At 41.0% G+C, this 253,009-nt stretch overlaps 1 protein-coding gene across 2 annotated transcripts; it reads left to right on the top strand.

Annotated features, from left to right (window-relative positions):
• The first annotated feature begins 24,817 nt into the window (after positions 1–24,817).
• On the top strand, positions 24,818–209,653 carry IQSEC3 (IQ motif and Sec7 domain ArfGEF 3). 2 transcript variants are annotated; one of them, XM_063308245.1, is made up of 16 exons: positions 24,818–25,353; positions 99,068–99,148; positions 109,848–109,888; positions 120,559–120,573; positions 145,713–145,915; positions 162,558–163,651; positions 169,053–169,214; positions 186,591–186,713; positions 190,205–190,371; positions 193,096–193,235; positions 195,415–195,540; positions 198,962–199,061; positions 202,081–202,242; positions 205,428–205,520; positions 206,823–206,866; positions 209,142–209,653. In XM_063308245.1, exons 1-16 carry the CDS (start codon positions 24,818–24,820, stop codon positions 209,577–209,579), a joined length of 3,525 nt encoding a protein of 1,174 aa, XP_063164315.1. In that variant the 3' UTR covers positions 209,580–209,653. The 2 variants fall into 2 exon arrangements, with proteins under 2 accessions (XP_063164315.1, XP_063164316.1); XM_063308246.1 differs by lacking the exons at positions 24,818–25,353; positions 99,068–99,148; positions 109,848–109,888; ... (1 more) ...; positions 145,713–145,915; positions 209,142–209,653 and adding an exon at positions 206,950–207,024 and having other exon boundaries at positions 162,564–163,651.
• Positions 209,654–253,009: the final 43,356 nt, after the last annotated feature.

Below are 253,009 nucleotides of genomic sequence, written 5' to 3'. Positions count from 1 at the left end.
ATGCAATCCTGTGCATGCCCATTTCGAAATAAGTCCTTTTGAATTCAACCGTGTTTACTCTCAAGTAAATGAGTACAGCGTGGAAATCTTACTGCGGCATGTGCTGTACGGACTCTAATTCTTGACCTAGTTTTGGATACAATTGTGGGATTAGCTGTCATCAGATTACCATCAATAATAATGATAATGATAATGATAATAATAAACTTTATTGGCTGCCCAACTTCTTTTTAAAGGGGGACTTGACAAATTCATGGAGGAGTGGGTTCAAAAGGGCTGCTCCACTTCGTGGCGTTTATGCCTTGGAGTTAGTCTGGACTCCTGGTGACTACGTAGGTAAGCTCATCCAGTTTTTTTGGCAACATTCTTGGAAGTTATTTGCCATTACTTTCTGGAACGCTAGGAAGCAACAATGCTCTGTATTCCAGAAAGAAAGAAAGAAAATGGAAATCCAAAAATAATTTTAAATCTTCATACAATCTATGACAATAAAGGGTGGGCAGAGCTGCGGGGAAAATACGTTTCTTTAGAAGAAGCAAGAATATGGGACTAGTTAGTAGTTTTACAAAAGTTAGTTTTACACTAACTCAGGGAGCTCTTTACAAGTCTTATATAAGCTCTTAAGAAGGTTGCCTTGACAGAAAATTTATTTTGGTTATTGACCAATAAAAATACCTTCTATAAAACAAAGCAAAATTATCCCCTAACATCAGTAACAGTTGGTAACCATAATGTAGCAGAATTTTGCTACTTTCAGAGAAATATATTTATCTCTGTTATTTAACAGATAATGCAAGTAAAAATAATCAGAGTGCACCGTGAATTTAAATAAAAGGATAATCAACTGGTGGTGAATGTCCTTGTAGAACTGACAGTATGAAAGAACATGGGCTGTGGTCTATGACACCCATGTCACAGGGCAATAACAAGGTTGCCCTTGATTGGCATATTTGTATGGGAGCATATTCCAGAATAGTTTAGTGGCAGGAGAAGGCTTCTTCCTTGGCCTAAGGAATTTCAAGACATTGGACAAGAGACGGCAAGATAGTTCATGAAGGAAAAAAAAAAGACTGAAGGCGAAAGCATCTAATAATTCAAAATCAAAACTGTGGTCTAAAAATTGGGTTTCAGTCCAATAAAAGAAATGTTAATCTATCAATTATTTAATTGATTTGAGTTGATTAACAAATTTGCAGACGAGAAAGAACAATATCATTGAATTATAAAGCATACTGTTTTTCAAAGGGTGAGAAAAAAGTCACATCTTGTTCAGCATATATTATATGACTATGTAGAAAGTCAGAAATTCAACCTTCAGCTACAAAGATCAGATAGGGAGTGCCCAAAATTTTAGAGAGCTGTAGCCAGTCAGAAAATAGGATCTAAGATAAGACAATTTCCTAGATTCTTAAGGCAGATTATGCACATGTGCATCATAGAAAACATCTTAGAAAAGTATTCCAATATTCTGAGAAGAATTGCTCTTTTAAGGTAACACCATCTGCAATAACTGCCCTTTCAGTTAATTGAAACGTAATTTAATTGGCCAAGCATTGGTAATTGATTAATTTAACTCACAGGTTTATTTAATGTTGACATCCTATCTTCTTGATATTCCTTTCAGAGAGTAAGATAAAACTAATAATTGAAGTCATTTGGTATGAACAAGATGAGAGAGTATAGAAGAAGTGATTGAGTCATTGGCATTTGTCAAGTTTATACTCAGTTATGCTGGTAGGCAAGTTGTCATGTGTGAATAGGGTTGGGGATGGATCACCAGATGTAAAAGAAGGCATGATACCAGTCCTTAGATAATTGTCTAGAACAGTGTTCCTCAACCTTGGCCACTTTAAGATGGGTGGACTTCAACTCCCAGAATTCCCCAGCCAGCCAAACTGGCTGGGGAATTCTGGGAGTTGAAGTCCACCCATCTTAAAGTGGCCAAGGTTGAGGAATGCTGGTCTAGAACACTGAATTTCAGTAGAAGCAAAGCAAGATGTGAGAAAGAACCTGTAGACAAGAGAAAAAGAAAAGCCAGGAGTTGAGACATGTGGAATGACCAAATTAAGTCCCAAAAATGTTAGTGGAATTTAGCCATTTCCATGCCACAATTTCCATTCTATGATGTCTTGGAGGCATTTTGAAGCCAACCCATGATCATCTTGACTTCTGTTAACCTTGAAACCCTGAATACACACAGGAGCTATTTAGTCCTCCCTCCAGCTGACCCAAAAGAGAATACAAAGAGCAGTGCCCTTTCCCAAACTACTGCCAGTCTCAGACTAACAAAAATCCCCTTATATTCATACTATGCAAAATAGAAAGAAAATACATTGCTATCATGCTTCCCCATTTTTTTCATATTATGCATATTAGTCTGGCCATACCCACAGACACCCAGAGCAAATGATTGGTGTGAGGGGAGCTGCTAAATCACTAAGCCACCATTCCTCTATTGTACTGAAAGGATCAGTGAAACAGGAGGCAATGCTAACAGAAAACCACATATTCTGCAATTTAAAATACACTGCTGCTGGATCAAAAATAAATCAGCACCTAAACACACCAGTTTTATCAGATCAGAAGAAGGTGGAGGTGATTCTGAACTAGGGAAAAAACTCCACATGGAAATGCCCTTAGATCGAATGCTGTCTATGACTTATAAACACAACTTTGTTTAGAAAGGCAGTATATAAATATATTAAGTACATTTAATACATTAGAGTACACTCTGATCAAGTACTGATATATAAAATATCATGTTATTAAAATGTTGTTTTGGAACTCTTCAGATTGCCAAGCCTAATGCCCAAGAATCAAGGGTTCTTGGTGCTAGTCCTTGCAGCTGTTGACAAGAGGCAACAAGGAGGAGAGATTTTCCAAGGAGAAGACAAGTTTTGGTTGACTGTAGTTGGCAGTGACAAAGCGGGACTAAAATCAAATATAAAGAATACCAGACTAACAGGTACAGCAACCAGCCTTATAATTAACAATGAATATATTGAAATAGTGGATAGCTTCTGCCTTTTAGGATCAACCATCAACAGTAAAGGAACAAGCAGTAAAGAAGTACTGTATGCTGCAGACTAGCATTTGGTGCTGTGGGCGGGTGCTACGGAGTGCAGGTGGTGGGTGGGCGGGTGCTGTGGACAGGCACCATAGAGCATGGGAGGTGGGTGAAAAAACAGAGGAGCAACTTGCAACTTCCTGCCAGCTTCCCCATTGACTTTGCTTGGGGGAAGCCAGCAGGGAAGGTCACAAATGGTGATGGTGTGACCATGGGACACTGCAATCATTGTAATGGTTAGCTGATTGCCAAGCACCTGAATCACGATCACATGTTCATGGGGATGTTATGATGGCCACAGTTTCATGGACTGGTCGTAACTTAGAACAGTTGCTGAACAAGTGGTCATAACCCAAGGACTACCTGCACTATGCCCAAAGCCATATTGCAGTTTGTTTACTGTAGTTTATGGCTTAATGTATTGTGCAAACCCTGACTGTGGTTTCTTCAATAAACCACACTGAAAGAAACCATAGTTTAATGTGATATGTGAACTCTGAGTGAGGTATTTTGTAGAGGTTGAAAGCAATACCAACAGTGTACTAATTTGTTTTTAATCTATTTTGCATATAAAGTTCTTTTTCTGCCTGTATACTTCATCCCTAACTCGCTGTCGCCATTGTTCTCTGCAATGTTTCTTGAAATATTTCTGCAGATCTCATCATAAGCTGGAGACAGGCTCAATGGGGCTGTTTCATTGTTAATTCATTCTGCTCAAAAATAATCCAAGGCAAATGGGAGATGTATCGCTTTATAAATTAGATGAATGTGAAGCACGTTTAGCAGAACGGATTTGTTTTTTCTCATATTTCATTTTAGCTTATTTGTCTACATACATGTATATTTTAAAATTCTCTTGCAGCCAACCAGTTTAGAGACAAACTATGTGTTTTATCATTAGAGTAGATATGTATTTTGTTGTGGTAGGCGTATGTTTTAAACCAGTGTTTCTCAACCTTGGCAACTTTAAGATGTGTGGACTTCAAATCCCAGAATTCCCCAGCCAGCTTAAAGTTGCCAAGGTTGAGAAAAGCTGGTTTAAACCTTCAGCTGTAGTGCTTCCTTACTTCTCCCATAAGGTTGAGAGGTCCCTTGTGCAAGTCACCACAATCTTCTTGGAAGAGAGGATACCCCGTTATGACATGTGCATAGCTCGAAGGTCCACTGACTCTTAGTAGGGTTACATTTCTCACCAGGTCTGAATATGGTTTTTCTTTCTTGTTTTGGCTTACTTCATTGTGTAAACTCAGCCACACTGATTTGATTTATAAGCTATGGGTTCTAACTAAGTATATATTAACACAAGGAAGTGCAGTTACCCAGCTGTGACCACTGCCATCTCTTCTTGAATGGAGAGATGCCCCCTCTGACTTAGAATCTGGGTGGGGCAGAACAGGTGATTGCCAGAACCACGTGTTTAAAGAAAAAGTTGCACTTTTCTCTTTTAGCCGAGGTTACCAGGTCCAAGTGGCTTAGGTGAACATAGGGTGAGCACAAATGCAACTGGTTTTAACCCAGAAGTTTAAGTCCACTCATCTTAAAGTTGCCAAGGTTGAGAAACCCTGGTTTAAAGCCCCAGTTGTAGCTCTTCCATACTTCTCCCAAAGTAAGGTCTTGAGCAAACAGGCTAGCTGCATGAAATGTAGATCTGCATACTAGAGGTAGCAATAGTTAACCTGTAGAGAGATTGATCAAACATCTCAAACACGGAATGGGAGCAGATGTAAAACTATCCAACTGACCAAAAGTACTCCAGCTGAGCCACTAAAAAGAAATGCCATACCCTTAGCACATCTGCCTATGATTTTCCTGCCAGATTTATCTGACTTGTTCCAGTTCTTTTTGGGTGCTTTGAGTGCTGGACCTGATCAGGAAACCTCCTTGTTTCTCTTAAAATCTCCTGTGAGTATCTGGGATAAGGAGACTTCTAAGTCCACCTCTTATCTCTCATTGGAAAAAGCCAGTGGCTTTAATTATATACTTAGAATCACCAGCTAAGTAGTGTTTGGGTTGAGCCAATAGACCCAAGGTGTCAGGTTTTGGACTTGGTGTGAGGCGAACAAAACACCAAGATGAAAATCAGACTTTTTATATCCACTTTATTTCAGAGCTCTGAATAATATGGAGACTCTCCGCTAAGGGGGAGAGTCCTGAGCAAGTTACAAACCTCTCCTTTTATACTATTTTAAGACAAAAGAAATACAGTCAGCCCCAGCTGGTTTCTTTCAATTACAATAGCTTTGAAAACAGATCAGGAGACAAACTTATCACAAACTTATCTATCTTGTATGCTGTGTCAACAACCCAAACCATGACCCATCTTATCAGACTGTCCACAGCTGGTCTTCTGCATCCCTGCTCCAGGTCAAGCACATACCAGAAAATCACAAATCATACAGTTATCTTCACGAATACAAGGAAATCAATCACAATTCAGGTAATGGCGTTCAAAGATTACAAAAGCAGACAAGGAAATCATAAGCCATACAGCTGTTTTCAAGGACTACAAAAGTACATAGTAGGGAAAAGATAAAAATACATCACTCCTGACAAGGACATGGACACTGAGTACAGGTCTTGGCACAGATGCACACATCATCATATGCCAGGTCGTTATCAGATTCGGGTTCAGTATCAATTTGTTCCACATCCGTGCCTACGGTAGCAGGCCCTTAGATCCACTACAGGCATTCGTACCCTGAATATGAACATAAAAATAGAAGGAGGAATATCCCGGAAGGGAAGAGATTGGGGGAAATGTTAGTCATTCTCATAGGTCATGCAATTCTAAATTTATTATAATTGAGGACATCTAAAAGCTCTTGTTTCAAACTCCTGTAGTGATGTTTTTCTTTGTTTTCTTTTCCCTTATGTTAGGCTAGTTTGCTAGTCTCTAAAAGGCCTGGTTCATACATTGTACTAAACCATAGCATGGTTGCCTGGTTATTGTGGTAGAATTTTGTATGCACCAAATCATTCTAATTTCAAAATGTGATTTACCATAATGTGTAAACCAGGCTATTATAATTTCAACAGAGCTTAGTTAAAGAAAAGTGATTTAATGTGATATGTGAACATAGCCAGTGAGGATACTAGCTCTTGTTAAGTAGACTGACCTTGAATTGGTTTGGCCTGTGCTTTTATTTGTCAAATTATTAATGAGCCAGCTGAAAGAAAACATGATTAAAGAGATAGTTTTAAACTTTTTAATTTTAACCAACTATAAAAGGAGATCTTGACCTTAAAAGAATTTTACCAAAGTTAAAAGAAAATTGTTTTCCTTCTGATTCTGCCTAGTGCTCTCTCATGTGTTACAAATTAAAATTGTGAGTTCTCTTTTGATGCTAATGACTGTAAAATGAATAATGCACTTAAGAGTTTCATGATGTTCCTACCGAACCAAGCTTGCACTGAAGTATCAGAAATGACTGATGTCATTCCTATTTATAAAGCATGCTTGGAATAATGATGCTTCTTTTAGACATGTCTGCAAGACTATTATGCAATGTTTTGACATTACCTGTTAAGGGAGACAATTGTCCCATTTTAGGGGCTGAAGTTGACAATACAACAACTGTGATGAAGTGTTTAGCAGAGAGATAACAAAATGCAAGGTCCTATGAAGATAGGAGAGCCTTTTGTTAGAGGCAGGAATCGAGAACCCCAAAAGGACAAAATAAGTTCAATTAAATAAGCAAAAGATTTACATGAAAAACATATCTAGAATAGTTAAAAACATTCACACAGATTCCCCAAATATAGTTGTCTTGCAAAGCAACGGATTCCACAAAGAATCAGTGGCTATAATCTTGGATAGCTGTAAGGCAATTGCTCTATATGCTAAGACTTGAGCCTTCTCCTGTATTATACAGTTGTTAGCAATTTATAAAACACCAGGATAATATCTGGTCATGTAAAGTCTTTGCACTGCATTTCAGAGCTTGTACTTTAGCAGTCAGTCAATATGTGCTTCATTGATTATAGAAAAACCTTTGATTGTGTCAATCACATCAAGCTGTGGAATGTGCTCATTAAAATGGGAATCCCAGAACATCTCATTGTCCTCATGAGAAACTTATGTAGGCAGTGAAAGATATGACGGAGGTCTTCAGGACTTCCCAGTTGGAAGAATGATGGGAGGAGATCAGGAAGTCACAGTATGGACATGGAGAAGCAGATGGTTCCAGGATAGCAAAGGAGTGCAACAAGGCTGTATACTCTCCCCTTATTTTTTTCAACCTATATGCCAAATATGTGTTAAAGGAAGCTGGATTGGAACAACAAACAAGCTATCAAATAAATAAATAAATCCTGGAACAAGCCAGTAGTATATCACTTCTATATTATTGTTAAGAAAACTGTGCAATGGACTTGTTGGAGTCACCAGAGTGAGCTCAGCTTGAAGGAGTCTTTTCCATCTTGATTCCTTCTTTGAATCTTTTTCTGTAGGATCTCCTCCCATCATTATTCCAACTGGGACATCCTGAAGACCTCCGTCGTATCTTTCACTGCCTGTATTTAGTGAGAAAATAACCATACTCAGGTCTAGAAAGCAAAGCAAAGGGATATAGTAGTTGTGTATCCAGAAGGTGATGAATGAACAGGGAGGGTAGGATTGGCCACCGTGGAGTCAGACAATATAAGGCACATCGGTGTTGCAGTGTTACCATTCTAAGCACAGTTGAGGAGTAATTAAGCAAGATAAAGAAAACGTTGACCCACGTATGGTTAGAAAATAGCACTGACTAGCTATAGCTATAGTTATTGCAGAAAACATCCATAACGCAAAGTACATTATACAATATTGAACTGACATTAGAATAAACATCAAGATTAACATTCATAATATTGCAGGATCACAGTATGAAAATACAAAATAAGCCACAAATTTAAGGAAAAAAACCCACAATCTTCTCTAGAAATAGGAACAAACTAAGTCCTGACTGTTTTCACGCGAGCACGAGGCTCATTTTAAAATGCATCTTGTTCAAGGAAATCAAGCTTTCAGTAAAAGGTGCCAACGATCAAAATAGAATAGTCTCACAGACAAATGAGACAATGAGGTATATAAAGAAACTGAAAACACACTCTTAGCATGAATAATAATCTGTTTTCATATGGTTAGCAGTCAGTGAACTCCTACATTTAAATCCCTAGATAGTCTTGTGCAGTGGGAGAAACTTACTTCCACTAAGGTTACGAGATATCGTAAAGGCAAAGGAGGACATGGACAATTGGAAAGGAGGACAACAAGGGAGAAAGGAGGACACACTAGCTGTTTAATCTTCTTGGTATCCGTGACAAAAATTACAGTGAAAAACTGCAAAAAACCCCACCAAACCCTTAGGCCTACATGCATGAGAAAGACTGGTTTTTCAATTGCAATATTTTTCCACCAAATCTTTACTTTCAGGAACATATGCTAGCAATAATATATAGACAACAACATGCTTTTCAAATTTCACCATAGAAATATATGATGAATCATGTAATCTACAGACTACAATGATCAGAGATTTGAAGGGGCTGGATTGAAGCCGATTGCTGGAATCAGGAGGTAAATTAAATAACATAAATCTGGGCTGTTGAGTCTGTCGATGGACGAGGGAAACAACAAAGCAGATAATGTACAAGGTCACAATAGACAAAAGTTTCAATGACTACTGTTGTGAAAACAGTCCAATTTTTTGTTTAAAAAAGGCACTCAAAAAGTCAGATAATATTTGACTTTAAGGCTATGCCTGTCAGATGGAGGAGATGAGGATAAAAAGGAGGACATGCCCTCCTTTCACTGGTAACCCCACTTCCATGTTGCTTCCTTGCATAAAGGGAGAACTCCATTCTGTCAATGATTCTATATATTTCTATAATACCGGGCATGCTGATATTGATATTTTGTGTTAATGACTGTGATTTTAAAAAGCTGTTTTCCAACGCTGATTATAAGAAAACCAATATAACATACATAGTATGGTGGTTTTCAGCGCTGCCGTGGATCCTCAGAAAGGAGGGAGCACATTCCAAGGAGATAAGAGAACTGATAGTCTGGACAACGTTGGTGGGAAAGTGAAGAAGTTTAGGGTGGCCCCGCTCTGGAGTATCCCCGGTTATTTCTCCTTTGGTTAGTTAGGGTAGCTTTAGTCTGGCAAGATTCTGTCTGTACAGTGAGAGCAATAAAGAATTGGAGTTTGAATGCACCGACTCCTCGTCGTTCTTGGGCTGGGCCTGACACATAGCACATTTTAAATATTTAAATCCAAAGGAGACTGAGCATATACATATGTATGCACACATACTCTAACAGAAATAAACACAGTTTCAGCATGTATCTAAAAACTGGAAGAGAGAGTGCTTGGCAAGTTTTCCTAGGGAGAGAATTTTGCAACTCTGGTGCCTGTGGGTATTCTCTCTCCCTGCATTTCTTTTCTGCCTAGAATTCCTTGGTATTTACCCTTTGATCTTTTCTAAAAGTAGATTGGAAAATGGGGCCTTTGATGCTATTCTCAAGAATCAGATGGGTAGAAGTACTCTTTAAGATAACCTGGCTGTAAGCCATTCATATTTTATTCTATCTGTATGATGCATTTAAAAATACCTGTTGGACCTTCCTTGCAAAGTTCCTGCAGTTTTCTTGGCAACATTTTTGGAAGTGCCATACCATTGTCTTCTTCCTAGGGCTGGGAGAGAGTGACTGGCCCAGAATCACCTAGCTGGGTTTGTGACTAAGGAAACAGTCTCCCAGTTTCTAGCCTGGTGCCTTTAACCACTACACCAAATTGGATCTCATTAGATTAGATTAGATTAGTTTAAGTGAATTAGACCTATGATGCATTAGGTTTTTGTTGTAAATTTTTACTAATTGTGATTTTTATTTTCTTGTTTTTACTTTATTGAACACCTTCCAAAGTCCATTTGGCTTGGTAGAAGCTATAAATATTGTAAAATAAGTAAATAATAAAAATGTTTTAGTCTTAGAAAAGCTATGAGATTACCGTTTTAGATGCAACAGATTTCACAGTTATTCCACTTGAAATAATTTTGTTTGTTGCCAGGACATAGAACACTAGATGGCGCTGTGCCACATAGACTCAGATCAATTTTAGCCTTCATTTATGAAGGTTTCTCTAATATAAATATTGCTGATCTAGTAGGTTATGCATTATGTGGGCAGAGTTATGGCAGGGAAAAAAGTTTTACCCTAACTTCCTGCAAAAAAAATGATAGGGATCAGACATAAATAAGCCTATGCATATCTAACGTATTGCTACATCACAATAAAAATATGAAACACAAGTTAATAAGCAGGGAATATATGTAAAGCAAAAGAACACAAACATATAAAGTATCACCAAAAACGATAAAATAAAATTAGGCATCCATTCATCTGAAAGCTTGTTCAAATATTCGGCTGGAGTTTAAACACTGTACTAAGACAAAATTGAGAGCAATCTGTAAACCTACCCTATGGGATGGAAATACATGACTGACTGTCTTTGCATGTTTTGCAAATGTTAGTTGAGGATTCATTTATAAAATACTTTCTCTGTCATGGGGAGGGAATGTTAAACATTCCATCTCAATCATTCCTTACAAACTGCCCTCCCCTGGTTCATCCTTTGTTGGCAAAAACATACAGATACATAGAATAAATTTTCAATAGTTTGAAATCTGAGAAGTTTGCACTGCATGGAGTTAGTCCTTCTGGCTTAACAGGCACAATTTTCTGTCACTTGGAAGGGCCTTATTGAGTCTTTTGCTGTGAAACTGTCTAGCATAGCAACACTTTCATACCAACGTGATGAGGCAACCAGATCAATCCTTCATAGAACCTACTTCAGACATGCTGAACTTCAACTCCTATGACCCTGAACCAATTCTGTTGATACCAAGCCACTAGAATTCTATGAGTTGGAGTCTAACACATCAGCAGGCTAGTCACCTGGAGAAGGCTATTCTCTAGATTGCCCAGGTGGATGGAAAGTAAATATATATTTGAGTTCCAGTATTTGTGGCAGATGCAGGTATTCCAGCTGGATGAAAGCAAGGTTCATAACCCAAACCAACTGACATTCTCACAAGATTAAAAATGTTGAGTGCCACTTGGAATGACTGAAAAATTGTATTAATTCAGAGAAAGGCAGCAATGACAGCTAATGCTATGGAAAACAAATCCAATGAAGAACGCTTAAGAAAGCTGCTATGTTTAGCCTGGAGAAGAAAAGCATGTAACGCTCTTCAAATATCTGAAGTATCATTAGTGAGTAGAAGAGACTCACTGACATTTTTTGCTGTTGCTAAATTAAAACGAACTAGCTTAAATTCAAGGTGAGTTTGCAGATGATACCAAGTCAGATGCTTTTTTTAAAAAATCATGAATAATCCATACTCTGGGCACTATGATTGGGCTCACATATTTTGCTAAATCATGGTTTAACTAGGCCTTGTTGAATAAGCTAAAATTGACTAAGGTATCATGTTATTGGTTCAGTTTTGTGTTAGCTTGGGTAAAAATCTAGATATTATAATTTGTGAACAATGCTTTATTTGATAGAGGAACCCAATCAACTGTAGCTTGTTTTAGAAATACATGGCTTAGTGCAATGTGTAAATCCAGTCATAGTAACTTGGTTGGCCAAAAGACAGGTGTCTGTTCCTAACCACAATAATGCAAAAAAGATGAAATGTGTCTTGTGATGTCACAGTGCAAGTGCTGACATTTTTTACTCATGTCACATACAAGTATATAATGAGTGGAGTTTGTGCTACAACATAACTTTTGTCAGCTGTTGCCTGCTGTTGCCAAAACAAACTCATTTCATTAGGGCTCAGTGTGATGTGTGAACCAGGGCATAGAATTACTGAAGAATACACTTGGATTAAATGTATGGGCAGGCACTTCTTTTTGGCAAGAACAGTTTGACAGGGGAGGCAATGGTTCTCCCTCACTGGAGGTCTTCAAGCAAAAGCTGGTGGGAATGTTGGAATTCTGAACAGTGCTTGGGATGCAGGTAATTTTGGACTTTGCTCTTGATGGGGTTTATAGAGTCCTCCTCTCCTTTTCCATGGTAATACGATAATCCAAGATAATCCAAACCTGCAACAACTGGGGTGGGGTGAACTCCTTAACTATCATGTTACGGCAAAACTAGTCCAGAAAAATCCTTCCTCCTGAAGTTTAATTTTCAGTGTAAAGGGAATAGTAATGTATGAAGGAACATTTATTCATAAAAGCTCATGGAATGCACTTTATAATCTTATTACAGTTTCTCTTCCAAGATGCTGAGATCTAGCTAAACAGTTTTGCTTCCTGTTATGCTGACTACTGTCCTATTATTGTGCTGTCTGGCCTGCAAGACACAGAAGCACAAACATCAGGCTTCAGAAAGATTTGTTGCTTACCTGCCTCTCTTTTCATGCCCAACCATTTATGCCACTTGAAATGTCCTCTGTTCCAGAGAAGGGTGTCAGCAACAGGACATTGAGAAATGATAAACTGCCTGTGCAAATTCTGGCACAATTTTTTTCTGTATGGGAGTTTTATCTTTCTCTGTAGAATAACTAACTCCAGGAAAAATGGTAGTCTTCCTAACATTGCCCAGATACAAGTGATACTTTTCTATTTGTTTTCAACTATATACATTTGTTTGATAGGGGTGATTCAGAGAATCATAGAGTTGTAAATGACCTAAGAGGTAATCAAATCCAACCCCCTGCATACTGCAGGATTCACTACACCATCCCAATAGATGACTATCCAGCCCATGTTTGAAAACTTCCAGTGCAGGGGAAGAAATCACTCCATGCGATAGCCTGTTCCACCGATTGACAGCCCTTACTGTCCAGAAGTTCTTCCTAATGTTTAATCTTTATATCCTTGACGTTTCATTCCATTAGTTCTAGTTTTACTCTCTGGAGCAAGTGGGAATAAGCCTGAACCTCTGTAATGTGACAGCCCTTCAGATATTTGAAGACAGCTATTGTGTCTCTTCAACCTTCTCTTCCACAAGCTAAATGTACCTAAATCTTCTAGCCATTCCTTGTAGGACTTGGTTTCCAGTCCTGTCACCATCTCAGTAGCCCTTCTCTGGACTTGTTCCAGTTTATCAATGTCTTTTTTAAACTGTGGTGTGCAGGACTGAATGCAATGCTCCAAGTGACACCTGACCAAGGCAGAGTAGAGTGAGATAATTACTTCGCACAATCTGAACTCTGTGCCACTCTTGATGTTCTTCAAGATGTCATTGGCTTTCCTTGCAGCTAAATTACTCTGTTGGGACATGTTGAGCTTGTGATCCACCAGCGTACCCAAGTCCTTCTCACATGTGCTGCTCTCAAGCCAGATTTTCCCCATTCGGTACACATTTATTTTGTTTTTCTTATGTTGATGCATGACTTCACATTTCTCCCTGTTGAATTTCATTCTGTTTGTTTCTGCCCACTGTTCTAGCCTAAGTCTTTCTGAATATTTTCTCTCTCCTCCCAAGTATTAGCCATCCCTCCTAGCTTTGTATCATCTGCTTGGTAAGCATTCCCTTAATTCCCTCGACCATATCATTTATAAGCTGCCTTCATCACATTAGATGGTTGCCAGTTGGGTATCAAATAACATTTATCTTTCTTCTTAAAACACACAGAGATTTTCATATGAACACTGGAGAATTATTGATCATACCTAAGGCTCATTTTATTAGACATCGCAGGAGGAATGTAAATCTGTAAGTAGAAATGTTGCTTCCTTGCACATTACAGTACATTGTGGTACAAGTATAATACAAGTAAATATCCTTTTTTATCACTGAACAGAATAGTATATTGTGAATGAAGTTTCCTTCTGCCTGATCAATTGGCTTAATGACTGGGCAATGCTCAAAAGAGCCCCACTGAGGTCAATATGGAGGCTTACTTGCAAATAAGGGAGTATTTAGGGCATAAATTCTCCTAGCCTAGATCAGGTATTCAGTGGCATAAATGGAGGTTCCATTTTCTTTTAGATTTAGTCCATCACAAATCATTTGTTTTAATCTCTCTTTAAAGCTACATTACCCCAAATCAGTGTAATAGATTATGATACATTGAGTTGGTAAAGTAGTAATTATATCTATCTATCTATCTATCTATCTATCTATCTATCTATCTATCTATCTATCTCCAATCATACCTATCCGACACTTTTGAACTTTGGTGTTGGACAAGACTTCTGAGAATACTGTGGACAGCCAAGGAAAAACCTGATGGATCATTGAACAAATCAGCCCAGAGTTCACACTTGAGGCACAAATGACCGGGTTCAAATTATCCTACTTTGGACACATTATGTGAAGACCTAGTTCTCTGGAGAAGGTTTTAATGCTGGGAAAGGTGGAAGGAAAGAGAAGAAGAGGATGACCAGCAGCAAGGTGGGTGGACTCAGTTATAGCAGCAATAGATACACTGTTGGAAGACCTGGAGGACCAGGTTAGGGACAGAACATCATGGAGAATATCTATCTATGTGGTCGCTAAGAGACAAAAACAACTTGATGGCACATAATCAGTATTTATCCACGATATTAAAGGCAAAACTGAAATACTTTGGCCACGTAATGAGAAGACAGGACACCCTGGAGAAGATGCTGATGCTAGGGAGAGTGGAGGGCAAAAGGAAGAGGGGCCGACCAAGGGCAAGGTGGATGGATGATATTCTAGAGGTGACGGACTCATCCCTGGGGGAGCTGGGGGTGTTGACGACCGACAGGAAGCTCTGGCGTGGGCTGGTCCACGAAGTCAAGAAGAGTCGGAAGCAACTAAACGAATAAACAACAACAACAATATAACTGGCTAACTACTTTTTCTACTCTGGTAATAAGGAGGGCACAACAATCTCACATACCTCTGAGATTCCAAATAAGAATTTCTACACAAAACACCTAGCTTGAACTATGGTACTTCTCTTTTGGAAACGAAGCAGTAGATGAAGACTAAGTAAAGGGCAGAGAAGGCTGACCAGGAAGCAGAGAAGGAGACTAAGTTAATTGCAGATTTTTTAAAAAAATATTTTTTGTAATTAAGAAAGACTGTCTTTTTTTCCAACAGAAATTTGTGTTCTATTCTTGTGTGATATTTATTTCATCCTTTTCTAAAAAACCAATGTCTACCAACCAAATTATATTTAAAATAGTGGAAAGGGATGGCCCCAGATACAAAAAGGATAATCTGCCTATTCAAGTACAATCCACATCTAATTTACTATAGATTGGGGATTCTACCAACTGAGTAGAATCCCCAATCTATAGTAAATTAGATGTGGATTGTTGTAACTCATGGCAAACAACCCGAAATTGGAAACCTTTGTGAATCTGTTAGACATCATCCAATGATCTAGTAGTATTTTATTTAAATTAATTTATTTCAAATATTTCTGGGCTGCCTTTAAAGGTTCAGCTGTCTCAAAGCAGCTACAATTAAAAACCGAATACAATTATATAGCAAAAATGAATACAATTAACCATCATAATGACAAGAACCTTCCCTAGAAAATGCTAATTGCAGCTAATTCAGCAATATAACATACAACTCAAGAGAAATCCAAAGGAAATAAATAGGCCTTAGGAGCCTTCTAGGTGACAACCTGTTTTGGAGACACTGAGCTGCAGAAAAGCCTGTCTCCATTTGCTGCCTTAATTGCTCTCAGTTTTAAACAAATGAGGAAGCTTTCTTTGATGATGCATATGAAGGCAGCATTTCCAATAACTCCTATGTCCTAACAACTAGTACCCTGTACTTGAGTGAACTCCCCCACCCCCATCTTGTGCAGCTCTGTGTTCTGTATCAGCTGAAGATTCTGAACAATCTTTAAAGGCAGCCACATTCAGGGCACACTGCAGTAGTTCGTCTATATTCCCAAACTACATATTTGGCCTTTTAGGATGGGTGGTGGTACAGCTACATCTGCATGAGATGTCATTCTCCATCCAGAGGAACTGATTTTTTTTCTTTCTTTGCAGTACCTCGGTCTTACCTGAATCCTTGCTCAAGTTGTATAGCTTTCTGAAGTTCAGAAACTGGAAATGAATGGTGGAGCTCAGTTTCACCCAAATACTGATTCAGCTCACCCTCTGAATAACCGTAATGGTACGTGGGATTGACCTTGGGAGACAGGAGGAAGAGCCACAAACTAGACAACAGTCAGAACAGCAGCTGAGTATGTAGAAGGAAAGGGGGTGTGGCAAACATCTCAGCAGAGACCTACTTAGTTTCTTGGACTGTAAAGGCAAGAGGGGAGAGAGGTACTTTCAGACTTGCAAGATTGTGTTAATGTAACCTTACAATAAAGTGAGGGCTAGTGCTTCTGGGTGTGCTTCTTTTTAAATAATTTTTAAAATTTTGAAGTTTTTAAACAAGAAGATTAAAAACTAACACAAACTGTGATAAAGTAAGGAAGTTAGAAAGAAAAGGGGAAAAGGAGGAAATCAAAGAGAAAGCAGAAAGTGCTAGAAAAGAAAAAAGGTTAAGGAAAAACAGAAGAAAAGGAAAAGAAATATATAAGGAAGTAGCTTCTGATATCTTCACAGCAGTTATAAGTACAATATATATTTAACCTCTCCCTCTAACAAAACATCATATTCCTCTTCTTTCTATAATCTGTCCTGTCTAATCATCAGAACCATAAATCACAAGTTCATTTGTTTCATTTTTACCCAAAAGTCGATAAGAGGCTTCCAGTAACCAGTACATCTGCTGGGTGTGCTTCTTGTCTGGACTACCTTGCAAGGCTGACAATAACTGCTTCACCCAGTTTCATGCATGACAGATATTGAAAACCATGAAGGAGGAACCAGATGAAACTTTTCCATCCCTAACTCCAAAGGGTTACGGAAGGACTTGGTGTTGCATAATTTGTGTTCCAAAGGTCAAAGGGCATGGGATAGAATGGAAGTCATGCAATACTTCTGAAACCTTTCATTCAGGAAGAACTAGAACCACAGGGACAAACAATCAGGGGTTGGTTGCACCAAAGGCCACTGAGAGGACCAGGAGAAGATTTCCATTCTTATAGCACAACCTTGATAATCTGCTGAGGGAAGGGCTGCCTTTCTCTCAAAACCAATGCAGAAACCTAGCTGGAATAAATCCAAATAATCACCGTTGTTCACCACTATCTGGATGTAGTGGTGCACATGCTTCTTAAGCCATACCTAAAATATTAATCCCTTGGATTTCTTTAAGGCCTCACCCCTCTTATGCTTCAAGCTAAAGGTGGCATTAATTACCTCTGAGTCCCAAATACCCAGCTGGAGCTGGTCGACTGCATAAAACATGATGGCAAGAGTTCAGAGAATGAGCTGTGAGTCTCCGGCACTTCGTTCCTTTCCTCTGTCTGCAGAATTTGAAAGTTTCTGTAATCAAAGGAGTTTGTGACACAGTAGTCCCATTTATCTCTGACAAAATAGATTCTGAGCAACCTCCTGCACACTTCTGTTCTATTCTACCTTTAGTGCATCATAGCTCTACTTTTATAATACAGGTAGTCCTTGTTTAATGACCACAATTGGGACTGGCCACTCATTCCTTAAGTGAAGTGGTTGCTAAGTGAAACCATGACTGTGCTTATGATCTTACTTCAGCTTTCCTTTGCTTTACAGACCTGCAAAGGTCGTAAGTGCGAGGATTGGTTGCAAAGTTACTTTTTCATCACTGTTGTAACTGCGAACAGTCGCTAAACAAGGCAGTCACTAAATGAGGACTGCCTGTTCAGGTGACTGAATCATGGTGAGGACCCATAAGGGTCACACAGTGCCCTAATCTGGACAGCTGACTCTGTTAACTAACCCTGAAGCTTGTGGCCTGAAACAGCCCCCACTCAGCCATGTCATCTGAATGACTTATGGGAGTTTAAATGGCCCTTCCCCTTCCAAGTCAAGAGGCAAGATTCAGAGAGATCCTGTGAAAATGACCACCAATAGGCTTTCAAGCCAAATTCAAAGTGCTGATAATGTCTTACAAAGCCCAAAATGATGCATCTGAGTTACATCATGCATTCTATTTCCGAAATAAAATCTGCTTGTCCAGTGAGAACCTCTTGGGAAAGCTTATTAAGAGAACTTCCCCATCTGAAGTTGGGGGAACATGAATGAGATGACAGGCCTTTTTGTGGTGGTCCCCACACTCTGGAAATTCTTACCCTTACAGGTTCAAAAACCCCCTTCTTCATGGCATTTAGTAAATCACTAAAAACAGTTTCCTTTCACCAAGCCCTAAATTTCAAAAGAAATGTTATTGGCATACATCTTGGGATAGAGTTGATTTATTATTATTTTATTATATTTTTAATTTTTGAAATACTTTATATTCTCTGGTTTGCCCAGATTTAGGTAGGCAAATTAACTAACTTTAAAAAAAACAATTTTATTAAAATTTTTAATAAACATAGTAAAAACTAATACAAACTAAGCTAAAAGAAAAAAAGAAAAAGTGCAGAAGAAAAGAGAAAAAAGTAGAAAAAAAAGACAACAAAGACAATAATAAAGAAGTGGTTTCCAACCTTCATGACACCAAGCATAAACTAATATACTAACTTTCCACCCTCTTTTAAAATTACAAATAAAAAATGTAACTCTTCCATAGCCTAACTTTTATCTATACGCAATCCAGAAATCATCATCTTTTCAATCCTGGTTCAGCAAAAAGTCCATTAGGAATTCCAGAAATGTCAAACAAATAGTTTATCCCTGGTCAAATAGTCCAACTTTATATTCCTTCTTTTTTTTTCTGTACAATCTTGACCTTTAAATCCTTCCTATGGTATTGCAGGATTTGATATTTTATCACTCTTTGGTATTTAAAAGGAGTTTTCAACGCTTTCACCGGCCTACTTTGTAAATCCCATAAAGAGGCATCATCCAGGATTTCTTGTCAAAGCTGTTCCATGTCCAGATCTTTTTCTTGATTTGTCTTTTGTATTCTTATTTTGATAATCTCAATTTTGTTGTCTTCCATGCTTTCAAACTCTACAATGTCTATGTCAGATAGAGGTTTTTAAAAAAATTTCTCATCATCTTCTACAATTATATCCATTGAACTCTGTATCCTTTCTGAGATATTAGTTATTAGTATTTCAAAAATCTATGTTTCAAAAAACTCTTTAAGGTAAGAAAAGTTATAGCCGGCTTAGCCATTTTAACTCTTTTCTGCCTGGTTCTTTAGTTCCCTCTAGTGTCCATCTGCAACCTTAATCAAGCCTCAGTTCCTAATATGGATTTAGTTCCATTTCAGTTGTTTCCCACAAGTATATTATTTAATTATATACTTATTTTTCAAATCTTAGCAAATATAACTTATATCCAAATTTTTCTGGTCTTCCAATCCATTTAAAACTTTCTTAAATCAAAATCCATCCCCCCCCCTGCTTTTTGCCAATTGTATGTTATTTTAAATTTTTGAGACTATTTAAAATTTCTTAAATCTGAAGAAGGTAAAACTCACCAGATGTCAAATTAAGCTCACTGTTTTGAAGGTCTCTAATATCCGTAAAGTGGTTAAATTGAACATTTCCAAAAGTGATTAGAAAGTCAGTTCGACTGGCTTTGTGGCCTTATGCTGCTGCTGAGAGCAAAGATGTCATCTCCCTCATCTCCTGGCACTCAAACCTATGGGAGACAGCTATTTTATAGTCTCCTCATGCAGAGCTAACATTCAGAGCACTTGTGGGCAATCTCCCGATCTCTCCTTCTCCGGAGGAATTCAAAGGACCAGTCTACTCACTGGTCTTTGTTCTACACAGCTGTCATTGTCTCCACTCGTTCACAGAGATGTCTTCAGTCAGCCATGACTCACACCAGAATCCAGAAAATTAACTAACTAACTGTTTTTATTGCTGTATACCACCCAGAGTCATAAGTTATGAGTTAGGTGGCCATATAAATTATTTCAATAAATAAAAATAAGAAGACAGAGACTCTCTATGAACTCTAACTCATCTCTGCAGTAGTTTCAGTCTTCAGCTACCTATGGTCATTGAGGTGAGTGTCTGTGTGTGTGTGAGAGAGAGAGAGGGGGGGGTGGATAAGAAAAACATATTGATAGTTAAGACTACCAACTTTGTCTGAAGTAACATTGACCCCAATCAGGCTTCCTGATCAAATCTCCTTCTCCCTCCCAACTTTGTGGTGGTTGGGAACATTAAAAGACAGCTGGCACACAACTGACCCAGTTATCCTGGATTGTCTGCCTCTGGGCTCAGAGATAAGCCAAATGATTGAAGATGGAATGACTGGGTCAGTTGTATTTGAGAACTGGAGACTGAGAGAGGAAATCAAGAGTTTTTATCAAGAAAGCCAGTTTGGGGAGCAAAACCCCCTGTCAAAATTATTTGGCGCATTTTGCTTAAAATGCCAAACTTGGTAAGATAAGGAGAGAATAGAGCAAATTAATTCCTGTGATCAGAAAAATAAAGACAATAGACTCATATAAAAAATCTGGCTGCATCAGATAGCTACTGGATGTGTTTCAATGAAGCAACAGCTTCTCTCACTAACAGCTTATAAGTCAGAACTTCTCAACAGCATTTGCAAAAGCAGCAGGGAAAATGGGCACAGAGGAGAATGAGGGAGAAGACTTACATCTGGGCAGAAGTGCTTCATAGCAGTGTCCCTAAAGATAGGCAGGGGTGGGGAAAGGAAGTGAAAGATCTCTCTTGCTAGAGATTAAGGCAGTGTTATTTAAGCAAGAGGCAAGAGGCACGTACTCAGCCTCTGAAAAAAGGTCTAACATGGCATCCTGCTTCCTCAAGGAATCCAAACTAACAAAAATAAAACAAAACCAACATCAAACAAGTAGAACACCGACAATAGCAAACAAGAGAGCACCAGATAAAAGGAGGCTTATTTGATGTAGAAATAAAAAGAAGGGGGGGGAAACCCTCTTAAGTACATGGCCAGCAATCATCTTCTGTCTTGAACTTCCCTGGGAAATCCCTTCTTAAGGATAGGGGCAGGTGGGGGAGTTCCTTTATGTGGGGGGGGGGGGCATTTTTCTAGAGGCCAGCTGGAAAGGGCCTCTTCTTTCTCCTCACCCATCCCTCCCCAGCACAGAGAATTTACTGGCAGGTAGGCAAGCCTTAAAATCATCTCTTGGTCACAGTTCAATAGCATGAAGTTGCAGGGTGATCAGTGACAATTTTTCTTACATGCATATATTTTCCTTGGTTCCTTGTGTTTGCTCCAAATGTTTTTGCAGCTTCTTCACTAGCATCCACTTTAATCTATTCTTGGCTTCTTTCCTTTGCCTTTCCTCCTTGTTCTATAAGTCCTTTTCTTCCTGATGGCAACTGGGTCCTTTCTGCTTCATTTCTCTACTTCCTTCCTCTTTGCCTTTCTGAGCCTTTTCCTGAATCTTTTTTTTTTTTTGGTTAGATGTATATGCTACCTTTCAGTCAGGAACTCACAGCAACTTACATAGTATTCCCTCCTCCAATTTTACTCAACAACAATCCCATGAGTTAGGCTAATCTGAGAGAGGGGGGGGAGAGAGAGAGAGAGACAGCATGCAATTGGCTCAAAGTCATCCAGTGAGCTTCTGTAGCTATGGATGGACTTGAGCCTGAATATCCCCAGTTCCAGTCCAGTACCTTAACCACTACATCACACTGGCTCCCTTCCTCCCTATCCTACTACTTCCCTTCAATATTTCCAAAAATCAAAACAAGTCTGGTAGCACTTTTTCAGACAAATTTTAGTCCGAAGGCATAAACTTTCATGAACTGTAGCTCACTTCAACAGAAGCATGGGGTGACTAATCTGATGTAGGATTTAAACTGGGATAAAGGAGAGTGGGGAGACAGTTGATTATGCAGACCCAGGTTATGTGTGAGACAGATTACAAGATTATCAGTCATATTAAAACCCAGTGTGTTTGTTAAGACCTTCTGAGGTAGCCTGAAATCTTTCAAAGTATGTGTGTTCAGCAGTTTCTTGTTCAATTGTGCTGGTGAAATTTCTTTGCTCAACAACTACTTTGAAATCTGAAATAGAGTGTCCTGGAATGTTACAATGCTCTGCTACAGTATTATTTTACTGTTTTGAGTCCTGATGTCAAATGCGTCCATTAATTCTATTGCATGAAGTCTGGCCTGTTCGTCTTCTGTAGAATCCAGGGGGGCATGGCTGGAAGATGATGGCATGGATCACATTGGAAGAAGAGCATATGGAGGTGCCTCTAATCTCATATGTGAAGTTGTTTGGGGCCTGTGGTGATGCTGTTGATGTAAATGTGGGTGGGGGGAGCGGGAAAGGTAGATATGTAGATTTTTTGCAAGGTCTGGTTCCCAACAAGCAACATTTTCCTGTTGCTTCTGGTTGCTTGTGAGAACTTACTTCAGATTGGATGATTTGTATGCAAGTATGGGCTTGCCACCTAAGAAGCCTAATGCCTGAGAAAGTGCAGTGTCATTGACCTATAGGGGTTGTAGCTTATTAATAATGTGTTTGAGTGACTTATGCTATGAGCTGTAGGTGACAACCAGTGGCATTCTGTTGATCTGTTTTTGAGGTCAGTCTTTTAATAGATCCTCTCTGGGAATCAATCTGGCACTCTTGATTTACTCTTGATTTTGCTGAGTTCAGTCTCCTGAATGCCGGGTTTAATTCTATCAGTTCAGCACTTCTGTCAAGTGAGTCAGAACAAATGCAGTTGTAGTGTAGAGCCTGGCTATAGATGATAGATTTGGTAGTGTGTTCTGGGTAGAAGTTGGAAACATTTAGGTATGCATGGGGATCTGTAGGTTTCCAATACAATGTGGTATTTATGTGTCCATTATGTATTTTTACTCTGACATCAGGGACGTGGACTTGTTCTGCAAATACATTGAGGCTAAAGTTGATGGTTGGGTGGAAGTTGTTGAGGCCTTGATGGAATTTGATAAGAGATATTTTTCCATGGGTCCCGATAATGAAAACGTCATCTGTGAATCTCAAGTAAACAAGGGGTTTCAGGAGGTAAGAATTGAGGAAGCATTGTTCTAGGTCAGCCACAAAGATGTTAGCACATTGTTGAGCCGTGTGAGTGCCCATGCTGTGGTACTGATCTGCAAGAATATGTTGTTGCCAAACTTAAGTAGTTATGGGTGAGGACCAGGTCATACAGTTGGGTGATAAGGATGGTACTCTTACTCTGTCTCACATGTGTCCTGCATCTGCATAACCACCCTGTCTTCCCCTCTTTTATTCTACTTTATCTCATCCCAATTTAAATCCTTCATCATTTTAGCCTCTCCATGCCTCTGATGAAATGAACTATCATTTATTTATTTATTTATTTGTCAAATTTTATCACCGCCCATCTCCCCCCTAAGGAGGGACTCTGGGCAGTTTACAATAGAAATAAAGTTTAAAATTCAATACAGACTACAAATAATGCAATAAATAGAAATAGAAATAGAAGATAAAAATATAAAATGCAATAAAATCCAGATGGCAGAAGATTCTACACCAGTCCGTGAATATAAAGGGGCCATTCTAGGGCACCAGCCATCCCCAAGAATGACTAGTCCCCTTCCTGCTCCAGGCGTGCCAGCAAAACTGGGTCTTCAGTTTCTTATGGAAGTCTTGTTTCACTTCCAGGGGAAGAATGTTCCAGAGGGCGGGAGCTGCTGCAGAGAAGGCTCACTTCCTGGACCCCACCAGATGGAATTCTCTTACAGACGGGGTTTGCAACATGCCCTCTCTGCATGACTGGGTGGGATGGGTTGATGTAATGGGGATGAGAAGTTCATGAAAGCTTATGTCTTTTAATGAAATGTATTAGTTAGAAAGAGCCAGTTTGGTGTAGTGGTTAAGGCACCAGGCTAGAAACTGAGAGACTGTGCGTTCTAGTCCTGCCTTAGGCCCAAAGCCAGCTGGGTGACCTTGGGCCAGTCACTTTCTCTCAGCCCTAGGAAGGAGGTGACGGCAAATCACTTCTGAAAAACCTTGCCAAGAAAACTGCAGGGACTTATCCAGGCCGTTGCCAGGAGTCAACACTGACTTGAAGGCACCAAAAAAAAAAAAAGTTAGAAAAGCTGCTACCAGATTCCTCTTTATTTTTGGCTATCATTATTTATTTCTCACATTTCTTCACTGCCCATATCACCAAGCATCTCTACAACGTCTGCTTTGAGAAGCATCCGTTTCCTGTGTCTCTTTTTCTATTTCTACCCTCTCCGGTTTCTTAATTTCTCTTTCCGTTAAACCCCATCAAGAATGTCACGATTTCCCAGGCCCCGTGATCCTTCCTCAATGGCAAAAAGGTTAGGTATGCAGCTTTGGGGAAGCCCTGTTCGTTCTGTTGAGTCCTCTCCAAGATCTTATCCTAAGAGCACAACTGTCTTCCCAGGCCTCACCCCGTGTCTCATTTGAATCCCTCCACTCTAGCAGCGATGTTCAGTGTCTCGCCCTTCTTTCCCTCCATTTTAAAACGCTCTGCCTTTTCTCGCCCGTCCGTTTCTCCGCTGGTCCAGAGCGGTTTCCCCCGCTCCGCACAGCGTGGGCCCTCGGGAAGGACGGAGGGGCGGTCCTTCTCAGGCAACGGGCGGAGCCTGTCGGCCCCCGCCCCCGCTTGTGCGTGACGTGGGGAAACGAGGCTGGCGCCAGCCGCCTTTCCTGCGTGTGTAGGCTTTGCGTGTGTGTACATGCGAGCTAGGGAGCGAGAGGCGAGGAAGGCGCGCGCGTGCGGAGGAGTCTCCCGCGAGGCTCGCTGAAGCCCAGCGCAGCAGGCGGGTGCCGGGGTCCGGCCGCGGGGCATGGAGAGCCTGCTGGAGAACCCGGTGCGCGCCGTGCTCTACCTGAAGGAGCTCACCGCCATCGTCCAGAACCAGCAGAGCCTCATCCACACCCAGCGCCAGCGCATCGACGAGCTGGAGAAGCGCCTGGACGAGCTGAGCACCGAGAACCGCAGCCTCCGCGGGCAGTACACACTCCCGGTGGAAGCCCAGCCGCCGCTGCAGCCGAGGGTTCCCCCTGCCTCCTCGCCTGGCCGAGCTCCGCCCCAGGGCCAGCAGCAGCAGCCGGCGGCGGCGGCTGAGCAGGAGGACTTTCAGCACCACCAACAGCTCCCGGCGCTGCAGCCGCCGCGGCAGCCGCCGCCGCCTCCCAGCAGTAGTAAGCCGGCTCAGGCCGGCCCCAGCGGCACCCGGACGCCGATCTCGCACCAGCACCCTCCCCTCCAGCCCCACCAGCACCACCACGAGGACGGCCGGGAAAAGGGCTGTTGCCCTGCCCTCCTTCAGCACAAAAGCCCCCCGGCCCTCGGCAAAGGCGTCTTAGTCAGGAGACTAGAGTAAGTCGACGGGGCGGGGGGAGGCTGGGAGGAGGAGGCCGGGATGACCAGACCTCCCCCCTAAACAAACAAACAAACAAACGAATGAATGAATGAAATGGATCCGAAGTATCCTTCTTCTGGGAGCAAAGATTGCTCTTTCCCCCACCCGTCCTATGTAACGGCCCGCGGCAATCGAATCGAGTGGGCGGGTGGGGAATCCCTTCCCAAGTGAATTTTACAGTTTCCATAGGATCGCGGAGGAGCAAAGGCTGCCCAGCCACAGGGGTATCGACTTGCTGATTCCAAGCCAGATTTCTCATTACTGCCCGGTGGCCGGGACCGACGGTTTTATAAAAATCGCCACCCACTCACTCGCCGGGTTTTCTTTTGAAAGCATGCCGTGGTGGTGGGTTTTTCACCCCCCCCCGCTTTTTTTTAGGTTGTATGTTCGTGATGGAAACCCAGAAGCAAAGACAAATCTGAATGAAGGAGAGAACCAGCTCTGCTGTGCGCCTTCTTTTGTAGTCTCTCTGTGTGTAATGTAAAATCTCTTATTACACAACTAGGGTTTCCCCTTATTAAGGTGGTATGGACACATTACGGATGCTTTGTGCCATTCAGCCGAACCGTCTTTTTACGTTTTTGTGAAGATGCAGGTTTAGTTTGTCTGCAGGTTTATGCTTGTCTGCACTGATAACTTCCTGCTGCTAAAGAATCAAATAATCCTTTTTAAAGGTTTCTTTCTGGCAGAGAAAGCTTGTTTTTCTGTGGGGTGATGTGTGGAAGCATCACTATATTGCAACGGATGCCCTAAAATAGTAATAGATATTTTTCAGGGTAGACATAAACTGCATTTAAATTAGCCAATCACTTAGCCAGTGGATCAAGCTAATGTTACCTATCTGTCTCTCCAAGCTGTTTTCAGGAAGTGATATTACAATGTTTTGTGTGTGTGTGTGTGTGTGTGTGTGTGCAGGAAGTTAAAATAACTACAGTGATAGAGAGAGATAAGAATAAGGCTTGGCTATGGGTACTTCATAGCACAGAAGTAAAGTTTAAAATTTGGAATCTATCCTTTGCCTTTGATTTTTAATAGTACGGATGAAAGCTAAAGCTATCATTACCACCAATGATAAGACTTTGTTGCTTGCTTTTTGCTTAAAAAGCAGATGGTCTCTTAAAAGAAGGGCTATATTTTTAGTTGGCCGCTATAGAATTAGGAATTGGGCAATTTGGAGAAAGAGCCCCCTTTCTGTCTGAATCAGACAATCTAACACATGCTGGGTCGTTTTCTTTTCCTGAACGTAAAATGTGTATTTTCTTAGCAGCATATAAGCGGAGTTTTTAAAGTTTTGCATACTGAACTTAAAGGAATAAATGCTTCTCAGGTAACAATTATTTGTAGTATTGGGCCCATTTATCCTCTCAAAGATGCTGTAGAAGCACTTCTGCATTCAGCTGTTGTACATTCAAAGTCTGCAAATGGAATTCATGGTGCCGTATCTGTGTAAGAGCTAAAGAGGAATTTTAGAAACCCGCTAAAGCAACAAAAACACACCTTAGTTTATTCAGGTAATGAAAAAAGTGTTGCGAAGATAGTATTGCCAATATTTTCTTTCCATCTCATTCTCATTTCTCACACATATTGCTAGATTGAACATGCATTTGCTTTAAATACATTAGTCTGGAGATCTTTTTCCTATTATAGATACTCAGATTCATTTATTTTTCAAACACCGAAGAGGGGAAAATATTTGGAGTAGTTCTCATCCAAATGTACCCTCAGGGAAAAGGTTAGGAGTATGGTATTTGTTGTCCTCAGCAAGGTTAAATTAACCTCCTGTTTTATTCTGTAGGTTTGCCAAAGCAATTTTTTAAACTAAAAATGCAGGATACAGCATGCCTAGCATGTCAGCTCTCCAGAATATGGCTTGTGTCTATAGATAGGATAAGAACTACATTTTAGACACTGGAGCATATCTGACCATGTTGGAGCTGCAACGTAGTATTTTGCACAGTAATTTTGGGGGAAAGGAGAGGTGTGTTTGGAAGCTGAAGGTCTCTGTCATCTTAACATCTTTAAAATATCTCTGTCATGTCTGAACCCCCAAATGCTGCTTCGGTGACTTACGAAAATTCTTATATGACTGATCCCAAACTCCGCTTGAGTGGAATGATAATCAACACAGAAAACTATAGTTTTCAAATGGCAGCCATGTGAGCACTTATAACATGTGACTGTCATTTGAGATTGGAAGAGGTTTGAAGTGGAATGCCCCTTCCTTTCAAAAGGCTAAGTGTGAATTGTACTGCTTTGCAAATTCCAAATTAGTAGTCTCCTGCTTCTGGTCCTTGCTTCTGCTCTTTGTTTGGTTTTTACCAAAGACTAGAAGCAGGAGACTGCTAATTTCTGGAATTTATATGCATGTATTCTCAACTCAAGAGTCCCTCAAAAGCCCCTCTTTATTATGATATTATATGAGGCCAGTTGAAGTACAGAGCTGAGAAGATGCAGTTTTGGATGTTGGAAGAGCTGGATTAAATCTGCTTTGTGTATTCCCTGGGTTTCTCATTTCATCTGCTAAAGATCAGGGGAATTTGCACTTTCTGGCAAAAGCTGTATGAAGATTAAGCATTTTTTGAGACCTGCAAGCCTGATAGAAAGGTATCGCATTAACTTTGTATGCAATTAACCAGAGAATACTTGCAGTATAGTGCTTTTACATGGTTCCTGATGAGGCTTGTACAGGAGAATATCCAGATAGCTTGTGTCTTAGGCTATATTCTCTAAAACACTTGAACCAAATTCTTTTTTGAATAGATACGGGAGAGAACTCCATTAATTTCAACTGGGTTTGCTTCCTGTCAAATGGTTTAAGATGAGGGATTAGAAAATCCATTTATTGGTTACCCTGTGTGTGTACAGTGGCAATACCGTGTTTGATAAAGTTGGCCCAGCGTTATTCTTGACATCCTACATCCTATCCACTTCATATTTTACCAAACTTTTAGAAACTGAGCATTATTCTCTCTGCAGTGTAGAGAAAATAGTTTCAAACTGGAGTTAAATCTCTTTTTTTTGTTGCTGTTCTTGAAACTAGTACATTGACACACACAGTGGATGACCAGGTTATGCATGTCATGAAAACAGGGCAGAGTATATAATGGTAGAATATACTGAAAGACATTATCAGCATGAACAGAGTAGCTTCTCTCTGCCAGTTCTATGGTGTAACAAATCCAGGCTTAAACCAGAGAGCAATCCTCCTTTGCTACTGCATGCTTTCTAAAGACAGTAAAAGATGGCCTTTGATATGGCTTTCCAAGGAGAGAATTAGCTTGACTCTTCTAAAAACTGTGGCTCTTTTCCACAACATGCTTAACATTGTCAAGCCACTATCCCGGATGAAGCTCTGGCAGTAGTTCTAGCAATATACAGGCACACTAACTGGGTCCAAAATCATCATCTGAGAAAAAGAGTCTCCATTCAGTTTCTCCAGGAGTGCCTAACATCTGATGAGTATTTGTAATGAGGGAATACTGTCAAGGCTTCATTACCTTACTGTCTTCTTCCCTGTTGGCCAGATAAACACATAACTATAACATGAGACAGGAGAAACATTTTTTTAAAAAGAACATTTTATTTATTTATTTATTTATTTATTCATTTATTCACTCACTCACTCACTCACTCACTCTTCAAATTTCTATCACTGCCCATCTCTCCCAAAAGGGGACTCTGTTGAAATAGAAGAGCAAGCAGGTAATCGTTTTTTAAAGACTACATTAGCAAGCCCCTTGTATTCAACCGCTGAGCTGTCGATCGGAAGGTCGGCGGTTCGAAACCGTGCGGCGGGGTGAGCTCCCGTTGCTCGTCCCAGCTCCTGCTCACCTAGCAGTTCGAAAACATGCAAATGTGAGTAGATCAATAGGTACCGCTTTGGCGGGAAGGTAACGGTGTTCCGAGTCGTCATGCTGGCCACATGACCCGGAAGTGTCCTATGGACAACGCCGGCTCCAAGGCTTAGAAACGGAGATGAGCACCGCCCCCTAGAGTCGGACTCGACTGGACTTTATGTCAAGGGAAACCTTTACCTTTACCTGTATTCATAAATGAAAGACAGACAGACAGACAGCTGTGATTTGAGGAAGTAATTAAAATAAGGAAATAAGGAAAGATCCACACTAGTCACTAGCAAAGATTTCCCCAAGCTTTGGAGACTAGTGAGTACATTTGAAACGTTGAGTGTTTGCCATAGGCAATTTCACAAATGGCTGCAATGATAGTCATGGCCAGACACAAAATTCCCATTTGCCAAAAAGCAAGTAAAACTCTGGGCTGCAGCTCCCCACCATTTTATTTTCTAAGAATATATCTGGGGTATGTATGAGGCCCAGAGGCTTTGTTAGAGCTACTGATTATTTCTGAGGTTGGTGCTTGGTTTAAAGCATGCTAACATCCCATTCCTTTTTTACTTAAACTAATCTGAAAAAATAAAACTAGATAAGACAAGGAGTTTGGAAAACATCAAAGAGCGTTTTGGCAAGCATATTGTTGCCTTCAGGATTACATTAGGGTTTTCTGAAAGAAGTTCCTCCTTGTGGTGTGGGGTCCTACTTATGAGTACCCCACTCCTTGGTTGCATACAATGTTTCTGTTCCTGGTCTCCCCATCAATGATACTCTCAAGCCTGTGGACGTTTAAGCGCACCTTCCAAATCAGGTAACTGAACCTGAGTTTGTATCTCCACAGCTTCTGGACTCTTAATTGGCTGAGAAAGACCAAATCCATGGCTGGTGATCAGGCTTATTTTTTTATTAAAAGGCCTATTCCAAGAGAGACATATCAATCCCAGTGGATTATTGCTTAGTTTATATTTGGGATGCCAAGGTTGAATCTGAACCCTGGATAAGGAGAGATAAATGTGAAGCTGTATATACAGTTTCCCACAAAACATCTGGTTTAACTCTAAATTCACATCCCTAAATTGAAAGTAACCCATAATATGTGCAATTATGTTGGTACACTTTTATGCCATATTATAGTTATTTCTCTCAGGGGCTGCTCCATTATAGACATGTAGTTTAAATGATCTTTCCCAAGTGACAATGATGTTCATTCAGAGATATTGTTCCTATGAAACATCATATACAGTTGATGTTATGTTATGTACAGTAATGTTCCTAATAATCCTCCCAAGGTAATTTTTCTTTTGTCCCAGCATGCATTTCTAACATTATGATAATTACAACTCGCTGTTCTCTGTCAAGAAACAGATCAGTTATGAGGAGAATTGTTCATTATTGCAAAATAAAGAAAAGGGTTGAGGGCAAATATGGATGGAAGAATAGGTGGAGGAAAGAGGTGGCATAATAATTTTGTTATAGAAGTTGGTTATTCTCTGGCATCCTTCTTTCTCTCTAAAAACTGCCTGTATTAAAAATTTGAGATGCCACCCCCCTCCTTTAAAAAAGAAGGTAAATTGTTCTGGAATATTTAAGCGCTATTCACTAGCTCCTTTCCATAAAAGATTTCTACATTCATATCCAGCAGACACTGACACAAAAGCCACCTTGATTGGACAAAAACTTCTTGCAAGAATCAGCTTCAAAATATTGCCAGATGCATTGAGCATAATTTCTGCCCCCATACTAATTTGGGAGTAAGCTAAGCCATTACTTTTCCCTCTTTTATTATATTTTTGCTGTTCCCTCAAGGCCTTCTTTATGATGGAATTGCAGCAAGGGAAGAATTAAGCTCTGGGTCCTGCAATTTGGTGTATTCCAGATGTGATGGGCTATCACTGATTTCTAGATAGCATATGATGGGAGTTGTATAGGAGATACAGAATTGTAAGTAGAATGGAACAACTTAGGAAAGGTTCATCAAACCCTATAACTGAATCTAAATCAGCACCACTGTGGTTTCCTGCATATTCAGGCAAATTACTGAATTACTTGCAGAAACCAAAGCCCATGGAATGCAATCATTCATAGACAGCTTGGTATGACTCTGAATTTGAAGCATCAAATATAACAATATTATAATTGTTTTGTTTTCGAAGGGCCTGCTATGGTCAAAGCAAATAGAGACTGTATGTCTGAATTATTTAAAATCCCCCTCTGGTTCAAATAATGATTGAGGAAGGAGAATACTGACTGTTCATTTGGTGTAACATAAATGGCAATGTCACCCCACCAACATTAAAGCAGTGAGACCTGGTTGTCACAATTTGTCACCTCTGTGTGCAATATTTGTGGTATTAAGATGGAAGAAGCCAACAAACCAATAAACCTTCCCATAACTTGTGTCCAGACAAGTTTTGAAAAAGGCTCTTCTAAACCCCAATATTTTTAAAAATACACACTTGGAAGATTTTGAATGAGGGAGCAGACTGAAAGATGGCACACATTAGAGAAGAAAAATCCTACTGGGGAAAAGATTAAACTTTGCTTTCTTAGATTAAAATGATTCCCGGTTTATTCATTTCTGCATAGCATGCTGTTCACCCCTCAGCTATTGAGGTTGCTGTATCCTTACTTATTTAGGACTTGCACATATTTAGGATGTCAACAACAACAAAAAAACCCTAGATGTGTGAACCATGTGGTCTTTTGCTAAGGCTTGAGGCTATTATACCCTGTTTTTGTTCAATAAACCAATTATGTAAGTTTCAAATCAAAAGATTGCATTGCAGGAGATTCTGTTTTCCTATGTCAACCCCATGCATTTATTCTTTCCAGAATAGATTTTCTCTGAGATAAAATCATTATACAACCCCATGCCACTACTTTCTCTAGACACTAAGAATAAATATCATGGGTTATTAGTCATGTTAAAATAATGTTTGCTATATTTATTCATTGTACCAGCAACATACAAGTAGGCAATGATCCTTGTTTCTCAGAACCTCTAGTGGTTTGAGTGAAAGAGGGACAGAAATGTCTAAATGGGAATAAAGAAATCAGAACTGAATTTCTTCAACCAGAATCTTTTCTTAGATATCGTTAGGATTCTTGGAAATTTATTCTTTGGCCTCACTCATTTTCCTGAAAAGAATGGCAGCAATGCAAATTATAAAATAAATGTGATCTATCACCATGATAACTTCCTATATTTGCTTGTGTGGTGATAGTCTTGCTTCATGGTCCTGCCATAGAGTCCTAAGCATGGAAGCATGTCTTTCTTTCTAGATGTAAAATTTCAACCACTGGCACAACTTAAATGGAAATTTAACTCTGGAACAGGATAGTTGGCAAAAGATTGTTTCAGCACCACGGACAGCAGCAAAGATGTTGCTGCTGTGGCACAGGGACTATTTTTTCATTACTTTGCTCTATAACATTAATGTTTTAAAGGCTATTGTAGTACTACCAGGACCAACCATACAAGACCTATCAACTACTACTGTAATACTTAAATTTCACCTATATATCTGAAATAAGTACTTGAAAACTGGCAAATGTTGATCAATATTTCCATTCCCATTCCATACTTCATGAGTGTGAAATTCTAAATTCAAAAGTTAATTTAAAAAAAAAGAAATGAAATTTAAGCCCTCGTTAAGAAAATCCTCTGATAATTTTTGCAGATGATGAAAAATGAAATCTCAAATAAAATAACATGTCAAACACTAATCAATCATCCTTCAAATGTTGTCAACTATTAGTGTGAAATATACCAAATATTAAATAAACTATGGATTAATGTTACATATGAGTCATTAAATGAGACTTGCCATTACCAAATATTGAAGTAAAATATTATTAAATATCAGGGCTTCATGTTTTAAATTTGTATTGGAAAGAATTAAAAATGTGTTTTGATAGCCCTAATCAAACTTACTTTAGTCTTATTTAACAATATCAACTTTTTATCTATTTGTCTTTTAATTCACATTTCTCATGTATTTTAAAAAATACTGAGAATGTGAGATTGCAGAATGTGTGCAACATACAATGCCTATCTATCAAATGTTTGCATTTATTCAATATTTGAATCAGTCATCTGGATAAATACAGCAGCTATGGAGTGATTGGCTTGTCAGAGTAGGACTGACAAATTCCCATTCAGCCAGGTATTTCATTGAATCACCTTGGATTGTTTCTCAACCTATCACAGTCAGACTTGGATGCTCATAATCTCCATGCTGGGGGATGTTAGGAATGGAATTCCAACACATCTGGGAAAAGTAGGTTGGGGAAAAAAAAGCAAATTGGGAAAAGTTGTTCTAACATGTCTCATGGAACTGTTGTGAGGATAAGTTACTCATAGAAAGAATCAGGCAAGCTACTTTAAAGTTCCTTGGAGGAAGAATGGGATTTATAAATGTAGTAAATACACAGTACTCTTAATTAACATCATAGTGAAAACAAAAAGATACATGGAAATAGCTGGGCTTGTGCCACATGAAATGGACTCAGAGCCTGGGAAATATGTTTTGGTGAAGAGAGATGGGTAGACCACAGCATGGATGCTGTGGGAACAATGAATCACAGGCCAAAGAATGATCTTGCTTTGAAATTCTAACTGAGAAGGGAAGACTGGACAGCAGGAGATCTGAATTCATAGCCAAAGACACTGCATCTTAGTGCAGGCAATTGTGTTATCTGACATTGCTTAGAAATATTGCTCTAATAAAGCAAATGCAAGGACTTTGCTAATGCATTCAGTGTTACACTTCTGAGGCCAACAGGACATGGTAGAATTGTCAGGCTGATCTTAGTAGCAATGCTTACTATTCTGAATCATATTCCCCATAACTCTTCTAATAATCTTCTATCTGGTCTGTGTAGACACCCCAAAGAAGAGGTAGGATATTAAGGGTGTAGAGAACTGCACATGGAAGTGTTGACCACTCCTTGAGATAAATTTAGGGTTAGAGTAACCAAAGATGTTAGGTCAACTATCTCCCTGCTATGTTACTTTTCTATTTGGGGACAGTTTTTTCCACTCTCTAGAGCAGTGTTTCTCAACCTTGGCCACTTGAGGACGTGTGAACTTCAGCTCCCAGAATTCCCCAGCCAGCATGGGGAATATCATTGTCACTATATCATCCTTCACAATAAAAGTGGGTTCCTAACAGTAGAAGAAGACTCAGCATGTATATGTGAATATGGTAGTTGTGTGAGTATTTGCACTCTACTGCATGGGAAGCTTCTGATGTCTGCATGTGAACTGCGAACCACAGGTTACTCATCCATAATATAGGAATACGTTAAAAGAATGTGACATTCCATCTAGAAAGTTTATGGCTCAATCAATTCTACCACTGTATTTGGTCACTTTGGTGTCTTTAATGCTGACAGTGACACTCTTGCCACTGGTAGGGTTGGAATGTGGGACTTTCTGTATTCAAAGTGTAAGCTATTGCCCTTTGGAAGCTAATATAAATCTAATTAGTTTAGCTAATCCATTGAGATACTGCAGATGTATGTTTATTTATTCATTTTTGCGTTTCTATTTTATTTTGTTAGGCTTGGAGAGGGACAAGTAATTATATGAGGTATTGATGCACAGGGCCAACCCCAAATCATTTGTAGCCTAAGGTAGAGCAGAGAATGGCATCTCTCCCCCAATCAAGGGGCACAGTAACCAAGGCCAGCTAAGAGATTCTGTTAGTTGGGGTACAAAGTCACTCACTTTTCTGGGAGTAAAAACACAATGAATTGGGTGTAAACGTATCTCATTTAATTTCAGTGGATATATTCTAAGTGTAGAGTCCTTGGTGTTCTCTGAGCTTGGTTTTTGCTTGCAGACGTTTTATCACCCAACTAGGAAACATCATCAGTGCAAATGAGTGTGGGGTTTGCTCCCTGTTTATATACAGTACCTTGCCCTGCCAGTTTTGGTGGGCATGTGGCTTTCTCCTTGGTAGTTCCTTGATTAATATTGCATATTTTCATGGCATCAAAAACTGCCTCATCCTCTGTTCCTGCCTGAAACTGGAGCTGACCCTATTTTTTCTTAGCTGTTACTAAAAACACAGTTTGGTTCTTCTCCATTCAAGGCCACCTTCATGCTTGATATGAAAACACTGGGATTTCTGATTCATAAATTCTGCATCAAATGTTAATTTCTTGCACTGTTAATCTGTAGAGTAATGGGATAGACCATAGACCTTGTTTATGACCAGCTGAAAATACATTTTCTCGGAAGGATAATTGTGGTAAGCAATTATTGGCACTGCTAGTCTAGTCTTCATGGTAAAAACAATACCTAATTCTTTCATGGCTATAGGTGGGTGTGAAGCAAAAACCCAGAAGGAGCCTGGAATTAAATGTTAGGAAACACACACTAAAATTAGAGTAGATAGTGTTGTTCCTCATGCAAGGTACAAGCTGACCTGAAAGTCTTTATACTTCTTTCAGGTCTCTACTAGTCAGTGACCTACACTGTGTGCTCTAGATCTAAAGAATAATGAATCATCTAGCAGACCTGCAACCAATGCAACTACAGTGGCTTGACTCATGAAGAAAGAATGCAAACATCTGTGGTTCCCAAGTTTTGCTTCTGCCAATTTCTTGATAACCAAGGAAGAGTAAGAATTCTGCTTGCAGTTTTATACCCGGCTGAGCTCTTAGTTTACTATATGATACAGTATGATTCTCCCTTATAACAGTCTTTGCCCAGATTACAAATAAGAATCATAAAAAAGAAAATTAAAAATTAATTGCTATAGAAAATCTGTTACCCAAGAAATCACCGTATCACAACAAAACAATACATCTAAGCCAGAGCTTTGTGTAGCTGTATCGCGCAGTAAAGATGTTTTGCTACCTGAACATAAGGATTAATGTCCCTTAAAAGATAATGTAAATAAAATTAATTTGTACATCCCTCAAATTTCAAAATTATTGGGGAGAGCAAAGTATGACTTGGATATCATACAAAGGACACCATAGGAAAACTTGGGCAGGAGGTTCTCCCCCTGCAGAGGCCCAAGGACAAAGACTCTGAGGATAAGGAATTTACCCAACAGCAGTGTAGGAGGAAGAAATTAAAACAGCTTTAGAAAAAACCCACCTGCTCTTAGCTTGTAAAATGAATCTAAGAGCCCATAGTTAATTATGATGTTTTTGATATTAGGCTTCTTACTTTAAAAAACTCTTTACTTGTTTAGGTGTTTCCCAAGATTTTTTTTTTAAATGTATACACATCTTTAAAATGTGATAAGTGCATGTTTGAAAACATGCAGTGTTATGAAGATATAACATTGGTTATTGGGGTATAATAATTTACTGGAAACTGACATTTGGAGTAGTTCCTCATTGACTATGAATTTGATGGCAAACGCACATTTCTTGCTGTGAAATGCATGCAACAGTCCAAGTCAGGGATAGGTAATATATTGCTCTGCAGGTGTTCTCAATGAACTCACTACCCCTGATCCTTGGCCTTTCTGGATGGGGTTGATAGGAATTGGAATCCACAACATCTGGAGGGTACCAAGTGCTAACTCGCGGTTTCTGTCATCAAGTGCTAAAACAGCGTTGGAGAGTCAGGCCATACATACACATGCACGGTATAATGCAGCCCCTTTGATAAACAGACATTCATACGCCATATCGGGCATTCCTAATATCCAGATGTGGACTTCTACATGTGGTGTGATGAGAATTACCATTTCACGAAGTTGCTTATTTTTTACTTGGTAGTTAATTAACATTAATCTTGGGTCTACCACTAATTGACTTGAGGATGGCTGGAAGAACTCTGATTTTATAATCCTATTAATTTTTCAAGGATTATGAAAGATCACAAGTTACTCTCCACTTATTGATTGGATTCTCCCCTCCTGGCATAATCTCTTATTTTGCTGTCTCTGCTTTTTTTATGTTGTTGTTCAATTTCCCTGGTTATTTTCTCTGTTCCTTTCTCACTGTAGTTTTCCTTCCTGCCTTTTCCCTCTCAGCATTGATGGGCTTATTTCTTCTTTTTATCTCCTCCCAGAATACATCTTTTATTTTCCTTTTGGCAGGAAAAACTACGAGAAAGAGCAGAAAGGAATGTTTTCAGTGCAACAGATGGGAAAAATTACTTGATTTGTTATAAAATTATCTCCATTCTGTTATCTTTACTTAGGCCACAGCTGGAGAAGAATAGGAAAAATAAATAAAGAAATTAGAAAGAGATAATACATGACAGATTTGTCAGCTATTGGAAGGATGTGTCAGTTTTCTTTATTATATACCACCCAGCACAATGATGGTTGGTTCCTAAATAACTAAAGGGATACTGATTGACAATCAGGAATTTATTATCAAATATGAGTTAGGGCTAGCTCTGTGTCACACAGAGTCTTCTCCTCTCCTTTCCTCTCCAATACAGGCAGTTCTCATTTAGTGACCATGATTGGGACCAGCAACTTGGTCATTAAATGAAGCAGTCACTAAGTGAAACTGCAACGGTGCTTATGATCTTACTTCAGCTTTCCTTTGCTTTACAGACCTGTGAAGGTCATAAATGCGAGGATTGATTGCAAAGTTACTTTTTCATCACCATCATAACTATTAACAGTTGCTAAATGAGCCAGTCATTAAGTGAGGTCTACCTAGACATACCTGTTTCTCCAAAGAATATAAACACTGATAACAGGGTAACAGAATATGCAGGCAATAACTGCTAAGTTAGTTTGAAATCAATAGTTTGGACCCAGGTACCAGAATCAACCAGATAATTTAAAAAGTGATAGCAGTAGGGCTGCACTTTTTTTTTAACAGTAATGGCTGGAAAAGGGCTTCATGGCTGCATGCAGCACTGGGGTCATGGGTTATCCTGGATGTCAGGTTACCCATATATCCATGACATATATGAGAATAGATTGTGGCAAGGGGAAGACACTGCACATACATTCAACCACTCTTATTTCAGGTAGTCTCACTTAACAATCATTTGTTTAGTGATGGTTCAGACTTATGATGGTGGTGAAAAAAACTACTTACAACTGATACACTTATGACCATCGCAGCATCCCCACGGTCACATGATCACGATTTGGACACTTGGCAACCAGTTCACATTTATGGCTGTAGCAGCATCCCATGGTCACATAATGGCCATTTTCGACCTTCCCGGCCAGCTTCTGGCAAGCAAAATCAATGGGGAAACTGTGTGATCTGCTTAACGACCATGTGGTTTGCTTAATCCCCATGGTGATTTGTAAAATCAGGTTGGATTCCCTTAATGACCACTTCACTTAGCAACCAAAATTCCAGTTCCAATTATGGCCGTTAAGTGAGGACTATCTGTAACGCTTCATGCTTTGCAGATTCCTAGGTTAGCCACTGTAAACTTGAGCTCAGGTTAAGTGAAAGCAAAAAGACATTCTTAAATTTAACCCTGCACATATATTCCTGCATACTTATGCCCTAACATCTCCCTGTTCTTGCTCTGGGAAAGCAAAGTCTTTGTCTGGTGTAGTGCATGGCTTAATTGATTCAGCATGGCAACTTTGGTTTTCAATAATAGGTTGATTGCTTTGCCCCTTCTCTTTGAGGCACAACATTAACGCTGTGAAACATTTTATTTGCTCATTGTGATTTGCAGTGGCCAGTTATTAACACTTAGGGGCAAGGTTCTCTTTTATAGTTCAGGACTCTAATGAGGCTAAATGCAACTTTGCCTATTAGTTTCATTAAGCACAAGTTACACGGGCAGCATTTAACTTGGAGCTGAAGATCTGCAGTGTGCTCGCCCACTGATGGCAAATTCTTTTGCAGTGCAGATTCAGGTACTCCTTATTCTAGTGCAGCATCTGCAGCGCTGGACTCTTTTCAGCTGAACTGCAGACCCAATTCCTACATGGAAATGAAACAATGATCTGAATGGACTTAGTATTCCCTTCACATTACTCACCCTGTAGCTTTTCCTCCAAAAGAAGTGTTTGCAGAAACAGGTACTGGATTGGGATATGCAGCAATGCCCATGTGGATCAATATTCCATCAGTGTCCCCCAACCTGGTGCTCTTCAGATGAGTTGGGACTGCTGGTCTCAGAATTCTACTCCAGAATGGCCAACCACATCTAAAAGGAGTTCTGGCACCTGCACTCCCAGTTCAGCTAGAGGGCACCGGGCTGGAGAAGAATGACCCTGAAAATAACATTGCATCGTGTGGCAGAGACTGTCCAGTCCATTTGGTCTTACTGAAAGTTAGATTGATCTTTTTTACCTTATTTATAAAGAAAATATACCTGCTTCTTTGCACCATCCCTGTGCATAGTGGTATAGAATGCACCTACAACAGTGGTGTCTGCCCTGGAGAACTTTTGGTTTGGGACTGGTATGGAAAGGGAAAGAGTGGTTCTGGTCCAGATCAAGCTCACCGCTTAAAAACTGCTTTTTTTTCTGGGATGTATGTGTGAAGATCTAATAACTACATAAGGGTAAAGTTTGAATCACTTCCCCGGGTTCCAGTGTAGATTGGTGTCTCTTGTAGCTGCTATTTAGTAAATAAAAAAACAAGCATCCATGAACCAGTTGCGTGCTTAAATCCACATCTTCTTTAATGCACATGTACACATTATGCTACTTATTGCAGCCTTTTCAGCATCCTGCCAAACAAGCCTGTTTGGAGCTCAGAAGGGTAGCAAATAGGCCACAGACTGTGCTGCTGACACCTGTGTGGCTGTGCCTCTTCCTCCACTTTTTTTGCTATAGACTGAAGGATGGGTGACACGAGTGCTCTCCTGGCCAGGGAAGTCTTTCTTTTCCAGCTGACACTCAATATCCTGGGGTTCCTGTCCATCAGTCCTGCCTTATTGAATAGGTCTCATTCAATCATTGGTCCTTCCCCAAACCTTGACATTTCCCTTCTGTTCTTCATGGACCTGTTTTGATTCCAATCTTGCTGGAGTTCAACCCCCTGAAGTCAGTATTAGGACTGGTGATTGAGGGTTGGCATGATCTGAATGTAGGATTGGGGAGATGCATTCCAGATCCTTTCACCTGGGATACCTTTCCCATCATGTATTTAAAGGGATCCAGAGGAGTTACTGTGCTGTGATAGGTACAAAAAGGGGTAACTGATCCACTGAACTAAACCATAAGGGGGTTAGCTTTAGCCCCAGACAGACCAATCTTGCATAGGGATAAACTATTTCCATTTAGTCTGGTTATGGGTACTCCAAAAATGAATTCATTGTCCTGACTGGTCTGTGTAGTCCTGTTGGAGAGAGAGAAAGAGAAAAAAAAGTGCTGTTTTGAATTCCATGTCTAGAGTCCTAAAGCCACTGAATATGCCTTTCTAGCATTCATTTAACTGCAGGGCCTTTTCATTCCATGTTTGCTGCTGCCTGACTGGCCAAGGGCAAAAGGCCTGGTGATATGCAGTCTTGCCAGTAACCTCCCGGTGCAAGGGCTCATGGGGAACTGGGCATTTCTTGGAGAAAGTGGGCAGGGAACTCTCTCAATGCTGATTTGTGACCCAGTTAGTACTGTATGTTGTGGGTTCTCAGAGATGTGGTTGGGTTTTTAAAATGGGATCTCCCATTGCTTTTAAAATGGGATCTCCTAACAGAGATCTCCAGAGTGCCTTTCTGAAGAGGCTTATTAGTTTGATGCAAGGTATGCTGAATGGAAAGTGACACCATGGTTCCACCACCCTGCACAAAGCCTGAATGTCCTTTTTAGTTTTGGAACCCATCGCATTTGCTTTTCAAAGGAGGAGTAACCCTGGTTGATGTGCACTAGGCTTAAATGCAAAGCTCTGACATTCACTCTGCAGACCCAGATTGAATTGCAGTTGGAAGGAAGGAAGGAAGGAAGGAAGGAAGGAAGGAAGGAAGGAAGGAAGGAAGGGTTGGAGGTCCCAGCAAATCAGCATGCCTCATTAGCATGTGGATGAGTTTGTTCTAGGATGCAATTCTCTATGTGCTTCTGGAGGAAGCTGTTTGTTGTCCCTCCCACATTCCTTAGTTCCTACCTCCATTGACCATCTGGGAAGGAAGCATGCCGCTGCTGCTCCTTCCATCTGGGGCCATGTATGGGCCTAGATTGAGGAGGTTCCCCATTTCTGCATGCAGCCTTTAGCAGCAATAAGGGCTAAGGGTTAATTCAGTTTAGGGAAAGAAAGAAGAACAAGAATCATTTTCCTGAATGGATGTAACTGGACCAAATAAATGAGTAAGACCTTTTTTTTTTGCTTACCTTTGAACCTACTTTGTTAAGTGCGTAATTATGCTTGGGTGGGCTAAGTGTGTAAGATCAATAACCTATATTTCTCTAACGTGCTCATCAATACTATTTTAGATAATATTCTTTTTCTGTGCACATCTTTCGCTGTGTTAAGCTCTGCTCCATGCAGTGGTCCTGGCTGTCCACTGATGGCTTCAGGAAGGAAGGACTGTGAGGAAGCCGAGAGGTGGAAATTGCAAGAGTGTGTGGGGTGGTGGGATTGATAAACACCAGGCTGGAAGGGGAAAAGCAAATGTACTATGACTGTTGTCTTAGTGTGGCTGAACTGGGAAAGAGAGCACCAGAAGTAGCAAATTATAGCCTGCCAGTGTTGTGCAAGCTGCAGCATTTTAAGGGTATTTAACAGAAACCGATTCAAGATAAGGACATTCTGTTTTCTTTCTTCCTCCTCTTTTGCTATCTTCAAGATGAAACCCAGATTTCAGGTATTATACAACAGTAAGCAAAGCTGTCTTTTGCATGAAAAATATGGTTTAAATTTTATTGGTTTGGTTTGAGGTTTTTTTTTTTTTGCTTATTTCCAAGGAAAATAAGGTTTTATTTTATGATGTTGTAAGATTTGATCATTGCTTTATTAAAGTCTGATTATTAAAAACAAATAATTAAAACTGATAATTAAAATCTAATTCTTAAAAGTAAGTGAAGTGGCATATTTATTTGTTGCCCAGTCCTCACCCTGATGAAATCTACGTCTGAGAACCCCTTGTTTCAGAACAAGGATGTTGGCTAGGTTCCCAGAGCATAATAGGCTAGCCTAAATTGTATTTATTTATTTTACTCAGTTTATATGGCCACCAATTGTACGTATGCAACTCTGGATGGCTAACACAATAAAAACATCAATCCTATAAAGGATGCAATAAAGACAACACATCAAGCCAAGGAGAAATGGCCACCAAGGGTAAATCAATCAATAACAAAGACATTCAACTCATGGGTTCAACTCCCTTCCAAGCCCCATGCCTGAGAGAAAAGCTAAGTCTTAAGGGCCTTACAAAAGGACAGCAGGTTGAGGCTAATCTAGGTTTGGGAGGAATGGTGTTCCAGAGAGCAGAACTGCTACAGAAAAGGCCTGCTTCCTGGGTCCCGCCAGATTATGCTGTTTAATCAACAGGACCTGAGCATGCTTCTTCTGCCAGATCTGGTGGGGTGAGTATAGACAATTGGAGGGAGGTGGCTCTTCAAGTAACTCAGCCCCGTGCCATGAAGGGCTTTATAGGTGACACCTTGAATTGCACTGGGAAGCTTACTGGGAGCCAGCACAGCTCACTAAGCAAAGGTGTCATATGGGCATACCAAGGCACACTCATAATAGCTTGCATTGCTGCAGTCTGGACTGAGCAAGCAGGCAGCCCCATATAGAGTGCACTGCAGTAATTCACTTGGGAGGTGACCAAGTGCAGTGCCACCTGATCTAGGAAAGGGCATAATTGGTACACAGCACAGAGTTGTGTAAAAGTCCTCCTGGCCATAGTGGCCACCTCCTCCTTTACAGGAGCTGTGAGTCCAGCAGGGCCCCCAAATTGCATACTGGTTGTGTTTGGGGCAGTGTAACCCCATCCAGAACAAAAGATAGAAAATCACTGGATCCAAGAGGCCCTAAAACTCAGAGCCATTTGGTCTTAGTCAGGTTAATTGAAGCCTGTTTTTCCCCATACAGGCACTTACAGCCTCCAAGACAGAAACTTCATATCATCACTTGGACAGCCTGGCATGGAGGTGTACAACTGGGTATAATCAACATACTGATGATACCTCACCCTGTGCTGTCAAGTGACCTCACCCAGTGGCTTCATGTAGATGTTAAAGAAATTGGGGAGAATGGGGAAATAGTTGGGCCCTGAGTAACCCACAGCACATGGGTTTGATTTCTCCCCTCCTATCAACACTGACTGGAACCAGCCTTGGTGGAAGTGTCCCAACTCCTAACCCCCAGAGTCAGTCCAGAAAGACACCATTATCAATGGTATCAAAAAGCACTGAGAGATCAAGGACAACCAGGATGGATGCACTACCTCGGTTTTGCTCCTGCCAGAGGTCATCCACAAGCACAATCAGTGCTGTTTTAGTCCTGTGCCTGGACCTGAAACCCAACTGAAAGGCCCAGATAATCTGTTTCCTCCAGGGTTCTCTGAAGCTGCAGCACAACCACATGCTCAAAAACCTTCCCGAAAATGGGAAGGTTGGAGACAGGATGAATATTGTCCAAAATGATGGAGTCTAATTAGGTTTTCTTGTGGGTGGTGGTGGACCACCACCTCCCTAAGCATCAGTTGGACCATCCTTCCTCTGAAGGATGCTTTCACCACTGCCAGAATGAAAACTACACATTATCTCCTGGGAAGTTTTTACTAACTAGGAGGGACAAGGATTGAACATACAGGTGGCTGGGCTTACAGCCTCAAGAACTCTGACCTCTTCCTCATCAGTAACAGGATGAAACTCAGCCCAGATTACAAAGCTAGACTGGATTTCAGGAAACTCACTGGGACCTGCATCAAGACCAGAGTCCAACTGGGAGCAAATCCAAGTGACTTAACCTGACGAATGCCAACATATTCTTCAGAGTGGCCCTGTAAATGAGTCTCCCCCTTCCACAGATGGGATAGGTCACTTGAAACAGGGCTCTCTATGGATTCAATAAAGGTGGAAAAATACTGGCAATTTGCCACTCTTAGTGCCATGAAGTAGGCCCTAACAGTGTTTATAGCTCGTATTCAGTTGGGTTCACTCCTTGTTGACCTCCACCAGCACTCTAGGAATCTCTTAACCCATTTTATTTCCCTGAGTGCTGCTGTAAACCAGGGGTTTACAAACCCCAGATGGAATTGGTTTAGTCTGTTATGAGAACCCGCTATTTCCTTATCATGCTCTGAACTAGGCTAACATAACAAATTATACTATGTGTTTCTTTGGGTATGGCATATTATGTCAACCCAACAACTAGCTGTATTAGCTCAGGACTAGTCTATTGTGTGAATCCAGCCACTGGGTGATCTTGGTTTGGGCAACCAAGCTCTCCCAACATATTGTATAACACACGATTGCTATGAGCATAAAATAAGAGAAGAACTTGGGACATGTTTTAAAGAAATAAAATATGGTCCAAAAAGTGGGCAGCCTTGAGCCCAAATTTTCTTGTAAAATTATTGCTTTTGCTGTCTGTCTTTCTCTAAATGCTTTCTTTAGTGCCACGGACAATTTTCTCTATTTCCTCTGGAGTTTTCATATCCTGTGACAGGTGGGAGGGCTTACAGTGTACCATGTACTTGCAAACAATGCTTTTGATTCTACTTGTATCATGTAAAAATTTAGACTGACCTTGAACAGAAATGATCCATGTGGTTTCAGCCTGTTTCCCAGAGAATATTATGGTATGTATCTTGTGAGTCAGGTCAAATTTATGAGCTGTTTCTGCTGAAGCCATAATAACATAAGGTATTTTGAGAAACTTGCTGCTGATATTTTGGTAGGCTACAGGAATATGCCAAAGTCTATTGGGAGTCAGCATTTGTCTTCTCAGAATATATCATTGTTGCATTATTGCTTGTGAGAGAAGAGACATGAAGAAATAGTATATAAACTTTGGTTAAAGCACAGGGGACAGAAAAGTAGACCTCAAGCTTGTGGTTCAGACATGTTTTAAGTGTTCTGTGAAAGGCCAGGACTAAAATAATCTCCAACAGTGGAGATGGCTGAAGGTGTATTGTGGAGCAGTGATGATTAGAAATCATAAATTGTTTAACAACATCACAGTGATCACTGTTTTTTGTTTCTCTTTCTTTCAGTATGCTTATTGTACAGAAGTACATCATCTCATTTAGCTGAACAATGGTATTTTCATCAATATTTGGATATAATATCATTAGGTGATATTATAAGGGACCAGCATGAACACATGAAATGTTGCCCTTCATTCCTATCATGCATTGCATGGTTCCAATAAATGAATCATTTTTAAAAAAAATAGAGATCTCATTTCTTTTTATCAAACATCTCAAAGCAGTTTGCAATAAAATAGTCACACAATAAATAGATTATTTATAAAGTACCTGGTTAAGGTGTCAGGCTCCTTGGCAGCAGCCTAAACTTGAAAGTGATTCTTTCTTAAAAAGACAGTCACAGAACTTTCTTTAGAAATATTTATTGAGATGAAAAGGATGGGGTTACAAGAATTCTAGCAATTGAACTCTTTCCCATTCAGAACTAATATAACCCCACATACTGTGAATTAGGGTGGATTTTTTTTAGAAAAAATATATTTTCTTGTGATCCAATGAGCAGCTTGCAGGTGGCTATTTGTAAAATGATCTCTTGAATCTCAGTTTGGGAGCTAACCATTGTCCAAGGTCTCAGATCCCCACCTGACCATGGAATTCACTGGTTCAGTTTTGGTCAATCTCTCTTGTTTGCCCAATCTGTCCCAGGATGTTCTTGATTGCTTGGCCCTACAGTAAAGCAGGAGAGCTGGTTTCCCTTCTTACCACCCAGCCCACTGATCAGATGTTTGTCAGTCCTGTTCTGAATACAGGTTTTAAGGGTATCTCCTGCTTAAAGTATCTCCTACTTTAAGATATCTCTTACCTTTGCTCGCACAGGACACATATGCTGAACAACTGATTGGTGGGCTTGTTTTAAACCATAATGATTTAATATTTTTTTCAAAAAAGCTGCCTAGTTAGGAGCAGATCCACCAACTTTTAGTTTAAAAAACCAGCAAGACAAAAGGACATCAGGAGCTGTGTTCTCCTTCATTCTTTGCTAAAAGTGGCAGCTCCTTCCCCAGGGGCAGATATCGGTCTTATTTTTGCATTTGTTAATTCTACTGCATGCTTGTCCTCTATGTATCTGAAATCCAAGTGCTCTGGTAGTTTAGATAAAAGTCTTCCTATCTCAAATTAATAGAAACCATTTTGGGGAAATAAAGGACAGCGATATATGAGCACCTTGTGTTATTTAATATTTTTTAAATAAAGCTTTATTAATTTTTCAAAGTATAATTCAATACAAAAGATAGAATATAGAAAAGATAGAACACACGTCTAAAAAGAAATAAGAAAATCTAATTATTTATTAATAACACCTTGTGTTATTTAATTTTTAAACATTCCAGTATTTCATTGGTTTTGTTTTAACTCTTTCGTTTTTTTCTTTTTTTGTATCCTCAGTGTATGTGTAAAAAACAATATGCTGGGTTTGCAAGGTAGACTCTAATTATTAACACATGAACATGAATATGGAATGAATAAAAAAGCATGATTAATTGAATTGTTTCTGAGGAAAGATTGAGATAATTAGTGAAAGATAGAAGGGTGGTGAGAGGTCGGAATAGGAGACAGACCCTAATATGGTAGTATCAAGGGTGGCTGTTAGGAAGAATGGAGATAGAAGACAAGGAAAGAAGTAAAACGAACTAGAATGAAAGTAGAACGTCTGCAGAAGATACAGTATGAGTCCTGTATGGAAAAAGCACCAAAAGGCAAATTAATCTCCCAACAAAATGAATGGACAGTAGATGTCAGGAAAGAGGGTATAGGAGTTGATTAGAACATTGTGAAAAAAATGTTTTAAAGTACTAAGAAGTGTGTGGTGTAATTGAAAGCGTAAAAATGGTTGGTGGAATGATAAAGTGAAAGAGCTGTGGATGATGTGTACAGATGAAGAAAGGTAGTTGTAAAGAATGTAATCAAAGAGGGAAAAGGAACTGTTAAGAGTAAAAGAGGCAGAAAAAAATGCAAAAAGATTTTGATGGAAGTAGGAAGTTGTTCTGGAAGTGGATGAAAAAGGCTAAACAAGGAACCTCCAGCAGAGTGAATGGAACTGGAAAAAAATGAAAAAAGGAATTAAATAAATTGGGGGGAAACCAAAATGGGGGAAGGCTGGAAGTATTATTTTAGAGATTTGTGTGGGGGTGATAGAATACGATGCAGTGAGGATCCCGTATCCTGTAATATATCAATTCTTGTATTTGAGAGGGAAATGGAATGAAGAATTACAAACTATATATAAATAGTGAAAAACCAGAGCAAGTACATGAAGCTTTGTAGCTTGGTAGAATGTTTACTAAAGATGGAGAAATCCTGTTAGAAAGGTTGTGGGTAGCACAATCTTATGCTTCTCCCCTCCTGCAGTAGTTGTGATGGGGAAATGGACTCTACCTGGCACCAACAGGAATCATTATAGTGAGGAACAATATGGAAGAATTTGCTGGCTTGATCCTCTGCCTTAGGCTTAATCCTCTGCCTCTGCATGCTACGTCTCTCCCAAGTATCACCTCATGTAGTGGGCTGTGAGGAAGAGCTGCAGCCAAGTCAGACAAGAGATATCTCAGCCCACAGAAGGAATGGAGGAGGAGAAAGCATCTCAGAAGGGACCCTCCCTAGGTCTCTGGAAAGTAAAGGCAAAGGGGGAAGAGGGGAGAGAAGTGCCTTCAGATTTGCAAGATTCTCTTACCATAACCTTACAATAAAGATAGAGTTAGTACTCATGGTTAGGGTTTCTTGTCTGGATTGCCTCAAAGGCTTGGCACCTCATCACTCACTTAAGCTTGGGAATAATGTGAGGGACCGTTTCCACATCATGAATTGTATTGAGAATTGGGTATTGGACTTCGGGTGTGTCTGCGAATGAGTGTGGAATGGCCTTGTTCACTCTTTTCTTTGACTTCTCCACCCACCAGTGTCATGTAGTTCCTAGAAGGTTAAGCAGAATGGAATGCCAGTTCTCTGCCTGAAAAAGATTTCTCAGCCATAATAATAATAATAATAATAATAATAATAATAATAATAATAATAATAATACCACCACCACCACCTGTATGCCACCTGACTCTCAATGACTCTGGGTAGCTCATAACAGTCAAACAAAGAAATTACAATGAAATCAATAAAACATAAAAGATGGCAGGCACAATGAAGCATGGGGTTTCTGTTTAATTGTCTCTAATATCTAATAAAAATCTAATTGCCTGGAAGTCACCCCTAGCCCCCATCTCTGGTAAACAAAAAAAAAATCTCTGTTATGAAAAAGGAGCAATGGGACAGTAAGGAAGGGCCAGCCTGTGATTATTTGTTTGTTTGTTTATGAAACTTAATTATACTGGTACTATCTGTGCCTCTTGGCAAGTTTACAGCATGAAAAGTAAAATCGAACTTAAAAAAACTGAGATATTAAAAATAGTTAGAATTAATAATGAAACATTTAAAAAATATCTGAGGGCACAGAGGCAGCCTTTAAGCTGCATCCCCCAGACCCGGAAGAACAGGTAGATCCAGCTGCCTCGCCTAAAGATGTCTTCCTGGGCGGTCACTCTGCATTTTTCTAGCTGGCAAGACATTGAAGCCAAATAATGGTTCCCAAAGTCACAAGAGCCCTAATTTGGCAAGATTTAATGCACTTTCAACAGCTGTCCTTAAGGGGAAATTTTGGGATGCTCCATTTGAGCAAAAATTTTGCCCCTGTGATGAAGAAGTACGTGAAACATTAAGCCATGTTTTTTTAGATTTTTTATCCCACCTTTATTATTTTTATAAATAACTCAAGGCAGGGAACATACCAAATACTCCTTCCTCCTCCTATTTTCCCCACAACAACTACCCTGTTGGGTGAGTTGATCTGAGAGAGAGGGACTGGTCCAAGATCACCTACCCGGCTATCATGCCTAAGGCGGGACTAGAACTCTCAGTCTCCTGGTTTTTAGCCCGGCGCCTTAACCACTAGACCAAACTGGGTCTCTATATTGCTGTTATTATAAAGATGCCCAGGGACAGCTAATAACCCTCATCTAGTCAGATTCCCAGGCCACCGAGATACATTTTATTTATGGATATGATTTTCAGACCATTGTGATTTTATTTCTTTGAATATGACTAAGTTTTGCTTTACCATTTGCAAAATACTCTTTACTCTGATTTCATCTGTTTTAGAATGATTAGCTTTGCTATGATTTTTTTTCTTCATCTCAGAATTATCTTCTTTCCTTTTTTCCCCTTTTTTGAATTGATCAACGATCACATGAAGATTACTGATTCATTGATTAAAAAAGACTGTCTTAAAAAGTGTGCCCTTAGGGCCCCCTTTAAAAGCTGACAAAAAGATCCCCTCAGCTCAGCAAAGAGCCTGTTCTCAAAAAAGAGGCAGCTAAAAGAAGGCTTGACCCTAACTTGTCATGGGACCAACCTGTGACAACCAGGTGGGGGCAACCACAACTGTGTGATCAAAGCCCTCCTCACCAATGAGGAGACAATCACCAATTTGACCCCAGCCTGTGCTGTTCTGGTGGGGATCATACCGAAAGAGTTCCCTCAAGTAATCTAGATCCACTGCTTTAAAAGTAATAACCGGCACTTTGTATCTCAGTCTAAAATAAATTCCACTGGCTGCCAATCACTGCTCTGAGCACAGATGTGATGTGGTCTGAAATTTTTTGCAGAAACCAAGTGGAGCGCTGAGGTCTGTAAATTGTAGTTTCTGGACTACAAATAAAAGCAGCCTTTTGCAAAATGGATTCCTAAGGTGTTCATCCACAATTTTAAGGTTACTTTCTTCCAGGCTTATCAACTGAAGCAGATAAAAGGTGTGCTTGTTGACACACACACACACACACACACGTACAAATGCATGCCTGTAATAGCGGAACAATTATATAAAATTAGAGAATGGGAGTTGAGAATGTTAGCAGAGATGCCTGCAGATATGAATATCTGATCTGTTAGGGGAGCAGCACATTTTCCAGAGACGGAGGAAAAGCTAGTCTTTGTCGGTGCAGAACTTGCTGTTACCCAGAGCCATTAATCTCCCTTCACTTGAAAGTTCATATAAATAATGAAAAAAAGTTTTCCAAAACACCATAGAAGGCACTCTTTAACTTGCTTCATATTTATGAACTTATATCTATGAAGACTTGGTATGAATCTAGAAAAGTGACATCTCAGTTTTATCTTGCCTATCAAAATGATGAGTGGAGGACAATTACTGGGGACTGACTTGGCTGTTTTAATGCTCTGTTTATCCATGCAGCTACGTGCTGCAATTCTCTCTCTGTAGCACAGCCTGTTCTCAGCCAGTTAGGCTCAGTGATGATTCTCAGGCATAACATAAGTTAGCAAAACCCATTAATGGAATTTCTAGCAAATAATACCAGCCCTGGTTTCAAGGATTATGTCAGCCTGCTTCATAAATGAATTGTTGAGATGGTCATCATGGAACAAAAACTGCATTAACCTCAAACTCCAATGAAAAATTAAGAGGGGAAATTTATATTGGAAGTATATTACTACAGCCAAAAAACGATATTGCACATGCATGCACAAAAATCCCTTAATATATATTGGAAATAGTCAACTAGGGCTCAGATAAAATAAAGAGCAGTCTTTGTACCCAAACAACATATGAATCTATGCATCTACCTGTTGCATGTATAGATCATTGATTTATTTAGCCCAGGTTGTTGAATCCAACTTTTCCATCCTAGCTGGTAATAATAGCAAGCATTAAAAATTAGGAGCAGCTGCCCCAAAGGCTCTTGTTTTCCTTTTCCTTTCCCATGCACTTTTCCTTCTGCATCATGTCTTTTTAGACAGTAAGCCAGACAGCAGAGATTCTGATTTCTATTATTCCATAAGCTATTCTGGGAACCTTTCAGGTTGAAGAATAGAACATAATTACTTTAAATTAATCATCAAATTGGTAATAACTTTCCAAAGTCTTGCTCTTGCCTAGCCAAAACAGGTAACTGAAAAAAAAAGTGCACGCTTTTGTATTCTGCTCTTCATAAGAGCACCTTATGAGTGGAACATAAAATGAATGGGTGCATACACTGCATTAAGCCATGGCTTGCTTTATCATAGACTGAATGAACTACAGTGGCTAAATTCACACAATGTTTCAAGCCAACGGCATTACATTTTATACTGATGTGTGAGCCTAGCCAACCTGTTGTGGAGAAAGGGTTCATCTTTTCTATTATGAAGGGTTAGTAAATACCTGTTCTGTGCTACTTACTGTGCATTCTATCATCTCATTCTGTTGTTATTTGGACTTAGCCTAAGCAGCCTTGCCAACCAAGATCCTTTGAATGGGAGCTTTTTTTTCACTGAAGTATTCTGAACCTAGGAGTAGATACAGGTAGTCCTCACTTAACAATCATTCATTTAGTAACAGTTCAGACTTACAACTGTGCTGAAAAAACTGACTTACAACCGGTTCTCACACTTATGACCATTGCAGCATCCTATGGTCACGTGATCGCCATTTTTGACCTTCCTGGCTGGCTTCCGGCAAGCAAAATCAATGGGGAACTGCATGATTTGCTTAAACACTATGTGGTTTGCTTCATACCCATGGTGATTCGCTTAGCAACCACCCCCCAAAAGGTCATAAAATTGGGTCAGATTTACTTAATGACTGCTTTGCTTAGCAACCAAAATTCTGATCTCAAATGTGATTGTTAAGCGAGGACTACCTGTAGTACAGAGGAAGACAACCAGTGACATTCTTGCTGTGCTGGACTTCTACTCCCAGCATCTCTAGAAAGCCTGGCCAATGATGAATGATATTTGAAGTTGTTGTTCCACAACATCTGGAGTACCATAGATTGCCTGTCTGTGATCTAGTATGTCCCAGCCATGAAGCCTATCAAGTTTCAGAAAGAAGGCCTTACCAGTAGCTTTCCTCCTCTGCCGACATACCACCAAGCCCAACAGCCAGTGCCACTAAGGAAGGCTAATGGCCATGGTGGATCATCTATTTATTATTTGTAGAATTCCCAGGCTATAGATTAGGGCTTCCAGAGCTAGTCAGCAAAAATCCAGCTGAGCACTAAATGGTCACAAAGTAACAAAGTAAGTCCAACTCTTTTCTGCCATCTAGGAATTGTCTGGATTTTTGCAGTCCACATCTGGCAATCCGTAAATTCATCATCTGCTTTATTAGCTTGGCTCAATGCAAAACAGGGGTAGAAGGGAGACTGTCAAGCCCAGCCCAAGAATGATAGAGAATCAGTCCATTCAAATTTCAGTTCTTTGTTTGCCAATGCCGTATAGACAGAATCTTGCCAGACTAAAGCAACGCTACCTAACTTAAGGGGAAATAACCTGGGAAAGCTCTAGGGTGGGGCTATTCTGAATCTCTTGGTTTTCCCACAACTTCCCTCTGGACTATGTTTCCGTTTATCTCCTTCCCCTTCTTGGAATGTGCTCCCTCCTTCCTGAGGACCAGCGGCACTGCCGAAATCCACCACATCGACAGTCTTTTATTCCGATGTCCCAATTAATTATACCATATTTCCACTCCCCCTTTTTTTTCTTTTTTTGGAAATGAAGATTAAGGATCAATCCAACAGTATGAAATGGATGACATATTACATATTTCTACAGTATTGGCATTTTGCTTAGGGTAGCATCCGAAGAGTTTGTGCTCTCACTTATTCGTGGAATAAACTTAGTTGAGAGATGGTTAATTGCCTAAGCAGGAATTGATTAAATTTTCCTAGTCCATCCTCAGTTCTTGTAGAGTGTTAGGGAGATGACCTTGACAGAAATATGCAAGAATTGTTACATAAGCAAAGAGGGCTGAAACATTCTCTAAGTCTTGGGAAGCAAGTTATTATTTAGAAGTGACTCAGGCAGGCTCTTTCCTGATTCATTGGGGTACAGTATAAGAAGAAGGGAAGGTGAAGCACAATCAGGCTTGCAAGATCCTGTTACTATAGCCTATCTCAATAAAGTATAGTTCTAATCTTCTTGTGGAGGTGATTTTTTGTTCTGGTGTACCTAGTGGGACTGACAGTTCTCTAACTCCTGTGCTGCAGAGATGACCCCAGATCTGAAGGGACTATGGGCAGCCACAGCACCACCTGGATATCCCACCCTCAGTGAGACTATCAGGGGTTATTCTGGAAAGATTATTAAATTTGGTGGAGAACCTCTGTCCTTCTAGATATTTTTTTGAAGAAGAGCTGCCATCATGCTATCTAAGGTTGATGGAAGTTTAAATCTAACATCTGAAGAGCCGTACTTAGATTACAATTTCCATGGTTCTATAAAATGAGCCACAATAACCATAAGGTCCTTTGATTTTAGAGTGTTTTCACTTGTTTGCACCCCATCCTCTCTACTACAGCTGAAGATCTGCAAACCACCTGCAAATCTTTCAGAAATAGGATAATAGAGGACACCTGGGCAAGAGCTTGTTAAGACAAGTGAGATTTTGCCAAAACAAGTATGTTGATTAATTCCTTTTTAAGATGCTGGAAATGTCCATTAGAAATTTTGTTCACAGACAATGTTAAATAGAAGGACAATGGTACTCTGCTTTTTCTTTCAGATATCTGGGTTAATTAAAACAGAAGTCACAGCAGGATGTTTGGAGTATAGTCACAAAGATGGTGTGATGGATCACTCTTCAGTTATCAGATTTGTTGCAGTGCCAACTTGAGTCAAAAGCTGTAAAACTACATGTGAAGTTTGTATTTGCTGCCTTCTGGGTTTGCATATATATTCAGCAAAGTTAAGCCATTCTATGAGTATATTTCAAAGGGATGATAAGTCATGCTAAATGGTTAATGCAAATATGCATTTTATCTCCTCCCCTTGGCTGTTTGACATGGTCAGTGGTTTTCCTACGGTGATGTATGTTGTTGAACCTTTCCAGTTAGCACTAACTTGAATGGGAAGCCATGATTCCTTATTTCAATTAATGAAATAATTTGGTTAATGCTACCAGAAATATTAGCAATTTTGGGTACAGATGGCATGTTTAACCATTGGAAAAGCTACCAACTAATGTAAGTTGGCAGTGCACATGTTCATGCTAATCAACCAGTATGGCTTAATGTGTCATGCAAACATGTTCATATGTCCTCCTGAAAACAAACCATTTCATAATCAGTGTGGATCTCATTTTTCTGAATAAGGTGCATTCCAAAATCCTAAAGTCCACAAGGTCTAGCTTTCAGAAACTTTAGTGGAAACACCATTGAGATGTTAAGTCTTGTGAAGTTATCTCTACTAAAGTACTAATTTCAGTGAATAAAGCTTCCAATATACTCAGAAAGTGCTAATGTATCTTAGTGAGTTCCAGCTGATCACCGTCTTTCCCCAAACTTTGTGTTAAATAAAATCTTTCACTATAGCATTCACACATTTCCTTCTTTTCACTAAGCTTCTGTTCAGCTGATTGATCTTTTCTACCAGTTTCTGTTACATTTGACTTGTGCTCTAGTCAGATGCTTCAAAAAGATGTATGCAAATTGTAACCTCAAAATTAAGAAGCAGAACATCTTTGAGAAGCTACCACCAGATTGGGGGAGCCACCAATTGTCACCCAGAATTTTGAGGGCACAGATAAAGCTTTCACTGCACTTCTAAACCGTGTCTGTGGAAACCTAAAATTGAATGAAAATAAATATAATTCTTAAAAGGACCAGAATCTTGTAAGATTATCAATCTCATGAAATTTGCAAGATTTCATAATGAGTTTGCTGAAATTTCATGAGATTTTTGGGCCACATTTTTGCAAGGTGCCAAGGCCGTTGCTACCTCTTGCTTTATCCAATCTGGTAAAATTATTCTGAAGTCTTTATTTTAGTGGTTTCCATGAAACTCTATCCACCTAGAGTATGCTGTGATTGCATGGGAGGGTTGGTGAATGTTAGGAGATTGCTGGGGAAGAAGAGGGGGGCCCTCTCCAGGGGGAAAAGCGCATGTGCAGTACTGAATCTCTTTGCCTCCCAATCAAGAGGTCCAGAAAAGAACCGCCTTAGCTTTCTGGGCTTTTCTGGTTGGTTTTGCTGGTGCCTTTTCAGTTTAGCAGGATTTTGTATTGTAGAGTAGAACAATAAACACAAGAGCTATAATGCAATACACCTTAACCAAGGAACTATTAGCTCAGTCAATCAAGCAGCAAACAACAGCCCAATCAAAGAACTCCCAAGGAGAGAACAACACCCCCACCAACACAAGCAGGGCAAGCCACGGTATAGAAACTGAGAGCAAGGCCCACTCCCTCTTTGCACTGAAGATGTTGCCTAGTCTGGCAATGAAACATCTGCAGGAAAACAACAAGGCTCAGAGAGCACCAAGGACGCCACACTAGAGCTAAATCTTCTGATCTCAGCGTGGTTCTTCACTCTATATTCCTGACAGTGAGCCTCTTGGGCAGAATCTGAGTCAAAGTGTCAAATCGAGGGGCAGTTGCTTTAGGACAGATGGAAGAATGGCTTTTGATGCAATATGCACATTTAATTCATGGAATTAATACCAGCGGTGTTAGCTTCTAACCTGGACAGTTTTACAGGGGAATTAGGCAGTGTCATGGAAAATAGATGTGTTCAAGCCAGTGCCTTTCATATTCAGCTGCCAGCCTTGGCACAAAGTTGTATAAGGATGGTCCTTTGGTTTTGATGACTGTGGAATATCTATGATCAGAAGCAGTATACCACCAACTGAAGACAAAAGAGGAGGCTCTGGAATATGGTTGTTATTGTTGCACCATAACAGTCTCTGCCTACTGAAGGAAACCTATTGTTTGATTGGACTGGGCTTTAGTCTGAACCAATAGAGCATTTTGGGGGATTGAGCAACACTTTCTTTTATTCAATTATTTAATTCTGAGTTAAGTCCTGGAGTGTCTTTCTGTACTCTAAAATGACAATTTAAATAATGGAACTGAAACATTAATTAATGTACTCAACGTATACGCATGGGCAGCAGATATGGAATGGTCAAAAAGCTCAGCCACAGTTTGAGAATTAAAATATTAAAATAGTTTTTAAAGGCTTGGGAGAATAAAATATCTTTGCCTGGGGCTGGAAAGTTAAGGAAGAAAATGCCAGGCCTGCATTATCAGAGAAGGCACACCAGGGGAGCCACGTACTTTTGGTACAGTGAGGAACAAATGGGGAGAGACATTATTTCAAATACCGTGGTCCCAAGTGGTGAAGGGCATTTTTATTTTAATACCAGCAGCCTGAATTCCAACTTGTGCTGGATTAATCTTGGCCTTTGCTTTCTCATTAAGAAAATTATCATGCCTGCTGTCTTCATCTCCTTCATCTGTTTCTGCTGAGATTTTTTCCCATTCATGTCAAAACCTTCCTGTTCTTAACATTAATCTGCTTCCCTCTTCTTCATGAGGTGGTCTCTTTGCTAATGTATTTAACATATATTGATATATTGCTTTTTATACGGTTATCCTAGAGCAGTGAGGAGGGGTTGCATTCAATTAGATAAAAAGGATTCTTGTCCCATCAAACTGCTCCCCTCTTATCCTCAAAGTCCCTTTGTTAAGATATTGAATATATTACATTATTTTTTGATACTCTATCTTTTGCCCCAAAGCAAACCAATCAAAAGATAATATTCTTTTGCCCGAAAGCTATCAATTCAGTATTATGTAAGTTAAAAAAATTATTCGTTGCCCCACCTTTTTCCTTCAGTGCTGTATCTTTTGAGTTTATAAGTTAGGGAGCTAGGACTGACCTGTTTTTATTACTCCATATGCCTTCTCACATGGCAACCCGTTGGGGGCTCAAGGCATTCCTTTGGCCAGCAAAACCAGCCAACGTAGCTTCTGTGATGATCTCACTGAGAATGGGTTGGATCTGGCTGGCAGGCCAGCAGCTGGCAGGCTATTGACCCTCAAACCGCAGAGCAATGCACAAACCAATCTGTTTCTGGCTTTAATGCAGAGGGATCTAAGAGCTTGATTCTCTGGGAGGGCCCTTTAAGATGATCTGCAGTGTGTTGCTATTGCTCTGCTGCCAACCCTGCGGGACTGCCTAGGAAACCACTGATTTTAAATGTGGGATTTTTTTCTTAACCATTAACCACCCTCAGATTCTTTCAGGCAGAAGAAGGCAATATAAAAGATTTAATTAGATAAGAATAAATAAGGCAGGGGTTACGGTCCATCAGTATTGTTTAAGGCAAGAGAAAAATATATAACCTTTTCCCCAAACACAATAGCCAAACTTCATCTGTTCTTGCTTTGCTCTCTTATCAGCCCTGGGAGTAGAATGGGTGAAAAGGGGCAAGTCTCCCTCAAGAAATTGCTTGTCCTTCTCTTTAAGTCCTGGAACTTTGGCTTCTTTAAGAAAAAACATGTTTGCAATGCACATTGAATTATGGCCAGGCCGCATCTAGAACACCATAAACTGTTCCTGGTTCAGAGGGTTAAGACTTTCGGACCAGACCTGGAGTGAGTGGATCCGCATGGTGTAAGGAAGGAATACAACGTTATGGAGTGCTTTGAACATTTCTGTTCCCTAAACAGTAGGATTTGCACATGCAGTCCCAATGAGGGAAAACAATGGAGGACAGCAGAAGAAGCCAATGTGGCTGCACATTAATAAAGATATGAAAACATGTAGGAAGTAAATACAGGGATAGCTCATCAATGAAGTATAAAGACAACTAGTACAGAACAGTAGTGCGGGTGTCAGGAAAACAAATGTCAGAAGAAGCTGAGGTTGGTGAAGGTAGTCAACAAAAAGGGCTTCTTTAGATATGTTCAGAACAAAAGGAGGAGGAAATAGTCACCAGCTGCTCAGTGAATATTACAAAATGCTAATTACTAACAAAGAAAAAGTGGAATTAGTCACCTCCTATTTTGGTTCAATCTTATTCAACAAAGTAGTATAAGTTCCACCAGGAAATGGATAGAAACTGGATCGGGGAACCTTTTTACTCCAAATGAGTCTAAAGTACCAAGGTCAGATGAACTGCATTCTAGGGAATTGAAGGAACTAGCTAATGGTCTGGCCAAGCCCTTCTGTCTTCTCTTTAAGAAATTCTGGAGAACTGCCACGTGCCATGTGACTAGAGAAAAGCAATTACTGTCTCTATTTTCAGAAAGGGTAAAAAGGAAGCTCCAGTAAACTACAGACCAGTCTGACACTAATAGCTACCTAGGATGATTCTAGAGCAAATCAGAGAGAGACTGATCTGTAAGCACTTTGAAAGCAATGCATTAATTACCAGCTATCAACATGGATTTCTGGGGAACAATTCTTGCCAAACTAACCTTATCTCAATTTTCTTTACAGGGTAACTTTCCAAATAGATTGTGGGAATGCTATAGACATAACATATCTTGATTTCAGCAAAGCATTTGACAAAGAACCATATGATATGCTGATTAGCAGGCTATTTAAATATACATACAGTCTCCGAACTGATACTCAAAAGAGTGTTCATCAATGATTCTTTGGCAAAGAGTCAAAGAATTTGAGAGAGATTGGAAGGAGGACACAAAGCTGTTTCCTGGGTCCTCTGCTCTTCAATATTTTTATTAATCATTTGGATGAGATGGAGGTATTTAGATGGCACAAAATTGGGTAGGATATCTAACACTCTAGAAGACAGACCTAAATTTTGAAATGATCTTAATAAATGGAAGAATGAGCTCAGAATAAAAGTTAAATAGTTCTTCCAATTCTATGATTCTACGTTACAGGGAGCCCCCTGAATGGTACTTTAGTAGCAAAATTCGATCAGCTCAAGATTCCATGAAGTCTGCTTCTCTGTGAAAAAGTAAGATTTGTTTTCTTTGTTGATGGGACAGGATATGGTCTGCATGGGATAAAATAAAGAACAGTGTGACGTTCCATTCATCCTTTCTTCCTATAGGTACTGTATTTATGATCAAAGACCTTCCTGGCCTTCTGAAAATGTGTGTATTTTTCCAATGCAAACTGGTAGCAGAAGTACATATCCTTAACTCATGTTAGCAAAGTGAAGAATGATTTTTGTCCTGGGAGCATAGATCTTGGTGTGTTACACCAAGGGAACTGAAGGCATTTTAATGGGATTGTTTTAAATAAATGCTAAATGCTGACATACACGTCCTACTGTTTGGTTGGGAAGACAGTCCTTGTGTATTTGCATTGTCTTCCTTTCTCCCAAACATTTCATGCTCTACCTCCCCTTTTTCAATACCTGGGCTGTTCTCAGCATTCTGTATTCATTTTCCCTTCTAAATTTTGTATGGATGGTGCCTACAAGTTGAGCAGAACTTAAAAGTTTTTAAGGGAAAGGGGTGATGGGTAGAGTGAGTAGAGCATCAGGGGCTGACATTTTATGTCTTTTTTGATTTGGGGAACAGAGAAAAATAGAGTTTTTTCTTAGTTCCTTAAACTGTGCCAAGCCTACTATAAGTTTATACACTAGAGAGTTTGTGTTTGGCATATCAGTGTGAGACATGTGTTGCCCAGAAAGAGGTGAAAAAACAAATGTGCACGTCCTTAAAATTCATATGTACTAACTTATATGTAGGTAAAGTCTCCCTCAACCACAGCTTGAGTTGTGATGACTATATAGATGCATGTAGTTTTCCCAACAATATGGAAGTAGGGTGTCACTGTTTTGTCTTGGGAGATTTTTTTCAATTTCTTAGGCTACTCTACACCCTGAAATATCCTTGGTTGCCATCCAGGTCTGAACTTAACTCACTTGAGATCAGGCAAGCTCTGCTAAGTACTGCCATCTGCTGTGACAATTTATATGTAGTGATGCAAAATGATACTCATACATACCTAACATACTATTCTCTTTTGGGATAGACAATGTGAGAAATACAAAGTGAGTAGAGGAGTAAGAAGTAGTAAACCAAAGAATAAGAAGTAGTAAACCAAAGAAATTAAGGCAATAAAAAATACACCTAAAAGTAATTAAACCAGATAACTATTGTAAACCGCACAGAGTCCCTCTTTGAGGGAGATTGGCAGTGACAAAATATGAAATATAAATAAATAAATAAACGAACAAACTATATCCCACCATGCCTTTTTATGTTTGCAAACCATCTTTTGCTTCCACCACATTCACCCGTCATTTTACATGTTGCCTTTTGTTCTTCCAAATTTTTACCTCTCTTATTGAGAATCCCATCGTTGCCATCCAAGGATAACTTTCTTGGTCCTCCCCTTCCTCTTGACCCATTCATTCTTTAAGCGAGAACACAATGTAAATTTCAGTCCTTTCAACCACATATTCTCCCATTGATCCATTTGTACATTATAACCAAACGTTTTAGCCCATTTTATCATTCAGTCTTCCACTTGCTCTTCTTTTGTCTCATATTTCAGCAAAAGTTTATAGTTTTAGCAATAACGTGTTCATCATTAGTGCATAATTCTGTTTCAAACTGAGTCATACCTCGTTCAAGACCATAAAATCTTTTATTCACTTTAAACCTTCCTGTTAATTGTACATAAGAAAACCATTGACAAGAATATCCTTCTGTTATCAAATCTTCTCTTGATTTGATTTTACCATCCACTTGAGAAAATTCTAGTACATCTCAGTAAGTTAACCATTTACTTGTATGTTTACTTGTCATTTCTCATCTATAAAATCCTTCTTGTGCTGAAAGCCACAAGCAGAACCCAAATTTACATTTCAGGCAGAATCTGAGTTTATATTTATTCCATACTCTAATAGCCCATCTAACATAATGATTTTTAAAATCAACTTTCACCTTAGCTTTATTATACTATAGATACCCATGACACCCAAATCTCAGATCATGACCTGCTAAATCCAATAACCTTCTATTTCTGAACAACATCCATTCTTTCATCTAAACTAAACAGCAGGCAGCAAAATACAGTTTCAGATCTGGTAAGCTCAATCCTCCTCTTTCCTTTGCATCTTGTAACACATTATATTTAACTCATGTTTTTTTCTTCTGCCACCCAAATTTAGATATATCCCTCTGCCCCTCTTTAATGGTACATCAGTTGTCAAAACAGGTATTGTCTGAAACAAAAATAACATTCTAGGTAAAACGTTAATCTTAATCACAGAAATTCTCCCCAACAGTGACAATTGACACATCTTTTTAAACTTCATTCCATGTCTTAACATACTTGTTTTAAAATAATATACACTTCATATTTGTCATTGTGATACACAGATATTTTACCTTCCTCTCAATCTTAAAACCCATTTTATTAATCAATTCTCTTTGATCTTCTATTTTCGTATTTTTGTTAACACCTTTGTCTTCTGTTTATTAATCTTGAAACCTGCTAATGCACCAGATTCTTTTAATTTGCCCATTAATGTTTCATTTCCTTTAAAGGATCTTCCAGCACCAACACCAAGTCATCTGCAAAAGGCCTTAACTTATAAGTTTCTTTTTTAAATCTTTATTTCCACAATCCTCTCATCTTATCTTATATCTTTACTCAGTATTTCAAGAACCAAAATAAACAAGAGAAGAGACAGTGGGTATCCCTGTCTTGTTTCTTTTTATATCTCACAGGGTTTTGTTAAATCTCCATTAACAGTTTGTGCTTTCTGCGAAGTGTAAATCGATCTTACCCATTTTATAAAGTTGTCTCCAAAATTTGTATCTTCTAAAACCTTGAACAAGAAATCCCATTTCAAAATGTCAAAGGCCTTCTCTGCATCTAAGAAAATCAATGTGGCTTGTTTTTCATTATATTGCTCCAAATATCCCAAAATGTCCAACACATTTCTATGTCTTTCTCTTTTAATATACCCACACACAAGAATGTTAGGTTAGTTTTCTTGTTTGTGTAGTAATTTTGTTTTTATTTGATCAAGAATTAATATTAAAAGGTATGAACACCATATGTCCTCCTCAATTATTTTTTTCCCACTGTTGTCATCCCAAATCTTCATTTCTTGATCTCATAATAAAATAACTCATTGGGTATTATTGTTCCCATTTTGCTTCCAGCTGTCTATTTCCAACAGGGAAAGATGCTTAAATGACAGGCTGTGATTTTGGAATGGTGCTGAGGCAATCTTGATATATCAGGTCTTGACTGTGACTACATAGATGAAACATGTCTAACTGTGTGTAATGACTTTTGTCTCTGAGGCTGTGGGCTGTGCTTATTTTGGGTCCCATCACCTACAAGAGTTGACCTTGGTCATTAGCTGACAGGGTACCTTAGTAGGAAAATGAATTCTTCGCTGGACTGGGTAAGTATAAAAGTAATATCCCCGCAGGGGTGAAGAAACACATACATTAACTTGAGTTTTATAGGATATATAAAGAGTTGGATACTCAACTCCTCCCATTGCATAAACCAGCTTTCCCCAGCCTAGGTATCCTCCAAATGTATGGACATTAGCTCCCAGCATTCCCCAGCTAGCATGGCCATTGCTAAAAATTCTTGGCATTGAAGTTTATGCATCTGGAAGGAGCAGGATTAGGAGGAAAATAGGATTTTCATATTCTCTCCCACAGCTGTCTAAGTAAGCCTCCAACTGATGCCTTCCAGAAGTCTGAGAATACATAGGCACCAAACTTCCCCTTTGGGGCATTGTGGGCATTATCTAGTAAATGTTGCTTTGTTCTACTGAAATAGTGTCAATAATTTGGGGGCTGCTAGAATATTCTTACAGATGCTGCTTTTTCCTGCATGGAGCTTGGCCATTTGTTGAAATCAGGACGTGCTTTGTGAAATCCTGTTGATTTGTGAATGTCATCTTCTGGCACACTGGCTTTCCACTGACACTGAGATCCTAAGTGCCAGCCTGAAATTTTTCTTGTTCTCTCTGGCCTTTTGTGGACAATAGATTTGGTATTTCAATGTTTAAATCAGTTTCAAATGCTTCAAGTTTGCAATTATTTTAAACTCTATTTCGTTTTGGAAAAATATGATCCATATAGTTGTCAAGGAGTTTGACCTCAAAAGGAGTCAGTAATACAACAGGAAGGATTAATGAGGGCACAGAAAGATAGAAGGAGCAAATAGATTTTTAAAAATATCCTTACCAGTTAATCTACGCTTCTAAGATATAGTAGCATTCTAAGCTACCTCAAAGAGCCAAGGAAAAACATCTCCAGATGCTTGAATAAGATTTTGTGGTGTGTCCTGAAGACCTCATTGTAATTATAGAAGAGGGGTGTAACGAGGCAGGGAAAGTAAACCCTTTTCACACTGTTCAGGAGTTTCCAAGACTATAAAGCACTTAAAAAGGGGTGAAGATATCCTGTATAACAACATCCCAGTCTTCTTCCTTTTATTTGTTATTGCACAGAATATCTTCACCCTTTTTTATCTGACAAGAGAATTTGTTTGCTTGCCAAGGAAGCTGCCTGGGCATGGTGCTCAACTCTGAGGCCCATGGGTGAGCATCAGTGTCTCAATGCTGGCTGGGAAATTCTGGGAGTTGAAGTCTATACATTTTAAAGCTGCCAAGTTTGGGTTAAACTTACTATGTGATCCAATACCGTTCTTCCCTCTTACAATCACCACCTACAGTATAAGACATGATTACCCCTCTTAAACATGTAAATCCTGTTTTGGTCATTCATTGTTTTTGCCAATGTTTGAATAGTCTCCTTCCAATTCACTCTGGAGTTTAGCCATTTCCCCTTCCCAAGTATGGGATTCAGATTGATGCTTTGGTCAACTTTTAATCCTAAATGACTCAGTGAAGATCGCTACCTGATTTGGCATGCTACAGAGGGCTACACAACGTTGGGGGGTTACCGACCAAACTTGGTCCTTGGTTGGGTGCTGGGGATACACTTTAAAAAGGAAGCAGTGCTAGGACAAAGAAATGAGTGTTGTCAAACTTAGATTTAAATTTAATTAAAGCTTTCTACTGTAGCACCTACTCTCTGGAACAACATCCCTTCCAGAGATTCAGACTGCCTCTACCCTGCTTGCCTTTAAATCAGCCTTGAGTTGGGGCAGTTGATGAGCTCCTTTAGGTAGTGTGTTGTACGGGAAAGAGGTTTTTATACAGTCCCCTCTGAATGACTATTGTCTTTCTTGCTACTGACATATTTCTCCCTGTTTCAATTTGCAGGCTGCCCAGAGTCATTCTGGAGTCAGGTGGCTCTAGAAATGTGTTTTATAAAATAAAAATAAAATAGACTTTATACAATTTAGCATGCTGGGAATGGCTGATTCCAAACCACTGCAGGCCCCGAACTGGAGAAACTAATATTTTTCCCACCATTTTGGGCTAGAGCTCTGTCTTGATTCCCCATTTCTTCATGTTTTTGCCAGTATACCAAGGGTGCTCTCCACTAGCTGCCTTACTTGCATGAAAGTGCAAAAAAGCACTTTAAGCTCCTAGGCCCATCAATACTTGTTTTCATATTTTCTTTGTGTCAACCAGAATTGCACTGTAGAGGCAGTATAATAAATAGAAGCTAACCAAAGGTAATAAATAGTATACACATCTTAATGTGTATTTAATTCTGCCTGGCTTGAGAAGAAGAATGCCTGTAGTTTTAAGACAAAAGACAAAATACCTGTAGTTTTAAGACATTCGGAGCCAGTGTGGAACCTGGGGTGCAGGTGGCAGTCACGGCCAGGAGGGCCTTTGCACATCTCTGGGTGGTGCGTCAGCTACGCCCATTCCTGGACCAAGATGCCCTCCAAACTGTCACTCATGCCCTTGTCATCTCCCATATAGACTACTGCAATGTGCTCTACATGGGGCTACCCTTGAAAAGCATTCGGAAGCTTCAGCTGGTCCAGAATGAGGCTGTGTGGACAGTTATCGGGGCTGTAAAATCAGCCCATGTGACACCACTGTTACGCTAGCTGCACTGGGTACCAGTTTGCTTCCAGGTGTTGGTTATCACCTTTAAAGCCCTACATGGCATGGGATCAGGGTACCTGAGGGACCGTCTCATCCTCATAACATCAACCTGTCCCACCTGGTCAGGCAGGGAGGGCATGCTACGGACCCCATCAGTAAGGAATTTCATCTAGCAGGGTCCAGGAGGCGAGCCTTCTCTGCAGTGGCTCCTGCCCTTTGGAACATCTTGCCCCCGGAGCTGAGACGGGTTTCCTCGCTCTCGGACTTCCAGAAGAGACTGAAGACCTGGTTCTGTCGCCTTGCTTGGGAGGGGGAGAGTGATAGCTCCACCTGGGGATGGCTGGTGTCATAGCACCTCTTAGTGATTGTGTTCCATCTCCACTTGGATTTTACATTTCTTTTTATGTATATTTTAATGCTAATTTTAGGTGGTTATGTTTTTAGTGTTATTTTATTGTAAACCACCCAGAGTCCCCCATTGGGGGAGATGGGCAGTGATATAAATTTAATAAATAATAATAATAATAATAATAATAATTCCCAGTCCATGATAATTGCCTGCTGCTGGTACACATGGTGATTATTGCCCCAGCTTTCCTGCCATATACATGGCAATAGTTGCTTTCCCCCTTTTCTTTTAGTAGCCAATATGAGATGTTTTCAGATTTGGAACATCAAATATTCTGTGGACAGATTTAGGAATATAAAAGTGAAATGAGACTGAGAATGTAGCCTGAAGTGTAGAGTGGTGTAATTGGAGTAGGCAGCTGGTAGCCTTTAGGGCTAGCCTGTATGTAGTTGCCAGATCCCACTGAAAAGACCTGTAGACAAAAAGAATATATTCCATTCCACAACACCTTTTTTTAAAGGGCCAAAAATTGCCCCTTTAAAGGGCCAGATTTTCAGTGCTGTTCTCTCTGATAATGTCACTGCATCTTTGTCAACCCCTGACATCCCTGTCCTTTAGAGATCAGAGAAGGTAGGCAGGAATGCAATGCCTGGTCAAGAAATTTGCCTGCTTTGGGTTTAAATGTTTCACAAACACTTGTGAGAAAGAAATTCAGTGGGAATGAATGATGATTCTGGATGAGCAAAGAATGGAAAGAGACATAGTTTTGTGGTAGTGCCTATGATTTGTAAGGAAAGGTCCCAAGTTCAATCTCCTGCATCTTCAGGTGGAACTGAAAGAGCCTTATTTGAAATCCTAGGAGCTGGTATCAACACTACTGAGCTAGATGGATCAATGGTTTGACTGCAGTAAGACAGCTTCCCAGCTGCCCTTTGTCATTATAATGAACCAAGTTCTTTGTGGGCATAACACAAAGATGCCTACCAACAAGGAATGTGCTAGCCAAAGTTGGATAAGCAGGGCAAATTTCCCCTTTTTTGTTAATGTCCCCAAATGAAATGTCTTACTATTTCCAGGAGGAGAGAACAGCAGCTCTTCCTTTATGTAGCAGCAAGGAGATGGCTCTTAAGATCAACACCAGGGTAGAACTTAAACTTATTTGCTGTTTCTGATCTAATGAGAGTCAAGCTTTCTAAGTTTCATTTATTTGTCCATGATGATTTCTCTTTGTCTGATGGGATGTCTGGAATTGCATGGGTATCTACATATATGTTCGCACCCATATACATACACACAATCAGAGAAAACACTTTGTTATTTAGAGAGGCAAAAGTAATTGCTGCATTTCTTTGAAAGGAAGGGTAGATTTTTTTTCCTGAAACAATTTATGGTGGAAAGGTTATTTGGGATTAATTGAGGAAAAGGTGCTGGAGGCCGATAAAACAAGTATTTTCTAGTCTAATCTTCTCTTTTTTTTATGTGGGACTCATCAAGGTTATTTTATTTTTAGGAAAATGTGATAGTCCTAAAAGCTGGATTTGCAAAAAATCCCACTAGATTAATTTAAACTGGGATAGAGATAGATAGCTGGGAGGACAGTCTGTTGTAGGAATATATGGTCTTAATGGATTATGTGAACCGGACTATCATGTTAAACAATAATATTTTTTTCTTTGTGTATGGAATGTTATGTGAGCAGAACAGCTGTGTTTTGTTAACCTGAGTTTAGGGTTCAGCCTACTGTATGAACAAAGAATCTTGTATTCCCTTGATTATGGCTTTAACTTTTATACAGTTGATTGTAGTCCATGAAAATAAAGTGATTCAAGGAAAGCAATCCAGTAGAACTGCTGAATGACACCCTCTCCCTCTCCCCTTCCCCACGTCCTAGATAAATGGTATGTACTAAGAAAGCAAGAGTCCCAGATAGAGTAGTAAGGTATTGTCAGGTCCAGGCAAGGTCAGAGTCTCCAAATACTCAGACAAAGCACAGAACATATACAAAGACTTTTCTATTTCCAAGCAGAAGCTTATCTGTTAGAAGCTCCCAGCTTTTACTCAAGCATAACTAGCACTAGTCCACCCTGATTGCTAAAATGGGTCTACTGAGGAGCAATAACTATTCTTAGATAGACCATTACTCCTAAGGTATTCTCTCAAGAGACCTGGAACTTCTTTACCTCTCTGTCTTTGGCTCTCTGCATGATGGCATTCACACTCCAATGGCCTGAGTATCCAAGTTTGCAGATCAAGGTCTAAATCTGTGAGTCAGGAGCTGTGGGACTTGGTCCTGCTATGAGACTGGCACTAGGGCATGGATCCTTGTAGGTGAGACTACCCTGTACTTTCTCAGGCCCTCGATCTTCCTTTTCTTTGGTGAATTTCCATCTGAGAAGGCCCGGACTGAAAGTTAGTTAACCAGGAATTAAGATTTCAACAATTGCAAGAACATGCACTGAATTTAACTGGCTTCATAAATCCATATTACACCTACATGATTTCTAAAACATTTATGGGCAGAAAGGAGCTGCACACTGGCTATAAATCACTGCTCTTGTAACAAGGAGTTCTGCCCTCTTTTCAGCACATAAATTAGAAATAGAATCCCATGCTTTTTGTCCAGGTAGATCTCTGGGACTTTATGGGTGTGGGCCACATTGCAGTTCCTGCAATTGATGCTGCATTAGAGGACTTAAAAAAGATTTTATTTTTGTAACCACCTGGGTTTTGACACTTCCCCAGTGTGCAAAAGTTGCTCAGAATTGTTTCCTGGTAGGTGGATGCCATCTCTTTCCCGTGGATGGGGAAGTGTCATGTCCCTGTTCAGTAACACAGCAAAGGTGTTTTTCTTTGCAGGTGGAGTGAGAAGGCAGAAATAGCATCTCCTGTTTGGTGGGGACAATGGCAGTTCCTCACTGGTGCTGAGTCACTAGCACAGAGGACTGAATTTTAGATCAAACAAGTATATGAATGGAACATTAAAATTGGGGCCATTTGCTGCTGCCCTACAGCCCAGTGCATCCCTTTCTCTTTCTGAAATACGAAATTTGAATGAATGAAAAAGCCTCACCACTGTGCTGTCCATGGGGACGAGAAGAGCTACAAGGAGAATGCCCATGTGATTTTGCCAAATTAAAATGGACATATTATTTTGACCCTCATCCATTTATTTATTTATTTAATATATACATATATACATAGCCTACCATCTCATATACATGACTCTGGGTGGCTAACCATTAAAAACAAAATAAAAACAGAGCAAAAACCACCTCAGTAGCAAAAAATAGCAGCCAAGGACATTCATAACATGCCACATTTGAGTCAACCGTGAAACGGGCTCACCCATACTGCCAGTCACAATTGTATAAATCTTCATCATTCTCATCAGTCCTTTGCTGCCCTGAGCAATCATATGTTCCTCCTTGGAGAGCTCGGAAGTCAGAATCTTCTAGAAATACAGGTTCCTGTTGGGCTCCTGCAGGCAGGGTAGAAATGACAGGGAAGATGCAACTTTATTGTGTTGCAACTCTGGTCTTTTTAAGGAGTTTTTTCTCATTAGAATTGTTGGGAGGAAATAGGTGTCATAGATTACAAGTTGGTTTGGGACATCTGTGTCGACTCCCTGTGGATCCACACTTCCTGGGTAATGCTTGGCATACCTCTAATTCTCCCTTGAAAAGGGGGAAAATTCCCTAGATTTAAAAGCTAGTAGGTGTACTTGTGTATTTGTGGGTGTGTGTGGGTGTGTTAGATCCTCACCCCTTGTATGTTTGTGCATACACACACACATACACATAGAGTATATGAAAATGTGTTATATCCTCACCACTTGCATCTGTGTGCATCCACACACATACACAAACACACTTGCATGAGTGTACGTGTGCTTCCCTTAGTGTAGACTTAGCTGCATGTAATACAAGAATGGCACTGAAAAATCTGATAAAGTGCTAAATATGAACTAAATAAATTTGCTTATAAATGCTTATAAATCCAAACCCAATTCTCCCCTGTCCCACAGTGTGATACAGTGGTTAAAGTTTTGGACCTGAAGCTGGAGAAACCCAGGTTCAAGTCCACCCTCAACCTCTACCATAGGAGCTCTCTGGGTGTTTGGACTAGCCACTCCCTCTCTGAGGATGTCAGTCCTTTGAGGTAGGCCAGACAAGAAGCACAAACCATGAATACTAACACTATTTTTACTGTAACAGAATCTTGCAAGTCTGAAAATGCTTCCCCCTTCCTCCTCTGCCTTCATGTTCCAAAGAACTAGGAAGGGTCAATTCTGAGATGCTTCCCACATCCCTTTTGCTTCTGTGGGCTGAGATACCTTGTGCACGATGGTTGTCTAGGCTGTGGCTCTTCCTCCTGTCTCCCAAGGTCATTCCCACAGACTATTACAGAGCTCCACCTATCTTATGGGGTTGCCATTGTGAGAAGAACTGGAGGAGAGACTGCCATGTAAACCACTTTGATCCCTAGGAGGAAAAGTGAGATATAAGTCTAATAAGCAAATATATGAAATAAATGGAAGGCAATGGCTTGAACTCCTTGGGTGTGTGGTCTAAGTTGTATTGCGATGTTGCTGTGAAGGCTGCCATCTTTCTCTTCTGCTTCTGCCAGTGGAGCCTGAAAAGATGAGAATGGATGCCTATGAATGTCCCTACTTTGTTGTCAGTGTTGCATATCTTCACAGGAAGGGAGATAAACCATCTACAAGCGGATTAAGCAAATACTCAGGAATATCTTTTGCATAAGACATGGGCATATTTAATGGGCAAGGGGCTAGGCAGGAGAGCCCATATTTAGTTGTGCCACCCTTGGGGAATTTGTTCAACTGCCGGGCACTAAATTAAGAAGAGGGTTAGCTTATTTCACAGGAAAGTATTTGCTGTGTCATGGGATGGTTGAGTGCTTAGGGATATAGATGGGTTTGAAATGTAACTGGAAGGCTGAGCAAAATCGTTGGAAGATTGAGTGCCTCTGGATGGCTGAGCACTTATGGATATTGATGGATTTAAGATGTGACTGGAATAATGTTGTAACCTCCTGCTGTTTGCTGTTGTTGTTTATGATGTTTTTAAAAAACATTGTTAAGAAAAGTATAGTGTGTGAAATATGTATGAAAGTAGAACCTTTTTGTCTGAATATGTCGAATTATTCCTCCCTCCCCTTTCCTCCAAGCCTCTACAAGAATCTTACTGGCTAAAGAAAGACAACTTACAAATCAGTCATCAGAGACTAGAAGTGTTCATAGATGCATTACCAGCAAGCTAATGTTTCTGTTTTTGTTTTGAACCCCAAATTCCCTTCTGTGCTTGCCTAGAACATTAAAATATGCAAACGTAAGTATATTAACAAGAAGCAACACAAAACTTAGGAATAACCACTTTGCCATTTGTTGGGGTCTCCAGAGAGAGGTGTCCCATATGTGCAGAATTAACTTGGCCCATGTTCAAAGCTTATGAAGTGCTTTGTTTTATCCTCTGCATGCAGTAGGATTCATGAATAAATGAGAGCTACATTTGTAACTTCAAGGGAGGCCAGCAGGCTGAGATCCAAAAGTCACCATTCTGTTGTCTCCGTACGCAAAACATAAGATATGGGGGAGCTTCCTATAGATATAGTGCTTCCCGCAGGTTCTGTTTCTAGCAAGAGGTATTGCTGCTGTCTTCAGACAGGCTTGCAATGCCATTCATTTGAGAGATGGTGAGCTACCTCATGCTTTCCCAAAATGTCAGTATTAACCACAAAGTCAGAACTGAGCAATTCACAGTAACTGGTTGGATGCCGTCCTACTAGGCAGTTGATCCGCCTGCGCCTGTGTGGTAGAAAACCCTTTGGAGCAGGATCAACCAAACATTCCCTCCTTCTCAGTGACCCTGGAAAAGAACACAACTTCCTTCACCCTTTTAGTAACTCTGGGAAACAATGAGTTATTTCTCCCTCCTACCAATTCAGAGAAGAACAAGACTTTCCAGCAAACTTCCTCAAGTCTCTTTAGTTCCCTGCTGCTAATAGCAGCAAAGAACCAGCAATCTGTACAAGGATCACTTGGAGGGGACAATAGAAGGATGCTTTTTCATCTTCTAACAGCCCTGATCAAACTTGCCACAACCCAGCATGTGGAATGCTCATGGCCTCACATCTGTGTGTACACCTCTGTGCATCTGCGTCTTTGGCCCAACTCACCACCCGGCACCAATTAGTATGCCTGGGACCGAAAGAAAAGTTGTTCTTCCGTGTTGTAAAGAAACCAAAAGTTACACAAACACTATACTCTACATCTCTAGACAAATCTCACTTGTCCCAGGGAATGTCTCATTGTGTTTGAATGCAAATAGCCACAATGAAGGGCTGCTCGTATTTCTTATGGAACTTACCCGTTTGTGGGTGAGTATCTCTGTGGGAAGCTCATGGTATAATGAAATTCCTTTTTGCAGAAATATCTGACCCAGCTTTATACATTTATAGTGAAACCATGAATTACTAAGAGAGGCCATGACATTTCCTAATTAAACAGAGCTGGATAAATAATCTACTGAAAGCACTATGTAATTTATTGAGGAAATATTACAAAATTCATTACATACTGCCTGTAGTAATGCCCACTGGTTACTTCATTCAACTGTACAGTTAGGTTAATAATAAAGCATAAAATTGCTTCTATCAATTATTCAAAGGAAGTACTGAGCCACTTTTGCAGAATCAGAAAACCAAGTTATCGGGGCTGATATTGGGGAGAAGCAGTGATTAATTCTGATAAAATGGATCTCTTCCTTAAAACTTGGCCCAATACCCTTAGTTCAACTATTTATTATGCATTATTTAAAGCTTTTTTTGTGTACCAGAAGAGTGTATGGTAGGGCACCTGCTTGGCATGCAGACAGCTTTAAAATCAGTCCCTGGAACTTCCCTTTCAAAGGTTCTCTAATAAGAGGGCAGGGGAACAATTCTGCTTGAGTCTATTTCTCAGCAATCCTGTTGGAGTCATGCACTAGGCAGGGGCTTGGAGTAGATAATCTCCAAGGTCCCTTCCAACTTGTACATTGTATGATTCTAGAAAAACATGGCCAGTGAGATTATTTATTTATTTTTTAAACTTCAACCCACTCTTAACGGCCTCCAATTATGCAATACAATCAAATCAGAACATTGGCTGTAAAAAGACCAATGTCAATTGCAAGAAAAATGAAATTTAATGAAAATAATAAAGAAAAATGGCAGAATATATTACTGTAAATCAAGACTATCCCCTCCAAAGTAATTCAGTTTTCAGTAACTTCCTGAATGCCAGCAGGGAGAGGACAAGTCTGATCTCCATGGGGAGGTACTTCCAAAGCAATGGCACAGCCACAGGAAAGCAACAATGCTTGGTTTAGTTTCTTCCTTTCCTGGAGTTGTGAGATAGAACAGTAGTGCAAAAGATGGCTCACCAGATTGATTTGGTAGAAGATACCATAGGTCACTATCCAGTAAGATGCTCTGATCAGACCTCTTCATTCTAAATTAAGGTTAAAAATTAATGCCATCAAACATTGTGCATTTTTTCTATCAGTTCTCTTTCAATCTGATGAAAAATGTCTGATTTTTGAAATTTCTTCCCAAAGAGAAGAGAACCTGGTAACATTCTCAAGGAGAATGGAGTGATTTGCTCTTGTTTACGAGGTGGCCTGTCATGAGTACTGATGACGAGCAGGGGGGGTCCTTGATCCAGGGTGGAAAACGCATGTGTAGTACTGAGGAATTAAGCAGCCATTCAAAGAGACACAGATCAGACCCGCCTTAGCCTTTGGGGTTTATATGTCTGGGTTTTTCCCACGTTTCTTCAGTTTGTTAGGATTCTGTTTATGTAGCAGTAATAAACACTAGAGACCTACTCCTCGTCTCAGCGTGATTTCTGACTGTTAGGACATGGCCAAAGAGTATGTGTGATATCTCCCATGGCCTACAGACTCCCTGGCTTCCTATATTGTTCCCAAGGGAAGGGGGCCTGTTGAGCGTCCACATGAGGCTAGGGGCATGTAGACTGAGCACCAGGCTTTCTCTTTTGTCTCCCCATGCTTTGGAACTATGTGCAACCTTCTCCCCCTTGGCATTTCATACGGCAGTCAAAACAACCCTATTTCATAGGCTTTTAATGCTAGTTATTTGATTGGTGGGTGAATTGATTAATTCTTATGTAACATGTTGTTTTTATCTGTTTAGTCTGTTGCATGCTGTCCAGAGTTTCTGGGCTGGGGCAGGCTATAAAATGAATGAATGTTGATGCAAAGAAAGTTGATGAAAAGTTTAGAGTGCGCTCATCATTTAAAAACCCAAAGTTCACACATCACATGTGGTGACCATTTGGAATGATATGATAAAACACTAATATAAATAAACATTCTCTTCTATAACATGACTTTCTCCCTCCACTTACATATTTTTTTTTCTCCTAAGCAAAAATTAATTTTTAAAAACTGGCCTTGAGAAACTTTTTCTTGTTCCATAGAAGTTTTCCTCAATCCATCTGGATTGGCTGGAAATGCTGAGTTTGAAGTTCTAATGCGTCTGGATGGTACTGAGTTGGGGAAAGCAGGTCCAGAGATTATAATCTATTAATGGTGTGAATTGCAAAGATAATAATTTTCACAAAACTATAATGGTCCATCAGGAAGAATGGAACAAATATTCTTGGGATCAGGTAGCTCTAGAAGTTTTGAAGCAGAGACTGAAGTTAACCTATCAGGAGGAGCTCAAGGTTGGGACTGAATGACATTGCGATTCTCCAGATCAGTTGAAAGGGGAATTTTATTGATAAATAAATAATTTTTTATTATAATATAGACATGATCTCTTTTCATACTCAGGACTTGCCTTCTTAATGGTTCAGATGAGAAATCTGAAACTAAAAACAAAGCATCTGATTTGATTTCTGTCACATAATGTTTTGCGGCAATTTCCTTTGTCAGAAATTTTTATAAGAACTGCTAGTATAATAAAGAAACTTTACAAATTTCTCTGCTACTCCCCTGGGGATTGACAAATAATTGAAAGGAAGAAATAACAGTTTTTATTTATTTATTTATTTATAATTTTTATCCCACCTTTATTATTTTTATAAATAACTCAAGTTGGTGAGCATACCTAATACTCCTTCCTCCTCCTATTTTCCCCACAACAACCACCCTGTGAGGTGAGTTGAGCTGAGAGAGAGGGACTGGCCCAAGGCCACCCAGCTGGCTTTCATGCCTAAGGCAGGACTAGAACTCACAGTCTCCTGGATTCTAGCCCAGCACCTTAACCACTAGACCAAACTGGCTCTAAACAGTCGCTTAATTAATTAATTAATTAATTAATCTTAACAGTTGCTTAATTCTTGAATATTCTTGCTATTTTGGATGGATCGATAGATGGATGGATATATGAAGACAAAGAGAAAGAGAGAATACAGGCAGTCCTCGCTTAAAGACCATTTGTTTAATGATGGTTTGAACTTGCGATGGTGCTGAAAAAACCAACTTACGACTGGTCCTCACAATTATAACTGTCCCCATAGTCACATGATCATGATTTGTGTGCTTGGCAACCAGTTCACATTTATGACCATTACAGCATCCTGCAGTCACATGATCGCCATTTTCAACCTTCCCTGCCAGCTTCCGGCAAGCAAAATCAATGGGGAACATGTAATTTACTTAACAACCACATGGTTCACTTAATGACCACAGTGATTTTCTTAATGACCACCACAAAAAAGGTCATAAAATTGGGTCGGATTTGCTTAATGACCTCTTCACTTAGCAACTGAAATTCCAGTCCCAATTGTGGTTGTTCAGCGAGGACTACCTGTATAACTCTATTAGGGGAGAAAATTCAGCTGATGACAAACTTGGAATCCTCCCAGTTTCCAATCCAAAAACTTGATTTACCAGAGCAGATGAAAGTCCACTTCTCCCCACATTGTTCAGTGTGTATGGCACATTAAGCTTTCTCAAACCAGTTCCACTTCATTTGCAGTGAGACAAAACACTGCACTGATGAACTGCTCTCACAGCCCGTTTGCTGTGGAGTGTTTCTGAGAATGCCTGAGATTTAGTTAGTGTCTTTGTGATTTATTATTTTTGGAATATAATGAAGAAATACGTGCGGAAGCTTTCAATTTAAAGAGTAGTTAGCCAATTGAAACGTTCATGCATAAGTGCTTCATAAAAAATTAAAGGTTGCTGGAAGTGAAGAGAGGTTATGCTCTGACTGATTTAACTGCTAACAACACATATAGGACACAGATATTAATTTAAAAAATAGTTGACCACACCAAATAAGAGTGGGGAAAGGGGATAGAGAATGCCCAAAGGTCCCCAAATTTATTCTTCCTTCCTTAGTCTTGCACAGTACAATATCACTAATATTATCGTTTGTCTCTTTCCCACAACTTCTGGTATATGAGAACAAAGGCAAGCAACTCTTCGTTTCTGGGATGGTGGGAATGTACAGATTGTATGCTTGCATATGTGTGAATAAGGCAGAGATTTATACAGAAACCGAGTACAGATAATTACCAAATTACACAAAAGAGTTTGTGTAGAAGCAGCATCCTTTCTGCTTTCCTTACATACCAGAATGTTAGAAAGGAAAATGTCAATAATCCTCCTGTTCTAAGCCACATGCCGTCAGACTGTGGGCAAATTATGCATGCCAAAACCTCCATCACATTACTTCGAAAAGAGCCTAAGACATTGCTGGAGACTCTCTTGCTCTCTCATTCTCTCTCTCTCTCCAGCAATGTGTGTGTGTGTATGGATGTGCATGTATGTGTATACACACACACACACACACATATATACATACATATATATCACACATACACACACAGAGGACCCCGCAACACATCCAAGGATTGGCTTTCCTAAATTTTGCCTCAGCATTCCTACTGAATTTTTGACATCTGTCCTGCATGGAATAACATGAAGACAGTATAAAGAGTGGGCATGTCTCCTGAAGCTGTGCTGCTTACTCTTCTTGGAACATCCTGATCACAACACCTTGTGCTCAGGGTTGTCTGTAGGGCATGGTGAAACAAGTCAAGATGGAGCCACAGTGGTGCAGTTGAAGCTCTGTTTTTACGTGCATCTGTCAGGCCCAGCCCAAGAACGACAAGGAAGCAATCCAGCCAAACTCCAGTTCTTTATTTGCTCACACGGTATGGACAGAATCTTGCTAGGCTAAAGCTACTCTACCTAACCTAAAGGGAAATAACCTGGGAGGTTCTAGGGCGAGGCTGCTCTGAACCTCTTAGTCTTCCCACAGTCCAGGTCTCTTGTCTTGCCCCCCTCCTTGGAATGTGTTCCCTCCTTCCTGCGAACCAGCTACATTACTGTAGTCCATCACAGCATCAGACATCAAAAAAAGGTGGAGCTTAACCCTAACCTTGTGGAGATCCTTGAATATGCTGTTTCCTTCCCCACCTCAGTCCATTTGTGGCACCAACTATAGTTGGCTCCTTTAGGAAAAAAATCAGGGTTGGCCCCAGAACATTGATGTTCATGATCCCTTGTTCTGTTTTTATTTTGTGGTTGTGGAACTGCCGCTTGCTAAATTCCCATAATACAATACTGCATGATATTTCCATGATCTTACACTGTAGCTGTCAATTAGTGGCTGGTTCTTGTGCTTCCTTATTATAGATCAGAAATAATTCCATCACAATCAGCAGAACTCTAAACAAGTTGGCACTGTAGATCTTCAAAATATCTGAAATAATGTCCAGGGATGCTTGTGGATTTGTATCTGCGGGTGTTCAAAATCTGTGAGATAGTAGGGGCTGTGTTATGATTGAAGCCCCACACCTTTTTTATGTACGGACACACAAAAAGGGCAGTGCTTTGATTGTGACATCGCACCCACCATCTGGCAGATTTTGATCCTCTCCCATGGATTCCCCTGTATTAGTCCCTTTTCTATTTCTAGGCAAAGGATTTTCACATTTTATGATTAGTTTATATGACTTTCCTTTCCAACTTGCAGAGTTCCTGAGGCTGAGAGTGAAGCTTGGCTGTAATAATCTTTAAAATAATATTTCAGCTTTTTAATCTGTCTGCTGTAGCCCCTTCTGTCATTGCCATTATTTCTTTTCCTTTTTAAAAAAAAAAAGAAAACGTGGCCAGCAAGCATGGAAGAAAAAGGAAATAAATTAAACGAATTAAAAAATCTCTCCCCATAAATGTATGTTAAAACCGGAGGTATATTTCTCAGGGCTTATTCAAGGACATTCTTATTCAAATACTGAATAATGTAACCTTGCTCTGAAGGAAGCCAATAGCCTACTGAAAGCTCACACGCCCCCAAAGAACAAAAGGACTGCAGGTTTCAGAGATTGAAATCGTAGTCTTTTCACAAGGTTTTATTAGGCAGGAGATGTGCAGAAGGCCTGGTTTTGTTTAGCTATTTATTTATTTATTTTACTCTGCTAAGGCACCATATGGTTTAAGACTGCTATTTTTTCCCTATCCTCTTTGGGATGAATCCATATTCAGAGGTATCAGTATGACAAACTATAATTAACACCCAAGAACTGAAGACGATTTAGAGAATGTTCATCAGCATAATTAAAAGCGAGCATTTGGCTGTTACTAATGTCTTTTGTAATTAAAATGACTGAACAGAAAAGGGGGGAAAAAGACCTGTTTGGGAGGCACAATGTCTGGTGGAAGAGTATACATTCACCTTTTTCACCCTGGTGACCTTCCAGTGACACCCAGAATCTCCAGGCACCCTGACTTGGAAATGTGGGAGTTATCATCCCAGTAGTTCTGGAGGGCATCATATTGAGAACACAGTTGCATACGGTCCCTAAAACCCAGTTTCCAACTTTTTTTTTTTTTTGAGTGAACTGAGGGCAGGACGTTCATTTGGAGGTCCTGTCCCTCATTCTGTGAGCATTTTCAGTAGGGCAAGCAACGTCATGGATCAGATAATCCAAAATCAAAAGAAATAGATGACTATTTTAAGAATATTTCACTAAACCCTATTTTCTTGGATTGGTGGAGGTCTCTGAATAGACATATTTCAGTGTCAGAAATAATATCTCACAAAGAACTGATAGATTCTCTGGTACCTTTTACAAGAAATGTAAAGACAAATTAGGCCCTTATTTATGTAAAGTATATAATGATATCCTTAAGATGGCAAAGTGCCTGATACTTGGCAGGACTCAAGAATTGTGATCATTTTGAAACCACATAGAGACCTGACAGAGGTAGTTAATTATAGACCAATTTCTCTGCTAAACCAAGATGCAAAGTTGTTTACGTCAATATTAGCTACGAGATTGAAAGAATTAGTAAAAGAACATACTATTTTAGACCAATATGGCTTTGGAAAAGGAAAGCAAGTCTCAGATCTTATTAGAAAAATGTTAAAACTTACTGAAGAGAACAAAAAATACAGGACACCTTTGGCTGTTTTCACTCTTGATGCACACAAAGTCTTTGGTCAGTTAGAATGGTCTTTCTTAGGAAAAATCTTGAATAAATAAATTTGGGTTGTAATTTTTGCTCAGCTATACTTAAATTATATCATACTTGAAATGCCACTGTAAGAACTAATAACTTTGAGTCAGAAAGTTCCAGATCTATTAAGGGACAAGACAGGGATGCCCTTGATTACTTATACTATACATACTATCTGTAAATCTGCTGTTACGGAGAATCCAAAATACTGAACAGCTGCAAGACAGAAGATTCTTATGCGAACAGGATGTGAATGCATATGCTGATGATATTGTGCTTTTCTTATCTAAACCAACAAAAGAGCTGCAGTTATTAGTCAAGAAATTAACAACTGTGGAAAACTAGGAAGATTGAACATTAACTATGAAAAACAGAAGTATCATAAATGTAGGCTCTAAGATTCAGAAAGAAATTAAGAAGCAATATGGCATTATAATCTGCCTAAAGTCAATAAGATACTTAGGAATCAATATTCCAAAAAAAAAAGCACCTTAGTAAGCTAGGTGTATTAAACTACAGCTTGCTGCTGAAAACAATTTAAACAAAATTAGAAAAGGGTAATCACTTAATCTATCGGTTCTGAGCAAAACAGCTGCCCTAAAGTTGTCAGTATTTCCAGAATTGTTTTTATTATTTCCAAAATATACCAATATCTCTGAATGCTAAGGTCTTTGAACTCCTGGCAACAAATGTTTATAAAATGTATGTAATAGAAAAAGAATAATTAAAAAAAAATCTATTATTTTTGAAATCCCAAAAAGGGAGGTGGGGCTTCCCAAATATACATTTATATTACACATTGTTTCAGCTCAAAATATAGAAAGTGGACAGGAATGGAGACTAAGTGGCTGACAAATCAAACCACAGAGGTGTTACCCTTTCTGAAAGCAAGAGATATAAAATGGGTAAAGCCAACATGTATCAGTGGGTTTCGTCACTGTTCTTTGAAGATTTGGAAGTACTGGGGAGAAAGTGAGCGCTATCTCCCCCCAGCCATTAATGTCAATTACAGGTTATGGCTCTTTCCCAAATAAGTTAGCAGGGCTATCTAGTAATGGGTGGAGATATCAGAACCCTTTTAGATTAAGATTTTATTTAAGGATTATTTTATAAGTAATCAAGTAATGCCAGAAGATATTTTAAAGTAGAAATTGGCATGTATGAACCTTAATTGGTTACAAATGAATGAAATGAGTCTTCATTAAAAATATAATCAGCACTGTGACTGCTAACAGTCTTTGAAAATCTTACGTTAGAACCTTCAAAGTCCTCTAAAGGTCAAATTTCCAAAATATACAATATCCTGTTAGAAGTTGTTGGAATGGGATCAACATCTCAAAGAAATATGGGAATAAGACATAATATCTCTGACACATAATGGGCTTCACTCTGGAACAACTCCACATTATGAACAATATCAGCAAAGATCAAGCGAAATTACTTAAAAGTGTATAATAGATGGTATTACACCCCTCTACAATTATTTATTATTTATTTATTTCTATCCCACCCTTATTATTTTTATAAATAACTCAAGGCGGCAAAAATACCAAATACTCCTTCCTCCTCCTGTTTTCCCCATAACAACAACCCTGTGAGGTGAGTTGGGCTGAGAAGGAGTGACTGGCCCAAGGTCACCCAGCCAACTTTCAAGCCTAAGGCAGGTCTAGAACTCTCATACCACGCCTGATTGGCTCTTGGGCTGAGAGAGAATGACTGGCCCAAGGTCACCCAGCTGGCTTTCAAGCCTAAGGCGGGACTAGAACTCTCCTACCATGCCTGATTGGCTCTTGGGCTGAGAGAGAATGACTGGCCCAAGGTCACCCAGCTGGCTTTCATGCCTAAGGCGGGACTAGAACTCTCATACCACGCCTGATTGGCTCTTGGGCTGAGAGAGAATGACTGGCCCAAGGTCACCCAGCTGGCTTTCAAGCCTAAGGCGGGACTAGAACTCTCCTACCATGCCTGATTGGCTCTTGGGCTGAGAGAGAATGACTGGCCCAAGGTCACCCAGCTGGCTTTCAAGCCTAAGGCGGGACTAGAACTCTCCTACCATGCCTGATTGGCTCTTGGGCTGAGAGAGAATGACTGGCCCAAGGTCACCCAGCTGGCTTTCAAGCCTAAGGCGGGACTAGAACTCTCCTACCATGCCTGATTGGCTCTTGGGCTGAGAGAGAATGACTGGCCCAAGGTCACCCAGCCAACTTTCAAGCCTAAGGCGGGCCTAGAACTCTCCTACCACGCCTGATTGGCTCTTGGGCTGAGAGAGAATGACTGGCCCAAGGTCACCCAGCTGGCTTTCATGCCTAAGGCGGGACTAGAACTCTCATACCATGCCTGATTGGCTCTTGGGCTGAGAGAGGAGGACTGGCCCAAGGTCACCCAGCCGGCTTCATGCCTAAGGCAGGACTAGAACTTGCAGACTCCTGGTTTCTAACCCATTGCCTTAATCACTAGATCAAACTGGCTCATAATTGAAATTACTGGGAAAGGCCCATATATATTAACATTGGAAGTGTGGTGAAGCAAAGGTTGCCTATGTGCATGTACCGTATGATGGTCCTCTGAAAATGTTCAAAGATTCTGGTCAGAAGTGATTAGGGAGATTAATAGTATGGATATAGGAAAACTTAGTTATGGACCCAAGATACTGTTGTTATTTAGTGAGGCAACTCAGAGAACTAAAAATAAGATTCAGCTGGTCCTTGTTTAGTGACTGCCTCAGACAGCAAACATCTGCAGTTACGATGGTGATGAAAAAGTAACTTTATGACCAATGCCTGCATTTATGACCTTCGCAGCATCTCTCTCTCTCTCTCTCTCTCTCTGTCATGTGTTGGCCATTGCAATGGTTAGTACTGTATCACGTTGCCCTGTTCCTGACCCATTTTTTTCCTCCTCCCTCCCTCACAGAGCAGAGAGATTGCCTAAACAAGTGATCTCTTCCTGAGCTGCTTTTCTCTGCAGTGTAGTGCAAAAGCACTAACTGCAAGTTAGTAAACTCAGCTCTGTGACCTTAATTAGTTGATTAGAATCCTCCTCCAGCTGGCATTGCTGCTTGTAACTGACAAGACTCTAATCAATTTCACACTGAAGTCTTTTTTGCCTCCTAATTGCTCACCACAAGTGCAAGTATTCTAGGCAAACAGCTGGCACTAGTGCATTCCTTTTGATGTGTATTCCCCATTGAGTGCCTGTTTACTGTCTTGTAATCCCTTCCTCCCCAATGGGTGTAAATACAAACATTAATTCCCTTCTTGCAAATTATCCCAGCATCAGGATGAGTATTTCCAAGAGTGGGGAAGGGGGAAAAAGGGCTATAAGATTTGCCCTTTTACCCAGCTTCCTCATGAGTCAAGTTCCCCGCTGTTTGGGCTCACCCAACAATTTGGGGGGCTTATCCTTCTGACACTGTAAAGCAAGAGAAAGCTGAAGTAAAATCATAAGCACAGTTGCAGTCACATGATTTTTCACTTAGTGATCACTTTGCTTAATGACTGAGTTGCCAGTCCCAATTGTGGTCACTAAATGAGGACTACCTGTAATTGTTCAGTTCATAATGGTTGTGGCAAGTCTGGCTACAGCACAATATTAGAAAAATCCATAGGCTCTACCACTAGTTCCCTGGTATGAAAAACTATGGAAAACTGTTATAATGGAAAAATTAACATAGAAAAGATGGGAACTGTTAGGATATACTAGAGAAGTTACTTTTGATTCAATTGGGGAAAAAATAATTATTTTTCTGCAATGCATAATAGACCAACTTCCTCTTTTTGTTTATCTTAGTACATATAAATGTTGCTATTAAATCATGACTTGTTCTTAGATCTTTTAAATAAGCTTGTTGGCTTTTAAATTAATAAAATATAACTTCAGGAAAAAAAGACAGCAGATACAATAATAGAATAAAAAAAATAGCAAGAGATGGGGAACTGAAAATATTACTGAACTCCAACTAGCCAGCAGGGGAATAATGCTGGGAACCTGTAGTTTAGCAACACCTGGATGGCCACAGGTTTCCCATCTGTGGAATAGAAGACACTGTTTTAGATCAACTAGGGCTACTATATCTTGGGTGCAAAAATCTAGATGTCTGCTAGATAGCAGAAAAGATATCCAGAAAATTCTTCTTGCCAAGCGACTGAGTTTGCTTCTTTGGTTTGGAATAAAACCTATGTTGTTTTTACATATTTTAGGGGCTACAATAGAGTTTTCAGATGTTTCCTGCCTAAAAATGATCACCACTGCTGATTTGCAGTAATTGCACTGTTGAATTGTGTTAAGGGCTTGGAGTCTGATACAGCTCTGGGCACAAGCTGCCTATCCTTGGCTTAATGTGCTAACATTAGCTGGTGATCATTTTTCTGGCTATGCTCTGAAAAGCTTTTGCTAATAAAATCTACAAATGGTATTCAACTAGCAGTCCTTGAAGAATTATGAGATTCACAATCTCCAACAGCAAACAACACGGTATTATCTTAATGACACACTCAGTTTTCTGAATGCTGATTCTTAGGTAGCCTATACAGCTACATAAGCTGTCTATAAGAATGGAATCCCTATCTCAAAGTTTTCCAAGTAGAGAAAAGGTATTTAGAGGAAAATTTCCAAAGTGCTCCAGTGAAGACTGGAAGAGCTTGTCTGAAAACAGCTGAACCCTATTTAAGTTGCTTTTCACTTTTCATGTAAGGATTAGATATAATTGACCTATTTGGGTTGAAAAAATCTGGGTGAACAAAAGATGGTGGCCAAGAGAGAAAAACAATCCAGCTCTTTGCTGCCATCTAGTGATGGTTTGGATTTAGGCCACATCTGCCTATTTAATCATAATATGTTAATTAATATATACACACATACATTGATTTTTAAAATGAATTAATATGATCATGTCCTACATTTACATGGCTTCTTCTGAAAAACATCTATAACACTTTTTGCTTGTGTTCTTTACTGTGATTGCAGCTTTGTGAAATAGGTCACTGTAGAGAGACTTATAGAGACTTAGGACAGGCTTGCCCAGGGCCTCATGGTAAGTCCACACTGGTTTATAATTATGATCTGTTTGTAAACAACTGCTTGTTGTGGGTAGACTGTGGCACTTTTTGTATTAGAGATTATTGTTAAATGTGCAAACTGAGTAACTGCTGCAGTCTCTGAGCATGCAATTGGTATCCTTGCTTCCCAGATTTCATTTAAGGTACCAACATCCTTAATATTCCTTAATGATCAAAGCATTTTGTGTAATGCTACCAGTTATTCTAATGAACGTGTGTAATTTAAATCCTTATCATCCGTATATTACAGATGTAACAGATTATTATCCTATTCTCATTATTATCTTTATTTTATAAGAGAAATTTAGTGGCTTGCCTAAAGCCACTTAGTAAAGGAGACTTTACATATCATACTAAATTGTGGTGCTCTCTGGCTTTGGTTTAGCATGTTATGTGAGCTCAGCTGTGACTTATTTGATAAATAATAGTTACCATGGCATGATGTGTGAACCTGGCTGCTGTAGTCTAGAGATTGGAGTGCAAGTAAAGGAGTAGAAGAATATCCAAGGAGACACAGAGAGAGCGTTCCACCCCCAAATATCCCTTTCTGCTGACATTATCTGCATCACTTCACTAGGTTTCCACAACATGCTTAATCAGATCAATTAAAGATTAGCAGCTGTATTCACACAAGCTAATATTGGTTAGCTTTGCTCTTGGTTAGGGTTTTTTTTTAGAATTAGCATGTATTGCAAAATTTATGGATCAATGTATTGTATAAATTCAGGAAACAGGCTAATCTAGTAATTAGTTTGATAAATTAATTTAAATAAATAAATAAATCAAATTGGGTGGGTCTTGCACTTGTGGGGCAATTCTGCTGCAGAGTGCCTGGTAAGACTCAGGGAAACTTGTCTCCTAGCAATGGAAGCCTTTAAAATCAAGCACCTATACTTTGAACTATGTCTGGAAACATCAGTATTTCAACAGAAGAGAGTATCTGTGGCTCAGGGTTGACCTTTGGAGTCCCTGGTGCGCTCTGAGCTTGGTTGTTTGCTTGCAGACATTCATTAGTCGACTAGGTAACATCATCAGCGCACTGATGATGTACTGATGATGTAACCTAGTCGGCTAATGAAATGTCTGCAAGCAAACAACCAAGCTCAGAGAGCACCAAGGGCTTCAAATAAATATTTTCCCAGTGGTAGACCACATTTAATTAGTAGCCTAGCAGCTGTGTTTTGAACTAATGGCATCTTCTAAATGGTCTGCAAAAGCAATATATTCTGTTGATTTTGAGGACAAGACTAACAGTAGCCAGTGTCTCATTCCCAGGAGAAGCAGGAGCATCACTGCAGCAGCCTCAGGTGGCCAAAGATGTTTTGTATCTCTGAGATCATGTGACAAAGCTCGATGGAGGAGCAACTTGGAATGGTGAACTGGGGTCCACTATGTGGTTGCACTGGGATCCATCCCAAGCTTATTTGGGTATTCTCATTATTCATTAAGAGACAGTATCTCAGCACAGCTGCTTTATTGGGACTGCTCCCAAGAAACCGATTTAGTGCTAATGCTATTGAATGGGAAATAGCAGTTGCTTAACCAAGAAGGCGTTAGCATTTAGTTGTACTTGTGCCAGATGGTTTAATGGTGATTAAAGCCGGTGCTAAAATAAGTGTCAGGTTCCAAACTTTGATCTCTTCATATGCAATATGCCAAGAGAAATGTCTGATAATGAAAATATTTTCCTGAGTGAGCCATACCATACCACCATCCAGGGAGTCTTCTTGTTAGTCAAGCAGCTTCCTCTGATTTCCACTGAAAGCAGAACGAGAGGAGACCTTGACAGCTGTGCACTGTAACATCTGAGGGAACTGTCTAGCTATCTTCACCCAAGACACTGTGCCATAGTTTACTTAGGCATGATTGACTGAATTTACTGCAGGGGGTGGTGTAAAAAGCTATGGAAAGAAAACCCTCCACACCAGTGTTTCTCAACCTCGGCAACTTTAAGATGTGTGGACTTCAACTCCCAGAATTCCCCAGCCAGCCATGCTGACCAGGGGATTCTGGGAGTTGAAGTCCACACATCTTAAAGTTGCCGAGGTTGAGAAACACTGCTCTACACAATACAGCATTCCATGGACAAAAGTTGTTAACTGAAAACAATGTGCCTAAATAGTTCTCTGTCATGCGCTGCCTACCTCTGAATAACGTTCAGACACTGGTTTGTAAATCAGGTTCTGGTTTATTTCAGGGCAGGTACAACGTTGGTAGAAAAAAGCTGAGAGTGACAGGAGCACGCCGGTGCGGGGTTTAAATACCCCGCGCCGGTCAGCGCCCCCTCGCTCACGGTCACGTCACCCCCCTTAGTCCCATGCGTTGCCCTGCCGTTGGTTGAGGGTTTCCAGGATCGCCCATCCTCAGGTTTCCATTCTTCTGCTGATTGCTTTCAGCTGGGCGATCCCCGTTGTATTGCCGCTGATGGCTTGGGTGGCTCCGTGATCCGTTTAGCTATTGTTTGTTAGCCGTTAGTCGTTGTGGGTTGATGGCTACTTAACTTGTGCCCCTTCACTTATTTCCTTGTCATTGTCATGTGTGCCATTGCGCTGATGACTTTAGCTCAACGGCACTCATGACATACTGCCCCCTTTTCGAATAGTGTTCTCCCCCGGTTTTCTTGGTTTTCCCCGTGGAGCTGTCAAAACGCCAGATTTTTTTTTTTTTTTTCAAAGTTCCCGCCGGAGTAGTTGTCGCCCCTCCCTTTGCTCCTCCCTCTACCACGTGCCTTCCCAGGGTGTGTCCATGGTGCGCATGCTCGGGTTCTGACCTGGCGTGCGCATGCTCCAACCACACCCTGTTTGTTTGGCTCAGTTCGGCGAGGCGAGAGGCGTGGCTGGTCGGGTGCTTCTCAGCTCCAGGTAGGGCCCTTCTTTTCTTATTTAGAGTGCGTCGCCTTTGTTGTGTCTCCTGGGCGTTGCCCCCAGGTTGCCCTGTTGACTTGCTTGCCACTCCCCCGCGGCCGGGGGGCGGGGGGAGGGTGCTGGCGATCGTTTGTCACCACCCCGTGGGCCCGGGGCGGGGGGAGTGAGTCCCGGGGGGGGGAAGGTCCACCCAAGTCGCGGGCTTGGGGGGGGCCCTTTCCCTTGGGGCACGGGAGGCGGGGGGGGGCCTGCGGGGGGGGTTGGTTTTGCTGACCTTGGTTGCGGTTTGTCGGGGTATGCCCGGTGAAATGCTCTGGTCAGGTCAGGCGCGTTAACGTTGTGCGCCGCCACCCATTCCGGGTGGGGGAAGTGTTTCCACCTGACCAGATATTGTAGAGTTCCTCGTTGCTTGCGGGAGTCGAGGATGTCCCTTATCTCGAAGTGGTGTTGCCCGTCGATCATTAGCGGTGCGGGCTGTGGCGTGCTTGGGTGCCATCGGGAGGTGGTTGCCGGTTTTAGGAGGCTGGTATGGAACACCGGGTGGAGTCTCCGGAGGTTGTGTGGCAGGTCCAGGCGTATTGCTACCGGGTTCACTATTTGCGTGACTCGGAACGGCCCGATGTACTTAGGCCCCAGTTTTTTCGAGGGTTGGGTTGACTTTAGGAACTTGGTGGAGAGATAGGCCATATCCCCCGCCTGGAACGTCGGTTGTTGGCGCCGGTGCTTGTCGGCCTGCTCTTTGTAAGCAGCCTGTGCCTCCTTCAGCGCCGCCGTGATTACTGGCCATGCTTCCGCGATCTTCCGTCCCCAGTCGCTGGCGTCCACCTGGGGTTCCGGGGGTTGAGGTAGCTCCGGTATGGGGACGAAGTCGCGCCCCGAGACTACTTCGAACGGGGTTTTCCCCGTGCTCGTGTGGACGGCGTTGTTGTATGCGACTTCGGCGAACGGGAGCAGTTCAGCCCAGTCGTCTTGGTGGTAGTTCGTATATGATCGTATAAATTGCTCTAAGGTGGCATTAAGAACCTCAGTGGCTCCGTCCGTCTGCGGATGCCAAGCCGTAGATAGGGCCTGTTGGGTCCCCGTCAGCTTCAGGAAGGCCCGCCAGAATTTGGAGGTGAACTGTGTGCCCCTGTCGGTCACCACACATGCGGGACATCCGTGTAGCCTGTACACGTGGATGAGGAAGAGTTTGGCTAGTTGTTGTGAGGATGGGACCGACGTGCAGGGGATGAAGTGGGCCTGCTTTGAGAAGTAGTCCTTCACCACCCAAATGGCCGTTTTCTTCTGGCTGGGTGGGAGGTCCACTATAAAATCCATAGAGATTTCCTCCCATGGGCGGGAGGGTTCTGCCACCCGTTGCAATAGCCCCGCGGGTTTGCCTGGTGCCCGTTTGGCCCTAGCGCACGTTGGGCAGGACGCCACGTAGGTTTTTACGTCTCGCCTGAGCGCGGGCCACCAGAATTGGCGCCGTGTTAGGTGTAGGGTCTTGAGGAACCCAAAGTGTCCCGCTTGCTTGGCGTCGTGTGACCTATGCAAGATCGCCTGGCGTTGCGAGTCCGGGACGTAGATTCTGCCTTCCCCCCATGCCAGGTCTTGCGCCATCGTTACCTTGTCGGGGTTTGCCAGGAACCAGGGGTCGGTTTTGAGGGCGGCGGCGAGGTCCGTGCGCATTCCCCCTGGTAGTTGCGGTTGGCTTCTTTCCGTCGCCGGTTGTCCCGCCGTCGGCTGCGCTGTAGTGTCGAGCTGCCTCCGTGCGCCGCTTCGGGTGGTCACGGCCATCCCCAGTTGCGAGGCGGATAGGACCGTCCCAATGGTGTCTGGGGCGGGCTCTTCGTCTTGGGGCAGCCGGGAGAGGGCGTCGGCCAGGAAGTTCTTCTTGCCCGGCATGAACTTCAGCTGGAAATCAAAGCGGCTGAAGAATTGGGCCCATCGGACCTGTTTTGGGCTAAGGCGTCTAGGCGTTCGTAGGGCCTCGAGGTTCCGGTGGTCCGTCCAGACCTCGAATGGTTGGGTGGCTCCCTCGAGTAGGTGTCGCCATGTCTCTAGTGCCGATTTCACCGCGAAGGCTTCTTTCTCCCAGACGTGCCATCGCCTCTCTGTCTCGGAGAACTTCCTTGACAGGTAGGCGCATGGTTTCAGGAGCCCCGTGGAGTCTTTTTGTAGCAGGATGGCTCCCAGGGAGAAGTCTGAGGCGTCGGCTTGGACCACGAACGGCCGTTCTGGGTCCGGGTGCGCGAGGATTGGCTCCGTCGTGAACAGCGCTTTCAGCTTGTCGAATGCGGTCTGGCACGCGGGAGTCCAATTCAGCACTGTGCCTGGGTTCTTGGCGCGTCGGGTGTCCCCCACCCCTTTGGTTTTGAGGAGGTCCGTTAAGGGGAGGGCTATCTCAGCGAACCCCCGGGCGAATGACCTGTAGAAATTCGCGAATCCCAGGAAGCTCTGTAGTTGCCGTCTGTTGCGGGGCCTCTCCCAGTTTAGCACCGCTTCGACTTTTGCGGGGTCCATTTCGATGCCGTCCCCGGAGATTCGATACCCCAAATAGTCTAGGCGCTCTTTGTGAAACTCGCACTTTGTAGGCTTTGCATAGAGCTGCGCCCTTCTGAGCTTGTCGAGGACTTGCCTGACTAAGGTTACGTGTTCCTCGTGTGTTTTTGTGTAAATGAGGACGTCGTCGATGTAGACCAGGACCCCTTTAAACAGATGTTCATGCAGTACCTCATTGATGAGCTGCATGAACACCCCAGGGGCCCCCGCGAGTCCGAAGGGCAGTACCTTGTACTGGAAAGCGCCTAGGGGGCAGTTAAACGCCGTCTTCCATTCGTCCCCCTCCCTGATTCGGATGCGATAGTACGCCTCGCGAAGGTCCAATTTGGAAAAGACTTTGCCCGTGGACAGGTGGGCGAGCATGTCCTTCACCAGGGGTAAGGGGTATTTGTTGGACAGGGAAGCCGCGTTTAGGCCCCGGTAGTCGGTGCAGAGCCGTAGGGTCCCGTCTTTCTTCTCCCGGAATAAGACGGGGGCTCCGACCGGTGAGCATGCTGGCTCTATGAATCCCCTGTCTAGGTTTTTATCGATGAACTCCCGGAGGGTTGCCATCTCCTTCGGGGTCATCGAATAGATCTTTGGTCTAGGTAGGGGGACGTCGGGCAGTAGGTCGATCCGGCAATCCGTCTTGCGGTGGGGGGGTAGTTGGTCTGCCTCTGCCTCTCCGAAGACCTCGGAGAAGTCGGCGTATTGTTCTGGTAGGTCTGCTGTGGTAGCGGCGTTGTCTTGTGTGGTCGCCTCCGCTCGTCCTACCGTGGGGTTGCTTTTGCCAGCTGGTACTGGTGCTCGATACTCGCCGTCGCCGAATGTGAAGGTGCGGGTCGCCCAGTTGATCCGCGGGTTGTTTTTCGCGAGCCATGGCATCCCCAGGACTGCAATGGGCCGTCCGATGGGCGTGACTACGAACGATGTGCGCTCGGTGTGAGTGCCCATTTGCAGGGTGACCGGCTCGGTTTGTAGCGTGGCTGGTTTCCCTCCCGCTGTAGAGCCGTCCAGCTGGTGGAATGCCAGCGGCGTGGGGAGGGGGAAGCAGCGGAGGTCGAGTTTGGCGACTAGGTCGGGGTGGATGAGGTTTTTTGAGCACCCCGAGTCCACTAGTGCCGCGGCCGTGGTGGCTCCGTTGCCGGCAGAGAGTTGAATTGCTGCCAATATTACGGAGCTTTTGTCGTTTCGTTGAGGTGGTCCGCGTTGCTGTCCCACCGCCTGCCTCGCCACGCGTCTCAGAGCAAGCGGGGAGCATTTCCCGCCGGCTGGTCGGGGTCGGTATTGTCCTCTTCCCCCCAGTAAGCGTCCCAGCCCTCTTCCGGTGTCGCTGTGGCCACGGTCATTCGGCGGTGAGGGGGCGGCCCCGGGTTGGGTGGTTTGGGGCTAATTTTCGGGGCGGGCTTGGGCGCGCTGGTCGGCGGTCGGTTGGCGAAGCAATCCGCCGTCTTGTGCCCTAATTTGCCACACCTCCCGCAGGGCTCCCGGTTGAACTTCTTTTTTGGGTATATGGGGCCGGCCATCCCCCCGTGTGGTGCGGGTACCTTTTTCCCGGCATAGTTTGTGTCTTCCGTGGTTGTCATAAGGAAGGTGCGGTGCGCGTGTTCGGCTTTCCCCGCGAGGTGGATCCACCCGTGTAACGTTTCTGGGTCGTCGCGGTAGAGGGCCCATTGGAGAACGTCGCGGTTGAGCCCCCTTTTGAAGATTTCCAGCAGGGTGGTCTCAGACCAGTCGCAGACCTTTCCCGCGAGGGCTTTGAACTCCAGGGCGTAGTCAGGGACCGTGCGTGTGCCCTGTTTAAGTCTCTGGAGTGCGCTTTTCGCCCGTACTTTAGCTAGGGGGTCTTCGAAGTAGTTTTTCATCTCTTTGATGAAAGCAGGGAAGGTGGCGAGGGCGGGGGAGCTGGACTCGTACAGTTGGACGTACCAGTCCGCCGCCCTGTCTTGGAGTTTGATCGCCACGGCGGCGATCTTGTCGGCCTCGGAGTCATAGGAGTGTCCGTGCCTCCCCATGAACTCCCTAGCGTTGGTCACGAAAAACGAGAGTTTTGAGGGGGTCCCATCGAAGAAGATGGGGAAGTCCTTTGGGGCCCGGGCGTTTTGTGCGGCCCCGCCTCTCGCTTCCCGGGGTGTGGTGTCGGCCGCCTGTGCCGTCTGCTGGCTCTCCGCTGGCCCGTGTGGGTTCGGTGCTTCGCTCGGGGTGTGGGCTTGTGCGGGGACGTCGTTGGGTGGCGCGGGGGGCATAAGCGCCTGGAGCATGGTCCGGAGTTCCGTCAGCTGAGCCCGCATGGCCGCGAGTTCAGCTCGTGCCTCCTCGTCCACAGCCCGCGCCGCCGCTGGGGCCGGTTCCGTTGGCGCGTCCTCGGGGGTGGGTTGCCGGTGGGGTTCATCGTCCCTCCGCCGCGGGTCCGCTTCCTCCTCCGTCTGATGGGTGTCTCCGTCGTCCTCCTCCGTGTTGAGCACCGTGGGGCTGTCGCTCCACGCCCGTTGCTGGGGTGCGATGTGGGGCGCGGGGTCCTCCGCTGGTTTCGGAAGTCGTGCTGCTCCCTCCCGCGGTCGGGTTGCCTCCGTCGCCATCTCCCCTTGGGGTTGGAGCTGAGGCTCGGGTCGGGTGGGGTGGGCGTCCATGGCTCCGGGAGTCCGCGGTGCCTCTGGCCTCGGTCGGTCCTCCTCTGTCTCTTGCCGCGTGGCTCGCCCTCCTTGCCCGCGCCGTTCCGGCCTCATCTTGCTGGTCTTCTCACCGTCTACTCCTCCCGCGGCTCGTTGTCGTCCGGTGGGGCTCGGCGAGGCTGAGTTTATGACTCTCAGCTTTATGTCATGCGCTGCCTACCTCTGAATAACGTTCAGACACTGGTTTGTAAATCAGGTTCTGGTTTATTTCAGGGCAGGTACAACGTTGGTAGAAAAAAGCTGAGAGTGACAGGAGCGCGCCGGTGCGGGGTTTAAATACCCCGCGCCGGTCAGCGCCCCCTCGCTCACGGTCACGTCACCCCCCTTAGTCCCATGCGTTGCCCTGCCGTTGGTTGAGGGTTTCCAGGATCGCCCATCCTCAGGTTTCCATTCTTCTGCTGATTGCTTTCAGCTGGGCGATCCCCGTTGTATTGCCGCTGATGGCTTGGGTGGCTCCGTGATCCGTTTAGCTATTGTTTGTTAGCCGTTAGTCGTTGTGGGTTGATGGCTACTTAACTTGTGCCCCTTCACTTATTTCCTTGTCATTGTCATGTGTGCCATTGCGCTGATGACTTTAGCTCAACGGCACTCATGACATTCTCTTGTTCTCTGCTGCCTGCTGAACAAAATGGAGAGAGTCCAGAATGCAGCAGGTGTTGCAAAGGAAGATTCCCACTCAGTTCAGGAGATTCCAAGACTACAGAAAAGTAAGAAAAGAAACTGATTTTATTGCTGTATCTTACCCTCTATCAGCAAGGGGGACCTGCCAAAGGTGCTGCTCAGGCATGGCACTCAACTCTGGAGCCTGAATCTCAATGCCTTATACATTTCATTAGGATTGTCCAGGTCAGTGTTTTTCAAACTTGGCAACTTTAAGATGTTGTGGATTTCGACTTCTAGAATTCTGGCTGGGGAATTCTGGGAGTTGAAGTCCACACATCTTTAAGTTGCCACATTTGAAATACACTGGTCTAGGTGAATCATACTAAGACTGTGCAGCCCACCACCATGCTTCTTTTGTACAATTGCTTTTTTAAAGTTACAATTGTCCGTCTTACACAAAATTCTGTGGTGGCTGCTCATTGTTTGAATAGCCTGCTTCCAATCATGTTGGAATTAGCCACCATTTCCCCACCTTTCCAGTGATGGGATATAATAATAATAATAATAATAATAATAATAATAATAATAATAATAATAATAATTTATTAAACTTGTGTGCTGCCCAACTCTCAATGACTCTGGGTGGCTCACAACAATCAAACAAAGAAATTACAATAAGATCAATAAAACATAAAAGATGATGATAAAACATGACAAGCACGACAGACCTGTAATGGTATGTGGGACTGACCTTGGGAGACAAGGGGCAGAGCCAGCGACTAGACAAGGGTCAGATAAGAGGCAGCTGAGCCTGCAAAAGGAATGTGGGTGAGGCAAATGTCTCAGAAGGGACCCTCCCTAGTTTCTTGGACAGTAAAGGTGAGGGGGGAGAGATGTACTTTCAGACTTGCAACATTCTGTTAATGTAACCTTACAATAAAGATAGAGCTAGTACTTCTGGACATGCTTGTTGTCTGGACTACCTTGCAAGGCTGATACCTTGCAAGAAGATACACCTTAGGAGAGAGAGAGAGACATGGATGGTTCTACTTAACACAGGGCATGCAATTCTGCACTTGGGACCTGTTCATTTATTGTCTGTTTCCTGAATTTTAGTACTCATGTTGCTACTTGTCTTATTGCTTGTATGCTTCAGTGAACCACTTCTCAGCCACTAATCCATTTCTGCAAATTAGTAATGACTACCCAGTGTGATAAGCAACAGCCAAAACAAACTCAGTGACTATAAACCTCCTTGTGTAAACCTGAAATAGTATAAACAGCAACTGGACTACCAGTGGGCAGGTTTAGAGGGGTCCTTCCCCCACCCTGTGAGCTTAATTTATTTGAAAGATTTATATAGCCCTCTCCCCACCAGCTTGACCCAGGTAAGGAATAGGGCCGGCATGTTTATAAATCAAAGCCTAACATGTTAATAACCTGAAACAATGGTACTTTCCACTCTTCCATACTAGGAAGATCAGCCTCCCCCAACAAATTATGATCCAAACATTCTGGATTTCAGTTCCCTGATTTTACAGCCAGCATGGCCATTAATCACACTGGCAGAAAATTACAGGTAGTCCTCATTTAGTGACTGCCTTGTTTAGTGACCATTTGCAGCTATGGTGATGAAAAAGTAACTTTATGACAATTCTCACATTGATGACCTTCATAGGTCTGTAAAGCCAAGGACAACTGAAGTAAGATCGTAAGCACACCTGTGGTTTCCCTTAGCCACCACTTTGCTAAATGTGGACTACCTATACACAACTGTGGAGGTCACTAGGTTGAAAAGCTATGTATGGATGTATAATCTGTAGCATGCACACCTTTCTATGTAGACTGTGCCCTTCTCAGCTGCTGCTTATAGGTAAGATACACTTGGTGGTTTTAAGAATGGCTAAGCTGGAGAGCATAAATGGAAAATTAATCAACATATTTTAAGAAAAGGGAATATGGTTTTGAATGTGCAGGTTTTGCCCTGGACATACCTACTCTCTGCTTTACCCCATGTGCATTATTCAGCCCATACAGGCCTTGACCCAGAGAAAAATTACACAGTCATTTTCACACGTTGCCCCAACTTATAATGTCACTTCTTTGGTTTTGGCTTAATGTGTTCTATCAACCCTGCCATTGTGGTTTGTAAACCACAGTTATAGCTTAGTTTGATATGGGAAATTAACCACCTTGAGTTTATTTAAAGAAACCATGATTAAATCAAATAATGGCTTAGTTCAGTGTGTGAACCCAGTTCTGTATATTATGAAAGAGGAGGGCATCGGACCAACAGAGTAGCAACTTCAGGAAAGAACCCAGTCTGGATCGCCTTGGGCATCACCAAAGAAGGATACTTTGGAGGGAAGGTAGAATTAACTTTCTTGGTTTCATTGCAGGAAGATATGTCTCTTCCATCAACATTTCAGATGCTTAAAAGCATCTGTCTCAATTTGTTTGAATCCAATGGTGACATTCACATTTATAGTAGCAAAGAGACAAAAGAAATACATTCAAAAGAAAAGGAAACATCTATTTGTGTAGGTTACATTCCTCCTTCCAAGTTGCCACTTCTCCATTATTCCATCTGCCTTTGTGGCATCTGTTCCAGGGAAAGTGCAACATCACAGAGGATTAAGGAAACAACAGGGAATTCTGAGGGCGCACACAATGACTTCTGGCTAGGTTTCAGCTGGGGGGAGGACACAAATCCATAATTCTGCTCTCCCAGGGGAATACTGGAATTGCAGGGAAATATTTCAGACACCAAACACTGCCATGTTAATCACTAGGAAGAGGTCAAAAGAGGCCGCATTGCTTTCTTTTCAGGCTCATGGGCCCATCTTGTTTGTAGCCACAAACCTTGCCATTCAAGTGATTAGCTCAAAAATTGAGAAGTAATAATATGGGGAAAACCTGGTTAGCTCAGGGGAGTAGCAGAGAATAACAAAAGCCATTCTCCCTTAAAATAACAAGGCGGCTTTGGGGTTAGTGCTGGAGGCTGGAGGAAAATTACAATTGAAAGGTGAGTCAGCCAAGCAGAACCTGCAAAATTGCTTACAGGTGGATACTTTTACATCATTGATAAATAGGGGGGATTAATATGTAGGTCCACTCTTGCCTGCAGAGTAGTGTGTTCTGCAGTGCAGACTGTGGCTTGACTGAAAATATCCCCCAATCCATAGCACCCCATAATCTGTAAAATGCAGCCCTGGATTTCTCAAATTATTGCAGAGAATTCTGGGTTTTATTGGTACAGCATGTTTACCCAGGGCTAACCAAACCATGGTTTATATTATAAACTTGGTTTTCTGAGTTCATGTAATATAAGGAGCCATAAACTAACCATATGTACTGGATTTTAATAAGATAGGAGGTTATGATGTGGTTGCCTCTGTCATATAAACACAATGTTGGGGATATAAAAATGCAGACAATTGAGGTTTTGCTCAAATGTTTGGGTAAGAGGGACCTTGGAACTCTTTTCTAGGAGCGAAGTTTGCTTCATTATGCCACAAAAAATTAGGGGTGCTGGAAGAGGTGTTTGACGGCTTATTTGAGGCTTTAACTAGTTGTAGAAGAGACATAAATGCTGGCAAAGATTCTGATCTAGTTCTCAAGGAATCAGCCTACATCTTGGTTTAAATGAACTGTAGTTCATTATACTGTCTGATCTGGACAAATTGTTCAAGTTAGAGTCATCCTCTAAAAGGCCCAGGTGCACAAAAGGTGAGGCAGATAAACAGCCAAGATATATTTTATTTATTTATACTGTATACTCCTGACAAGCCAAGTTTGGTCACCTTTATAAGGAGTAACACCTTGCCTCTGGTTATGCATTTACAGTCATTAATCTGAGGTTAATTAATCTGAGGGTTTTTTTTTTCCTGACCGTGAAACTAATGGTCAAGATCCAATCTTTACTTCACTGTGGTGTCATGTATACAATTGCAAGAATTAATGTTCAGTAACTGTATTTATCTCTAGCAGCAAAACTAGCAGGTTTTTTTTGTGGCACCTGAAAGACTAACAAATGTATGCTTGTTATTGATGTTTGTTGTAAACATTTTACCAATACAAGAGAATAGATGTAGCTCAGGGTTGAATTGTGGAGTCCTTGGTGCTCTCTGAGCTTGGTTGTTTGCTTGCAGACGTTTCATTACCCGACTAGGTAACATCATAGTGTTGCTGAGTGTAGGGCTTGCTCCTGGTTTATATACAGTAGCCTGCCCTGCCAGTGTTGGTATAATAATAATAATAATTCCAAATAATAAAAGCAAACATTTTTATTATTTGGAATTATTATTATTATTAACAAGAGAAGGAGAAGCGGGAGAAGGAGAAGGGAGGAGGAGCAGGAGGGGGAGAAGAAGAGGGAGGAGGAGGAGGAGGAGGAGGAGGAGGAGGAGACTGCTACCAACACAATGAACACAGCTTCAACCCCAGTGTGCGTTTGCATCTATCTGTTTAGGACATGAAAGATTGTGTGTGCTGGGGGGAAGAGAAGCAAAAATAAATAAAATGTTAAAACACATGGTATATTTCATAAGCATGTTTCATAAAGCACCTCCTCTCTGGAATGTCCCCTTTCCCCCAATTGGAGAAAAGTCTATGAAGACCCATCTGTACCTCTGTTGATGGATGAGCTTCAGCTGTGAGACCCGAGTTCATTCCCAACTGCTTGGCAAAATTGTATGCTTGATCTTTTCTCTTCTTGGATGCTGTACAGGGTGCATACAGTTTATTGGTTCACTTATTTACAGACTGTGCATACTGCCTCCATCCTAGACTCTCAGTGACTTACAATAGAACAGAACAATACAATAAAACAAAGGTAAAAATCAAATATAATCTAATAATAAAGCATCACAATCTTGCTTAGCATCACAAATTTCAAAAACTAATATAAAGAAAAAAGGGAAAAGAAAGAAAAAAAGAAGACAAAGGTACAGGAAAAAAAGATAAAAAGAAATAGGAAGAAGCAGCTTCTGATTTTCTTTGCAGCAAATACAAGTATGTTTACTCCTACTCTATGGTTACAAAAAGAAAAGCTCACTTTTTTTTCTAATCATCAAAACCACAAATCATAAGTGCATTTTTTCTGTTTCATGCAAAAAGTCTATAAGGGGTTTCCAGTCAGCCATAAATGTCTTTTCTCTAATCAAGGAAGTCAATTTAGCCATCTCTGCATGTTCCATCATCTTCACCAGCCATTCTTCCACTCTGGGTACTGTTGATCCTTTCCACTTTTGGGCATATAATAATCTCACTGCAGTTGTCATATATAAAAACAAAGTTCCATCTGAATGATTCCCTGTCTCCATATTGTCTACTTGAGTTCCTCTATGTGCTTATTATTTATTTTGTTTCCCTCTGGGATACAATTCAAAGAGAAAGCCTTTATAGCTCTGAATTCCTCTGGCTTTGAAAGTTCTCCCCTTCTTTGAAATCCTCTGGAAGAATTCTCCCCTTTTTGTGCTAGGAAATGCTATTTTCTACAGGCTCTCGAACTTTTAAACATTTGTTATTCTCCTTTGTTTTCTTGTTTCAGCAATTAAAACATATTCCTGTTAAAGCAGGGTTTTGGGGCATATCTGAAATTAATGTTGTTGGTTAGAAGTATTGAAAACAGCAGAGGTGGTGACAGCATACAGATAATAATGGATCCAATTTCATTTTCATCCTTTTTTAGTTGATGATTCAGATGTAAGAGTTATTAACAAGTGGCTAAAAAGTTAATTGTTAGCCTCGGGAAGAATTAAAGCCTCTCATTTAGGAGACCGGTATTTCAGAATGTATGTGATGTTTGTTAATATTTATATCTGAGGAAGGCAAAACAGCTTGAGTGAATTATTAAAATCTTGGATTTTTTTTAAAAATGGCAAATATGATTGTAATGTAAACCCCGCATCAAGGTTCGTGTTACTTTTAGAGCTTAATTAAAAAGTACATATACCCATCATGTAAATACAGTGGACACTGTACTTCATCAACCAGTAAGTTCTATTTTTTTTTCTAGAATTAAGTAGCATGTTCAGCAAGATATGTGATCTAGACTTAGCCATGGTTGTTCTAACTCTAATATTCACACGGGAGTTATTGATGGAATCAGCCTTCTAGCTAAGCATTCTCCTGGCTTCACTACAGAGATCATAATGTGGGGGAGGCCTCAAACATGCAGTCTCTCAGAGTGCCTGTTTGAGTCTTCTAAGGCGTGCCCAATATGCTCTGCGAACCATTCACATTGACTGTCAGTTTTAGATGGTGGATCACTTGGCACTGTACAGTGGATACGTTTTTTAAACATAATAATCAAAGTTTCCCTTTGCCTTTTAATGACGGGCACTACCAATGAGTAGTGGCCAGGAATGGACATAAATGAGAGTCAATGAGCTGAATTCTCATCTGCCACTTGTTTGTCTTCTGTTCCAGGAATGAGACTGTTTTACACCAATTCTGCTGCCCGGCTGCTGATGCAGAGCAAAAGCCTTCATCTGCAGACTCTTCATCAAGGTGGGAAAATTGTCAGTTCATGTTCTGCTTGGGTTCTTTCCCCCCCCTCTCACGTTCTTGCTCTCCTTCTACCTGCACACTCAAAATGTATAGGCTTCCTTTCACTCACACCCTAATCCCTTTCTTGGAAAACAGTCACCCTGACAGCTGGCAGCATTAGTTTCAAGGGATTTTCTTTCTCCAGTCTATGCTTTTGGAGCATAGGGTGGTTGCGCCATCTGCAGATGGTGTCCTTGGAACTTCAAAATGGGTTTCAAAAGAAAACAAAAAGTTTAAAACAGATGACCCAAAGTTAGGATACCATCAAATCTGGTGAGAAGTTGGTGATGTTGCATGAGAAGTTCTGACTTTTTAGCATTCTCACATGACTTGGTATGTGATCTTGCAGGTGAGATTGCTTATCTGGCCATTTTTAAAATACATATATTTATATTTTGGTGCTTGCACCTGCACTATGGGGCAAACTTTGGCACATTGCTCCCTTTTCAGCAACTGGAGGGAAGTCAACACCCATTTAACACTAATGCCATGTACATTCTCTGTTATTGCCCAGTGTCATCTCCTCTATGCTTTTTATGAAAAAAAAACGAAAGAGTATGAACTGGTAGCATTACTTCTGCTTCTGTCTTCATTCTGACTTGGCTTCATGGCAAAGCCAATGAAGAGCATTTTCCACTGCTAGGAAAATAGAGGGATTTAGGGTCTGGGTTAATCGTATAGGTTGGTAAGTAACACAAGTTCATGGAGGTATGATGCCCAAAAGATTGGGAGGGAAGAATTTCTCAGAACAGGATAAAGCAGGGAGTGGGAGATTATGATAGTGAATAATAAAAACCTAGTGTTCTCTTAATGTCATAGCAAGGTGACCAAACAGTTTTTCCAGTGTCTGGCCTTCATTGTCATCTAACCCCAGCTTAATGTTATATAAGAAGCTTCTTTATGGCTATGGTAATATATCTTGTAGCTGCCTCTTTTGCCCCCCCCCAAAAAAATGTTGTATGTCTAGTTCTGCATGTCAGAATGTTCTAGACTCCATTATATCAGTTGTCCTTCTGGAAAAAAAGTGGAGCAGAGGGTCCAGATCTGATGCCTACTAACTGCCTTGACAAGGAACCTTAAAAAAAAAAGAGCTTGCAAAATTAAAAAGTTAGGTATAATGGTTGAGAAGGAGCTACTCCGAGCCTCAGGTTTCTAGTACTAGATTGGAGAAAACAGATATTTTATAATAATGGATAGGATTAGAGCAGAGCAATTCACCACATGGGAGGGAATGCGCATAGTAGTGGTATAATATTCACCTTTGGTATAAAGTAGTGGTAGTGGTATAATATTAACATTTTACTCTTTCTGGGCACTGTCCTCCTCAATTCCCCCCAAAGCCATTGTTTACTCTAAAAATGGCATTTTTCCTGAAACGAGAAGGAGCGTTTTTATCCAGAGATATCATGAAATCATGACAATGAGATTATAAGCAGGAGACTGCATAAGAAGAAGTGGGAAAAAAGTAGAAGAACAAGAAACTTGGTTCCCATAACTCCTAGCATAGCCAGGATCATTTGAACAGGTGATAGCAGTGAAAAAGCCAAATGGAGATAGAATGGGGGGTTTTGGAAACTTTTAATCCCTCCCCCAACAATCTTTGACTTGTTTTTGAATTCTTTTGGTTCAGCTCTTCTAAGGGCCATAATCTCACCTTTTCTTTTGTTTTCTATATGCTTGGCCAAGGTTTATATCTGCTTTGTGCTGGATCTGTCAGTTTAGTGCAGTTTTTTAAGCATGCACATGAAAAATGTGTCTATTTGAGAATCTTATTTTTTTAAAAATCCTACGTATGTTAATTAACTCTGTTATGGACCATCCACACTGTGTTTACATTCCTAGCAAGGGTATTTACTCTGTTGGCACATATGTAGATTTGAAAACATATATATTTTCCCCTAATGGATGATACATTTTAATTTATCTGTCTGAATGAACTCATGAATATGGACAAACAACAGCACTAATGGGCAATAAAAACCTCAATATCCAAACATCTGTTGCTTATAATGCATTTTCTTAAGGGTTTTCTTAAGAATTTCCCGGCATCCTTAAGGAATATCTAAAATACTAGTCAATAACAGAATTCCTGGGCATTGTGGAAAGCTATAATAAGAGAATTTTCTCAGAATCCATGTCTGTCTAATGTTCCTTAGTGGACACCATGCAGTAGAAGGATTTTTGTGTTTATGGTGTAATTAAATCTCAGCCTTTTATGGGGTATAGTGCAAATAGATTCCAATTTCTTGGGGGTATTTAGATATTAAAAGATTCCCATTCATGCAAATCTTCTTAAGCTGGATCTTAAGTGACATCTGCAGCAAACTACAGTGATGCCAGAATGATGTCCACACACCACAAGTATGATGAGACCATCACACAAATGTTGCCCTTACAGTATTTGCACGATCATAATTTACTCATGTTTCATCATTTAGAACCTTATCTCCCCTGCAGATATCCATGTGGAAAGCATTGGAGATGGAGAGTCATCACAAGATGGCATTATTCCTTAACTTTTCCATCATAGTATAGGAGTTGAGGAATACAACTTAGTGCTCTAGATTGGTCTTTCCCAAACTGGTGACCTTCAGATATACTTCCAGAATTTCCAAGCAGCATAGCAAATAGGAATTCTGGGAATTTAAAATCTTAATGTATCTGGGGTGATCAGTTTGGGGAAGATTGTCCTAGATGGCAAGATGACAAGGGTGTATGGAATTTTGGAGAAACCAAGTACAAGTAATCTTGTAATTGGTACACTTTCTCTCGAGAAGGAACCCTGTAAAAGACAAGTTGTGATTGCCATATTGTGGAAGAAAATGAGCAAAACTAATGACAAAATATGTTATAATTTGTAAGCATCCTCATCCTCAGTTATTTACAGTTATCACAAGAAAGCTGGGAGTGTTGTTATAGCAGGCATCTGCAAGAACTTAGCCAGCTCAGGATCTTGACAATTGTTTTATTTGTTTTATTACTATATTTCTGTTTTGTCCACTGACCAAAGTCCTCTGGCTGGACTACAGAGTTGCAAAAGTTTCTTAAAATATCAAAACAAAAACACTTAGAAACACAGCAAGGTGACAAGAATAGTCAGAAACTGATAATCAACATTATAAATTAATGTTAATAAATAACATTAATAAATAATATTCTGCCCTCGGAGGTGAGACAGGCCCCTTCACTCCCGGCCTTCTGGAAGAATTTGAAAACCTGGTTCTGCCGCCTCGCTTGGGGTGGGAGGGGCACCAGCTTGGGGGGGGGGGACTTGTACCATAGATCTCTCCCCAACAAATAAGACCTTCACCGCTTGGATTTTATACCTATTTTATCTTTATTTATTGTTTTATTGTATTGTAATTTATATGTTTTTAATTTTGATTTTATTGTAAACTGCCCAGAGTCCCCTTTTGGGGAGAGATGGGCAGTGATAGAAATTAGAAAAACAAACAAATAAATAAATAACGAATAGCATAGGAAAGAAAATACAAACCGATAAGCTAAAGTCACCATCCCAACACAGACCAGTCACTCAGAATCAAACTGACTATAAAATATTGAAATGACTGGAAGAAAAGGAATATTTTAGGCTGAGGTTGAAAGCACATCCATGTAGGTACCAGGTCAGCCTCCTTAGAGAGAGCCTTCTATAAGCAGAGCCTCACATACAGTACATACACACCCATCACCAGCAACTGAGGCTTTCCCATAATACTTTAGTAAGATAGATGTAGGTAGTCCTCACTTAACTATGGTAATTGAGACAGGCAACTCCATTGTTAAGTGACACGGTTGTAAAGCGCGATGTCACATGACCTCGCCGAATCACAACAGCTGTTGTGGCACTTCCAGTTGCCATCATTAAACGAATCTTGTGTGGTTGTTAAGCGTGATGTCATGATTGCCATTTGTGACCTCCTGCCAGTTTCCCCATTGACTTTGCTTGTCGGAACCTGGCAGTGAAGGTCGAAAATGGAGATCATGTGACTGCAGGACACTGTGACTGTCATAATTGTGAGCTGGTTGCCAAGCACTCGAATTGCGATCACATGACCATGGGGACATTGTGATGGCAGCAACTACAAGGAGCGGTCATAAGTCTCCTGGTAGAGTGCCATCATAACTCTGAATAGTTGCGAACGAGTGGTTGTTAAGCGAGGATTACCTGGAAGGTTATCAGTTGTGTTAGTGCCACATGCAGCATTTCCTGCTAATTGTATGGACAATGCCAGCCAGTTCTCATACATTTTGACCAGTATGCCATAAGACTAAAGCCCAGTGTTGCATGCTCATGCTGTTCTATGCAAGCTAGGACCTCTCATAGGCAACCTGTCTTGCCAACCTGCATTCCACCAACTGGACATACAGTAAATGTAGTGTTCTGGTGCAGGAATCACCAAGCACCATGCTGTTTCATTGTTTTACTGTTTTTCTAGTATTTTAAAACTTGTATTTGTAGCAACGTTGGCTAAAACATGGGTTTAGACACCCCCCCGAACTAGGAACCTGGTCCTTTTGTGATAGATCCTTCTTTCTGAGCACCACTTGCCAACTCACCAACTGTTTGAGCACCACTTAGCTAGACAGAAAGCAACCTCTCTGTCTTGTGTGGTTTGAGTTTCAGTGTGTTGGCCTGATAGAGTCCTTTATTGCAGCCAGCTCTAATTAAGCATTTCCACCTCTTTTCTGTGGGTTTGGTGAAGAGGTGAGTGAGTGAGCTGAAGGTCCTCAGCGTACTGATGATGCCTTACACTAAATCTCCAAATGATCTCACTCAGCAATTTCAGGTAGCTGTTTAAACAGAACAGAGAAGAAGACAGAATTTTGTGAGATCCCAGGATAGCTGAACGTTTTGGGCCAACCCACTAGATGAGATAAGTCAGTTGTTGTTTATTCGTTTAGTCGCTTCCGACTCTTCGTGACTTCATGGACCAGCCCACGCCAGAGCTTCCTGTCGGTCGTCGACACCCCCAGCTCCCCCAGGGACAAGTCCGTCACCTCTAGAATATCATCCATCCATCTTGCCTTTGGTCGGCCCCTCTTCCTTTTGCCTTCCACTCTCCCTAGCATCAGCATCTTCTCCAGGGTGTCCTGTCTTCTCATTATGTGGCCAAAGTATTTCAGTTTTGCCTTTAATATCATTCCCTCAAGTGAGCAGTCTGGCTTTATTTCCTGGAGGATGGACTGGTTTGATCTTCTGGCAGTCCAAGGCACTCTCAGAATTCTCCTCCAACCCCACAGTTCAAAAGCATCTATCTTCCTTCTCTCAGCCTTCCTTATGGTCCAGCTCCCGCAGCCATATGTTACTACGGGGAACACCATTGCTTTAACTATGCGGGCCTTTGTTGTCAGTGTGATGTCTCTGCTCTTAACTATTTTATCGAGATTTGTCATTGCTCTTCTCCCAAGGATTAAGCGTCTTCTGATTTCCTGACTGCAGTCAGCATCTGCAGTAATCTTTGCACCTAGGAATACAAAGTCTTTCACTGCTTCTACATTTTCTCCCTCTATTTGCCAGTTATCAATCAAGCTGGTTGCCATAATCTTGGTTTTTTTGAGGTTTAGCTGCAAGCCAGCTTTTGCACTTTCTTCCTTCACCTTCATCATAAGGCTCCTCAGTTCCTCTTCACTTTCAGCCATCAAAGTGGTATCATCTGCATATCTGAGATTGTTAATGTTTCTTCCAGCGATTTTAACTCCAGCCTTGGATTCCTCAAGCCCAGCTTGTCGCATGATGTGTTCTGCATACCAGTTGAATAGGTAGGGTGAGAGTATACAGCCCTGCCGCACTCTTTTCCCAATCTTAAACCAGTCCGTTGTTCTGTGGTCTGTTCTTACTGCTGCTACTTGGTCGTTATACAGATTCTTCAGGAGGCAGACAAGATGACTTGGTATCCCCATACCACTAAGAACTTGCCACAATTTGTTATGGTCCACACAGTCAAAGGCTTTAGAATAGTCAATAAAACAGAAATAGATGTTTTTCTGAAACTCCCTGGCTTTTTCCATTATCCAGAGGATATTGGCAATTTGGTCCCTAGTTCCTCTGCCTTTTCTAAACCCAGCTTGTACATCTGGCAATTCTTGCTCCTTGAACTGCTGAAGTCTACCTTGCAGGATCTTGAGCATTACCTTACTGGCATCTGAAATGAGTGCCACTGTTCGATAGTTGGAACATTCTTTAGTGTTTCCCTTTTTTGGTATGGGGATATAAGTTGATTTTTTCCAATCTGATGGCCATTCTTGTGTTTTCCAAATTTGCTGGCATATAGCATGCATTACCTTGACAGCATCATCTCGCAAGATTTTGAACAGTTCAGCTGGGATGCCATCATCTCCTGCTGCCTTCTTATTAGCAATGCTTCTTAAGGCCCATTCAACCTCACTCTTCAGGATGTCTGGCTCTAGCTCACTGACCACACCGTCAAAGCTATCCCCGATATTGTTATCCTTCCTATACAGGTCTTCTGTATATTCTTGCCACCTTTTCTTGATCTCTTCTTCTTCTGTTAGGTCCTTGCCATCTTTGTTTTTGATCATACCCATTTTGGCCTGGAATTTACCTCCGATGTTTCTAATTTTCTGGAAGAGGTCTCTTGTCCTTCCTATTCTATTGTCTTCTTCCACTTCCGCGCATTGCTTGTTTAAAAATAATTCCTTATCTCTTCTGGCTAACCTCTGGAATTTTTAACTTAATTGGGCATATCTCCCCCTATCACTGTTGCCTTTTGCTTTCCTTCTTTCTTGGGCTACTTCTAGTGTCTCAGCAGACAGCCACTTTGCCTTCTTGATTTTCTCTTTCTTTGGGATGTATTTTGTTGCCGCCTCCTGAACAATGTTGCGAACTTCTGTCCAGAGTTCTTCCGGGACCCTATCTACTAAGTCCAGTCCCTTAAATCTATTCTTCACCTCCACTGCATATTCCTTAGGAATATTAGTGAGCTCATATCTAGCTGATCTGTGGGTCTTCCCTAATCTCTTTAGTCTGATCCTAAATTGTGCAAGAAGAAGTTCGTGATCTGAACTACAGTCAGCTCCAGGTCTTGTTTTTACCGACTGTACAGATGTCCACCACCTTTGGCTGCAAAGGATGTAGTCAATCTGATTTCGGTGTTGTCCATCTGGTGAAGTCCATGTATAAAGCCATCTCTTAGGTTGTTGGAAGAGAGTGTTTGTTATGCAGAGTGAATTGTCTTGGCAAAATTCTATCAGCCTATGTCCTGCTTCATTTTGTTCTCCCAGGCCATACTTACCTGTAATTCCAGGTGTCATTTGACTGCCCACCTTAGCATTCCAGTCTCCTGTGATGAAAATAACATCTCTTTTAGGTGTGTTGTCCAGTAGGTGCTGCAGATCCTCATAGAACTGCTCTACTTCAGCTTCTTCAGCATCTGTGGTTGGGGTGTATATTTGGATCACTGTGATGTTAGATGGCTTGCCCTGAATTCGAATTGAGATCATTCTGTCGTTTTTTGGATTGTATCCAAGCACTGCTTTAGCCACTTTGCTATTAATTATGAAGGCTACTCCATTTCTTCTGTGGTCCTCTTGTCCACAGTAGTAGATCTGGTGGTCATTTGATGTGAAGTGGCCCATTCCAGTCCATTTCAGTTCACTGACGCCCAAAATGTCTATCTTTAATCTTGACATCTCACCAATAACCACATCCAATTTGCCCTGGCTCATAGACCTTACATTCCAGGTTCTAATGGTGTGTTGATCCTTAGAACATCGGATTCGCCGTTCACCACCAGCACCGTCGGCTGCTAGCCGTCCTTTCGGCTTTGGGCTAGCTGCGTCATCACGTCTGGGGCTAGTTGAACTCATCCTCTGTTCCTCCCCAGTAGCATTTTGACCATCTTCCGACCTGGGGGTCTCATCTTCTGATGGTATCCAGCCTTTTTGTGGTGGCCAGGGGTATCTGCATGGAGGAGGTCAGAAAAGTCAACCTGTCAGCCACCAACATGCAACTGAATTCCCTCCCCTTTTTACGTGCATTGCAATGGACATCAAAAAGGAGCAGAGCTTCAATCACCTGGTTGTGGCTGCCATTGCTATTGGCCCTGTTGGACATTACCTCAAATGAGGAAGAGGGGGAGCCAGGGCCATCTAGGGACATAGTCTTGGCATAGGTGATGCCAACAGTGGTGGAGCCAATGTCTCCACTCTGGTTGAGGCAGATCCAGCAAGCCCCCAGGACATCTTGCTTGTACCCATTGACAGCCTCTCAGACTCAGAAGTCCAGCTACTCATTGTGATAAAAATCCAACAACAGAGAGCTGAGCTCCATAGGTTGGAAAGGCTTGCCAACAGAAGAGCAGAGTCTAAAGAGTACATGCCTCTGCTGTGTATTGGGTGGAGGTTCAACATGGCTGATTTATTGATCTCACCCCCTGGGAGAAAATGCTGGGAACAACTTTTCCAGCCTCTGTCATGTTTAGCTTCCTGTGTTGTGCTTGGAACTTTGGATTCCACCCAGTCCTCTTTCTCTCCTCCGATTCATCACTTGATTCCTGGTCTTGACCTGTATCAAGTCTGTTGACCATGTTTAGAGTTGCCATCTTCAGATACTGATAAGAAGGACTCTTTTCCTCCAAAAGTTCTTCCTGAGCTTGGCCTATCATTGGACTGTGGCAGACATCCAGCTTGCTATCTTGTTGTCTGCTTGTCAGCAATACCAGCCCAGGAAAGCCATCCTTACTTTTTGACCTCCCCATGGAGATCCCCGATGGTGGCTGAGTAATCTGTGGTTTCTTCAGAATGACAGTTAATAGATGGCCAGCTTAGTGGTATTATTGCTGCTGCTGGCAAAAAACATGCAGGAAGAATGAGAGGACCAGATCTTCCTCTTGCCTCAGGCAGTGGGTCCTTTCAGGCCATCCTTGACCTGGAAAGAGACACCTGTTTTCTTCTTTGATTACTCTCATTTTCTTGAATAGGAATAAAAAAAGAGGCTCTGTGATGTATTCAGAGACACAAAGGAGACCAGTCAGAGCTTCAGTGAACCAGCCTGATATTCTAAACTGACAGTCAACCAAATTGACTCACTGGGGGCCAATCAGATCTTTAGCTTTAGCCCCCCAGAACTCATGCTGAGTCAGTCATATTTCCAGATGAGTCAAGCTGGGTTTTCTGATGAGCATCACCCCAGCTTTGGAGACCGGTGTCTTTTCCCCCATCTTGTCATTCCGAATACATCTCCAATTACATAATCCAGGTTGAGTTCTCCCCTCTTTGCATTTTCTTTTTCCTGATCAGGCATTTTTGTATAAACGAGGGAGCTTGTCAGAAGTGATGCTGCTAATAACTGCCAGCCATCTAGTTTTAATTAGAGTTTTCTTCATTAATGCCTCAGCTCCACTCCATGTGGTGGATTAAATAATGTACTCATAGCTCGTTTACAGAAACCCCCAAACTGCAGGGCTGAGCTGCAATCCTTTAATTAAACAGCTTGGCTGATCTGTGCTGCTGCCTTGCCTCATCAGTCTAAGCCGATTAAACAGAATAGGGACTAATAAGGAGAATAAACAGAGAAGGGACTCTTATCTTTTTGAGAGACTTGGAGGCCTCTGTGGCTGAGTGTGTGGGCTATTGACTCCTCCTCTTACAGAAGATATGTGACTGAAGCCACTTTCCATAGACAAGGACTTGCTGAAGCTGCAAAATACTTAGCGACACTCTGAAAAAACAAATAGAGCATGTTGCCCAATTTGCTAGCATTGCGTTAAACAAATGCTTGTTTAACACTTGAGTCTTTTCTTCTGCAAAATTAATGTCAAATGCTCTATTTTAAGCTCCAGGTGTGACTAAGCAAGGGGCTTGATAGCCATTAAACTGGTTGAATAGCCAATTTTCACCTGCAAGAAATGTGGTTCATATGTGAACTGCAGAAACCAATAGGGCTTATACAAGGTAAACCATCAAGAAGGAAGAACAGAAGCAGGAATCTTTTGAAGATGTGAATGAAATCCTACTTTGTTCAACATCTACATGAAGGCATTGAGAGAGGACTTCTCAGCCCAGGATGAGGTATCATCAAGATGCAGATGATACTTAGTATATCTCCATCCTTGGCCAAGCAGAAGATGTGGTGGAAGTCTTGACTCCTAGTCTGGAGGTTGTTAGGGTCTGGATGGGAAGAAATCAGATCCAGATATGCTTCTGGCAGGACAGAGCAGCTGCTGGTTCAGAAGCCAACCAACTCCAGAACAGTTTAATCTGTAGCTCTGGATGGAGCTGAATTCCTCCTGAAAGGGAAGGTCCACAATCAGGAGATTCCTGTGGATTCATAGCTCCTGTTAGAGGAGTGGAGGAAAGTTGAAGCCAGCAAGGTCTTTGCCGAGCTCCATCTGATGTGTCAGTTGCAGATTTCCTTGAAACAGGAGGCACTAATAACATTCACTCTCACCTTTATCATCTCACGGCTGGACTACTCTAATTTGCTCTACATGGTGCTGCCTCTGAAGACCATGTGGGAACTACAGTTGGTGCAAAATGCAGCTGTCTTAATAACAAGTGAGCACTGTTACAATTGCGGTTTAACAGGAGATGCATTAGTTCTTGGTTTGCTTTGGGGTGTAATTCAAGAGGCTGGTTATTAGCACACCACATACATTCTAGGAGAGAGGGCATGCTGTAAGTCTTCTTCATCTGGAAGGCAAACAGTTGGAGGCTTGGAAGAAAGCATTCTCTCTTATGGCTTCTGGACCAGTTTGGTGAGAATAGCCTCTTTCCTCATGACAATCAAGAAAGCAGATAAAACACTGATTTTTAAAAAAAAATTGGCATAGCTTTCAGGTGTTAAGAAGACAGTTGTGTATTTGTGTGCACTATTGTTGTAGAAATGAAGACTAGGACGCTCGGGTCTTCATTCAGGAAAAGAGTTTAATATGCGCATAGGTTCAGACAAGCTCAAGCTTCAAATTCTGAACCCCGAAGGTACGGGGTCCTACTTCTTTTATACCCCCCCATTGGGTGATTATACAGCATAGACTAAGTGTCAACTTCGAGATATATGATACAACTTTAAAAGCAAGCTGGGTGAGAAAAGCTTGGAGGGAGCTGGAGAGCTTCCCTCCCGTACCTTATCTTTGCTCAATTAGCTGCTACAGAATACACATACATTCCTGTTTCTTATCTGCCCATCCGGCTCTTCCCCACATTCCACACTTGCAACAGATAGCTCACTTGCAATAAACAATTGCCTGATGAAAGGGCTTTAGTTCTCTGTTGCTTCCTTGACCCTAATCCCAATTCCACCTCACTATGATGCAATTTTTCCTGGTCCTGATAGGAGGCATTGATATGATTACAGATGTTAGGATACCATTCATATTTATTGATACATGGACTCATATAATACTTGTATTTTGTTGTTTTTTACTATATGCTGCGTACCATCTCCAAACGGCCATATCACTTTTTCTGTGCTCTTTCATCTTCTTACCCGTCCATTCATATCACCTAACAGAATAATAATTTCTCTTGGATCACGTTCATTCAGAATGGTGCATGTTTTTTCTTTTCTCTGGTTCCCCCACTATTACTATTTACTGGAGCATAACGTGCAACTTTCACCAACATAAGGATTCCTGCTTTCATGCACAACCATAACAGATGTCACCAATTCATTTTTGGTCACATTTTTGTCCTTTGATTTGTAACTAAACCTACACTTTCACTTCCCTGCATGTATTCATCAACTCCACAATATCAGACCACCTTCATTCATGTCTATTATAAGCTGCCCTTCTCTGTTAGCTTTACTGGCATACACTGCATCTATTTTCTTTTCTTTTGTTTAATTCAGTAATTCATGCTCTTTACTATTTATTCTTCTTACCATCAAGTTGTAAACTTTCATGTGTCATGGCCCTCAGTAGATGGGCCCATAGATACTGACTTCTGCTGCCCATCGTGGCTTTGATTAATACAGCGTTGTTGTTGTTGTTTTAGTAATGTGGCGAAGAGATGCGTCTCTAGAGATGTTAACAGCTTTAGTTGTATTGATGTATTTTTCAGCATTCCTTGTTTATTGTAAGGACAGTGCAAGTTCTGGCACATTTTGGCCAACGTGCTGCAAGTAAAACCAAATGCAATCTAGAGACTTCCTTGCAAGTGAGACTATTATTGCCTATATCCCACAACTCTGTGGTACATGTAGTATACACACCTACAATCAGGTTGGATGGAAATGAGGCAGAAAATCATTTTTCCTGCAGGGGATTCTGGGACTAATAATCAAAACTTCCTATTGGAGAAGAAGGAAGGAAGGAAGGAAGGAAGGAAGGAAGGGAGGAAGGAAGGAAGGATAGATCGATAGATAGATAGATAGATAGATAGATAGATAGATAGATAGATAGATAGATATTGGAGTTTGGGGATGCATTCTTCAATGTCTCATACCCCAAGGTAAATTCCTAGGTCTTGGGGCAGGGGAAAGGGAAAGTGGTGGCAGCTTTTAGGAATGACATGAGTGTGACATTTCTGAGTCAGCCAAGTTTATGGGAGGAAAAATCCATGCAAATTGATCAGTTTTCAGCTAGGAAAACTAGGCAACGATTGGGCTTCATTTTTTTTTTAAACCTAAGCTACTAGATATAGACTGATATTTGTCCCAACCCATGATTTCAGGAACGGTTGCACTTATTTTTCCTGCTGGTTTTATCTGTTAATGATAGGCAGGCATTCAGCGGATTTGAATAGGCCTGTAATTGCCTCACCATTTCTTGAAGTCTCCTGGCAGAGTTTTTAGCATTCCAGAACAATAATCTTTAAAATTGGCCTTGCTGAAAACCGTCTCCAACAGGACTGCCTCTCATATTTCCTTCTGTGCAAGTTAATGGGATTGAGATGACAGAGCTTCTTTTCTGTTCCAATAATGAAGGGGAAATCTGAAATCAGTGTTGGAGAGGGAAGTGCTTATGCATCTGTTCCATGGATTTTTCACAGTCCATTGTGGAAGCTGGATTGGTGGTGGTGGTGGGGAAAACCTGATGTTTCATTTCTATATGTAGGAGGAAAATGTTCTATAATATGTGATGCCAAAGAGGCAGGGAGTGAAATTATTCAGAAATTACTCAGGGTTGGCAAAGGAGATGAAGAATTCTAATATGCCAGAATCTCCCAATGAATCTTTTAGCATTATGATTTTGAGTCTACGAGCCTTTAAAAATATATTAAATACAATAATACAAATATGACACTGTAATCCTAAATAAAATGTAAAACTTATCCCAAAATATTTGTAGTGGGGAGTGTCCCTGTTAAAATGCCAGCCGGCCATCTTCTCTTCCAGAATGCCCCATTCTTTCCACTTGTTAATCATTAAGTACACAGTCTCTAAGAAGCTGAAGTAGAGCAGTTCTATGAGGGTCTGCAGCACCTACTGGACAACATGCCTAAAAGAGATGTTATTTTCATCACGGGAGACTGGAATGCTAAGGTGGGCAGTCAAATGACACCTGGAATTACAGGTAAGCATGGCCTGGGAGAACAAAACGAAGGACATAGGCTGATAGAATTTTGCCAAGACAATTCACTCTGCATAACAAACACTCTCTTCCAACAACCTAAGAGACGGCTTTATACATGGACTTCACCAGATGGACAACACCGAAATCAGATTGACTACATCCTTGGCAGCCAAAGGTGGCAGACATCTATACAGTCGGTAAAAACAAGACCTGGAGCTGACTGTAGTTCAGATCACGAACTTCTTCTTGCACAATTTAGGATCAGACTAAAGCGATTAGGGAAGACCCACAGATCAGCTAGATATGAGCTCACTAATATTCCTAAGGAATATGCAGTGGAGGTGAAGAATAGATTTAAGGGACTGGACTTAGTAGATAGGGTCCCGGAAGAACTATGGACAGAAGTTGGCAGCATTGTTCAGGAGGCGGCAACAAAATACAGCCCAAAGAAAGAGAAAACCAAGAAGGCAAAGTGGCTGTCTGCTGAGACACTAGAAGTAGCCCAAGAAAGAAGGAAAGCAAAAGGCAACAGTGATAGGGGGAGATATGCCCAATTAAATGCAAAATTCCAGAGGTTAGCCAGAAGAGATAAGGAATTATTTTTAAATAAGCAATGCGTGGAAGTGGAAGAAGACAATAGAATAGGAAGGACAAGAGACCTCTTCCAGAAAATTACAGGCAAAAATGTGTATGATCAAAAACAAAGATGGCAAGGACCTAACAGAAGAAGAAGAGATCAAGAAAAGGTGGCAAGAATATACAGAAGACCTGTATAGGAAGGATAACAATATCGGGGATAGCTTTGACGGTGTGGTCAGTGAGCTAGAGCCAGACATCCTGAAGAGTGAGGTTGAATGGGCCTTAAGAAGCATTGCTAATAACAAGGCAGCAGGAGACGACGGCATCCCAGCTGAACTGTTCAAAATCTTGCAAGATGATGCTGTCAAGGTAATGCATGCTATATGCCAGCAAATTTGGAAAACACAAGAATGGCCATCAGATTGGAAAAAATCAACTTATATCCCCATACCAAAAAAGGGAAACACTAAAGAATGTTCCAACTATTGAACAGTGGCACTCATTTCACATGCCAGTAAGGTAATGCTCAAGATCCTGCAAGGTAGACTTCAGCAATTCATGGAGTGAGAATTGCCAGATGTACAAGCTGGGTTTAGAAAAGGCAGAGGAACTAGGGACCAAATTGCCAATATCCTCTGGATAATGGAAAAAGCCAGGGAGTTTCAAAAAAACATCTATTTCTGTTTTATTGACTATTCTAAAGCCTTTGACTGTGTGGACCATAATAAATTGTGGCAAGTTCTTAGCAGTGTGGGGATACCAAGTCATCTTGTATGCCTCCTGAAGAATCTGTCTAACGACCAAGTAACAACAGTAAGAACAGACCACGGAACAACGGACTGGTTTAAGATTGGGAAAGGAGTATGGCAGGGCTGTATACTCTCACCCTACCTATTCAACTTGTATGCAGAACACATCATGTGACATGCTGGGCTTGAGGAATCCAAGGCTGGAGTTAAAATCGCTGGAAGAAACATTAACAATCTCAGATATGCAGATGATACCACTTTGATGGCTGAAAGCGAAGAGGAACTGAGGAGCCTTATCATGAAGGTGAAAGAAGAAAGTGCAAAAGCTGGCTTGCAGCTAAACCTCAAAAAAACCAAGATTATGGCAACCAGCTTGATTGATAACTGGCAAATAGAGGAAGAAAATGTAGAAGCAGTGAAAGACTTTGTATTTCTAGGTGCGAAGATTACTGCAGATGCTGACTGCAGTCAGGAAATCAGAAGACGCTTAATCCTTGGGAGAAGAGCAATGACAAATCTCAGTAAAATAGTTAAGAGCAGAGACATTACACTGACAACAAAGGTCCGCATAGTTAAAGCAGTGGTGTTCCCTGTAGTAACATATGGCTGCGACAGCTGGACCATAAGGAAGGCTGAGAGAAGGAAGATCGATGCTTTTGAACTGTGGTGTTGGAGGAGAATTCTGAGAGTGCCTTGGACTGCAAGAAGATCAAACCAGTCCATCCTCCAGGAAATCAAGCCAGACTGCTCACTTGAGGGAATGATATTAAAGGCAAAACTGAAATACTTTGGCCACATAATGAGAAGACAGGACACCCTGGAGAAGATGCTGATGCTAGGGAGAGTGGAAGGCAAAAGGAAGAGGGGCCGACCAAGGGCAAGATGGATAGATGATATTCTAGAGGTAATGGATTCGTCCCTGGGGGAGCTGGGGGTGTTGATGACCGACAGGAAGCTCTGACATGGGCTGGTCCATGAAGTCACGGAGAGTCGGAAGCGACGGAACGAATAAACAACAACAACACAGTCTCTGAATATTTTGATTACAAACCTCCCAAATCCAGATAAACTTCTGAACATTATCAGCTATCATTACTCTGATAATCTTTTGAGCCATACTATCATTCAACATTCTAACATTGGCCATAATTGACATCATAAGAAACTGGAGTATGGAACTCAGCTGTCCTTGCTTGGTTCCTCCTACACCTCGGAGTAGCTAACCAGCTTTGCCAAGGTTTTGCTTAGCATTAGGTGCAAACTAGGAATTCAGAGGGGGGCCTTGTCAAACAAGCCAGAATCGTGTTTCTTGCTGCTTATTGATAGTCTGCAGATCACATTTAGGAATACAACTTCATCTATTGGTCAGAATTCACTTTAAACATACACAGTGTGCCTTCTTTTTAATATATTCACTACTTGCCGCTTATTTACATCTCCCAGTTCTTAATGGTGTGTGTTAAGAAGCATTCTGAGTGGCTCTTCATTTGGTAGTTGATAACAAGACATCTTAACACTGTTGCAGGGGGTGAATTAGCAATTTCTCAGCAGCCTTCAGCGGTTCCTATAAAACTAAATTGACCGTTTTCCTAGAATTTTGGACAGTTGCCTTCTGGTGTTTCTTAGTTGGCTTCTGTAAAAATCAGGTTGTTGGGCTGGATAGACTTCTGGCCTAATCCAACAGTTTTCTTCTTATGTCAGCCACTGTGAGTTGCCTGGAGTCATTATATGAGATAGGTAGCCATATAAATCCTGTAAATAAATAAATAAGTAAATAAGTAAATAAAATTGTCATGTTCTAAATCTTGAAACAGTTTTGTATCATCCACTGGCTGAAGATAACATTTTTAAAAAGTCACTTTATTAAAAAACAAACAAACCCAAACAATCCCTAAAAAGATAACACAAACAAACATAATAATACATAAGGTGATCAGATTAAATATTGGACCAGAATATCCCATAGTCCTGAGGAATCTTATCTTTATTATCTTCAATAATAGCATCAATAAAAGGGTGCCGTGTATCATACAAATCTTTTAGATCTGCATATGCTTTACTATAGGGATGCGGTGGCGCTGCGGGTTAAACCGCTGAGCTGCCGATCGGAAGGTCGGTTTGAAACCGCGCGGCGGGGTGAGCTCCTGTTGCTAGCCCCAGCTCCTGCTCACCTAGCAGTTCGAAAACATGCAAATGTGAGTAGATCAATAGGTACCGCTTCGGCAGGAAGGTAACGGCGTTCCGTGTCGTCATGCTGGCCACATGACCCTGAAGTGTCTATGACAACGCCGGCTCTAAGGCTTAGAAACGGAGATGAGCACCACCCCCTAGAGTCGGACACGACTGGACTTTACGTCAATGCTTTACTATATTTTAATTTATGGGTTCTATTTTCTATAGCTACTGTACTTTATTTAACCATAGGTCAAGCGAAGGAGAAGAACCTGATTTCTACCACTGAACAATGGTCACCTATTAAACTTTTCTCTTGTTAGTGTCTGATTTCGAATAAGACAACACTTTATGATGTGACTGTATTGCTTATAATTTGTAAGATACCAGACTGAAGGACTTCAACTCCATTTGATGACTCTGTCCCTTCTCTGTTGTTGTTCGTACATGCTGAGCGGCTCAGTGAACATTCACACAGTACCACTTCTCTCCCTTCCCTCAACATTTTCCTCAATAACTTTGCCCCCATTCCCACAGTCTTGTTAATTCTGAAAAGCTCATACCATTTTCCCCCTCCTAACATTATCTGCCCTTCCCTGACTTCCTTTCCTTGTAATCCTTGTTCTACGCTTAGCTACAGGCCATAAAATTTCGCTTTGCAGGATGTACGATATGGCTTATCCCATACAGTCAACAAAGAATGGGCAGATCCATTTATTTCTGGTTCTTACTACTTTTGAATGTGTCCCTCTGTAAGTACATTCTGTCTTGTCATCTGCCTTAATCAGTATGTTTTTAAAATCTGAAAAAAAAATGCACTGAAATAATCTGCACCTAACCAGTCTGGCACTGCTATGGCAGTGGGTAGAGACTATGGTGGAGCCAAGGGGAGAACCCATACGGCATCAGTTGCACTTGTAATGATGCCATCATCTATTGTGGACAATGGTGTCTTTGGCTGCTTACCATGAGGAATGTCACAAGATCTGAAAATATATTTAAAATGTCTCTCAAAATATTTCTAAATGCCTTTTAGAGCATGAATTAGAACATAAGAAGCCAGTGTGGTATAGTGGTAAAGCTGTTGTACTAGTATCAGGAGATCTAAAGTTCAAGTCCGCCTTCAGCCATGGAAACTCGCTGAGTGATTTTTGGCCAGTTACTCATCCCAACTTACCTTACAAGGTTAATGATATAGGGAAAATTGGTGGAGGTTGTGTTATGTTTTGCCCCTGGAGGAAAGGTGGGATGTGTGTCTAAGACAAATATTTTAAACTCCTCAAAGCTGTTTCTTAGGATTGAAAGATGTGCATATTTAATGGCCAGTGTTCCAATCCACATATTAATCTGAGAGATACTGATCAGGATTTTGTAAAGATTGAATTTCATCTGACAAGAACGTATCCTCATCATATAGTTTCCATCCCACTGCTTAGGCAGGCTGAAGTCAGTCTAAGGTGTTCAGGCATGAAAGTAATGTTTTCTCAGGTTCTGGACCTTCCAAGAGGACATTCTGGGACACGTGAAGGAGGAGCCTTTGGAAGTCAGTGATCATCTGGGCTCCAATTGGCCTACAGCAGGTCAATGGGCTCTGCACCTTCATGGCCATTTCAGCTGTGGCTCCAAAAGGATACCTTACTTACGTAGCCTGTATGCGTGTGTGAGAGAGAGGGGGTAGGTGGGAATATTGGCCTTAGATAAGAGTGAATGCAGGTCTTCTAGGAGGCCAGTATTCCCATTAGAAGTCAGAAAGCAGAACTTCACTCAGCAGCATTTTCTCCTTCCAAGGAGTGGGTAGAGAGGAGCAGCTGCATAGCATGATTCCCAAGATCTTGAAAGACACGGATGGCAGGACTTAAAAGCACAGAATGGTTTTTTTTAAAGCTGTAGCCACATTGGCTAGAACTTTCAACAAAAATCTCCAATGATCAGCTCCAGTAAGAACAGCTGATAGCCACCATTCCCCAGGCAGTCTGCCTTCTCAGCATGGCAAGCAGGCTAGGAAGGCAAAGTATGCATGAAATAATAAAAACGACAGGTTGAAATCTGAACCCCGCCACACATTCAAGATGGTGATTGGTTGTCGTTCTTTCTGCCGGTAGGTAACACCAGGTAGGAGGAAAATAGGGGCCTAGGAACCCCGCTGGTTCCAGCTATCCAGGAAGTAATCTCCATTATCTTGAGTATACTAACACTCTTGGCCTCACTGTTGAAGTGCAGTGAAATAGAGGTTGTGGGGACAGCCCTTTCCTATTGACATACTCTCCTCCTATCTCAAGGATGGGAGGAAAGCACCTTACCCTCCATCATCCCCATTTTCTTTTGCTTCTCTCTAACAAATCCTTGGATTTTCTGTTTTGCTTTGCTATGCTTCCTTCTAGAGGTGCCTTGTCTAACTTTTTCTAATATGAATGGTTGAAGCTGACCATGGTTAGGCAACATTTATTAAAATATCTACCCAATCTGAGGTGGATTTTCATCACCTCCATTGATTATGACAACAGCCTCACAAGGCTGGGCTAGAGTGACCTTTATTTTCACTGAGTTTCCATTTGAAACATGACATTTCCAGTGAAAGCCTGTTTATTCTCGCAGTAACATCACTGTGCCTTTTAGTTCTTTAATGTGAAGTTGCCCAAATTTGAAATAATTTTTTAAATAAATTGTGATCTCCCAGGGAACCCCTAGTGACCTCTCATGGAACCCTAGGGTTCCATGGAACCCTGTTTGGGAAACCCTAGTATATTTTATTTATTTATTTATCAAATTTGTCACCGCCCATCTCCTCTCACCAGAGGGACTCTGGGTGGTTTACAACAAGAGTACTCAATTAAAAATAAATATAAAATACATTACAATATACAAAAATATAAACACCATTAATAAAAACTATGAAGATAGAAGTATATAGGAACCAAGCAGATGCAGATCAGTATCTATGATATAACTACATAGGAACACTTGTAGAGGTATGCAGTTTTCAGATGTGAAGTAGAAAACAGACTTCAGTTCCAGCATGGGTGTGCTTGATCCATGCACCAAGCACATCTTTCCTGCTTTGGATCCAAATACTGCACCTCTTTAAAAGTTGATAATATGGGGATATGCCTGGAAAGGTTGCCAAAAATTAAAACTAACAGAAGCAAATCTTTAAATGACTACGCTAGGAAATTAAAAAAAAAAAAAGAGGAAAAGGGAGAGGAACGTTCTGCCTTTGGGTTTTGCATATGTTAACTTCCTTTTGAAGTTTAATTTTCTCATGTATAAAATGTTGCTTAGATCAGACTTGAAACATGATCAATGCAACTGGCAAGTGTTTACTTTGTGATTATGGAGCAATTAAATTCCAACTCAATACAGTTTAGGCATCATACAGCTGCACACTCATTCCTGAGTGCCCACTGCTACCTCAGCACCAATCAGTGGTTAAGAAACATAACCTAATCAATCTTTTTGGGCCTCATCCCTGAACCACTTCCATTTACAGTTCAGACTTCCTCAATATAGCTTTGAACTGTGACAGGCTTCTAATGTGGGATTGCAATGTTGTCGTTGTAGCTGGTAAAAGTTTGTTTTGATTCTTCAAGGAACCAGGAGTGAAGGTTCACTTGAGGTAAGAAACAAAAACGAAATATCAATATTCCCGATTCCCAGAAGAGTAACCTGGATCTGATGTGTGCCCACTCATCCTACTTGCATAACAGCAGGTTCTTCTTTCATTAAAGGAGCAAAAAAGGTATTTCTATATCCAAAGGGGTTAAACTGCTACTAAAGCTAAACTGAAATGGCTCCATTTGTATACATCCAATTTGGCTATCTTTCAGCTGGGGGCAAATTATTTTTCCCAAGCTAATTCAGAAGAGACATCTTCTTGTCTCTTCCCTTCAGTAAGTTATAAAGTACTGCGTTGAGTGTCAAAATGGAATTTCATTTTAAGGTAGCAATAATCCTCAGCTCTCCTAATTGTCTCTTGCTATACAGGGATGGAGAAGGTATTTTTAAACTTATAGGTGAGAGAATAAAGGTACTTAATAGTATATGCCTCAATGAAATTGTTTGGAGGTATTTCTCCCTCCCCCCTCCAAAAAACTGTCTTTCACTTCAATGTCATTGTTTTTAAACCCTCCAACAGCACTTCTCCACATCCCAAACTCTGATTCAGCTTGATTCATCCAACCACCATTATTATTGCCATTATTGGATGCTTCTGCTGAGACAAAAGTTGCAGCCATTTCATAATGCTTTGCATGGAGTAATGGAAGAAATTAGACTGGATGCTCTCTTTTGGGAAGCATTTCCAGCTACTTTTATCCAAGCCAGAATTCTTCTGTTTTGTGGTTAGTGATATGTGATTGGCAGGACTTGGCAGCCAGCAAGCTCAGTCTGTTAAGAGGAGCGTTAGCAGCTGGTGTGCCACCATATGTGCCCTTCTTCGCAAGAGACAGAGTCAACATGAGAACAGTGAAATGAAAACATGCTTCATCCTCTTTCACAGCTCAAGCAGGGACCAGCTAAGAGGAATGTGCAGTGGAGTGGGCATTAATCGAGGCATACGAAGTAGCTTGCATCACACGCCCCACCTCTGTTGCACCTCTCTCACACAGCACTCACATAGTAAACAACAACAACAACACTTCCACCAACTTGGAGTGCTCTTCTGTGATTATTTACTGACTTTTTTTCTTTGCAAGAGTACTTGCTAAGCGCTTTACGTTTATTACCACCCATCTGTGGCCAGTGAACTGTAAACTCAGTCTCAAAGGTTCTTTCTTTGGTAAATCAGCTGCAAACCATTAGAGAGACTGCACACATACACACACCCGCTTTAGAATAATGCCCACCCCCTCTTCATGCATCATCATACTGATGCTGTTTTAATTTCCTAATTCTCTGGTGGAAAATTGTACATTGGTTCTTCTTAAACCAATTAATACCTGCCTGTTTTCCATACAGTTTAGCTAGAGGCTATCAACTTTTTTAACCAATGAAAACACATTAGGGCAAAGGATCTTTAGACAAATAATTCTGAAACAGCCTGTCTGGTAAATCCTTTGTGACACTGCAGTTACTTCTTTTTAAAAGGCGATCACCCTATTGCTCTGGAGGTCAGCCTCAGGGAGCTGTGCAGCTTTGTTTCACAACAGCCCATGACCCACAGAAGTATTTCCAAATCTTATGAATAACCAGCAATGGTTCCACAGAGCATATTATGGCCTGGATTGACAGTCTTGGTAAAACATCTCTTAAAACAAGCATCTTCATTTCAGGCACGCCTAAATATTTTTAGAAATAATATTTTCTGCAAAAAATTATCAGTGCAGAATTGTATTTCTCATTTCCTTTCTCTCGGCAATAAATTAGCGTGCTTAATGGTTGTTGTTATAGTGTTAAAGGATGGGATAAAATGTTGGTACAAGAAATAAGGGTACGCTCAAGCATATTTCCTAAATTATCAGCTGAACTGAAATTTGAATGTGAATCTCGCAGGACAAAGTTCAACTTCTGAAAGAAATTTTTAAAACAGACTGACATCAGTGAGCGTAGGCTAAAAATCATTCATATCGTTTAACTTTTCTTTTTATGGTATGGGACAAGAATTCTGAGGAGTGGCTAAGTCTTTATTACTTTTAAAAGAGCCAAGAACATATATCAGTTCTGAATGTTTTTTTTTCTTAGATTGGCTTTTTGCATGAAAATGCTTTTAGTGTTTTAATATGTGTATTTTAGATTTAATTGCTTTTTATTATTTGTATTATGAAGGTTTTGGGGGAGGTTGGTTTTTAATGGACTGTTTTAAGCCACTTTTTGTTCCCAAAGGTAGTTTATAACATTTGAAAGTCCATACATATGTAAAAGGTGTGCTCATTCTGAAGCTTGATTTCACTGTGCAAGTGAAAACCTCGGAGACCTAACAAGCTGTTTTGTGCCAAGCTAGATTTCTGATATTGTTGGCTCTGACCAACAGCAGATCTCAGGCACAGGTGTCCAAGAAAGCTATGATGATGGAAAAATGATAGCATGCAGGTGGTGCAAACCCTGCCCTTACATCATACTTCCATTCTGATGTTTGACAGAAGTATGTAAATCATGGTATTTATGTCATGAAATCATGACATCTATGTCATCACTTGTCCCCCTATTGTGCCCCCTGTGGATGCCTCTGGTCTTCGGGGTTTCAGCAGAAGTGTTTCTGTTGGGTGTTCCCTGGGCTTGGTTGTTCTCTTGCAGTTCTTTCATGATCTTTCATGAAACATCTGCAAGAAAACAACAAGATCTGTCATGAAACGTCTGCAAGAAAACAACAAGGCTCAGAGAGCTCCAAGGACTCCACAGATCTTTCATTACCAGGCTAGGTAACATCATCAGTCCTTGCAAGAGTAGAGTTTGCAGCCAGCACCCATCAAACTCCATTCTCCCATGCACTGATGATGTAACCTAGCCTGGTAATGAAACGTCTTCAAAAAAACAACCAAACCCAGGGAACACAAAAAACCAGCAATTCAACCCTGAGCTACATGCTGTATATTTTGTACTATTAGAAATATTTTACTTTTTTTAAAAAAAGAGAGAATGTGGTATGCCACAAAGCAAAGCAATAGCCTCAAAGTGAGCTTTCCTAGAAAATAAAAATGACAGATGCTTACAGATGGTTGGTAGGGAGCCTCCTACAAAGGAAATGGGGTTAGAGGAGATGGCAGTAACATTCTGATCAAAGCAGGACTTTTTAGTTGGATCTGGCTCCCTGGGTGGCCAGTTTGCCAGAATGCCCACAGCTGTCACAAAATTCCACTTGCTTTTAAACCCCAGGAAGCCTCCAAAGTCCAGCACTGATCTTTGACTCTCATCTAGTCCATCTAGATACTACTGGATGCAGAATTCAGCCAGAGTCTGTTTCTTTAAGTTCTTCTTAACGTGGAGATTTAATTGTCCTGCCTACTTTTTTGCCATGACAGGAAGCTGAAATTATGTATTTGTTTACCTACTCTTGTTTGCCTCCTCTTCTAGCAACTCTGGATGGCTTACAATATACGCAGCTAAAAACACCATAAAATCATCATAAAAACAATCCACAAAAAATAAACCCATAAATACTCTTAATAAAAATGATTGCTGCCAGTTACATTTATGTAAAATCCTATCAAAACTGCATAATTTGTCCTGATTGAAAGATTCAGCTTTCCTTGGTATGAATGGCTCTATCAGAGAATGGTGAAATGTGATACATATAGCACATTGGATATAAACCCCTGCAGATGGCTAACCTGTAAATCACTATTTAATAAGTTTCTACTGGAGGCTGTGAAACTGCTTTTCTTTAATGCAGGAATAGGAATCTATAGTCCTGCAGATGTTGGACCTCCTAACCATACCTCTTCATTGATTTGGCTGGAGCTGCTGGAAATAGCTTTCACAGAACACACAACTGAGCATGCATAAATGGCCTTTTGTGTTGTGGCATTTAATGTATGTTTTGATCCTACGCCTAGTTTCAAATGAAAATCTGCCAGCTAGCAAAAAAGCAAATATCCCTTGGAGGGAGGGGGAACAGAAGAGCGTGGATGATTTCTTAAGCAATGCCAAGGCTTCAGAAAATTATTCTTTTGGGGGAGGTTTTTTCCCCCTCATTGCTGTAAGAACTAACAAAGCTGTTGGTTTGAACACATACATTATAAGGTCAGGGGTGTGACTCCTGCTGATTCCTAGCAGGCTCTGGCCTCTCTTACGGCACTTTTTGATTTCATCCCAGTGGGGTGACCCTCATAAATGAATGGCCTACCTTTGCTCCATCATCATGTTCTGGAAGGATGAAGTGAAGCTGGGGATTCTTCTGAGCTTTCTATTTCTATTTTCTCCCACAGGGCCTAATAGCTTGGCTCCATCAGTTCCCCTGAGGGAAGAAAGGTCTGAATAAGGACATGAAATAAATTTATTTGATCACTATTGTAGTGAAACATTATCTGAGTTGGATATTTAATTGCAGTACATGAACTGAAACATAACAATACTTCGATATTCAACGTCCTAAATTTTGTGATTTTTTTTTTTTTGCAGTTACAATGTAAACACTAGAGGAAACCATAGGGGAAAAAAGCACACAATTAGTTTTTTTATTTTTCTCAACCCTAAATTTCTTAGAAGTGGGGTTGGGAGGCTCAGCTTCAGATGGGCTAGATACCCTAACCTGATCCAGGGAATTTTTATACCCCATTTCTCTCCTCATATTATTTCCCAATATTCGCTTGAACGCTTGTTTGGGCAAGTCTGGTTAACCACTATAAAAGTAAGTGGAATTATTGTTCAGAAATTGGAGACTAAATATAAGCAATCTTTCCTGGCTGGCAAGTACACCTAGAATATTGAGAGTACGCCGGAGTCTCTCTCACAAAATGGTTGCTATGGTGGGTATGTGCAGTCCCAAAATATCAATTTACCAGAAGACAATCCAGCAAAGTTGCTCCCTGGACTGGCTGCATTTTTATATACCCTGGAATGCCTTTATGGGTCCTGGAGATACTCATATAAATGAGGATGATGCCAGAAGCTGGTACTTTGCTCTGTATCATGCCAGCATCTCATTTCATTATTCTAATAATTGGATGGGAGAAGAAGGCAGATAGAGACCAGAGGATATATCCCAGGATAATTTATGCCCATGGACACCCCATTGCCTACCCAAATGTATTGGACTTCTTCACATAATGTCTGAGGAAAATTACTGTGGCTAATTTCCAGCTTAGTTTGCATCCACCTACTCCCAGTGAATCCCTGTACCCACTTGAGTGCAAACATCCCCCCCTCCCCGGTCTGTTCAGGGAATAAAGATTCAGCCTGATACAGCTTGTTTATTTATCAAGTATCACAAACATCAAAACACTCAGCTGGCACAGATAGGACAAAAGACAGGCAAAAGTAGGGAGAAAAAGAGACATGAACAAGAGGCAAAAATCTATATTACTTATTTATGGACCCGTATCAAAAGGCTCAGAACTTTCCAGAGCCACTGAAAACAATACTGTAGGTGAGTAGCACAGACGGTAGTTTTATTTACAGAGAGGTATAGAGGAGGACTCTAGGTGATCCCTCTTCCATTCTGCCCCACGAAGAAACCATTTAGACCATTTAGTGGGTGGAGTTGATGCAAGCCACCATACGCTGAAGACCCTCTTGGCTGTATTTACTTTTGTGTGTGCCTTTGAGTCAGTTTTCCTTTAAAGTGGAACTGAAATATATCTGATTCAAAACAGTGACTGGGAGAGCAAATCATCCTGGTTTAAGATTCACTGACTTACTCAGCTCCCCTGGGACCTGCAGGGTCCCAGGGGAGCTGAGTAAGTCAGTGAATCTTAAACCAGGATGATTTGCATACACAGCTCTATCACCACTGTGCATCATCCAGTGATTTCACAGTAGGCAAGGCTGTCAGTAACTGATGTTTCAGCACAATATTATGTAAGAAGCTTGCACCATCACATTCATGTAAACAATCCACTGAAGGCAGGCTGGAGGAAGCAAGTTAATCTCTTTCTTGGTTGTCATTAAATTAATGTGAACATCATACATTTGTGCACACCCACTCACCCTCACCCACAAACCTACTCATTTCTGTATGATTTCTGCTGTGCTGTGGATAGTCTTTGCTGATCTCATTTGTCGTCCCCTTGAGGCCACATGACTGAAAAAAAAACCCACCACCGAATTTTTTTGTTAGAAGCTCACCCTTTTAAAAATTATGCTTTCCTCCTCCTTGCAGATCTCATAATCCCTGTTTTATCAGATGTTTTTGTTTGGCCTGGTGAATGATGCCACTCACACATCACCACAGGGTTAGCCCACCAAATTTTGAATGGAGAGCTGTATATTTTCCCAATGCCAAGAGAACCAGAATGTAAAGCCTGAATTGCTCCTGATGCTGAGGTAATCCTTCTAGAGCTACAGGAGGCTGACTTATTGCAGCTCAAACTGTCTGCGTATTTTGTCCATGTTGATAGGCTTTTCCCATTAACTGCTATTTGACTGCCATCATTGGAGATGCCAGAGAAGGATGCCTGGGTCTTCCTTCATGCAAACCATGTGCAATAGGTCTTATATGCCATGGGTTGGAAAAATTCCAGTTTGTGGGTCCCTTTGGTTGTCTTCTCATTTTGGTCTGATCGTTGTGTTGCCTTAGTTGCATTCTCACCTAGTCCAAATTGATGGCTTACTTGGGAAGGATAGATACTAATAGCACACAAGAATATGTCCATCATACCAGAATTTGCTCACATTTAGTTTTAGTGGAGACTCTGAGATCTAACATTTTGAGCTCAAGGGCAAGACTTCTCTTTAACAACCTTACTGTGCATGATTTTATATACCTCTGATGTATATAAACCTTCTAAGGTTTATATAAACCTTAGATACCTCTGATGTTTATATACCTTCTAAGCCACTTTCATTCCAATCTACAAAGTCTGATGTAGCCCCTGAATTTTTTTGGACTCTTTCTAGCTCTACCCTCTCTTTTTTGACAGTGTGATCAATAATTGTTGCAACCTGATTGTATTAATTCATTGTATGGTGTTTCTGAAAATACTGTTAACTAACAGTAGAGGTGGTGGTAGAAAAATAACACTTTATCTATCTGTCTGAGGCAGTGCTTCTCAACCTCAGCAACTTTAAGATGTGTGGACTTCAACTCCCAGAATTCCCCAGCCAGCAAGGGGAATTCTGAGCTGGCTGAAGAATGGCTGGGGTGGCTGGGGAATTCTGGGAGTCGAAGTCCACACATCTTAAAGTTGCCGAGGTTAAGAAAAAATAGTCTAAGGATTAGGACTCATGTGCTCTGTCTGAGAGGGTCTGGATCCTTGCTATTCCATTGTAGAAATAGCTGAAGCTATTTTCATCCAACCTGCTAAAGAATTCAGTGTCTGCCCTCAGGGTGTAGAAAGGGCTTGTGAACAAGCTTAGGAGTTTTAAACAGGAAAGGAAAAAAGAGGGGCTTTTCAACAACTGGTTGCAGGCAGAATTTGATTATGTCCTGCATTCTCAAAAGTGAAGCTGGGTTTTTTACTGGTAAACAGCAGAAGCTAAAGGAGACAAGTTTCAAAGAAAGTCAGAATACATTAAGAATTGCATTTTGAATTATGGAAAACTCTCCCTGATCCAATAGTATTTGTCTTTCACAGGCAACTCAGGTCAAAAGCTGCAGGCTGAGAAACAGAAAAACATTTTGTTTGTAGCTTTGAGTTTTATCCTCTCTCAGTTTCCTTCTTTCCCTTGTTTAAGGTTTTAACATCTCTGTGCTATAATGCTTGAGATAATCTAGAAAAGGCTTTTTGTATTCTGTCCCATCACACAATTTCTACTTAGTTGGGTGCCTACCAGCTTGTCACTCAAAACTCAGTTTGTCAACCTGGGTCCTGAAATCATACATTATAGAGGATAGTACAAGATAGATTGTCATTCCATTTTGTTCTCTCTCTTGTGTGTCATTTGTATAAAGGTCTGCCCAATCCTTTAAATTAAGAGGGAGAAAGAAGCGGAACACTGCAGCAGCATGAATAGTTTAATTAGTTAGATTAATCCAATTAAATACAAGTTGGTAGAATTCAAAAACAAGGCTAATCTTACCGTTAGGATGGATGAACCCGACAGCCTTAACAGCACGTTATGGCTATCTTAGAAGGAGGACAAATTGTTAGTTACTGTGTTTTTACTGCCAAATTTTGAGGAAAAGAACATGTAGTGGTTTATGCACCATGTGCCCAAATAACTTGGATAGCTTTAGTAATATACACATTGATATCAATGGGAAAAAGGTCCATATACTGTTTTGCCACAAGCAGTGACATGCCTTGGGCCTGTTTTGTTAAAAAATAAGTGCTCAGTTAACTCATTGGCAGGTTTTCAAATTATTTTAAATAGAAGAGCTGCAAATGAAGTGCAGGCAAATATAGATGCTGGGCAATTTTGAAAAGTGAGTATCTTCCTAGAGCAGTGTTTCTCAACCATGGCAACTTGAAGATGGGTAGACTTCAACTCCCAGAATTCCCTACCCAGCAAAGCTGGCTGGAGAATTCTGGGAGTTGAAGTCCACCCATCTTCAAGTTGCCAAGGTTGAGAAACACTGAGCTGAGTGCTTTGCTTGTGAAGGTGTCCACTTGTCCATAGAAAAATCAGAGTCAACCTGAAACTTCCATAGAGCTAGAGAGGATGGCAAGGAGCCATTTCAACAGTTCTGATAAATTTGTGATTGGTCCCATCCACTTTGATGGTTATTTGATGAAGGGAAACTCCTCCAAGGGCATCCATTTTCTTTGCATCATTCTCAGTGATGGGCTGGCTGCCAAGGTTGAGAAACACTGTCCTAGAGGCTATGGAATGTCTTCCCCAGACAGACTCACCAGACACTTACAGAGTATTTATTTTTGAGGGTAATTTCTTTTCCTGAGGATATGGACTGGGATTTGAAGGTTATTTCTCCATTAAACTGGTGGCAATTACAGCACCCTTGTTGTCTGCAAACTGAGATGACTTTGGCTGATTGTTTTCACTGCAGCAGAATTAATTTCTATGGAGGTGCATGAAATGAATGAATACTCATTTCAGAGGGGTATCACCTTTTGTTGTTGTTGTCCTTTCTGGTTTAGCACGGGTGCAGTGGGATGGTAAAATTCCTCCCCTGATCTCACAGAAGCAAACAAATCTGGTGTACATATGCATAGCTACATGTGAAATGTGACCAAAAGCATTTAGACAGTGGTGAACTTTCCTTTTTTTCTCTCTCATTTCCAGGCTTATCTGGAGGAGACATAACTTGCAGGGGGGGAGACCATATGTAGAAACTCCTGTTCTGCATGCTTACAGCTCATTTCCAAGCTTTGGCATCTCTGTCTAAGGCCAAATTAAATTTAAATTTGGCATTAAATGACTTATTAGGATGCTTTTCAGGTTTTTTTGAAAATTAATTGCAGATGCGTACGGAGTGATTTTTATTAGACCACTTTGCTCAGGAAGAGGAAAGTGTAATTCTTCCCTATTCATTTCTGTTCAAAATGGCCTCATCCCCTTGGGAGAAAAATCTCTGACTGCCAACTACAGTAGCCTGGGATTTGTGTGACAGGTTAGAAAGGAGGTTTTTGGCATTTCCTTTGGTAAATTCCAGGTTTCTTGTCTTCACAATTAAAAATTAAAGTGGAATTTTAAGAAATAAATGCAAAGCAAAGTGCTGGTCACATAGGTGTTATAAGCACCCTGGTTGGTGGCTCTTTGGATGTGTGCTCAGAGTAAAGCCCCTGAGTTCAGTGTGACTCCCGAGAGTCCATGGACATGTCTTTGTTGTTTGCTTGGCAAAAACATGAAAGCAGTTTGCTTTCTTCTAGAATATTTTTTCAACTTCTGGTCTATGAAATTCCCTGAGATTTCTTGGTAGTCCACCATCCAAGTACTAGCACAGGTCTGAGAGGGCTTATCTATCTGAGTTCAGCCACAACTGGCTCCTTTTGCCACTGGCTGTGACTGGATGCCATTCTGAAGTGGTAAAATGCATCTGGGCCATTTCCCCATGATAGCCATTGTGTAAGAATCCCTGTGCCCACAGGCCCCCACAACTTGACTCCTCACGTTTGATGGGAGATATGGCTTGGGAAGGAAATAATCAAACCTTCCTCCCCCTCCACGACCCCTCTGTTCCCTGCTGTTGTCTTCAATTAACCTCCTTCTCACAAGCTTCCTCACTGCATTTAATATTGTGTGTGTGTGTGCGTGCGCGCACATGCACGCACGTGCCTTTGAGTCAGGACTGACTCCTGGCAGCTGCCTGGACAGGCCTCTGCAGTTTTCTTGGCAAGATTTTTGGAAGTGGTTTGCCATTGCTTCCTTCCTAGGGGTGAGAGAGAGGGACTGGCCCAAGGTCACCCAGCTGGCTTTGTGCCTAAGGCAGGACTAGAACTCATGGACTCCTGGTTTCTAGCCTGGTGCCTTAATCACAACTCCAAATATTGTGTGTAGTTTGATCTAAAAGTGGCTCAGAAATGTATAACCTGATGCCCTGGAATAGCCTGTCTCCAACAGCCTTGGCTGCTGCCACCAGAAAGCTCCATAACATTGATATCAACTGGTAATTTTTAATGGGATAGAAAATGATTAAATGCATGACTGAGGACTAATCATATTAACTCTCTTTAATTTTGATGAAATTTAAATGTAAATGAAGAGGAGTTTAATTTAATTTTTCTCCTGCTCTTGTTACTTTTTTTTGGAACCCAGCCCCTGGCACAGGCCAAACCTTCCACCCAGGAAAAGTTGGGCATCCCTGTAGTAAATACAAAACAAAACAAAACAAAGCTCCATTGGTCAATTCAGGACTAAATTCATGACTGACAGATATAAAGAGCAGCAATGAAGCATCTTCTTTTGTCCTATGTATAGTATTTTATCTCAGTTACAGAATGCCAATTTCAGAAAGATTCCCCCCCGCCTCTTCTCTGCAGCTTTTGGCATCAGGGAAGTGTTTTGTCCCATCAGTTCTTCACTTCCTTCTCGTTTCCATTTTAGAAATAATCCTTTCTCCACAGAGCTGGACTCCATGATCTTGTTCATTGGCATGGAGATACAGGCAACAAGAAAGGAGTTACCCCATTGTTTGGGGGCATCTGCTTCATTATGAGTAGTGATGTAACACAGTGACAATTTTCATGGGCTAAGTGATATGCTCTTGTATTCATAAATGTGATAAAAATCAGAAGTTCTCTTGACAAAACTGTAACATGGCAAAGCATAGTTGTCATGTGAAAAGGGCCGCAGAAAATTACCCACAATAAGCTTCAACGTAAGTGATTTTACTACTTTCCAGTGAAGGACTTCCATGCTTTGGTATCATCCCTTTGATGTAATTCCAGGTGCAAAAATATTTAAGAATGATCCTAAATAGAGGGGGACTCCCTTTTCTAAGTGATGTGTCAGGATGATATATTAGATTATATAATGTAATACACACACACACACACACATGAGATAGAGATAGAGATGAGATTATCTCTATATCTCTATCTCATGTGTGCGTGTATTACATTATATAATCTAATATATCATCCTGACACATCACTTAGAAAAGGGAGTCCCCCTCTATTTAGGATCATTCTTAGAGAGAGAGAGATTGAGATAGAGATAAGTTGATAGAGATAGAGTAGAGACAGAGATGAGATAGAGATTGAGATGAGATGAGATGAGATGAGATGATGGAGATGGAGATGGAGATGAGACAGAGATAGAGATAGAGATAGAGAGATAGAGATAGATGGAGATAGACGGAGACGGAAATGAGATAGATAGAGATAGAGATAGAGATAGATAGAGATGAGACAGAGGTAGAGGTAGAGATGAGATAGAGATAGAGATAGAGATAGGTAGAGAGGTAGAGGTAGAGGTAGATAGAGATAGAGATAGAGAGATAGAGAGGTAGAGAGGTAGAGAGGTAGAGGTAGAGGTAGATAGAGATAGAGAGGTAGAGAGGTAGAGGTAGAGGTAGAGGTAGAGGTAGATAGAGATAGAGATAGAGATAGAGATAGGTAGAGAGGTAGAGAGGTAGAGGTAGAGGTAGAGAGAGATAGAGAGATAGAGAGGTAGAGAGGTAGAGGTAGAGGTAGAGGTAGATAGAGATAGAGATAGAGATAGAGATAGGTAGAGAGGTAGAGAGGTAGAGGTAGAGGTAGAGGTAGATAGAGATAGAGAGGTAGAGAGGTAGAGGTAGAGGTAGAGGTAGATAGAGATAGAGATAGAGATAGGTAGAGAGGTAGAGAGGTAGAGGTAGAGGTAGAGAGAGATAGATAGAGAGGTAGAGAGGTAGAGGTAGAGGTAGAGGTAGATAGAGATAGAGAGGTAGAGAGGTAGAGAGTTAGAGGTAGATAGAGATAGAGATAGAGATAGGCATCCCTTAGACATGAAAGCTGGCTGGGTGACTTTGGGCCAGTCACTCTCTCTCAGCCCAACCAATTGCACAGGGTTGTTGTGGGGAAAATAGGAGGAGGAACCACCTTGAGTTATATATAAAAAAGGCAGGATAAAAATCTAACAATAATAATTAGCTTTCATTGGCATTGAAAGGAAAGGACATCTAGGAAAACTAGGTATCTACTTGTGCTGGACATTGATGAGTTTTGAAATAGTGTATCTTATTTTCTGAGCCTCAGCTTTCTCTGTAAAATGGAAAGAGTAGTGATGTGCTATGCAGGCTGCTGTGAAGGAGGATGAGAAGTTCATTGAAATGTGAAGGGAAAGGACCTTTGGGGTGGTGTGATATGTTTTAGATGTAAATATATCTCTTTGTCAGATTGAATATATTTCCTCCCTCATTCAGGTCTTGCTGCCCCACAGCTTTCAGCTTCGCTCAAGGTAACCGTGATCCCAGCAGGCTTTGGTCTGCCTGCAGCTTCATAAGCATGAGAGCCGAGGTAAAGCAGCAGAAAGGCTCCTGCTGCAACGCCAATTTTTTCTTTCCTGGAGCAACTAGCAGGCAGTTAACACTAATTCGGGCTGCCATCTGTTTCTTTCTTCTGTAAAGGGTCTTGTTTACCAAATCAAGGAAAGGCAAGAAGAATTTGGGGTTACAGTGAAAGTAATTAAACCTTGCAGCAAGCAAGAGATGGCTCTCCTTTTCTTCCTTAATGCTTCTCTGCACCTTTGAAGCCTTGTTGCCTTGTGTATCTACTGCTATTCACCCTTGTGAAAACTCCTCGGTGGAGTCTAACATGGCAAGACAGGCTCCTGAGTATGCTGGCCTATCTGGAAGCAGAGAAAGTCCTGGGTTGAGATAATCCAGGTTCTGCACAAATGTATCATCAGTTCTGCAACCTGGCTAAATTATGGCCGCTAAACCAGGGCCAATCCAAAATGCTGTCCGATGGACAACCCTGATTCTTTTAGTTTAACAGAAATGAATGGGCAGCTACTCTGCTTTGAAACAATGTATTAGCCTGAAGCCCATAAGCATTCCTTGACAATAATATGGTGGCTGGGTGCAGTCCCGTGCCTTGTTGGCCTCCCAGTATGTAGTTATGATTGGCCTCCCCCATTATGGCAGTCAGTCTCTGAACATGCCCATGCACCAATATTCCAAATGTGGGTTCTTTTAAGCAACAGTAACTGTTTAAAGAATCAGAAGCAGGCCCAGAAAACTTTAACTCCCTGTTGCTTGTGGTTCCCTATAGCTTGGCAGACCAAATATGCTATGCCTATGCTAACCACCCTTAGCGTGTTGTTCAAATGCAGTTTCTAGACTTGTACCCCACCTGGTGAAATATGTTGTGTGAACACAGTCTCTGTAGGATTAAGTGATCAGGATCGGTGATGGCATGAAAGTTTAACTCTTTCCTTTAATGTCGCAATTATAAAAATCCAACTTCTCTAAGCCTGCCTTTTGCAGTTTCGGGGACTCCTTTTGGTAAACAGCTGCTTTGGAAGAGCAACGTTGATCAGGAATGTAGCAGGAGAAGAATGGTTTTATTTTCCTGGCCCTGCCGGCTGCTGTCTTGATAGTTCCCTCCCTACCTCCCATTTACCTTTTGACTGCTAAACGCATTTTGTTAAAAATGAGCACACGTTTAATACCATATCTGCTCCCCTGAATGGCAGCTCTATTTTAAGAAGTTGTTTAGCCCTTTCAAGCATTCTTTTCTCCATGCAGTTAATACGGCTTTCATTCTGATGATTCCTCTCCGCTTCCTTGCATGAATAATCCAAGTAATTAAATTGTGGTCTTAAGTGATGGACAAGCAGATTCCTGTGGGCTAGTAGGAAAAACTTCCTAAGATCAGACTGACGGCAGAACCAGTTATGAAGGGAGCTGGTGGCCTTCCCTCCTCTGAGTGTCTTTAAACAAAAAAAGGATAGATATCTGTTGAGGATGCTTAAATTTGGATTCCTATGTTAAGCAGACCTAAATGGCCCTTGGATTCTAAGACCACAGAAGATGCAACACTCCTGCTCTCTCGGTGGGTGATACGAATTAATTATACAGAGAAAGGAACATCCAAACAGGGTCTCTTTCTTAGACTATCAACTGGCAGTGGGAGGGAGAGAACAAACAGGTAACTTAGCCAGTCATGGATGGTAAATGAATGCAAACTTGGTGACAGAGTGGCCTGCTGCACTTATAAAATTGGAATACAGTCAGGAAATGGGTGATTTCTTAGCCTCGTTCCCTACGTCTTTTTCTCATAAATGTGAAATATTCCCTCTGACAATGTGTAAATAATGCTGCCTAGATAAATCTATTTGAAATGAGCAACAGTTTTGTATTTCAATACAGGACGGGCTTGTTGTGTAGTGGGTACCGTGGATTGTTAATGGCACTGTGATTCAATGCTTTTTGCTGGCTGATTATCAAGCTTTTTCACAGAGCCGTTGACGGATTAGCTAATTGAAAGAAATACCTTAGCCCTGCTGCATGCCATCTCTTTGACAAAGCTAGCCCTTTCTATGAACTGATAAATGTAGACAGAAATCATCAGTTCCTTGACAAACTCTTCCAAGGCACCCAAATCAAGAAGACTTCATTCATTATTTATGGATAGTAATAATCATTCATGACGATGATGGTTTGGGTTTTCAAACATTCCCTTTTAAAGTGAATATTGAAATCAGAGAAAACTTGACACAGTTGATTCTGGAGCAAACCCTGCATGTGTCCAATGGATATTTTATACCTTGGAAAAATAGGAGGCAGAGCAGTGTTATCTCCCGCTTAGCAGTGAAGATAATATGGCAGATGCAGGAGCCCATGTGTTCTTCTGACTTGTCCAAGGGCCACTAGGAATACAAAATAATTCCCCTGCAAATTCCTCCAGTAAAGGATGTGGAAGCTTTGCCTGGAAGAATCTGTGACAGAATTAATGCTAAATAGATGCAAAATCTAGCTAGCATTCATGCTTGCCTTTAAAAACAGTGTGGAGTGATTGGCGCTATCGCATTTACTTTAAAAACTTATCACAAGTTTGAAGGACCTCTTCCAGTTTTTTAAGTTTTTAAAACCTCAGGATTTTCCCACAATGCCTCAGAATGTTAAAACACCAGGGCATTGTGGGAAATTAAAGGGCAGCTTCCTTTAGAATGCTAACTTAGGTAATTTTGAGGGGAAAGCTGTTCCTTTCCCCAGAGTGCATTTTGCACAGAGATGCCTCAGAGCTAGTCCTAGGCAGGCATATACTGTATACATCATAATATTGACTTTCATTCATCAGGCCTGGAGATTTTTGTAGTGCGGCTTGAGTTTGCAGATTTTGCTTGGATGAAAACAACTGAGATAGATATAGTTGATTTTTTTGTCTTGGTGATTGATCATTATCTTGATTTTTAAGGAAAGTGAGGGCAAATGCTGATTAAATTCAGTCTGGTTGGCTTTTTGGAAATGAGCAGAAAATTGCATTCTCTTCTATGAACCAAGGATAAATGCACTCCTCTCTTCCAGAAAGAAAAAGGACGTTTTTAAATTATCCTGGAATAACACAAAGAACTGCATTATAATTACACAGGTTTGCTCGTTAGACAAAGAGATTAAGAATTCTGGAAAGGGGAGACTATGGAGGGATGCTGGAATGTGTTATAATGTAAAGAGAGGAAGAGAGAGAATATTTAAGACAGCCTTTCGATATTGGAATACTAAATGAGAGAGAGATTTTTGTAGTTTCCATATGAAATGCTGTATGGTTTGCTGCATTAAATTGTAAATTTTATGCTATTTCAGTATCTTCAATAAAGATATATTTTAATGTAAGAACTCTTATGGCATGGCTTCAACTCACAATTTACAGGAAGTAGAGTCAGTTATCTAGCTTTTTAGATAGACCTTCTTGGTAAGGAAAAAAAAATGAGGATTTATTGGATTTAGATTCCTAGAAGTAGTAGTCTCCTTAGTGTTGCCAAATTTCCACAACTGGTTTAAAACAGGAGCTTTATATAGGAGTGGGGATCCACAGCATTATACCAATCATGAAAAAGAATAATGGGATAGAATAAATGTGTTCTGTGGATTGCAGTGCACTCTTCATACCCAGTATTGTGTTTCTAGTGGTGGCCAGCTTATAAACCCACTTTTTATCCTTCCCAATTACTACTTAGAAAAAGTTAGAGATTCCAATTATTTCTCATGCCTGTCATAACTGATCCAATCTCATGCCATTAAACTTCATAATTATGCATTGTTGGGCAATGCTCACTTGATCCAGAATCAGCTGTCCTTTAGTATCACAGTTTGCTTCCAATTTCATAAAAGAAGGAGAAATAGAATATGCACACCCACATATGCAAATACCCTTTATCCATTCCCTGCATTGCTGGTGTGACAAAGGTGTTACTACCTATTGTTTTATTTATTTAATGTAGTTATTTATTTCATTAAATTTGTTATAGCAGCCCACTCCAACAGATTCTTTGTCTCCTTGCTCATTGTCTCCATCCTAAACCTTTACAACTATCCAGAAACTTATTGTATCAATGTGGGATCAGTGTAAACATTGGCTGTGTTCATATAACACACTTAATTAGGCCAGTTACAATCTTAGAGGATGCATTCACATAGCTTTGTGCAGTCAATCTTGGTTAATTTCCTTGTAGTTTAACATTTGAACCCAAATGTTTGGGTAGTTTATGGGTCAATATATTTTGTACAACGTAATGTACAGAACAGATTAATTTTTTTTAGATTTTTATCCCACTTTTTTTTCATATACAACTCAAGGCAGCAAACATACCAATACTCCTTCCTCCTCCTGTTTTTCCCACAACAACAACCCTGTGAGGTGAGTTGGACTGAGAGAGAGGGACTGGCCCAAGGTCACCCAGCTGGCTTTCATGCCTAAGGCGGGACTAGAACTCTCATACCATGCCTGATTGGCTCTTGGGCTGAGAGAGAGGGACTGGCCCAAGGTCACCCAGCAGGCTTTCATGCCTAAGGCGGGACTAGAACTCTCATACCATGCCTGATTGGCTCTTGGGCTGAGAGAGAGGGACTGGCCCAAGGTCACCCAGCAGGCTTTCATGCCTAAGGCGGGACTAGAACTCTCAGTCTCCTGGTTTTTTGGCCAACACCTTAACCACTACACCAAACTGGCTCATTCAGTCATTCAGTAGCCAGTTTAAGGCTAGTATGCAAGCCCAATCAAACCATAGTTAAAATAAGCTAGGGTTTATACATTTAAATCATAGCTTTAAACCAAAATTTATTCCCAAAGCCTTGGTATAAATTTAAGTGTTCCAACAAATCCCAGTTAGGCTAAATCCATTCCTGCTTAGCATCATGTGCAAACCAGGACACTATTAAAAGCAGTTCTTTTCAGCTATGTTTTTTAAAAAATACAAAAAGGGCATCCCACTATATTCTGCCTTTACTATTAAAAACAACTGTGCATCTCCAATCTGATTGCATCTTTATTCTATCTAGTCCTGGATTTCAGAAGCAGCCTACTGGCTCAGAAATTTCTTAGCAGTAGGACCATCCATCTCAGGTAGTGTTGTATCTGTACTTCCAAAGTTTAGGTTGTATTGCTATTGCTTATATACCACAGCAGCTTTCACAAGACGATTTCTCCAGCTAAAATATAACCACCCTCTTAGGACATTACCAGATGTGATTTCAGACCATGTGGGAAGCGAAATGAGTTCTTCCTCTGCTGATCAGCAGATGGTGTTGCTGGATGCTTTCCATCAGCCGAGTTCCTGGATGCCACCTGTTGTGATAGAAAGATTTGTACAAAGTCACCATTACAGCAGGTGGAAGCTGGGACCTAGCAAATGTGGAGGATTCAGCTCAGTTCTTGAAACTATGTCTGCAAATACCCTTAGACAGAGAGTCCTGGCACACTATTATATATCTCATCTGCAAATCATGCCAAACTCATCCTAGACTTAATCCAGGATGCTCACAAGTGGAGTACTCTAAGCTTCCCCACTTGGGATGAACAAACTGAACAATTCAGTTCTATGTGGAGGAGGTAGTCCTGAAGATTCTCAGAAGCCAAGTCTCATGTAGGACTTAAAGCCAGTCCTTTGAATTCCACATGAAACCAACTAGGGGTGAATGCAGCACCTGCAACACTGGTGTTACATGACTGTAGGGTTTCTCACTTGCCAGCATGTCGGCATTGTCCCCCAGTTGCAGTTCAAAGTGGCCTTTGAAGACTTTGCCCTGTAAAGCACATAGCAGTAGTCCATTCTGACGATGAAAAGGGTGTGAACCACTGTCACAAGGACATGCTGCTCCCGAAAGGGTCACAACTGGTATGCCAGCCAAAGCAGGGTAAACAGTATCCAAGCTGTGGTATCTACCTGTGCATCCAGCAGTAGCCATGAGTCCAGGATAACTCCCAAGTTGTGACATGAGAGCTAGAGTTAAAACTGGAGCTAAAAGAAAACCAGGTGGTTACTGGGCAAACAGGAAACCTATTTTGCTAGGGCTCGGAGCAGCCTGTTTCATCCTATTCATGCCCTTACACCCTCTAGAGCCTGGATCAAGATTCCCAAGATGTTTTTTGTCCAGCTCTGGGGTGGAGATATACAACTGGGTATCATTACCATACTGAAGGTATTTTAACCTGAACTGATATTAGTTCCATTAAAGAGTAAAAGGGAGAGGCTTCAGTTCTGAAGCATTCCACAAGGAAGTGCCCAACAGTTTAATCTTTATTTCCCAGCAACACCATATGGAATCACTCTCTTAGGAAGAAGTGGGCCTACTGCAGAACTATGTCCCCAGCCCTAAAGTGGTCCAGAAGGATATCATGGCTGATAATATCAAATGCCACTGAGGGGTCAAGGAGGACTAGAAGGGGCACACTCCTCCTATCCAAGTCCTGGCAAAGGTCATGTTGAAGGCAGATTCCAGACTGCATTGCAAAGCACAGACCCAGTCCTCACTTTGGGCACTGCCCATGCAGAATCAAGACTTAAAGTGAATCTGGGTGACTTCGCTTGAAAAATGTTGTGTGAATGCATCACAGTGGCCCAATGGCAGATCTTCCTGTCCATCCTTCCCTAAAAGGCCACTTTAATAGGATGTTGACTTAAATCCTGTGATAGAAGAAAGATGAGAATTGAATGGACCGATACTAGGGGGTAAGTTATGGTGGCAGAAATGCCATGTGGCAGGTTCTACATCTCCAGAATAGTCTTCTGCTACCAGATGGAGTATAAAGAAGTAGTTTATTGTCAGTGTCAAAGCCAGAATCAGTTCCCAGCCTGGTAGCTTCTGTATGTGTTGTGGGAGGGTTGTAATCTCATCCTTCATCTTTGGTAGTGAAGTGTCTGTTGGAGGGTGGGGCCAGTCAAATATTGGGAGGGAGGAAGTACACGTGTATATGTGGAAGGGGAACAAATGGACAAACTTTAGGAAAATATAAGCTAGGCACACTAGTAATTTCGAAGTCCTGTGTGCATGATATGCACTGACCTGCCAAGCTTTGACCTTTCTTATGCACTGTTTTGACATGCCATAAACTTATGCCTTGCCTGAGGTTTGTGCATGTACAGCTTTTAGCAAATTCTGAATGAAAATGGCATCAGACATCCCTTCTCCACACAGTACTAGGCGTGATAACATGGGAAATTCTTCCTTTAATTCCTGTGCTGAAAATAAATATAACCATTCTCCAGTCATACAGACAAGTTGAAAAGGTTGGGGTTTACAAAGTTAAATAACTCATACTGAAAAATGTTTCACAGTGTAAGGTAAACAACTTTCCTCCCCTTAAAGCTAATTAATGAGGGAGGAGCATTTGCTCTTTTGGATGTCCCCATAAAGTAGCAGCTGACAGTGGGAAAAAAAAAGAATTGATGCTCCTCGCACCCCCATACTGTAGGCTGAAATCTCCCAGGATCTCAGGAAAACTTCTAAGTACATTGAGTAATTAGAGGGAAAGTAGCATTAGAATTTGATTTGCATGTGCTCAAAGGAAGCCCCATTTCTTTCAAAACTAGTTTTTCCCTCAGGCCTAATCACTGCCTTGGATGGGCCTGCCCCCTACCCTGTTCCTTCCTCTACCCCACACTGTTTGAAGTCTAATCCCTCTCTTTAAGCCTAATACTCATCTACACAGCATTTGCTACTGTGTGTTCTTAGTTTTTCTGAGGTTGTGGAAGAGGGAGGCAGCTGAAAAAAGCCAAGATGGTGGGTGCAACCATATAATCAAAACCCGGTCTGTTTTCTACACATATGATGCATGCAAAAAAGGGGGAGAGCTTCAGTCACACAGTTGTACTGGCCCTCTTGACTTTTTTCAGCCCCCCTCCCCCTTGTATAAACATAGGATTTTGATACCCATTTATGTCTTTGGGAGTGGAATCTGGTAACCTGGCTCAAAAGACCTAGGTCTTCATAGATTGACTACCAAATGCTGGACTTGGTGCAAATTGCGTTTCTCAAGGAGCAGAAAGGAAAGAGCATTGTCTTTCTTTTGGCTTTCCCCCTATTATTCTAGTGAGGGGAGGGAAAGAAGGGGGGGCAGCGAATGCCGGCAGAAGGCAATCACCGCTACATCAGTCAGGGCTTTGTGGTTGGGTAGGGCAGCCGCCTGGTAGAGAGAGCCCTCCATTGTGCGTGCTCATCAATCAGGCTTATAAAGGATGCCATTCTAGCATCTGAAAATTCCCCGTTCTTTTTGGGGTTCAAAGAAAACAGCACTTGCATTAAAGGACAAGGCCTTTACAACTTTACACAATATGGAAAAGGGAACTGCAACAGGCTGACACAAAACTACATCCTTTTTATGCTAAGAAGCTTTCATCCAAATTTGCTCTTTCACTTAGCTGTCTACTCTATTTTTGGTTACCCTAATAAGGCCTCGGGAACATTACTCACAATGGTTGTGTTAAAACATCATAGGAACCCTAGATAAGGTGCTGAGAAAGTGCTGCATTCTGCTTTGGGCTTCTGGGCTTCCCGCTCCCCCAGTGCAGCTGTAAGGAAGAAATCAGAAGCTTTTACTTCTGATTTTGATTAATCATAGTTCAGTGTGTCATTTAGACCCTAAACTGTAATATTGTGGTTGACCAAGAAGCTAGTTGATTTGAAATTGTTTCAGAGAAGTCATAGTTAAGACTGGACACAATTTATTTGACATGCAGTGATTGACTTGAAGCAAATAAAAACTTCTAGATTCTTTGCTGGTAAAAAGGGAAGTGAACTGAGGGTGGTTTGTTCACACACACACACACACACACACACAGACACAATCTCTCTCCTTGCTAAAGTTCCTTTCCCAAAAATCACAAAATGATGACAGAGATAACTAATGTTTTCTCTCCTCCTTCAAGAGAACTACTCTTTGCTTAATTTTGTGGTCTATTAATGTTCTTGTCTTCATGACATCACAGTGTGTTGCCATGGAAATCCTTGCAATGTCATAAAAAATGCATTATGAATTCGCTGAAAAGATGAAAGTGAAGTTTGAAATGTGATTTTGGATCTGATTTGCTAAACATTAACCAAATTGGGCCCAGTCAGTAGAAAACTTATTAGGGTAAAGAGTGATGTGAGGCAAAGCAGATTTTTTTTAAAAGTCAGCTTTAAAAATGTTTTCAGTCCCTAAGTGTACACATTTTACAGGTAGTCCTTGCTTAATGACCACAATTGAGACCGGAATTTTGGTTGCTAAGCAAAGTGGTCATTACATGAATCTGACCTGATTTTACGACCTTTTTTGCGCCGATTGTTAAATGAATCACCATGTGCATTAAGCAAACCACATGGTTGTTAAGCAAATCACACAGTTCCCCATTGATTTTGCTTGGCAGAAACTGGCTGGAAAGGTCAAAAATGGTGATCACATGACCATGGGATGCTGTGATGGTCATAAATGTGAACCGGTTGCCATGTGCCCAAATCGTGATCATGTGACTGGGAGGACGCAGCAATGGTTGTAAGTGTGAGGACTGGACATACAGTAAGTCAGTTTTTTCAGCACCGTTGTAAGTCCAAACCATCACTAAATGAATGGTTATTAAGCAAGGACTACCTGTAATTAATGTCTGAGCAACCGATCGATATTAAAACACAACAAAACAACACAACACAAAAGTTATATTTTAGTTAAGCTGTAAGTTAATGGTTATACTTACAGTTTTTAAAATACAGCATAAAACTGTCCTAGGGAAATGTACTGTATGTTCTCTGGAATCTTAAAGTCACAATATTTATGTTTAAATCATTCTCTGAGGCAGTAAGAATGGCTTTTGCTCTCTCATTAAAACATAATTCTCTTACAGGTTAAAATAGACAATAATAGTATCGGAAGATTACAAAGTTAGTTTAGCATGGAGCAGAATTCATACAATTAAATCATTTACATATTTCTACATCAACATAAGTAAAATGCTTGACAAGTCTATTTGAACTACATATTAATCAAAGGTAACTGGCTTTTTCCATTCCAGATAACTGACTTCAGCATCTGTTTCCTTTTATATCCATAATCTAACACTTACTTCATCATTCATATCTCATCTTTGACAGATATTTATGAGTAGATAACCTGCAAAAACATCACCTTCTCTCTCAAATTATGAACTATTTTTGGGTCCATTTTTTCTGGGGGTGGGGGTGCCTTCAAGTCATTGTTAACTCCTGGCGACTGCCTGGGCTAGTCACTGCAGTTTTTTTGACAAGATTGCAGAAGTGGTTTGCCCTTGCCTCCTTCCTAGGGCTGAGGGCCCAAGGTCACCCATGCAGTCCAGTCTAAATGTGAATTTGGGATCTACCAGGTTAGAGATCTGTGAAGGAAAAAAGATACATGCTATTAAGACTAGTTCTATGCATATATGTCTTGGAGTAAATTTTATTTAATTCTGTTACTTCACTTCTGAGTAAACATGCATATGCTAGGGTTTCATGCCGCAAACCATACTTAGAGTATGCAGTAAACTCATGCTTAGAGGTAAGCAACTGTCAACTGCCCAGAGTCCCTCCTTTGGGGGAAGATGGGCGGTGATAAAAATTTGATAAATAAATAAAAAATAAATAAAAATAAGTAATATAGACAAGGACAGAGCATCAATGTAATGTATGATTTATTTCAGTTGGAAATGAGCTAGCAGATAGCAGCATTTTCCCCTTTTCTTTTTCTCTCTTCTCTCTCTCTCTCTCTTTTGTACCTTCAAGTCAGGATTGACTCTTGGCAATTGCCTGGACTTGACCTTGCAGTTTTCTTGGCAATATTTTGGAAGTGGTTTGCCATTGCCTTCTTCCTAGGGCTGAAAGTTGAATTGCAGCCCTCCTTCCGCATAAAAGTTGCCCATAAAAACAAGCGTTCCCACCCAAAAGAAACAACAATGACCCCTCCCAAAAAACACAACCACAATGCCATATGTTTTCTCACAATGAAAGATACATAAACCCATAGATAATTCATACAGAACACTGTTCTAGATTTAGACCAGTGGTAAGACATCCTTTTCAGACTGGGAGGTGCATGTTCTCTTTCTGTCTCATCTGCAGAAAGATGAAACAGAAATCACTATGTGAGTGAAGCTGAAATTATTGGTCCATTTTGGTTAAGACATTCACTAAGGTTTAGCAAGTTTGCAACTTTAAGAAATGCTCTGGGTGGCTTAGACCTCTCCTTCCAGGATCAAACTTTCTGTGGTTTTAGAACCTCCAATCTCCCATAAACAGAAATTTCAGTTTCACCCAACCTGGATTGGCTCTGGGGCTCAAAAATAGGAAGTTGGTGGACTACAGGTTGTATATACTGATATCTGTGAAATTTGCCTTGTCTCTCATTTCCCTTTAGTGTCTTCTCCCTCCATTCTCAGCTTGGTGTCCTCTGAATATATTTGGACTACAGATGCTAGAGAAAACGATTGTAATACATTGTTTTATGAGTCTAGATTGGCAGCATTTGAGATGTGCATGGAAATTAGAGTGGATATTGCCCATCTGTGAAGCATATACTCCACATCAAATGCAAACTGAATATTGAGACTTCCTATGATATTTATGCCTCATTAAAAAAGCTGACATTCGCCTCACATGCTATGGGGTAGGTTATGAGATCATGCCATGAACTTCCTAATTCAAGGCCAGAAGAGCCTGCTATCTACCTACAGGTGCCTACCACATATGGTGGCCTTCTAGAAGCTCAACAACCTTCAGTTTCTGCATTTCCTAAAAAGCAGTAAAAGGGAGGTGAAAGGTTAATGAGCCACAGTGCTTTACTAGACAACCCACCTGTTGGGTCATCATTTCCGAGATATTTTCTTACCAGATTCCTCAATGCCTTCAACAATGGCAGAGCTTCTAATGTACTGCCTTCACTGGAAAAGTTCTTAAAAATTCAGGGAGATATTCAGAGATGTACCTGCCTTGAAAGTAGCCAATGTTGAACTGTATAGCTCAGTCAAACATCAGGAGTTGACCACAGGAAATGTTTTATGACATTTTGTATTATGTCATAAAGTGTTTTATGATAATTTTTATATCATAAAATGTTTTATAAAATTTGCCAAATTTCTAATCCACGGGAGTCATGGGTCCTGGATTTTGGACACATTCTGTAAGTTATCCTATTTGAGGTACCTTGGTTCAAAAATTGTTGTCCTATGACACACCATTTCGCCCAGTTAAAGGTTATAGTATCAAACAGACATGAGGGTTTTAGTAGTATGTAGATAGATAGAAGCATTTGGCCTGCTAAATTATAGATTATGTCAATCTATTCTCATTCTGTAATGTGACTTGCCAAATCTAGTATTCTTGAGATGAGTTAGACTTCAATTCCCATAATTTCCAGATGGTTTGGGATTACAGAAATTGAAGTCCAACGGCTCTTGGGGTAGTGAACTGGGAAGTTTTTTATAATGCATGAAGTGCCTTTGGCATTTGGCATAACCAGAAATAGGCAACTTTGATTTTATCAGGATGGCACCTTATAATTGTTTCTGAGGTTTTTGACCATGGAGGTCATAGAGTTTGGGGCAGTGAGATGGTGATATCAGGAGGAAGTAGGACTAGTTTCAGCCATAATTTGGGGGGTTGGTTCTGGGCTTTCCCACCCACTCAAAATCTTCTTAGAGACTTAGCACACCTATTTTAAATGTTTATGGAAAACTTTGGAAAAAAATGCACTGCTGAGCACCATCATTTTGCTGCTGAATTTTGGCAGTGTGAACTTGGAGAGTCTCTGGAAGTAATTCAATGGAGATTGGGAACTCCTGTCTGTGACCCATCAACCACAGGTTGCTCCCTCCTGCCTTACTGTTGTGACTGTTGCCTAGGAAAGGCTTACAGTTTTGCCTTGCCTGACTCTCTAATGACAATGGTTCCACTCATGGTTAATTTTCCCTCCGCTTCCAGGAGCTTTCTAACTTCTGCCATATCATAGCCTGTGCTCTGTGGATTTTTGCAAAGCCAGTTAGCTACTGAGAGCTAGAAAATTAAACCAACCAACCAAAAAAAAAAACCAAATAAAAAAAGAGAAACATTGCGTTTTGTTCACAGTGATGATCCCTGCGGTTCAGCCAGCAAGAAAACCGGGTGTGACGTGGAGGAACCGAAGGAGGCCGGCAGAGGCAGTGGCCAGGAAGGCAGGTCCGACACCTTGAAGTTAAAAGCCCAGCATGAGCAGCTGCAGGAAGAGCAGGCAGCGGGGTCCTCCCTTTTGGTGCAGAAGGCGAGCCTCCACCACACAGGTTCCCCTGTGAGAGGGCAGCACAGCAAAGGGGCAGCTACATGTTCTCATGCGGCTGCATCCAATTATGAGCTCTCCCTTGACTTAAAGAATAAACAGGTACGCCTGCTTCTCCTCATGCCTTGGGAGAGGGACCTGGGGTGGGGTGGGGCCATTATTCCATCCACTGTGTAGCTTAGTTCCTTCCATGGGCACTCCCAGCCTGATGACAATCACCACTGATGTGGTTGGGACTGGGCAAATGTATGTTGGGAAGAACCATAGGAATTATTTTGCATGAAGAAGGCACCTTCATCTTAAACCTTAGGAGAAGGTGATGGGAAATATCTTTTTTATTTTTTTATTTTTTTGGCCAAAGATCTGGAAAGAACTGTTGCCCCTCAAAACAGACAACATTGACCAAGATGGAAGGATAGCCTGATGGGGAATAAGGCAGAATTCCTGATGTACAACATAGCTAGGGATGAGACGGTTATGATAGGAATGCTGATCCATCATAACATAAATGTGTATTTCTGTTCTTTTTAGGGATCAGAGAGAAATGTGGTTGTTCCTTATTTTAATACATGCTTACTGAATTCACACTTACTGAATTCACACTTACTGAGCCAATGTGTGAACCAAATCACAAATATATTTCAAGAATCATACTTGCACTGTCATGCATTTACACCCAATGTTCAGGCTGTTCAAATAATGGATATATTAGGGAGAAGTGCACGTAATATAGGAGATATTTGTGAAAATAACCTGAAGAATACATTGTGTTAGGGAGATTGCTTGCAAAAATATGAGTTTTAAGAAAAAATTATGTACAAGAAATATGGATAGAAGGAAAAACATGCACACAATTTTCACTAACGTTTATGCAAATATAAAACATAGTGAAGCAAATGAATAAACAAATTTAAGATTGGAAAAATGAGAAACCAGGTGAAACCATAATTGACAATCCATGCTTTCTTAATTATCTTTGGCTCACAGTACTCAATTAAGTTGCTTATCCCACAAACGCTTCCACATGCTTCAAGCCATATTATAGAAATCAAAACATTTCTCCTAAATAAGGTAGGGTGGAAAGTCTTCAATACAAAGAATGTGGAACAGAAGAACTATATATACAGGGTGCACCAAAAGTCAGGCCCCATACACAAACTCAGTATTGATAGACAATTTATTATATACATTACATTAAATATTCAAATTAGTTGCCATTTCCTTCTAAACACTTCCTTATTCATTTAACACATGACCTTTGAACATTCCTAAGTACAGTAACATTTTCTCTGGGAAAAAAAAACCATATTGGGATTGGCTTATGGGGTCTGACTTTTGGTGCACACTGTATTTTGCCTCTTCGTCACTACTGTGCCAGAACTGCCTGGCACATTAAAAGAGTTACATGGATATCACTGCAACAAAAATACATCTTGTGCATGGATTGCCATTTCTTCAGTCACTATGGTAAGTGCATGGGCAGTTAATTGATTTAATTTGCATGCAAGCCTAATGTTTCCCCTTCCTGTGCCTTTAACTAGGCATACCATATTTGAACTAAAAAAAAAAATCAAATTATCACTAGATGGCAGCAAAGAGATGCAGAAGACTCTCTTTACTGCCATCTAGTGGTTCTCTGAATTTTTGCAGCGCAGTTATAGCACCTTGCTTTAACCATAGCAAGGGCTGAAACATTTCTTTCTCCAGGTAGGGTAGGGGGTTCAGCTCTGTCTGCCTCTCTGAAAGAGGAGCTTCATCAGTTTTGAAACTAGACATTCCTAAACATATTAGCTGATTATTAATGTCTGTTCCCATTATATGGATGCAGATATGGAGGAAGTAGTGTCTTCTGGGCCTACAGCTTTTGGTCTTTGATGTGCTGCCCTGTTAAACGATAGGTGTGGCTAGGAAAAAGAATTAAATTAGTTTAGTTTTCCATTAAAAGCAGTTAAGATTGGTTCATTACAGTTAATGTGATTCCTCCCTATACAGTTAATAAATTCTTCCTTCTCTCACCTATACATTCTGTGAGAACATTTGCAGAGACCCTCAGGATGACATTGAGAGCCTTGGAGGTCTCTTCCCATTGTGGATTCCCCATCTTAAAGGCATGTGGGCTGTCTTGTACTTCAGATTTGTAGCTATTGCTTTAATGAATCTTAAACAGCATTATGCTAAAATTAATATTGTAAGAAATAATTTCAAAATATGTCAGGCTACTTGGGTTTAGTTACAGTACTGCAGTTTTTTGCTGGCATGTGACTCTTCTTTTTATACTGTTCACAGTCTACTACAAAATATTTGGCTCCAGATCTTGTTTCTCATCTCACCATGTGTTTCTGTGTGTGTTTTTATTCTTCACCCAGCTAAATATTTTCACTCTAGTGAGATAAGGAAATTTTTCATATGCAGTCCAAGTTGCTATATTTACCAATGTGCATATTCATAAATGCATCAGTTATGCATTTACTGATACACTGGGAAAAAATGTCTTTAAGTGTCTCAGATGTAGGTTATATCAACCATCTTTGAAGTCTTCCCCACACCTCAGTGTTTCTTAATCTCTGCACAATTTCACATAAATGGCATTCAGACACAACGTTCTACCAGATGTGATTCTGAATCTGAATACAGCAAATAAAATTAGAATTTTCAACTTTGGTTCAAAATAATCCAGACTGGGATAACATGTCTGGTAGAATCCAAGCAGAATGAATGGATCTGGGAAGATCAGTGTTGAGCCTAGCCAAATCTGATGTGATTGATCAAAGGGTGGCTTTTCATAAATAAGAAGACAAACAGAAGAACATTTTACTAGTCATGCCAGTAAAATACACTGCCAGCAGGGCAGGGCCTCTGAAAAATACTGGCATGTTTGGAGGACTCCAATATATAACAAGTAGATATATTTTGAATTAACACTCTAAAAGTGCTAACATCTTCCTCAAAAAATGAGTAAAGAAGAAGAGCTCCCCATACACTCACTTTAGCCAGGGACTATTTGTGTTTGATGTGTTTGGCATGGTGTTTCTATGGGTCATCTCCATGACTGCCACCAGATATACTAGAAATGGGGAATCCCAAGCCACTGAAATGATGTGTTCTCCATCCTCTTTTTTCTACAACCCTTTGAAACTGCATAGCTGAAAGTCAGCAGCCAACACTTGAAAATCAACAGATAAGTTTTACGTAAAAAAAAAAAACACACACAAAGACAATACAGAGTATTCCTATTTTGCTTTTAATTGTTGCCCAGTTTTTTTTAAAATTCTGTCACATGCTTCTAGTGATGTCACTGCAATGCCTTCATGCAACCCTTGGTCCCTGATGCTGAAAAAAAAACACATAAAAAAGATAGAGTATGCTTCCTGGCTATAAGATTGCCTGTCCCTGCTAAACCCTCAGTTTTAGGCAACAGGAAGAATGGCATGACTGGACTTTCCTTAGAGAACTCTACTGAAAATTGCAACAGAACAAAAGGAAGTGATAAAAACATGTTTGCTTGATAGATTACATGCAGAGTGTAGTTTTGGAGAATAGTTTTACAGATAGATAGATATCAGCATAGCCTGTTTAAAGCTCATCAAACAGCTTTAAATTGATTGGCTGGCATCTAATATCTTAATTCCCAATAATCCCAAACATCGTCATTTGATGCAACCTAATTTCATCCTTGGAGTGTACAAAGATCAGAAAATTGTATTTTTCTTATGAAGTAGTTTCTGATTCCCTTTTTTAAATGATTTGTATAATCCTTGGTAACCTCTTAGTTGTCCAGTCATATGCTACTGAGAGCATAAATAAACTGTACGCTCTGCTTATATTCTTCACAAATTTCTTGACACAAAAGCCCAATTTAGGTATTTTACTCATGTGTTGATTTCTAGCACATGATATTTTTGCATGAAGCACTTTCAGTCCTACCATGCATGTATGTTGGACAGGCCTGATTCCTGATATCAGTGTGCAGGTAACAGCTGCATCTTTTCAGACATTTATTTTACATATGGAAATGCCAGCTAGTGTCTCTGTACAAGTATAAAGTTACTGGCATGATATGGCCTGAGGTTTCCACTCATCTTCAGGTAGGACATCTGAGTTGAACACCTGAATAAGGCTTACATAGGGAATTTACATCACACAGATGTTATGAAAGATTTAGGGCAAGGGGCTACTCAGTTAAGGAGGCTCTACAATAGACATTGGATTATCCTCTGATCATGGGTGGGCAACCTGTGACTCTAGAGCTGTAGGCAGCCTTTGAATCCCATTTATTTGCTTATGTATTCACTCACTTAAAGTAGATATTTACTTACTTACAGTAGTTATTTACTTACTACAGCCATAGATCAAAAAGAATCTCTTTTCTGCAGTCCTGGGAACCTCCTTTTTATCATCTGCTGAAAAATGTTGGTATGTTTCCTGCCATTTTGAGATGGGAAATAGAACAAACCGTAAAATAATCCTATGATATCAACTCGCAAATTCCTTCAGAAACAGACTCATTCAACTCATCCAACCTCCCATGTTAAGAGCAGCCCTTAGCCCACTTCTGCTCTAAGGGTGTCCACACCAGCAGGGAATTCTGGGCATTATGACCCTAAAGCCAAATATATTTCACATTCCTGCTGTTATTCATCAGACTCCATCTAAACCTTTTTGAAAGCACTTGGTCACTGATAGAGCAAATGCCTTCAAAAAGAGGCAGAAGAGCCACTGGCAAGCTGGCCTCAGATTATGGAAGTTCAAATCAAACACATCTAAAGGAAGGGGAAGACTGTTCTAGACAGGTCTAGATAGATTGAGTCCTTCCAAGTCCAGGTTCCTCTTGGAGTCAAATACCCAGAAGGTACAATAGCAGATGTAGGGTGTAATAAAAGTCCTTAATAGTGGTACAGAACCCGTGGCACAACTCTGACATAAAAACAACACCTGTCCAAGTTTCCTTTGTATGCCTAACTAAAGTAATGCAGTTCTCAAGTGCCTCTGTTTAACTGTCCAAGTTGCAACTTGTCTTCTTAAAAACCAATACAGCTCAACAGCTGCTTGAAGAATAAATCTGGTGACATGCAAGAAGAAGACTGTGGCCTGATTTGGATGTAGCACTCAAGAAAAGCTCTCAGCAAATTAACAAGCCCCTCTCCCCAATAATATTTGGCTCGCTCCCCCCAACAAATATTCTCTTCTGTTTGTTATTTACCATCATTTTCTGTGTCATCTGAACATGGACAGACTGAAAGTGAGTTTACATATTGTTTTAACCAGGTTTTGTTATACATACTGCAGTTGGTTAAGTTCATCCAATTTTAATCCAATGCTAAACCAAAAATCATGGTTTACAAACCATAATGGCTGGGTTCATGCAATATGCTAAGCCAGACTGACCGTATTTCTGACATAGTATTATATATGAATTAGCCAGTCTTAAATACGGTTAATAGAAAGAAGTCAGCCCCAAATCACAGTTTATGAAGCTAATTTGTCTTCACATGGTATGTTTAAAATTAGCATTTTTAAGCTGCTGTAAATCTAAAATGTTATGAGAAAGTTTGGGTCTGCTCCACCTTTGCAGAAGAAGAGGAGGGGAAGTGAGAGCCAAGAGGAGAATGTGGCTATGGAGTTCATACTGTATTTAAATGCAACCTCTCTACTTTAAGTACTTTAGTGTAAGATACAAACTGGACTCAAGTCGAAGTCTGGAGAGCCCTGAAATTGCTCCTTGAGAAGAAGTTTCTGTTTGAGAGAACCTTCTAGCAGAGGAAAGAAAAATCACCCTATCTCATTACCTTGTTATTAATTTTTCTCTGAGACATCTGTAAAAGTTCAAGTGATTTCCCTTCCCCCAGAGAAAGGTAAAATATTGATACAAAGTATAGTTGGAAATATATTGCATGGAAATTAAATTAAGAAAAGGATGAAATCAAACCAGCCCACTGTAAGTCCAGGAGAATACAATGCAATTAAATTTAGAGTGAACAACAAAAAAATGAAAGCTAAAGCAGTGACTGAACTGTATTCCAATGGGCCACCATACAATGAAAATGATTAGCACCATCGTATTTATGTATATTTATTTGGAAAAAAGTGCTGCATTTTTGTATCATACTGAGTGTAATGTAGGTTGCGAGATTTTGGCTTACACATAGTCCTTGCTTAACAACCATTCGTTTAATGATGGTTCAGACTTAAAACGGTGCTGAAAAACTGACTTACGACTGGTCCTCATACTTACAACCGTTGCAGTGTCCCCATGGTCACATGAACATGATTTGGGTGCTTGGCAACCAGTTTCCATTTATGACTGTCACAGCATCCCACAGTCACATGATCACCATTTTCGACCTCCCTGGCTGACTCCCCAGCAAGCAAAATCAATGGGGAACTGCATGATTCACTTAACAGCTGTGTGATTTGCTTAATCATGTGGTTCGCTTAACAGCTGTGTGATTCGCTTAACAACCACTACAGAAAGGTCATAAAATCAGGTCAGATTTGCTTAATGACTGCTTCACTTAGCAACCAAAATTCTAGTCCTATTGTGGTTGTTAAGTGAGGACTCCCTGTAGTTTATGTGAACCCAGACATTTCTGTCTACCAATCATGGCTTATGTCTTATAACAATCTGTAAACTCAGCCAGTTGTGGCTTAGCAAAGAAAATATGGTTAATCATTGTTTATGGTGACATGTAAACCCAGCCATTCAAATGGAACTTCCTTCTAGGTAGGTCTGGATATAGCAATCATACGCTGAAGGTGGTCTCCAACAACCTTGTATCTGCAACATGGCAAGGTTGAAATGTGGCTAGAGAGATGTTTGCATCTCCCTGCCCTCTCTTAATTTGGATGCAGGAAGGATGGTTGGGAGCCTTGAGTGTCTTTGGTCCTCCAACACATCCTGCCCAGTCAATACTAGTATGCCCCCATTTTAGAGCATAATTTAAAAAAAAAGATAATCTCTCATCTCTCATCATAGAAGAAAGTGCCTCTTCTAAGCAAATGACAAATTGCACATGCATAAACTTGTTTCAGAACTATTGTTTTTACCCACATGCAAACAGATGTAAATCTATTTGACAGCTGAATATATTAAACCACTCAAGCTTATATGATTGATTGGCTTCTTTGAATCAGTTGACAGGCTTGCAAAGTAGGTAATTCCAAGCTTCCTTCCAAGGAAACATGGGATGGTAAAGTTTTAGCAGACAGCATGTGTTGAAGCCTCAGTAAGATGATGAAAGACAATTCCCCCACTTATTCATAATTGTGAAATCATTTTAGATTGCCCTCATCAACTCATTGATAGCGACTGGGACAGATGTTTCTTTTCTACCGTCTAAACGATATATATATATATTTATTTAAAAGACATTTATCCTGCTTTTCGATCCAGAAATCTTCAAGGTTGCTAACCTTGTAAATTAAAACAGTCAATGATAGATTAAACACTCAGTGGCTGTCATACACTTAACTGGGTCATGGGCAAGGTGAGTGTATTGTGCAAATACCATAAGCCCATCAGCAGCAAGGGATAGAGGAGATTAATTTCAGCCCAACATAGCCCTGGATTCCTTTGGGCTATATTAACCTCCCCCAATTAGCTGTATTATGCACACAGGGAGGAGAGGGGTAATGGAGTGTTAACCATGTCTTCCTACTGTTGGCAGATAGATAAAATCCTCAAGTGGCCTCAGAACCAAGGAAAACCAAGTTTTTCTAGGAACATCAAACCTTCTCACTTTTAACTTCCTTCTTAGCAACCACCTGAAGGGAGAGGGATTGGACAGGCAGAAAAGAAATGAGAGATGGGTAAGCTTCACTTAACTGTCTCCAATGGTGCTGACCCCAACTGGATCACTGTGATTGTTATTCCTCCCCCCACCCCCAATATCTGAAGGCTGTCAAATATAGCAACTCATCATTCAATTGAGGTATCTGCGATAGATGTGAGCAATTTTCCAAAGGGGCAGCTGACTAGTCAGCCATGTTGCCCAAATATATCCAATAATAAAATCAGAGTTGGCACCAAGATTGGCACTGTTGACAGCTGCAGAAGCCCAAACTTCAGCAGAGTCATGCTATGATCCTGCTCCATCACCTTATTTGTTTTGTTCTTCCTGACTGTTCACTTGTCTTCCCTCAAGCAAGTGAATACCGATAGAACTAAAGAGAAGATCTGAAGCTCCCTTGAGGGGCTGTGAAGATTAGGTCCAAAAGCAGAGGGCAAGCAGTGTGGCTGTAAAGACAGCAGGATAACAGAGCTCAAGGTTCTAACTCAGGAGGAAGCTGATTCAGAACATTTTGACCAACGATCCCTCAAATTCTAGAGCTGGCACAAATTCTGAGCCTCTTCTGATCTTGGGATGGGTAGCCACCAACTTCCAGAATTCCTCACCTGGTAAGGTCATGCTGAGAATTCTAGGAACTTAAGTCATCTATCTGGAAGGCCCTAAGTTTAAGGAAAGTGGCAATAAAATATAAAATAAGGTAAAATGAAAACAGACAATGTAACCAAAACAGGGTAGGGTGTAAAGCATAAAGGGAGGCAAAGCTGAATAAAGCTTAATGGAACCACTTGTCTAAATGCCAACCCTCTAGGAAAGAGAATTCCATTATTTAGTTAGAAAACTCTATCTGATGTCTTATCTATCTAGTTAGAGCTCTAGTGGCAGTGAAACAAAATATAACCTCCAGTAATGAAAGCAAAGGACAGGTAATTTTAAATGAAAGAAAGCCTTCATCCAAATTTGGTATTAGTCTTATGGTAAACTGTAGCCAATTCTGCTACATTCCATTTGGAATCTCATAATTCTTGTCTTCAAAGATAATGAGCATGCTTGTATATTTAAGATATTTAGAAGCTATCTACAGGGATCCAGGACGGGTGCTACTTTTTATTTTGTTCCATTAGCCTGAATCTTTTATAATAGCCTCTTGACAAAGTCTTTCATCTTAACTAGAGCGATTCCCCAGTTGCCTCCATTTTCTTTCAGAGTTTCAAGCTGTCATACAGCTTGCGTGTTGGGATCCAGAAATATATGGAGTTAATCATTATTTTCAAAAGAAAATTCCAGGGAGAGGAGTTTTTAAGTAGTAGGCAATTACTTTCATTGGTCTGTTGCTTTATTAAAATGTCAGACACTCCAGTTTCTTTCCTTACAAAAATGGAAAAGGCTGGGGGGGGGGGATTCCTCCAAATCAGGTTGGTAACATAGGCCCTTCCCTATATGGTTTTAATTTTTAAAAAGTAAAGGGGAAGCTGGCATGCTGTAAAGCAACGGCGTTATCTTTTATTTATTTTTTAAATAGTCATGGAGATCCTTCCTAGATAAATAAGTTGGCTGCAGCACAGGGCTTTATTTGGAATATGCTCAATTGCCTATAAAAAGGATAGGCTAGGAGTGGGCACTGGTAAAGAACATCTTGGGGAGCCAGAGGGGTGGGGAATAAAGATATTGGGGAGCCAGAGGGGTGGGGAATAAAGATATCGGGGAGCCAGAGGGGTGGGGAATAAAGATATCGGGGAGCCAGAGGGGTGGCAGAGTGTAGCTCCATCAATTTGCTTTCAGTAAATGGATATGGCTTGTAAGAGCCCCTCCAAAAGACACCATCATTCTGAAATTTTGATGTGTCAGGAGAGGAAAATTATTCAATATATAGAGCATAATGCTGCTATGTTTGATTAAATTTGGTTTAAATTAAATCAAATATACTTTTTGTCTTTACTCTACCTAGTCTTTTTCTCCTGGTCCTGCCTACTTTTTATGGTATAATCCTCAGCATTCTACCAAGTCCAAGTGTGCGTCCTCCAGAACTAAGTAGCTACCCCTGTGAAGAGCCAATAATGGTGCCTTCTAACGGGGGTTTTCAGGAAAAGTATTTAGAGTTCAGTTTAGGTCTCATCTAATCAAAAGGAACACCCATTGTGACAATAGCTTGCTTTTAGATTAATGTATTAGAAGTCTGTCCTCCTAGAGCAAAAGGCAGCTTCTATGGGGATCTTTGTTAATGTTATCCCCCAATAACTGTGTGTGTGAGAGAGTGACTGTCACAAAGGTGAGGTAGACTTGAACTTGGATCTCCCCAGTCCTAGTGTAGTGTTAAGGTGTTGGACTAGGACTGGGGAAACCCAGGTTCAAGTCTGCTGACATTCATAGAAGCTCATTGGGTACTTTAGGGAAGCAATTTTCCTCACAGAAGGAGTTGGAGAAAGCAGACTGAAGTAGTCCATTTGATAAAGTGGGATATAAATCTAACAAATCAAAATAACCTCAACAACATGAGTTGTGGCCCCAATAATGTATGTTGCTTTCTTCTCTGCTGACAAACATGATTGATTCTGCAGAAAATGGCAAATGTTCTGTTAAGCCATACTGTTGGAAAACTATGTCATAAGAGGCCGTTGACTCTAATTCATTGTTGCACTGCCATGGCGTGACAACTTGACTGACAATTTTTTTGCACTGCTTTTTATTAAAGGGCACTTTTTTCCTTTCTTTCAAGTTAGTAATTATATCTTCCTACTTCTAATATGAGGGATTGAATGATTTTGAACATACCCTCCTAGAAAAGCTGTCGTTTCATTAGAAATCTCAGTTAATTACATAGGTGGTATTTCCACTCAATATTATGAACACATTAACGAGTTGCAATTTTGTAAGAATAAAGCCCCTCAGTAGAGTATTCAAAGCTGTCTGTCAAGCTACTTGTAACATTAGGCCTGTAGTCAAACAAACATATTGTAAATTGCACACTATTTTAGGAAAACCAGGTTTTGAACTCAAAACAACTGCTTTAAGCTCCAAGTGGAGAGCTTTGGATGAAGATGTGTAGCAATTTTGCCCTAAAATATAAATACCTGGTCAAATTAAATTGGTTGTGTGAAGGCTTACTATGTTTGTTCAGATTGCAGCTCAAAACAATGTCTTTTGATCTGTTCCTCAAAATACTTTTAAGACATGAGAATCAGTAATATGGACATATGGAAAATTGTATGTAAGACCACTTTAACATCCCAACATAACTAGAAAAAATGCACTATATTAATTTCAGCAATTGTGTATGGTTATAATTCTTTAAACTATTATTTCTATCTCAACTGCTGGAGAAAATGAGCAGTCTCCAGTCCTGGGCTGTATGAGAGCTCTGAGCCTGTTTTTGTGACTTTGGGCATCCTCCAACCCCATAAATACCCAAAATCGGGGGCTCAGCTTCTCACTGTTTTGAGGCAGGATATATACAAAGCTATAGCATATGCCCTAAACTAGTTTTAATACAATTAAACCTGCTAAGCAATCCTAGGACAAAATCCTTGCCCCACCCACATGCATAAAAGCCTCCCCCCCCACCCCAATTTGGCACCATTTCCCTGTTCACTGCAGGTCTCAGCCGTTCCCACCAATAGTACTGAGGAGAGGTGGGGATATATACTATTTTGAAAATATCAGTTATTTTTTCTTGCTGACGGAAAAACTTTTGCACATTTATCATTGTGTGTGTGTGTGTGTGTGTGTGTATGCGGAGAAGCAAGTAATTGAGCTGGGATGGAGAAAGGCATGTGAATCCCTCCAAAGCATATCTTAAGAAAGCAAACTTAGGGATCACAGGCAGTTTTTATTTTTTATCTCAGTAAAGATTTCAGTAAGGAGGTGATTAGTAATGGTGGAGAACAGCCCTCGCTCCTCTTTCTGAAGGATCAATTCCATGCCTGCTCATTAATGCAGAGCTGACCTCTGCAGCTTGTACCTTCTTCTCCAATTTTCTTGCTTTACATTGTAATTTGGTGAACAGCAGCTTCCATCAGAACTTTGAAGGAACAGGTCCTTTATCAGGAGAAACAAGAAAGTGCTCCAATCTCAATAAACAGAAACTGTAAATCTCTAGGGGGATAATTAGTGTTTATCCATTCAGCTTTCTTCTCTGTTGCTATCTATCCTTCACATCATTGCAGTCGTCCTCATTGTTACTTAATGAACACTTGGTGGGACCAAAGCTGGGATGATGTATGGTGAGGGTAGAGAGCATCCTCCAGTGGTTCCTTTGTTAAGCTTTTATCAACAAGGTATGAAGAAGGAGACTATTTGTACAAAGACCTTCTGAGAAATGGGGAAGGTACAATAAATGCTGATATACTGTAAGAAGTCTAGTCTGGTAGTTTTCACTGAGCAAGTACCATCATCAGCCCAGCTATGGCCCTTTTATAGGCTTGCTCTGCTTGAATGCTATCCTTCGTGCTTTATCCCACTTCATAAAGTGAATGGTTCATATATTTTGGAATGTGTGAGGGAAATACTTTTTTCCCTCTTTGACTGACAGTTTATCTAGCACTGATGCTTGTCTAAAAAAAGAAAAAAACAATTTTATCTTCTAAGGGATGAAAGGGCTATTTAGGATGCCATCAGCCAAAACTCATGTTGGAATTGTGCCGTCACTGGGAAATAACATAGTTTAACGTAGCCTTTTCCATTGAAACAATATTGGTCTGCTGTATCTAGAGTCCCAGATCCAGGCTGCAGAATCTAAGCATCCAGGAGATGGCAGCAAAGGGTTAGGGTTTTCTGGGTGTTTTGGGGGTTACCCAAATGTTTGCAGCCCAGATCTGATACCCCAGTGATATCTTATTCTTAAGCAAAATTTTCAGGGAATCATTCCCATTGACTAAAGGGGAGACCAAAATGCTCAGACTCACGCTATTTTGAAAATGACTTTCTCATTTCCATTAATAGTGGGCCAGATAGCACAGCCTCTAAAACAATTTTTATTGGTCCTGAGGACAGTAGTCCCAAAACTTCTAAAAGTCACCATATGCAATAACCCAATCTTAGATCATTCAGATATCGATAGGCCTAAGAACCTGGTGGCTCTTTTAGTGGTGGCCCTCACTGTCTTTAGACTACCGTTTTTAGACATTAAGACTATAGAGATGAGGCTCAAAGAATTTTTCCTCTATACTATCAGTTCCTGATGAATACATCATTTTATTTTAGAGACTAATTCTCAATTGCTGCTTTACAATCCTATAATAAGTAGAAACTCATCAATGAATAAACCTAAATATTTTTTGAAGGGCATGAGAGACACTTTTATGTAGTGGCTAAGGCACCAGGCTAGAAACTGGGAGACTGTGAGTTCTAGTCCTGCCTTAGGCACGAAGCCAGCTGGGTGACCTTGGGCCAGTCAGTATCTCTCAGCCCTAGGAAGAAGGCAATGGCAAACCACTTCTGAAAACTTCAGGGACTAGGTCCAAGTAGTTTCCAGGGGTCAGGACTGACTTGGAGGCACACATACATAAAAGAGTTTTTGGGGAACTACAGACCTGGTTCATCTAGCATTGTACAATAGAAACTGAGATATTTCCCAGTTTTCAACATGTACGTATGTGTGTGCATGTGATGCTAAACTTAATTATATTTTATAACTATATGTTCATAAACATATAGAACTTTTAAAGAATATAGGTGGAAGTCCACGGTATGTCAACACCTAGGATGGATTGGGCTATATATTCCCCTGACTTGGGTCATTATGGGGAAAGGGAACTATGGCTGGGTTTATACATTACTCTAAAATATAAATTGATTTGGGGGGGGGGGCTTAGCCATTGTGCTTTATAAACCATGATTTATGCCTTAGCACAAGATCAGGAGGCTCTGCTCATGGTCACTCGTGCCCTGGTCACTTCCCAGATGAACTACTGCAATGCTCTCTACATGGGGCTGCCCTTGAAGAGTATTTGAAAGCTTCAGCTGGTGCACAATGTGGCAGTGGAGGCAGTCATGTTTGCCCCTAGAACAGCAGACATTACACCTCTTGTCCGTGAGCTGCTAGTCTGCTTCTGGGTCCAATTCAAGGTGCTGGTTTTGACCTTAAAGCCCTTCATGGCATGGGTCCATGTTATTTGAGGGACAGCCTCTTCCCAATTATGTCTGCCCATCCCATCAGGTCCGTCAGACGAGGTATGTTGTAGGTCCTGTCTGTTAAAGAGTTACATCTGGCAGGACCCAGGAGATGGGTCTTTTCTGCTGTTGTCCCTGCCCTGTGGAACATCATCCCCACCAAGATAAGACTTGCCCCATCCTTGACATCCTTCCAGGAGTCCCTCAAAATGTGGCTGTGTCAACAGGCTCGGGGATCTCAAGGAAATGGTGAACTGGTGAGATGGCTACATCGCCTGTAACAGCGAATATTCTCTCTCCTAGTTTTTTAATAATATTGATATTTTTCTCATTGTGGAATGCTTTTGATGTTATTCATTTTATGGCTTGTTTTGAGTTGTATGCTGCCCAGAGTCACTTTTGCAAGATGGGTAGATGTCATGAGTAAGGATGGCGAGCAGGGGGCTCCCATCCAGGCTGTAAAGCGCATGTGTAGCATTGAGGAATTAGGTAGCCATTCCAAGAGACACCGATCGGGCCCGCCTTAACCTTTGGGGTTTATATGTCTGGGTTTTTCCCACGCTTCTTCAGTTTGTTAGGATTTCCCTGTTATGTAGCAACAATAAAACACTAGAGACCTGTTCCTTGTCTCAGCGTGGTTCCTGGCTGTTAGGACAGTAGCTATATAAATATGATGGCTGAATGACTGAATAAATGAATGAAGGAATAATAATTATCTGGACCCCTTTCAGTCAGGTTTCAGGCCCGGTTATGGGACGGAAACGGCATTAGTCGCACTTATGGATGATCTCTGGCGGGAGCGGGATGGTGGCAGTGCATCCATCCTTGCTCTCCTTGACCTCTCAGTGGCTTTCGATACCATTGACCATGGTATCCTTTTGGGGCATCTCAGGGAGTTGGGGGTGGGCGGCGTGGTCTTGCGCTGGTTCAACTCCTTCCTCCAGGGCCGGTCCCAATCGGTGGTGATAGGGAGCGAGAGGTCCAACCCTCAACCCCTTCTTTGTGGGGTGCCGCAGGGTTCGGTACTCTCTCCGCTCCTTTTCAACATCTACATGAAACCGCTGGGTGAGATCATCCATCACCATCGGGTGAGGTATCGTCAATATGCTGATGATACTCAATTGTACATCTCCATCCCGGGTGAGGTAAGTGGTGCTGTGACTGCCCTCTTGCAGTGTCTGGGGGCTGTAGGGGTCTGGATGGGGAACAACAGGCTTCAACTGAACCCTGGTAAGACGGAGTGGCTGTGGGTTAATGGTTCTTCCGTATCTGGGACATTATCATCTCTGGTTCTGGATGGGGTCGCACTGCCCCAGACAGACCCAGTGCGTAACTTGGGGGTCCTTGTGGACTCACGGCTCCTGCTCGAAGAGGAGGTGGCAGCCATGGCCAGGAGAGCCTTTGCGCAGCTACGTGCTGTGCACCAGTTATGCCCTTTCCTGGATCACGAGGCCCTTTGACCAGTCACTCATACCCTTGTTATCTCTCATATAGACTATTGCAATGCACTGTACATGGGGCTACCCTTGAAAAGTATCTGGAAGCTTCAGCTGGTCCAGAATGCAGCCGCGTGAGCTGTTTTTGGTGCCCCCAGAAGGTCACACATAACACCGCTGCTGTGTGAGCTGCATTGGGTACCAGTTTGCTTCTGGGTCCAATTCAAGGTGTTGGTTATCACCTTTAAAGCCCTACATGGCATGGGGCCAGGTTACCTGAGGGACCGCCTCTTCCCCACTTCATCAGCCCATCCCACCTGATTGTGCAGAGAGGGCATGCTGTGGACCCCGTCTTTAAGACAACTTCATTTGGCGGGGTCCAGGAGGTGGGCCTTCTCTCCAGTGGTGCCCACCCTGTGGAACATGCTGACCCCGGAGGTGAGATTGGCCCCATCGCTCCTGGCCTTTTGGAGGAGTCTAAAGACCTGGTTCTGCCGCCTCGCTTGGGGCGGAGAGGGGAATAGATCTACATGGGGATGGCTGCTATAGACCACTCCTCCCACACTTGGACTGCTTTAGATTCTTGTGCCACTTGGACTTTTTTATTTTTTACTCTTATTTATATTATTTATTATTGTAATTTTATATTGTGGATTTTATGATTGTTGTTTTAATTGATTACTGTAAACCGCCCAGAGTCCCCCGAAGGGAGGAGATGGGCAGGGACAAATTGGATAAATAAATAAAATAAAAATCTAGCAAACTGTGGGATAGTTAATGAATCTTAGTTTAGCACATCATAAATTAGCCAGGTCTACATGTACAATTTTTCTTTACTTATTCAGCATATTGGCCCCACATCTATATCCAGTGGTGTCTGTGACAAACCAAAATGATGTCAAAAAGATGACATGTGCATCATGACATCATCATGCAGATATCACACATGTTGTCTGATGCAAGGAAGCAAGTTGCAGCATTTGCTCAATGATGTTAGCAAAGTTATCATTTGTTCCCTCGCCCCCCTTACAGACACCCAAGTTATATCGGTCCATGGAATTTTCTAATGTTATTTATATGTGTACAATTCAACAGAATGGCATTTGACTATTTCTGTAAGTATGCACAAGGACTGAAGTGTCCCCATGAAGCCATTTCTCCATGCAATGGGGGAAATAGGAGAAAATGTATAATTCAGTCCTGCCCTCTGCTTTGGAATGAGCACCAAAAGAAAAATAAAATAAATAACTTGTTTGATAGCAGGATGATAGTTTTCCGGGGACTGCAGTACATGAACAAAAACACAAATGCAGTATTGATTGTCTGAGAGTACCATTAGAAAGTAGTCAATCTGTAAAACAAAGCCATCCAAACTCTTCAGAAATCAATTTTCAAAATCTTGTTTGTGTGTTTCAGATCGAAATGCTAGAGCACAAATATGGGGGCCATTTGGTCTCCCGGAGAGCAGCCTGCACAATTCAGACTGCCTTCCGCCAGTACCAGCTCAGCAAAAACTTTGAGAAGATTCGAAACTCTCTACTGGAGAGCCGCATGCCCCGGCGGATTTCCTTGAGGAAACTTCGAGTCCAGAACTCAGAAAATTTATCTGCTGAGAAAGCTCTAGTAGAAGGCTATAACTTTGTTGGCATCCCCTTGGTAAGGTCTCCTTCTTTGCCAGTAACTATCAGTGGGGCACTGACTGAACTGGAGGACTCCTTCACTGAGCAAGTGCAATCTTTGGCCAAATCTATTGATGATGCACTCAGCACATGGAGCCTGAAAACGATGTGTTCCCTTCAAGATGGCAGTTCCTATCAGATAAGAGAGACCTTCAGTACGAGCTCCATGAAACCAAACCAAGACTTGGACATGGAACTGAAAGACCAAGAGAAGGAGGAAGGGATGCTTTCAGACACAGTACCAAAGAGCAGCAGCACACTCATGATGGCCTTCAGAGACGTCACTGTCCAGATAGACAACAAGAATATCTCTGTCTCCTCATCTACCTCGGTGTCTATGGCAAACTGTCTGGCTAACAGTAGCCAGGCTGGGATTTCTCCAGCTGCCAAAATAGAAGAAATCCCAGTGGAAGGGGAGAAAGAGGATAAAGACCCTCACATTGTTTCAGAAGGGCAGTCTGATGCTGGAGCCCTCCAGAATAGTCACCCAGTAACCGAGGGGAATATCAACACCAATGGTTTGGGGAAAGGGGAGGCTGAGCAAGACCAAATGATGATGCCCAAACTTGACTTTGGCTCTGACAATGGGGCTGAGCAGCACAAAGGATCAGAAGCTGAAATTGTAGATAATTTGGAACAACTGAGCAGTAGCAGCACCTCCACCTCGGCTAAGTCTGCTTCAGAGTTATCCTCAAAGGAAGCTCTGCAGGCCATGATTCTGAGCCTGCCACGGTACCACTGTGAGAATCCTGCCATCTGCAAATCCCCTACCCTTTCTACAGACACCATGAGGAAGCGGTTGTACCGCATTGGGCTGAATCTCTTTAACATGTAAGTGGCTAACAAGAACATTTCTTTGAAATCCCTTGTAGCTTTCCTTCATTCATCACAACAATAGGCTCTGAGAAATGATTAGGCTAGGCTTGGCTTATCCAGGCTGCATGGCCTTCTGGTTTGGGGGCTCAGTCTAAGGACCAAGGGTTCTGCATGGAAGTTCAGCCGCAAATGTAGGAATAAAAATAATCTAGACCCACGTGATTAGTATCCAGAGGGCTGCTGGCTGCCATCCAAAGAGGTCTGTTGTAATACTGAGGAATATTGTAAGGCCGTGTGTATTTTAAAAGAGCTTAACAAGGAAAATTTCCTCCATTTTCAAACACTCTGGGCAGGGACTAATCTCTCAGACCTAAAGAGTTTAGCAGCTGTTCTTCTCTTGGTGGGGTGGACTTTGCTCAGTTTTGTTCTAGGATGAGGCCAATATTTGGTAGAAATGAGTGCTAGTGAGGGGGGGGGGAACACATTTAGGCACAACAGTTCGGACAAGTGGAGGCAGAAACGTTGGATTTGTGAAGTGGGGTCTGCCTTTGCCCTATGGATGCTGGCTTGTCTGACTTTTGAACTTCAGTAAACCTCAGTGTCATTTTTGCCCAGGGCCTTCTTAGGTTTTTTTCTCCCTCAATGACTACAGGCTAGGATGCTTGTAGAGTGTTTTGACTGTGGAAAGTAAAGATGCCTGGCTCTACTAAAATATGGACTAGATGGCATGAAAATAAATATATATATATAGGTGGCTTACACATTGTACTCCAAAAATACTCATGGGTGAGTCTTCATCAAATTGGCAAAAGGTATTAGGGGGGATGCCATAAGATTTATTCCTGGGCCTTATAATCCTTAACTTTTTTATTAATGGGTGAAGAAGTAGAAGGATTTTTTTTTCAAGTTTGCTGTTGACACAAAATTGGATGGATCGCTAATACCCCAGGAGTCAGAGATAAAATCTGAAACAATCTCAATAGCTGAAAGAAAAAAGTTAAAAAAAACAAAAACAGAATGAGGCAAAGAGACAAATGCCAAGTGCTTTACTTAGGAAAGAAATTAAATGAACTGGTAGGATGTGGCATCCTTGGGTTGGTGATAATGCTTGTGCAAAATATCTTGGAGTGGCAGTTGATTACAACTTGAATATGAGTCTGCAGGGGAAGTAATAGCTTCACTATATTCTGCTCTGGGTAGACCTGGCCTAGAATATTTGTGCCCAGTTCTGAGAACCACACCTTAAAAAGAATTTAAACAAACCAAATTCAAGGGATCTGGGGAATAGAAACTGTCATACTAATGGACTCTTTAGCTCAGAGTAGAGAAGACTGAAAGGGAATAATGATAGCTTTCTTCATGCACCTGAAAGGATGTCACCCACAAAAGATGTCACCCAGTGAGCAGGACTTAGAATACTGATTGTAAGTTACAGAATGGCAGATTTCAAGGAAGTGTTTGGGGAAAAGTCTTATTAGAGCAATTTGACAGGACAGCCAATTATCCAGAGAGGTGTTGGAGGATTCTTCACTGGATATATTCAAGTAGAGCTAAACAACCTTCTATCAGGGATGTATGAAGTCCAAAATATCTGGAGGACCCCAGATTGCCTCCCCCTGTCCTTCTAGTAGAGATAAAACTAGTAGTATACTTACTAGTATCGCCATTGTAGCTACCTTCCGAACTGAATAAACAACCTCTGGTATCAGGCAGTGTTGAGTTTCAGGGTTTCATTACCATAGAATTACAGGTTTCCTGATGTTTCACTGGCAACTTTGACTAACATCTTCAGAGGCAAGGTGGTCTGCTAATACCTCTAGTATTATACTTGCTGAATGAAATGTTATTTTGCATGCCCAGTAACTCTACAGAGAAGCTTTGAAGAACTTGAATGCATGACTGGATGAATAAATAAATGACCTAGTTACTTATTTAATGGGCTTAGGTGCAAATTTATCTTTGCTCATTGTTTAATATCCCTTTAAAAGGCAGCCTTAAGAAAGAAGCTATTCAGAATGTTGCTGCTAGAATAATCAACAATGCAATAATACCATTTGTTTTGATTTAAAATCCTATATATAATCCCTTTAATTTACTTTAGTCACCACTGACTTGACCTATGACTTATTCATACTGAGGCACATAATAAATTTACGGTAAATGTTTAGAACTGGCAATATCCCACTACTTTTCATCATATGGACATACTCTTTATTTATTTTTTATCACAATGGCAGTTCTGCTCTTTCTGCTGCTTCCCCATTGGAATTAATTACCTCTTGTGCAATACCCTTGGGGATAATAATAAAAAAAATAATGACTTCTGGTTGCCAAATAGTTCTAACGCTACTCCTTTCCCCCGTAAGGCTGTGCGCATGAGGTCTTAGTTAATAGGAACTGCTCCCTACAGAGTAACAAACTTTATTGCTTCCACTAATAAATGTTAACATGTTTGGTTATATAAACCTTCCTGACATGATTTAATAATACCAATGGTTTACCTACAGTAGACTTTCCCAAGTGGGGGCCCTCCAGATCTGTGGGATTCCTAGGCACTATGGGTGGGAATGATCGATGTAACTCTGCACATCTGGAAAGCCCCAGGTTCGGCAAGGGTGGCCCATAGTATTATAATGGGCTTGCTCCCAGGTCTTTTGTGTGGCCTTTGCCAAGTGTTCAGTTGTGTAATTCCCATATGAGCAATTACTGGGGAATATTCTGAACGGTGACAACCTTCTGTGTATTGACTGAATGTACTTATGAGTCGGCACTTCAGGCAAGAACACATGCCATGGCGAATGAGTGGAATCCCTGCAACAGAGGAAGCCTCATTATGCAGTGTTGCTCATATAGTGGCAATGTGTGGGCGGCCATCTCTGTAGGCAGAGGGGGAAGCCAAGAGAAGGGAAGAAATTCCGCAGCATAACAACCAACTTACTTTCTGTGGCTTCTTAGCACAAAGGGAAGAAATCTTGCCAAGCTAAATCTAGAAGCAATGCCGACTTCTAATTGCTATTCCTTCCACAGCATAATGCTACAGGAATGCTGGGGCAACATTACGAGATGGCAGTCTACTAACGACCACTGCACATTGGCCATGTTAAGACCAGCCAAGTAAATATCATCATGAAGAGATTCAGCTTCAAGTGACAATAATCTATTGACTATCAAGTGAAACCTTCAGCTACAATCAGCCACAAATACAAATTAGGACATATCACATTTTTATAGTTATTATTCTGTGGAATGGACATGTTGAAACCATAAATATACATAATGATCACCAATTATGTCACCACCCGTGGGCTGCTTTCCAGTGGGACTAGGTGCAAATGGGATAGAAATGTGATAGGAGATTAGGTAGGTAGGTAGGTAGGTAGGTAGGTAGATAGATAGATAGATAGATAGATAGATAGATAGATAGATAGATAGATAGAACTACATTGGTATTCCATCTTTCTATCAAGATAATTTATTATGGTAATTTACAGTTTAAAACAGGCAGGATAAGAAGAAAATAAGCAAATATGTGAAAAAATGAATTTCAGTTTCATAGACCATTACAACATCAAGGTACTTGATGGAATAACTATTCTAACAGGCAGTTCTGGGTGAGGAAGAACAGTTCCAGCTAGAACAATGGCAACCTTTTACTGGTTTACCTTTTGTTCAGAAGCATTCAAATACAGGTAGTCCTCATTTAGCAACTGCCTTGTTTAGCAACCGTTCACAGTTACAGTGTTGATGAAAAAGTAATTTTATGACCAATCCTTGCATTTACAACCTTTGTAGGTCTGTAAAGCAAAGGAAAGCTGAAGTAAGATTGTAAGCACAGTTTCAGTTTCACTTTGCCACCACTTCACTTAATGACTGAGTTGCTGGTCCCAATTGTGGTTGCTAAATGAGGACTACCTATACATATGGAGTTATTTAAAGAAAGGAGGAGCTAAGAAGTGATTTATCTCAGCCAGAGCAGACTAGCCTCAATTGCCTTGTTTCTTTAAGACATTGGAACATGTTTTTCTAGCTGAGGACCAAATATAGAGTCTTAATGAAGTTGTCATAGATTGTGTGTAAGTGAAGCAAAGTGGAAAACAAGTATGGTCAAAGAGGACAATAGTCCTGCCAAAGTAAAATGGTCCATCCATTTTAATTTTTTTATATCTCCCAGCATATCTGGCTTTAAAATTACTAGGTTTCATTTTAAACTATTAGAAACTGATGGCAGCAGAAGAGAAAGCTAGAAACTACACAAAAATGGGTACACAAAAATGAAGGGATAACACAAGTAGCTTTCCAAGTGCAGCCTGTACACCCGTGTTAGCCAAAAATGAGGCATTTGTTAGCACCTTTTCCAACTAATAAATTTCACTGCAAGGCATAAGCTTTTCGGAGCTATAGCTCATTCATCCAAAGCATCGAATGATCAGCTGTCGCTCACAAAAATTCATGCCTTTTCATAAAATGTGTTAGTCTGAAAAGGTGCCAGACTCCTGATCCATATTTAAGAGAAAGCTGTAAGAATTAAACCATTCTACCTCTTCAACAAGCAGCTTCTGGTCTGATTATCATGCTACCTTTCATTCTGGAGAGCTGCATATAAATAATTCCTAAAGCAGAAGACCCTATGCCAGTTTCTTTCCCCCAGTGAGTTTTCTAGTATTTGCTCTTCCTTTCTAACCTTATGACCCTTCCAGATGTTCTGATTTCAGAACTGAAATGAAGCAGGACTGCAATGGGTTTTTCTCACCATTAGTTCTCAGTCTGCTGCAGGCACATCTGTTCTAGGACTCTACAATGCTTGCTGAAATCTGATAGCCAGTGGGAACATGCCCCATCTGCCCAACATATAAACAGAGATGTCAGTGCCTAGCTATTGACTAGTAACTGAGTGCCTCCCTCTACCCCCTCAAATTTGTATGAAAAAGAGATTCTTTTTTCTCCTTCTCCCAAGTAAAACAGAGTCAGCTGAAAGAGTCTCATCTGCTCACCAAGATGGGATACTTCTGGGCATGATGGTTCTGTATTTTAGCTCTTTGACCTGGTCCTGCCTCCCTGCCATTATGTCAGGAAGCCAAAATCTGGGAGACAAGGCAAGTCAATTGTCCCCTCCACTGGTTGTGTTGTCCACACTGCTCCCTACTGGCAACAGAAGCTCCCTATTTGCAAAAAACTCTCAGAACTGGAGCAAAAGGAAGATGGAACCAAGCATGTTAGAAAGGATGTAGCAATTGCTGAGAGGTTCAATCCATTCCATGAGTGGATTGGAATCCATGTGTGGTAATGCCCTTCATCTATCGTCTGTTGTGCAGCTGTGGAGAAGGCCAGAGTTTCCATGGCCTCTTCCTAGGCAAGAGTTGCATTCTAAGCAGAGTTGTAAGGATCCAGCTCACCATTATTTCCCTGCTCTTTGCAGAAATCCAGACAAGGGGATCCAATTCCTGATCTCTCGAGGCTTCATACCAGACACACCAATTGGAGTGGCCCATTTCCTGTTGCAACGCAAGGGGCTCAGCCGACAAATGATTGGGGAGTTTCTGGGAAACAGCAAGAAACAATTCAACCGGGATGTGCTGGAGTAAGTGTCCAGTCCTGATCACCTGCTTCCTCCACCCATCAGTCAGTTTCTGCTATTAACAATGGTTAAGCGTGTTACCATAGATGCGTGCTTCAGTTGCTGCCCATTTCCCTACTAGCTCCCGTCTTCCCAGAATTATTCTAAGACCTGCTTCTTGTTTTCATCTGGGGAGCATTAAGAATAATCCAACTGAATCAGCACTGCAGAGAGAGCATGAGAGGAGCACATCACAGGAGAAATAAGCTGGCTGTACAGTTTGTTTGCAAAAATGAATTAAGGGAGGCACATCAAGGAAGGGAGTGGGGGAAGGATGTGTGTGCGCTGCAGGGTAGGGAACAGGCTGGCTTCTGGGTTATCCTCTTACACAATTCTACTCCAACATTTATTATAGAGTTTGGAGCATTTCAGTCCTCCGTTATATATGGATTCCGTAGTGGTAAATCACACAGCTCAGAGCAATGATGACATTGTAGAGAAGGGAAACACTGTGAAGAATTGAAATGCAGGGTAGCTGCAGTTCTGATGACAAGCTTAATCCCTTGAATTAGTAAACTGAATCTATATCCTCCATCCTCCAGTTTTTCTTTTTGTGTGTATATTGATCTGCATCAAACCAGGGTACATCACCCTACTGGTGTTCTTGTACAGAAAAATATATTCAAAAGAATTTAAAACAGGAACAACAGAGGCAGCCAAGGAATAGGGGGATCGGCGTGTAACCACACAGTGGAAGAGTCATTCTTGCTACTAGACAGAGTCCAAGTAGCTATTAAAAAGTTTAATCTGTTTTCCATCAAAAACATGACTGTGCAGTTGCCCTGTGACTACGGAAGCAAAAGGAAGGAGCAGAGTGTCCCTGGGTGGCTCCAAGCAGCATGAATCTCTAAGTAAGGAGAACATCAGCTGGACCTCAACCATTATAAATGCCTGTTAGCAACCCATTTGCCTCGGATTGTTAGGCTGATCCTCCTCTCCACTTTCCTCCATTTCATTCCTACCTGCAAGATTATGAGGCTGAGGACAAAACACTGGCTGCTCAGCCTAGGTCCTTAGGGGGAAGGGTTTCACTTGCTCTCATCCTGGGGAAGACGTACCTGCCCGGGACTTCCTGTGTGGGTTGCTCTTCTCTTGCCTTTCTCCCTTCCTCTCCCTCTAACTGGATTCTTACGTCCTGCTAAGCCAGGATATGGTTGGTCTGTTTGCTTAGTGTATTGCATGGTTTGTAAGTCATGGGTATGGCTTAGGATATTATGTAAGTCTGATCAACTGGTGGCTAATTCAACAATCAACATAACTGAAGCTTAGCCGGGAGTATGAATGTAGTCCCCACTCTCCTTCCATTTCTTCTTTTGTGATGCAAGGGGAGTAAAGCTTACATTACTAAACAGAGCTGCAAAAAGCAAAGTTTGGGTACATGGCGTACTTCAAAGAGTCTTGCCTCCAGCTCTTCTGCTTCTTAACACAGCTATTATTTCCCTCCATGGTGAGAATAGTCTGGTTCAAAACCAATAACATTTGAATTAATTCCTTTCTCTTCCTATGGTAGCCGAGGTATGGCTTCCACCAATTCTAGGTAGAACCTCCATTGCATACAAAAAGTGAAGGAATTAAAACAGCGGTGTTATGTGTGTATTTCATTTGAAATACTGATCTCTGATAGCTTAGTTGACTGAATTGAATCTAATGCTGCTAAGTCTGTAATTTCCTCTTATGGTACCCCAACCCAGCCAAAGTTGCTACCTTTAAGGCCTAAGATAAGTTGGAGAGTCTGATTAGCCGGCTTAGTTTCAGTGTAGTTGTAACCCCAAAAGACAACCAGGATTTTTTAAAGCCACAGATTGTTAGGCAAACCATAATAGGAAGAAATACATATAACAGTAAGCCAAAATAAGAAGGGATCTCAGATCACAAAGAATGGGTTAACAGATCCCACTACAGGTAGTCTTCACTTAACAACCATTCATTTAGTGATGGTTCAGACTGATGGTGCTGAAAAAACTGACTTATGACTGGGCTTCACACTTATGACCATTGCAACATCCCCACGGTCACATGATCACAGTTTGGGCGCTTGGCAACCGGTTCACATTTATGACCATCGCAGTGTTCCGTGGGCAGGTGATTGCCATTTTTAGCCTTCCTGGACAGCTTCTGGCAGCAAAATCAATGGGGAACTGCGTGGTTTGCTTAACGACCATGGTGATTCTCTTAACAACTGCTGAAAAAAAGGATGTAAAATTGGGTTGGATTCGCTTAATGACTGCTTTGCTTAGCAACCAAAATTCTGGCCCCAATAGTGGTCATTAAGTGAGGATGTCCTGTAAACTTGTTGTTGTTTATTCGTTCAGTCGCTTCCAACTCTTTGTGACTTCATGGACCAGCCCACGCCAGAGCTTCCTGTCGGTCGTCACCACCCCCAGCTCCCCCAGGGAGGAGACCGTCACCTCTAGAATATCATCCATCCATCTTGCCCTTGGTCGGCCCCTCTTCCTTTTGCCCTCCACTCTCCCTAGCATCAGCACCTTCTCCAGGGTGTCCTGTCTTCTCATTATGTGGCCAAAGTATTTCAGTTTTGCCTTTAATATCATTCCCTCAAGTGAGCAGTCTGGCTTGATTTCCTGGAGGATGGACTGGTTTGATCTTCTTGCAGTCCAAGGCACTCTCAGAATTTTCCTCCAACACCACAGTTCAAAAGCTTCTATCTTCCTTCTTTCAGCCTTCCTTATGGTCCAGCTCTCACAGCCATATGTTACTACAGGGAACACCATTGCTTTAACTATGCGGACCTTTGTTGTCAGTGTGATGTCTCTGCTCTTAACTATTTTATCGAGATTTGTCATTGCTCTTCTCCCAAGGATTAAGCGTCTTCTGATTTCCTGACTGTAGTCAGCATCTGCAGTAATCTTTGCACCTAGAAATACAATCTTTCACTGCCTCTACGTTTTCTCCCTCTATTTGCCAGTTATCAATCAAGCTGGTTGCCATAATCTTGGTTTTTTTGAGGTTTAGCTGCAAGCCAGCTTTTGCACTTTCTTCTTTCACCTTCATCATAAGGCTCCTCAGTTCCTCTTCACTTTCAGCCATCAAAGTGGTATCATCTGCATATCTGAGATTGTTAATGTTTCTTCCAGTGATTTTAACTCCAGCCTTGGATTCCTCAAGCCCAGCATGTCGCATGATGTGTTCTGCGTACAAGTTGAATAGGTAGGGTGAGAGTATACAGCCCTGCCGTACTCCTTTCCCAATCTGAAACCAGTCCGTTGTTCCGTGGTCTGTTCTTACTGTTGCTACTTGGTCGTTAGACAGATTCTTCAGGAGGCAGACAAGATGACTTGGTATACCCATACCACTAAGAACTTGCCACAATTTGTTATGGTCCACACAGTCAAAGGCTTTAGAATAGTCAATAAAACAGAAATAGATGTTTTTCTGAAACTCCCTGGCTTTCTCCATTATCCAGCGGATATTGGCAATTTGGTCCCTAGTTCCTCTGCCTTTTCTAAAGCCAGCTTGTACATCTGGCAATTCTTGCTCCATGAATTGCTGAAGTCTACCTTGCAGGATCTTGAGCATTACCTTACTGGCATGTGAAATGAGTGCCACTGTTCGATAGTTTGAACATTCTTTAGTGTTTCCCTTTTTGGTATGGGAATATAAGTTGATTTTTTCCAGTCTGATGGCCATTCTTGTGTTTTCCAAATTTGCTGGCATATAGCATGCATTACCTTGACAGCATCATCTTGCAAGATTTTGAACTGTTCAGCTGGGATGCCGTTGTCTCCTGCTGCCTTGTTATTAGCAATGCTTCTTAAGGCCCATTCAACCTCACTCTTCAGGATGTCTGGCTCTAGCTGACTGACCACACCGTCAAAGCTATCCCCAATACTGTTATCCTTCCTATACAGGTCTTCTGTATATTCTTGCCACCTTTTCTTGATCTCTTCTTCTTCTGTTAGGTCCTTGCCATCTTTGTTTTTGATCATACCCATTTTGGCCTGGAATTTACCTCCGATGTTTCTAATTTTCTGGAAGAGGTCTCTTGTCCTTCATATTCTATTGTCTTCTTCCACTTCCGTGCATTGCTTGTTTAAAAATAATTCCTTATCTCTTCTGGCTAACCTCTGGAATTTTGCATTTAATTGGGCATATCTCCCCCTATCACTGTTGCCTTTTGCTTTCCTTCTTTCTTGGGCTACTTCTAGTGTCTCAGCAGACAGCCATTTTGCCTTCTTGGTTTTCTCTTTCTTTGGGATGTATTTTATTGCCGCCTTCTGAACAATGTTGCGAACTTCTGTCCAGAGTTCTTCCGGGACCCTATCTACTAAGTCCAGTCCCTTAAATCTATTCTTCACCTCCACTGCATATTCCTTAGGAATATTAGTGAGCTCATATCTAGCTGATCTGTGGGTCTTCCCTAATCTCTTTAGTCTGATTCTAAATTGTGCAAGAAGAAGTTCGTGATCTGAACTACAGTCAGCTCCAGGTCTTGTTTTTACCGACTGTATAGATGTCCGCCCCCTTTGGCTGCAAAGGATGTAGTCAATCTGATTTCAGTGTTGTCCATCTGGTGAAGTCCATGTATAAAGCCGTCTCTTAGGTTGTTGGAAGAGAGTGTTTGTTATGCAGAGTGAGTCCTGTAAACTAAAAGCATACAAATCACATTTGGGTTGAATGCTCTATGTGAAACACACTGCAACTTGGTAATAGAAGAGAGAAGAAATACATGTCGGAGAAGAAAACAATAGTGTGAGATCTCCTCTGAAGCTTTTTTAGAAGCACTTAATCATGTTGACAAGGGTGGCATCACTATGTCTGCCCCTGCCATCTTTATCTCTTTATCTGCTCCCTTTTGATCTCCTGTTTGTCCTTGTAGACCATCATTTTGCCCTGATTCCATTCACCTTTTGTTCCTTTTGTTATATTCTGAGAATGGGGCATTCTTCGCATCCATTCGTAAGCGGTGCTGTGTAAGGAGTGGATGGCCAGTGCTCCGAACGGAGCTGGCAGCTTCGCCGGGGGTGGGTTGTTTGTTCTGCTGGTATCAAGATTTCGGGAAGGTCAGATGCAACTGTCTGCTTCAATTTCTGTTCTGAGGAGGGTTATTTTTCCAAATGCAAGAGACGTTCCGGTTAATGGGAGCAGGCTGCTTTTCAGAGTAGGGGCAATCTTTTCTGATAGTTTTTCCTGGAGGACTGCTCTGCTCATCATCTGGAGTTTGTAGCTCCTCTGGAAAATTGGCTGAAAGCAGTCATTCTGGTTTACAGAAATGGCCCTGAATTTTGCTGCTTTTGTGCAGGAGAAAAGAGGGTCAACTTAAGGAGCAGGTACAGAGTGCTCATTCTCAGAACACCATAATCCGAACAACAGGGTGCATGCTGTGTCCCCAGCTATTAAGCTTGACCGCTCAGGATTGTCTGCAGTGCCCTGCCTAAGATGGAGGGAGAAATTGGTTGAGGTTCGTTTGAATGTGAACTTGTCTGTTCTTGTATTTTCAAACAGCCACACACACACACGCATGCACACACACACACACACACACACACACAAAAGACTTGGCTAGCCTTTCAAATTCACACATTAAACTTTGCGATGCCCTTTGCCAATCAGAACAAACAAACAGCTCTTAAGGAGAAGACTGCAAAGCATGCTCCTTAGGGGACATGGTTTGCAAATCTTCTGCCGAAGGCAAAATGGCAATAAAAATAATGTGAACGTTTGGGGAAAAAAGCATAAAAACGTTCTTATAAATTTGACAGACTTTTAAAAAAATACCAGAATGGAAGGGAAATGGTAACAGAAAAATAAAGAAGTGGGAAAAATAAAAATGGATAGATTCACAAAAAAGAGAGACAACATGAAAGGGAAATGGATACATTCATCCATTCCTGAAGCATCTCTGAATGATTTCACCCTGGAATCTTTCCTAGCTCTACAGGTAGTCCTTGCTTAATGACTATTCGTTTAGTAATGGTTTGGACTTACGACATTGCTGGGAAAACTGACTTGCAACAAGTCCTCACACTTATGACCATCACAGCATGCCCGCGGTCACCTGATCATGATTTGGGCACTTGGCAACTGGCTCACATTTATGACCATGACAGCATCATGTGGTCACATGATCACCATTTGCAATCTTCCCAGCTAGCCAGCTTCTGGCAGGCAATGGGGAACCACATGATTCGCTTAATGACCACATGGTTTGCTTAATGCCCACGGTGATTTGCTTAACAACCACCACAAAAAAAGTAATAAAATCAGGTCAGATTTGCTTAATGACTGCTTTGGTTAGCAATTGAAATTCCGGTCCCAATTGTGGTCGTTAAGTGAGGACTAACTGTACAGTACAGGCAAAACAGGTGCCAGGACTGTTCGGAGGACTTTCTGTTTTCTACTCCTGAGCAAATGCCTCTCTGAGACTATTTATTTATTTATTAAATTTATATAGCCACCCATCTCACACTTATGATTCTAGGTGGTACACACAGTTAAAACAACAAAAAAATCCCCAAACAATCAAAACAATTAAAAAACAAAACCATTAAAAATACAATTAAAACAGATAAAACTATAATAACAAAAAACACAGAAGAGTGCATTCCGAGCTTACACACAATACAACCATTTAGCAGGATCCACACTTCCATGGGATCCCCAGGCCCGATGGCAGAACCAAGTTTTAAGGGTCTGCTGGAAAGCCAGACATCTCACCTTGTGCGGGAGGATGTTCCAAAGAGGGCCATGGCAAAAAAGGCTCTCCTCCTGGGTTCTGCCAAATGAATCTCCTTGGCTGCCGGGACCCACAATATGCCCCTCCTGCCAGACCTGACGGGATGGGTAGATGTAACCAGGGAAAAGCAGTCCCTTAAATAACTGGTCCCATGCCATAACCAGCACCCTGAATTGGACCCAAAAGCAAACTGGCAACTGATGCAGCTCATGGCGTAACTGCCCATGCTGCTGAATTTTGCACCAGCTGAAGCTTCCAAATACTCTTCAAGGGCAACCCCATGTAGAGCGTGTTACAGTAGTCCATTTGGGAGTTGACTAGGACATGAGTGATTGAAAACTCACATCATCATCATTATCATCATTATCATCATCATCATCATCTTATTCAATTCATTCATTATTAGGCCCAGAACTTACTTCTTGGTCTGTGGAACCCCTTGCCAGACTTTGAAAGGATGACCAAATGTTTCCCATCAGGAAGAAATGTGGGGGGCTCTAGCTAGATTAGCTAGTTTTTGCTTATGACTCTCTTTGGAAGTTGGGGCTGCAGAGGCCAGGAGAATATAAGGGCATGAGTGAAAACGGTGAGCTTTCATGTAATTTTTTTAAACTGGGTACATTGAAACCATCAGAGGCTTAGTTCCCTGCCTGCTTGCCTGCCTGTTGAAAATGGATAAATTTCAGCATCAATAGTTTGCTGCTATTTATTTACAGTGTGGTCTCATGGACACTCAGGGGTCACAAAAAGTGCTTAGGAAGTTTGTTTGTTTGTTTGTTTGTTTATTCAATTTCTATAGCTGCCCATCTCAGCAAGTGAAGTTATGGATTTTAGAGGAGCTTGATCAGGAAAATGAAGCTAGAGGTTAAGAGCCCAGATTGGTAAGAGGGGTTAATCAGCTACAGATAATTTAATGTGCTTTCCTCCAGTCTGTAAAGTGCCATAAAAGTATTCTGGCTTAATTTGCTGACTTTTCTTCTGCTTTAGTGATGAGACCAGCTGAGCTCCTTCCCACTTCACCCTAAACATAGGTGTCTTTTTTTGACACATAACAAAGATCAACAGTAAGATTGTTACAAAGACTGATGTCCATCGTTGCTCCTCCTGCACACAACCAGACTGGTGGTAGAAAATGATCTTCATGGTGACCTTGTTGATCTTGGTGGTGTTTCTAAGTAGGGCTTCCAGGGAGTTGTGCTGTTAGTTGAGAGAGAGTGACCAGGATTCCCATGTTGGAATGACCGTATTCATAGGAATGGCAGGGCCACCATAGCTGAAGTGCAAAAGTCCAGACCAGTGTTTCTCAACCTTGGCCACTTGAAGATGTGTGTACTTCAACTCCCAGAATTCCCCAGCCAGCTGTGGGGGGGAAGAATATGTGTATAATAAAGGAGAGTCTAGTTCTCTCTAGGTACTCTTACATGAGTGCTGAACATATGCTTTGAAAGAGGGATTGATAAGGAACTCATATAAGCCAGGTATTTCTTAAGCAGCTACCTGCAGAAGCTAAATGTCATGCTTAAAGCAGCCAGTAGGAGCTGGGCAGATCCCAGCCTCTGAGCACTCCATCACCATTGTTGCTGCTGGAGTGTCAGAAATGATGCATACAGCAATTCTTGGGCCAGGAGAAGCTGGAAGCCACCACTTCAGCATCCAATCTGCTCAATACAAAGTCAGATGGCCTCAGGTATATGTTAGGCTGAGATAAAGGCAGTATCATCAACAAAGCATCTTGTAGTTAGAGATATGTGAGCCAGTTTTGTATAGTGGCCTACAGACCAGGAGATTGTGAGTTCTAGGCCTCCCTTAGGCATGGAAGTCAGATTTTGGACAAGTTACTCTTTCTCAGTCCAACCCTTCTCACAAGGTGGTTGTTGTGGGAAAATAGGAGGCAGGGGTATTAGGTATGTTCGCCACCTTGAGATAGATAGATAGATAGATAGATAGATAGATAGATAGATAGATAGATAGATAGATAGGATGAATGAATGAATGAATGAATGAATGAATGAATGAATGAATGAATGAAGGATGATGATGATGATGATGATGTCAATGAGCCCTGTATTTTTTTTACATTTTAAAAAATTAACTAAATTTTTAAAAGTGAAGAGAAAGAGAAAGAATACACAAAACTATCATAGAAGAAAAAACAGAAACAGGATTTCATTGGGAAAGCCTTTAGCTTTCCTTGTCCTGCTTCTACCCAGCACTTTGAGATATCTAGATCCGATACTCTTTTACGTCCTGCCTTTCTGTCTGTAGCTTCCTGATTCTGCAGTGTTTTCATATAAGGAGAGTAATATGCATGACCAAAGTGATAGGTGAAAATCAAACAATGCTTGAATTGTTGGTGTTCCCCATGGGGGACCGGTTGGTGAGTAGGCATTTGATAGATGTGAGCACTCCTTCACATAGTGTTTTTTTGTCTGTCTGTCTGTTTCTCACTCTCTGGCTATCTGGAGAGAAGAAACTGCTACTTATTAATGTCCTTGTGTCTTGTGGTTATAAGAGTTTCCACCTGGTTGCCTCTCCTCTGTTCTTTCCCTGAGTGTGAGCTGCAAGTTCATTACAGATGCTTTTAGTTGGAAGACGTCTCCTGGTGCATTGTCACCTGAGCGGAAAAGCTTGAAAATAGGTCACTGCACTTGGCTGAGCAGATCCTCCATCCATATGAGTACAGCTGCTTCCTGCCTCCCCCAGACCTTTTGCTGAGCCTCTGATGTTGTGATGAGCCTGGCTCTAGGTGCTTTGTGACAGAAAAGAATGCAGGATGATGCCTTTTCATGAGGGGAAGAAAGTTCCCTCTTTGTACCACCAGTGGGCAGAAAGGGTAGGAGCTGAAATTGCAGAAAAAGTGACTCCAGGAAGGCAGTTTTGGATTCCATTCCTCTTCAAAAGGAATAAATCTTTGGGTATCCTTCGATTTTTTTGAATCCTCTCTGATGTCTTACCAGAATGTTAAAGGGATATTCTGAACTTAAAAGAGATCTTCTCAAAGTCGTCGTAGGGGAACATCAACCATCAGCCAACAGCTGTCAAATGCCTATGTCTTTTTAATGGTGTATATAATTCCACAGGAATCACTTGGTTCCTATAAAAATATACGAAGACAGTGTCATAATTTGTCCTCCAGTATGCTGAAGTTTTTCTTCCCCTGTGGAAGACACTTCTGGTTGGCCTTTTAAAAAAAAAATTACATTCTTAGGATGATTTAGAATTTTTCTGAATGTAGACTCTAGAACATACAGGTAGACCTCACTTAGTGGCCTTTGAACAGTTGCTAAACAAGGCAGTCGGTAAGTGAGGACTACCTGTGCTATTGTAGAGGAACTGTGTTGTAATGGCTAAGATGCTTGACTAGAAATGGGGAGATCTAAGTTCTAGTGTGCCTTTAGGCAGAAAAGCCAGCTGAGTGACCTTGGGCCAGTCCCCCACTCTCAGTCCTAATCAGTTTAAGGCTCTGCCCCAAACCAATTGCTATACAACCCCCCTTGTCATGTCATGCATTGATCGTTTCACTAAAAGAACTAGCTGACTGCAGTGCAAAAACAACTGGACCCTGCAGCTGTGCAGGACAAATGCGAAAAAAATTAACAACCACAAACTGTGATGGAGGAGCATAAGCTGTTGCTTTTCTGCTTTTCTGCTAGGAATCTCAATTCCAGCTTGGCCTCACTGCCTGCCCTGCTTCCCAGTTTGAAATATTCCATTGCAAGGAATTTCCTTCTCATGTTTTCTCTTGAGCTTCCATTGAACTGTGAGAAGTCAGGGAGGTTAGAGGGGTAAAAGCAAATTGCAAAAAAAAAAAAAGAACAGAGAAAAGAAAAGAAAAGAAAAGAAAAGAAAAGAAAAAGGCAGAAGAAATGTATGGCATGACAGAAAAATATGCATAAGTACTCTTTGACCTTGCTACAAAGATGATCAATTACAATTTTAAAATCTACATCTATGAATGATCTAATGTTTGTCAGTGTGTGTGGTTAAGAATAATAATAATGCCTAAAAGTGAAATGCAGCAGCTGATATCTGGTCATTTTCCACAAGTAGCAATATATTTGGGGCTGTTTGTTTTGTATGTATGTATGTATGTATGTATGTATATGTATATATATTTCTCTTCTCATCCCTATGGGTGGTATGTGTCTTCCTCCACCTTGGATCCTCTACCAGAGGCTTGGGAGTTTGAGGGTTCTGCACAGTATCTTAGCTCTTCCTAGTACTGCACTCTTCTGGACAGAGAGCACTGATGTTGCTCCTGGGATCTGTTGGAGCCACTCTCCCAGCTTAGGAGTCACAGCCCCACAAGTGCTCCTGTCACCACTGGGACCAATTTGGCTTTCACTTTCCACATCCTCTCTAATTCCTCCTTCCGGCCCTGGTACTTCTCCAGCTTCTCATATTCCTTCTTCCTGATGTTGCTGTCACTTGGCACTGCTACATCTATCACCACCGCTGTCTTCTGGCCCTTGTCTACTATCATGATGTCTGGTTCATTGACCAGATGTGAATGGTGCCAATGAATTGGCAATCAGAGGAGTCTCCCATGGTTTGACAAAGGAAAGGGAAAAAGAAAGAAGTCACAAAGAGCTCCAAATATATGCCAGTAATTATGTCTGCTTCTAGGGATGGACTATGTCCAAAAGATGTTATTGAAGAAATGTCAGATGTAGAACAACTGTTATCTGACAAGATAGAGATGGTATCAACAGTGGATTTACAACTGACAGGCCAAGAGAATGCTTTAGAAAAGGATGTTTCACGGGTTCTAAAAAAGAAACTGGCTGAGGTTTTAAAATTAAAAAGGGAAATACAAATGACAAACCAAGAGAGTGACCTGGATAATTTTTTCCTACTGGATTTTCAAAAGAGGCTTGTTAAAGCCTTGAAGAACTCTGTGTGATGGGACAAAGAAGAAATGAAGAGAAATAAAATTCTACGACAATATTTGAATGAATGAAAGATTAAGACTGTTAGAAGTAAAAGGAAGGGGTATAAAGTTGGTTATTTGATCAAGGTTAAAACAAGATATGTTGTTACTTCTAGCTACCCTTATGGACTTTTTGCTGACACCAGGACTGAAAACTAATGTTTTACAGATTTGTCTATAGATAAGAGATGGGATATGGGATGAAGAGATAAATCTTTGTAACTTTAGAGAGGGTGAATAGTTACTAAATTTGCCTATCAAAAGACTTTTAACTAGCCTGGATTTAAGCTATTATTTTATTTCCTGATTCCAGCAGTCAGCTTCAATCCAGTCTCTTCAAATCTATGATTATTGTAGTCTGTAGATTACATGACTCGTCATTTGTTTCTATGGTGAAATTTGAAAAGTGTGTTGTCGTCAATTCTATATTATTGCTAGCATATATTCTTGAAAATATTTGTTGGAAAAATATTGCGATTGAAAAACCAGTCTTTCTGATGCTGGAAAAGGTAATTCCATATACATTTAGGCCTAAGTACTTTTTTTAAAAAAGTTTTTTGCTGTAATTTTTGTTGCGGATGCCAAAAATCAGCGTGTCCTCCTTTCTCCCCCAATTGGCCGCCTTTCCAATTGTCCGTGTCCTCCTTTGCCTGTTCAGATATTTGATAACCCTAGCTGATAAGGAATTTTATGATGCTATCATTTTTGCTGTTTTTATTACTTCAGTGAAGACAGAGTGCCCTTTTGTCCACTCTGTTCTGGTCTGGTGGCTTGAGGTGCTATGAGGATGCCACTTCTGATTATTGTGGGCTGACTGCAAGTGCATCTTCTCCCTGGCTGCCCACTGGCTACTTCTGGATGTTGCCAGCCCCAAGGCCAGAACTGGACTGCTCGGTCTCTCGTTGCTAGCATTGCTGTGCCCTTCCAGTACTAATAATGAGGTGCTTGCTTGTTATTGTTATCTCTCGCTTCACTCCACACTCCTCCATATTTGTTATCTGTCAAGCAAGGAATTTTTGAACATGAATTTAGGGCTTTTTTGGAAGAATGCCATTCCCAAATTCAGAAATAGCCAGCTCATGATGTGGAAGAGGGGCTTTGCTGAACAGAAGTACTGGGAGAGCTCCCTCCCACTTTATCTCATGCCTTTCTTCCATGTCTGGGGTCTGTCAGGCAGGTTTCTTTGGGACTTGGGTTTAGCTCTCTTCAAAACAGCAGTAGATGTGTGTTTAGAAATAATCTAAGAGGCCACAGTCAAGGAGGAGGGGTTGCATTGAGCACTTCCTCCCCTGTAATCCTATACAGTCCTAATGCAACCTGTGAACTGGGAAATTTGACTGGTGACTAACTTAAGATTCTACAGAGCCAGTCTGGTGTAGTGGTTAAAGCATCAGGCTAGAAACTGGGAGACTGTGAGTTCTAGTCCCACCTAAGGCACAAAGCCGGCTGGGTGACTTTGGGTCATTCACTCTCTCTCAGTCCTAGGAAGGAGGCAATGGCAGACCACTTCTGAAAAACTTTGCCAAGAAAACTGCAGGGACTTGTCCAGGCAGTCTCTGAGAATCAGACACAATTGAATGGATAAAAAAACACCTTGAGATTCTAAGAAACCACTACGTTCACCCAATTCACCACATCCCATGCAAGGGAGAGATATGTGTGTTTTCCTGCTGGCAGGTGGGAGAAAAAATGAATCTGGTGGAAACCAATAATCCTTTAACTGGGCCTATAATAGGGGCATAAGAACTTTGCCAGCTTCACTAATGCTGCAGAATAGGGAGCCTGTTTTATGCTAACATCTTTTTCTGCTGCTCAAAAGTAAATAAGCTTTTAAATTTGCCACCTGAAACAGCTGTAAGATAAAGAGGAAGGATCTAATAGATCTGAATGATGGGGGTCTCCAACAGAGTGACTGGAATTAAAAGAAATGATGAAAATATTTGGAATGAAACTGTAGCGAGTGAATGCTCTGTGAAATATTTTAGAGATTTATCTGGAAATGATAGTGATACCTTGATGAGTAGAATTGAAACAAATGTAAAAGTCCAAGAAAAATTTATGGAAAGGAAGTCATAAATACAGTGGAATATTGAAAAATTGTGAAGCTACAGGTGAAGATCATATAACTCAGTGTTTTTCAACTTGGCAACTTTAAGATGTGTGGACTTCAAATCTGGCTGGGGAATACTGGGAGTTGAAATCCACATTATCTTAAGGTTGCCAAGTTTGAAAAACACTGATATATCTAGAGAAAAGTACTAAAATGGGAATATGATTTGCTTATGAAGTTGCGGTGCAAACTTGTTTAATATGTTTGAAGGCTGCAAAAGTTACAGGGAAATTAATTTGTTCAGTGTGCCTTGGAAGGTATTTGACAAAATTGCAACGGAAAGGGTATGAGAGGTGACATTGAGCAAACCTTGGGGAGGACAATGCAACTTTATGCCAGGCAGAGTGTATATAGTCTAGGTTTTTGCTCTTTAAGAATTTACTGAAAAATGTATGAATGTGATAAAGAAAGTTTATTGTATAGTTGTTGATTTGAGAAAGCATACGATAAAGTAAGTACGTTTGGATTGTGGTTTTGTGCAAATGCAGAGTTGAAGGTTGGTTGCTGAATGTGGTATATGACAGGAATAAACATGCATGAGAATAAAGTGGATGCCTAGCAAATGGTTCAACACTGAGAAGGGAATAATAGAAGGATACGTGATGTCATAGGTTCATGGGAGTTGATCAAAGACACAGCCCAAAACCTCTCTTGTGATTGTTTAAAAAATAATAAACTTGTATTAAGACACCAAGCAGCATTTACTTTCAGCTTTTGCAACCTTTCTGGGACTGGAGTTATTTATAGTTAGATTTCCTTCTCTGCTTGACTGATAACCACCACCATTTGAGGTTTAAATGCATTGTAAAGTGGACATTTACCTCTGCTGAATATTATGTAGCCTTAAGTGTTCTGTACCTGTGTATTCATGCATTCTATAATATTGGCTTAATGTATAAGTACACTGCATGGTTTCTAAAAATCCTGCCCATACTTTCTATTTAGATATAAGTAAGGGGCTAAAAATACTGGCTGGCGTTCCCTCTGGAGAAAGAAAAAGATTTTCTGTCTGTCTGGTAGAACCTTATGTTTCCATCATTTCAGCCTTCCCCAGAAGCCTTCTATGAAGGATAGAAACAGTCTAGCAGCCTCCCTTTCTCCTTGGTCTTTGGAGTGTCTTCTCTGGACCTCACCTAGCTCCACCTGGAAGTTTTATCCAACCATCTGTCATGAGTAAGGATGGCGAGCAGGGGGCTCCCATCCAGACTGTCAAGCGCATGCGTAGCACTGAGGAATTGGGCAGCCATTCAAAGAGACACAGATCGGGACCACCTTAACCTTTGGGGTTTATATGTCTGGGTTTTCCCACACTTCTTCAGTTTGTTAGGATTCCTGTTATGTACAAGCAATAAAACATTAGACCAGTTCCTTGTCTCAGCGTGGTTCCTGGCTGTTAGGATATCAATCCTAACAAACTGAAGAAGCGTGGGAAAAATCCAGCCATATAAACCCCAAAGGTTAAGGCGGTCCCGATCTGTGTCTCTTTGAATGGCTGCCCAATTCCTCAGTGCTACGCATGCGCTTGACAGCCTGGGTGGGAGCCCCCTGCTCGCCATCCTTACTCATGACACCATCAGTCCATCAGTAATGTAACACTGCCTAGACCACCTCAAGATCACCAGCCATCAATGCTCTTTACTAAAGCCAAAAATAAATCTTCAGCAGTCAACCCTGTTGAGATCCATCATACCTTCTCCCAGTTCTAAAAGTTCTCCTTCTCAGCTGGTTTTTTGTTTTTTGAGTCTCTGTCACCTTTGCCAGCATTGCAGCTGCTCCTCCCTTCTCCTAGGGGGAAAATCTTCCTATGGGAAACTAAGCCACCTCTCCTACTCTCAGCCTTAGCTACAAAAGAACAAAGTGTCTACTTAGGTTCTTGCATGCATATGTGACAAACTTACAGGAACGCATGAACTGCTGCCCATTGCCACAGTCCCCTTGGTTGTTTAAGGTATTTAGATATAAAAATGTATAAGGAATCCTTGTGATGATGGTAAAGGTTGTGTGGCTCAGGGATGCGAATGTATACCAAGTTGTTGGCTGAGAACCCCAATGATTTACAGGAACATTAGGTATAGGGATTTGAAAATTAATGTACCAAAAGACTAAGGAAGTTATTTGTGACTGAGAAAATATATTGAATAATGGCAAGTTATGTATAAAAGACGCAAGAGTAAGTAGATGTACACCCTTATAGAACGGTGGATGTTTACTAAAGATTGGAAATGCTGATTCAAAGATAGTGGGAAGTACTGTAAGTGGTTTGTTGAGAGGAAAAAGAAATTTCTTTTCAAAAGAAATGAAATTGGCTGTGTATAAGTATGTGGGGGCTAGAAGGACCAAAGTCAAAAACTAGGAACCCAAGACCACACAACAGCAATGAACAGATATCACTGCCCACCCACTTGCCCACCCACTTGCCCACCCACTTGCCCACCCACTTGCCCACCCACTTGCCCACCCATGATGAAGCAACTATTTTTCAGGCTGTTAGGTAGCACAGATGAAGAAAGAGACATAAGATTTGAAACTAGGAAGTTATGAGCTACAGTATGTCCTTGAATCTCTGCCTGCTGCCCTCTGAGGATGAGTAATGAACTGGGTGTAGCCTGACAAAAGAGTGTGCTTCTCCCACTCTTTTTATGGAAGTGAAAGTTGGGTCTGTCAAGCAAAGCATAAGTAAGATAAATGCAGAGGTAATGGGTTGCTTAAGAAGTATGTGTATTAGAACAAGAAGAGATAGAGTTAATAATGAATGGGTCTGAATGAATACAAGGATGGCCCTACAAAAGAGGTACACAGAGGTGGCTTGGTTATATAGAGAGAATGAATGATGCTTGGATTGCAAAGCAAATATATGAAGGCAGAGTGAATGGGTAGAGAAGAATGGAAAGTTGTGGTTGGATGGAGTTGATGAGATCCTCAAAAAGAAAGAGGTGAGAACAAAAAGATACCATATAAAGCACGGTGTTGCTATGGTAGAAACAAGGATGGATAGAAATGCACGGAGGGATACGTTGAGTGATGTTGGTATACACTAGATTACTATATGTACATTTCCTTTTCTTTTTCCTATCTCATGCCTTTAAATTTATTTGACTCACTATTTCTTACTCCTTTTTGGTCCTTTGCAAAATTCTCCTTATCCTGAAAGGGAATATTGTGATGAGTATGTATGTATGTATGGAGCCTCTATTTCTACTATCTACTTTCCCTGGGACTCAGTGGTGGCTCCATCACTCTTTCAGAATAAGAATTAGAGGAAGTAAGTCCTACATCTCAAGGGGCTGAGCCCCAAAGTGTTCCCCCTGAAGGATTATGATATGTTGATAAAAGGTGGCAGCTGCAAATCATACACACAGCTGTGAGCTCAGCGGAGGAGAGGTGGGATGAAATGTAAGTAATAAATCTAAAACTCCTCATGAGTCAGATACCCCAAAACAGAAAAAGTGTTTGTGAGTCTGGAAAGATGCAAGATGGATAGCAGTCAGATCTTGCTTGATTGGGAGAAGAAATAAATGGATATAATTGGCTTATTTCTCCTTTGTTTCTTGAAAGGTTCTTCTCCAGAGACTGAAAGTAAAGAAGTTTGTTTTCTTCTTCTCTTAGCTGTGTAGTGGATGAGATGGACTTCTCTGGCATGGAGCTTGATGAAGCTTTGCGTAAATTTCAAGCCCATATCCGAGTGCAGGGAGAAGCTCAGAAAGTGGAACGACTAATTGAAGCCTTCAGGTAAACGTTGTGCTAATGTGAGGCAACTTTGTCTATTACTTCATTCAGTGTAGGGCAGTGTTTCTCAACCTTGGCAACTTTAAGATGGGTGGACTTTAACTCCCAGAATTCCTCAGCCAACATGGCTGGCTGAGGAATCCTGAGGGTTGAAGTCCACCCATCTTAAAGTTACTAAGCTTGAGAAACACTGGTGTAGGGGATGGAGAAGAAAAGATTGAATAGTGAAGCCAAATAAGAAAGCACCTAAAAATAAATAATCTAGGACTTGTCTTCTAAATGTTCTTTCATTGCAACTTACATCACCCTTTTTATTGGCTGTTCTGGCAAGGATTAATGGAAGTTTTAATAACATCTTAAAGGCTACATTTTTCACTTTTCATTTTAAAGATATCACAGCTCTTTTAGGATAATTAAAAGTTATTACACAGCAAGGCAAGCTGAAACACATAGCATATGCTTTTTTTAAGAAAAAGAGAAACAGTTTAAAAATAATTAAAATGATCCAAATAGAAATGGGCAATAATCACAGATGTTGAAAACATTTAAAAATATTTAAGTAGCAATTAGCAGTTGGGAGGGGGAAGAAGGATATAAGTTGCAAGTCAAGCTATAGCAGAAAAGGAAAGCCAACCAGTTATCACAATATGATCTTGGGAAGATACCCCCATTTTCAAGGAGAACATCAGGAATCACTTTGAAGTCCTGAACCTCATGGATAGGGAAGCAGAGGAAGTGTGGAAAGAAATCAAAGAAGTTGTTAAGGATGGATGTGAAAAGAAACTGCCCAAAATGAAGAAACAGAATAAAAACAAACTGAGTGTCAGAACAAACTGTGAAAATTGCCAGAAAGAGAACAGAAGCCAAAGCCAGGAAGGACAAAGATCTCAGGAAAGAACTTAAGCAAAGAATTTCAGAGAATGGATAGAAGAGACAAGAAGCAGTATTACAGTGATGTGTGTGAAGGCACTGAAGATGGAAACAAATATGGAAAAACAAGAAAAGGGCTCAGAAAAGATCTCGAAACTCAGAAGGAGGTTCCAGACTTGAACTGGCATGCTAAAGGATGGCAATTGACAAATAGTAACTGATTCAATGAAGATCAAAGAAAGACTGAAAGACTCTCCTGAAATTTTGTACATTAGAGATGTCAACATCCAAGACACCTTAGAAGATATTTCCTGTTCACAAGAATGTATAGTACTAAAAGATGAAATTAAATCCTTTATTACCAAGTTGCAAGGCTATGGGAATTGAAGGAATATCTTCAGAAATATTTATTTATTTATTTATTTATTTATTTATTCATTCATTCATTCATTCATTCATTCATTCATTGTCCTAACTTAGAGTGAAGAACCACACTGAGATGGTCTCTAGTGTTTATTGCCCTACTCTAGTAGACAGAAAACCCTGCCATACTGAAAGGCCGTGGGAAACCTTTACGGATAAACCCAAGAATTAAGGTGGGTCTGCTCTGAGTTTCTTAGCAGGAAAGTTCAGAGTCTCTAAACTATGCATGTGTTTTTCCCCCTGGATAGGGGCCCCTCCTGCTCACCATCAGTACTCATGACATTTATTCATTACATTTATATAGCTGTCCATCTCACAAACATGAATATGGCAAGCATAAAAGAAGACTCAGTCAGTTCTAATCAAATTATGCCATCAAATCTGAAGAATGACAGAGTAGCCAACAGCTTGGAATAGGTCAGTTTACATACCAATACAAAAGAAAGGAGACTTAACAGAGTGTGCAAACTATGGTACAATAGTTAAACTATGGTACAGCTTAATTTCACATGCTAGCAAAATAATGCTTAGGATAATCCAAGACAGATTAGAGCCCTACATGGAAAAGGAGATGCCAGATGTTCAAGCTAGCTTTGGAAAAGGCTGAGGAACATGAGATATTATTGCTGATGCTCGCTGGATAATTGAGAAGGCCAAAGAATACAGAAAAGAAATCAGTATGTGCTTCATTGGTTATAGAAAGGCCTTTGGTTGTGTCAATCATGTCAAGCTGTGAATTTGCTCAGAAAAATGGGAATCCTAGAACATCCCATTGTTCGTGCAAAACCTATGCACAGGTCAGGAAGCCATTGTACAGACAGAAAATAGTGAAACAGACTGGCTCCAGATTAGCAAGGGAGTGAGACAAGGCTTTATACTCCCCCTTATTTATTCAACATATTTGTGGAATATATCCTGAGGGAAGCTGGATTGGAAGAAGATGAGTGTAGTTTTAAAACTAGAGGAAAAACATCAATAACTTGTACTTATGCTAATGACACTACTGTGATAGCTGAAAATGCAAATTATCTGGCAGTATTAAAAATCTATCAAATGATCTGGAAGTATCAAGGAGCACAATGAAAAAAATGGAACTAAGATTAAATGTAAAGAAAACCAACCAGTGACAACACATACAAGAACCAGCCTTAAAACTGACACTGAAGATATCAAAGTGGTGGATAGTTTCTGCCTTTTAGGATTGATTATCAACAGTAAAGGAACCAGCAGACAAGAAATATGTGGCAGACTAGCACTTGGTAGAGCAACCATGAAGGCCTTGATATTCAAATGCCATGATGTGTCTATACCTAAAAAGATCAGAATCATGCAGGCAAAATGGTTTTCTTTGTGACTTTCTATGAAAATGAAAGCTGGGTTTTGAAGAAGCAGAATAGAAAGAATATTGATGCTTTTGAACTTTGGTGTTGAAGAAAACTCATGACAATTTCTTGGATAGCCAAGAAAACAAATAAATGGATTATGGAAGAAATCAATCCAGAATTCTGATGAGGTACAAATGACCAAATTCAGATTATCATATTTTAGATACATTATGCAAAGATCTAGCTCTCCTGATAAGTATATTATGCTGGGAAAGATGGAAAGAAGGGAGAGAAGAGGATGACCAGCAACAAGATGGATGGACCCAGGTACAGTGGCAATGAATCCAGCACTGGAAGACCTAAAGGACCAGGTTGGGGACAGATCATTTTGGAGAAAATGGTTGCTAAGATTTGACACCAATGCATTTCTCTTATAATATGTCCAATTTTGTGTTGAAATCTTTCTTAATTGTATGCACTTTTGTATTCATTCTTTTGTTCTAAGAACAGTGTTGAAAAAAATCAAATTACTGTTGGTTTGGGAAGTGTGGATTTAATAAGTCTGCATTAAAATTTCTTCCCCATACTTTCTGTGATGCTTGTTCTCTTGTTACAAAGTTTTGCAGTGCATCTAGTCTATCTGATGTCCTCTTCACAATTTTGTGGCATAATTACAAATATAATTCTAAGATCTTGGAAGATTATTTCTTATATGGATTCAGACAATTAATTAATTTATACAACTGTCATATTATCTTAGTGAAATGTGAGTGTAAATAATTTTAACACCTGTAAAACTGGGGTAGAATCATTTAGTGATGGATACATTTTAAATTCCCTTTATTATATATTGACTTTGTCTCCCTCCCTCTGCAGCCAGCGGTACTGCATGTGTAATCCAGATGTAGTCCAGCAGTTCCATAATCCAGATACCATTTTCATATTGGCTTTTGCCATCATCCTTCTTAATACGGATATGTACAGCCCTAACATTAAACCTGACAGGAAGATGATGCTGGAGGACTTCATTCGGAACCTGAGAGGTGAGGGCATTGCTTGGATGAAGCATATTGTTCCTCATTCCAAATCCTGAACAAGGCAGAATTCAAATAAATAATGTTATAGATGACATTAGAAGAGCTAAAATATATGCTGGTTATCACATTTGGGCTAATAGGTTAATAGTGAAATTGAAATAAAACTTATTTCAACAATATCAGATAAAGCATGTTTGCAGATGTTAGCAGTACATCTAGACCAAGTATAGGCAATTGTCTGGTGACTAGGTGCTGCATTTAGCATTTTGGGGTTGTCTGAAGGCCACAGAGAACAGGATGACAAAGCAAAGTGAGTGAGACCATCACACCAATTCTAGCAAAGCCAGATTTTTGGCTTGGGTTGCTGTTTATTGTGGTTAAATCTATTTTAGGATTTGCACTGCAGTTTTTAATTATTTTTAGATTATATAACAGCTGTGCAAACAATTATATTTTGCAAATTCAAATCAAGATTATTATACACGCATGTGCATGTGTGCATGTGATATGCCATTTACATCTTCTGTTGTAGTCTATCATGTCGGTAGTTGACTGCTGTTTTCATTGTTACAGCATTTTATAAAATCATACCATACAGGAAAAAAATGTACTATTCTCCCTTATTTTCTTGAACTGGTTTCAATCTATATGTTAATCTTTAATTAAGGTAAAAGACTATACTTTATCATGCCTGTTTGATGGATTTGGATTTGGATTTGTTAAGGTCACCCAACTCAAAAGATCCAAAAAATGATCTGGGTGCCTTACCATAGGCTTTTTTAGATGCCTATTCTAGATATTTCCAGTACTTTGTTATTACTAATCTAGCAGCCATTAACGTAAAATATAATACACTTTAACATTGATTTGTGTTTCTTTTTATTATTTATGACATTTTAACTAGAGTAAGATGCCAACAGTATAAAATCTTGTGTTTCCTGTGAAGGTTCTGAATGGATTTTTCCATATTTGCTTTCTTTCAAATATTCTAATATTTCTCTTGCAGGATCTAATCCCCATTAACTCCTTTAAAGATGTTGTATCTCCAGTTTCTGACTGTATTAACAATTTGTAAACTTTTGAAGAATATCCTTTTGTACCATTAAAATACATATTAAGCAAGTATTCAATAGTCTCGGCTTGGATAAAAAACATGATTTTTTAAAAAGTCTCACTCTGCTTGCATTGTAAACAGTTTGATTCTGTTCCTAAGTTCTCTTTAGTCACAACCTTAAATAATAAAATTGAATTTATCTAGAAACTTCTTATATAATATAGCCCTTTCCCTTTCCAGCCAACATATTGTTTCATTCCGTCTCTGTTAAAACTGGAGGATTAGTTAATATAGCCAGTGAGAGCCAGTTTGGTCTAGTGGTTAAGGTTCTGGGCTAGAAACCAGGCGTCTGTGAGTTCTAGTCCTGCCTTAGGCATGAAAGAGGGCTGGGTGACCGTGGGCCAGTCACTTTCAGCCCAACTTGGTGCAATGTAGACTAGCCTCCTCGTGGTCCACCCCGGGCAACGTGACTTGTCATGGCTAAATAGACTACACATCTGGCTGCTGGACCTCACAAGGATTTCCCAGCAAGAAAAGCAGCAGGAACACCAAACTGCTATGCTATGCGAAAAAAAAGCTAATATAGCACTGAGGAGCATTAAAAGGTCCCTATTTGACTTCCATGTCACTTAATACATGGTTCATTAAATATTTAACATATTTAATATGTGACTGTTTTGGTGTGTTTCCTGCCTTAACATGGTAGGAAACCATGATTCCAGTCTTCAGCACTTGTGGTCTAAGAGTCACTGAGGGCCAAGTCAAGGTTTAGAGCCACAGGAAGCCCTGGAATCTCAAGTTGCTGACCTGTAAATTAAGCCAAGTCTAAAGGTAAACCCAAGCATACACTGAGGTGGAAATTATTGTTGTATGTAATTATAGGCAATTATGGCGCTAGCTTGGACTTAAAATCCCCAGTGTGGAATTTGCTGCTGCTAATGTTCCCATGTGCATGAACAGCACCCTTGCTGCTTGCCCCACCCTTTTGCATTTCAAAACTATTATTTTTGCATCTATGCACTCAAACGTATCACTGTATTCCTTTTCGGGGTAAGCACCATAAGACAAAGCTCAGAACACTTTTTAAGCACAGAACAAAATTTAAAAGGAAACTGGCAGGGTGCAAAGCAAAGCATCATTTTCAGCTTTGTTTCTAAGGATGATCTTGGATCCCACACATATTTCCATGTGGGCATTAAGACTGAAAAATGGCAAGTGAATGCAACTGAGTCAGTGTTTCTCAACTCTGGCAACTTGAAGATGTGTGGACTTCAATTCCCAGAATTATCCAGCCAGCAAACTGGCTTGAGAAACACTGAGCTGAATGTTTTGCTTGTGAATGTGTCCACTTGTCCATAGAAAAATCAAAGTCAACCTGAAGCTTCTGTAAAGCTAGAGAGGATGGCAAGGAGCCATTTCAACAGTTTTGATAAATTTGTGATTGGCCCCATCCACACTGATGGTTATTTGATAAATGGAAAGTCCTTCAAGGGCATTCATTTTCTTTGCATTGTATCTCAAAATTTCAAGTGCATTGACTGACCACAAATGGTTGGAAATCATTTGTACATGTCCATAATCTCTGGGAGAGGAAAAAGAATATGTCAGCTGTTACTTTTATAAGTTAAGAATGAATCTTCTCTCAGGATTTGTTTTATATTGTTTTGGTTCCACAGGAGTAGATGATGGAGCTGATATTCCCCGGGACTTGGTGGTGGGAATTTATGAAAGGATTCAGCAGAGAGAGCTCAAATCCAATGAGGACCATGTAACCTATGTCACCAAAGTAGAAAAATCGATTGTTGGGATGAAAACGGTGAGCCTTTACATGTCATTAGTAGGTATCTGTTGAATTATGTTAATGAAGATGGTTGTTTTCTGCAGCCACTTTTATTTTAAGAAGAAAGGATGCTGTCTTAATATTTTCTACTTTGCCAGGCATTGTTCTCTAGTCAAGCAGGGTATGGTCAAACAAGTCAAGATGGGAGTTGCAATGATGCAGTCAAAGTTGTGCCTGTTTTTTACGTGTGCCATCTTGATGTGTTTTTAAGCATGACCTGAGAATACCCCTACCTCTAAACAAAAAAGTCTTTCCTGTTATTCAAGACTGAATCCTTTCTGATTCAAGATGCCAGACAGGGGCTGAACCTGAGAACGTCTCCATGGAAAGCAACTACTCCATCACAAACTACAGCTGTTCATTAGACCAGTGGTTTTCAGACTTGGCAACTTTAAGATGTATGGACCTCAACAGCCAGAATTCCCCAGCCAGCATGGGAGTTGACGTCCATACATCCTAAAGTTCCCAAGGTTGAGAAGCACTGCATTAGAAAATGAGTTTTTTTCATGTTCACCTTTACTGGAAGCAAGCCCAAGATACAACTGCATTTACACATATTACTTTTCCTTTTATCTTGGCATCTTTCTGAGTCCCTCTGTGGTTTGCTGCCACTGAAATGTGGTCAGGTAGGGGTGTCCATAAGGGGAGGATAAAAAAGTCAAAATTGTGGCCACAAGCATGCAGTCAATGCGTCGCCCCTTTTTTATATGCATTATGATGTGTGTGGTGATTGCATGGTTGTGTCTGCCATCTTAACTTTTTTGACACTCCTCCCTGAAGAAATCCCTGGGGTGAGATAAATTCCTCCAGACATGTCCTATAGTGGAATTCCCTAATATGAAGCTCAGATAATGTGCTTAACTCTAACAAAAGTACATACACAAAGAAACAACATCCTTTAAAAACGACATCCTGGCAGATGGCCTACCTGAACAATCCTATAAGAACAAAGACACCCAGTAATTATGGAAGATTCAGTGTGTTTTGGAAAAGAAATAACTGAGTGTTAGAAAGACTGCAGTGCACTGCTGCAATATTTTCTTGCAGATCTCAACAACAACATGTTCTTTTGCTGTTCTCCGTTATGTGGATTAGCAATTTCCAGGCCCTTCCCAGGAATACACTTAGGAGCTTTAAGCATGAGTAGCTATATTCCACAATTGTGGCTATGTAGCTTCCTATGCCTTTTATTCCTATTTGGTAGGAGAAAGAGAACTGATGAACAGAGAAGATCCTGAAATGGTTCACTTGAGCCTCCCATAACTGAGAATGTAACTTGTTACACTCCATGTTGTAACAGGTTTGTGGTGGTATAAGTGAAGTGTGCATGTGCACAGACACAAGATACGTGGGAGCCTGCTGACTCTCACCAGGAGCGTATAATTTTTTTCCCTGTAGCCCTGCCACATCCTCCCTACAACTGCTGTGGGGAGCTAAGTATAGACCACCAGCCACTTTACTCCAGAGAAATCCTCTCTGCCCCTGAGATATCAGGGAAGAAGTAAGTGACACCCCATTCCTTCTGTAGCCTGATCCACTGGAGATGCATGAGTTAAAGACTAGGTCTGTTTCCTAGAATGAGCATGATAGGCTCACTAAAAAACTCAAATCTTTATTATGTCTAGCAAGGTCAGTACCATACAGTAGAAGAAAATTGAAAAGGAAAAAGAAGAGAAGAAACAAACAGTTGCTTTCTGAAGAGATTGATCTCAGTCAGCTGCTCCCTCCAGCAGGCTCTCACACAAACACCCCCCACAAGGACAAATGCACACAGCCCAGATCTCAGTCCATAAAATAAAACATGATCTATTTGTGGTTAGTTTCAGTGATCCAATCGTGGTATTTGCAGTGGGGATCAAAATAGGGAAGATGGTGACCGAAGCCCTACTCAAGCCCTATCTGCATTTGTTTTTTCTGGGGTTCTGTTTTCTCCATCCATTTCTGGCTGGACAGGCCAGCTGGTTTTCCTTGAAGGATCTGGAATAGAATTTCCCTACCTTCACGATAGAAGTCCAAGCAGAAAATCTGTTGATGAAATTATATGTTCTGGGGTGGATGAAGTTGCCACAAGGCCCTGAAACATCATGGGGTCATAGATGTGTGGGACAACTCTGGTTATGGAGGGAACCCTTCGCACTCAGTCTTTTTCTTGCAGGTGCTGTCTGTGCCACATCGCCGGTTGGTCTGTTGCAGCCGCCTTTATGAGGTGACAGACGTGAACAAAGTGCAGAAACACGCTGCCCACCAGAGAGAAGTTTTTCTCTTCAACGACCTGCTGGTGGTGAGGGATCTTTGGCTTAAGAATCACTGCAGAGACTTAGAACCATACTTTAGAAAAAGCTCATGAGACTTCTGTCCTAGGGATTGGATTTTAACTCTGGGCTCCTCTATTTATGAAATTCCCTGTGAATCAAAAGCTAACGCAGCAGGAAGAACATGATGTTTCAATTCTTCTCCTCTCTGACAAAGTCCTGTGGATTGGATTTGGGAGAGGGAGATTCAGGAGACCAGTCCTGTAACTTTCCACACATATTCAGACAAGTCTACAATTGTTTGTAGCCACCTAATATTTTACACTGGCATAAGCTCAAGACTTCAGTGCTTTCATGGCTATGTTGAAGCCAGACACCATTCGGCAGCCAGTGGAGTTGGCTGAGATGTGGAACTGTTATGTTCCAAGTGGTCCTCTCTGGTTGAATAGTTGCAGCTACACTCTAAGTAAGCCAAACATTTCTCAGAAGCAGCCCTGTGTAGGGCTTCTCTTCACTTGCATGTAAGCATGGTGTAGACATGCCAGAATAACCTCTTTTTTCTGCCATATCCTCACAATGTTGCCTTCTTTTCATCCCCAACCTGAGGCAACTTAAAGTTCTCCTTAGCTGTGTCAATGTTAAAGTAGTGTTTTCCCTTTTAGGCAGGCAACAAGGTATGACAGTTTTATCATGGATGGAGTCTGATGTTCTTTACCTACCATTTGATGGATGTCATGGTCAGGTGACCACTAGGGGATGGGATCTTCCTGTCACCTATTATCCTTTTAAGCTGGTGAAGGCATGCCCCTCACCCTTGATTTGCATTATTTTGCAAGGCTCTTCTGCTTTGGGCAGTGAGAGAATCTGCTTCTTTCAAATGAAGCTCTCCCCATGGACCCACTAAATATCTAAGTCAATCCTCAGATCAGAGATTGGATCAGCCTAAATAGCGGCTAACCAGCAGAAGTAGTAGGGGAGATGTGCACTGAAATGAGAGAGTAAGAGGTGAATCCTTCTGTAGTACTTCATGGTGCAATTCTTGCCATACTTGTCAGTGGTTGTACAGACTGCTTTTGGACACAGATAAATCCCCTTCTTGAATAGTGCTAAACCCACTTCTAAAATGAGCCTGGCTACCAGCCGATATCAGCCCACTGTTTTTGGACACAGAAGAGGTCTAGTCAACCCATTCATGAAAATTGTGCAAAACTAGAGCAAGTAGCAATGAATGGTTAATTCCCCCCCATCCCCATCAATGATCTGTCAAAACTCACTCCTCCACAGCCCCAGCCCCATCCTACATGAGTGGATGTTTTCCTGCTGACATTTCATGGGAAGGGAAAGAAACTGAACTGGAGAAATCTACCAAATCCCTTCCTCTATGCATGCTAAATAAGGACCGCAAGATTTGCTGGCATTGGGCCTGTGGCAGGAGTGGGATTGGCAGTTTTCTTCTGAACCAAAGACTGGTGGAGAGCATTTAACTTAGCCATGAAGGATAGCTCATGAAGCATAGCCTAAATTGGATGCTACTGAGGAATGAGTGAAGATGAACCATCAAGTAGAAATGGAAAATACCATCCCCATTAGCATAAAATTACAAACTTGGCACTTCAGTCTGGCCTTAATTATCTTTGATGCAATACTGCAGTGTTCTCAACCTTGGCAAGTTTAAGATGGGTGGACTTCAACTCCCAGAATTCTCCTCCCAACAATTCTGGGAGTTGAAGTCCCCCATCTTAAATTTGCCAAAGCTGACAAACACTGCAATACTGGATGAAGCAACACATTTTTATAGAGTATAGTCTAAGCTGGAGGCACTGAAATACTGTTTATAACACTCCCAGCTTCACAGAGTCTAATGGTGTTTCTAATGAGTTGTGCACATATTATGGCCAATCTATAATTACTGCTGAGTTGGTTGGTTTGTTTTCTTAATGAAATTTGAGAATTAGGAACACAGCTTACATCAGTTTCCGTATTCTGATGGCTGGGAAAAATTCAGCCACCATGTTGGAAGTTGCAAGTTTGTTGACTGAGAACAGTCACGTTTGCTGCCATTAGGGAGAAGACAATCTTGTCTGAGCAGATTAATTACTATCCAATTAAGAAGTCTTTTGAGAGAGGGATGAGACGTGCATACAGATTTAGAATCAGAGTGGGTAGAAGCCCTCTGTGATCTACTGCTCTGAGACATGACATTGATACCTTAGCCAGGGCCTTGAACATGTGATGCCAGCCGCTGATAAAGTCAGAAGAATCCATGGAAACAAAAGACCACATTTTGCTCATGCAACTCTCATTGCATCCTCAAAGGTGAAAGAAGGGACCGTGTGGATCAAGCACTGGAAGGACCATCTTTACTGCCAAGCTGGGTGGTGGTGGTAGCAAAAGCTACTGCAGAGAATTCACCCTGTTTTATTCTAGAGGAATGTAGTGAAACTGATAAGCTAAAACATCTGAGCAATTGATGAGCTTGATTTGACAGGGGAGGAGATAATAAAAGCCCACTCTGCAGCATGGCTTTCACTCATTTCTTTTCTCTCCATCGTAAGACTATAAACTAAACTGTTTCTTCAAGGCAGGATGAACATAAAGCTGTTGTACAATTTGCATCTGTGTGAGTGTCTGGTATTTTTTTCAAGAACTGGTATATATGACAACCCAGAGAGAAGGAAGGATAAAGGGATTAACACTTTAACCCCCATGTTGCAATCCTTCTCCAGACTGATTGCCTCCTTTTCTGCCCTCCCATCCCCTGTCTGAGACTTACATTGGAAGGAAAGCTTCCATTCACACACCTTCCAATGCAAGGAGCTGGTGGGGGATTAGTGCTGGTCTGATATGGCTTGAAAACACAGTTAGAAAAGAGTTCTAGCCCCTTCCCATGACAGGAACCCTGTCCAGGTTAGTGCCCTGCAATTCCTGTGTCTTTACTGTTAAATTTCAAAAATGCATGCAGATTGCTTGTGCTGCAACATGGGGTGTGAAGGGCAACATGTCTAAGTACCCTTAGATTAGGAGTGCACAACATAAGACCCTGAGGATTCATTGATCTTTGATAGATTTGGATGTGCGCTCCAATGTCCCTACAGATTTTATCATCAAATTAAAGACAGAGTGGGAATTAATTGACTGTGCTAATTAATTTAGACCCAGCATGTGATAATAGCTGACCTGTCTGATCTTCAAAATCTAAGTAGGGTCAGATCTGATTATTGCTTGGACTGGAGACCACTAGGCATATTCTTTTAGCCCTTCTTTTTCTTTCTCCATGTCCCACTTACTTCTTTGGAGTGTGTCCCCTTCATGCCATTCATACTCCCATTTGGACCTTATTCTAAATGCCATAGTTGAGTGGCATTATTTGGACCCTAATCTTCCCCGTTGTGCTTTGCTGATCTTTCTGAAAGACACACACGTTCTCTTTTCATCTGTGTCCTTTGACAGATTCTCAAGCTTTGCCCCAAGAAGAAAAGTTCCTCAACCTACACATTTTGCAAGTCAGTTGGCCTCTTAGGAATGCAGTTCCATCTGTTTGAGAATGAATGTAAGTTTATCACAATCTACTTGGCTCTTTGCCCGATGACACTAGAGGGGCTCACTGTGTCTTTAGGAACAGGCTCATCCAGGAGGGAGGGCAAATGTGGTGTTCTGGTTATGGTGAACCAGAACTGGGGAGACCCAGGAGTTAATTCAAATTCAGCCATGGTCCTTCTTCTCAGCCCAACCTAATACTCAGGGTTGTTGATGGACACAAAATAAGAGGAAGGAGTGCAGTGTATGCTACTTATGTTCTGGAGGGGTGGGGGGATGAGATACAAATGTGAGAAATGAATGAATCAAAACTGTTTGATGAGAGGTTGGCTTGTCTGTCTATCACACAGTCCTGACTGGTGAAACTAATTTTCAGTTAAGCTCCATTAACCATAGTTCCCATACTTCAATAATTCCATATAATATAAATTCATGCATTTTGACCAAAAAAAAAAAGCAAAACCTGAGACATGTCAAAGCTTTGCAAAATTATAAAATACTTTATATAAAATCTTAAGCAGAACTGGAGACGTACCATGGCTGTGGAATTCTGAATGGCTGGCTGGGACAAAAAGGTAAACCTGAAGAATGTGAAATGGAATCCAGAAAAGAAAGCGTGCCTGGCAACATTTTGCTGCAAATTTCAGTTATAGTGCCTTAATGAACAACAAGCTGAAATGGGTGCGGTTCCTCAGTTCCTTTTTTTAAAAAAGTCTTTCGTAGGTTGACTGTAGCTTCTTTTATATTTCCAGTTTTATATGGTGGCTTTCTAACTGATCTGAGAGTTGTTGCATAAGTGGATTTGCCCTCATGTATCTGTTTTTCTCAGCATAAATTCATATAGACAAGTGACTGTGAATTGCAAACTAAAACGCATATAGAATGGAAGGCTGTGATTGATGCATATGAAAACATGCTCATACCAATATCAAACAGGGAGGCATTAAAATGCCAAGCAATGGATCACTCTGATGCACTTGGGGATGTGCACAAATTCTGCAAGAACTGAAAGCTGACTTCCCCAGTGTTTCCAAAGAATGTAGAACTGCAGAAGTGAAACTGATTGTGTGTAGTACCTTATGTATGTGACTCTGAATGAGATATGGGAGTTTGTATATAGAATTTCCCACTCCTTGTTGAGAAAGCAACAAGGAGAGGACTGTGTTTAGATCAAGCCAAGTGAGGATGGTGGTGGTCAATTCCTTCTCCCCTGGTAGTGCTGACCATCTAACTATCTTGCCAATGCTGCTATAAAAAATAGAGAACTACAGTTAGTCCTCGCTTAATGACCATTTGTTTAGTGACAGGGCTTACAACGGTGCTGAAAAAACTGACTTAGGACTGGTCCTCACACTTAGAGCCATTGCAGCGTCCCTGTGGTTACATGATCACGATTTGGGCGCTTGGCAACCGGTTTGTATTTATGACTGTCACAGCTTCTCATGGTCACATAATTGCCATTTTCGACCTTCCCAGCTGGCTTCTGACAAGCAAAATCAATGGGGAACTGCATGGTTTGCTTAACGGCCACATGGTTCACTTAATACCCGCTGTGATTTGCTTAACGATCACCACAAAAAAGGTTGTAAAATTGGGTTGGATTTGTTTAATGACCGCTTCAGTTAGCAACTGAAATTCTGGTCCCAATTGTGGTCATTAAGCGAGGACTACCTGTACACATGACGCTTGCAACTTTCCATCTCTACAGTTATATTAGAGTAGTTGAATCCTCTTTCCTAACACTGCTAACCTGATGGAAGTAACACACACACACACACCTACTTCTACACACTTGCATAACCACACACCACACACCTCCCTTTTCTAATGAAGAAGACATCCAGGGTCCAAACAAAGAACTCTGTGTCATGACTTATTTGATTCATGCAGCAAACAGCAGAAAGCAGTGAAACAGTAGAGTCACAATATTAGTTCACTGCACAACCACAGCAGCATGCCCCCAAACCTTGAAACAGAGTAGCAGCCATGGTAAATAATGATTGAACTTGATGACCTGAACTCGGTAATTTGAAATCATAGAATGTATAAGCCTTCCAGAACAAAAGCTGTTTCTCAGAGGTTTTTTGGCATAAATGAGGCCAAATCTGTCTCTGTGTATTAGGTTAAGTGCAGAGGAAAGATCTGCAAGGCAGCATTTTCTTTCTTTTCTTCAAATCTCATTGCATATATACAGCAAATTGAGTGTCTTGTTATAAACATAGGTCCCATACTTTCACCAAAACCCAGATTTGTTTTTCTTTCATTCTCCATTATTTATAGAGGACCAACACCTTGATTTAAAAAATGGGAATCTGGCTTAAACATTAAATGTGCTAAAGATCATACCAACTGGAGGATGCAAAAGACAACTGCCTTAATCTAGGACAAATAATTTATCTAGTATTGTTTACTCTGGCAATGGCTTTTTAAGGTCACAGCAGAGATATCGCCTGTTATCTGCTCTTTTATCTAGAAATGGCAAGGATATTTTGCATTCAGACAACATAATTAACAGACTGGTTAAAAACCTAGTGGATGCATTCATGTAGCATGCTAAAATGGGTTAGCTTTAACTGAGTTAAGGTTATGTCAGCCCTTCAAGGTAGACCAGACCAGGAAACTAGAGTTGTGAATGCTTATACTACTTTTATTATAAGGTTACAGTAACAGAATCTTGCAAGTCTGGATATGCTTAGCCCCTCCCTCCCTTTATCCTTGTGAGAACTAGGGAGCATCATGTCTGAGATGCTTTCTCAAATTACATTTCTGCCCTGGACTCAGATTTCATTTATCTGACCATTGCCTTGGTTGCTGGTCTTCTTCCTGTTCCTCAAGATTGTTCCTACTGCTCAGTACATATGATGATGAAGATGAAGGTGATGATGGTGATGATGATGAAGAAGAAGAAGAATTTAAATTTATGATAACCACCCACTTCAGTAAACTCTCTGATCACTCCCAGATGATTGCTTTTTTAATATACAAAACCAATACTACTATTTTCAGGGGTTTTTTCTTCTCCTTTTCCATAGACTACCCCCATGGTATCACCTTAGTGATTCCTGTTTCTGGCTCAGAGAAGAAACAGGTGCTCCATTTCTGTGCCCTGAATGCTGAAGAAATGCAGAAGTTTGTGGAGGACCTCAAAGAATCCATAGCAGAGGTGATGGAGCTAGAACAGATTCGAATTGAATGTAAGACTCCCAGCGTGTTCCAGACTCCATGCAGTCATTCTGTCTGTATGTACATATGTCCATGTCTTGTGTATTTTTATGTCTGTCACTGGTAGGGATGCCATTTCAGTTTTAAAAAATGGGCCAGGGGGCCACATTTCCAGGAAGGCATAAATGTCAATGCTTTAAGTTATATTCATTCAATTGCAGAGATAGATGGTTTAAGAGTATTCACTGTAATTTTTTAAAGCCCTTCTCTCCATCTCTTTCTCTCTCTGTCTCTCATTTCATAATAAATATAGGAATATGGGAACATTATCTGGGGTGATCTCTTTCCCCCCCCACTTTAAACAGAAAAGTTAATATGGGTTACTGAGTTCACACTCTGTGTTCACACTTTGGTCTAAGCTATTATTTGTTTTAACTGTGGTTTGAACACAATGCTAAGCTGTAAACAATCATTTACGAATCACAGTGGTTGAATTCAAATGCCTTGTTAAAGCAGAGTAAATCCTTATTGTGATCTAGTGTGATATATAGGCACATCTGATGTGTAGAACCGTTGAGTTTGCCAGAGATAGAATGTTCCTATCAATAATCATGCATGCCCCAATAAAAAATGACACTCTTGGTTTTGGAAATGGGTAAGACGGGTGGGAAACCTCTATTATGTTTAGTGAGAATATTTGAAAATGAATGTATGCTGGATTAGTTCATATGAGTCTGGCATGCTAATACAGTGAGATCAAGGACTTATGTATATCACAAAAATTTGGCATCATTTTTGGAATGCTATATGCATTATGTGCTCCCAGTGTGACTGCTAATTAATTGCTTGGCTGCACAATCCTGCAAGTTCCTCTTATGCATTAACACTGAATAGCCCTTCTCACAAACAAAAAAATATTCCTTCCCCATATACTGTTCCATCCATCCAGTTGAAGAGCTCTCTAGATATGGCTATATTTATTCACAGTGGGGCAAATCAACATTTGCAGAATCAAAATTCATTATGGAAATAGGAATTTGCAAATTCAGAGGGGTAGAGCTTCTGGGTTTGTCATTCCATGCTTTTTGGCTCAATGAGCGCACACCAAATCAAGGCGAAGAAATGTTTGTGGTTGCCCTGATTGTGGGTATTTTACATAGTCTTCTCAGTTTTTGATTCCTTAGCCTTAAATGTGGATAGCTTTCCCAGAATTCTTGATATTGGTCAAAGCACAAGTAGAAGCAGGCCTAACTTGTACGTGTATGTGTGTCTACGTGCAAATGCACTCAGCTTGTGTATTTTCTAACTTCCCCAACTGGGTGCTTTCTCACCGTGGTAGACTATAGCTGTCATCATACCTAGCTAAAGTGTCAGAAGAAGTCTGATAGCACCTTTTCCAACTAGCAAATTTTAATAAAAGGCATAAACATTCATGAGATGCAGCTCACGTCAACAGATGCACAGAGTGGCTAGGCTGAAGTAGAATTTAAATTGGGGGAGGGGGAGGCGGAGAAGGGAGGAGAAGACAGGTTGATTCTGCAGATGCATGCTCTAAACACTTTGTCAATTAACAACTGTCATGTGTTAAACACCTATTGTGTTTGTTGGGACCTTCTGGGATGGCCTGAAAGCCTTTGTTGTATGTGAGTCCAACAATATCTCCCCCAATGGTGCTGTTAAAGTTTCTTTTTTCCAAAATGACTAGTTTGACTTCTGTAATGGATTGTCCTGGGAGGTTGAAATGCTCTGATATTACTTTGTCCTTGTCTTGAGTCCTGATGTCCATTAATTCTTTTGTGCAAAGTTTGTTCTATTTGTCTGAGATATATAGAATCCAGAGAACATTGCTGGCAGATGATTGCATGTATCACATTGGAGGAAGAGCATGTGAAGGCACCTCTAATCTTATATGTGAAGTTTTGGGGGGCCTGCGATAGTGCTGTTGAAGTAAATAGGGGGCCAAAGTAGATATCTGGGAGTTAACATCCGGTTCCTATGTTAACATCATTTTTCTATTGTTTCTGGATACTGATGAGAGTCTGCTTCAGGTTAGATGGTTTTATGCAAGTGTGGGCCTGCCACACAGTGCCTGAGAAAGTGGTCCAGTAGTGGTTGTACTTTATTAATAATGTAGTTTATTAATAATGTGTTTGAGTGACTTGAGCTATGAGCTATAGGTGACAACCACTGGAGTTCAGTTCTGTTTTTGTGGTCTATCATTTAATAGATCTTCTCTGGGAATTGATCTGGCTCTGTTGATTCATCTGTTGATCTAGCTGGGTAGTTCAGTATCCTGAGTGCCTGGCTTAATTCCATTGGTTCAGCATCTCTGTGAAGCAAATCAGAACAAATGCAATTATAGCACAGAGCCTAGCTATAGATGATAGATTTGGTAATGTGTTCTGGGTGGAAGCTGAAAACATTTAGATATGCATGGGGATCCATAGGTTTCCTGTATAACATGGTATTTATATGTCCATTCTGTACTGTTACTGGGACATCAGGGAAGTAGACTTGTTCTGCAAATAGATTGAGGCTCAAGGTGATGGTGGGATGGAAGTTGTTGACATTTTGATAGAATTTGATGAACGATTCTTTTCCATGGGTCCAGGTAATGAAAATGTCTTCAGTGAATCTCATGTAGCGGGGATGGGGTTCAGGAGGTAAGAACTGAGAAAGCATTGTTCTAGGTTGGCCATGAAGAAGTTGGCATATTGTGTAGCCATGTGAGTAGCCATGCTGTGGCTGTATGACCTGCAAGAATATGATGCTGCCAGAATTAAGTAGTCATGGGTGAGGACCAGGTCATACAGTTGGGTGATCAGGATGGTACTTATAATATGCCTCTCATGTGTCCTGCATCTGCATAACCACCCTGTCTTCTCCTTTTTCCTACCTTACCTTGTCCCAATTTAAATCCTACATCAGTTTAGCCACTCTATGCATCAGATGAAGTGAGCTCCAGCTCATGAAAGCTTATGACTTTTAATAAAATTTCTAAGTTAGAAAAGGTGCTACCACACTCCTCCTGATTATTTGCTACCATAGACTAACATGACTCTCCTACAGTATCTAGCCAAAATAATTGCTCTTTTTCTTTGTCAGTTCCCTCTATTTCTTATTGCTCTGTTTTCTTTCATTTTCATCTCTCCCTTTTTTCTCTCTCCATTATATATCTATATCTTCCTCCTTTTCCCCCATCCCCATGTCTTCTTAGGGGAGCTGGAGAAACAGCATGGGACAAAGAATCTTTCCTTAAAGACCAATGGAGCTCAGATGGAAATGCAATTCAAGCAAGGATCTCCAGCAGGTTAGAATTTTTCTAGGTTCTTCACTTCCTATGTAGGACAACAGTCAGTCCTTGTAAGCTCATCTCATAGCAACAAGTAAGATAATAGAAAAAGGAAGGACAAAGCATCTTTGGGCAATAATTCAACAGATCTTATCCTTAAAATGTCCCTGAGTTGAAGTCATTTCAAAGTAATTGTGTTTCTCAAAGAACCAATTCCATACCATACCATACCATTCCCCCACAATTGGAGGATTTTCCAGATCAGACTTTAAAGCTCATCATCTCATCCTTTGGTTACCTCTTAATCTGAAAAACCCCAAAGCTGCAGACCTCATGCTGATTAATTTGATAGAATTGAACTAACAGCCTGCAGAAGCTCATTCTTTGAGACATTCAGACATGCACAAGTCTACATCTGATTTCATAATGCTAATGTCATCCTTGAGAACCTTATATTAAACTAGGTGGACTGGTTGTGGCAAACCATAAGGACCTTTCACCAGTCTGGAAGTGTTGCCAGATATACAGTAAATTATAAAACTAGGCAAGATATATGAAGATATCTATTTTAGGCTAAAAGAATGAAGTTTTTTTTTTTAAGTAAATAGATTCACTGATCATTCAAAACTTTTTGGAAGGGCAGATTAGGGAATCTATACCACCTTTACCAAACTACAGTTGGAGGAGAAGACCTGAAAGTTAATATATACCCAGTTGATCTATATTGTGGATAAGCCAGCACTCAACATATTTTAATTTTTTTTTCTCTCAAAATTATATTTTCACTTCCAGGAAGCAGTTCTCTATTTAATGTCTGACTAGGAAAGGAAGGACATGTATGATCAGGCCTAAGTGAACCAATATTGTTTAAAACGTTGGACTGAGAGTAGAGAAACCCAGGTTGAACTCCACCTCCTACCTTGGAAGCTCACAGAGTGACTTTGGGCTAGTTACTTACTCTTAGCTCAACATATCTCCCAGGGTTGCTGTGGTAGGGTACTAATGGAGCCTGTCCCTGGGGGAAAGTTTGGATATGAAATAATGCTAGGTAGAAGGAGATGACTATATCATGCATCTGATTTAGGTTGCTGTGACACAGCAAATGACTAATGGTGAATTATTTTATTGTTGCATTTTTGCTGCCGGGAAAAGAGATAGAGTCTTGACTATGATATACATTGATTGGAGGTGGGCAGGGAGGGAAGCTTAGCCAGCCCAAGGCCTTAGTCTGGCCCAATGTAGAATACCCACAGTTGTCCCAGCTTCTGGCAGAAAGAGAAGGTTTCACCCCTGAAGGAAGGTTCTCTTTTATTTTCAAAGGCAAAAAAGATTTAGGAGAGAAGGGCCCAGAGAGCACAGTGGAGGTAAGTAGAATGTGCAGCAGTGGAGGTAAGTAATTCTCCCTCAGTTCAGCCCTTCTTACATTCTCTGTTGTTTCTTTTCTCAGGTTTTAATCAATGCCTCCCCAGCCAGACTGACAATTTTACCAATTTCCAGAGATACAATAAAAAGTTACTGCTAGGACGGGTAATACAACTTTCAAATCCAGATTAAACTTCAAAGCATTTTTTTCAAGCCGTTTCTCTAATTGTTAACACATCCTTCATGGAGCCAGCGGCCGAACTCTGGAAACTAACCTGCTCCTTCCTCATCCCCACCCAGCACTTTTTCAGGAGAAATCAGAGACAGAGCTGAGATGAACTGCCCCGGCTGGTCACTATCCTTGCAGAATCTCCCCAGTCCTCACTGCTCACCTAATCTTTCCCTCATAGCGTTTCTGCCCAAGACACTGGTGCCACACTGGTGCCAGGTTGGGCAGGATTCACCAGGATGCCAAGTGTGTTGGGAAGATTAGGTCAAATGTTTCCCAACCTGGAAGGGATTGTTGGGGAAATGGTATTGTTTATCCTGATTTGGGAAACAGGTTTCCACAGTAAGAGTCCTTCCAAGGATCCCAGCTCACCAGGAAAGCTCTCCTAAGACTTTTTCATCCAGCAGGCATCTCCAACTCTCAGGAGGTGCCACAACTTCCCATAAGGGCAGAGAATCCATTTCTCCACCCGTATTAATTTCCTTCACCAACCTCCATTTCTAGGCTGACACCAAGCTCCATCACCTTAATTACTGTCTTTGGGCCTTACTGTCCAAGTCATGCCCTTCAGCTTTCTCTTCCGTAGCCTTGGAGAAATCAGCTGCCTTGGGTGTACTTGTTGTTCAGGCCATGCTCCTCACAAAGTGCTTCATAAGAACTAACTTATTACTCTGCCAGCATTGCTGCCAATGCCCTACAGGAATGGACATCTCCATTTTGAGTCAAAACAGACAGTTCTTCAGGGAGAGATCTTCACTTCAGGAAGCAATTCATAAAGGTTTATCCTGGTTGGAATTCCAAAATTAGTCAGATAGGGCCCCATATCTGCCACTGATTCTCCACAAAAGGGACCTTATTCTCCAACTCCTTGTTGACCTTTCTCTTCCCAAATCTACTGGAAAGCTTCTTTGAAATTCTTAACTTTTATCTATAGGCCCCATAGATTCCTTCCATAGGCAACTCCAGTCCATCTTAGTTGCTATTTTCAAACTGAACTTGAGGAACTCTTTGGGGTTTCTCACTGAAGATACTTCAAGCCTTCTTCCTTCCCTTCCCTCCTCAGCAGAAACAAACATCTCCATTTTCTCTGAGATTTACCTGACCTGCTGCCATTTCATCAGATTTCTTTTCTTTTCTTTTAAAACATTGTATAAACTGGATGGATACTTTTTTTCTTTTCCTTTTTGGGGCAGATTTAAACATCATTTCCTTTCACTTGCCAACCATTGAGTGGATCAGAGCGAGCTGCAAGTCTGCTGAAAGATGTCAGATTTCTGCTTGTTTCCTCCCCCCCTCCCCTTTTTAATTTTCTCCTTTTGTAAACAGAGTAGTGAGTCATGCGTGCCACTTTTCTGCTCAGAAAGACAGGAGCTGGGAAAAGCTCAAGTCTTTCCTTGAGTGTCAGCAAATCTCATCCCCCCCCCCCCCACAGAGATGTACAACCTCAATTATCTTTCCGTCTCTCTGCCTTGTTAGCCCATGGACTGCAAGATGATGTAAGAGTTTCTGGGCACTCCGGTCACAGAGCACAGCTTATCTGAAAAGATACCTGTATCACGCAGAAATTGGAAAGACTTTATCCCCAGTTGCCTTTATTCTAAGCAAAAGCCAAATAGGGGGATAAAAAAAATCTAAGTGAATATTGAAAACTCCAAATAACAAAATGGCATTTGTTAGCATGACAGGCAGGGGGCTCCTGCCTTCAGCTTGTATTACGTCATGTTAAATTTTTTCTCCCACTGGCTCTGGGTGCCGCTTCTGCTTGTATTTACTCCATCTGGGTGGTTGAGGTTGTGCTGTCTGTGGAAATAGCATCGCTGCCTTTGCTATAATGAGGCTCTGAAGGAAGTCTGGGGAGGGCTGTGCCTGTGGAAGGGGGAAAGGAGGGTCGGAGGTGGGGTGGGGGTGGGGGATTTGGAGCAGTGCTTAAGCTGGGCTGTGGCTTATGGAGGAACTCTTGGATGGGTGGTGGGTGAAGGGCAGCCTGCAGAAGCAGCTGGGAAGAAGTCTTGTAACGTTTAATGCTTCTCTGACTGTTTCTAAACTAGGTGTCAATTCACAACAGGCTTCAAACGTACCAGCACAACTCTATCCCGGGGCTCGAGAGTGGAATGGAGCCCAGCACACATCCTAACGTGCCACGGGAAAGGCTGGAGACCGCATTGGCACCCTCTTACCCTGCCTCAGCGGGGACCCTTGTACAGTGTCAGCAGATCGTCAAAGTTATAGTCTTGGACAAGCCGTGCCTCGCTCGCATGGAGCCGGCCCTCAACCAGACTTTGACACGCTACGTGTCCTCCGATTCCTGCAGCTCTACCCCCTTGCACTGTCGAGGCGGCGGGTTCCAAGGGACCCCAGTGAAAATCATTCATCAGCCCCCACTTCCACCTCCACCGCCGCCCTACAACCACCCGCACCAGACCTGCCCCCCCAGTTCCTTGCTTCACAGACGCAGACACTCCAGCGGCTCACGCAGTCTAGTGTAGCAGCTCTACCAGCAGTAGCCAAACAGCACAGACCTACCCTGGGACTCTTTTCTGTCTTCAGAAAATGTCTAGTTTGTAATTTATTTTTTAGTAAAAGATTGTATGTGTGTGTGTGAGGGGGGAGGAGGAGGAGGAGGAGGAGGAGGAGGAGGAAAGAAGAAGAAGAAGAAGAAGAAGAAAAGAAGAAGAAGAAGAAGAAGAAGAAGAAGAAGAAGAAGAAGAAGAAGAAGAAGAAGAAGAAGAAGAAGAAGAAGAAGAGATAATTGCGATGAACACACACGAAATCTTTACCTCTCCTAAACCGATTCTATTTTGGAGGAGCCCTATGTAGAAACTGAGAGCTTCAGAAGAGTTTACCTTTCTAGCCTGTCCCCATTCTGCTTGAAACACACACATTTTCTTGTCCTCTATGCACCCCATCCTACTTCTGAGAGCTTTATTGCCTTCCTCTTTCTTATGCTTTCAGCTGCCCTCCTGTCTCCCATTCCTTACCTTTTCCAATAGTCCCTTTTCTCACCAGTACTGAATTTCATATGTTTCTGACCAAAACAGATTTAACTATTGGGGGTGGTGGCATTGACTTTCATAGCCCATTTTGTTGAGGTTGAAGAACTGTAGCTGCTGTTATCAACGCTGTTGCCACATCACCACAGCTTGCTAAGTTGGAGCTGAAAATGTGTGCCATTCACCGAGCTTTCTTCTTCTTCTTCACACTGGCTTCACAAGCTGAACAGAAGGGGAAGCAGAAGATGGAGAGCCCTCCTTCTTCCACCCCACACTGCTGCTGAACACAAAGACAGACTCATTTTGGACAGGAAAAAGGTCTTCATTGTAACAAGGAAGCTCTGTAAATACACACCTTTATAGCGGAACGTGGGTGGACCCTGCCTAGCCTGTTTGGGGAAATTGCAGTAAAAGAGAGAGACAGGAAACTTTCCTGGCACGGCCACTTTCTGAAATTATTGGACTATACTGAAAGGCTCTTCTTCTTCTTTTTTTCAGATTTTAATTGAATTATTTTATAACCTGCTTTTCAGTCTGTTCCAGGGCAAAAAAAAAATGTGATTAAGTTTTGAAAAGGGGGAATAATTTCCAACCTTGGAAACACCCTGGTTTTAGCCCCCCAGACAAGATTTATGCTTCCTTCACCCAAGGAAAGAAAGTGTATCTCTACTATATAATTTGCAGTTTTCCTAAATGATTTTATTGTTATTCCCCCCAAAAAGGGAGAAACAGGACATGGAAGAACAAGGCAACCAACCCCACCATGACAGAAGTCCTCCTATTTTAATATAGGCTATAGATCCCATTTTTAAAAAGTTGATGGGCACATCTGAAATTTTGAAAATATGTGGTGGATGTTCTCAAAAGAAAGCTGATGGAAGGAGCTTCAATCAATCAATTTTATTTCAGCTGTAGACCAGCATAGAACTAATAACAATGATGCTAAAATAGAAATAAAAACAAAAAGTCATATGGATAGAATAAAATAAGGTAAAAATCAAATTATTAAGGTAAAATTACAGAGTAGAGATATTAAAACACAAAAGAATCCTATGAATTTACAATTAATTTTACAATGAGTAATCTAAATACTATAAATAACTATGACAGAAAGGCCATAAATCATACTAGAATTTATGAAACACTATGAGAATGTAAAGCTGTGCTAACTTATATTAAGTCTAATACTTGCTGAAGCCCTGATAGGGTTTGTTGGGATTAACACCATTATGGTCCAACAAATTATAACAAAGAAATAGCAAATAAAACATAGAGTGGTATGTATATATTTAAAAGAAGAGGGAAGAAAAAGAGGGGAGGGGAGGAAGGAAAGGAAAGGAAAGGAAAGGAAAGGAAAGGAAAGGAAAAAAAGAAGAAAAAATATATTGAGTTATGGAAGTCTAATTAAGGCTCAGCATCACCTCACTTAGGAGTTGTATTGTTTAATCATAGCTCTAACACAAAACCAGGCTACATTGTCTGAAATCCCTGCCACCTGCTCAGCTAGCAAGAGACTAAGGTAATCAGTCTCTGGCCTGCCCGGGTATTGTGCTATATACAGGGAAATATACGTTTCTGTAGATTTCTATAAAAAAGGCAATGCAGCAACGCATGATCCACAGTTTCAGTTTCCCCCTCACCACAAGGACAAAGCCACAGCTCTTTTGCTATGTTATAGAACCTTCTCTCCAAAAGAGCGGAGGGGAAGACATTACACTGAGGTATAGTAAAAGCTCTTCTGGTGCTTTTGAGGACAATTTTGTAGAGGTAATGTGCAAGAGCTACACTTTTCTGGGGGTTCACTGAATTAATATATGGTGGAGCCTAGCTAACATCATTTTGCAGGGCTATATCTCTGGCATGTTGCTTGAAAGATGCTTTGGCCTGATCAAATCCCATTGGGATCAATACATGGGGGGAGAATCCACAGTGGCTTAGGATGGCACCAAGTAATTTTTGCCAAGAAGTCTGGAATTTGTCTTGAAGAGTCAAAGAAGCCAAGCAACCTGGGTTGAAAATTAGTATGAGTCAGCAACTAACATGTGCTATTTGGGAATGAGTTTTAATTGGAACCATTCCAGCTTCAGCCCGAAGGGTTGAGTTAGGAACACAACAAGGAACCAAAAACAAGTTCCATAGGAAGCTTGATTGTACAGCTTCTGATGGTTCTTGGCTCTCATATGTACATATTTGGAAGCTGTAGGACAGCTGTGGCATTATTTTGGCCTCAGTCCACCAGGTATATAATTACCTCCTATTGTACAAAAAAGAATCTTAATATGGAAGTTTCACTTCTTCTGACCTTCTCTTTTAGGGACTGAATCTGAGGCCTCCATGAGCTGGTGGCATGAAAAACAGTTCTGAGGTATTTGAAGGCCTCAACGTGTCCAATATCATTCCCATTTATTTGCCACCTATGATTATGTCTAGAAGGCTTCTTTGAAAAGACCATAATTTTTGTTTTTTCATAATTAACAATTAAATCATTGTCTATGCAGTAGGAGGCAATTGATTTTAGGGCTCTCCATCTACAACCTGAATCCCAGGGGAACTATAATCAGTTAAAAAGTGCTAATTTACGGAATGCTTACTAGCTCATTCCCCTCCCAGATATTGCCTATTACCCTTGTTTACTTTTGCCAATTTTCTGTATTTCAGCCTAAGCATTCACCAGCAGTTGGCTATCCTTTTGATTTTTAAAGAAAGCTGATTACACATATTTGGGCCACAGAGATACTATTGGGAATAATGATTGAAGTTGGAGTTTGACTCTTTGCTTTGCGACATGCCAATTTTCTTTCTAAAATTAATGCTTTCTTGAAAAGTGTTTGAGGCAGGAAAACCTGGCAGATATCAACACATTGATACCCTTGGCTGTCATGTTGTGGAGACCTGCTTTAGGCTTTCCTCTATATTCACATTCCCTTTCGTTTCTCTGTTACATTCTGAGCTGGTTGTAATCTAGCTAATGTCTCAGATATTTATTTAGGGCAGTGTTTCTCAACCTTGGCAGCTTGAAGATGTGTGGACTTCAACTCCCAGAATTTCCCAGCCAACATACTGGCTGGGAATTCTGGGAACTGAAGTCCATACATCTTCAAGTTGCCAAGGTTGAGAAACACTGATTTAGGGCATTCTCCTGATTCAGCAATGTGTATGTTTACATGGGGAGGGGAAATACTTTGGGTCATATTCCAGATGCTTCTGGTGAGGTTACTTTCAATTTCTCAGCTTCACCTGCCTTAACGGTTGCAACAGAAAGAAATCAAACCTTTGGGGAGGTGATACAGCAAAGAGGAATGGTAGCACTTCATCATTCAAATTCTTTGCTTTGCTTTTGTGAACCCGTAACAAATTGGATATATTGAAGTGAATGAAGAGGATGTGGTCACAGTTAGCCAGCCGTGTAAGTAGAACCTATAAGGCCAGGCTGATTATGGCAAGCCGGGTGGGAAGCTGCAGAAGGATATGAAAGATTTCTAAGCTCTTTGCTCTTATCAGAGATGCTGACATGCATAATGATGGCATTAAAATGGGCTATTGCCATATTTTTAGCAAAAGCATGAGGAAGGAGCAGCATTAATTAACATAAGAGCTTTGTTCTTGGCCACTTCATCTCCCTGTGAGGCCTAAGAAGATCAACTTTAGGGTTTGGAAGAATAAAATTTAAATCCTTGACTTACTTGTTTGTTTATAAAGAAATGTGTATGACAGAGACAGCTGGTTTTTCTCTTTCCATGTCAGGCCAAAACAAAGGAGTTCACTGGTGCTGAACCAACACTGTGTTATCTTGTGCTGATAAGCCCAGGGCCTGCAGTGATGGGGAAGTATCAGTACTGCAGAGACTGGTCAAACTCAATAGCACTTAGAAAGATGCATTGAGACTCAGATCCACGCTGTCAAGACTTTTATTGTGCAATTGTTCTGCTTTGTTCATAGAGTATGAACAGATATAAAGGTAAATGGGTCCAAGAGTCATTTTTGATTTTTCACCCTTTATGTTTTCCATGACTTCTTCTGGTAATGCAAGATAAATCACGCAGTATCTTTTAACTGATAGCACTATGACTTCTCCACCAGGAAGTAGCTTCTACCTCAGGTGGTTGCTAACAGCACTTTGCAATTCTGTGACTGTGGCTTGGCATTTGTTTCTCTAGGACTGTGCTCAAATCTGGAAGACCTTAGAGATAAAGCAAGTTGGGCAACATAATTACTGGAGATTAATTTAAGTCATTATACAATCTGAATTTCTTAATCCAGAAGGATTCAGATCAGATTTGGAGGATTTTGTGCATGTCCAAATGTACTTTTTCCAAGTTACTCCCAAAGTCCAAATACAATTAATCTGTCAATTCAAATCCAATCAAGGTTGTTAGCAAGTCTCATGTCTCATTATATGTTTAGAATCTGTTTAAAATGGCTGCCAGTATGATATCTCTGGCTGCATTATGAATGAAATTCCATTCATGGTCGGTTTCATTTTTAAAAATCAGTCCAATGTGCCATCTGCTCAGCTTTGTGGTTTTATTTTCCATCACTCTGCCACTCCAGCCATTCGCCTTTTGGCCATTAAAATCTAGGTTGGTCCAAGCCAGTTTGCAGTCTGTAATGCATGAGATTTTTTGGAAAGCAACTATCAAAAAAAATCTTCAAGCTCCAAAACATATTTCCAAAACGGGCAAAGGGTTTGGCACCTCCCCCCCCCTCCATAATATCCCTACCTGTTGGAAAACTCGGCTTCATCACCTGTGGCCTTGAAGTGAAGTCTTGTGACTGGTACTGATTGAGAATAGAGGCAAGGAAGAGATCAACAATAGGACAGCAAATGTCATGCTAACCCCAGGATGGATGGATAGCAGTATACCAGTATAGTATGGAAAGCATCTTAGGAGACATGGATTTTATTTTCACACAGTATACTAATTGCAACATGGAAAAAAAGAGTGTGTTTAAATAAATACATTAGATTTCACTTGACACATAACAAAGTGGCAAGAAAAACATTAATGGATTTGATGAAATGATTGCTTTTTCAATTAAATATTTAAGAGAAACTGTGGAATTCCCAGACAAGTAAGAGATCAGAGTGATTAATAATAGATTTGGGACAATGTTAAGATATTCAGTATAAGTACTTTTAGCTGAAGAGTTGCCCTCCTCCCCTCCACACTTCTGTTTTGCTTCATTTCTAAAATGGAACATTTGGGGGCTCAAGAATGCTAAAATCAGATTGGAGTTTCTGCTCTCCAGTCCCAGCCTGTGCTGTTCTGATAGCTGATTAACTATCAAAGTTAAACAAATGGCCTAGGTATTTTTGGAGAATCTTCAGAAGAAAATTCTGGCTCACCAAGAGGACCCTCATTTAGAAAGACATTCTTGTCTGCTGCACTTCAGTTCTCACTTGATCACTTCTCTTTGTCAGCGGGAAAAACCTCCCAAAAGAATCCCAATTCACAAGGTTCGATGATTCAGAGAAAAGGATTTATTTATGCATTTGCAAAGGCGGGTTCCTCCGTGCAAGAAGGAACCCGCCTTTGCAAACGCATAAATAAATCCTTTTCTCTGAATCATCGAACCTTGTGAATTGGGATTCTTTTGGGAGGTTTTTCCCACTGACATCTTGATTAAGTTTATACCTGCCCTGCCCATAGTTTCCCAAATTTATAAATTGCTGGAATCAGAGAGGAGGAGGTAAAAAACAGTTGGGGATATTTGCGAAAGCCAAGAATTATCTACATTTCCTGCTAATTTCAGTAAAGGCTTCTGAGCACATTCAAATCAGTATTCATTCACTCATTCATTTATTCATTCACAGTTACTGCCACAATCCAAAGATTTTTGGCAGGCTACAATAAAGTCTTGGGAGATGTTTTGTTTTGTTTTAAGATATATAGGAGTATTACAGACCTTCATTTGCAAGAGTTGTGATCTACATAAACAGACAATGAAGGAACTCAGTTTTTTGCCCCCTCTTTCCCCAAATGTAATAAATCTGGAAAAGTATAGAAACAGATAAGCTGGTAAGGTTGATACCAAGGTAGAATTACAAAGTGGATATCAGTAGATGGGCAGGCATGGGTTGTAATGGCCAGGGTTGTTTTGGGTAGGGAAGTTATTTTCTAATCATTCTACCTCCATTGTTGCTGCTGTTATATGATTAAGCATCCCAGTATCATTAAGCACTGTGTCTTTGGCTCAAATGAAGCCACTAAAAATAACAATGGCTTAACTTGAGGCTTAATAGCACCTCTTCACTATTTAACAAGTGTTGTTGAAATAGAAAAGTTGCCTGCAGTTAGAGGAATCTGCATTCAGTTTCTGAATAATGGTAGTTAAAATTATGCTGGGAGCGAGAATTTTTATGCAGTCCCCACCCCTAAAGTGACTCCTGTTCTTTAAAATCTTCACATATTTAGTATTACATTTTGGAAGGAGTGCTTTCCAGGGGAGAGCCATGGAGACATTGGGCAGGGATGTACATGAGCCCCTAATTTTGTGGGATTAGCCAAACCTCGAGTTACAGTCTGACAGAATTTAATGTGACCATGATGGGTAGCGAGGCAAAGTGGGAGGAACACTAAGGATGATGGATCCCCTTGAAGCAGCCTGGCTGGGTCTGCTGGGGTGAAAGAGCTAAGCCAGGTACTACAGGGATTGCAGCTGGATCACACTTCAGAGACATTGGGTGGGAGAATGTTTCAGGCAGACTTATGAGAGGATAGGTTCTTCATTGTTTCATGGCAGTGTTAACCACTTCTGTCTGTTGGGTCTAATTTGGTTCCAGAAGAACAGAAGGAAAGAAAATATGAGAAAAACAGAATGTCTTTGTTTTTCTGGACAACTTTATAAAGACTTCTCATTCTGCCCACCCCCACCCCCACCCCCACCCCACTAATGCTTTACAAGGGAGTCCCTTGTAAAAAGATTGACAGGACACCCCTGACTTTGGAAGCAGAGGTTACATGTGTGTGGAGTCCTTGGTGATCTCTGAGCTTGGTGATTTGCTTGCAGACATTTCATTACCCAACTAGGTAATATCATCAGTGCTGATGTGATCATCATCAGAGAACACCAAGGACTCCACAGTTCATCCCTGAGCTACATATATTCTCTTCTGTTGGTTGCATGTGTATATTTGCTCCCACATCCTTTTAAATCTCTCCCTGCAGAGAGTACCAATTATTCCAGCCTGGAGGACTGAATCTTAATGTACAGGCTCATAAACCTAAGAATCATTAGCAGTAGGAGTGTGGAATATATACTGCTTTAAGATTTCCGTTCTGTACCCAGTTATCAGGGCATAAGCCTCCCTGAACCCAACAGGGCTTTTTTCTGAATTGATGTGGGTATGATTGTATTGTATTCAAGTATTTTATTGCCATCAAATGCACTAGGACTGATTGCATCCAATTATAAGTAGGCATTTTATATAGGCTGTCTTTGAATCTTGGACTATTTCAAGACAACTTTCTTACCTAGTGATCTGTCATGCAAAGCCTTTTCAGAGCTCTCAGAGGCCCAAGATTAGAATGTTCATTTGATTTCCCCCTCCCCATCCTTTTCTCACTGCATCCCATATCAACAAACTTATATCTCCATGGTTTTCTTGTCCCCTAAAATCAATGGCCCTGTAAAAGAGATTGCATGGGGAAGCCCAGTATACTGAAATAACACTTGGGAGTATATTTTAATTGATTAGCTTTACTTCCTTGAATTAGTTACATTGAATCATCTGATCATTTAAAATTTGGAAATGTATTTTGGATAGAGTCTTTGGTAGTTTTCACTATTGCTCTTTCCTAAAAGAGGTCCTGCTTTGTCAACATGCAAATGCATCTTAGGATTTACTAAGCAGTTCTAGAAGCTGGTCCCTAGTTCATTTGTTGTTGGTCAAGTCAGCCACACCTTATTTCCAATTAAGCTTAATATATGTCTTAAGAGAACAAGGGATTTTAGATTCCTCTATATCCATATTTTAAGACTACCCTACAATATATAAAGATTTATTTCAGGAAAAGTATAACAGAAATCAGATATTTTCCATTACCTTTAGGATTCAAAGTCTGTTTACTGTTTAGCAGTAAAATAAAGCTGTTTAATCTATTGAGGTTCTTAGCTGTATACTTTCCTTTGCAAAATGGTTCAGTTGAAGTTTATTAATCAAGAAGCCTTTTTAATAGGCAGCTTTAGGTAGTATAAGGGGTTCATTTCAGTGCTGCTCTAAGTACATCTGCACCCAGTTTATTTTCAGAGAGAAGGATTTAGTGCTTATTAATCATTGGGCATTGAGCAGCTACTCTGCATTTCCTTCTTAACCCCTTCCTTTTCTTCTTTCTCTCTAAGAAAAAAGATGAACCAATGGGTGGGAAGACAAGTGGAAAGCAGCATCATCTGGGCCCTTATAAAATTTTTGAATAAAGCAGGGCAATTGCACACTAAAAATCATGCACAATAAAAATCTCATCTAAAAACACCACAGTCTAAACTCCGGCTTGTGCTGTTGGAGAGAGATTAACTTGGGGGTGAATTTCAAGTGTGATTATCTTGGCCAGAGCTATTCACAGGCAAAGATTATGGTACCTCTCCTGCTTAAAGAACTTTCTGGCTATAAGTTAGAGCAGAGGATGTGTAGAGAAGTGCCCTGGTTGGAGTAGTATGTATTCATGAAACCCTAATGAACTGATGGTCAAACGAAGGATACTTTCCATAAAGTAAGATAATAAAACACTCTGGACATAAAGCAGCACACACAGAGATCTTTCAATTGCAATGAAAAATAATGCACTTGGACCTGAACTGGATTATGACCTCTAAATCAACTCATGCTCTTCTAAACTTCCATCCTAGCCTTTGTCTGAATGTCTCTGCAATCATTTCAGAAACAAAGGTGGGCTAGAATAGTTTTTGCCCAACCGTGTTAGTGCCCTCCCAGTATATTAAAATACAACTCCCAGAATTCTTTCTCAGCATGGCCAAAGACTAGATTATGGGAACTGAAATTTTAGGGTTTGTTTATTTTCTATCCCGCCTTCATTATTTTTATAAATAACTCAAGGCAGGGAACAGACTCATTACTCCTTCCTCCTCCTATTTTCCCCACAACAACACATTTGGAATTCAACACATTTGGAAAGCGCCAGGTTCAGAAAGGTTGCTCTAAAACAACAGAGCCTGGAATAAAAAAAATGATTAAGTTATGCAAGCCTGCAAGGAAACCCATCCCTTAAATAAAGGATGTCTGTCAACTCTAGAAGTATTTCTACATGATATGCTTAATCAGATTTATCATTCATTTCCTTTCTCTAGAGAATTTTGCATTTCATAATTCTGCAGGTGCTGAGCGTGGGGGTGGAGAGATCTCTATGGCAAAACATGCACTGCCTAAGTCACATGTAGCCTCTGAAATCCTTGGGTGTTTCTTCCAGACACTTCTAAAACAAGTTTTCAAATTGAAATGCCGAATATGACAGCAGGAAAATGATAAAATCAGGGGAGTAACCATATCTGATGTTAATTAAATTTAAAGGCAAATTAAATTAAATCAATTTCCTGGTCCCACCAACTGCTTTTTGGAACATGGCCACTCAAAGCCAACTGTGGCCTAGAAAATGTGGTGCAACTCTTGAGGAAAACCATTGTACTTACATTGGTAAATCATAGGAGTAGGTGGGTTGCTACAATTATTATAATTACACTCTGAGGAAGAAAGGAGGATCACTCTTTGTAGTGTTGGGTAGATCAGTTCCCAGTTTTTCTTCATGCTAACCTTTAAGCAGGGATCCAGCAATTTTACCTGGAGAAGCTATGAAGGACAACCATTCAATTACTGACTTTTATTTCCTCCCATATTTGACAAATAGAGTAACTCATATAATTTGAGTCATTGCTAGTGCCAAAAAGACCTCATGGGAAAGATGTTGGGTTTTTTTTTAAAATGCATTTTCAATTTTTTTTCTAACTATTTTCTATACTGAAAGGTGTATATTTAAGCATCTGATGAAAACTGAAACACTTTGCTTTGCAAGGACATTTGTCACTAATGGAGCAGTTTGCGGCCCACAGTAATGCTTATAGTTTACACTATTATAATCATCATGTAGCATTTTAAGCACTGACTCTTTGGAAATTTTATGAAACAAGAAGGGTATTCCCTAGATTTCTGGAACTGATGTCTGCTGGGAAGACTCTGTCTTTTTTATTTTTTAAAAAAATATGTAACTTGTAAGGGAAGGAAATGATTTGCATCAAATTGCTGTGCTGAGCTGTCTTAGTTTCTTCCATTTGCTGTACTTGAGGGCAGAGCCTTAGGACTGTTAATAGTAGTTCTTGAGTCATGTCTGGCAACTGTCTAACCCAGTGTTTCTCCACCTTGGCAACTTTTAGATGTGTGGACTTCAATTCCCAGACTTCCCGAGCCAGAAGCCCACACATCTTAAAGCTGACAAGATGGAGAAACACTGGTCTAACCACTTGGCTTTTCACTGCTCCTTAACAATCACACCTGGGTCAGAAGCTTTAAAATCTCTTGTTTCATTTTTGTTTCTCTCCACTTGGTTATCATTTGGTGCATCCCACCAATATGTTTCAGTGTTATTTACTTACCTATGTGTGTGGGCTATTCAAGAGCACCTGTTTGTTCATCTGTCTGTTCTGGTTTCCTGCTGTACATAACCCTTAAGAGAAGTTTCCTTTGGGAACAGCAGTGTGCTCATATCTAGCAGAGATTCCAAATAGCTAATTTTTTGTAACAGAAATAGACAAGATGTATTTTATCTGTTCAATTAATAGAGTTTTAGAAATTATATTCCGTCACTGGTTCAAGCATGTCTTCTTTGCCGCTACTGTGCCAAGCACCTCTTCCCACACCTCACCACACAAAAGCTGAACAAGGATACAGTGATCCTCATTGGATCAGGCAGAAGATTTATCTCTTGACAATGGTCAATCAAATACTTTTAGGAGGATCACAAAGCAGATACAAAGGCAACAGAAGGAATACAGTCAAAAATGAATGGGTGATGAATGAAAGTACAGGTAGTCCTCACTTAACAACCACAATTGGGACTGGAATTTCAGTTGCTAAGCAGAGTGGTCATGAAGCAAATCTGACCCAATTTTACAACCTTTTTTGCAGTGCTCATAAAGAGAATCACCCCAGGCATTAAGTGAACCACGTAGTCATTAAGTGAATCACATGGTTTCCCCATTGATTTTGCTTGCCAGAAGCTGGCTGGGAAGGTCACAAATGGCAATCACATGACCACAGGATGCTGCGATAGTCATAAATGTGAGCTGGTTGCCAAGTGCCCCAATCGTGATCATGTGACTGTGGGGATGCTGGGATGGTCGTAAGTGTGAGGACTGGTCATAAGTTGGTTTCTTTTCAGCACTGTCGTAAGTCCAAACCATCACTAAATGAATGGTTGTTAAACGAGGACTACCTGTAGATTAAATATAAAAGTGAGCGATCTATACAAAAGAAGTGAAGTGCTTTTGTCTCATGGAGAGAATGTAGAATGAATTATAACGCACGAAGGAAGAGGGAATGTGGGAGAAGAATGAAAGAAAGTTGCGGCTGGGCAGAGTTGATAAGATACTCAAAAAGAGGAGAGAAGTTCAAAGAGCAAAGGCAATGTATGAATGTATGAACACAGATGTGGTGGAAATAAGGATGATCTGCAAAGATAGAAATGCAAGGAATGGTATGATGTTGGTGTAAACTGATCTAGTTAGATGTCCTCCTCTCTTCTCTCATCTCCTGCCTCCAATTTCTTTTGCTCAGTACCTCTTTCTCCTTTTCTTCTCTTTGCATAAGGTCACATAAAGGTGTTGCATGATGGGTAGGTATAATATATGTCATTCTCTTGCTATTTCTCCCAGCATTATTTTACAAAGTTACGCTGCCTTCAGCCCTGGAAGTAACCTAGTCATCATGACCGGCTATCACTGATTAATCTAATCTACTGTGAATTTCTCTAGCTATGCTTTGGTCAACACAACCCCTTTTTCTGGAAGTGAATTTCATGTATGCAGCAGGAAGGGTATTGTGGGGGAGATTCTGTCTGAATTTTTCATTGTTGGGGATTCTGTAGGTGAAGACAGAGACAGAAATTATTTGTACCAGGGGCTGGGGGCCCTCAGCTGATAAGAATGCTTATCAGTCCTAGATTTTACTAGAGGATGGAGGGGAAAAAAATCTGCCTGTTCTTTAAGAAAGGGGATAGAATAAAGGGAAGTGGAGAACACCACCAGCAGCATTCTATTCATATCTCCCACTAGATAAAATTAACTCAGAGCTGAAGAAGGGAGGAAGAGACCTTGTCTTAACCCGCAGTTCCAAGGTCACAAAGTCTTGCTCAGATTTGCCCGGGGCGAGGCATCCGGTTCCTGGTCCTTTCCACAAACTCAGCCACGACCAGCCTGCTGCTTTGAAATGAGGCATCTTCCTCCTTTCTTCTTTAGTCAGTCAAGTTCACCATCTTGGTGCTTGTGGCTTGGCTTCCCTTTGCTTGTCAACACAGACAGACACACCTCTCTCCCTCTGTTGGACTACCATGGCAACAGTCAAGTGTTATTCCTCCATATAGCTGCTGGTTGGGAATTCTGAATTTCCCATAACTTGGTTCCATCCTGTTCATGGCAGAGTGAGTGAGGGTCTTCATTATTACAATATGAGAAAGAGGGAAATCAGTTACCTATTTAAAAATGTTAAGAAGGAGCCAGAGAGCCAGTTTAGCGTATTGGTAGTCATTGCTTAACGACCACAATTGGGACTGGAATTTCAGTTGCTAAGCAAAGCAGTCATTAAGTGAATCCGACATGATTTTGCGACCTTGTTTGCAGCAGTCATTAAGCTAATCACTGTGGGCATTAAGCGAACCATATGGTTGTTAAGCAAATCATGCAGTTTCCCCCTTGATTTTGCTTGCCAGAAGCTGGCCAGGAAGGTCACAAATGTTTTTATCATGTGACCACGGGATGCTGTGATGGCCGTAAATGTGAACTAGTTGCCAAGAGCCGAAACTGTGACCGTGGGGATGCTGTGATGGTCGTAAGTGTGAGGACCGGTCGTAAGTCATTTTTTTCAGTGCTATCGTAAGTCCGAACTGTCATTAAACATATGGTTGTTAAGCAAGGACTACTTGTAGTGGTTAAAGTATCAGGCTAGAAACTGGGAGACCATGAGTGCTAGTCTTGCCTTAGGCACAAAGCCAGCTGGGTGACCTTGGGCCATTCCCTCTCTCACAGCTCTAGGAAGGAGGCAATGGCAACCACTTCTGAAATCTTGCCAAGAAAACTGCAGGGACTTGTACAGGCAGTTGCCAGGAGTCAGGATTGACTCAAAGGCACCCAAAAAGAAAAAAGAAAAAGAAAGGAGGCAAGGTGAGGGAAAACAGTGGGCTATGCTAAGATGAAAATGGAAAACAGCCCAGACACTAAAAATTTCATGTAAAGCATCTGAGGAGTTAAACTTTGGAAATGTCCTCAGTAAAAGTTATGGTCAATGAAATTGTCACTAACTGAGAAACCAGATTCTGATTTTGCAATTTCATTATTACTTGCCAATGACAGCTTAATAATTCTGAACTTTACAGATGCAGAGCTGAATTCCATTTCAAAATACCCATTCCTATTTCACGGCGGACTGACATTCATGGAATTTTAAAAGGCCATTTTTAAAGCAAAGTGAAGAATCTGTCGCTGTCTCATTGGTGCCAACCTACAAAACACCATTCCTCACCATCGGCCATTCTGGTGAGGCTGTTGGGAGTTGTAGTTCAGCAATAATGGGGCATTTCTCCTGCTCAGGTGCCACTGAGGTAAAGCGTGATGATCTAGATGGAATTTTCTGCATTCAATTTCACTCAGATTCCCTTCTGTGAGAGCTGAGATCAAAGTATAAGGTTCCTTGGCCGAGTTTTCCTCTACTTGAAAACGCCCATCTTGACTCTTTTCAGTTGTCTGAGGTTGTTTGAACTTGCCTCTGGTGTAATCTGTATTATTATATTTTAATATCTGTTTTGAATTGCTATTTCTCCTTTTTACTTATGTAACACTGCCCTGAGTCACACATTGATTGGGCAGTTTGTTTGTTTGTTTGAATTTTATCCCATCTTTATTTTTGGTCAACTCAAGGTGGCATACATACCTAATGCTCCCACCTCCTATTTTCCCCACAACAACAACCCTATAAGGTGGGTTGGTCTGAGAGAGAGGGACCTGCCCCAAGTCATCCACCTGGCTAAGAGATGACTAGAACTCACGGTCTCTCACTTTCTGGTCCAGCACCTTAGCCGTTACACAAACTGGATCTTGGTTATATAAATCAATTTAATAAACAAACAAATAAATGAAATAAATAACCCTAGGGCCCTCAAGATGTATGTGGTCACAGCATCCATCATCCTCTGCCAGCAAGCACTGCAGTATTGCAAACATCTTCAGTGTGAACAACAGCAGGTCATCTCACAAAGACCTCCACAAATTTATTTAGATGCTTCAGCTGCTTGCTCCCCTACGCCACAGGGAAAGATCACAGTGGTGCTCAGCTTCCATTCACTTGAATTATGTGTGACAGCTGCTGAGCAGCTGGTGCCACGTGGTCCAGACATGAAAATCTGCCTTGGTTTATTTGGAAAGGCTGAGGAGCAATCCTTCCCTGTTTCTGGAGAGCTTTGTTTCCGTTTGTTTACCTCTCATTCCTTTGAATGACAGTTTCCTCTTAATAGCGCCCATTTCTGACAACTTAGGAATCAGCTGTGGCTTCTGTTCCTAGTCAGCAAAGGATGAGCCCCACTGCTGATGTAGTAATTCATATCTAGGGAATCCTGAGTAGTAGTAGTAGTAGTAGTAGTAGTAATAATAATAATAATAATAATAGCAGAGTCCCAAAGAACACTTTAGAAATATTTCCAGGATAAACTTCATTGTCACAAACCACACACAGCTGACCAGCACTGACCAGAGCAGCACCTTCCCTAATATGGTGCCTTTCAGATGTACTGGAGCTGTGACACCCAGAATTCCCTATGCTTCTTAGGGAATTCTGGGAGCTGCAGTCCCAATACCTCTAGAACAGAGTTTCTCAACCTTAGCAACTTTAAGATATGTGGACTTCAAATCCCAGAATTCAATTCTGAGAGCTGAAGTCCACTTAAAGTTGCCAAGGTTGAGAAACACTACTCTAGAGGACTGAAAAAGTCCAGCCTATCTTCTGTAATTCCATTCAGATACTGTATCAGTCCTGTGGAACTCAACAGGACTCACTTTGAGTCCCCCAGGCTGCTGTTCTTGGGATGAATGGGATGACAAACCACTGGCTAAAAATGATGGAAGTTGGAGATTGGGGACAGATTGCAGCCGTAATAATTTTCCGGGGATGAAGGTGCCTTTTTAAAGACATCTTTTAAAAGATAGTCTGCATTTACACAGAATGCTAACCCAGAATGAGTAATGATTTATTGAATTAACCAAATTAATCTTGAATATGGAATATTTCAGATTTAGTTAAGACCTTCTTATACTTTTACCACAGCATAGAAATCTGGAAGTTTCCTAACTTAATTATTCAAGTACTTTCAAAACATTGGAACAAAGACTTTCTAAATAATAATTACACACACACACACACACACACACTTTCCTTCAGGAGCTCAAATTGGCATACTTAGTATCCCCTCCTCCTTTTTTCCCTAACAACAACCCTGTTAAGTACATTGGGCTAAAGGAGAGAGAACAACTGACCCAAAGACACCTGATGAGCTTCCATGGCTGTCAGCCTTCCCAGGTAGACCAGACAAGAAACAACCAGATGAGCTAATTCTACTTTATTGTATGGCTACATTAACAGAATCTTGCAAGTTGTCCTGCAGTCTCTTTTACAGCCTGAGAAGTTAGGGAGGTTCCTTTCTGAGTCTCTTTCTCTGCCCATTATGCAGCTGCGGGCTATGCCCTCTCTTATCTGATTGTTTCCTAGGCAGCCTCTCTTCCCCCGTCTCCCAGGGTCATTCCCACATACCATTACAATGACTGAGGGTGGACAAGAATCTGGGCAGCCCCCTTCTAGCCAATACCTTCACCACTATCCTATAATAGAATAGATAACATTATCCTAGATCAGAGGTGGGTAAATTTTTGGTGGCCAGTGACTTCATACAAGGGTGTGTGTGTGTGTGTATGTGTTCGGGTGTGTGTTTAGTTGGGGACAAAGACTGCTCTCTGCAGAGTTGATGCAAGGTTGGAGTTTTGTTTCACATCAGTTGCATTCATGATATTCTCTTTATTCTTTTTCCTTCATTATAGGGAGGAGTGGGTTATTTTTTTAAGAGTTTGCTTTTTAGACTATTATATTATTTTATTTCAAGTTATTTTGTCCTTCCTCCAACCAGCAGAACAAAACTTGTAGGAAACTTAGAAAGCTGGAAATGGAGCCATACATGCCTGGGGCAGTAGGTCAGTGACCTCCCTCTTAAAAGAATAATGTTATCACAGTAAGCCTGGGGTTAGTAACAGCTGAAGAGAAAACATAATTCTCCTCATGGAAGTTGTAAATCTGTGTAACTTCTATATGTACTTTCTCTCTCTCTTTCACATACACACTCACATGCACTGCTCTGAGTGCAACATATATCCCAAAGCAACGTAGCTTTTTACCAGCCTGAGTCAGTTCAGCTTCCATTGATGTTCTGTCTTGCTGCTGCAAACACAGAAGCTGACGCATCTTTAAAAATAACTCAGATGCATTCAAAGAAGCTGGAGAGCGAATGTATCTTTTGTTCTCTGTTCAAGGAAGAGCAAAGTGTCTCAGTAAAAAAAGCCTTCAGTTGTACACAAACACACAAAAAATAATTCTGCATATGTAGCTACCTGCAATTCTAATCAAGCTGTTAGTGGGATGAACAAAAGAGTCTAAAACACTGGTTTTTAATGTCCCATGACAGCCACATGGACTCTGGCATCCTATTTCTGAGCAGATTAAAATTCCTAAAATAAGTGGTCTGATCACACCTCAGAAAGAATATTGTGGAGTTTGAAATATACAGAAAGTGGCAATAAAATGATTAAGAGTTACGCTGTTATGAAGAAAGGCTATAATATCTGGAGTTTTTTAGGTTAGAAAATAGGCACATGGGCAAAATAAAGGTATATAAAATCATACATGGTTCTGGAGAAAATGAAGAGAAACAGACATTTCTTCAGACATTAAAAGCTAGACATCCAGTGGAGCTGGAGGTAAAAGATTTAAGCAGAAATAAGGAAAGATTTCATCACACAGAGCACTATTAAATTATGGCATTCATATATCCATTATAACAATGGGGACTAATTTGAATGACTTCAAAAGTAATGCCAGGTAGTGAAAAGCTTCTGCATTTTTCTACTAGTTCCCATTCAATCTGATAAAAGTGAAGTTGATTTCAAAATTATTTCAAAAAAAGATAATTTCAAAGAAAATTTTATAGGTGGAAAAATTCTTATGCATGTATTTCGTTTTTAAGTAATTTGTGGCTCCCTAGTTTTCAATATAATTAAGACCATTCCTATTCTGTTTCTCAGTACTTTGAAGCAGTTCAGCAAATCACGATATGCTGCCTGAAAGTACAGAACACCATGAGCTAATCCAGACAACCAAAAAGCAAGTGCAAAACACTTTTTAGTTTACTTGATCAGTTTTATGGGAGAAAAAACCTGAACAGTTTCTATGGGGGGGAGTTGCAAAGCTGTTACATTACCATTTCTCACTTCATTTAAAAGACCCGTGAAATAATAGCAGGTGAGCATAATATTATGGCTGCTGAATCTGAATCCAGGAGTTGGCAGAAGTCAAGAATTTCCACCAATGGGAGAATGGACTGCTGACGGACTGCTGACAAAAAGACTTATTTTTTTCTGTGATTTCAGATACCTCCAGGGATAAATTAACTCAGTTTATGATTAGAGTCAATGTTGAGAGACCAATCTAGAGCCGGTTCTAAACTGGCACAAAGAACCTGTGTGAAAATGCCCCCAATCTCATCAATAGTAGCTCCTTCTGTGGGGCTTTTTCAACAGCAGTGTCATTGCTACCACAAAGGGTAGTCTTGCTCATAAGAAGTTCTTGGAGAAATCTGAGAACCCCACCGCACAATCTAGCATGATGTCTCATCTCAGTGGCAGAAGCTCTCCAATTTTCCCTCCCCCACCCCACTTCACCAAGTTCCTTTATCAAAAGGTTGCTGGGATTTATCCTGCTGGGCCATTATACACGCAAAGCCTGCTATGAGCCACAGAAGACAGAAAGACCAAAGGAGTCCTGGACGTGGGAAATACAATCAAGAGACATTTGTTTTTTTAAAAGAAGTGTTAACAGCTTGTGCAGAGAACTGAATGCATCTGTATGAATCTCAGTGAGACCACAGCACTGGAAGACAGGAACATGGGGAGAAGATTAACCCTTTCCCCCAAAATTATTTTGTTTTCCCCAAAGCTGCAATTTATTTTGTAAAAGACAGAGGGGTACAATTTTTGTGTAGGACAGTGTTTCTCAACCCTGGCCCCTTCAAGCTGTGTGGCCTTCAACTCCCAGAATTGGCTGGCTGGGGAATTCTGGGAGTTGAAGGCCACACAGCTTGAAGGGGCCAGGGTTGAGAAACACTGGTATAGGAGGATGGAATTGTTTTTTAGGAAGATATATAGGAGAGTTAATTCCACCTGTCCTCGTTACAGTGATCTTGATGAAAGGTGTTCAGCTAAGCACATAAGGGGCCTCCCACTATGGCTTTTCCCATTTTACAAAATCCAAGATGATTCCATGCAAAAAAAAAGGGGGGGGGGACTGAGTTTTTGTGCATTCAGCAATTGTGCAGAAAAGACAAATGTCTGGCAGCTGTTAATGCTGGGAGAAAAGCTGAGAACTTGCAGAATTGCCACTTTGCCTTTGAAAGAAACTTGAGGGTGGGCCTTTCACCCTCTCAGGCTAGATTTGCCTGGTTTGGCTGGCAGTGGCTCTTTGAGATTTCAAGCAAAGGCCATTTCCCCTTCCTCTGGTAACTGGAGTCTAACTAACTAGTCCCAGCCTATCTTCCCTATTCCAGAGGTCCTGATGCCTTTTGCATTATGTTGACTGCCCCATTTTTAATCCCTAACATCAATGGTACCAGATTGCCCCTCGCAGAAGGTCTCCTGTTCCACAGCCGTGACACCTCTCGTTCTAGGATCAAGGTGAATGAAGAAGTAAAAACTATTCATCATATTTTTCTAAAGGATATATGACTTTGTGCTGTGCAGAAATATAGTCCTGCGTTTTTTTTCTGCTAGTTCTCACCAGCTTGATAAAAGAGAATTTATTTTCAGAAGTATCTCAAAGGAGAAGAGAATGTCAAAGATGTTACTTGGATGGAATGTGGTATTCTTGTAGCAATTTCATCATGAGGTGGTTAAGAGTGTGTGTGTGTGTGTGTGTGTGTGTGTGAGTGAGTGTCCTGTTTTCCAATGGACAATCATCTCTCCAGAGGTTTGTGACCTCCTGGCTTCCCATGTTTCCATTAAGTTCCAGGAAGACATCACAAAGAAACTGTGGGAGCCATGGAAACATCCAAGCAAGGGAAAGATGGGAAACAAGACAAGAGCACCATCAGCAACCCATGCCTCCAACAATAAAGTAAACTCAAAAAAGAGTTTACCACCAAGAGAAATTCCAAACAAATTATTAATACTGCATTCTACCTGAGATTAAGGTGGAAAAAGAGAAGTCTCTTTCATTGGAAGTCAGGGAGAACTTTTGAGAAATAGACATTGCAAGATATATTTCAGCAGGTTATGATGATTCATGCAGCATGTAAAAAAGGTATGTCTAGGGCTGATTTGTGTAACCATCTTTCCAAGATGCCCTTTCCAAAAGGGCAGGGTTTTTTTTTAATCACTTCTGAAAGGCAACACTGTTTGGATGAAATTCTGTTGCCTAGATCTTTTTCCTCTGAGCACCTTGTAGTAACTGGCCAACCTTGTCTGGGTGGGAAGCTAAGCAGGATCAGGTCTGGTTAATATTTGCAAGAGAGACTACCCAGAAGTCTCAAGGCTGTAAACTAGACTGGGAAGCATCAGGATGAAAGTGGTGCCAAACCACTTCTCTACTGCTGCCAAAGAAACTACATGAGCGTGTCCATGAAATCATCGAGGGTCAGACTTGGTTTGAGGGAGACTTTACATTTTAAACCTGCCTTAAGAGTCCAGAGCTGGCAACTCAACTCACTTTTCTGACGCATCTAAGAGGTTCTGTAGTTCTGTGATCTATTCTGGCTTCCTCTGCTTGCCTCTCAGTGCTATGAATATTTACTGAAGCAGCAGTAGTTCTGTGAGGAGGAAGGAGGAGAAGATGGCAAAAGCAGGAGGCTGAGTGCCCCTGGCTGAGAGATGCCGTCAGGAATCATCTAGCAGTCACATCTCAGGGCCAGCAAAAGGTTGCTTCTGAATCACTCACACTGACAATTTTAGATATACTGTATAGACTATAGATCTATAGAGAGCTAAATATAGATGCCTCTCAAATTCCTCTATTCCTATTGAAAGCCTCTCCCAGTAAGTAGTATGTGTGTGTGTGTGTAAGAGAGAGAGAGAGAGAGAGAGAGAAGTATGTTTATAACTTTGCATAAACTCTTAAACACAGAACTCAAGTATCTCAATGAGGAACCCAGCTAGTTGGTTAGACTGGAAGGGTTAAACATCATCCTGGAAGAAGAGGATAGCAAACCATTTCAATAGGACTGCCAAAAAACCCCTGCATGGATGTAGTCACTAGTCAAGATGAACTTGAGGGGATCTTTAACAGGCTGCCAACTGCTCTGGCTTTGTTCTTTTCAACAATACATTTGACTGTAAAAATAAAGAAGGGCAATTTTGCAGCCTTGAAAATAATCAAAATGGGAGAGGCTCCAGTTAAAAAAAAAGTCAGCATCTGTACTCAAGGAGCTGGTTTGCTGAGACATTAAATGTTAGCCATGGTTCAATGGATGAACTACAATGGGCTGGGCTCTGTACTAAACCACAGACTATGGTTTACAAACAAGGGTGGCTGGGGTTTATGCAACATGCTGAAGGGTGTGTTTCCCTTAACATGACTGCATCACATTGTTAAGGGTAGATTTCAAGCTTGCCTGTGTGGACTGCATGAAATGGTCCTCAATTTGTCAGGTCAGTTATTTAAATTGACCCTCCAGGGTCAGCCACAGGACTTCACTGATTGCTGCTGGTTCTCCTGCCCCCTGCAGCGCATCTCAGGCCATTCCAGAAGATCTACCAAACCCTCAGAAGAAGCTTTTTCAAGGAACTGCAAGGGAGTCCGAGGATGGGAAACTGTGTTCTCTGATTGGATTTCAGGTTGTGCATGGCTGGTGCTGAGCCAAGGGGTGTGCAAGAAATCCTTGAGCTAAGCTAACTGAAGAAGAGAAGTACGGAGGGAAAAACTCTCAGCTCTGGATATTTACAGTGACTTAGCCAGGTGACTTGAAACTCTTAGCCATTCACAGATTCTGCTTTCATGCAGAAAGATAATCAACCCTCCATTTTAATTTTATTTTATTGGCTTCTTTGGGCTTTAAAGACATCATGGCTCCCCACACCCATAGCAAATAAGGGTGTCTTAACAGCCCACCATTATTTCAGTGAGGATGCCCTAAAAATCAGCCTAGAACTGGTTTTGGAATAGAAATACCATACCAGCAGGGAGAGGCGTCTTCATTGCAGTGACCGTTGTAAATGTTCTTGGCAATCATTCAGTTCAGTATTGCAGTGACATAGAAAGGAATCCAGCTGCAGCAGCCGAGCGTTTCTCAGGGCTGCCAGATGTTTCATGTAAGGCTGACTTTTTAGAGAATTATTCTAAAACAAAAGTCAAGTGCAGTTTGACCCACAGGAAGCAATAGAGATATTTTTTCTATTGCCTAGAAATAAATGTTTGCTCATGTAAAACTGTTGTTAAAGGAACAGGAGCAGGGCTGGTGAAAAAGCAGAAATGAGAACTATCCTCATTTTTATCCTAATTGTTCTGATTTTTTTTTTCCTAAGTCACTCTTTGACAGTCATCTTCAAGTTGGTTTGTTAATAAACATGAAAGGAATAGCTAATAAAGAAAAGTATCTTCATAAAACAACAAGACATTATGACTAAAAGCTATGCTAAAAGCATATTGTGCATTTTTCAAAAGCCCTAGGAAATAACAAGTCCTGGTCAATGCCAAAAATTTAAGAACAAAGGAAAAATATGGATCCCTGATGTATTCAGCAAATATCAGACAAACAGATCAGAGTCAGAAACCAGTCTACAGTAGACACAAATTATGTAACAGTAGAAGTATTAACATGACTAACACATAAGCCATTATAATACACAATTACACAAAGTAGGGCAGGTTAAGACTGTATAATGCAAGGAGCAGTATATGGATGTAATAATAATAATAAAGCCTAGATAGATAGATAGATAGATAGATAGATAGATAGATAGATAGATAGATAGATAGATAGATAGATAGATATGAGGTCATCTATAAACATCTGATTCTATTCAATTAGCTGAAACAGAATGGAATATCAGGATGACTGTAGAACTTCACCCAAGCCAGACATTTCATTTATTTCTTCCATGGTTGTGGAAGGTTCTTCCTTCTGCTGAAATAGCAACAGATGTAGGAAAACATGAGTTCCTACACACAAACCTGATAATGCAATGGGGGGGGGGGCATAAAAATTGGAGGAGGGAATGTTATGCATGCTACCTTAAGCTCCAGGAGGAAAGACAGGAATTCAATCTAGCAAATAAATAAATAAACTGCACTTATAGGATCTTTAGACAAAAACAGCTTCTATATTCTGCCATTCCTAAGGGTTGTGAGATTCTATTTCAACATATGGAAATGCAGTATGGATATATATGCCATTTTGTGTTTAACCTTTTCAATGCACTGGCCCTGCTAGTATTCTTTGCACAATATCTGCCCTGTTATCAAACACTTCTAAAGCAGTAAGAGATCCTTAATATTATCACATATTCTTACAATACGGGATCATCAGTATATCCTTACAATTGTGTCTTGCAGTGGCTTACTTTTCTATTGTACTAATACAGTATATGCACTTTTATAAATCTGCATATAGTATGAGGTGGTATCTTACTCTGATCCAAAAACTTTAAGGAGATAGATTAGATAGACAGACAGACAGACAGACAGATGATCGCTAGAGAGATAATCTTCTTTTCTCTCCATTCTTTTCTCCTCGTATACCTTATTTTTCAGATTATAAGTCAGTCGTAGGAAATTTCACATCACCAATATTTACAGGATGATCTGAAAGCACTTTAGACTGAACCATGGGGTAGAAAGTGTGCTTTAATCTCCAGCTGATTTGCAACATGAAAATACATTGTACCAAATTTTAAAATTTAAAGCATATAAGGTAATCAGACAATTAAAGAGTACTAAAATATATAAGCATAGGTGGTAACTATGAGTAGTGAGGCTGTATCATCATGAGGAGTCAGAAGCCAAGATGGATAAAGGCATTTAAATAGAACTGAAATGGAAATAGGTTTGGTGCATTGCTTTATTTGTATATGGGGGAAGAGGAAGAGCAGAATGGGATTTTTAATAATCAAAACATAACTTTATTTGTTTGTTTGTTTGTTTGTTTATCCAATTTAGCAAAGTTGCAGGAGAATTGTCCACCTGGCACTGATTTACATGTTGGAAGGTGTAGAGGAACAAAGCTTTTCTGAACTGGGCCAGTCTCAAGCCATGTCTTCACTTGCATCTAACTAGGGCAAAAACATGCCCTTCCAACAACTTTGTTTCCCTCATGATGTTCCTTTCATCTCATCCCCAGCCCATAAGAGAGAGAGCTTCAAATTGTCCTTAGCCATGACACTGTTAAGGTAATATTTTTCCCCTGGTTCTGTCACTCTCCAAGGAGGCTATGTCAGATCTGTTAGGCTTTGTCTCCATGACCTTGGAGGGAAGTCAGATGATAGGCACAGACTGGGAACAGGGGCCATAGAGGCAGGATATGAACAGCAATTGGGAAATTTCGTTTCAGTGGTTTTCTGCCAGCTGGAGGATAGGTAGAGAGCACTTCAGCTCAGCAGTGGGGAAAGGTCTTCACTGAAAGACTGAGAAGAAGATGGAGAGGACATGAGAACTGGAAATAGAAACAGTCCGCTGAGGATCAATATGTCCTTCTGCTGTTGGAATTCTCAATAAGCTTTACTAAACGCAAAATCCTTGTCTCCCTCTAACCCCAGGTTTCCATATGCAGCTGGAATCTCTTCCACATTTTCCTCTGCTAGCAATTATGGTTAGCAGAACCATCAAGGCAACAGATGGTCTTAGTTTTATCTCTGAGTGCATTGGTTAATAAGGGCTCTTGGCAATGCTTCATTCCTTCTTGCACATGTCTTTTCTCTGGCTACATATTGCCGGCTGTCTTTTCTGTTGCATTTGTCAAAGAGGAGCTTTTCATGAGTCAATTGTTCAAGGCAGGGTTTAAAACATTGGCTTGATTCACAGATACTAAAATGTAATCCTTGGATGTACATTCACAGCTGTTTGCATAACCATGATTTTTTTTCTTTAATGAATCATAATTGGCCGGATTCACAAAACATTGCATGTTGTGGTAGCAAATGCTATCATTTACATGAACAGAACAGAATATCTTGTGACACCTTAAGGACTACCAGATTGATTAGCTTTTGTGGAGGACAATGTACTTACATCCAAATGGATGATATGCATTGTGATCTGTAATAGTGTACGTGCTAATAAACTGGTTAATCTTGATGGTGCCACAGGACTCCTTTTAATCCTCCACTGTAAGGGCTACCCCATTGGAGATACTTCAGATGTTTTGCAAAGAAATACTTTCCTCTATCGTTCTGGATTTAAGTATCTCGAACAAGGAAGAAAAGCCTACACATCAAGCATAATTTTATGCTTGCTCACCCATTTTTCTGAGCTAAAATGTCTTAAATCTTGTAACCTTGTAACTCTGTAACCTTCCTAAGAAAATTAAACTAAATTCTCCTGCCAAGAGTCATCTAATGTTGTGGCTGAAGGTCAGCAATTCCAGCCTTTCTTCTCCCACCCAGCCACTTAACAGTTTGCAATTATAAATGTTTGGGACTGTGGTCACTCCTTTGTTGTAAATAATTTCTCTGGATTTAGATTTGCATTCCTGTACTTCCTTTTACTGGGGCTTGTAGTGGCAATGCAGAAGACCATTGTTATTTTGAGGAGTTAAGTGACATATGTAGATTTTCTCCCTCACACAAAGAAGATTAGAGTTTATGTTGAGTTATGCTGATGTTTAATTGGCTTGTTTTTATTTCTGCTTGGCATGAGGAGGGGGGGAGATAAAACCACAAGACTGAAAGTTTGTAAGTCCACTACCCCAACAGCCCTCCAGAACATATCTTTGTTTGGAGTGGGGAGAGAGATAAGAAAAAAACCCCAGATTGTTTTGTTAAGATCTATAAGACTTCCCAGGCTCTTGGATGATGTCATAGACAGGTGTTTTTGGGCCTTGGGAAGCTTCCTAGTCAAGGTCAGGTTTTGTAGCCTGCCACCATGGAAACATGGTCACAAGGTTTAAGGGCCAGACTTGGATAAAACCCTTGGAATTGTTTTTGGGGTTTGGGAGCTTCTGTAGAGATCTAGTGCACTGGGTGCTGTAGAACAATTGCCACCCTGAGGGGCGTCCCTGTTGCCTTGGTCAGGAGGCTCCTGGCAACATAAAAGGGATTGGGTATCAACTTGCTTAGGTATGTTATGATTTCTTTCTTTATGCTATGCTTTTTATGCTTTTGTTTAATCTGCGTAAACTCTGTTTCTGTTTAACTCTGTTTGCTTAAGTTTATAATAAAGCTTAAACTTTCTTTATCCACTGGCGTGCTTATTGTCTCTGGATCTAAAAGAACCAATTATCTGAGCACCTGATCACTGCTTGGACACTTGGCAGAACAGGGCCATGAAGATTCCATGTCCAGGCTGGACGTCAGTTTTTGATAAATAGTTCAAATATTTCTGCAGTTTTATACAGGGATGAACCCTGAATAAACAATTCTGGCTACTGGGAATAGGAAACATTATTTTTAGAATTAATGATGCCAGCAGAACAAAACATGGCCAAGTGGGAAACTCAATGGCTATCAGCCATTTTTACAAAGAATAGAGCCTTGGCCTTATAAAGGCGTACAGCAGAAGAAAAAGAGATAATGTCTGTGTGCATGTGGGGGGGGGGGGGGGAGCGGGGGGAGACACAAAGGACAGAAGTAAGCTAAATTATTTCCTTTTTCATTCTTCTTTAGAAAAGCTTTTTGCTCTTTTAGAAATAATCTCTAGGATAAAGTATCTTCTAGAGACCGCTTTGTAAAGAAATGTATCATTCTTCCTTGCCCTCAAAGCAAGAAATTTGGTTTTCTTTTAATTGAAACACCTTGAGCTTTTGTTATTACTTTAAAAATAAATCTTATTTGGCACCAGCTTGCATTTTATTTCTCTCTTGCTGGCTGTGTTTGCACAATACAGTGAAAGACTTGTTAGCTATATTTGTGCAATGTGCAAAATCTTGAACAGTGTGTATCATGGTTTGTGTCTTAGCACATGTGAAACCAGCCAGTCTGGTTAGTTTATAAAGCTTAGCGTATTGCATAAACTCAGATAATGGGTTAATTCAGTAACTAGGTTACACATGTTATGAGAAGGCAGTGTTTTTGCAAGAGAGTTGAGTCATAAATCAAGGAAGCCTCAAGGAACTTCCTAGTGACATCTGGCCAGCTATCACCGGAGACTGATTGCTGAACAAAAATCTTTGCAAACAAAGAACAATCATCACTAATTAATTCTTTACTTTATATGTGTTGTTGTTTATTCGTTTAGTCGCTTCCAACTCTTCGTGACTTCATGGACCAGCCCACGCCAGAGCTTCCTGTCGGTTGTCAACACCCCCAGCTCCCCCAGGGACGAGTCTGTCACCTCTAGAATATCATCCATCCACCTTGCCCTTGGTCAGCCCCTCTTCCTTTTGCCCTCCACTCTCCCTAGCATCAGCATCTTCTCCAGGCTGTCCTGTCTTCTCATTATGTGGCCAACGTATTTCAGTTTGGCCTTTAATATCATTCCCTCAAGTGAGCAGTCTGGCTTTATTTCCTGGAGGATGGACTGGTTGGATCTTCTTCCAGTCCAAGGCACTCTCAGAATTTTCCTCCAACACCACAGTTCAAAAGCATCGATCTTCCTTCTCTCAGCCTTCCTTATGGTCCAGCTCTCGCAGCCATATGTTACTATGGGGAACACCATTGCTTTATATGTGCCTGAGCCAAATTTTGGCGCTGAAAATTTCATTCTGAAAGCCACCATTGAAAGTGATCTCAACAGTCCCATTTGTTATACATGTGTGCCCCATTCCTTTACCACCCGTGGAACAGGCATGAAGAACAAGCTAACTTACACTTCCATGTTTTTTTCCAAACAGCTCAGGGGCACCCACAGGGGGATCAAAAAAGTCAAGATGGTGGTGACAACCTTGTGATTGAGGCCCCACTCCTTTTTTACATGCAGACTGAGGCTTTGTGCAATTGTGACTACATCTTGACTTTTTTGGATCCTCCCCCACCGCCCCATGGACACCCCTACCCCTCACCCTGACAGATAATAAAGCTATTTCTGCATCCACTATGGTCTTTGTTTCTCTGCCAAATATTAAGTATGACCTCAGTCACCAAAATGTTATGTCCCCCATCACAGGTGAAATGATGGGCACGAGCACAGGTTGGAAGAGCCTGTCCAGATGGGTCCAGTGCTGTTGATAATAGAGGATATGGTGATTACAAGTGAAAGGAAGAAACTGTTCAAAACAAGAAGGCACCAAAATATTGATTTCCTGGATGAAGTCTAAGAGGCATTTAGCACAACTTTCTTAGCACTGATTAAAAAAAAACAGCCCACCACCCTGCTTACATTAATGCTTAGTAGGACCGAAATGGCATATAATCTTCTCTGTCTGTCAGATCTACTTTATTCTACGTCACTCTCTAATTCCCTCTGAGCTGCAACTGTTACAAACTAAGCTAAGATCCCCACCAACAAGAAGCCAGAGCTTCATATGGAAATCTTCTTGCTGCCACCTGCTGTTGTCTGCTAAGATTGAGAATCAAGGGATGGACGTAACAAGGCTCCTGCAAATTGGCTGATTTGAATTAGAGATTTGGGACTGGTAGAAGGTATGATTTGATTTGAGTTTTCACTTTGGGGAGTGAAGGAGGGGAATAAATGGATTCAGTCTGAGATGCTTCAGGGTTTGGGTTCCATAGGTATAGTGGGGAAGTACAAAATGCCTGAAGCAACTTCATGTTTTGGCTGAATGGGATGGACGTAACAAGGATCATCTGGCAAAAACTGTAAACTGTGCTGAATCAGTGCCCAAACTGTTCTACCCCAACAAAAGTAAAAACATTCAAAATGGGTTTAAAGTAAATTCTGACTTCTCCAGGTTTTTTCTTCCTAGGATGTCATGCCAAGTCTGATTTAGCCATCGGCCAAAAGTCACCTGAACCTTTGCCCATGCTCTTGGCAGCTGATTGAAAGGGTTGGGAGATAGCAAGGGAAGGGCAGAGCTGACTCTCCTCCTTCTCCTACCACCTCTCCCAGCCTGGGGACCAGCTCTCAGGGCTGGGAGGAGTGGCAGGAGAAGGGGTGGAGCTGCCTTTTGTCCTGCTAGGTCTCCATCCTACAGAGCTAAACTCTGGGACTGGAGTCCTGGTAAGTAAAGAGCAATCTCTTCCTCCTTCTCCTAGCTCTGGCAGCTGATCCCCAGGCTGTTTATGAGCAAACTAAACAACATCTGACAGATGCAGTGGAGAAATTGCACCCTGAAGCACTGGGGCGGGGGGATGGCTCTCTCTTCTGCTTCACCTCACATTCCCCTGTTGCCACCACTGATCAGCTGCCCTTCAGGTTGATCTGAGTCCCCAAGCTCTATGCATCACCAAGATAGAAATTTCTCAGCCAAAAGTAGCACTAGCGGGGAGGAATCGGTAAAAAAAACAAATGGAAATCCCTTTCCAGACCATGGCTTTCATGCCAATGTAAAAAGCCATACAATATGAGGGTTTGACTCCAAATCTCTTATCTCACATCACATTTTCACCTCCTCTTCCAGCCTCAACCTCAGTTCCACATTAGGAAGAGTGATTAGTGGATGTTTTTCCTGCTGGCTGATGAACTTCGATAGGTGGAGGGGGAAACAAAGCCAGGAGAATCTACCCATCACTTTCTTTAACTGCTGCAGTAAATCTGGATGTCCTGGCCTTGATACTGAGGAAGAATAACACTTGCCAAGGAGGGCTGTCCAAAGTGTACCACCATACTTCTTGGGTACCTCAAGAACTGAACCAAAGTCCTTTATCACAATTGTGAGGAAGAGCCGGAGATAAAGAACTTACAGAGAAAGTGGTTTTTGTAGCCCTGCCACCTTCTATTCTGAAAACATGTTTATATTGCTGAGAGCTTATTTGAATTCCCAGTTATTTGGAAGACCAGGACAGAAGTGTAACATTCCATTAACACAGGAGAGATCAATGTTACAGCTTGTAGCTAGCCCTCTGACGAGAGGTGAGAAAGTGAATAAAGACCAATGCCTTGCTTTCCCCAAAGGACTCTGATAGGTAGAGAGATTTATAAGGAGGTAAAGCTCATTGATACTCATGCCAATGTCAGAGAGCCCATCACAACTCTCAGCCTCTTCTGAACATTCTTCATGTATGTAAGAAAAATAGCAACTTTGCCTATTATCCACAACAGCCTTGAAAACCACAAAATCTACAAAGTGTTTTGAAGCCACTTGACTTGATTCACAACTTCAGAACAGGCTCCCTGCTTCCGTTGGCCTATCTGCCTTGATGGGATGATTCAATCAAAGCTTTGTCAAATCAAAGCAACTCTTTGAAGGTTTGCACAGCCTTTTTAGATACAAACTTTCTATTCTCAGCTTCAAAATTCCTATCCCCTTGCTCTTCGAAAGGATACCTTATTCTTTGTTAACAGGGCTTCCCCCCTTCTAGTTCCCCAACAGTTTTCCTCTCAGGATAATTTGGATAATGCTAAAACCTCCCTCCCTCCCTCCCTTCCTTCCCAGGATCCCATTTACACATTTATCAAGGATGTACTTTGTAATCTTTCCCCACTGCTCACCAAGAATTCTTTAATTTTGTGCACTGTTCATACAAATGATACTGTATCACACAATATGATATTGTAAACACTGCTACTGGTGACCTTCTCAATTTATTCATCAATTTACTGGTGACCTTCTCAATTTATTCATCATTCTTCATGACCAGACTCGTATAATCCTGAATACTCGTTTATTTAGGCTAAACTAACATTCCTTGCTCCACATTCCTTGTGTAGCCTATATAATAAGCTCCCAAACTGATCTCTTTTCCTTATGTTCAGGATCTGTGCCTTCTTGCTTGAAACAGTGTGAAATCAGGAATTGGTCCAATAGAAATACCAGCTCAGTTAATTAAAAATGCCAGTCAAGGTTGGTGGGCCTAGATACACATTCTGTAGGCATGTAATGCTTCAGTGAGGAACGCATTGCAAATCCTTTGAATTCTTTTCTAGCTTGGAGACAACTCATATCTGAGAAGAATTTCTGACTTAGTTCTCACCCTCCCAGGTAAATTCAGAATGGCAATGAATGCTATGGTTTAAATATTCATTATGTAAATAAGTACTAACTCCACTCTCTTCTCACATGTCCCTTCTTCCCTTCTCCAAGCCATCTGTTCCTCCATTTTAACTTCAAATAGCACAGCACTTCCTTAGCTCTAGTAGCAGTAGCATTGGTATTTTGACAATAAGGACAAAGGTTTTCCTTGCCGTCTTTGATGGAAGAAATAACCAGGCAGCTTTAGAAAGTGTAGTTTTTCCCCATGTCACAAGTTGTCACAATGTCACAAAGACTTCCACATGGGTCTTTGCATTGCTCCAGAACTGTGTGATCTCAGGCATTTATTTATTATTTCCAGCTCAGTTATGATGTATCTGAAATTGCACTGAAGGCATCCTTTCTTTTGGAAACGTTAAAGCTCTGCAGGGTTTGTAGGCAGGCCATTTTCCTATTGACAGGAGCCTTACCCTGCCTCCTGGGCTTAAACTAGCCTCTTTCCCTTCCTGCTAAGGGTTCAGCTGGGTGATTGTCATGCAGAAACATTACTTCTGTTTCTTTCTGAGCTAATATTATAGGAACTGGGAAGGAGAGTGGTTCATCTCTACAGTGTTCCTAATGTCACCCCCCCATCCCAGTTTTGCATGGTGATACAAGCAAATCAAGCTTAAAAAAAAATTAGGGTTAGGAGAGGACTTATCTGTACTTTTAATGCTCTCCCTTCCAGCAGAAAGCAGAGAGTAAATCAAAGAATCTTCCATTTATTTCAACCCAGCATTTCTATAACTTGGTGAATTAGACCAGGGGGAACTTTGGATTGTGGACACAGTTGGGTTGAGCTGCAATGTGTGAATAAGGCTCAAAAAGGAATGGTCTTTTCAAAACCCTGAAGAGCAAGGGGGCATTTTTGTATCATTTTTTCCAGATCCTGAAAAAGCAAATTTTGAAGTACCAGCAGCCTTGAAGTTAGCTACTTTTCTTTTCAGTGAAAGCATGAATTTTGGCTGGAAGAAGTTTGGAAATAATGCATTATGTCTCTTCCCCAGGAGATTTGTATTCAAGCCTATCTTTGTTAGGATCAAACAGATTTATTTCATTATCCGGGCAGTCTGCTGGAAAGGCCACAGGTCTGATTAACCCCAGAACTTTGCCTATCTTTCTTCTAGACACTCTTATTTATTGTCCTCACATTAGATCTTATTCAAATCCGTCAGCACAGATGGCCACCTCAGCCCGTAGCCCCAGACATAGATTAAGAATCGTTTGCATTGAACTGGACCAAATTATGAAAAATGAATAAGAAAAACTGTAATAAATAGTCTAATAAAGCTGATTTTGGCTGCAGGGAGTTATTATTTCCCTATTTCTTTGAACATCAGAGGCTACTAACAGGAGATACTATATTGTGCGAACTCTTCTATTCCACAAGAGTGTGGAGGCCATATGTGGCTGTCATTTGATGGGTATTTTCATTTGAATGATGTGTTTCTCGCATTATATTTAAAGTGGATTCATACTTCATACTAAGTTGTAATGTGGTTTTATTTTTTTTATTTTGCTTTGGCTTTGTGCATCCTTCCCCAACCTAGTGACCTCTAGATGTGTGGGTACTATAGTTCCAAGAATTCCCAGTCAAGTGGGGAATTCCTGGTACAAAAAACAGGCTATCAGTATTTACAGCAAACACACATCAACTCTGAAAACAACATCATGTATACTTTATAATCTCTCCTTGTGCTTCTACCACTTCTTCCATCTTCTTTTCTTACCGCAGAACATTCATTAAGGTGGGCAAGACTGGAAGAATATGACACTTGGTGGATAAAAACATATAGTTGAGACGTACCAGGAAAAGCATTCCCTGGGGAAAAGCAATTCCGCTTTCTGATAATCCCTTCTTACCACACACACACACACACACACACACTCCAATAGAAGAGAATATCTGTAGCTTAGGGTTGAGCTGTGCAGTTCTTGGTGCTCTCCGAGCTTGGTCGTTGGCATGCAGATGTTTCATTATCCAATTAGGTAACATCATCAATGTGAGTGAGTAGCATCTTCAAGCCAAATCCAAAAATACTAGTGAATTCCTGGAAACTTGTCATTCAGACAAATCAGCCATCAATAGACACATAGAGATAAACCACATTTGCACACCATTCAAAAGAGACAATAAAAAACCTAGGAAGGAAACAAAAAGACTACAACACAGCCTCTCCAGCAGCCAACACCCCGATAAGCAGGGATCAACACCAGACAAAAAATCAAGCAGAAAACAATACCCTAATCAAGGAACTACCAAGGAGAAAACTACACCCCCACCAACACTGGCAGGGCTTTTTGCTTTCAGCTTGATTGTTTGTCTGGTGTTAATCCCTGCTTACCTACCAGATAAGAGAGTAGATAAGAGTTACACCCAGATAAGCAGGGATCAACACCAGACAAAAAATCAAGCAGAAAACAATACCCTAATCAAGGAACTACCAAGGAGAAAACCACACCCTCACCAACACTGGCAGGGCCTTTTGCTTTCTGCTTGATTGTTTGTCTGGTGTTAATCCCTGCTTACCTACCAGATAAGAGAGTAGATAAGAGTTACACCCAGATAAGCAGGGATCAACACCAGACAAAAAATCAAGCAGAAAACAATGCCCTAACCAAGGAACTCCCAAGGAGAGAACCACAGCCCACCAACACTGGCAGGGCAAGCTACTGTATATCGACAGAGAGCAAATCCCATTCCCTTCTAGCACTAAATGATTTAACAGGCTCCTTTGGAATCCTTTGAAGCTTACATGTTTTGGCCCAACATATTTTAACCAGTTCTTGTGACATATGAGCAGTCCATCATCTAGAGTTTGTGTAGCACTGAAGATGTTGCCTAGTCAGGCAACGAAACGTCTGCAAGCAAACAACCAAGCTCAGAGAGCACCAAGGACTCCACAGTTCAACCCTGAGCTACAGATATTCTCTTCTATAAATACATGTACTTCTCTAACAAAAGATTTTTTTAAAAGGAGTATTGCTTTGTACTCTAGTCTGAGAGAGGGGGAGCTTACTGTTTTAAAATATTTGTATTCAAAACACCCATTAGCATCCCTGTTCAGACATTAGGAAGATTCAGCCGTTCCTCCCCAAACACTTTTCTTCAGGAATTCCTTTTTGCTTAACTGAATTTGAAAGAGGAAAACCCCTCCAAGATGCCATTGGAGGTTATTATTAATCCTTTTTAATTCTTCTGCAGGGATCTATTAGCTCAATCTCCTCTTTTAACCATGAATGATAGCGTCGCTCTCTCAGACTTACAGCACAAAGTGCCCTTTGCAGACAAAGCCTCCAATATTTTTTCTGTTTGTTAGAGAAGTGGAAAACAGAAAGACAATGGCTGCGAAGAACAGAGTGCATTCACAAAGTGCCATCTGCCTTCCCTAAGGGCAACTGCACTGGCTTCGCTTCAGTTCTGACTTCTCTTCTCCCTGTCTTCCTGTACTCCTCGTAGTCTTGGGCAGAGAATTCTGTCTTTGTACTATCAGTTCTCATTCAATTTAGCAAAAAGGAATTGGCTTTCAAAATTATTTCAGAGCAGAGATCCTTGATGAAATGCTCATGGAAGGGGCACGAGGCTCTTGCATTTATTTAATCCTGGTGGCGAAGGGGTGGGCGCCCTTGTCTTGTCGTGATCCCACTGGGCTTCTCCATAACGTGCTACCATCCCTGCCCAAGAAGAATTCTGCTGTTGCAAAGCTGTTGGAGAATCTCTCCTTCCCTTGAAGAAATTCAGGAAATGAACCACTTAGTTCCTCTGCCTACAGATTTGATGGAGATTTCTGAGGAGATATTTGTTCTTGAAGTGCTCCTTCAGTTCTGCTTTTTTAAGAATAGGGCACAGTTTAAAAAAATGTAGCAGGAATGATTTTCCTCACACTGCAACCATTACAAATGGTAGATGACATCATTTCCACACACCCCTTGCACCAAATTCTAGGAGTGTGTCCTTGTGTTGCACAATATGGTGCCTGCCTTATGAAATGTTCTCCCCGCCCCACCCCACCCCACCCCACCCCAAACTGAGGTCACCTCCATCCCTGCTTATATTTTGGAAGTTCCTCAAGACCTGGTTATGTCATCAGACCTGGGAGTCCCAGGGGACCAGTGAGATCTTGAGGTGGCTCCTTGCTAATCTAATTTCTTGTGTGCCTTACCTTTTTTAAACGTTTTAATAATGACTGTTTTTTGACATGCTTATTGCTTTATATCTTTGTTGTACGCCACCCAGAGTCACTTCTGTGAGATGGGCGGCCATATAAATTTAATAAATTAATGACTGACTGACTGACTCATCTGGAAATAGCCAGAGTTGTGTTACTCATTAGCTAAAAGTCCATGTGTGCCCTTCAGACACAGCCTGATTTTAATATTTTTCCTTCTAATGGCAGACTTGGGTGGTAACAGGTAAGTACTAATAGGATATTGGTGACAATGGGGCCGCTGAGAAAAAAAAATTAGGAAGGTATTGGCATGCTTGAAGCAATCTATATTTGCAACTCAACTAACCAAAGAAGGAGGGCAAATCCTGCAAAAGTAGCCCAGGGAGATCAGAGCAAGGTAGTCATAGAATGTGAATTAAGAGATGGGAAAAAAATGGAACACGTTGATCAGTTTAGTGGTGGGGAAATGGAACACCCTGCTTGGAAGGAAGGGTGGCTGGAAGTTTGAAATCTAAAACAAACACGCTGCCATTTCTGCAAAGCAACCACTGGTAACCCATAGATCCCAGCATTGAAACAATAAGTTCTATCCCCAGTTTAACCTCACATCTAGGATATATTTAGGGCAGTGTTTCTCAAACCTGGCAACTTTCAGATGTGTGGACTTCAACTCCCAGGATTCCCCAGCCAACATGCTGGCTGGGGAATTCTGGGAGCTAAAGTTCACACAACTGAAAGTTGCCACGGTTGAGAAACACTGACCTAGGGTACCTCAAGAATTACTGAAAAGATTGGTATGTGGGGCAAGAATCCCACATCATCAATCCCTGCAGAGAGAAGGAAGAATTAACACCTGTAGAAGAGAAATAAATTATGAAACACAAAAGAAATATTTGTATTTCTTCCACCCTCACCCCAGCACCCCCCAAGCTGGCTGCATTCCCACATAATGGAAGGTCACCTGCAGCTGGAATCCTGCAGAGATGAATTCAAAAATCCGATCTGCATTGTGTTATAACATAATTAATAATTTCATAACCATGCTTTCTTCTCTATAGCTATAAAAGACATGTTAGGAACATAAGAGGCTACTTTGTAATGATACAAATATTGTTTGACCCAGTCCCCATTCTATTTTCCATTGAGCCAACTGTGGCTTTCTAAAATCCCATATAGAAAACTTTCCTGATTCTGCCGCTTGAATGGAAATGCCAGGAATTAAAAGTGGAAGTTTCTACATTAAGAGGAAAACACGAAGCCCAGAGCACATGGCTGGAGTCCAACTCTCTTCAGCCTAGCTAGGAAGTCCAGAAATAACTAAAGCAGGGCTCTTCCACAAAATACTGCAAATGGTTTTTCAGGTCAAAATATGAAATATGATTTAATTTAAATTAAATGTAGTAAGAATGAATATTCCCTATGTATTTAATAATTTCCCCCTTCGGTCACATTCACAATTAAAATGTGACCTTTCCCCCATTCTTACAGATTGCAAAGAGTACCAGATTGATTAGTGCATTAGCACAGAAAGAGCTCAAGCAGCAAAGATGTATGTATTGTTATGAAGGTATGTACAGTAGGAATGCATGCATCTTTGCTAGAAAAAACAAAACATAACACTTGAACTACAGGGAGCATCTGTAATAGGGCAAGATGATGTGTGTATGCTATAGCCTGTACAGTGGCTATGTGGTTTATTGTTGATGGGTTTTGTTATACCTTGGCTATGGACGGTGTTGCATGGTTTTTTATATGGGTTGTATTTATTTATACCTATTTTTGTATTGTTTTTGTTCTTTGTATTGTGTTTAATTACTGTAAGCTGCCCAGAATCATACATTTGAGATAGGCAGCTCTATAAATTGAAATAGTAAATCAGAAGAGAAGTAAATAAACATAGAACACCAGGAGTAAGAATATGCAGGTGAGGATATTCTCATTGTTAGATGTATGAATGCAATCAAAGGATGAAGTATGATCTATGTAGAACCCTAGGATATAGTTTGATATGGGTAGAGTTATGCACTGATTTGCTACACTTTAAAGTCCATCTTGTGTGCCAAGAAAGATAAAGTTTACAGCCTGATAATTTTTGCATATTTATCCATATACATGCTTGTTTTTTAATGTAAAAAATTATAGTCCTTTCTGATCACTACAAAACCCGCCTGACCAAACCCAGGTAACTGGATTTGAAAGTCATAAGGAAGAGAAGATTAATTTCTTTTAAAGAGGAATTCAGACCTGGGATTCTCTACTGAGGAATTATTAACAGCATACAAAATGCTCAGCTCAGGGGAGGATGGCATTTATACCCTGAGTATCATTCTTCCCACTTTGCATGTTTTATCCTTCTGGGCCACAGATGCTCAGATATAAATCAAGTCAAAAAAAATTTCTATCATACTGTACTAGTGTGTAACTAGTATCCCAAAGTTATTCATATTCCCTATAATCCTTCTGAGCCATATAATCCCCCAAAAAGGAAGAGCTTTCTGTTGGTTAATGGAAGATCGTGCCACAGTCAGAATATAGCTTAGAGCCGTGTTTCTCAGCCTCAGCAATTTTAAGATGTATGGACTTCAATTCCCAGAATTCCCCAGCCAGCATGGGTTAGGCTGGGGAATCCTGGGAGTTGAAGTCCATATATCTTCAAGTTGCTGAGGCTGAGAAACAGAGCATAGCTTTGAGGACATGAAAGTTGGGTGATGGATGATAAGGATGAAAACACTGTGTAACTAGGGAAGCATTAGACTGAACAGCCAAGGTGCACCATCAGGAGATGTTAGCTGAATCTGCAGGGTTGTGCAAAAGCTCCGGAACAATGACTAAGAGATTGAGCTGAGAAACATGTACCCCCTGGGTTAAATTTCACCCTGCTGTTAACTAAACTAGATTTACTCATTCAGATTCAGCATGACATTTGCAAAATGATCCATGTTTCAAACATATTTAAAAAGTTGATCATCAGCACAACTGAGCTAACCACATTCTTACTATGTATTCATTGCTATTTATTAATTTTTTTGGCCACCAAACTGAAATTGTACAAAGCAGTGCAGTAGCCTTCCTCTGCTGGGTCCTCAGTAGCTGTTCACTTGGATGACTCACTCAAATGACATCTAGGCAGAGAATGCTTAATGTATCTGGAGAAAGCCAGGCTAATGTCCACCTGCTACTTCAGACACTGAAGTTATATGAACTGCATTTACTGCAAAGTTTGACCTGTATTTAATTGCAAGAGGGCTTCCTTTCCTTGCTGGAGGGGGTATCTGCCAGACTCTATTATCAGCCCAGGCAACCATGCTGCATTTTAAAAAAAACTATCACGCATTGGAAGCCATGAGAAACAAAGGGTGGAATGATCCCATCATAGCATCACAAAAATAGATGGAGCATTTTTGCTGGATGTTTTTTTTCTTTGGGAGAATTCTAGGTTCCCACCCACTGACTCACCCCCTTTGCAATTCTTTTGTTTCTCCCCCAGAAATGAGGGGAAATTGGGCTGCTGAATTTTGATAGGACAGTCCCAGAGGGCTTGGTGTCGGGATACCAAAAACGAAAAAGGAATTTCATCTGGCACTGTCAGTTTCCCATGCATGGATTACCCCCTGGCAAAGTCTGTTCTGTTGAGTAGTATTTCTAGTAGCTGACTGTTATATTTGATTTTATATGTTAGGGTTGAATCCACAAGGCATTTATTTCTGGTCTATTTTTCCTCTACTCTGTTGTTCTGTTTCTCTTTTTCTCTAAGCCAGAACCCAACAATCATTCATTGTATTAATAAATCTAGCCACTTTCCTTCTCAGGGTTGTGTTCCATTCTTCTTCAACTACGACATATACAACATCTACATTTGCTTGATTTGCCGGCAGTTTGGTAAAGTTTGTTGAATTCTTCAATGATCCTTTTTATGAATGAATGAATGAATGAATGAATGGCTAATTTTTATCCTGGGTGTCACTTTTTAAAATGTTGTTTGATTGGTTAAAAATGACATAAAATATATTTATATTGTATTTTGTTAAACCACCTTGCAAGGCATTTGTTTGGTAGAAAAGCATCCTACAAAGTTTATTAACAAAGATATGAGCAAACGATGAGCATTATCTCCAATGGTCTGATAGCAGAGGCTTCACGTGATGTTGCTGGTGCATGTTCCTGTGTTTATATAACTACAGTGTAGCATTTGAGACATTGCTGTAGTGAAATGGCTATTTACTGTCAAAATGTTCCTTTTACCATGAAAAATATTCCCAGCATACTGTAGATCCTGGAAGCAGGCTCATCGAACAACATGTCTTGAGCCAACCAGTGCTTTGACTACAAATAAAACATATTTCCCAAGATATGGGGGTGATCTCAGTCACACTGACAAAGAAATTCCCTGCCACTCAAACAGACACACAGAAGAAGAAGATATAGCAGCTCAGCATCAACATCAGGATGGGAAAATATTGTTCCAGGTAATGATATCTGTTACATCTACCCAGCTAGCTTCCATTTTCTACCCAGCTAGCTCTCTGAACCCCCTAAGAAAAGCATATCACCCCAATACGTTCCCTTTCCAGTGTTATTTTTCACAATTCATTAAACAAATTCATAGAAGGTAGGTTCATGAATAGACCAAAATGGAGTGCCCATATTTACAGCTGCATATCTGATCTGATACTGGGAGAAATGCAAGAACTTGGCTATTGAGCTCCCTGTCTGATTTGTCCCCCACTATAGTTGCCTTTTATTAAAGAAAGAAACCAACACACCTGCTAATGACACCAATGCCACCCTAAGGGGACAGCTCTTGGCTTGCCAAACTCTGGTTTGACATGACATCTAAATGAAGCCACTTCTTCCTTTTTATCACCCAGCATCAATTTTGGTTCCAGAATTCCTGCATGTGAATCTCAAGATGGCAAAGAATAATAATACGTGGTTCTGTAATATTTATTTACGAGTGTCTCTTTCAATGGCATTTGATGATTGCCACAGAGTTAGATGGCAATGAAATGAAATGATTTGCGAAAAAAAATCCCAGTTTTATTCCCCATGAAGCTCAGCGTAATACAGATGATCATGAAGTCAGAACACATGTCTGTTCTTAGGTACTAGTTTTCTGTTTCAGGCAAACCATCTAGCTACAGTTCCGAATATTTGATTGTCCTGAAAAAGCTAGAAGTTCTGAGACTGACAAGCAGAATCACAATATAATTCCCACAACTCATATGCAGCTTAGGAAAACGTTCAAGAAATCTTCCATTAACCTTTCACCATGCCATCTGACCTGGAACTATGGTTAGGGATTAACAAATTTTTTTTTCATTTTGTTTTTGCACAGATGAATTTAGGAAGACATAATTTGAAGCTGCTGATTTGACTTTACTTAATTAATATTAGCAATTAATAATTTGCTTCCGGATCCAATTCAAGGTGCTGGTTATCACCTTTAAAGCCCTACATGGCATGGCTCCAGGTTACCTAAGGGACCGTCTCATCCCCGTTACATCAACCCGTCCCACCTGCTCATGCAGAGAGGGCATGCTACGGACCCCGTCTGCAAGAGAACTCCATCTGGTGGTGTCCAGGAGGCGGGCCTTCTCTGCAGCATCTCCTGCCCTTTGGAACATCCTTCCCCCGGAAGTGAGGTTGGCCTCCTCTCTTCTGGACTTCAGGAAATGGCTGAAGACCTGGTTTTGTCACCATGCCTGGAGTGGGGTTGGTTCCCTAGTCCTTCTGGAACCAGTCCTGTCCCCTTTGGGTAGAATTAGATCTGCCATCACTTGGATTTTATTATATTTTATTTGTATCTTTATTGATATTATTCTGATTTTATTGAATTTTATACTGTTTTATTGTGAACTGCCCAGTGTCCCCTGAGTGGGGGAGATGGGCAGTAATAAAAATATGACAAATAAATAAAATCAGTTCAGATAGTATGGCAAATGGAAAGGAGGCTTCTAAATTCCAGTTGTTAGATAGCAATGAACAAGACAGGAAGGGAGTCTAGGCCTCTAGGGAAAAGTTTGACTTACTGATATTTTGAAAAAAATCAATTTAGCACATTCTTCTCCAACTGATACCTTCCAGGAATATTACAACTATAAATTCACACCCACAGTGCCAGTCACCCTGGATTGGAATTCTGAGAGGTGCTATGCTAACATCTCTGGAGAACACATTAGAGAAGGCTAATTTAGCATAAGGCCAGAACACAGTTATTATCTTGATTTTACCAACAATGAATATGAGCTGTAATGAGAATACTGCATATGTCTCATTTCACTTATTTCTTTGTTGTTTCCCTTGTTGACTGAGTCATTTTGCAGTGATGTTTTGACTGAGTCCCATAGTCTTGAGTGGTACAATTGCATAATACATCCAATCATACCAACCAAGTCTGGGCTACAAGTATCTGAACAATGACTGGCAACAAGAGAGAGAGAGAGAGAGAGAGAAAACTACATATATTTGCTGGTCATCTACAGCAGTGTTTCTCAACCTTAGCAACTTCTGGATGTGCGGACTTCCTCCCAGAATTCCCATCCTGGCTCCAGAATTCTGGGAATTGAAGTCCACACTAGTTAAAGTTGCCAACATTGAGAAACACTAGTCTAGAGTACTGCAGGCCAGATCTGGAACTCTAATCTTTTTCCAAAGTATGATTATGGGTAGTTCTCAGATGTCACTCTTTAAAGTGCTCTTGAATGCATGCAGTGGGACACTTCAGCATATCAGTCAATTAAGAAGCAGCACTAAGAATAATTAATTTTAGATGCGTCTGAGAGGCTATAGAGAGCTGTCACTTTAAAAATACCTAGCAGCCACCTGGGATGGAGAGAGAAACAGAACTCAGGTAAATCACATAAAATTAATTGTTTTAAAGATGGCATTTAGTGGCATGGAGAAGAATGATGAATGAAAAGAGCTCTTCGATTCATATCTGGGTAATACTTAAAAGGTCTCTGAACTATGAAGTGGGTTAAATTCAACCCCAGTTGCAATTCTTAGGAGTGGTAAAATGAGATAAATGGATATTATGGTTATTATTATTATGGATATTATGGTAAAGGACCTTTTTTCATCTTAAAAGGATGGAATGCAAAATCAACTTGAAATTAAATCAATTAGTTATTGATTCAATGTGCTGAGCTACAAGGCAAAAGCACATGGGGCAGGATTTTTTTTTTTTCCTGGATTCTACCATTCAGGCTGAAGGGAATATATCTGAATTATCTGCTCTTCCATAAAAACAAAATTAACCCGATTTCCTAATTTTCTAACTAAAAGGAGATTTTACAAGAAACACAAATATCTTATTTCCCACCCAATTTTTGAATAAACTTGGCTTCACTTTATCTTTATTTTAACTGCTGTACAATTTTATATAATTGTACATTTCATATTGAGAGCAAGTTTGATGTACTGGTTAAAGGCACCAGGCAAGAAACGGAGACTGTGAGTTCTAGTCCTGCCTTAGGCACAAAGCCAGCTGGGTGACCCAGGCCAGTCACTCTCTCTCAGCCCTAGGAAGAAGGCAATGGCAAACCACTTCTGAGAAACCTTGCCAAGAAAACTGGAGGGACTAGTCCAGGTAGTCGCCAGGAGTAAAACAAAAAAAAAAAGTCATATTGAGACATGATAGTTTCAGGCATCTGAAGTATATGACAGTACACATCACATATTTCCCAAGTTGGATGTGGGCAACTGTATGTTGGTTTGCAAGGTGGCCCATAGATTCAAGACTGTTGGTTGTAGGTGTAGATGGATGTGTTCTAGATAAAACTGGACTTTGGTTGCACTTGTGGCAGGATGCCCAAAATGTGCTCCAACTGATACTGTTGTCCTTACCATGCTAGAGTGAGCCTTGGATCACCAAAGCCCTGATGGGCAGAAGAGGTCATTATATATGGGCTTCTCTGATAATGTCAGTGACATATGGAAGATTGTGACTCAAAATGTAAGAGGAGTAAATGAAACATGAAATACAAGTGGAATGAATGAAGGAAAAAGAGATACATTCCCT

The sequence above is a fragment of the Candoia aspera genome, chromosome 7 (assembly GCF_035149785.1).
Source record: "Candoia aspera isolate rCanAsp1 chromosome 7, rCanAsp1.hap2, whole genome shotgun sequence".
Taxonomy (NCBI): Eukaryota; Metazoa; Chordata; class Lepidosauria; order Squamata; family Boidae; genus Candoia; species Candoia aspera.
This window is presented reverse-complemented; position numbering and strand designations above follow the sequence as displayed.

Excerpts from the sequence above, each read along its gene's own strand:
- IQSEC3 (XM_063308245.1), top strand. The coding sequence starts at position 24,818 with ATGGAGAGCCTGCTGGAGAACCCGGTGCGCGCCGTGCTCTACCTGAAG. Across the intron at positions 25,354-99,067 it reads GTCTTAGTCAGGAGACTAGA|GAATGAGACTGTTTTACACC; the intron begins GTAAGTCGACGG and ends CTTCTGTTCCAG. Across the intron at positions 193,236-195,414 it reads CGATTGTTGGGATGAAAACG|GTGCTGTCTGTGCCACATCG; the intron begins GTGAGCCTTTAC and ends TTTTTCTTGCAG.